The sequence below is a fragment of the Haemaphysalis longicornis genome, unplaced genomic scaffold (assembly GCF_048455015.1).
Source record: "Haemaphysalis longicornis isolate Haplotype H1 unplaced genomic scaffold, Haemaphysalis longicornis Haplotype H1 scaffold_1, whole genome shotgun sequence".
Taxonomy (NCBI): domain Eukaryota; kingdom Metazoa; phylum Arthropoda; class Arachnida; order Ixodida; family Ixodidae; genus Haemaphysalis; species Haemaphysalis longicornis.
Genome location: NW_027526203.1, coordinates 331444107 through 331694406, shown reverse-complemented (window position 1 = coordinate 331694406; position 250300 = coordinate 331444107). Strand labels below are relative to the sequence as shown.

Genomic DNA, 250300 nt, shown 5'->3' with positions numbered 1-250300 from the left:
TGGTACATTGCAGTACAACGCAAACAAAATATAACAAACATAAGAGAACATGCGTGCAGCGAATGCGTGCAGAAGGCAAAAAAAAAAAACAAGATACATCATAGATTTCAGCGCGCTCATACGCGTACTAGCATACCCCCAAGAACTACGATATGACAATGGATGTAGCACATGAAAAAATTAAGTTCTGTAGGGAAGTGTACATAGGTTTTGATTGAACAGTACTCAGAGAGAAAAACAAGGCAATAAATAACTCGTCAGGTAGAGTACAGGTTACTCAAACGTCGTTCAAATTCATCAAAGTCGTTTATAAGTGCCAATGATCTTGGTAGATGGTTCTACTCTAATTCTGTGTTGGGTATAAAGGAATTGGAATACGCAGTAGTGCGACAATGCGGAATGCCAACCTTCAGCGAATGATCAATGCGTCGTGAGATGTAAGTTGGAGGACTCAGTAGAGCATTTTTTATGTGTGCGTTTTGGTGATAAATTTTAAAGAATAGGCACAGACTTGCTACCTTTCGAAGACGATCTAGTGGTAATGCAATTTTAATGGCGGTGACACTAGATACGCGGTTATAATTACCAGACATAAAACGAGCAGCACGGTTTTGGGCCGTTTCTAGCGCTTCAGTAAGTACTTTAGTGTGTGGGTCACAAATTGGTGCGGCATACTCGAGTTTAGACCTTACAAGAGAAGTGTGAAGAAGCTTCTCAGGAGGGGTTGCTGCTTTAAAATTTCGTTTCAAATAACGCAACATGCGGTTAGCATTCGATATTATATATGTTACATGTTTGTTCCAGGTAAGGTTAGAAGTTAAGAATACAACAAGGTATTTGTAAGAGCGAACAAGTGACAGCGTAGTATTGTTATTATTATAAACGGGGACAACCGACGCAGATCGACGAGAAGATCATAACTGCATTTTGTTGGGTTAAGACCCATTTTGCATTTAGCGCACCAATCCATGGTGTGGTCAGTATCAGCCTGTAGTAGAGCAGTGTGACTAGTATTTTTGACTTCTCGGTAAATTAGAAAGTAGAAAAATAAGAGGGCCTCATACCGATCCTTGGGGGACACCAGGCGTCACGGAAATAAAAAAAGAACAGTGATCGTTAGCGAGAACATACTGGGAGCGATTAGTGAGAAAGTATTCTATCTATGTTAGTATGTTAGGGTCAGTGCTCAAAGCCTAAATTTTGTTAGAGGTAAGTTTTGTGGCACTTTATCAAAAGCTTTGATCAAGTCTAAATATATGCGATCTAATACGGAACCTTTGTCTAAAATGGTTAATATATCATCTATGAATGTTAATAGCTATGTTTCGCAGGGAAGGAACTTTCTGGATCCATGTTGGGCAAGTTTTTCTTGTATTAGGTGATGCACGCGCAGGTAAGTTTAACTTAATATTGACTAAGCAATGGTCACTAATTCCGGGCAGGTCAGTTATACTTGATACGCGTGGTTAGAAATCTAATATGTTGGACGCGGATGGTATTACCCGAGTTGGTTCGCTTATCAGCTGTGTTAATGAAAATACAGAACAGACTGACAAAAAATCGGATGACTCATTCAATCTCTCACTAACAACGTGAGAAGGGTTGGACCAGTCAATTTCAGGGAAATTGAAATCACCAAAAAGAAGAACTGGAAGATTGGGAAACATGTTATGAGCAGTATTAAGAGAATTCCTCAAGTCATCGCAGAAGCCACTGTTAACCGAGAGAGAGAAAGAGAGAAAAACCTTTAATGAATACTGAAGAGGTTAGCCCCACAAACGGCGGGGCTTGCTACTTCAGATGGGGGTGAACATAGTGAGGTGAAAAAAGAAAGGAAAGGGGAAGAAGTGCGCAGCAACAATGAATAAGAGGGAGGAGAAAATAAAATCAGTTCGGAACGTAGAAAACATTTACAGCACTAGGAGAAAAAATCTGAGGATCCCAAGGTTAAAGAACCTCGATTAATGCCGCATCAGACAGAAAAGTTAAGAGAGCCTTTGTCCCTCGCGCCGTGTCAGCGTGATTTTGCCATGGACCAAGAAAGTGATGCTGCTCAAAAGAGTTTCCGCGTAGCAGTCGCACTAGAATTCTTTTCGCTGTTTCGCGTTGCGGGCAGTAACACAAGACATACCGTATGTCTTCTCTCTCAGAGCACACAGAGCGCAATGGCGAGTCCGCCCAGCCTATCTTAAAAAGAAAACTACCAGGGAAGGCAACGTTCAGGCGTAGTCGGTGAAGGACAACCTCAGTTTGCTTTTGTAGACCTCGCGAAAACTGGAAATTGCACTGAGGGTCAATCGCGTGCAGAGGTAAGGGTATCCTAAGAGGGTCCTGCCAAGCTGATAACTGTAGTTTCCATCTAAGCGCATTCACGGCTGTACTACCGTCTTGTCTGGAATACGGGATCCCAATAGACACAAGCAGATTGTGCGCCTCTTTCGCTGCTGCGTCATAGACGATGTTCTCCTGGATGCCGGAATGGCCTGGCAACCATTGAAGCGCGATGCGGTGCCCGCCTCGTAGCCCAGGTGTGTGCAATTCGTGTAGCTCACGCACAAGTCGGCTGCAGTGGTGGGATGGCTTTATCAGTGCTTGCAAGGCAGGCTGCGAGTCGGTAAAGATCCCCCATTGTCGAGCGGGACTATTGGTGATGTGAAGGAGTGCCGCCCTAATAGCAGTAAATTCAGTGAATGTGAACGACGTCTTGTGACTGAGTTTCTCTTTCACAGTTAGTCCCACCGAGGGGATCCACACTCTGATGGCTGACGAGTTAGACTTCACGGATCCGTCTGTATATACCTGAACGTGGCCAAGATAACGCGAACTGATATGCTCCAGCGTGTAGTATCGCAAGGCTGGCTCAGGCAGAGATGATTTCTTGCCTATACCTGGCAGTCATGGGCACGTTACCGAAAAAAAGTAACAGTGTTACAGTTACAGTTACCTAACCCAAAAAAGTAACTCTGTTTCAGTTACAGTTACGAATTTTCCAGAAGTAACTAGTTACAGTTACAGTTATTGCAAAAAAGTAACGTCGTTACTTTTCCGTTACTGTATAAAACTAAGTAATAGCCAAAAAGATTTGGCTTATTTAATAGAAACGTACGAAGGCATGCAGGTAGTAAAACTTACACCTAGACATACACCTTGCTTTGCAGAGAGTTCCATTCGTGGACGTGCACCTTGGAAGGCCCAGGCAGATGCGCAGAACTTGAGCCTGTGCACACTCTAGCACCCTAAATTTTGTCTTAGACAAACAAATCAGCGCTGGGAGGCTGTACCGCAGAGGGCGAAGAAATAGTGCATTATAACGTTGCAATAGTGAAGGCACTGAGCAGCCGCATATTTTTCCTGTCAGCATCCGGAAAATGGGTAAATGAGTGCAGGCGTTCTCTAAGGTTACGGATATGGGGGCCCAAGATAGTGAGCGACCTAACGTAACTCCGAGAAATTTATGGTTGTGAACGTACGGTATTTCTATGTCATCTATGATCAGAGGATAGCAGGATACATCCCGCCCCGTAAAGGCAAACGCAGCCCACCTTTTGGGTGAAATTAGCAATCCGCAGGTGCTAATGTACTTTTTATTGCCAGAAGAGCTTTCTTCAGTTTCGATCGTATACTTCTCCGGTTTTTGCCAGCAGCCCTGACACAAATGTCATCAGCATAGAGAGATATGTTGACACCTTGGGGTAGCACTTTCGTGATGCGGGTGAGACCGACACTAAACAGCACAGGACTTAGAACTCGGATTTCAGGGACGCCCTGCGTAATCTCATGCCGCCTTGTGTCGCCTTCATTGGTGGTCATATAGACGTACCGATTATGCAAGTAGTCACAGAGGCAAGTATGCATCCGCCCCCGTAGCCCTACAAACATCATTTCCATTCGAATAGCTTCATGAGAAACGCTATCGAAAGCCGCCTGGGTGTCTAGGAACACAGATACTGTGATCTTTTTTGCAGCCTTTTGCCGATGAATGTCCTTCACCAAAGCAATGACGTTGTCGATGCTACTTCTTCCTTCTCTGAACCCTGACATCTCTGGGGGATACACCTCTCTGTCCTCAAGATCCCACACGAGTCGCTGCAGCACCATTTTCTCCATTACCTTCCCTCTGTAGCTTAGTAAAGCAATAGGCCGGTAAGAGTTGATGTCGGTTGGCGGTTTTCCTGGTTTAAGGACCGCTACTAGGCGACCAACTTTCCAGCTTGCTTCCACGCGGCCTGTCTCCCACGACTTGTTGTAGACGGTAAGCAGTTGCCGGAGGGCGTTACCGCCGAGATGTCGCAATGCTAAGTATGTAACGCCATCGTCGTCTGGCGAAGAAGGCAGGTTAACGGACGCGAACGCTGTGATTAGCTCGTGCACAATGAATAATTCATCCATGAGCGTAGCATTCGTAGTGGAGAGCCAAACAGTCAGGACCTCTGAAATCACTGCAGAGCTCCAGGGAGCTGCAACCTTCGCGCAAAATTCGTCAGCTACGTCCAGTTCACTGACGCCACGCTGGAGAGCTATTGATGAGAACGGATGAGCTTGACTCGGTGTTGCTCTCAGGCTGCGGAAAACTTGCCAAATGCGAGTCAGCGGTTTGCGGGGATCAAGCTGGAACAAAATTCTCTCCAACGCTGTCTTGCAAAGTTATTCTAGTGCGCTTATGGGCATGTTTTGAAGCTCGAATGTCATCTGGTGACAGCGTTTTTCTCGCACGGCGCTCTGCTCTCCTGCGAATCGCGCGAAGGCCTTCATACTGTCCGTCCACTGGTGCCCACGCCTTTGGCACCGAGTTCCGCCGTGTTGACTGTGACTGAGCCCTGACAATAGCTTCCGCCAGCCCTTCGTTCGTAGACAATGCGTCACGTTATCCTCCAGCATGTCTCAGAGGGTCGTCTAGTTTACAGTCGACAGTGGCCGCTTGATGGTACCGCCGCGATTTCCAGCAATCATAGTGTACGTTGGGATGTGGTCGCTGCCGAAGCTTTCAATGTCTGGATACCAGGACACGACAGGCCGCAGATAAGCGGACACCATAGTCACATCCAATACGCTTGAAGCCCTGCCCCGAAAGATCGTGGGACAACCACTGTTGAGCACTGCTATAGTCCTGCTTGGCTGGCCACATCGAGCAGACGGTTCCCCCTTGGTGTCGTCTTAACAGTGCCTTAAGCTGGATGGTGCGCGTTGAAATCCCCCGTAAGCAAGTGCGGCGGCTGTGTAGTGTTCAAGAGGGCTTGCAGACGCTTAACGTCGAACTTTGCCTAAGGTGCAATGTATCCTGTGATTACAGTGAAAGCCACGTGATTGTGCTTCACCGTTGCCGCGACATACTCATTCGAGTCATCTGGCTCCACATTATGCACTAGAAAAGTTAAGTCATTACGAATTGAGAGGAGCACTCTGCTGTTTTCTGAGGTCGTCAAAGACCGAAACAGAGAGTATCCCGAAAGACGGATATCCCGTCGCAGTTTGTATTCTGAAATGGTGACGACTAGGAACCTGTGCTTATTGATGAGTTGCCTAAAGTCAGACAACCGAAATGATAGCAGGCATTCCACTGGAACACTGTTGCCTGATTCCGAAGAGTTTGCATCGGCACCGTCAGAGCACTCCCAATAGAAGTTACAGCCAGTTTCGAAGGAAGGGGTAATGGTGTCAAGTAAATTTAGAATAGCACGAGTCACAGGAGACGTGAAAGGTGCTAGGAGTGACCGTACGGCGTCATTGAGGAAGAGTATTGATGAGACCGAGTTTGTAGATGGTTGCGTGCTCTGCCGGCTCAAGCGGTCCTGGCTGGCACGTGTCCAGGCGTGCTGCCGTGGGGCAGCAGGAGCGGTGGGAGGTGTTGGGCTTGAGGAACTTGATCAGGCATCTGCGGTGGTAGCGGCGGGAACTCAGAAAAGTCAAAATCGGTTTTCTGACTTTGCCTCTCTTCTGTTGTTCTTTTGGTGTCGCGTCGCGTGGAGCGTTTCTTCGATGAGACCGCCGCCTTCACTGCCTTGTAGTCCACTTTGTTTTGGCTGTTGTACTTATAGATGCTTGTTTCTTGTCGAAACGTCGGAAAAAAAGTTGAAGTCACCCTCATGAGTCCTGCCACAGTTTGCACAGCGCTTCTCAGTTGAAGTCCAGGCCTTCAGCTCATGGTCGTCTCCACAGCGGGGGCAGCGAAACTTGCGCTTGCACGTTCCAGTGATATGACCAAAACGCTGACATCGCGTACACTGCACCGACTTTTCTTCGTAGTCGTACGCCTGGTGTCGAGTGTATCCCAGGATGACATATTCAGGTCTCGTGTCAGTAGTAAAGATAATCTGTATAGCCTCTGACGTTCCCAGGCGTCGCGCCGATCGTGCTGGTGTTCTCTGCCGCACGCGCTCAAGTATTTCAATGTCAGTGATGCCCTGAGGCATTCCCCTGATAACTCCAACAGCGCAGCTTGCTGGCCGAGGTTCATAGGCACGCACGGGAATGTCTCCTATCGCTGTTATTTGCAGGAGGCGTTCAGTAGCATCGGAATTCCTTGTGTGAACCGAGGGCGCTCTATAACAGATGCGGAACAAAAACTTCTAGAATTCAGTTATGATTTGTACACAAATAATCGCGAAGGTGGAGCATATATATAACTTAAATCATTGATGGTTATCCGATACAGCTATCAAGACCCCACCACTGCGGCGTCAAGCACGGTCTCTAAACACTGAGTAGTGATTTTGCAAGAAAAAAATTTCGCCGTCTCACGCGGAATAGTTCAGCCACGTTTCTGTCAAAATTACAATATCTGCAAAAGTTATATCAATGGCACTTAGCAATTCATCCCGATTGCGTACAACACTGGGTATGTTCGTGAACAGGATGGATGTATTAGTATTTGGCGTGTGCGCATGTGTGCAAGAACTTACTGCGGCTGCACCGAAAGAAGGTTCGGCTCATTGATTAAAACTTTCGGGATCGTCACGATCACCCACAGCTGTCCTGCACTTCCGAGCGTCGTCCCTCCGGTACAACACGTCATTAATCTTGATTTTATAGTAAATCAGCCTTTTTTTTCACCAGCTTTTGTTAAATAGGCTGCGGTATCCCATAATTACTGCGGAGCAGTATATGTCTCCCCCAGTTTTCATTCCGGTGAAACCGATTTACTCGCGCCGCTCCGGGGTTCCTTCTCCCCACCGCTGAGCCCTCTTTCACAACGGTTATCACAATGGGTATTCCACTCGCCAACACGGATGCCTCCTTCACAAGTTGCGCCGGTTGCGCAGTCTGCAGACAGCGGCCGTAGCGCCGTTATCAGATGATTGCGGAGAATCGACAGCAGCGCGAATGGTTGTAAAAACGCCGGAAAGCCGCCGCCACCACCGCCTCCGACAATGTAGCCGCGGCCATTGCCGCCTCAAATTCTACCTCGCCCACTAGAACCGGGTCCCTGTGGAACACCGGCGTGAGCACATAATTCTTCTTTAGCTTGAAAGTTATTCCGAGCGGCATTGTCACGTCGGCGGTCCTCGTTGACCAGCTGGTCATAGTTTTGGCGGAAGAATAATAATAGATCTTACCTTGGCCGCATATAAAGTGTTTCTCTGTCCCTTCGGCGGTGTATTTACCGCCTAACTTTGCGCTCATCCCCGGTTGCCGGTTTAGGCGTGCACGGGTTGAGGGTGTAGGGAGGGGACATACGCACGCACAGCAGGGCTTAATGCCGCTAGCGATGACATACCTGTTGTGGTGGTGGGAGATTTAAACGTGGGAGCCTCGTGGCTCAATACGCCCTGTCAGCACATGAAGAGAGAGTACTGCACATGCGCCGGCCCCAGCGCGTCTGCCGCGGCTATGACGCAACGTGCCGCGGCTATGACGCAACACAATCCAACACAATCCACTTTAATCCAATCCAATCCAATCCAAGCCAAGCCAAGCCAAGCCAAGCCAAGCCAAGCCAAGCCAATCGAATCCAATCCAATGCTCCTCGCGAGAGAGTGTTCGCTATCGGAGAGGAGAGGGGGTGAGCGGCGAAGAGCGCAGCTGGCGCGGCGAGGAGAATGGGGGAGGGGTGGACAACGCCGACGACAACGACGACGACGCCGGAGGGACAAGGCGAGTGAAGCAGATGCTCTGCATCTAAAAAAACTAGGGGAGATTCGCGGGCGAAACCGTAGGCTTGGCTGCTTCAGTACCTCCAGGCTCCATGCAGCCATGCCCGCCGCCGGAAACCATGCGCGCTAACGACCTCGGGCTTCGTCTTCACCCCCCCCCCCTCCCCTCCCCCCAACCTCTCGTTACATGTTGCGAATTCCCCTGCGAATTCGTTGCTGCAGCACCGTTTGTGCGGCAACACGATATATTGCCACGGCTACAAAAATGTCGTTATGCCGCGCCAGCGGCGCCGATACAGCTTATTCGCAGGTAAATTCGCACCATGTAGAACGGGCTTTCTCTATAAACGTACACTTTGTTGCCAGTGACACTTTTGTTGCCCTGATCAAAACATAATCTCGCTTTTTTCACTACGACTGTAGATTTTGACGCATTTTTGTGTGATTAATTTTCGTACAGTTATCCGAGGTTCACGACGGTTGACAAGCTGTTCGCAATATATTGGCATAGAAGACATAGGTGTTTAGATTTGTCCCTAACCGTCGCATGTGTGCAAAAAGAAAAAAAAATTCTTGTATGACAAAGCGGCAATAAAATAAAACGTCCACCCACAAGTTGTTTGTTTCTTGCTTTTTACGTTTATAATGTCCGCTCGGGGCTTTGTTAGTTTTAGATAAATCAGTTCTTTACTTCCATGTATTTTGCTTTCATGTTTGTTAAGCATATATGTTGTTCTACATTTCCATATTTTAAGGGATCTTTCTTCTTATGTAGACAAAATAGAAAATTGCAAGCAGTGATGCGATTCTGTTACAATTTTCTGAAGACGCGTATAAATTTTTTATAAAATGTTTCATTTTCTTTGTTTCTTACAGTTAATAGTTATGTATTTTCAGTTATTAGTTGTAAATTTCGGTTGAAAGTTTCAGTTAATTGTTACGTATACTATCAGGTAATAGTTATGCATTTATAATACATATTTTTAATTCCTTGAAAATTCATTGCTTGCTTGATTGATTGATTGATTGATTGTAGGGTTTAACGAGCCGAGGCAACGCAGGCGATGAGACGCATCGTAGTAGAGGGCTCTGGATTAATTTTGACCACCTGAGCATCTTTAACGTGCGCCGAAATCTCGAAGAGAAGGGCGTTTTGCTTTTCGCCTCCTTCAGAGAAGCGGCCGCCGCGACCGGGAATCGAACCCGTGTCTTCGTGCTCCGCAGCGACTTATCCACTGAGCCACCGCGACTCAGAACTTGAAAAATCCAATGGAGGAGGTCGAGGCGGAGTGCCAGCCCCCCATCCTTCCCTTCCCCTAGCAAAATTTCTGGCTACGCCCCAATGCATGTTTATGCTTCGAGACACCGCCAAGCTTTCTGCGTGGTGTCGTCGCTAGCTCCCCAAAGAGCAATAAACAGTCGAAGCTTCGGATTTTTCGCAACTCGTTGACGTTTCGCCGCCACTTCGCCGGCGCAATATTCGGGATTGGACCCAAGTCGTCGCATTTGTTCTCCAGTAGCGGCGCGGCGGCTTTGGTGCTGCGCTTCCTCATCTTCTGTCGCCCCATCTCTTTCCGTCTGAGAACAAACTGTTCTGTCGTCAAGTCTGCGGAGCGGAGCTGCTTTTATAGCCCCGTGGTGATGCCACGGCTTAGCTCCGCATCTGCGCACGCGCGGCCTCCGTATATGCGCGATGACCTCGTCACTCGGCGGGGATTTGCTGAGCACGTGCGCCGGCCTAACCCACCAGCCTAAACAGCCTCGCTGTTAAAAAAAAAAAAAAAAAAGGTCTCAGGGCCTCAATATTTTGATGTCTTATGCAGCCCCTGAAATTAATGTATTTCTAACAATGCACTTTTGTTTAGTGGTGAAACCGACTTAAGAAGATCGGTGTAATCTTGGTTTTTGCAAGCTGACTTTCCCACATTGTTTGTTGCGCAGTGAAGCTTGGCTGTCCACGGAGGTTGTATGGTTGCAGCCACACTTTATATACTCATTGTTTTGAAATTGGCACCCGCGTGCGGGGGCCAGCGCATGGAAAAATATCGGGAATCTCGGCGCGACGGCACGCGGAGGAGAAAGACGAAGACGAGAAAGAAGGAGGAAGATTCTCGGTCGCCATTTTATAGCTTCGTATGCCCTGTACTTCTTGTAAATACAGTTAGCTTTTCTTGCTCTCCGTTCGCCTTTGAGATTCAACACTCCTCTCCCCCGCTGCCGCCACGTTGACGAGTAGTCTATACTGCTAGCCACGCGCAGCGGTGTCTATCACCCCCTTGCCATTTTTATGGGAGATTTTTTTTGCGGGGGGGGGGGGGGGGGAGGGGGGGTGCGTGCACGCTCAGGCAGGCTTTACGCGCATAACTTTGACATATTTGTCTGTAGGGGGAAGATTTCAACGTGGATGTCTCACGGCCCGATGCGACCTGACTGCTGTCCTTCGTGGTCGAGTGGTTTGGGTTGGTGCGTTACACAGACAGTAAGATGCCTACGACGCGAGAGGGAAACGGACATCCTCATGTTTGTGGTCCTCTAGAGTAACACTGTGGTTCTACCAAGTTTCATTCAGCTAATTAGCTAGGAAGAATGCTTAATTGCAAATTATGAACAAACGTGTTTGTTTCGTGCACTCCTTACACTGTGCCCTGGCTTTGCTGGTCACCTTGTGTCACAGAGTGGAAGGGCACTAATTCCTTTTTTTTTTCGCCTAGCATATCTGTGGGCCACATTCTCCGGTACGGGCGATGACAGGGTTTTTTTTGTTTACTTTGCTCCTGCACACGTGGCGTCAGTAGATCTGGTTTTTGGGAACGCGCATTATGTAGCATATATAGGCTGACCAGATGTCCAATTTCGGCCGGGACAGTCCCATTATTGAGGTTCGCTTCTGCCTACCCGTCTTTTTGCCCTAATAAACAATCATTGCCCGTTTCCGCTCTGCCGTCCTGTCTTTTTATAAACAATCATCGCCAGTTTCCACCGGACTGCATAGTTTCAACATTGCTGCCAAGCAAGTTGATAAAACCAAAAGTGTGCCGACTCGGTGCAAGTATATTTTACAAATTTGACCTTAAGTATTTGAAATTATTTGCCACGACAGCAAAATTTAGATCTATTATTACAGAAGAACGCTTTGAAGTTTTTTGCCGAAGGCGACTTTGAAGAGGCAATATTGCCCTAGTCACTGGCGGATCCAGAGGGAAGTGGGGGGCGGGGGCATGGATGTCCTGAACCCCCCCCCCCCCTCAATTTTGTAACCCCAAGAAGCTGACCCCTAAGGTCGTAGAAAAACTCTAGTTGATTATTGCTTTGTATTCCTTGTATTTACGGTTATCCAAAATTTCGGTGACTAAAGAAGGCTACTATCCCCCCACTCATTATCTTCAGCATCATCATCATCATCACCAATAGACGCTGACCCCCCCCCCCTTTTCAGAAAAAAAACTGGATCCGCCCCTGGATCCGATCATTGTCAAGCAAAGCATTGAAAAGAAACTAAAAGATTGGAACTTCGGGTATTTCGGTCTCCTATAAATGGTTGCAGGTTTTTAAAGACGCGAGGACAGGGGATGTGCATAACCATCCGTTAGAGTTCGTGCGTCGCGGAACTGGTTAGGTTTTCTTGCAACCACGGCTCTAGTGGAGCCCGTTTCTTTTTTTTTCATTGTCAAGTTGACATGGCCATCAACGCGCTGTTAATATTGGGTGCAATCTAAGTTGGGCTGCTGAACTTTGTGAACAAGTGCGAAAAATTTTACAACCGATTCCTGCGGGATGAAGACCTGCTTGAAAAATTTAATGGTCGGCAAAATACACACAATCTCAACCTTTCTCCCAATCTCAGCCGTTTGTCATGTGTACTATCCCCACACCCCCACCGCTGGTGCCTACCGTTTTTCATCTGCAAAAATGTGGTCACCCTACGCCATGGTGTAGTATTCCTACGCCGTGCCCTAAGCATATATATTACATCTCCACTTTAGTTTTTTGCTTGCTCACCCAATAGAATAAGTTCATTTTTATCACGTGTATATTTTAGCTCATCTCTTTCACTTGGATCGGACGGGTTTTGTAATTATTACCTTTTGCAACACTTGGCGATATCGCTGGTATAGGAAAATAAACCGCTCATGATTAACTGACGAAGAAAAAATTGCAAAATTTATTTTATTTGAGTAAAGTGCAATATTTGGCTACAATGACATATTGAATGTTTTCTAATGAGAAGTCCATGCATGAAGTTCAATTATGCATATTCTATCACTGCTCAGAAACATACTTCACATTTCTAATTGTGAGAGTGAATGCTTGTATTGCCAATGAGGCCCAAATGAATAGAGGCTGTTACGATTCAGCGCAAAGTGCTTCTCCGTTACCCTGTTCGCGTGTGATACAAATTTCGTGCACTGCGGTGAAGTTTCCTTAGTGGCGGTGAAGCACGCCCCTCCCTGAGCAGGTCTTGACCTGTCGAAGATGCATGCGCTCGATATCGGTGACTCATGCCAGCGGCGGCCGTGGCGCACATGACTCATCGATCTCCTTAACTTGTTTTGCCCAAGAATGCGCAGAGTTCTAGGGAACTCGCCGCTGATTCTAGGTACACTCGAACACTACATCTAGGGAAGACGTGTTATGTGCATTTGGACTTTTTCGTGCTCCCCAACATGCTGGAAGCGCGTTGGTAGTCTTGGGTATAAAATCTCGCCCTTCGACGCACCAAGCCAGATCGCTTCGGGAACCCGTAAAGGGCGTTGCCATGCCCGAGTCTTGTTGTAAGCTCGCCTGTGGGCTACTGTTCCTGTATCCTCGCCACTCTCGTATCGCGCCATGTATTAAACAGTTGATCTTTGCTCTCGGCTCTTCGTCCGGAACAGAGGCAGCTCTCCTGCTCACCGCTCATTTACCCCACTATCCCTACATGATGGAGGCGACGGAGATCGGTTCGGCCGGACGCCTTCCCCAATGTAATAAGGCAAGCTTCAATTTACAGCAATTGTTTCCTATGTTGAGGGTTATTGGACACAATATGAACACCTGTAGAATCGAGGAGGCCCAACAGAACCCAGGGAAGCTTCAATTGACTCCAGTTGTTTCAATGCCGTGACCTATTGAACAAAATAAATGAAACAGCTGATTACCAGAGCTACAATGATTTAAGCATGGTTTAAACTGAGTACAATTGTGTCCTATTACTGTTGCTTATTGGGCTCAAAATTATTTTTGACAAGTCCCATTAAGCTGCTAATTACCTCAGAAATATGGCAAATCACAACTTACAAACAGCCGTGTTTTGTGTCTTGCGCTCGTTTGTCTTGTTCAACTAAGTTCTCAGCATGTACGGGGCAGTTTTTACTGCACAAAGGACCTGACTGCAAACGTTTATAGATAAGTGGTTCAGTAATGTCATTAAGCTCGACAGGAGTGGTAATATATATACAGGCAGATTTCCCCACAATCCGCTTCCGTGTTGCCCATACCAAGAGATCAACAGCTACCAAACTTTCAGCCATTCACAGCACTTTCGAATACCTACACTAATCGAGGTACTCCATAAAAATGGTCCGTCTTTTAGGATTAGGATTCTAAATCCATGTGCCCAACAAAGTGTGCAAGCATCCCTGTGCTATGGCCCTCTTCACCAACTGTAGTCAGGGATTCAAGGACAATTTTACCAGGACCAGGGCACCATGATTATGTCCCAACATCGGCAACAATCATCGTTAGGAATTTCACTGATGAAGCAAGCTGCACAGGCCATGACTTGCTTTTGCTATCAGAGACCAATGCCGCACGAAGATTTTGTTCTTTCGCAGAAGTGGCTCCTATACAACGATAAAATACAGCACTTTGGAAATACTTGCCTCTGCATCCAAGATCTTCAACTCCAACACAGTCTCCCATGTGCACTATCTCCATACTGGTCAGCTTTACTTTGTTGACTATGTTTGGGTGTAGCCTTAAAAAGCCTTCGCCATTTTCGGGAGGGCCAGCAGCAACCACTCATCCCCAGGTACCGCCAGGCCATGGCGCTCAAGAGACCATAATTCTCCAGAGAGGAGTGTGCTTGCCAGTGAGTTCAGGCAATTGGACAATCCACTCTTTATGGTAGAGAGAGAAAATCTTTGTACCATAACTTTCACAGAAGGCGACCAAAGCTCTTCTCCATTTCTTAAACGATGCAGGCTTACACGAATCAGCAAAAATTTTATTCCTGATAAATTACAGTGGATGAAAGAGCGTATTTCTTAGTTCTTCAAAGCTCCAACCATGAAACATTTTCAAGGCAATAACTCATGGCCAACTCTGTAAGTGTGATCATGTAGACAGTCATATCTTGTGAAAGTTATAAATGAGACACACAAGCACATTGCACTGATTTTATTTGTTTTAACAGGTCTCCAAAGGTGACAAAATTTGCTTTGGCTGATAGATAAAAAATGCGTGTGAAAATTGATCACAAACGAGCTCTTGTGGCATCAGAGGCATGAGCTCCTAAACTCTCACAGAAACTTTATAACTGCATAATGTTAGCTTGAATGCAGTTGCTGACAGATTGTGATACGGGTCTTTAATACTAATATAGACCTGAAAAGTACAACAGGTACATATTGTCACCAATCTCCACGTTGGTACACACTGGATGCTTCACCTGATTACGCACAATATCTCAGGCGATGAACTCTGCATCAATATAAAAACACTCTTCGACATTGTTAAAAGCTCTTTCATTGTCAGCAAAATCAGAGTTGCTTTCAGCATTTTCCCTAATAATAGCTATACTCAGAGCTTCTACAGAGTTTATTTTGGCACATAGAGCTGTCACGAACATGACAAGCTGTCGTGACACATTGTTTTCATTGATTCGAAATATTCACGGGGAAACTGGCTTATTTACAGTTCCTCATTAAATAATTGGCAAAAAGTTCAAGCATATCGGAGCACTTACAGAACAGGCTGAGTATGCCGATTTCTAGAGCAATAAACACAAATGTTTTACTCTGGTTTATTAGAACACACCAACACGTCCTCATACCGACCAAAATGCGCTCAGCTTTTGAATAGCCGCAGCACATTATCTGCTTTAAGTGAGGTCATGCACATTACTACTGCTGTACATTAAAGTTTCTCAAATAAGGTCTCTTTTAGAGCTACGCAAATGCCTATGCTAAGTACAATGTGTGTACAGATGAGTCATTCTTTCTAGCTTGAATTGCCTTGAATGGACGTGATTACAGCATGAAGCAAATATGGCAGTGACGTTTAGTGAGCATGATCATATTTCTGCTACTGACCAATGGAAATTTTTTTCCACCTCATCAACATCGGCCTACTAAGGTCCACTGCCGAATAAAGCCTTCAGTACTTACAACCACTCTCATCCTATTTGTATGAATCCTCTCTCTGTCCATGCATTTTGTTGTCTCATCCCCTACCGAGTTCCCTGTCTGCCAGCACTTCTGTGTTGTAGGCCTTTAGCATCATATTGTCCCCAGTCCCCCTACACTTTTTTCTCTCATTCTACGCCAGGATGACTATTATAACTGCTTACTCTGTGATACATGAAATGAAAATGGTGCATTTTTCGAATTATCAAATGCTTTTGTTCAAGAATAAAGTCCCAAAGCAACACAGCATTTTGTCAGTATAGTAATTAGGTTTTGCAAATATTATTCAAAGGTATGTTTTTTATTATGTCTGACCTCTATCATTAAAATCCAAAGCACTTTTAAGCAACTAAAAATTAATCCAACAGAAACCTACATCTCAAATTTCTGGGTTCCACATGTCACTAGTTGCATTATGTGAAGTCCCTCTTTCAGTTCTAGTGTTATAGAAATGTTTTCTGTGGTGAAAGTGTTACAAGAAAGCTAAGGTGTTTGGCATACTGGGAAAATCCTTCTCAAAAAACCTCTTACCGTGAGAGTTCACTGGGTTTGTTTTTTTTTTGTGACTGGTAACCACTTCGCTTTGTGTAAACAACAACCACTATAAATGTTAGCGAACAAGAAATCAAACTGAGACTTACTGAGCAGAACCTACACTTGGTTTATGAAGTGTGCAGCAGTGCAGGAATGCTAATTAATTCAAACCTCCTGATTATCTTAAAGGGTCCATCACGAAAACATAGAACTTCATTTCACTCAGGGGATTGCCACGTAGCAGTAATAAACATAAGAGTAATAAACAGTGTAAACTGCCTTTAAATAACCAAGACATTTTTGAAGACACAGAGGGATGGTGACATCGGCAAACCATTGGAAACCTTGCAGTAGTCACCCAATGACGTCCTATATTCTAGCCTTTGTGATTGGCTGAGGCCAATAAAAGCAACTGCAAATTCAAAGGAATTGTTCGCTTAGAAACCGAACTAATTATAACTGAAATTCAAAATAACTTTTTTTCTCAGCGACAAGGAGATTAACAAATGCCTATGGAGTGATAATTTGCATGAACAGGACAGTTATTCGTTTAAAAACAGGCAACAAATGGAGGTGGTTAATGGACGACCGGCACATGTGTAGTGCTATCATTCCATTTCATAAGTGCCATTCATTAGCTGTTCTCCATTTTATCTTGAAAGCACTTATTTGCAAATTCCATAAGGATCATTCAGACTGATCACGGCTACATATACAGTAAAACCTGGATGCAGCACAGCCTACCGGGAGAGGAACAGGTGTTCAGCTTCCAGTGCACTCAGTGCCCAACGGTCATCATTTACCAATTTAAATCGCTTCATCTCTCAATGCCTGACATGTTTCAATATTGTTTTTCAAGGAACCAGTTTTGGGTGTGCCATTGAAATAACGGTTACCTGTTCATTATTAGGTTGATCATTAAGATTATGGGTAGGCCGTCCTTAAAAAGTCCATGATTACTGGACCAGGCATGTCTTCATCAGTGTCTACTGTCGAGCTTTTCAGTTTCGGATATATATTTTGCTGTCACCTTCATAATGTAAATACATGAATAAAGCCATTTCTTTGTCTAGTTCAAACTACACTTTTTAAAAAACAAGAAATGCCATTTAGATTCCACCTATGTTTTTCCGTCAATAATTTGGCGGCAATGCACCTTAACAGCAACATAAAATTAGGCTGTAACCTCACTGACAGGAATGCGCACAAGGTGTGAACAGGTGTTTCACAATGCAATGATTCCTCTCATAAGGGGTTAATGCAATGACTTTTCGCTTGCATTTAAGCTGTCAAATTGCAGCCTAATGATCTTCTACGCAAAAGTTACACCATTTGAAACAACAATGAAACTGCTGGCCAATAATGAAACTCCTTGCTACACATGTTATGCATGCGAATGGGGTTTGCCAGGTCTGGTCTAGAACAGCGTGCTAGTTCGCACTTTCATTGCACAGTGCTTTTTGTTTTGGAATAGTCAGTCTACTGACTAACTTTCGGCTGTGATCCATATTATGGCTAGGGCCATGGGGAAGGCAATAGGTAATTTAAAACTGACCATTAATTGGCAAGTTATAATCAGCAATATTATTTCTTCGGGAAAAAGAAATGTAGTAATCTGTGAAAAGCTTAATCTTTAAAATTAAGCGCAGCTGTAGGCCATCTGTATCTTTATGGTCCCTTTTCTTCTGACATAAATCATGAACGCAGAGGTATATTTTCATTTCCTCTCCTTCATAAATACAACATGCACAGCCAGGAATTGAACTTTATACTTGTGCATTAAAGCTAAGACAGTGAATCTAGGCTAGCCGCCACTTGTGCAGCTCTTGTTTTTTGAAATGTCACTCGGCAATTTGTGACCCAAGTACCTTGCCTGAGCCATTAAAAAATGCAGGTTTTACTGCTTCACGGAAGTTTAAGAGCATTTATTAATTCTATGGAAATGAAGCGCACCCAAAAAGTTCAAATACCAATCAATATTTTCACAACGAAGCTACCCTTGGGTTATGAAGCACCTCATGGTGGAGCGAATTATTTTAGCCCCTGGGGATCTCCAACACGAGTGGAATACCGCCCATACAGACATTCTAGTTCTTCACCTGCGCCAGAAAAACCACTCTGTGGCGGGTAATTGAAATACCTCGCGCCGTGTGTGTTTAAATTGATATATATATATATATATATATATATATATATATACACACACAAAAAGACGTTTTCGACCACGGTGAAAAAAAAAGTGTTTAATAACGTTTCGGCTGAGGGACCGGCCTTCGTCAATCTGACGAGGGCCTGTCCCTCGGCCGAAACGTTATAAACCCGTTCTTTTTTACCCTGGTCGAAAACGTGCTTTTGCGCTTTCAGGAAAACCTTCTCTGTATATATATATATATATATATATATATATATATATATATAAGTGTGTGTGTGTGTGTAATCAGAATAGAATATAAGGGGCTGGTTGAAATAGAACATAAATAAGGGTTGGCAGTTGGCAGTCAAGAAAACCTCGCCATAAAGAAGCGATAAAAACACATAAAGAAGCAGGAAAGAGAGAAAGAAAGTGGAGAAAACGCTCGCCAGGTGGGATCCGAACCCGCGGCCTCCAGAATACGCGTCTTGTGCCATGACCACTACGCTACCGCTGGGGCTATATATATATATATATATATATATATAGTTTAGAAAAAATATTCCCATTGGCTATAAGGTTTACATGACTGAGTAGTTACAATGAAAAACGTAACAATATTCATTCTAAGGTTTCGACCAAGGACAGGTCCTCGGCTAAAACACTGGAATAAACCATGTTTTTCACTGTGACTATTCAATCGTATAGTTAACCTTATAGCCAGGAACGTTTTTCTATATGGATGTATACATATATTATGTGAAGTAAAAAACTAATTCCTGAGTGGCATGACATTTCAGCAGAACATGGAGTTGACATCCGCTGCAACATTTTTACTTAGTGGACATTATTTTCCAGTTTCACTGCTTGTCTGGCTGGAAAATAATGTCCACTAAGTAAAAATGTTGCAGCGGATGTCAACTCCATGTTCTGCTGAAATGACATGCCACTCAGCCCTATGCATTTATTTTGGTAGGTCCACACTGTAACATTTGTTTACTGAAGTATTAAAAATGAGTTGTGTTTAGTAAATAATTTTTTATGTCTATATATATTTCCTGTGCAAGGTTTGGTGAAGAACACTCTTAGTTTTTGCGTTCTAATCTTTGCAATATGGCAAGTTTCCCAATGTCCGAACCCACTCGTACCCACTGGTGTCCTGCATCTGCCAGTTGTAGCCTCGCCTACAATGAAGGAGCATTGCAACTTGTGATATTCCTGAAGTTCTACTGGAGGCTGTGGAAAACTAGACCTCAAGGTCACACCAGCCTTCAGAACCATGTAAAGGCAATGCAAAACATCTGTGGTTGTCGAGGTAAAGTTGTTGTCGATGGAAATTGAAGCTTTATAGACACCACAAATTCTGGCCAAATGCACATTTAGTTTTTTATATGGTACTATTGCTCCAAACTATGGGATGATCATGTGGGGACATTTTAATTCACGCTTTCTGTCATATGGTGCAGAAAAGAACAGAATGCACCAACACGATCGCTTATGATGCAAAGGTGTATTTTCATGTATCAAATATGATATAATAGCATCTCCTGTACTGCAGTTGATTTGTCAAATTCATGAGGCAAAGTTACTTAGAGCGCTCTTAATATGCTAACGATTTCATGATTAGGCTGAAGATAGCTAACAATTAAGTGCTTTGTCATGCAACCACAGGAATTTCGGATTGTAGTCCAATGCTTTCAATCTTGCACCTGTGTGCTCATTAGCTGCAATACTTGTTATCTGCACTCGTTTAAATACACACACAAAGCTTGCATTCTTTAATACATTTTTTACACATACGAACACTACTTGATAGTGCGTAGTTTATAAAACTCCCGTCTGTAATTTTTGTGCTATGCATTGGAGGAAGCCTAAGCCTAAAGTATATGCTACGCACCATCCAAATTTTAGTACGCCATGAAATAATAATTAAAATCTAAGGGAATGTACTGCACAGTGACGGAACACTAGTAAAACCTTCTAGTTTAAATCTGGCACTCATAATCATGATGGCAGCAGCTCATTCTCTCATGATACACGTCAGATGAACTTATTATACACTTCAGAGCAGCAAACTAAAATATGAACACTGTGCTATATATACTTAATAAAAAAAAGGAATTTTCTACATAAAATGCTTAATAAAATACAATATGTACAAATCCCTATTTACATGACTTTAAAATCACTTTGGTAACAAAACAGTTCCTCCTTGACTTGTGCTTAAGCTCTTGAAGCTGCCTCCCTAAATTTTAAATCAAGTGTGTAATTTAAGTATTGTCTTAAAAAACAAGCATACCGAAATTTCTATCATGTCATCACAGTCTATGTTATGCTTTCTATCTTCAGTTTCTTTGGACACACTGAGATTCTGAGCGCACATTCCTGCTTGGGGTGGCAGCATCAGCAGCTTACAAAGTCACACTGGTCAGCTGAGTAGTCCCCGTAAAGACTCTGCTACTTTTGGCTCAAATTTCGTGATCCATTTGATGTTGTTGTCGACACCTTGGACGCATTGTTGGCGAGATTTGCTCGTAGCATCCGTTTCGGGCTGTTCCATGAGAAACTCTTTGATCTGAAGAGGAAAGAGGGAAAATAAAACTTCAGTGAGTGGCATAACCTCAGTAATAAAAGTCACAGCTCTGGTGAATTAGCCATTGTTGGTCACCTCCTCCATCTTCTCTGGAGTGTTGAAATCTCCACAAACATGGAGAAGCAGATTTCCTGGAACTCGGGAATTTTCGCCAAATCTAGTCAGAAACAAGGGTGAGATGTTAAGCTTATCATGAATTCAGTTCATTATAAATTGTCTTCCAACTTTTATACTCACTTGCTGATAAATGTTTGCCAGTTTGCTCTGAGAAAGTTCCAAGCAATATCACGTCCCTGGGGGTTGCTGGCAACGGTTGCAAAGACTGTGCCAATGTCTTGACGCCTTATTTTGGTCTCATCAAACGTAAAATTTAGGTACCTAGAAGACAGGTTGAAGGCTTAACACAGTTTTTGTTGGCAAAATAAGACAACAAAGAATCGCAGCGCAGTTTGAAAAAATCTTTTAGCCATACTGATTGAACACATGCAAGAAATAAAAACATATTTCATCCGGTTATTTGCAGTGTTGCAGACATCTTAACCTAAACTCGCGAAAAGAAAAAAACACGCACTAAAATTTTCAAGACCGAGTGTTTTGTGAACTCCCTAAGTCCACATTTCAAAATGTGCATGCTCCCATACCTTGACAGTAACACCTCATCTTGGACTTCTCCAAGTGCAGCCATTATTTTCAGTTTTTCAGCATGATCAGTTTCTTCTAGGTACCTCTCAAACACTTGTAACCACGTGCTTTCATCCCCTGTTTGTCTCATGCCATATCGGAAAACAGTGCTCTTGAAATTCGGTTCAATCCTAGAGGATAAAAAAGTCACAGCGGCCATATCTTGCAGAACGGAAAACGCAAAACAAATGGGCTTTTGCAAAATCAACACTTACGAATCTCCATTCAGCCAACTTCTGAAAGCATCGCTGGCGAAATGCAGGCCACTTTTTTCACCAGATCTACAAGAAACTTGCAATATTGCTGCATTTCTTAGCCTGGAATGTATTAAAGAAACATTGGATCAAGACAAGTGATAAGCAATTAACATGGGCAAAAAGAAATAAAAATTACCTTTCCAAATCAGTTCCTGTGTCAGTAAACTTAATACTCTTCAGAGTTTCAGAGAGTAAACCTCTGACAAATGCCTGAAAGGGCAAAGAAACCAGATTCTTATTCACAGAACAGATGTGCTTATTTGCAACATAAATGCAGATCATGACAGGAAGCTGTCTGGCAGCAGGTTTTTTTCCTTTGGTAGTGCTAACAACACAGCTTACCTTGAACTGTTTTCCGGTTTCTGTGCCAGCCAGGCGATGATGCAGGAAGGAAGTTCCCATAGAAAACATGGCCCATGGCACATAGTGGTTCTCCTGAACAATGTATCTGCTCAGGTTTAGGGCTGACATGTAGCTCAGGTGGCCAGCCCGTGCGAGGAAAAAAGCTTCAATCAGCAGCTCTCCCCTATCACTCGGCGAAAAGGCCTGCAAAGCATACAACAGGAGTTTGGTACAGCCAGCCACAAATCATGTGAGCAATAGCCTTTTGTAATTCAGAAGTACCCAGCCACATGCATCCTATTACTATTTATAGAAACAATTGTTCGCTTGTAATATTAGTTTTTATAATATTTTCATTCAAATAGTTGCTAGTCTAAGTAAAGATTTTAAAATCAAAGCGAATGTTCCACAATTTCAAACGGGAAAGCAGAAATTTATAAATTCTTGTTTGTGCTTCAGTAACTACGTAATAGAAGTACGAATGCTTGATCAAGAATTAACTTCCACTGTCTCCCATGTGCAGCGAGATCCTGAAACCACTCCTCTCACTAGTGAGAGGATGTCACTGTAATTCGCGCGTGTCACTCGATCCTTTTGCCACTCCCTGCCTAAGTGAGAAGGATAATGCCGCTGTCCTTCATGAAGAGGGGCAACCTTAAATTTAACGGTTGGAGAGAACACGCTGACTCTATTAATAAATTCACCATAAAACTACCCGGAAGGACACCTGGGTGATGGGTGCTATATATTGAGCTGAAGGTGATGGAAGTGACATTGATGGGGCGCAAATACTGAACTGGCAGAATAGGCACACCCATGGCAGCTTGTGCACTAACAAGTCACTCATTCCTAGTGTGTTACGTTACTTAATAATTGCTTCATTATTAGCTTTATCCACCTTTATTTCTTCTCAATGCTCGCCACAGTACCAAATGTTATACTAGTAATGTTCTCGTTTGTACGCGCACAAAACTTGTAACAATCCAACCGAAGTGAAGTCAGCAATACCAAAAATCCTACGATATAATTGCAGGTAAATTATAACGTTAGAACTTACGTTCATGTCCCTCTTCAGAATGTCTTCAAGAAGGTGAAAGTTTTTTTTGTCATATTTTACAAAGTAGAATCCAGTCATATTATTGTTGAATTTCACCCATGCATCTTCTGAAACCTGGATATTGAATGCTGCAAAGAGAAGAATTGTAATTTAGCTAGGGATATATGCGATTTTTGATAATCCCTTTATATAAATGCATTGTTTAAAAATACCTGTCAATTGTAGACTAGGCATGTAGTATGCAATTAAGAGCACAAAGTGTGGGCATGTTGGTTAGATAATACAGTAAAACCCGTTTATAACGAATTTTAATATGCGCCGCGATTAGTTTGATATATCCAATAGTTCGATGTAGCCGAACCCGCCAGTAATGAATTTTTGTTACAAGTTCGCAATGCTAGCGAGCGCCCCACGCATGCAGGAACGAACACAATAAACTTTGTCATTACCAGACACAAAAAATTCACATTTGTTGCAAGCTATAAAGCTACTTTCCGCCTTAACGCCTACTTCGCAAAAAAAGTAAAAAAAATGGTGATTCTTGTTTTCACTTTCGTTTTGGCGGCGTCAACTAGCAGAGAATTCTCTACACGAGTCGTAGTTTGCACCAGTTTGAGTCCGTGTCTTTCAATATCGAAGCAATATTGGCGGAGGACTGCCGCTGCCGAAAGCGCTTCATTAAGCGTCGGACGGCTTGACATCCTCCGCCTCTTCGGTGGTTTCAGCAGCACCAGCTCTCGCGACATTGGCAGCGGTGCCTCCGTCCGAGGAGCTCACAGTTATGGCAACGTCATCGTCGACATTCGAGAACATGTCGAAGGACACTCCTTTCGGCGCAGCACCGAGAATGTTGGCGAGATCTTCCCACAATTCGCCGATGCTACCGTCTTGGTCAGGGCTCGCTCACTGGGCGGGTTCCGTCGTGAGTCCCGCGCGTCGAAAACAGTTACGGAAAGTGTCCGGCATCACGTCGCTCAATGCGAGGCTCAAAATTTAAATCGCGACCAATCAACATCTCAATCCCCTCTCCGAGGCCATTCATTTTGGCGGCAAATGTAGGCGCGCCGAGTTAGATATATCAGATGTGAACTTCGTTATAAGGAATATGTTTCGCGTGTATTTTCGTAACTGATTTGCTGTTGTTCAATATATACCATAATTCGCTTTATCCGGGTTCGTTATAACCGGGTTTGACTGTAAAGGCACAGTGCCTCCAGTGCCGTCCAATGGCGTTCCAGCTCAGAGCAAAAGCATAACTACAGTGGCATCCGAAGGTATTCAAATATTTAGGCTAGGCTGGCACAGAGCAGAACATCTACCACAGTGGCGTAGAGATTCCGTATTAGCTTTGTGAAACGATGGCCGGTGGTTAGTGTCCAGTACTCACGAGTTTTTTTATTTATAGTTCTAGTTTAAACTGCAATTTTGATGGCTTAGGCTAGTTTTCAGTGTTTTAAATGATTGTTTTTATTCGTTAGGCTAGGTTTCGTTACGTTATGTTTGGGAGAGTGCAGTGCCAGACGCGGCGTTTTCTCGTGAGACTTTAAAATGACACTTTAGTGCAGTGCTCATAGTATCGTCAGATGGCACTCTAGATGCAGCGCAATAAAAAATGTCAACAAGCGCTAAAAGGACAGATCGTGACACGCAACACACTATTTTTTCTTTTTTCATTTTTTCTTTCATTTCGTCACGTGTGTATTTATTTCAGTCGTGATGCGAGGTCTGCGACATACACGTGGCTCGGTGCTCTTGCCTTGTTTTACAATAAAGCTGGCTTCAAGCATATACCAGTCCGTGGTCTTAAGAATTTTGTTCCATTTTTTCCCACTTCTTAACCTTTGATGCTAGGTAGCACATTTCCACATCAGGCTGAATATTATTCCCAACAGGCTCTGGTAAACTACACACACAGTCTAGTGGCGCTGGTGTTGGGACTCGTTGAACGAGATCATAGCTATAGCGCAAAAACACAGATAAAAGGGACAAGAATACAGCGCTGCAAATGTATTAGTTTAGTCATGTACAATAGGTCCAAATATATTTCTATACAACATATACAACATACAAGATGTATATATGCAACTGCTGGCAGCGGAAAACGCAGCAGGATTAGGAAGCTCACATATATGTTAATTTGCTTCGACGGTTTAGGAACGAACCCTATGAGGCCCAGTGTAGGTGCTAAAGCTTATCATTTCCATTTTTCACGTAATATGCTTGTCTAAGCTGTGGTACCAACGCAAGTAAAGTTGTGCAGAGGCAATTTTTACGTTCCTAAATTATCTACATGGTAGTTCCAAAAAGAAGAGAACAAATTAATTTTATTTTAGTAACTTGAAAACTAGTCCCTGGCATGCACTTTAATAGTGTTCATTTTTCTCCTGCACGAACGTGCAAAATATTTGGAGTATAAAGTGACGTACATGGAATTAAGTTCTGGGGGGAATGAAAACAAATAAAACCAAATAAATCAAAGCAAATTTCAGTAACAAAGAATCTGTAGATGTAGTTGGAGGTCTCTACATAGGGTTTTTCATTTTTAGTGATGCGCGAGTAGTGATTTTTCCTTTTGAAGCAAACACGAAACGAATAATGATTTTGTGCGAATAGCTACGAATCAAAGCGACTATTTTCAAATCGAAGCGAATGTTTACAGATTTAAAATAAGAAAGCTGAAATTTACAATTTCTCAAGCAAGCTTCAGTGACAAGCCTGGAGAAAAATAGAGCGCTCATTTAAAAGGTTTTGCAGAATTTTCCTGTGGCATAAAACAAGGACAAAGGAGCTATGCTGCTGTTCTTAGCTGTATTGACATTAGATTCCACATGGAGGCAGCTTTCACCTCTTATGATCACTTCAACCAAAAATGCTTCAGTAGATTAGTCTAATTCTTAACTAAGTTTTATCATTAACAGAATTCCCTATAAAAAAGAAATGTAGATGGCGGTTTCATAGACCTTCATGTTAGCTCCAAAAATGTAAAAGAAAACTCAGCGTATGGGACAATGCAAAGAAAAAAATAGCCTGATTCATAAACCTTCCTCTGCACGCCTCATGGCATGGTGGTATCACCTTTGTTCTGCACTTGCTCGCAGGTCCCTTTCCCAATTTCAACAGTGCATGAATTTTACTTTTCAAAAGCACTAGCGCCGTGCATGTCATCGCACGCACGATTCAGAATCTTCAATATGGGTGCTACGAAGGGCATGTCGTGTCTAACATAAACGTATAAAAATAATTGAGACCAAAATCGAGGCAACGAACAAACGGAAGTGAAACCTGCAACTAAGTAAGCCAGCTTCCATGTTAGTGCCACAGTGTCAACATCTGCTTGTCAAGAAAGCTTTATCTCATGTTTAGGAGCATGAAAATGGACACGCTTATTGTTTTACTTAAGTCCCATATAGAAAAAATTGGAACATTACATGTAAAAAAAAAAGATCAAAGTGCGCATTATTTACCGGAAAGGAGGGAGGGGGGCTAGGGACTGTGGCAATACGCAGCTAGGCTTTATCTAAAGAACGTTAACCAGGGCAGCTTGAGCCGACCACGTCATCAGTATGCACAGTTCATAAAGTTTCTCACGAGGAACTACTCTATCCCTTTCGGCCCTCGTGTCGTCAATTAACGTCATCACATTGTAGTTCCTGTAGCGCATACATAACGAAACCAAAACTGCTTGTTTTCTGGGGAATTGTCCTTCAGTGATGCCTATTGCGATAGATATCATTGATGTTTTATTTTAGTGGAGCTACTCGCTACAAAAAATAAAAAGCTCCGGTGAAGTCCAAATTACGACACAGAGGCTGAAAAAAATGGCGGTCTCAGTTTTATTCCCAAGCTTGTAAATCTATAAATACGTGCACTACAAAGCTGAATTTTTGTTTGTAGGTTAATGTAGTCATAATTATTAGGAAAATGTGCAAAAGTGATGTCATTGCTCTACACAAAATTTTTAATTGCCACAAGTCTTAATTATGTGCCTCATTAATAAATTTCTTATTACTTTTACTTCCACCTCTATTTTTCGTTTATGGGCTTATGGGACCCTAAAATTTAGCAAAACACACATAAAACCCTGTTTAGCTTGAAATAAAAAAATCAGGGCCAAAAGGGCTCTGGCCCACTTGACCCATTGCCATGGAGATAAGAGGCGTTGCTCAGAAGCACTATCTTCTTGCCGTTTTGCCACATATCATCCGAGTACTGCGGAAAAGCCCGTCGCCGGCAGCGGAGAGCGCCGGCGTTTTCAAATTGCGAAATACTTCAAAATTTATTTGAAATATTGAAATAGTGCTATTCGATTCGAAGCCGAATCAAATTTTGCGTTATTCGCTTGGATATTCGAAAGTTTCGAATATTCGCACACACATATTCATTTTTGTTTTTCCACACAACATTGAAAAAATGGTTGGTTATAGGAGTCGAGTAGGAGCAGACATCAAATGCGTAAGCTTGAATGGGCTATAAAAATAACAAACAGTTCTGGTTTAATCAAAATATTGGGCAACTCCTATCTCGCTACAATTTATTTTGTTCCAAGCGAAGCATTGTAGACCTCAGTGAGGAACTACCCGCTTCTTCTACCGTAATATGACATGGTAAGGTGTATTTGGCACACTTAGGGGAGCCGCCGAAGCTGGTAAGAACCCTGACTTGAGGCCGTCGTAGAAAAACCGGAAGTTCGTAATAATGCATCAAACTTACTGAAACCTATAGTTAGGCTTATCACCATAAAATACAGCTAAACCGTGCAACAGCATAGCTATAAGATTTGATCTTGCTTTGGCCAATTCAACTGGGTAGAATTGAATCGCTTACGCTCACCTGAACCCACTATGTTCTCTCTGAGAAAACCGTGGGTTTAAAATCTGTTTGCCATTTTGACCACAAATGTTGCAACATTGTTACAACAGCCACTTACAGGTGGCGTGGCGTTCCTAGCTCTGTTGCAATCGCCTACAACTCATCAGTACATTTTATACACGTTTCCTCAAGAGGAAGAGAAGAAGACATCCATCAATGACAATGTGGGGTGGGTTGAATGCCCCCCCCCCCTCCTGGCTACGCCACTGATTTCAACTAAACCAATAGCGATATTCTAGCAGTTTGAACTCAATCGACAGGAATCACGCTTGTCTAAAAACGCTGGTTCGTTTCACTTACTTTGCTGAGGCCTCATGAGCCAAAGAAGGCCCACTTTGCCATCGCTGGTCCGATATGTCAGAGGAACTTTCCAGGTATGCCTGAAAGGAACCAGTAAGCACATGAAAGTGCCGGGATAAAAGTGAGCTTAAACGTTGCCGGTTGAAAAATTTTCAGATAACCTTTGCGTCAGAATAAGGTCTGAATTGTGCGGTATTAACGCTTACCTGAATGGTGTTGGCTTCCGGTTCATGGCAGTGTCAGGATCTATTAAAAATTGTGACTGCCTCACATTGAAGCTCTTTCCACTTCTTTCCACAGTGACCAGGGGAAATCCCATCTGCTGGGTCCAGGTTTCCATAATACTGGTTATGCTTACACCCTGGATAAGGAGTGAGGCAGCCAATGAGCGCTGGGAAGACTGGGAATGCTTTGAAAACGTAAATACAGTCAAGTGCAGTAAAAATAAGAAGGTTACAACCCATGAAAGCAGCATTTTGAGGGAATTTCTCTTCACCAGACTATATTGACAACCATGTGAGGGTGTTGTAACAAATTATTCAAGTTATGACACACTTAGCAGTTGCCAGGATGCAATGAGTAAGACAGCACCCCCTGAAAAAAAGCATTTCTCATCCCTAGAGACCAGACTTTAGGCAAATGCCTATGTTCGTTCCGCCCCTACCGCCCCACTATGATATATGAGGGTGAATTAGAGGTTAAGAAGGACTTTTATGACATTTTATATTGCCTATAAATGCCTATTTTCAAAATCGGTGCCTATATGAACACTAACCATAGGTTTCGACTTCCAGTGTAGTTTAAGATTGTTATTCATGTTACTGGGTGGCATTGGCTATTCAGAAGTTCAACCTAGTCCTCAAATTAAACCAGCTCCCGAAAAACCATGCTAGCAACAGTGCAATGGAACGCTCATCCTCACTGAAAGGAGGGACAATTTCGAATAAAACAATCCGGAGATGCCATAGTTTGCAATTGCTTCCACAAATTTCACAGTGATTCTTAGGCAACGTTCCACATATTCTCCAAGCCGATTTCTTCAAACATGTGGAGCGGCACCCTCGTTTGTACAAGCATAGTCCAATCTAACTCAATTTTTAATGCAATGGTTGGGCATTGAACACGCCTTTGTTTACCGATCACTTCTATATTGAAGAGCCAACGCTGAAACATCACTGCACAGCTGCATTTCCTTATGACCTAAAATTCACACAGCTGATGGGCTGTAAAATGTGCTTTTTCATAAAACATCTGTTCGGCTGCTGAACACCTTTTGAAAATGCTCTTCAAAAGTGTGAAATTGTATTTGGAAGTGTTGGGACGTATATCTATATATGAATAAATTGCCACAGCTGTACCTAACAGTCTTTATGTAAGAATGTTAATTTATTAATAAATCATCGTCTCTCTTGCATTCAGGGGCATAGCTAGGGTGGTGTTTTGGTATCAGAACATGCCTAGGAATTTTTAGAATGCTGCCTCTCCACCTCCTCTCTTTCGGCCTTTTTTTGCCCCTGCTGTCTACACACTTTCACAGTATATCAAAATGTAAAAGCGAAGAATAAAATGACTATGATGAAAACAGACGGAGGCTCTCCTGCTTTTTATGTTTTGCCAGCGGTATAAAACACCCCCCGAAAAATATTTCTGGCTACGCCACAGCTTGCATATATTATTTGTGTCTGTTTTTGTTGTGTTGTATTTTAACTGCGCCAGGCAGACACAAAGTAGTGCTTTTATTAAGCAGTATTCCAAGCTTTCAAGCATTCTTTCCCAAGCCTGTTTCACTATATGCGGCGCTTGAGCAAGTGACAGTGCCCAGTGAACATTAGTGTGAGAAGTTCGCTTGTTGAATTACACCAATGGATCATCATTAGTTGAGCAGTTTTATGGGACAATTGAAAGACTATGTTAAACTGTAGGCACTTTTGTGTCATCATTATGAATATCATTTTTGGTTTTCCTGTCATAGGTACAGGCCGCGCGCCACTTCATTTGAAATTATTTACATTCATGGAAAAATGTATCGTTCCTATATTTACAACGTTGGAAGCCTAAAATAGTTTTTCCTGCCTGTTTTAGGTGCCTACAATGCGCTTTTTAGTGCCCAAAAACCCGGCCTCTACTCATCACTCAAACTTTTGCTCTCTAATGTACTTCTGAGCCCTGTTATGCTAAACAATGTGGCATTGCACAGCACTTTACCATAGTTGATTTCTCATATGCTATTTTCTTAATCGAACTCGAAATAAGCATTCAGTGTATACATTTTTCAGTTGGGCCAGCTGGCTCACTAACACCTGCTGTGTTCGCCACTTGCCTGTCTACGCAGACTTCTGACAAAAGTATTCCGTGTAGTAGAAGTTTTAAATATGATATATTTTGGTTGCCGGGTTCTAGCTGTCATTCCCTTTGCGCTGTCAGCCACTTTTGGAACTATGGCTCAGTCAATAGCCGGACGCCAGATTTTTACGTAAAGGGCCATTTGACACTTGCATAAAAAGTGATAACCTGCAATCTTCACACACGAATTCGCAACCATGTAAGAATCAGGGCCACACTTCCGTTTTGTACATGTACTGCTCTTGCATGTTTGCCAATTACGGTTTAATGCAGTTCCACTGCAGGTGCGAAGCTATTATGCACTTTGGACCTGCCGCGGTGGCTCAGTGCCTAAGACGTTGCACTGCTGAGCACGAGGACGTGGGTTCGATTCCCGGACATGGCGGCTGCTTTTCTGGTGGAGGCAAAAAGCCAACACGCCCGTGTGTACGAGATTTCGGAGCTCGTTAGAGATCCCCAGGTGGTCAAAATTAATCCGGAGCGCTCCACTATGGCGCGACTCATCGCCTGCGTCGCGTCGGCGCGTTAAACCGCCCAATCAGTTAGGCACTGTGACCAGAACTCAAACAAAACACAATCATTTCATACTTTCACTATTGTTAGTGCTGAAAACTATGAGTAAAAACGGCTTCAGCTATATTTGAAATGAAGCAAATATTCAGGCGAGCCTAACTTCACTGCAACTTTTATGCCGTTTTAGTTGTTTTACTATGTAACAATGCAGGAGGCATGGTATGTGCCCTAGACGCAAATGGTTGCCTGCAGCCTGGAGTGGCTGCTCATGTTACCAACAGCAATTCAATGTGTACCCTTAATACACGAATAGGTAATCACTTACACTAGATGATGCGGACTCAAGCTCATCCCAAAGGTCAAATGTGATGGTGTTCCCAAACTTGTACTTGCTGAGGTATCTCTGCATAAAGGAGGCCGAAATGTCATCTCAGCAGCACAATGAAACTTTCTGACAGTTTCACTGGGAATCCGGAGCAATCAACAACTCACGGAGATGCCATTTTGGAATTCTTGTGACATGAAGTCCTCCAACATGCGAAGAACTGCTGATCCCTGAAATGCATTCATCGCTTTACCATTATGTATCATGAAAGTGTAGAATTCTAAACAGGTTGTAAAAATAAGAAAGCACTGTATGCCTAAATGCCTATATTTAGAGATTCGTTTAAATAATGTCTACATAAGCCATTGCTTATTTCACTAATTGGCCACAATACACTGGGAGCTGCTCCTGATATTTTTTTATCCCACTCGCTAATTAACTGCCTCATGTTTAGGGCTCCGTGTTTTGAATAATCCAGAAAAATCCGAAAGCCACTCGTCAGTAAAATTTTGGGGTATCCGGATTTATCCGATAAACCCCGTTTTTGGATGCCGCAGTGAAAAAAATAGTCAAAGTTTAAACTTTAGACTGTCCTACACGTTATCAGGACAGCTGGCCATTCGCACTTTAGGATAAGCGCAAACAGCTTGTGGTCCCAAGGAGGACTTCCTTTCCTTCTTTCAAGTCACGCACAACTGCCAGGTGGAGGATTATCTAATCATTTATGTTCTGGTAGAGAGTTCAAGTTGTGTATACAAATGTAAAGATTGAGCTGTCTTCAACCTGGAGCTTACGTTTATCTGCAAACTGACAACATGAGTAAACTCATGAGCTGTATAAACTTTACCAGCCATGAAATGATAAATATTGGTGGATCTTTGACGTTTTGGAGGTTAACACTGTCCAGTGCCTTTTCGTTATGCGCTCTCCCTGTTTCTTGCAGAAATGTGGAATGGGAATTTTGACTGCTGGCAGTAATTACTCAAATAGGCCAGGCTTTTATCAAAGATACAAATTTTCCAAGTCTATTAAAACGAGCTCTAATGATGTAATATGCACAAATCTAGATGCCTTGTATAGAAATATATTCTGCTTGTATGTACATGTGTTTGTAATGTTTGCACAGCTGTAATATTGACGAGCGGTCTATTCAAGCTGCATACAAAAACTCCCACCTCCCCTCGCGGGAACCCCTGTTTAGATGCGACGCATAGGCGGAGCGGCGAAGGGACCGCGTTTTATAGCGCGCATAACGTTGAGGGGACTGCGTAAGCCGGTCCCAGTCGATGACGACGTTGGCGTACTTGTAAAGCGGCGTGGACTCTAGGTGTCCGAGGCAAGCGTGGTGGATGTTGCTTCGCCGGAGAACGGCACACCGGTTATATGCGCAGCGCGCCCGAAGGAGAGGAAACCGCGGAAGAGAGAGTACTGCACATGCGCCGGCCCCAGCGCGTCTGCCGCGGCTATGACGCAACGTGCCGCGGCTATGACGCAACACAATGCAACACAATCCACTTTAATCCAATCCAATCCAAATCCAAGCCAAGCCAAGCCAAGCCAAGCCAATCCAATGCAATCGAATCCAATCCAATGCCCCTCGCGAGAGAGTGTTCGCTATCGGAGAGGAGAGGGGGTGAGCGGCGGAGAGCGCAGCTGGCGCGGCGAGGAGAATGGGGGAGGGGTGGACAACGCCGACGACGACGACAACGACGACGACGCCGGTGGGACAAGGCGAACGAATCAGATGCTCTGCATGTAAAAAGACATCCCCCTCGCGAGGGGCACGATCAAATGCACAGCATTTCCGAGGGGGTGCGCCGGCAAGTCGTATCTCTTGATCGCGGGACCCGTGTCGCCATCTTTTGGAAGCGCGGGACAACTTGTGGCGCTTTCGAAACAAACGAGAAATGAGTGAAGGATATAAGGCGCGTTCGGTGCATCGAAATCTGTGTCGGTTTCGTGGCTCGGTCGGTTGTGCGCCGGGCACCTTGCGTTCCGCCCGCGGCGTCATGGGTTCGAAACCGGGCGCCGGAAACTGTTATTTCTTCCTGGCTGCGGACTACGACAAGGCGCGCCTGCGGACTACGACAGGGCGCGCATGCGGACTACGACAAGGCGCGCATGCGGACTACGACAGCGCACGCCAACGCCGCGTGACATTGTGAGTTACTAAAATGCTATGCATTTAAAATACATCTTCACTCTGGGATTTCTGAGTTCAGACTATATAAGTGGATAGCGCCATTCGCACTGATCATCCTTCAGTGTTTACCCCGCTGAGAAAGCACCAGCGGGAGCTCGCCAGAGCAGCGTCAGCGAAAGCGTGCACAGTGTTCCATTTCACGTATCCCCTCCAAAATGTGTGGTCTTGGGCAGTGGTAGATGCGGTGTTGTTGCCATGAGCACCCACGATATGTCAGTGTTACAACAATCAAACCTTCCACAAAAATAAATGCATTTGGTGTATCCTGATGTGTTCGCGCTCACATTCATTTCAAATGGGGGTTTGGAGCAATGAGAATACAGTAAAATTAAACACCAACTTTTGGAGAATTGGGTTCACGATTCAGGAGAAAACACGGAGGCCTACTTATGTTCCACACAGCTTCAAGATGACACCCTGCATACTAGCATCAGTAGCTGGGGGTGTTCGCCAGTTCAAGTTTGGGTACAACACTTACCTTTGAATAGGATATGACATCAAAGAGCAATGATATTTCGCTTGGATTGTTGACATGCTGAACAATGGGGTGGGAAGATATCACAGAATCTGCTTCAAGGACTTTAGCTTGGACATTTGTAAACAGGGCTGCCTGGAATGAAGAAACGCACAAATAAAACGATCTCAACACCAAAAATATTAAGTGGCACCGGACAGACTTGTGTATAGAGTCACGACATATCTACGTCTGATGACAACAGAGTACAAAGTGATAACTACAAACGGTTGCAGTTGGTTCTTGTGAGGTGGAGTCTTGATCTGTTCTGTTGGCTGCGGGCAAGAGCCATGCTAGGCATGTAAGTCGTATTGCCAGACAAGACAAACACAACATTTAATTGTACCAATGCACCTGCCGTTTAATGCTCTGCTCTGGTTTAAGATACGGTGCAGAAAATGTACTGCAGTGTGAGCAGATGGCAAGCAGCATGCAATAAATTGTTTACACCAGGGTAGCTAGTTGCTCATTAGAGTGTTAAACATAAAACCAGGCATACACGAAGACTGTATGAACCAGTATTTAAGAAAAATGCTTGAAGAAAATGCAGCGTCGATCTTTGTTGAGTTACAATTCATTCAGTGGCTCCAGGAAAGCAGATGTACTATTGTAATAGTTAAGTAATTTAAATAATTCCTTCTTTGTGAGCCTGATATTTACTACATGCGATCCATGTGAAACAATGCCTATTCGCGGGTACTAATTTTTGCAAGAAGAAAGCATGAAAAGACCAAGAAACAAAAACTTTATTAATTATCGATGACCCCGCCCCTTTACATCTAAAATGCCTTGTTGGCTGATTGCTTTTCAAATGGGACAAGGCCATAAGAAAACCCTACAGAAATTGCAGGTAGCTCGTGGGGCTGAAAAAAACCATCGTAGTAAAAAAAGTGTCATCGTAGTAAAACTACAACCCCCCGCAATAAACCAAAAATACCTGCAGCCTGAATCCCTGTAGCCTCTGAGACTCATAAAGGCCTAATGCGAAGTGCCTGCACCAGAACAAGTCCAATAACCAAGTTATCCAGTTAATAGAAAAGTTATGGTGAAATCATTGCACTGTTTTGCATTGAATATTGTTTAAAGCAACATCATAATCTCATGAGGTTCTTTAAATGCATGTATGTGTTCAGTGTGCTTCATTATTGTGTTGCTCATACCTTGACATTTCTACGAAATTGTTTCTTAGGCCGGTTGGTCAATTGAGGCCTTCAGTAGACTTTGCGAAAATCAGGTTTTCTGAAAATTAAGTTCTTCCCAGTATATTTCACATCTAGGCACTTTTAGATGAGTTGCAAAATTACCTTTGCGGAATATCTGAGAGAAAACTAGACTAAGTCATTCCAATCCCTATAACTACATCCAGTCAATATGATGTGCTCGTTTTGGCTGTTGAAAGTGGGTAGCTGAGGGGGTGTCTTGGAGTCAAAACAACCAGAGTAGTTTTAATAAGCCTCCTCACTACATTCTCGGTAGAAAAGGTTTGAAACACCTGTATTTCTCCTAAAATTTCCTAGAATACCATCAGAAAAAGAATTCTGGCGATGCCAATGTGCTTTTAGCATCATAGAAGCTGATGCACAAGACGAAGCACATGGTACAGAGCGCTTGGTCCTGCATTGAAACTCTATGATAGCTGTGCTATAGCCAATATGAATGCACAACACAGCTTTCTGCCCTTTTTATCTGGTGTTTATTATCAGGGATATTGGTCTATTATTTGTGCAAAGTAGGGTCAACTTACAGGTTCCCATTCGGGGTTGATGTAACCCACGCCTTTGTACTGAATATAGCTTGCAAAGCCCTCATTTAGCCAAAGGTCATCCCACCATTCCATTGTGACCAGGTTTCCAAACCACTGAAAGTCAAAATAAGACCATTATGCATATCTTGCATCTAAGAGTTGATACTCGGATCAAGTGAAAAGCTCACACAGAATTAACCACCAGCACCTGAGATCGTCATAGGTGGGTCCATGGAGGAAGCTGAAGGGGCCATGAATTTCTTCCTTGGCTTAGAAGGTGTGAAAATTTTGTACTGCATCCCTTTTCTGCCATTTCTTTAGTAGTATTTTATAACATTCCAATAGGTTTAGGTAGGGAAACGACCTCCTACACTAGTTTTGCCCTTTTTATCCAAGCCACTGCACGTATCATGCACATACTAGGACCACATGTACTAGAATAAAGATACTGCTTAATTTCTAAATTGACTGAAACTTGAGTGTCGGCTAGCTGGTTGTGCAAATCGTGAAAAACAGCGCCGGGACAAAGAGAAAAGAAAGAAAAAATACGTCCAGTTGTTAGTCAGCGCCTGCACTGTCTTCCTTTCTTTCATCCTTGTCCCTGCGCTGTTTTCCCCGATACCAAATTGAAACAAGTGTATTTACATTACCAAATATAGCATGAGGGGAAGAGTGAAGAAAAAGCAACCACAAAAGAGCTTGACGGTGCCCCGCACCCCTACCTCGAAAACGACAAAGCTTGTCAAACATGTCCAAGCATTCCCAACAAGCAATATTTAACTCCACGGAAATAATCATAACGATCCCATGTCCACATAATATAACTCGCATGTATTATATATATATATATATATATATATATATATATATATATATATATATATATATATATATATTAAAGATCAGATGCACCTCCAAAGTGTCACTTTCCTTGGCCAACCGATCAGTGAGCAGCTTACCATGTGTGCAATTTCATGTGCAACGACACGACATATTGATATTAGGTCTGATGTTGACGATGTCTTTGGATCATAGAGAAGTCGAGCTTCTCGAAATGTAATCAGACCCCAGTTTTCCATGGCTCCAGATGAAAAGTCCGGAATGGCAATCAGATCTGTGCCATAGATAAAAATAAGACATGCAACATTATGCAGTTTTTATACCATCCAGCGGATATTTTTTTATGTTGCTTACAATTTTGCTAAATATGCTTATGTGCAACAGAAACCTTCGAAGGAGCGATCGAATCAGGCATATTTTCTTCAAAATGATGGCACTTCAACTCTTTGCCTGTATCTGTGAAATCGTCAGTGGCCTATTTGTATACATTGTACAGGTAAACAACAGCAATAAAACATGGCTCACTTAAACATGCTCTAAAATTTAAAGACTCGTGTGTATTATTATCATCCTACTACAATAGCTATGACATTGCACAATATGTTCTGGTGTAGAAATAGAGCAACGTTGAAATCAAGCCCGCCCAACAAGATTATATGTATATTTATACTCACCGAGTTTTGGTAAGGGATATTCAATTCCGAAGTATTCTTCAAAATAGGTTAATATTTTGAGCGCAGCTTCCAATGCGTAATTTGCTTTATTGATTTCGTTTTCTCTTGCATATACTTTCACCTGTGCAGAGAGAGTAAGTTTTTCAGTGAATCTCTTCATTCCCACACAATTTGCATGTAAAAAATGCAATTCATATGCATCTATCAATCTCAAAAAACAAAATGAAGAGCTACTTACCTCTACACCATTAGAACTGTTTCCAGAAATGTTGTAAAAATCACAAACAATTAGTGCAACCAGGTAAGTTGTCATTCTGACTGTTTTTTGAAACTGTGTAATTTGAAGTCCGGCAGTTGTTATCTCCTTGCCCTGCAACAACAAAGTAAATTAATAAGAATAAAGAAAAGCCATGAAACATTCACATGCTTAAAAAAACAAAAAGGGCAGTGTTGTTTGCAGATGAATTAAAAAAGAATGCATGCATTATGCTATTATTTATATCACAAAATTTGGCATTTTATATCAGTGCAAAACATGTATTCTATTCACTGCCTTCAATTTTGCGACCACCTTCTTTCCGTACCATGACTGGCATATTGGAGATGGCAATGTAATTGGGATCATGGATTATCTTGATGCTGAATGTCGCCTTAAACCTTGGTTCATCGAAACAGGGAAACGCTTTTCTTGCATCTGTAGGCTCAAACTGCGTGGTTGCCAAGTACCTGAAACATGAAGCAAAATGAGCATTTGGCCGCATCTCCTTGTTCTGCATCAACCACAGTGAGTACAGTAAAAAGGATAGCTAAAAAAAGGCTGCACGGGCTTCTGGGACGCACCTGGTTGCATTGTCTCCAGCAGGGTAGCTGCTGAGATAGAAGCCTCGGAGGTCTCTCGAGAGGACGCCTTTGAACTCATAGTGCAAGCTGTATGTGCCCACGTCGACAACGTTTCCCAGCTCCATGACGTAAAATTCGTTTGGCTGGTGCATGAACGTGCTGGAGAGTGGAACCATCATCCTGGTGGACTCGTCCGTCATAAAGGCCGACGTGATGTTGAGCTTCCTAGCGTGCACATGCACACTCTTGACGGGCTTGAGCACGTCAACCTTGATGTCCACTTGGCCCTGGAATGTTTGCAAGTCTAGGAAAGGCTGGATCTGAAGGTCATAATGCACTGGCACAACGTGGGTTGGCAGCCGAAGGTTTTCCCACGGCAGGTACTGGTACGCCTTAACCCAGTCAAGCACTGCCGCCGTGAAAAAGTCCCGCCAACGGATATTGGCACGCACAGTCTCGAGAACCTGAAGACGAGATCGCTTTCCTGTTCCTCCTTCTGGGTATTCTTCAAAAAACTGCTCCACCTAAATGAAAAGACAAAGGTTATTCATGTTTTAGTTTCCACTAATAATTACAAAATCAATATAAAAAGATCCAGTTTTCCCCAAGGGAAGAAAGATGACTTTTAAGGTCTTCCATTTGAGTATGAACGACTTTTCGTACGGTGGTATAAAATGGACATGATAATGAACGATTACGTTAGTGCACTAGCAGCTAAACATTTTATATATTGAAAGGGATGCTTAAGACGAAGTAGTTAGGTAATGTTCAGCTCAGTTTTAACTGAAAGGTAACGCTCCCTCTTTACAGATTTTTTTAGCATGTGCGCTGCTAGTAAGGTTTATTTCCTTGCTTAAAAATGAATAGATGAAGCAGGAATTTCTCCCTGTCATTTCCACCCTATCTCACTGTACGCAAGGCAGCTACTAATACTTGGTCAGATACACTGTGTACGTGTTTGTGGAAGTACATATGTTAGTGCTAGTTAATCCCATTGGATTGTTACCAAGCTTTGCCAATCAGATTTTAATATCTGTTCTACAGAAATACTACTGACCCTTCTCATCATTTCTATAGTTATCTACTTTGGTCCATTTCTTTCACTGTCGAGTGCAATTAATCTCTAAATTACGTACGTTCACGTATCGATGGAGCCTGCCTTGTTTTCTGCCTGGGTTAGTGTTTCTGCAGTGCTACCTTTAGATTAAGTTCGCAGAAAAATAGGACCCTGAGACATATTTTAAAGAAACATTAGTTTCAATAGTTTGACTTACTCAACACAGATGTCGAGTCACTTTACAGCTTACCTTCTGAAGCTGCTCACGTGTTGTAAAGTGCTTGCAAACAGAAAACACCATTGCTCCGAGCTGTCGCTCATCGGAAGAATACCTGATAAAATAACAGATTGGGTGGAATTAAAATCTATATTTAGAGAGCGGATAGCTTTGTGAGATTTAATAGCAGCTACTGTCATGCTTGTTTTATGTTATGGCTACAAATGTTTATTCTAGTGGATGCCAATTATTACCACTGTTTGTTAACTTATATCTTGAAATTCATAGGAGGCTTTTTATTGATCTTGAATCTTACTGTTACATGCCGCTGTCTGTATAAATAGGAAAGGGTAAAATGAGTTATCATAAATTTCAACATGATCAGTCTTGTGCTTTCTATTAGAGCCACAATCCAGTGACGCCACTGAATCACTATGATTACTACAATACAATGGAGGAAAGTGAGCCAAAGTTACCTGGACTGTATTTTTTGAGGGGAGCGGAATTTTCAACATAGTTGCTTTATTTTTATAAAATATCACTGATTACAGTGTCCCACACGCATTTATTTCCTAGAAAAAAAAATGTCTCCAATTTACCTCTAGCCATGTTATGCATGGCTCTGTGAACATGCTCGTCTGAACCTGATGGACAGCCCAGTGAAGGAGGTATCTTATAATTTCGCAGCATCTGCCAGCAATACGTATTGCTACACAGCCAGTTCAGCCCTTCTCCACATCATGTGCGGAATTCGTCCTTGGGAGTCTCATTTGTCTATTTCACAAGAATAGCACATTCCAAAAAGCAGTGCATACAGGGAGGGAGGACCAATTTAAACCAAACTGCGGGTGCATAAATAGTTGTAAAATTAGAAAAGCAAAGAACAAAACATAACGCGTGTGTGTACTTGCTGAATTTTAAACCTAAAGCAGAGATAACCCAACCCCAACCCAACTATTACCCCAACTATGAGCTGCAACAAAACAAGGTTACTGGATGAAAACAGTCTATAATTGCAGATATCAATTGAAAATGTGTACTTACCTCGACATAAGAAGATCCCAATTATTTCTTAGAAAATCCCACGCTAGCATGAGACCTGAACCCTTCGTGGCGAGTTGCTCCACAAGGACTGGAAAGTCTACTTTCCTGATGAGAGTCTCATTTAGAGACAACATGAGAAGCCTAGAAGAAAAAGTAAATTTTTTCCAAAGCACTTTTTTATTGAAGAGTTATTTTTGAAATGAGTGAAATATCTGGCAGGATGAAATTTTCAGCTAAAATGTTTTGCATCGGAATGCGAAACAGCAGCGATGCGGAATGTAAGCTTCCTACACTACTACAATTGATGATTAGACCTTTCTGTAGTAGAATTTTAGTCAAACACAATCCAAATTCTAAAAGAAAGTATTCTTGAAGAAAATAGCACTAAACATTACACCATCTTCCCGAGGGGAACCCTGAGGTGATGCGAAGCATCGCAGAGTTCCAATCCAATCATATCCAAGCCAAGCCAAGCCAAGCCAATCCAATCGAATCCAATCCAATGCCCCTCGCGAGAGAGTGTTCGCTATCGGAGAGGAGAGGGGGTGAGCGGCGGAGAGCGCAGCTGGCGCGGCGAGGAGAATGGGGGAGGGGTGGACGCCGACAACGCCGACAAAAACGATGCAGGGACAAGGCGAGTGAATGAGATGCGTCGCATCTAAAACAGGACACAACGAGGAAGAACGGTGACACATGCGCTCCGTTCTTCCTCTTTGTGTCCTGTTTTTAGCGCTCTTTTGTTCAAGCTCTGATGCACCAACTAGCCCAACAGAACATAGTATTAGGTTAATAGAGCTACTTTTAGACTAACTTGTAAGCTGTATTTACGGACAGCCGTTGATATATTGTGTGCTGATCTCTTTAACCACTTAAGGCAAAGAATGCGTGCACATTATAGTGAGCGTCAAGGAGCCTTTCTTGAAGAAATACACATGAATTAAGCTAAATGTATGATACCTTAGCAGATAACGAATAAACATTGATAGAACTGAATGCTGCTGAGCAGAGTCAGCTGCAAAATATTCCGAGCCAAAATAGCAGCAATTTCAGGATTATATTCGTCCCCATGAAAGTTTTGCAGTTGTTGATTTCTGTTTAAGATTTCTTTTATTCGGGACATTCTGAAATCTCTGAGTGTTTTCACACACGCTGTACACAATGCATACTATGGCATAGTACATCTTGCAAACATAAAATGTAAGCCAGTTTTTTTAAATAAAAAACATTCAACGGGCTGTAGTAAAGCACTAGTCACTAGCATCAAAATTCACCACAGTATAGTAATTGAACTGATCAGAATAATGATAAAGCACAAGTATTGAACGTGTTCAGTACGCCTTCAGGACTTTCAAGGGATCCTTCTCTATCACACAATTCTGTCTTCCTGACTCACAAGCACTTTTCTTACTGAAAATTTGCATGGATCATTGTACCTTCATGCACAGTTGGCTGCTCATTGTTTTTAGGAACAATAGTGACTTTTTTATTTCTTAGAAAAGGAAAGTGGCACGTTACCTTTCAATGATTGTTCTGTTATTAATGCTTGCCAGTCCTTTTATAAGGCTTTTCTTCTCAGCTGGCAATGTTTCTCTTTGGTACTCCGAGAACATGGCGTCCCATATTGTTTCATTTCCGCTTTCAGTCATTCCCCAGATGTACATAGGGCCTCGGAGATTCGCCGGTATCCTACACGAGAGCACACTGACATGAACTTCCTCGGTTGAGCACATGCTATCATACATTTAATTAAATGGTGAAACTTCTTGTGGTCATGGGAACTGCTTTGGTGAAGATTAGTGCCCTACAGAAATTACCTTGAGCTTTGATGATTGAATTTGGAGGTACTTTGATTCATTTATTTTGCAATGTTTTGAGTATGCAATGCATCTGAATGGCTTTCAAGACAGGCTTGCAAAAACACTGGAAACTTCAAATATCTCTTCATGACTAGGTGCCATTCGATTTTCGATTCAGAGCATAGTTTTTCCATTTGCAGTGTTAAAATTTAAAATGTATAAATAATGAAGTTACAAAAATGGGTCTGCTGTATGAAATGTGTAATGCAAGATTTGCTGACCGAATGCGTTTTTTGGGGGTTGGTTTTTCCGCATGATACCAGTCATTGCAAAAAAGCTTAACACGCATAAACCTTGCACAAAACAAGTGAAACTTTGGTGTTAACAAGTGCTAATTAAATCAAAGTCTGTTTGCACCGAAAATTTACAAATAGGGACGAAAATTTACAAGTCAAGAACCAAGCGTTGCTATCTGTTGGTTATGCTTGCGAAGGCATCCGTGGTAATATTAGCTGCCGAGCAACCCCTTTTTTTCCTTTTCCGGGGGAATTGGAAATGCTAGTAGGACTTACCCAATAAATATTGTTGGAGAAGCCACAATTTTTCACGACTAGCTTTTTATTTCACTTTCTGCTTTTGCGTCAAAATCACATTAGAAAACTTTTTTGCACTTTTTGTTATTGAGCACTAGTACAAGGTCCTGACCACCCAAATTATGTTTTATTAATGCCTATGCTCAAAAATAAAAAGCTGAAAGTACTAAATGTGTATTTGTACACGAAAATACTTGATTTTTCCAGTCAAATATTTGATACTATTAGCACACTTCTACTTATAACCATGATTTGACCCTAATGAGTCTACATGAAATGTCCTCACATGTTTCATTAACGGTAGTGAAGTTGCTGCAACGCAGAGTTCTTATTCAAGCATTCCCTTTCACAATATGTGCTGATTTTAAAAGCATGTGCTCCGTAACATCACACCAGCTTTGTGGCCACTGGTTGCTAAGTACAACATTGGTACTTACACAGCTCCCGAAAACCAAGCTTCGAGCAACTCGCCAGCCTTCTTGAGACAGACCCTGTCGCCACTGAAGCATGACAAGTCCAAAACAACCTCGCGTGCTCGCCTATGCAGCAGGAGAGTGTTAAACAAAAGAAGCAACAGTGAGGAAGAGAATTTTGTCAAAAAACCCACAAAGCCAAGATGAGTTGAGGCCAAGGGCATAAAACAAGGCAATGAAAGATAAGAGAATTTCATTGCGATAGCAAACACTCACCGGTACACATGTACTTCACATAAACATTAGGTTTGCAAGTTCTTATGTTGAACCCCCAGCCCACGTTGCCAACATTGTTATAGCTGGTTGAGCCACACTACCATTTTGTGCATATATCTCTGCCTCCTCACCAGGAGCTTAACGAAGTTATAATGTACATGAAATTCAGGTTATGCAATTAGCTGACATTAAGATAAAAATTGCAGCTCAGTACCACCCATCTTTGGCAACGTTCATCTATAACACAAAGATACATTTTAGAAACTTACTTTGTTAGGTGATCGCCCCTGTCTGCCCACATCAGCTCTTCGAAAGCCTCTTCTGTGATGTACCTAACATATTTCTGTCGAAAATTCAAAAGAGGGTACAGTATTATTCGGGGGGCTTACTCATCATTGTATAGGTTGAGGTATATACTTGAGCCTGATGATGATTATATGCCCATACTGATACTGATTTAACTGTTTTCAGATGACTTTTGATTCTAGCTGACTCTTGAAAAAGTTTGGTTCACTAGGGCACAAGAACCATCACAAAAGAAAAAAAGACATGCTTGAATGTAGACACAGCCAAGAAGATAAAGGAGCCAGCACTAAGCTTCTTGAAATTTTAGATTTGCTTAGATTGAATTTAAATGTGTTTATTCGTGCGCACGTATTCACTGTTTTACAAAAATGTGTCCAATTGGCTCTTTGAAAAATTGCCCGCAATTTGTGTGTAACACATTTTTTAGGTCTACACACCACTAGTTGGCAGGCTCAACCCCAAGTGCACTCATCACCACTCATTCGCGAGCACTGACTTGGTCTCACCGCTCTTTTGTGGTGGCGAGAACGGCTACGAGTGAGTGCCGGCACACGTGGAGAGCGGCGAGAACTATTTCCATTCACAAGTCTGAGCTCCACTCACAAGAACCACTTGTGAGTGGTTTGTTTCAGGAAACTGCTTAGGCAAGCTCCAGCAATCCCATTTCACCATTTGCAATCAACCATGTCACAATTAAGTTTGGCAAAGCATATGGGGCAGTGGTACTTGTTTTTATGCTTTTTGGCATGTTCTGCATTATCAATTAAGAAACTGCTGTTGCTGCCTATGGTAGATTTTTATTCACAGCACTGTATTGTGCCTATAGAGTCCAACTTGTTTGTAGTGTCCCTTGGCGTATGCCGACGTCACAATCACACCCAATTTCAATTTGAACAAACATGTTCAGGATCTGCTCAATGCAAACTCGGTCTAATTACATGGCCCACACTAGAATATGCCAGCACAGTCTGCAATCCGCGTCATGTAAGCTCTTTGTCAGTACGGCACCCAGGTCTGTATAGACTAGACTCCTAGACACGAGGCTATGGCATCGGAGAATCAGGGAGTCCATGCGGCTGCACAGGAGGCTGTTTCTCATTTCAACTTGGCTGACTTCTCGCCCCAGCCCCCTCCTCATCTGAGTTCACCAATTCACCCCATGACCACGATTTGTCCATCAGCCCGAATTCGCAAATACAAGCACAAGAAACTTCGACTCAAACAACCCACGCCAAAAGATCGTCACACACGTCTTTGCTCAACACATTGCAAAAAATGTCAACAAAATAATGAACCACCAATTCAACCTATGCACCACAAACACCATGCAAATGGTATTACTCTCAAATGATTCCTAAGTGCCTCTACTGCAAAACATTCACCTATGCGATCATGCATTATCTTGTCTAGCAGTGCCGAAAATTTACAAAATAGAGAACTTTCTTATCCCCTGGATTCGACACCCCCCTCCCGTTGACTTTAGCACACCCGAAGAACACACTACCATTCAAATTCCACAATGTGGTATTAACAGTGGCTTAGCATGATTGGTATAGTGCTGGTCTAATATAAATGGATACCCTCTTCCTAACAACTGAAGACTCGTTTTGTGGTGCTCAGTACTGAAAAACTCCAACTTACATTTCCTCCCCTCCCTACCTACCCACTACCCCTTGCGGGCCTAGCGCCTTCCTTTGGTCGATAAACGGCTTACAACAACAACCGCCATCCTAGCAAAAGACTCAGTTCTCGCAGATTAACAGTATTGTACTACCTGTGACATCACCATTTCGGTATAAATAGCTCCCAAATGGTATACTTTTCCTACCTGGTGGCGCAACACCTGGTTTGTGGTTTTAAGTGCTGCAAATGTGTAGTAGATGCGTAGTTGCCATGCGGTGAAGAAACTTACGATAATAGCTGAAACCACACGCCGCAGGCTTTTGTAGCTGATTCACTTAGACATGGTGTCTAAGTGAAGTCTGAGAGCAGGAACTATAGTTCAAAGTACACGAGCCCACAGGTTTTCTAGAACAGGGCGCACAGCACTCACCAGGAAGAAGTCGATTTCAGGATGGTCCCTCAGGCACATGGCAATATGCTGGAATGCCCTAGATGCCGCCATAAAAGGGATAAAATGGCGTTCCCGTCGCATATATCGTGTTAAGTCCATTGCCGCAGAATATGGTGTCATTCCTGCTCGTGCTAACAGAAATGCTTCCAATAAAAGCTCTGTACGGTCTGAAGCAGACAGTTGCTAGAATAAGAAAAAGGAGTGACACGTGAATATCCAGACCTTCGAATTATTCCTTAACACTCTTTATTAATCTTTAGTCCACTGCTACTTATCCTGTTTAAAGTAGCCGATGTTTTTAAACACTGAAAGTTAAAAAAATTATGATGTTAAAAAACTTAGAAAAAAAATACCTAAGCACTCCTTATGATGTAGGGAATGCGAAAAAATTCGTGACCAATTGCCAAACCGTCCTTTCATTATTACCCCATCCTTTTCTCTTTGCATCTTTTCCTCCTCCTTTCTATTACTATGACTAAGAGCCTCGGCCAATCACCCATGTCATGTCTATATTTACACTTAATGTTTGGCAGTCGGTCATAACATCAGGCCAAACAACGTGCCAAGGGATGTCAAACTTATTGCACATCAAGTTGCAGGTACTAGTTGACGACTTTTGAGCTGAAAGCTAACATTAAACCTACTTTAAGGCTGACATATTCCTGCGTTGGTACTGCTCGCACCCGATATGTTGGTGCAGCCCCGTCAATCGCTGGTTTCAGTGGATGCCTCATGATGGTGCGACTGGCATATAACCGCATTTGCATCATCAAGAAAAGAGGAAATTTAGGGGTGACACACTTTGCTACAGCCTAATTACTGCTTCTGTAACTTTTATAATCTAATCACTTATGCAGGCCTAGGTACATGACTCTGACACATTTATAAGTTGAATGTCACAACGTATTAACTAGGTCCACCTTTAGCCAGCTAGTCATTGAACTGTGGCGCCGCCTGGGATGCGGGCTCGACTTGTGTTCTACAGGCCTGAGGTTCTAATCGCAGACCCACATTTACCTCATCTTTTTTTCAACTCGATTACTTTACTTTTATGGTCTTTGTGCGATCTGCTATTTTGTGCCACATTTCTTGCTTCTTTAGGGCATTTTCAACCTATTGAGTAAACCCCTGCCTTCACATAACATTTATGCATCAAATTTCACATTGCCACACTTGCCTTAGCTATGAAAACTCAACCACCTAAAATGCATATCTCGTAGGTCACCTCAAGGCAATTCAAAACGGTGCTGTCGAGAACCGTACTTCCATAACGCCAGCATCTCACCATTTATGACAATCGAAGTTATCAACCCATTTTGTTCGCACCGCATGGCCCCCGTTTGCCACTTTCAATTTTTTCTTCATTCCCTGCTCAATCATGCATTTTCGGTCATAGCGCCACAATGCACATTTCCCATCAGCCACTTAAGGTTTCCCATTTATAAATTGGCTGCTTCTTTCACAGCGTCTTGTCCTCATGGAGCCAAAGACAGGATCTCCCACTGTATACTGTATAGCAATGCTACATAAGACGGGAGATAAAGAATTTGCTCATGAACTTTCATAGCAAATTTAACAGATCATCCTATTAAATGGTTACATGTGGCAATGTTATTCATTCTTGTAAACCTCACTTCTTACCTAATATGTACTCTGAGCTATTTAATGTAATAAAACGAAAGTAGTCTCTGGCTTCACCATGCACCGCGTTTCTTAAGTTGGCTTTTCCACACGACACTGCACCTGCGAAGAAAAGCTGAATCACCTGAAAAGTCTATGAAGAGGACAAGTGAGAACTTGGGCTGGTGGGAAAATTGCGAAGGATAATTTTTGGTGCAGATGAAACGATGTAAATGTGAGTCGAGCATTGAAGCATACTTAGTAGGCACAAATTAGTAGGCACAAGTTTGGCCTTTTCCTCCTACCTTTGGAATTGAGTGGCAATAGAAAAGGCACAAGAAAGACTAAGAACTACCATTCAGCCCTCTATAGTAGAGGTGGAGAGGAAAGCATAAAAAATTACGGATTTAGACAGGGCAAGTTGCAAAGGATCACCATTTGTTAGTAATTCTTGCAATAACTTTTCGGCCATACCGCAGCCCATTAGCACGCGCCTCACTTCAGCCCGTTTGAAAACTGTGGCATATTGAAAGGCAGCTTTCCTTCCAAAATGCAGAGAAACTCTCATTTCAGTTAACAAATTGTATCAACATTTTCTGATTTATGAATGTATTACACTATAATGCTCTTGTTACAAACGTTTTTCGCGCTATTTGTTCCACACAGCAAGGCGGTGGTTAAGGGGAAAGAGCACAGACTAGATCTGAATTCCTGAGTTAGCCAAAAGCCGCTAACCAAATTAGGACTATGGGACTTACTGAGCAGGGCAGCAAAAATACCGCCGTCTGTTTACACCAATTGCAGTAAAGCCACAATATACTAGGTGGACTTGTTCACAAAATGTTCCTGCATGCTCAAAAACATTTGGACCCCTAAAAGCATACGAGAGCAGAGTACCAATATACTGTGCTAGCACTTCAACCCCTGTTGCAGTTCAAGGGAATGCTGTAGTTTCCACCATAATTCCACTCTGTTATTAAATATACATAGCACTTCACCTACAGGTTAACCTAAGTTGACTACTTACCGTTTGATTTTCCAGTAACAGCTCAGAGAATGCGTTCAGTTCCGTCTCATCATATTTCACAAGGTAGTAGCCTTTGAAGTCGCTGTTAAACTTCACCCATGGGCTGTCATCACCAATGGGAAGACTGATGATTTCTGCGAGGGGCAAGATTTAAATTTAATAATGTGCAGCCTATTGTCAAATATTTGTGGTCTACAACATTTAGGTATAGTGCCATATAAAGTTAAGCATCTTAGTAAGATATCTTGATTGAGAAATTCCAGTTTTTATAATTCAAAAACAAGGCTTCAAGTGTGATACCAGACGAACTGTACTGAAGTGCTTTAAACTAGTTTAGGAACCCTAAATGCTTAAATACAAACCAAACATCATCTAAACAGCATTTTTTTTAAATTTACTGATTAAAACGTATATCAGTCATGGTCACGAATCAACTCCATGTTTACCACGGTTATTTAGCCGTGCATGACTTTCATAATCTCTAGAATTGTTGTAGTATAAAAATGTCGCGGTTGTGGTCTTCCAAGATTGCATTGGTGTTCTGCCATGTGTCACTTCTTCCATGGGCTACTCAAAAGTGAAGAGCAACAAGTGTTTGAAAACTAGATTTCTGATTCTCGAAGCCCGTGGTGTACGCTAGATTTTATTTCAGGGGAGGTTCAACACCCAGAACAAGAGAGAACACCCAAGAGCGAAAAAGAAAACAACAACAAAAAAACAAGAAAAGAAACAAACACGTCTAAACAAGGAAACAGGTCAAAATAAGAAACTTCAGTTAACCGTGAGGGAACTCTAGATAACTTCATTTATTGTTTTCTTCATTTAAGTGTTCTTCATGGGTATTGAAAACGATTGATAATCATAATGAGGGCAGACATCGATGCCATGTAGGCTTAGTGCATAAGTCGCGACAAAAAATAATTATTAGCACTCTTTACATCATGATAGGCAACGTTCACGGCCCTTGCCCTCCCCGTTTCCTCCCCCTCCCTGGCTTCCACCTCAAGTTCCAAAACAGTGGGAGGGCCTACGGCCCCCTTGTGTCCCAGTGTATGCCAGTGCATCAAGAAGCTTGCCGGCAAAAATTAAGTATACCATGGTGTGAATCCTATCAAGGAAAAAGTCAGTGATATGACATACATTACAATTTTTACAAGTGTTTCCTAGCATTCGAACTACAAAAGAACCCTTGCTGTGCAGCAAAAAATGCCCCTTCAAGAAAATCTTGCCTGTTTTCTTTGTTTTCAACCAGTAGAGCCCCTCATTTCCTTGAGCGGTTCTGTAACTCAAGGGGATCTCCCATGTGTACCTGGAAATTGAGATTAAGATAAGCTAGCAAATCTTTGCGTATAAAAATGAAAAAAAGCAAATTATTACTTACTGGCTCAACACAAAATAGGCGACAAATGCTTATTCCACGGAGAAGTATACTTGATTATTATTAAACGGGTTATGAAAAAACAATAGACCTTATGCAAAAACTGGCGCCCTCTTGCGGGAACCGCGTGCGCTTCCGCCATGTTGGGGGCTTCCGCGCATCTCCGGATACCGCAGTATACATGATAGCCATGGGTTAGCGACGCGCACGTCGGCATTTATCTTTGTCCAAGATGCTTAAATACTGCCGTGAAACTTGCTGCGCACAAAGATGATACGAGGACGACAACAGAAATGGCGTACGCATCTTTTTTTATTTCGCAACGGAAGCATGATTCGGGCCCGTGTGAAGTCGCTTGCGGGTGTCGACTTCCCTTCGCGCAGTAATATTATAGCTAGATCGCATGCATAGTCACGAAACGAATAATATGTGCAGGGCTAAAAAGGTCCCAAAGTGAGCTACTTTCCAGCCCCGTATTTGCCGCCGAGAACTACTGCCTGCTGGTAGTTAAGGCGCACTGCATCGGTCAGCTCGTACTTTATCGTGTGGGATGAGTTTTGCCTGCCGTTCGTGCTTTGCGCGCCCGTGTTTCTTTTTATTCTGGACGTTCGGTGGGGTTTTATGGAAGTACTACGCATTCTTTCGTTTGCCAAACATTACAGGAAATAAGGGATCCGCGAGAGTTGCAACCTTCCCGTAGCGCCATGAATAGCGGAAGTAACGTATGTAGCAACACATGTATCGGTCATTTACCGCTCATCGCCTGCTGTTCGACCACAGCCTATTTTCCCAAGATCAAATTTTTCGAGCGGACGTTTCTAAGCGGTAGTGTTCACCCACTTTTGTTGTCTAGGGCGCGAGCAGGGGACGCTCACCGGTCGCCGTGAGGCACGCGCTCACGAGCGCTCGGCCTTTTCTCGCTCTTTAGGGTTTTCGCAGTTTTTTTTTTTTTTGCTAAAGCCTTTGCACGTGCTGGGGACGCCCGGCGGTCGCCGTCAGAAATGCGCTCACCAGCGCTCGGCAATTTATTGGTAATTTAATTATTCATTGGCCATTTGTTGGTAATTTGGGTTACACGCCACACGCGTTACACGTTACACATTACGGCCAGCTACAAAAGCTTCGCTGTTAAAAAATGCCAGGTATGCAATTTATTTTATTACACGTTTTTTTTGCAGGTTTCCTGTGCGTCCCAGAGGATCCTTAGCGTATAGCTATATCGCGGAATCCCCCCCCCCCTCCCCCATTTCAACATCAGGGCAGCCCGCATCGGCTCGAAGCGTTTCAGAAATGACCTCCTGAGAAACCCGCATGATGCGAACCAACACGGATGTACTTTCAATGTTTGTGTTCTCAAAGCAAAACAAACAAACAAAAAAAAACAAGGAGAGGAAACGCAACAGCCTCCAAAAGTTTCCCTGCCGGTGCCTCCCTGACTACTTTTTTGATGCATAATGCGTATTTTCGAAGTCGCTCGCAAATGGGGGCAACAGAGAAAGGTCCACAGATCACTCGCCGCTCATTTTGCTGCGCTTAAATCTGAATATAAAAGGATCGCCAAGCCCAGAAAGCCCCTCACACGCCCCGTACCAAGCAATTCCGCGACCGCCATCCCCCAACATGGCGTCGCGGGCTCGTTTCGTTTTTCTTCCGGTAGATGGCGGCACTTTTGCATAAGGTCTATTGATCTGCTTCACATATCAACAGTAGTTATCAATATTAAATGCTACACATACTGCGTGGTCTCTTTTTTATGCCAAACTCTACGCTTGCTTTTCCAGTTTGGAGATATATAAGGATAGTTGCTTTAGCAAGGTGTAGAATCCAGTTATGGATGCCTAATGGTAGAATTTCTAGTTCAATACATGATGGAATTTCCGCAGAACATTTAACAAGTGAGGACTGCTGATTTTATTAATAACATCTCACTGCATTCATCAGATACATTTGTAGATCTCCATGCAGCCAAGTGTTCTGAAATACAACCTGAATGGTGAATCATTGGTGCGATTCGCTGCGTCGTCGGGGTTCAGCAAAAACCTCTGCTGGACAACCTCGTACTGACTCGAGTTGAAGTGCAGTCTCCTGACCGAAATGCATGGGTAGCCCATCTGTCTTGTCCACGTGTTCATAATTGTAGTTATGTGCTGGTGCTGCAACAACGGAGATTATTTTTTACTGCAATAAGAATAAATTCAGCTTGTACCAAAAGTTGATGAAACATGTACTTAGTGACATGTTACGAGAAAGTTCTGGTGTAAAAAGAACTATTTTCTGTCTACCAAAGGACTATCATAAGGCTGGAAAATAGCCAACGTGGTTTGTAACCCTTTGACACTGCAGAAAAAATGGCAGCATCTTCACTCCGTGGATGATGGCGAGGGTGCAAAGTACGGAGACTCGAAATGACATCCAAGTTGCATCCCGAGTGATATCCGATTTGCGCCCGACCGTCACTCGATATTCATTCGAGCCATGAGTTGCACTTTGATTATTCCCTAAATGAAACTCCTTGCTAAATGATTATTCCCTAAATGAAACACTCCTTGCTAGTGGGAGAGAAGAGGTGGAGGCTGCCTTCAGTGAATACTACGCAAGGCTGTTTTACCCACACGCAAATCTTGAGGCTCCTCCACCGGAAGTCACAAGCGCGTTGCCAACGGCTGCAGAGGACGTAAAGGCCACAATAAACGAACCCATATAGGTCGAAGAGCTCAAGCGCGCGATCAAGAAACTCTCAAAGAATAAGTCACCGGGGCCTGACGGCATAATCTCGGAATTCTATCAGGTGTTTTGTGAAAAGGTCAGCTGGTATTGGCGGCGGTATTTGAAAACATCAAAAACACAAAACTGCTACCACCCTCCATGCGGAGCAGTAACTTAGTCCTCATCCCCCAAAAAACCTACCATAACACGCAACCCAACGTGGAAGACTTCAGGCCTATCAGTCTTCGTTCCATCGACTATGAAATTCTAGCCCGCATTCTGGCCCGACGCCTCGAGACAGCCCTGAGTAGTGTGGTGGGTCCTCACCAGACATGTGGGTTAAAGGACGCTTCATCAACACCAACCTGCACCGCATGCGGACCATCTGTGAGGTGGCGAAATCAGGCATTCAGTCCTTAGCTGTCCTACAACTCGACCTTAAAAAGGCCTTCGACCAGGTTGACCACGCCTTCCTGTTCAGCTCCTCGGTCAATGTGGGGTAGGGAATCCAATGGTCGAGTGGATAAAAATCTGCTACACCGGCATCAGTACCAGCATCATCCATGAACGGGGAGGTGGAGGCGCCCATCGACATCGGAAGGTCAGGCAGGCAGGGCTGCCCTATGTCCCCGACTCTTTTCGCATTGTATATTGAACCACTGTGCAGGATGGCAATAGCGTCCAAGTAAATCAGTCTCGGCGACGAAGAACTATAAGTCCCGGCCTATGCGGACGATGTTGCGTTTGTGTGCTCCTCGAGAGAGCAGGCAAGAGAGGTCGTCGCCCTAGCTGAAGCATTTTGTCGATTCTCGGGGGCCCAACTCAATCTTTTGAAGTCAGAGGGTGCATGGCTAGGGGAATAGCCCACCAAACCACAAAAAACTCTATGGAGTTCGATGGAGGGAGGCCATCACCCGCTACCTCGGGGTAAACCTAGAAAACGGCACAGCCATCGCCCCCAGGTGGCAGACGAAACTGGCAGCTGCTGGAAGGAACTTGGAACCCAAGAGAGCGCGACATATTGCCCTCTTCTTTAGGGCACATGTCTGCAACGCCGTGGTATACCCGACCATCTTGCACGCGCCCTGAGACTCGACCATTGACGCAGGCTCAGTGGCCAAGATACATCGGTTGTTCGCTGTTTTTGTCTGGCGATCCACGTATGAGCCCATGCGCCGCACCAACGTTTTCTGGAGCGCTGAAGCCGGGGGGCTTGGACTCGTTAACATAGAGCTTGAACTAACTGTGCAATGATTACTGTACTTCCGAGAGCACCGAGATGGCTTCCTCCAGGCGGCAGTACAAAATGTTGGCGCGTTGCACCTCGCCCCTTGGCTCGTAACAACAGCGCAGCTCAGAAGTGGTGTCCGTGCAACAGGTTTTTACAGGGAAGTGGCGGGGGCGGTGGCCCTCTTACAGGAACGCTTCTCGTGGGAATACCTCTGCTCAGTGAAACCAAGGAAGCTGTATTGGGACCCCGTAGAACAGACCCTTCCACCGCCCATGTACCGCCTGCCGCCCTTTGGTCAGCCGAAAAGCGACATCCTGCGGCGAGTACGGAAGCTCCCTATCCCGACCGTCTCGAAGGACTTTTTCTTCCGCTTTCACACGTGTATACTGCCTACAAAGGCAAGACAGGAGGAACGCGGTTTTTTTCTGCCGGGAGGGGCCAACTGTCTACTGTGTGGAAGGAGGGAAACGGCCGCGCACGTATTCATGGAATGTTACTCGGCGTTCTACTTCTGGGATGACCTGCAGTGCTCCTTCAATTCACACTGGAAAATCACTTGGACAAACTTGAAGTTCCTAGATGCGGCCTCGGAAAGCCCGCTCCTTCGGGACTGTGTCCATGTAATAGGGCTCCCCTCGCTATGGAGGGCGAGAGTCGATGCCGTCGAATGTACTGAACGCCCCCGACCGACGTGGCGGCATTTTGTGCAAAAGGCACAATGGGCGACTGCCGCCCTCGACGGGGCTGAGACAGACTCCGAGCTACGCGACGCACTGGATCGGGGAACGCGAGCTGTCATGGATTTCAAGTCACAACAGCAGAGAAAATGGGACGCAATTTTTGGGCTAGCTCCGCGTAACGCTGGAGCCCATTTATACCCAAGAGCTCTATTTTCTCCCTCCCCTCTATCCTGTTCACTTCAAACTTTGTGCAATGACACAGTAGCCCTGTAGGCAATCTCTATTGCTTAAGTTTCACAAACGCTCTGTGGCTTTGCGGGCAATATTCCTCGATTGGCTTACACTTACTTGCAAAGCATTCTGACCCTCTCCTCGCATGATAGCCGAACGCCTCCTTTTTATGTTTAAGTGAAACCATGTTCTGTTGTACACGGAAACCACTGTAATCACTGCATACGGCTCTGTATATATTTGTAAATAAAGTTACTGTTACAGAGAAACGGTAGTAGCCGAATGGATAAGACGACTGACACTAACTCTGACTGGTGTACCAGACGCAGGCTCGAATCCTGCCTGTGTGATTTTTTGCAATTGTAAACGCTATGCGCATGGACGCGGACGGACATTGTGCGCTACAAAGGAACTCCGCACCTAAAATTTTTCTGCTATCGAATTTGAGCCTAATGGCTGCAGACAGGCATCTATCAGCCTTTTTTGGTGAAATTTTGGTAGACTTTCGCTAGTTTTAAAAATTATTCGGTTGCTTAAAACAAAAATCGCGCCAATCCACCCCGTGAATGTGGTTGTTAAGCAAAGCTGTAAACGCAACCCATAACGATTACCCATGCGACGTCACATAAATTCACTCACATCGCTCTACAAATAGCAAAACCAGAGAGAAGTGAAATGCACTTAACCACCCCATTTATTGCTTCAAAGAGATATTCTTGTTAAGGTTAAATCAATGCATGAAGCATGAACGGTGCTTGATTGAGTTGTATTGGTGTAGCACAAGAGTGGAAAATTTTTTTATAAAATTACAGTAAGCTCCAACCCGGTGTCAGACGATCTGTCTTCTCCGTCTCTGCGCCGTGGACGGAGGCGACGAGATTTGAGGCAGAGAAGGAGGAGGAGGAAGAAATACTTCTGTTCAGATTTCTGAACAGCCCAGAGTGCAGCCCTGGGGAATGATTCCTTCTTCTGTGGGGCCCATATGCAGTCCGCGCGGCCTGTGTTCTGTCCACCCGCTGAAGCTGGGTAGGTAGAGAGGGCCTGGTCAGCAGCATCTCCCATTGCTCTTGTTGGGTAGTTGACGGAAAGAGAGGAGGGTGCTCAGGGCTAAAGTAGCACACCCCAATTACGGGGCGGAGTGTTCCTTTCTGAGCAAAATTTACATTCAGCCTCGTAGCGATTCGGATACATTAAATGAAGACGTGCAGGCTGTGGGAAGGAGCCCGGATTGTATGAGCCGTAGGATAGTTTGTTGTTCTCTGGAAAGGTCAGGGTAAGGCGAAGGTACGGTCTGTCTCATAAGGCGATAATGCTGGGTTATCTCCCTGAACGTGACAAGCGGGTGACTGTCCTCGTGCAGCTCCATAGCATGGGTGGTAAAAGCGCAGGCTTGTTGGGTGGTCGTATTTGTTGCCCTCCATTGAAGCGTGAGGGGGTGTCCAGATGAGCTGAATGGAACCGTTTGGGGAGGGGTTTTTTAGCACGCGCAGTGCAGGTGAGGACACCCAACCCTACTGGTAATTCCAGTAGGCTTGCTGGGAATTGATGACTACACTCCGAACCCCTGGTTGAGCGAGAGCCAAGGTGATGGCTGCCTCTTCTGCTGCCATCATTTCTTGGGTCCTAAGCGAGCTACACGCAAGGAGGTTGGTTCTGGAGGTAGCCACGATGATGGTGTATTGCTGCCCTCGATGTTTGGAGGCGTCTGTGTAGATAACTGCATGATACCCACCGAGGGTGGTGTTTAACGATTGAGCCCGTGCTTTTCGGTGACCTTCGTCATGTGAGGGGTTCATATTTCTAAGCAAAGGGAGCATCTCAAGTTTTAGTCGCCAAGAGTCTGGGAGTACGTCAAGCCGAGTGACATTCTAGGATGCCCAGCCAATCTGGTGAAGCATGCGGTTACCCATCGCAGTTCTGAGTCGGACCTTCTGGTTAGAAAGATGGCCTTCTATCAGCTCTTCCACGTGTTGTGGAGCCCTGTGCTAAGCAGCCTCTGTGTGGACGCACTCATGAGAAGACCAATGGCCTGCTCGACCGCCTTTCTAATCATTATATAAAGCATCTCTGTGTCTTCCTTGTCGAGAAGAAGACAGAGGGTTGACGTAAGTAACTCTCGAGAGGACAAAAGCTTCAATTAATCGAAAGGCACCGGATTCCTTTAGGCCTCGCTTCTTGGTGGCAACTCGCCTGATCATGTGTATGATTTGATTAAGGCTGTTTTTGAGGCGCTGCAAGGAGACGTCACTCTTGGTGTTAGCCTCGAGATTTAGGCCCAGGATCTTGATGCTGGGGCTTGGAGTGATGGCCTGGCCATTAAGGAGTATTTGAATGTATTCCTTGGTTTGGCGTGAGGGCGGACGACAAGGAGCTGTAATTGTTTACGTGAACACTGGAGGCCACAGGCTTTATCAGATTGGCGTACTAGAAGTGAGAAGCCATGCATTGGTGTGAGCTTCCTTTAATTTTTGTAACTCTTAGCACATGAGCAAGATGCGCACAGGGCCGCTAGACGGGCGTGAGTGGTCGCGTGACGCTTTCACATGGCATTCAGCGAGAACGCAGGGGGTAAACCCGTAGATGTGCTTGGTGGGTACACCACCTGTCTTCCCAGTCTACGCGTGTGCTCGTAGCTGAATCGGTTAGACAACGGGCTCTCGCTTTGTTAGTTTATTAGTTCCAGGTTCGATTCCCGGGGGTGCCAGTAAATTCTTTTATTTGTTCGCTGGAGGTTTCTTGTGACACCAACGGTCGCGAAAGAACCTTTGGGGGGTAGAGGTAAAAAGCTTTGCTTTAACAATGGCTTTCTGGTACTTACTTTTGTTGAAACACTCTCCAGTGCTTTCCACAGATCCAGTGTTACTGCACTGCTGCGCTTCCGGTTTTTTAAGTAGTTCTGAATATTTCGCAGTGAAAGGAATAAAAAATGTCAAGCATATATTCACACAAAGCAGATTAGCTCATATGTGAAAAAAGACAAGATTTTACCTGAAGTCCTCGAATGAAGTCACCTGAGCCCATGAAGGATTCGAGCATCCTGATAACTACTGAACCCTAAAAAAAGTAAATGTTCATTGATTCCCTTCATTGTTCATTGTATACTTTTTATACTTTTATATTTATACTTTTTAAACATACCTTGCTGTAGGATATAATGTCAAATATTTCAGTAATGTCACTGGGGTTGCTGACAGGCATTACAATTGGATGGGAGCTCAAGACTGCATCTTTTTCAAGCACTCCTGATATTAACTTCAGCAGAAATTGTGTTTCCTGTTGAAAAGAAATGACCATAAGTACAAGCAGGCACCTACTAAAATGGCATGCATTCTTTTGCACTTGGAGGGCATAGGACACTGGTTTGAAATTAGAAAGACGCTTGAGTTCTAGTTAATGATTAAAATGATGACAAGTTTGATAACATTGAAAAAGGAGAACAAGAAACACCACACAAAGCACCTGATGGAAATAAAATGTAATTTTTCCTTTGTTAATTTTGATTGCAAGCATTAGTCACACTGTGAGTTTCAGGTGTAGGGCATCGTGACTACATAAACGGAGGTCTGCCAATCATTTTTCAGTCTTGCACGCAGTAATGAGCCCATATAATTGAAAAATCTCAGGAACTTGGGCGCACTAGTTGATCAACCTAAAACAGCGCAAAGGACGAGGACAAGTAGTGCCTGTGTTGTTTGCTTTTCTTTGTGCTTGTGACCTGTTTTATGTTACTATAACTTCAAAATTCTGCACATGAAAACACTTTTTTGATAACAAATGAAGATGTGAATATGTCAAACCGTTTCCTTTAACATCGTGGTGGAGGAATATGTATATATTGCCGCGAACCATACATTGGGTTTGTTTATTTGTGTTTTGCTTTTACCGCCCGGCTGCGCCGGTCTGTGTTATCTCTGCGCAAAGGGAAGCGCGTGTTCCATTCTTTCTTTCTGTGCCGCATGTGTTATCTGTCGTGATAGGGAGAGCATTCCGATCTAACGTGAACAGCCCAGAATAATCTTCTTGGATCTACTATGTTCTCGATGCGAATCGACGTTTCGAGAACCACGCGCGCCGAAAGATAAAAATTACCCCGCATTTCCCCGAGGGGGAGAATGTGAAAGTGCGAATGCACGGTTGTCGGCCCGCTTGCGGCGCTTGCGCTCGGCCCCCGCAGCCCACCGCCTCGCCGCCTTCTCTTCCATCTCTTCCATCGGGTTTGTAGTATCACGTGTACACCACGCAGTTATCAAGCCGCTATAACGCCGCTGAGTCGCCAACGCACGCCGCTGACGACGTAGTTTGAATGCGTTAAAGATATAAGGCGCGTCTAACACTGATATCACCGTCGCGTCCGTAGCTTGGTCGGTAGAGCGTCGCGCTGCGGCCGCAAAGTCCTCGGATCGAAACCTGGCGCCGGATGCTGTTTCTTTTTCAAATATAGAGGAGCACTGCGGACGCCAACGCCGCCGCCGGCGGTGGATGGTTTGGGGTCGCTTATAAAGTGTATTCACACTTAAAAGCCTGCAGTGCGGACGCCGGAGCATTCGATTCGACGACACTTGCCTGTGCAAGTCACTTTGTTGACCGCTGCTTCGCCGCCTCTGTATTCTTTTGAGTTGTTAGGGGAGCACAAGTTCGCTCCAATAAACGTGTTTCTCATTCAAGACAACTGCATCGTCCTTGTCTTCGCGACAATATCATTGCACAAGTGCAGAATTACGACTTTTTGTCCTACTTTCTCAAAGACGACAACCCTTGTTGAGCTGAAAAAATGCAAAAGTTCTGGTCTATCCGCCTGTTCTTTGTGTCGCTCGAATAACTACAAGGAATGGAAATAAATTTAACAAACATAAAACATTTCCCCGAAGTCGCTGGTCAGAATTGAACCCACGTCTTGGAAGATAGGAGCACTATTGATTGATACACACGGGAATATGCTTGTGTTGAATGTAACCGTACATAATATGCAGAAGAAGTGGTTACCAGGTTGTGCAATAACAAGGTGCACCCAGAAATGCTCTTGCTTAAAAACTTTGCCATTCTCTTCTTGCTACACGGCGTGGATGGCGTTGCACTGCACTGGTGTCCACTAGGGCAACAGGTGGAAACTAAACTGAATTCTTGGACAGTCGGCGAAGGTGCAAATCAAAAACAGAATTGAAGGACAGGGGCATCACCTAGCCACTGTATCAAAGTAATTTTCAGAGACGCAAACAGATACATAAAGAATTTTTGTTTTTTGAAGACATATATAAATTAACAAATAGTACAGCACATGTTGAGTTCACTTACTGCATCCCATGCTGGCTCGACAAGTTCAATGCCCTTGAGTGAGCTATAGGTAGCAAACCCTTCATTTAGCCACAGATCATCCCACCATTTCATGGTAACAAGATTGCCAAACCACTGAAAAAGAAGAAAAAATGCACACTGCTCTGAGATTTTACTAAAAAAGCCCATTTTCAAATACACTGTTTGTGTTCTTATGCTTGCACTAGTTATGTGAGAAAAAGCTTTACTCCAATTGCAGTTGTAACAAAAACAAATAGCAGGTGTACGTAACCAAAATTAAAACACCAGTGCGGTTTGTCAGTATATTTCGTCGCAGTGGTATAAAAACAGGCAGCCACTACTGAAAAGTATGTCTCCCTAGCGTCTGCTCCAGAGCAACACCTACCCGACTCCAGCCAGAATGAACCTGCTCTACCCCCAGCTCTACCCCTCACCCGCATGTCCCAACTGCCAACAGGCCCGCGGCACCATCTACCACATGGTCCTTGCCTGCCCCAACCATCCGGCACCACAAGACGCTGCACGACTGCGAGACCACCCCAACACCTAGGAGACGGCTATCAGGGCCTCGGACGCGGAGGGTCAGCGTCAGCTGATATCCTTAGCGGATGAGGCCTGCAGGACCAATGGGACCCTGGACGTAGGGACCAGCCCAGGTTGATCACCTGAAGTCCTTTATGGGTTCAATAAAGTCTAATCCTCCTCCTTCCCTTCTGACAGGTACCACGACAAGGTATACGATAAACTGACAAAAGTTATGTTAAAGCAGTATTTTACCTTAACGGGTACAATTCCACCTATAATTAAATTGTTTACTTTATGGGCAACCTGTAGAAATTAATTTAATGCTTATTTTTAAAAGTAAACCTCCTAAGCAAAATAAATAAGGTAATAAAAATGGAACACAAAAAAGAAATCACGTTTCATAAATAAACAGAAATCCGAAAACTATTGAATTACCCGCCGCGGTGGCTCAGTGGCTAAGGCGTTGCGCTGCTGAGCACGAGGTCGCGGGTTCGATTCCCGGCCGCGGCGGCCGCTTTTCTGATGGAGGCGAAAAGCAAAAACGCCCGTGTGTTCGAGATTTCGGCGCACGTTAAAGATCCCCAGGTGGTCAAAATTAATCCGGAGCCCTCCACTACGGCGCGCCTCATCGTCTGCGTTGCGTCGGCGCGTTAAACCCTACAATCAATCAATCAAAACTATTGAATTTACCAGTGAGAGAAATCAATTACATTCAAGCCAGTTGCTTTTGTAATGCGGCAACTTATGAAGCAATATCAACCCATGGTGGCAACTTGGCACACAACTGATATATTTATAATTGCACAATTTGAAACATGAACTGCCACTGCTCATGCAACTTTAAAGTAAATTCCTGATAGCCCACACAATTGAAACTGACATATTACACAAAACTATGAAAAATTCCAATAGAGAGGAAACAGTTTTCCCTGTATCACAATCAGATATCCCATAATTCAATTGCACCAAGTAGTAAGATCATTTGAACTCCACTTTTGTTTGTTCGTTTGTTCATTTCACTGTAATTACATTCAATGTTGCCTCCTAATTATATTGTCTACTACTTTTCAGAGTCCAAATGTTGTCAGCCAGTATTTATTAATGTAATTTCACATTCTACAAAAGAAACTAGGTTCCTGTCACAGTCATTCAGGTGCATGCCAAGAAATTTATATAGAAAATCGCTGCTTCCATTTTCGTCAGGATCAACCAGAAAGCAGCCTCTCAAAAGTAAAAATGCTTTCAAATACTGCGGAATATATATGCATATCTGCAAGCAGAAATTTCCTGCTTAATGAAAATGTCTGAATAAAAGAAATGTGGAAAGGTTTTATCCTAAAGGGATACTATGAAATCTACAAACCATATGTGCCAGTTCATGAGAAATGACTTCTACAGTGCTGTAGTGGTCCGAGACAGATGTTGTATTTTTGTTGTAGAGCATCATGCACTCACTGTACATGATGAGGCCCCAGTTTTCCATGGCAGCCGCCTGGGGATCTGGTATGGCAATGCTGTCTAATAAAGAAACAGATGTCAATCATTCGCTGCCTCTGACATGTGCTAACGTGAGCCAACAGTTGTGGTAACCTTATATCAAAGTGAAAAGTTTAGTGTGAAATAAAATCAATGGCTTAATTTTTGTTAATAAAAAGGGCATACTATTCAAAGAGACCCCACAAAACTTCATTATTGGACGCAAATTTAAGCTGTAGGTCTGTCTTGAAATCAGAGATGACAAATCATGCATAAAATTGACGTCTTCTACTGCAATACAGAAATTAATCATCCTAATATGCTGGGCTTTTGTGGGCAGTTGCTAGATGGATTCACTACAAAAATATTAAAATTAGAAAAGTACCATAATACTAACTCATGTATAGCGTTACATTTGGTAATGATATGAATCATTTAAAAACCAAGTCATACACAATGCAGGCCTAAATAGTTTCCGAGATGCGACCATGATACTACTTCAAAATAAAAAAAATTAAAAAATCTTTACCCATTAAGCATTTACTGAGAGTTGTAGTCGGTTGTAATGATTGATTGATCGTGGATCAGACACTACCTATGTGTATAGGAGGAAAACACTCAGCTCATTGCATACCTAGCTTTGGCAGTGGAAACCTGATTGCAAACTGGTTTTCAAAGAGCTCCAAAACCTGAATGGTGGCTGAAAGAGCGTAATGTGCGTGGGGCAGCATCTCTCGGCGAGCAAATATTTGTACCTAGAGGAAACATAACAAAGAATTTATATGCAGCGCTATGTCACAGTCAGCAGTGCAGTACAATAATGGGCTACACGAAGTTTTGGTGCTTCAAGAAAGCCTTACCGGTGTGCCACTAGATGTGGTGTCCGAGATGTGCTCGAAATCACACACAGCAATGGCAACTAAGTACGTTGCCATTTTGTGGGATTCCCGAAATTTTGTCGAGACTCTGGTGTCATCTAGGTGGCGGACCTGAAAAGAAGGTTATAAAAGTAACAACATTGGTCGTTTTTATTCTTTACTTTTATCAGAACCGCTGCAAATTCATCTGCGTAAATGGAGGCAAAGTCAGAATGGAGCACTTGGTCCCTATAGTTTCAGTAGAACACACTGCGTAGCTACATTATTACACCCTGTCAACTTAGCGCCAAGCTTGAATCTTGGAATTAATTATGCTTATGTAACCGCTTAAACATTTAGAAAATACGCCATCATCTTTACTTGAAACTTTTGAAATTTGCATTGAGACATTAATCAGCACACAAAGTTTTCTTTAAATTTAAAGCCAACTGAACTTGAGACGAGACATATAGAGCTGACTTCGATTCATAACCCACAGCTTGTAACTTAAGATATTGTGCATCAACTGGATCAGATCCACGTATCGTTTTTCCTTTAGTTTTTTGACGAGATAAAGCCCCCCGTCCTCAATATATGGAACACAAGCGAAAGTATTGCTCAAGCTGTTTTTTTTTAAAAAGCACTGTTTCTGTCAAGCAACAAACGCACCTTGGTTAAAGGACATCAAAAGTACGGGGCACTGTCTTTCAACCGAATCCGGTTTGTAGCCTAGTAGCAACTAATTAGCTCCTTTTCTTCGGTGAAAATATGAAATCCCAACTAGCCTATTTTGTTGGTTAGCATTTTTAAGTCTGTATAAACATGAGTAATTCGCCTCCCCCCTCTCCCGCCCACAGCCACTGTCCCCTAAAAAACGTCAAGGTAGCGCGAGCACTGCACGTCGGCTGTGGTTCATCCTGCGAGGCGAGTTGGAGCACGCTGCAAGCGTCGGAACGTGACGTCACGCAAATGAGGTGGCACGCTGGCACAGACGTCCGTAGTGCTGGGTTGGGTGTAGGAAGCGGCCGTTATATTGCGAGAGGTGCCCGTGATGTCGTTATGATCGTTCGCAAGGTTAACAGTTAACTTTGACGTATAATATGGGCCGAAACGTAAAGAGGGAACCACACCTTCCCAGTCGCAACTCCCAGTTCGTGGCGTAACCTGCAGGCCTTCCATTCCTGCAGCACCTTAATGCGGTGTTTTATGGAGACTGCATTATCGCTAGCGGTAACGCGCTCTGCCTCGATGCGCCAATGCTCCTGCAGTGCTGAGCCGTAACCGCGCGCCCTATCGCATCGCGGGCGCCTGCCGAGGAAGCCCTTACGAGCCGTCCAGTCACTCAGCGCACACAAAGGTTCCAAACAATTTTGCCTGCTTTTGCTGCAGGTCTGTGTCTTAGTAATCATCCGCGTTCAGCAAAAGCGCTAAAATGTGAAATATGCCATTTCAGGGTGGCGAGTCGCAAACCGATTTTTACTGCCAGAGCGCCGTGACCGCTGCCCATCACTCTTATCGGCGGCGCCTCCTCTGTTCGCGCGCATGCGGCGCAAGGTTTCTAAACAACGTGGGGGGCATTGTATACAGGCACTCCACCTGCCACTGGACGAGAAGCCCAGAAACGGCCTGGCGGCGGAACGTGCGACCAAGCATTATCGCCGCTGCGGCAGGTCGCTCGACCTTGTGCGGGAGGAAACCTTTACAATCAGCACTTCTTTTTTATTGCGCTATTTTGGAATCTGTAATTTTCGGGATACCTACGATGTTGCAGCCGGCACTGTTTTGACAGCAGTTGTTACGGGCACTGCCTCGCAGGCTTTAACCATAATCTCGATTTTTTTTTTGGACGGGGGGGGGGGGGGGGGGGCGAAATCCTTCTCCTGGGTCTGTTTGTATAAATACGTGGGCAGGGTGCTTGTGGTTCTGAAATTTTTTTTTTTTGTGCGGGGGGGAGGAGGTCGAAATCCTTCTGTGGGGATTTTGGGTGGGTGTGTATAAATACCTCCTGGCTCGTCGGTTGAGGAGCGACGATAAAAGCGCACACCGATTGGCGGTGCAGGCGTGGAACACGGTAAGTCACGCGTCATGCATCCGGTGGCTCAGGTAACGCGAACCGCCCGAGCACAGCATGGGAAAGGTACCTTCAGCGAGCCGTGAAGTGCGCGTCAAGTATACAGACACCACCAGGGCCACCACACTGTGAAGTAGTCATATAACTGCGGCAACTTTTTGCTAGCCGGCTCATCTACGCCCAAATGCACCGCATTCCGCAAAATCAGGCAGCGTAGGTGCCACTGTGCGCAGCGTGAACTAGGAGCATTCCCGATACTTCTCCCCCTCGCGACTTCCGAGCTGTACAGTCGAGACGCAAGCGAACGGAGCACGTTTCCTGCTGATGAGGTGGCACCACGTGAAGCGCGCACCACGCACGATGAGGCCTATGCTCTGCCCCTTGTGTCCACACAGCGCGTAAATCCTTCGCAGTTTTCCTGCCTCTGCCCTGCGTCTTCTCATTCTCCTCCTATCCTCCTCTCCCCAAATCTTCAATCCACCGCTCCGACCGTGCGAAAGAGGGAGCTGCCACAAGCATCGATGCGCATACGGCATATGCGCTTCTATTTTGTGCCAACGGGAGCCACGGCCAAGCGCAAAATCAGATAGCCCGACAAAATTGTATCGCTGTCGAGCATCCCGCATGGACGCGAGGTAGCCAAAAGAAAGCTAATAGGGACATGCTCTGGTATATAAAACTTGCCTTATCGACAGGCATGTTGGATATGGCTTTCATTGCAGCGTCATGAGTAACAGTTATTGTGAAATTTGCTTTGAATCCTGGTTCGTCGAAGCAAGGGAATGCCATGCGAGCAAATGTGGGCTGGAATTGTGAGGTGACCATAAATCTGCCAGAAAAAAAAATGTCAACACAAGAATGGTTAGTCGATGTCACGTAGAAGTCAGGCTTTACAAATGTAGGAAAATGTATGCAGAGGCAGAAACGAGGGGTTTGAATATTTTGACCCGAAGATAATCTATGAAATTTGCCTGTACAGGTTTCAAGACACATCTTAATGAGCTATTTAATTGGCTCACATAAAAAATGTTGTCAGTTTGCAAGAATGCTCGGTTTCTGCAATGCTCTAGCTCTGATCGAGCTACTTGGTAACGCTTATTTGCTGAATTAACAGTATTCTCATGCACTAAGTCATGGCTGCTATCTGAAAATTCCCAGAGCTTCACGTACCAACTCCGTGATGTACGCAAAATGTAGCATGCTAATTTTTGATACGAAGGTGTTAATCCTTCACTCGGAGTTACATTCGGCCACCGTAAAGCGAGATATCACCGTTCAAAGACAACACCACCGCGCCGTCGAAGACGATCAGATTACAGCCGTTGTTCCCAGCGCCAGTGGAAGCTGCGTGGGAGCCGCTGACAGATAGCAGCTGTCTTAAGGCGAATATCGCGGCCATACCAGAAAATTTAATACTTCTCCCCCCCCACCCTTGCTTTCATAACTCAACGAGCAGTGAAGCTCAGGCATTCTCATAATAGAAAACGCTTGGATTCCCCAGTAACTATTCCTTTCAATTATGCGATGATAGAAATTGGCTGATTGGTTGAAATTGATTGATTGAAATTATTCATTTGATCAGCCGCTTTTCGAAGCCATCGCCGGTTCTCTTTTTGCGCATTTGCTACTGCAGTGGAATTTTGTTTTGCGCGAAGAGTAACTTCGCCGTACATCAGCTACGCACTAGACTTCAAACGTATAGCAGTGCCCATACCGGGCCTTCCGGCAGCTGACGGTGTTAAAATTGACAGGCGAGCAATATGCTTCGCAATCCTGCTCACATTACACAGGTGCTTGCTAAGAGTCGAATTACAGTGAGTGAGTGGCGTTTAATAGCACTGTTGACGACGAACTAAAAATAGAGCGAAGAACGTAGACCCAGAATAGCTTTAGTGCTTATGCGAGCTGTGTCTCGCTGTCTCTTCCCTTGCCGCGTATTTCTAACGTTGCTTCTACATAAGAGCATCCTTTGCAGACGTGGAGATTGGTGCCTTTCCTGGCTTAGATTTAGTCTTCGTGTACGTTTTACTCAAATTCAAGCTATACGTGGGAAAGTTGTACAACCCGGCGTACAGAAACATGAAACGGATAACCGGCTTAATGCTCCAAACCACTTTGTGGAACCGTCATATTTTGTAATTCAGTCGAATAAGAACTGAATCGGGACCGAAAGTTTTCACCTCAAACTCGAAATCGAATCAGATCAGCATGCCTTCAGCTCAACACCGTGTCTAAAATCGCTGTAAGAAGTCACGCAGACATTGTTATTTCTTTCTCCAGAGCTTGCCTGACTTACTTGTTGCTTCCAGATGCCTCATCCCAGTAGCTTGTCTTGAAAATTCCGCTCAGGTAATTGAGCATGGAAGCACTGAATTCAAACTTGAGCACATATCCTCCCGGTGGAAGTACGTCCCTCGTCTGAATCACCCAGTAGTCATTCTCAGCGTACGAAAAGGGCTCATCACCAAGGGGCACCTCTTCGAAAGTATCGCGCTTGTGTCGCATCACGGTTGTCCTTGTAATGTTGATGTTTTTTGCGTGCACGAGGAGCACGCTGGAGGCTTTAACGACGGTGATCCTGGTTGTGCTCGACCCAATTATGACGTCCTCCGTGAGAATGGGCTCGAGCGTGATGTCGTAGCTTGCTGGGATGACGTGGCGAGGCAGGCGCATGTTTTCCCACGGCTCCGGAATGACGTTTGTGGTCAGCCATCGTGCTACACTGGGCTCGTGGCGTTTTATCCAGTCGATGTTGTTCCGCACATTTTCCAGCGCCTGTTCGCGGGCTCGCCTGCCCGCACCAGCGTTCGGGTTCTTGTGGAAGAAGGACTGCATCTGCGGGTACCGGAACAACATCAAGTTAAGACTTTCACCTAATGAGAATAACGTTTCCTACTTGCGGACTTGAAGACGCTAATATTGTAGCTACAACTCACCTCATTGTAGTCAAACTGCTTGGTGAAGTAGTCACATATAGTCTTCACAACATTTCCGAAGTTGCGGTCATTAAGCGAGAACCTAAGAATAAAATTGTCCCATTAAAAGCCCGTTCACCTTTGGGTGAGTACAGTATTCGCATTAGGGCTTTTCTTTTTGCCTGTTGGTACTTACTTACCTCTGAACCAGCCTGTCCCACTTGTATCGCACAAACTTCCAAACAATGTCCCGGGCAACTGGATTTCCCGCAAGGAATGAAAGCACGCTGAAGAAGTCCTGCCTACGTACATAGCTCTCATTCATTGCGTAAGCCAGATATCTGTAAACACAGCAAAACAGAGGCTGTTATAGAACTCCAATGATCAGACAGCAGATATACAGTAATTATGTGAGTTGCTTTTTATGTATAATCCAGTCTTTCCCATGCATCTCCGGCTTCCCACAGTTATGCTACTCACAAGTATGAGTTTTGTGGTCTTTACTAGTGCTCTTGCAATCGTGTGCTCTTGCCCTTCAACAGTATCATTATTTAGTTTTAATGTTGCCCTGAATATATTCATTGTCAAAGCTACAACACATTCCGACATATCCAGCGAATCCGTAAGAAACTGTTGACGTAATGAAAAAATTGTTATTTTCCCGTGGCCGGTTTGAGTTTGCTGAAAAAATAAGAAGCCGAAAGCCCTCGCGCAGACGTAAAAAATCGAATTTGCCTTAACTAATTTCTGAAGTGCTCTTTATTCTTGAGCTAAAACAAAAGAGAACGAAACGTAGGCAGGGGCAACAGAAGACAGGGAGGAGGGGTGCGTTTCCTATAATTGCTCTTAATTACAAGACTTGTTTCCAACCGATGCTGCCCTCCACACTTCTTACCTCCCATTCGGTGTCGCATTTCGCATGTCGAAAGTGCTTTCGACGCTAGTGCTTAGCAGCTGGCCGACAGTGCATTGAATGTGCCTTATTGTGCAACCGCCACATACCCCACGGAATAGTGCGCGCTTCTCTTTACTTTGTTTCGCTGTGCAAAAAGAACAGCACGCTTTTCTGCCATGAATTCACACACGCGCGCTCACGCACACGCACGCACACACGTACGCGCCTTCACGCACGCACACACACACGCACGCACGCACAAACACACACATGCACACACACACACACACACACACACACACACACACACACACACACACACACACACACACACACACACACACACACACACACACACATGTTGGAACTTTAGAGGAAAAAGAAGTGACTTCGAATGGTGACGGTGGGCCTGCCCTGCATGCTTGGGGTATGGGCCCGACTCGTGCACTTCGTCTTCACGTCTTCATCTTCGGTCATTCACGCTGACTGAGGGTGGTCTCCGAGACACTCAATAAAACCGATTGTTGTCCTTGAAGGGCGCCGTCTTCTTGTCAAGCATCGTGCCGAAATCCGCAGGGACGACGAACCAGCGACGGCATCCACATCTCCGAAAGGCGGACGACCGTTGCAAGGCCACCGCAACCGCGCCAGCTAGACCTTCCGAACACCTCTGCCGGCGCCATCATGGATCAGCTCAAAAGCAAGCGAAAGTCGCAACGCTCTCTACTAACGAAGATGATTTGGGAAACCGAGGCTGCCTTGGACCGAGACGGGGTGAGTCTGACGGACTACGTTACCTTCCATGACCGCGTTATTGCGATGTCTACCGAGCTGAAGCAGACTGCCGCGACATCAAGCCTCACTTGACGGGACCTGACATGGAGCAAGAGTATCTTCGATCAACAGAGTATAACGTCAAAACCGTCACGTGCTTGTCTAAGTTAAGCCAACGCATCAACGAGTTGAGAGCCGCAGCCGCTGTGTCTTCGGCCGCCTAGACAGAACCAGCTCCGCCGCGCGGTGCCAGCCATGGCATCAAACTTTCACGCATCGACTTACCGAAATTTGATGGCCGTCCGCGCAACTGGAACCCATTCTGAGAGCAATTTGAGTCCACTGTTCACAACAATCCGACGCTTACCGACAGCGACAAGTTAGCGTACCTCAGGTCATCGCTCATAGAACCCGCATAGGATGCCATCGCAGGCCTTACCGCAACGTCTCGATGTTACAAAGACGCCAGAGGCATACTTGTCGACATCTTTGCGAAGGCGCACCTCATCGTGCAAGATCACATCGAGAACCTTACTGAGCTGCAGCCTGCCCGCTCATCTGACGACGTCCTTGGTCTGCGTCGTCTCCACGGCACACTTCAGGAACATAGTCGCGGACTAAAGGGTTTACACGTCGCAGAAGACTCTCTCTCTCTCTCTACTGTGCTCCGCCGCACCATTTTTCGGTGGCAACCAAAAGACTTCATTTTGGAGTTTAATCTGCGCTCGGCCCATCAGGATAGCGCAGTTTCTTCTGATGATGCAACCGCTTCAAATCCTGTGAGTGTGGCTCTTCTGCTTGATTTCCTCAAAGTAGAGGTAGAATCGAGAGTAAGCACGGATGGTTGCTAGCGTGCGAAAGAACCGAAACGTCCGCGCCGTAGCGAAGGACCTCAGAATATGTCAAAGAGTTCTAGACCTTCCACTTTTCGAGAAGTCGCTTCAGTGACGTCCGGAAGTCGCGAAACCATGCCTTGTTTCTTCTGCAAATCGAAGGATCACTGTCGGGTAGGTGCGACACGCAAGACGGTCGATGTTTCTGCTGCACAGCCAGGACTCATATGGCCAGAATCTGCAGGAAAAAGGTCAACTGCACCAAGTGCCACTGCCGGCATTCTTCGACGATGTGCGAGCCCGACGTAACTTCCAGTTCACGGCATCAAGGAGCGCAGGCTACTACCGTTCAACTAGAAGCAGCCGTATCCCAAACCGTCGCCACAAGGAAAACCGTTTACTTACAAACGGCCGTGGTGCACGCTTCTTCACAGAGGAAAGACATTATGGCGCGAATCCTATTCGATGGGGGCAGCCAACGAACTTTTGTTACGGCTAGGTTAGCCAAATTAGCCTGCCCCACAGTTGACCATGAAAAGCTTTCCGTAGGTTTCTTCGGCGCGCACGACAAACCGAAGATGTTCCGTAGAGTTGGGATTGCTCTACGTGGAATCAAGGAAGCTCCTCCTCTTAAGATCGACGCCCTTGCTACAGAACAAGTCAGCGACAGGCCTATACCTGTAGCTACCGAAAATGCCGTGAAAGACGCGAATGTGGTTGAACTCTAGCAACAATGGATTTACACACCGGTAATGCGGTTCCAGATGACATTGATATCGTCGTCGGCACTGAGAATTATTGGGACTTTGTCAGAGGCCGAACAAAGACTGAAAAATGGCCTGAAAGCTGTCGAGACAGTTTTTGGGTGGACTCTGCACGGACCTACTTCTGAGGCAACAACCGGAGCACTTTGTTCCCAAACCATAGCACTGAAATCCCATGCGACCACCACCGAAAGTTTCCTAGAACGGTTCTGGGATCTTGACACCATCGGTATTCTCTCGTAGGTGTGTGAGGAACCGCAAGACGAGGCAACACTGACTCAGTTCAACAACTCTATACGGTAAATCGATGTTCGGTACGAAGTACGACTTACTTCCCTGGAAGCCATCAGTCGAGCTGGACAACAACAAAGCGAACGCTGAACGACGGCTGACTCAACTTGTTCGAAGAGTTCGACAAAATCCCGACCTCTTGAGTGCGCATCACACAGCGATCTCGAAATACGCCAACGATGGCATGGCTGAGAGGGTGCCTATGGTTACCACTGAAGGCCCCGTTTATTACATGCCTCACCACGCAGTCATCAGGGAGGAGCAGACTACGAAGACTCCCGTTGTGTTTGAAGCATAGGCTCACGCACGTGGACATGCATCCCAAGACGAAAGCCTCTACAGCCGTCCCAACCTGAATGCAGACTTGTTAGGTCTGCTATTCAAGTTTCGCACGCACCGTATATTGGTGGCAGACATAGAAAAGTCTTTTTTTGCAGATCGCCATTCTCAAATGTGGCAGAGACGCTCGCGTTGCCACTGGTTCGAGAGAGCGCCTGTTCGAAACGAACCCCTACCGAGATTAACGGAGTGGCGAATGAAACGGGTGCCCTTTGGTACAACTTCAAGTTCGCTCTTACTTTCCGCCGGAATTAACTACCACCTGCATAGAATGTCATCGCAGTTTTCAGGCACCGTTGCACAGTTACAAGGCTGCATTTACGTGGATGACATTTTAACAGGATCCGAAACCATTTCCGAGGCACTGAAACTTTCCACCGAAGCTACAACACTTTTTGCAACCACTTCAATGAAATTGCACACATGAGCATCAAATGACAAAACCGTCCTCGAAAACCTTCCGCTAACGCAATCCTGCGAAGAGCTTCCCCTCGGACAAGCCCTCGGCGTAATCAATGTTGTCGGCGTGGTTTGGCATGCAGACACTGACGAACTGGCCTTTTCCCCTGAAAGCGTGACCGATTTCTTTTAGCGTCGCAACGACACCAAGCGTTTCGTGCTACAAGCAACGAACAGGTTGTATGACCCGCTGGGATTTCTAGCACCTTTCACTATTAGAACCAAACTTTGTTCTTAACGAAATTGGAACCTGAAAACATATTCGGAAACAGCGCTACCACGAGAAATATTGTCAGAGTGGCAGAATTGGTGCAACGAGCTTCCAGCATTGAGCACAATCGTGGTTCCACGGTTTTACCGACACAATCTTTAACCAGGAAGCATAAGAGTTGTTCATATATTCACAGATGCCAGCCCTCTAGCTTTTGGAGCCGCAGCGTATTTGTGCATTTTCGACCAGCATGGAGAAGCTTTCTCAACATTCCCGCTCAGCAAGCCTCGGATCGCTCATATCAAGGAGGTAAGCCTGGCGAGATTGGTGCAACTGGCTTGTCTCGTGGCAGCACGACTCTTATATAAAGACTCAACTTCCTGACGTCTTCAGTGACGTACATTTATGGACTGACTCCATAATTGCGCTTCACTGGATAAAGGAAGATATAAACCGATGGAAACAATTCGTGCGAAACCGAATCACAGAAATCCACGCCAAGACCAAACAGACTGGTGCGAACATAGCCCAGGAAAGGAGAACCCGGCCGAAATGGTGACGAGAGGCATCACGTCGCAACAGCTAATTTCATCGGACTTATGGTGGCAGGGACCCCAGTGGTTAAAAGGTACCGAAGAGTGGCCACCACAAGCAATGTGTCATACAGACTTCACTGCCCAAGCGAAAAGGGAAGCTGTTTTCAACGATGCACTCCAAGTACTCGTGCCTCTTACTCGTACTCGTCCAAGACACACCCGCTGGATATCGACATAGCCCGTTTGAGCTCCATCGTTCGTCTAATCCGAACGACGGCGCGGACTGTGCGCTTTGTCGACAAGCTACGTCACAAAAGCTTGCTGAAAGGACCCCTTACTCCAAAAGATATCGATAACGCAGACAGGTTCTGGCTTCGAACCGTTCAAGCAGAAACCTTCCACGACGACATCATAGCAGTACAGAAAGGAGAATTGCCACCTCGAGCTTCTCCCCTTCGAAACACTACCATATTTGTCGACGACGAGGCTCTTCTGAGCGTATCAAGAAGAATAAACCACAGTCAGCGGTTGTAGTCTGAGCGCCATCCCATTATTTTGCCGAAGCAACAATTCTACTCTAAGCTTCTTGTGCAGAACCTCACACGCCGGTGGGTGTGAGAGACACGCTCGTAGACCTTCGACAGCGGTACGGGATCATTCAGGGACGACAGCTCATGAAGTTATTTCTCAATGTACTGTTTGTCGACGGCACCAAGGAAAACCTTTGGAGGATGTGGTTCCCCCTTTGCCAAAGGACAGAGTCACGGAAACCGACCCGTTCACTGTTGTAGGAATCGACTTCGCGGGACCGTTGTTTGTACGCACGTCACGAAAGTTCACGAAGGTGTACCTGGTGCTGTTTACTTGCGCTGTAATCAGGGCTATACATCTCGAACTCATAAACGACCAGACAGCGCCATCTTTCTTGAATGCGTTTCGTCGCTTTGTTTCACGCAGAGGTTTTCCCTCTGTGGTGTACACCGATAGCGGCCTCACCTTTAAACACAGCTAAAAGGAAGTCACACAACTTTGGGAGACAATTCGTGATCCACAAGTGAAGAACACCTTTGCCAACCACAAGATTGAATGGAAATTCATCTTGCAACGGGCGCCGTGGTGGGGAGGATTTTACGAGCGTCTCATCCGTTTCGGTGAAGCTAGCACTAAAAAAGAGTCTGGGACAACAATGTGTGACAAGACATGAACTTGTTACCGTCCTCACGGAAGTGGAGGCAGTTATAACTCCACGCCAATCACTTATGTTTTCAACGATAGCCAGGAACCAGATCCATTAACTCCAGCTCACTTTATAACAGGGAACCGGCTGACCTGCGTTCCTTGGCCGACATCATCAGAACTCTGTCGTTTCCAACATCCGCGTCTTCATAACCTGTGGGCAAAAAGACAAGACCTCTTGGAAACCTTCTGGCGAAAGTGGACAACCGAGTACCTGCTGGAGCTATCGTCTCGCCCCACGAAGTCAACCGCAACTGTCAGGGCAGGAGACATCGTATTACTCGAGGATCATCTCAAGCCTCGCCAAACCTGGAGACTGGCGCGCATCACAGATGTTCACGTTGGACGCGACGGAAAGATTAGAGCCTGCTACGTCAAACTCGCTGATGAATCGAAGTTACAGCGTTCCATTCGGATTCTGTACCCCTTAGAAGTCGGTCTGCGGCAAACTCATAATTCCCGCCCTGCCAATTTCATAGGGGGCAGATTGTTGGGACTTTAGAGGAAAGAGAAGTGGCACCGAATGGTGGCGCTGGGCCTGCCCTGCATGCTTGGAGCATCGGCCCGGCTCGTGCACTTTGTCTTCACCATCTTCATGTTCGGTTATGGACGCTGACTGACGGTGGTCTCCGAGAGGCTCAATAAAGCCGCCGGTTGTCCTTAAAGGGCGCCGTCTTCTTGTCACACACACACACATACCCACACCCACACACACACACGCACACACACACACACACACACACACACACACACACACACACGTGCACACACGCGCACACACACGCACACACACACATACGCACACACAGACACACACACACACGCGCACACACGTGCATACGCACGCATGCGCGCAAAAGCGAAGGCACAGCTCTAGCACACTGGGTCTGCTGTATTAGCAGTCGCGGAGTTCCTAAAACGAAATACGTCATTCGATATTGACGCGCTCCTGTTGTATCTCCCATCCCAAGGAAGGGAGACCCCTGGCTTCCTGCGGCGAGGAAACCTACTTCTGGTGTCGGAAGGTGCCCTTGAAGTATGGCGCGGCTTTAAAAGGGCCACGCGGAAAAAACACGAGTTTCGTTCACTCGAAAGACACAACTTTTAACGTAAACTTAGCTAAAACAAGCTATACAATTGGGAAAAAAAGAATGGCCGTGCGACCCACTAGCTCATTTCCAGCACTAGAGCATATGACGTCATATGCACAGCCGTGTGATTTGCTGAGGTCGGTAAAGCAAACGAATGGTGGGTAAACAATGGAAGTACGAAAGTACACGTAAACGTAGAAGCACCAGTGCGTACTGCTGTTGGTACTGCGCGCACTATGCTTGTTATTATAGCTGCACAGCAGTACGGCGCATTGGGTTTGTCTCACACGACACTGGCTGATTGGCGTAAGCTAAATTGTCATACGCGACCCTGTTTGCCAGGCCTACCGAATTTTTCAAGAAACGATTACTACCATTTGCAAATACAGTCAGAAACAAAGCGAGTGCGACTGCGCCCCCGAGTGGTATGGTGGCGCCGTCTAGGAGGATTGACGGTAACCAAGGCTCCCCAGCGAGGGCAACGAGGGTGCACCCTCGACGGCCTTCTTCGCATGCAGCGTCTCGTCGGCCAAAGCGGCACTCAATCGGCGGCGGCATGAACTAAAGCCTACTTTGCTGTGCCACGAAACAATCCAACATAGCACAAACGAACCTGGAAATAGCATTGCTTTAAATCAAATACTGATTTGTGCACAAATAGTGGTTCTTACAAGTATTCTTTTTGAAGTCTGGACGTCACGCAAAACTGCGGTATAACGAAGTGCCACATTTCTGTTATTGACACGGTAGAAACAAAGCGACGTTTTTGTATTTGCCCGTCATTAACGGAGTTCGAAAAAAAGGGAAACATGGGATTTTCTCAGTAGGCAAACCCATGCATGGTTAATATGTTATTGGCAGGGGTGTGTAGGACACGGTTAGTGCCTGTTACTACGGAGACTGCTGCTTTGATGACACCAGTACCGGGAGGACAAATATGTAATCATTCTAGTTGTATTTTCTAATCATTAATGCGTAAGCTATACCAAAGACTGCAAATGCCCCCTTCCCCCCACTTTTTTTTTCTGGCTTATGCCTAGACAGTGTACTGTATAAATCTGCATTTAGTATAAACGGTGCTCATACATCGACAGTAGCGATTAATTAAATAAACGAAGATTAATTAAATCACAATTTAATTAATTATACAGTGGTGCAGCGGTTATGTTAGTTATTTTGGGCTGCAAAAATGTGGCACTTACCGATTAATCAGAGGAGGGCTTCTGACGTGGGCGAGGCCGTAAAGCAGGTTTATTCTTTCTTGAGCTGAGCCTTCCTTGAGGTATCTCTCCCACATGAATTGCCATTCGTGGTCTCCACTTGTCTGGTAAATCCCATAGCGATAGACAATGCCCCTGATGTTCCTTGGCACTTCCCTTTAACGAATAAAAAGTTATAGGACGACTCAGAATACCTTTTGAAATCCAGGAATACAATTATTATTGGATAAACTTAAAGTAACAGTAAAGAGTTTGACTTAATAAGTGCAGTGGGTTATAAAGTTTAACTGAGGAAAGTGGGGAACACGAGGTTGAGTCGATGACACCCCTTCAATACAAAACTCACGGACTTGGCTCCCAACGGCCGCTCTATCGATCAAGAGATACATACAAGCGGTTCATCATTGGAAATGAGCGCAAAGGACGAAGGACAGTGAAATAACATGTGACATAAGTTATCCGGATAAGGCAGTGCCTGCTATTTACTGTGCACCTTTAGACACTTCAGTGAAGGGGAAAGCGACTGCCTTTATCATCCCCCAGGCGTTCTATCAGGGGCTATCACACGCGTGCCTGGCTCCGAGGAAAAAAGAACTCCACGTGTACGTTCGTACGTACTTCATTATGCGTCGTCACCGTCATCACGATCCACTCCTCGCAAACTTGGGGACGCACAGGCAAAATGCTAAGGACCTGAAGAAATATGACCCTCACTTTAGTGAGATGACACGCCAAGGTCCCTTATGAGCTGAGGTATTCAAACCATAATTCGATCCTCACGTGAACTGGCTCATCCTCCGGTTAATTGAACGGCACTGTGCTCCCCCTGAGAGGCATTGATGCGCCATTTCCCGCTTTCAGGGCCATCTCCTCATGAGGGCACTAAGGCGTGTCATCTCCTCCTTACGTAAATGAGGAGCGGATTAAGGTGTTCGTATCAACTCACATCATATGTGATGTCTCCCCAATGACTCTGATTTTTAATGCGTACGAATTCTTTGGCGATGCCCCCTAGCAATCTGGCCGACCGTCCGTCCGTCCGTAACGCGTGATACGACGCACTCAATGGGTATACCTATACGAAACGCGGCGAAAAGAGCGTGCTTCCGGCGGCCGCCGCGGCCGGAAGTCCAGCTATGACGTCTTCATGGTTGGTTTCGGCCTGCGCTCTCCGCTCTACCGCCACCCCGGCCACAGTGGGGCGGAGCATCGGGCCACTTTTGTTTGTGCATTGTGGCGTTTCCATTGCAGGCACTGCGAAAATATTTCGTTCACGGAAAGTACTCAACCTGTACTTGCTGCGGATCAACTTTTCCTTATTTCTAAAACCTTTGAACCTTCCCTTAGCGCTGTTTTTTAGGCTGCCATGAAAACATATTAATAAGCACTGTTCATAATAAATTTTCAATTTTCGTTGTTGCATCGATCGCTTATTTTGATATTGCCGGCGACAGACGTCGTGTTTCAGCAGTAGGCCAAATTCTTTGCTGAAGTAAAGGACAGCCCAGGGAGGTCGTAGTCGCTGTGAAAATCGCCGAGGCCAGACCGCGCATGCACTGCTTGGAGCTGTGGCTGCCCCAATGTGGCCGCAGCAGCGGTTGAGATGGAACGAATACCACCCGCACCACAGGCAAGTTAAAGTGACCCATTCCAATTTAGAATGGCAGAGGAACTACCGTTGGTTTCTATTCACCTTCCGACAGGTGCACCAACCGCTTTGAGCTTTCGAGCACGGATATAAAGTGGTGGCTACGAACTGAACAGGTATTTAAGATTTCTAGCCATTATGGCACCATTTATCCCCCTAGACAGAAGAGGTAGTCGACCTACGCGAACGGAATTCGTGCTACCACGAAGAATAATTGCGAAATTTGCGGCCGATACCGCGAAGACCGCACTCGGTACGCGAGGCCCCGGTGGCTTTCCGGCAGGGAACAAGGGATTAAATTTATATTTTCTTCACCCCAACGTTGCGACTCTAACCAGCAATAAAGGAACTCTGCTGTCCCAGGCACAATGACGTTAAATTTGCCTAATTTTCTGCTACTACTACAAAGTAGGTTTGCAGGAAAAGTTCAGCTGAACGAAATTGGGAACAACAACAACAACAACAAAGCTTTTGTGCTCCGAAGTGTTAGGCACGAACTTCCCATCTGGCCAATTTATTAACAACTGTTTATTATATAACGCGTAAAGTAGGGGCTAACCCGCCCTCGCGATGCCTACAGTGCGCAGTCAAGATAGGGAAGCGACCGCCCCAAGTGCGCCGTGTCCGGCGCGCAAAAATTAGAGGAAAGGCGGGCAGCGCGCTGCGTTCGCTGGGTACTAGGCTAGGTTTACCCGTCTCCAGATGGAACGGACTATAATATTTTTTTTTTGAAAAACAAGTGTTATGCATAGGCTCTTAAACCTCCCTTCAAGCAGCATACTGGTGAGCCTAAGTTATTCTCTCTCTCTCTCTCTCTCTCTCTCTCTCTCTCTCTCTCTCTCTCTCTCTCTCTCTCTCTCTCTCTCTCTCTCTCTCTCTCTCTCTCTCTCTCTCTCTCTCTCTCTCTCTCTCTCTCTCTCTCTCTCTCTCATAAACCATAAACTTCTGGTGCTTTAGCAGACCCACAGCCACAAAGTATAGAGCCGAGAACCCAAAGGCAACGTTGTCCTTCGGGTCATCCGAACAACACACTAGCTACTAACGATGACATTCTCAAACTAAATTTACTTGCATCACGAACAGTTTACATTCAAACTCTACTAACACATGGGATAATCACCTATGACAATTTTACGTCAAGGAGAATAATGCAACCAGTGATGTTTTACCCACGGGTTTTTTGTTTAAAGGTTGGTACTACAAAGGAAAGTCGCAAACGCGATTCAAACAATTGTTCGTTTCAATGGCAATACGGGTACTTACTGTCCTCCATCGACCCAGGCCAGCAAGCGCCGTTTTGCTTCCTTTAAGCACTCTTGGTGGAGATTTCTGCACGCTAGGTCTAGAATGACGCGTCTCAGCATGCTGAAACATCGAATAACATTTGTCAGTCTATCTTTGGCACCATTTTGCTGTAAAGAAATACATTTTAGTTGAACATCCCCCATAACTCTGTTTATTCGCTTCACATTTCTTTGGTGCTGCTATAATGAAGAAAACAAGTGTTCACACAAAGGCTCAAGTGTTCACCTTGAGGGATGAAAATTGGCGCAGCCTATTTTGTGCGCCCTTATCAGCTCAAAACCAACTGGCTGATGTTGATATCAATTAATCTTCAGTGTGAACATTTAAGGGGCAGTGTTTTGGGAACAGTGTCCTCATTTTCCCTAGAGTTCCAGGGAGATGATGTGGAGTGGGTCCTCTGGGCCCACCTTCGAGCATCTTGTGACCGAAACAAGTGCATAGAAAAAACTGAATTTTTAAAGACGTTATTATGTGAACGTTGTTCCGAAAAGTTGCATGCGGTGAGCAGCACACACAATTGCTCGTATGCACCGGTTCTCGCACTCTCACGTCAAGCGCTATCGTTATATTTACCAGTTATTGTTGGGTGTCGTGTTTTTTCTCGAGCTTGCGTGTTCTGGATGTTATGCAATGCAAGCACGGACTTGGGAGCTAGAAACAATCATCGGGGCACTTAAGTCTGCTTGCGTGCTTTGACCGCGACAGCCTCAGAGCTTACCCTGACGATCTTTGATCTAGACCGACTCCCTGCAGGAAGCAAAGAAGTAGCCATCGCCTTGGCCATAACCCAAACCACCGCGATTACGGTAATCACCGACTGTCAAGCAGCATGCTGAAGCTACGCGGCTGGTACAATTTCTACAACAGCACTGTGCCTCCTCGGCAAAACCACTTCCCCTCGTACGGTCAGAATCGTATGTACCCCTGTTCACTCCGCTTTCCGAGGCAATGACACTGTCCATGCCTTGGCCACCGCTCTCACCAACCGGGCCCCAGAGAAGGAGCACAGCCCAACGTCGATTGAGATCTACCAGAAAATAATCCAATATTACAGACTAGGTAGGGGGACCTTTCGCACCGCACAACCCACCCAGTTTGTCAAAAATGCAGGATTACCACGAATTCAAACTAACACGTTCCCAAACTCAGTACGACTAAATCATCTCTTCCGTACCCAATACTCCCCAGAGTGTACGTTTTTCTGCAATTTAGGCACACTCTACCGCATCGTCTGGGAGCGCCACCGAAACCCCGACCTTCCCCCATTCCCAACCCTTCCCGTGAGCAGTGGGAGAGCGTGCTATCCAGCCTCGACGACAAGACTATCATGGTTGAACGAGCAGCCAATGCCAGTATTACCCATGGACTTGCGGACCAAGAAGCCACTCCATACTTTTTTGTTCAGTAAAGTGGCTCTTTCATTCTTTTATCAAATAATTCTTTTATCAAATACTTATTCGCTGCTACATCGTGTGTGCGTCCCTTCCTTCGCTTTCCTTTCTTCTTATTTTGGCTCTCCTCACTGCACTATTTGTCTCAAGTGTATCGCCATTGCTGGTGTATTTGCGTGGTCCACCGCGCTCAGCCGGTGCAGAAACTGGCAGTTGGACAGGCAGGCAGACAGGCGACACTGTACACCCCTGATTCCCCAGAATCGGCGTTCTCAGTGGCTGGGGTGCAGCTGTTTTCCTTCCGTGCCGTCACGTGCACCTTCTCCCCACTGGCTGCGCCGTCACGTGCCCAATGACTCACGCGCTAGGAACGTTTTATTCAGCCAGAGGCGGGAGCAACCGCGGCGTCGGTGTAACGTGCTCGTCGCGCACCCCGGAGGCCCGGGTTTAATTCCCAGAGACCCAAGAGTACCAAAATTTATTTTCGCTGCACGTAATTTACTGTGTTCACAGGGGCCACCCTAATACATCTGACATCAGTCCGCAAGCACTTCTGACGTGTTTTTACTCTTAGCGCCGTCGGTCAGTTTTGGTACTATCCGCTTCGGGCGGTGAACAAAGGTGCCGGATTTTTCGACTTTCGCAGTAGTTAGCAGCAGCGCCAAGTTCTATGGGGCCCTACAAATGACAAATGCCGAGAACGTATTTTGGAGGTACAGGAAAGTGACCGCCGGTTTAATCTTCTTTGCGTTGCAGTCAGTTAATTCGTTTTTTCCAAGTACACAGACACGGCAGCATCATTTGAATAGCATATAGCTTCGTGCGCCTGCTTGTGTAACGATGCATGCTCGGGACGCAATTATTGCAGGAACTCCGAAACATCACGACTTACGGTGTCCCACACGGAGCGCCGCAGTAAACTGTAACGAGACACACTTTTGCTTCCGTTTTGCTGCTGGGTCACTCGTACTTGTCGAATTCCATGTCCTCGGCTCCTTCGCGGAAAGGTCATCCGGTTTTTCTTGTGTGTTTTTTTCGGTGGTATACGTAGCTTGCGTGTGCCTGCTTCATTGTCGCATTTATTTGGCGCGCGTGTCGCACCAAGTTGAGAATGAGATCTTTGCCGCTACACGCATATACTCTCTGATACGCCTTTCTGGGTTTAATTATTTAGCTTGATATTTATACTCTGACTTATTTAACGCCTTAACATATGTTGAGACTATATGCTTAAGTACGACGGTCTCAGCCCACCAAAAATAATAGTAACACAAGGAACTTGCTTGTTCATGTGCTTGTCTCCGTCCTCCCACCCGAGGGTCTTGTAAATGGGGTCTACCAGCTTGCGTATGTAGGTCTAAAAGAAAGCGGGGAAGAAAAAAAAAAAAGACTCGCAAACTCTAGCCCTGAGCAGTCCCACAGCCGCACTCACCTGCATCGGTCGGCGGACTTCAGTGTTCTCAAGGAGATGGGTAAGTGCGAGCAAGGATCCGTGTGCTGTGGACCATGGTATGAGGTGCATCTCGTGTATTAAGTACTGTGTCATGTTGAAGAGAACGTCGTAGGAGAGCCGGTTTGACCACGCAAGTTGGAAGGCATCGTAAAGCAAGTTGGACCTGTCAGAAGGAGTGAGTTCCTAAGGGCAAAACGAAAAGAGGGCGTAAGAACGAAAATCTCAGAATATTTTGGGGATTTTTGAAGTTACACGTGGGGGAGCGCGGATTAGGCAACTTGCGATTTTAAGCTCCCCAAATCCTTGACTGCCTACTGCAAAGAAAAGCAGGGAAGCTCCAAACCTGCGTCATTTGAATGAAACGAAAAAACAAAACCACCGCGCGATAGCGTGCCATTACCCGCTATCACAGCCAGAAGTTTCAATGTGGAGCGTTTGCCTTAAAAGCCTTTTTAACATCTTATTCTCACGGTAACTCTTGCACTCAGAGTTTCCTGGACGCTGCACAGCTTTCTAATTAAAAAGTTGAGCTCCGATTCACTCGTTACAAGGCTAATTCTTTAATCTGAACAAATTTTTAAATAATTTAAGCATTGGTTGGGAAAAGTCACGCAGACCTGAAGCATTATTTTCGGTTATGCGTTATGTTCACGCGCGTACGTGCGTGAAGTTTCGCTGACTCGAACTGGCAAATCGGCCCCGAAACTGATTTAAAGAACCGCGAATAACTCCAAATCCCGACAGCCGAATCACGACAGCCCACGACGGTTGATTCTACAAGGCTTCCCATCCGCGCATACTGGCCCCCATGCCAGTCGTATCCCAAAGCCCAAGTTCGGTGCGTCCCTAGCCGCTCCGACGCCGTAAACTCGTAACGCTTGCTGTGAAAAAAAGGAAAAATAAGAAAGAAAATGTGTGGGGAGTGAGAAAAAGCCCAGGTAGACAAAAAAATTACCTGTGCTCCAAAAAGAGGGCATATGCCTAAGAGGTGGGCAACTTGTTAAGCGCCATCGCGTGCCCGCCGACCACGCTCGCCCCATTTTCACTGTAGATAGCCCGCGCTCCAGCACTTCCTTTTTCTCAAATACAATCTGATACATTTCCGCTAGCCTGCTCTGCCGCAATGAACCTGAATGAACTCAGTGAGCTGGGCTCAAAACGAAAATCTGATGAATAAGGAGGTACTACATGTATCATCTACGCCGTGCCCCTCACGCATTACTACAGACGTCCTGTCGGCGTTGCGTAATGTCAGAATGCAGGCTGCATTTTCTTCGTCAATTCGTATGTTGGGCCCCGTCATGGGCCTTCGATGGCTGTTCGCTCAAAACTGTTCGGTCCTTCATGTGCGCAGCAGGCAAGCGGTTACACAGGGGTCTGTCGCCATATGTAACCCCACGTTTGAAGCTATTTCCGCGCGCACACTCGTGCACTTTGACGTGTTTGCTGTTTTCCGCTTATTAGTTGTCCTTAACTGAGTTCTCGCACGTAAACAGCACGCTGACACGTTGGAGAGAACGTATACCTCGTGGTGCTTTTGAAGGACTTCCCCGAGGCGTTGCCAGTCGGTGTGGTCGTAGTTGACAAGGTAGTATCCGGTCTGGTTCACGTTGAACTTGACCCAGCCGTGCTTTCCAGCGTCGTAAATGTGAAACTCATCTAGGAGAAAGATTGCACGCCCGCTCAATGCGAGTAGCACGCATATCGTCACATTCAAAAGCTATACAGCCATTACAAGTATTGTAAAAATGCTTTCCTTTCCTTTGAGTTAAATGGCATGAAACGCAGAATACCAGTCGAATCAAAGGAATTTATTATGGTACAACCAACAAGTAATAGCAAAAGTAGAAGGAATACACACGACAGCCCCAAGTCGCGACGCTCGGTGCAATAATGCACCGAACGTCGCAATAAATGCAACAAAATTGATTGCAATAAAATGCAATAAATGCAACAAAGCAACAACTGTCCACATGCCGAACAAGCTAAATTGTAACCCAGTGTAGACATTAGAATATGGTACAACAAGCACAAATTCGGTGAACGTCAATATGTGGGTTATAGGTAGACGAAAAGCTTGGGTATTATATTAAAGTTTGAAGCATTAGAGCACTTGTCAAAGAATGTTATGTGTCTGTCTGAACATTCGTCTCAGCTGTTGTCTGCGAGTGAGGCTCACGCTAGTAAAGGGCGCATGAACGGGCTGTCCCATGTAGCCTACACTGGCTACAATGAGTGTAGGCGGGGTCAAAGCATATAGTGCTTGAATACATTTCATTGGCGAAAAAAAGACGAGGACTAAGGCACACAGGACGCTCATTAGTCCTGTGTGCCTACAGTGCTACACTGGCCGTCTAGCGTATAGTAGGTAAAGAAACACCTCTACTACGACATGAGCGGCGGAATACGCTACTCAAGCCTGAGGTACAATGGCATGTCATTCCACTCTGTAGAGCATTCGCCGCCCGACAGTGTGTCTCGTTCCAGCCGGATGTCCCACATGCGGTTTTAGGCTTGGGGTCTACTATCGTGTTTTTACCTCCTCACGTATCTTGTATCCTCTTTGGAAATAAAATTTGATTCAATTAAAAATTTTCAATTGAGAGTGCGATAATCTTCCTCGCTCCCCTAATTGCCGACCTGAGGAACGAACTGCAGTTGCCTTCTAATCGGGGCGGTACCACTGTCCTCCTGACTTGGCGAGGAAGAGGTTCAAAAGAAATCCCGATGTTACTGATCAGGACGGGTATTCATCAGGCTTCTTCGCCGTAATTAACACTAGCACTAGGGGAGAAGTTACCGCTAGGAACGGAGCTGAGGCATTGTGGAAGGAGCCAGAGGTCGATTGATTGATTGTGAGGTTTAACGCGCCGACGCTAGAGAGGCGATGAGGCGCGCCGTAACGGAGGGCTCCGGATTAATTTTGACCACTGGGGATATTTAACGTGCGCCGAAATCTCGAACGCAGGAGAGTTTTCGCTTTTCGCCTTCATCAGAAAAGCGGCCGCCGCGGCCGGGAAAATGGGCCAGAGAAATACTCCCCCGTAAAAACCTGCGTCCTAGCGGCATCAGCGGGAACTCAGAGTTAATTCCTCTCTGGAAGGAATTGGTCACGACTGGTCATAGTCATCACATTCCGTGTTGTTCCGAATGGTTATTACGGAAGGAATAGCTCACAACACGCAATGTGACGACTGTAATGCAAAATCTCCTTACTAGCGAAATACGGAACACGTGCGATACTTAAGCGGCGCAGTATAATGTGCCAGCAGTCTGCCATGAGCCACTACGCTGCCACGGATTGTTACTAAGCGGGATAACGTTGTTGTAGAGGTACTCCGTTACGAAAGTATGTGCGTACGGATATATATTTCGCATCTGACACCGCACAGTCGAGTCATGACAACGTAATAAATGTTTAGCGGACAAATACTTTAACGCTGGACTTCAGCAAAGTCTCTAACTCGTCTCCGTAAGCGGGCTGGCTATTTACATTTGCCCCGTAGCAGCCAGCAGGTCCCGGAAATGGGACGTCTCAGGAGACGTCGCTAGAAGATGTAGCGACTTCAAATATTGGCCTTCTCCGTACCGCCGTCCACTTTTGCAACAGCGGCACTTCCTTCTGTGCGCAAGAAGCACGCAATATCACTTCGCTTGCCCTTAACGCGTCCTTCACAGCATCTACACGAGTACGATGGAAGGCAGGATAACGCACGTGACTGACCTTGTTCTTTGTGAAGCCAGATTTGTTTGACCTTGTTCTTGGCCGCCGAAGTCTTGTAGCTGAGAGGAATGCTCCATTTGTACCTGCGAAGCCAAACAGGGCCGATTCAAGGATACTCACTGCCTCGGTGTCCCTTCAAAGCGCGTGTTATGTTAATGCGCTACTCATCCGTCTAAATTGGAGCTTATTGCGACAAAACTACGCCTACGGCACGAGGCCCGGAATAGTAGCTTCAATTTACGCCAGATGCGGTATCTAACTCGCGTCGCAACCTTGTAGTTTCGGACATATCTATATTTCGCCTGAATCATGAGAAACACACGGGAATCGAAACCTCGACCTCGTGCGTAGCGGTAATCTGCTTCCGCCACTACGCCATGGAGACACGTTGCCAGGATATATTCGTACGGCGTATACAATATTGACACTGGAGATATATATTCATGCGCGAATATGTACTGGGCTACTTCTGTGCTTTCAGACAGAATATTTTCTGACTTACATAAAAACCCATTCGTAGTCTTGTCCTTCCTTTAGGCGGAAACAAAAGAGAAAAAAGTGAAGGAACGGGCAGCCCTTTTTTGTGTAAAAAAATTCCGAGCCGCAAGACTCCATGGCTGCACCCCGCGACGGTGATAAACGACCAGTCGTGCTTACAATCGACGTGCTGTATATTAGGTACGGGATTCGCGCTTTCGACAGCATGCGATGCCTGGAAACGGATCGAGCTAGTGTACGTGAACCTCCCCAACCGGTAATGGCGGTGAGATGTTTGAGTGGCGCCCCCTGGCTGTGACACCGGCTTAGGGACTCACGCCGCTGTTGTCGGCTACACTCCGCTTGTGAGGGGCAACAGTGCCTGTTCTAGAAATCGCCCGCTTTGATTCTTTATTGCATTAAAAAGCGTATTTTCAGTAAGTGAGTTATTTAGCCAGCTTCTGACACCTGTGAATAATTTAAAGCTGTATCCCCCACAAGTTTGCAACACACGAGGGGAGAGAGAACACCTTCTTCAGAACATCGGTCAGATGATCGTGTTTAACTCGTCCTTTCTAGCTTATATGCGAGGTTCAGTGCTCATCGATAACTATCCAAATGCGTAAAGTTCCCTAAAGTATTTTTGAGATGCCCTTATGAAGATTCAACAGTCTAAAGGTACACGCACAGCAGCGGGCCCTTAAACGCGCATCGCACAGCGGGAAATAAAACGGCGGTCTTCTATTTCTTTGTTGTCGTTGACTTGTATCAGATGAATGTTTTTTTCTGTGCCCAACGCATTAATTTTTCCACCCTGTTATGAACGTCTTCTTAGGAAGTTTAGGGTGTTTCAAAGGCTCACAACGTTTGTGTGGATATTTCCTTCAGGCTGTGAGGCATACAGCACCTTAGTCACAAATTGTCTTTCTTTGTGGATGCGTGCAAGAAGGTGCATATCCGCAGTGTGCGTTGTTTATTCGCAAGCAAATGCAATGAAAAGGTTTCTGCTACGCCACTGCGAAACGGCGCAGATGACGTTGTCCAGAGTACTCGAAGGCGGCTTTTCTGCCCCGAATTTCTATTCTAACCATCGTTATCATAACGAACTGACTCTCAACCCTCGCAGTTATGACATGATTACGGCGTTGAAGGCTTGATATACTCGTTAACGAACGCAATAAATACTATACGTACCGGTTTCCGGTACGACAAGAATCGAAACCGATGCACATGTACATGCAGCTCTTTATTGTTTTCCAAGTTTTTCCGGCGTAAAGAACAAATCCTGGCCTACTCGGGATGGCGGTCTCTAAATTGAAGAAAATTACTCTTGCTCTCTTGCCCTGGACTGAGGAACCCGCCCACTAACCAGCTAGATTTCACTGTTAAAGTTTTCTCCTCCTCCTCCTCCTCCTACTCCGCTTGTGTTCAGTTTTACTGTTACGCATATCTGAATGTTGTTAAGATATGGCTGTGTGAAATGTACCGAAATATGCCTCCAGGTCTGAACAAGCATATAGTGGTAATGTATTGTTACGGCACACGTGACTTGTTTTGCTCAATAAGGGTCTGTACTGGTTAGAAGCCTGGTACAAAACCAGCACGCACCTATATACACAGTAGGCTATTTAGAACTCAACTTACATTTTTGCGGCCCATAGTGCATGTCGGCATACTTTCATGCCATGACAACGTAAACTGATGTGATACAATACTTTCGAGCGTTCGGTAACGTTGCAGAAACTGTTTTAACTTACTTACGATACTGGGAATCGTAATGCCTTCTGACAAAGCCGACAGCCCCGAAGGCCTGGGAATTTGTTTTGGTCTTGCATTTTTGCTTTTGTCGGTCATTAGCAGCTGACTGTTCCCTTTGTTCGAAAGATTGCTGGATACAGGAGCTGACGCATATATCGACTCTTCGCGCTCCGCCTCCGGCTTCGCAAGGAACCAATGAGCGACGCCGGCAGTGTTTCTTCCGGAGCGGTATCAAAAACTATACTTTAAATCACGCCATGAGCTATAGTCTACGCTACTTTAAGTTTTTGTTATGGTAAAAAGTTACGCACAAACAAAATCTGCTGCGGACAAACATCAAAGGTCAACCGAGCGCGAAGATACAGCAGGGAGAGCGAGCCCAGTGAGTAAGCAGACGACAAATGAGAGAAGCCCTAAGCCGACGTCCCAAAGACGCGCTTCGCAGCGCCGCCCGTGGTCGCGCTCACCGCCAATAGGCGCCGCTTGTTCCTGGCCATTTTCAGCGCGTGCCTTATTTGACGCTGTCTCAAGCCGCACCGAGCGGCTGAACGGATTTTCTCCGAAGCTGAACGCGCCATCAAGGTTGTGGTAGTGCACACTGCCCTGCACGTGCTGTGAATACGTTTTCTAACCCGTTGGGATCTTTACCAGGGGATTTGACTTTGCAAACAGATTAACATCAGGACTCATTTTTCCATGCAACAAAACCATGGCGCAGCAACACGCGCTTTCTCTCTGAGTCATTGCAGCAAATATATTCATTTTTTAAGTAGGGGGAGGGGTTAAATGTCGCATAGTTATGGCGTCGAAACGCAGTATTGCGTATGTTTTATACGGCGTAACTGTCTAAATTTTACATGTGCACATGCTACCCCGGCGTACAGGAATTGGATCCTGAATGGGTGAATATACTGCAGTTTACATTAAACACAACAATGGGGCACCGTCAAGGACCGTGACGCTCACGCACCCATAAGGGGAGACGTCGGACTCGTTCTCCTGGTGATGTTTGTTGCGGAGGAAGCGCTCCTGGACCACCCGGATGAGCGTGGGGTCGTCGCCGCTGCGGCTGATGGTCACGACGGGGTAGCCCATCTGCCGCGTCCACGTGTCCATGATGACCGACACGTTGTATCCCAGCGGAAGCGTCTGCAGAACGCAGCAAGTGCTTGCGTATAGTTCCCGCCTCCCAGCCAAAGCTACGTCCGCGAGTTGAAAAAAATACTGCGTTTGTACTGCCGTCGCTAGAAACAATGCAAACAGGAAGGAGTGGCGCCTTCTTGACTGCTTTAAGCGAAACAACTTGACTTGGTTAAATATTTATCCTTCCCAAAAGCACATCCTTTGATGGCGAAATGAACGTGCGGTATATTTGCATCCAAATGAATTTCAGTTAACAGACAAAAAAAATAACGGCAACAAAGACCAAATATAGGGGAAAATCTCAAGGTGGAGTAAGTTTCTGCGACGGAAAGTTTGACATCCACCTCAATGCAGCCGAACGGCTACAAAGGAAAGCTATACAGCTTTCTCAGAAACTTCGCAGTTGAAGAAAAATTTGTCGTGGTCCAGGATTCGAACCCGGGACCACCGCTTAACCAGAGCAGTTACTCTACCAACTGAGCTAACAACGATGCTAATCGTTTGTAGCGCGAGAGCGAATTGATCAACAACTCGAAGGGATGGACAGGTGTTAATCGACCTGATTTAACGCTGGTCCCGGGTTTGAATCCCGGACCAAAACGAATTTTTCTTCAACTGCGAAGTTTCTGAGAAAGCTGTATAGCTTTCCTTTGTAGCCGTTCCACTGCATTGAGGTGGATGTCAAACTTTCCATCGCAAAAACAATGGCTCATCCGGGACACGTATGGCGGCGGCTGTACAGTATTAGCACGAGCAGCCACGAATGAAGCTCGCTCCCTTCACGTTAGTGGCGCTGTGTATGACGAGGGCACACCCACACACACGCACACAAAGAAAAATGACGAGCCGTCCCGCTCACGCCGTTTCTTATATACACAGCGCAAACTAACTAGACGTCGCATCACTAGAGGCCAGCAGGAAGGCCGCTGCCATGCAGGAAAGCTAGGAGTGCACTTTCAAAACGGCAATTCAGAAACTCCACAAGGATAGAGAGGCACGGGGAGGTACATTCCTGTGTGATTGTATATTGTCACCGGACAGTTACATGCTTGGAACACGGGCTAGGCCCCATTTTTTGCGCCGTGCTCGTATGACCGTTCGAATTACGCAATATCGCGGCGTATAGGTCTCGTTTCGTAGTAAAACCTTATGCTAGGAATCGTGACTCGCCGCATTCAATGTGTTCGTCGCGGTCATTGCTCGGTCCCCCCTTATCCGCCGTTTCAGTCAGTTTAGAGGGTCCGTGGACCGGTGCTGGTAAACGCTTTCTTTCTTTCCTTCGTGACTGGAAGCACTGCAAACGATATGTCCGCCATAGCAGACAGCTTTATTCTCTGCTTCGCTTTTGTTGCGATTGTCTTGCAAGCGGCTATGTTGCTGCAACTTTAAAGGAGCCATGAAGAGAAAATGCAAGTTGGTTTTATTCGAAAGATTTCGTGTTTTATAGTGCCCCCAGCGCTTGTCCGGATACAAACGGTGCTTTATTCACTGAGAAATTAAACAATTTAGGTTAACATTTTGATTTTCCCGCTCAATCGTGCGTTTTCGTGGTCCCAAATGACATCACAGGAACCGACCGCTCTGCAGCCTAGAGTACCTTCATTCACGCATCCGCCGTACAGGGTAGAGACACGTATACGCTGGCGCCGCCTTTTTCGGTTGCTCGCTCACCGCCGAAGCAAGTCATCGTGTCAAAACCGCGCTAAAATTATCGCCGCAACGCGGTTTACTGAAGACGTTTGAATCATATTGTCTGTTTCGCGTTGCTAGGTCTCGTGGGAAACGAAAAGAATAACGCGTTGAGCCCGTTGGCCCAATTGCAGCGGCACGGGACCGTTCAAAGGTTGTCTCCACCCTGTACAGCGGTGTTGGTTTGTTCCCGCGTTTCTTTACGTTCCGTAACCTAGATGGCGCCACCATACCGTGGCAAGCGTTTGGTTTGTTTTTGCCAGCATTTAAACCTGGCTTGTTTTTGTTCTGGGAGAAAATATTCGTTCCCTGAAACAGTGATCGCTCGACAAATGGGGTCACGTAAGACACCGTTGCTTGCGTCGATCGGCCAGTGTCGTCTGAGACAACCCCAAGCCCCGTAGTGCTGTGCAGCTAAACCAAGCATGCTGCGCGCAGTACGAACAGCAGAACGCATCAGTACTTCTATGTTTACATGTGCTTTCGTAACTTCCACTGTTTGTCCCATCGTTCTTATTGCTTTGTAAAGAATGTGCCCTAAATTTAAGCGCAAATCGCTCGTTCGTCTAGTTTGTAAGCTCTACCTAATTTGCGTCTGCTTCTGCCAGCCTCCGCCAATCGCAGAGCTTAGCTCATGTGACATCATAGGTTCTGTTCCGGGAAATGAGCTGGTGGGTCGCATGACCATTCCCGTTTTTCCTAATTATGTAGCTTATTTGAGCGAAGTTTACGTTAAAAGTGGTGTCAGTGTGATTCTAACGAGACAATCTTTTGAATGAACCAAACTTGTGTTTTCTCTTCATGGCTCCTTTAATGAAGCCGGCAAATAGCAGCGCTATTGCTTTTTACGACAGTCCTCAAGCGTAGGAATTTTTTTATTTTAAAGAACGCCGGAAAAGAAACATACTTGAATCTTGAGCGAACTTCTGGGTTATCTGATCCGCGTGGAGCCCTATACTTGGCTAGCGTATTTCACATCAACCTAATCTCACTACCAGAGGAAATAATTAATCACATCGTAAACGCATTTCAGGTGCTTAAAATGATTGAAAAAAAGAAGTCGTCACTGGGGCACCCTAAGGGACCCTTCAACACTTTTTCAACTTTTTTTGAAATCTTATATGCATGCAGAACGTAGTCACTCAACACACCAAGTACTTAGCTTAGGGGGTCGCAAAGTACCTTAACCGAAAATTACTGCTCTGTGCTCATCAGATAACTTGTAAACTCGCTCAAAAGATTTTTCTCTCTTTCCCGGTCTTGACGTTCTTCGACGGCCCGAATTACGTCACTGAGGCCATGTAGCTGCTATTGGTCGGTTTTCCTTCAGTTGCAGCAATAAACGCGTTTCGATATCAACTTTAAAAATAAAGCCACAAAAACAAAGCAAAAATGGAAGGCGTACCTGGTGCGACGAGCAAATCACGCACTGCCGCAACGTGCTTCCAGACGCGAAGGAAAGAGTGAAACATTTATCGAAAGTGTTGCAGGGTCCCTTTAAGAAACTCCCCCACTTTCCGCATTCGTTTCGCCAGGAAGTCGACAGCTGAACCCTGTTCGAGCAATGCGGGCGAAATGCCCAAGGTGCCGTCATAATCGTGCCCAGAAGGGTGGGAGGCGTTAACCTACGACCACTTACAAAGTGCGATTAAGCGAAATCTGACATTGGCGCACCGGTGGCCGTGACATCGCGCAACAAGTACAGCGGTTGGCTGCAGGCGCCTGTTGTGCAACGACAATTTCCGACCGCGTCCAACAGCCCGCCATTGCCCAGAGTCGCTGCAACGGTACACACGCTCTATGTGAGCACTCCAATCTCCGGCCTCCAGAAATGCGTAACGGCCGCCGTTTCTGAATTTCACGCTGACTCCCAGAACCACGTCGTATCAGGCCGTGTACGCCAACCCTGCGCCGTACACCGCTGTCACCAGCGTTTTCTCTTCCTCTTTCGAGCATTTTTGCGTGCACGCAGCGGAAACGTTACCCTCCGCTTGCCTTGTTTCTGAGAGCTCAAAAGCAGTACCCGGCAGCGTGCGGAGGTAGCTCAATTGTCTGAAGCGCGTATTCAATATATGTCTACAGGTCACTGGCTGGATGTTGACCACAACGGACACCATTTTCTCGGCAAAAGCGTCCGCCATGCAAGAATCTCTCCCGGCTAAAATACCTCCCAATATCGAAGTATATTTTGCCTGAAAATCTCCCCTGCCAGTTGTTACGCATTTTTAAATGTGATCCATTTGTAAGCACACACGAAAACTAAATGAACAAACAAAGTATTGTGGCCAGTGGTTATTCTCCGAAAATTATCGAAACAGTTCGTTGCATCGTGTTGTGACACGCCGGGAGGCCGGCAGGCAGCCGATGTTTGCGTGGATCGCTCGCCTTGCGGGCGCCCCAGGATGTTGCTTCTTTCGCCGCCTCCTTTGCACTCGACCACTTCTCGCCCTGCAGTTGTTGTCGTAACGCGCATTCCCCGCCAGGCAGTCGTGCGGTGAAATAAAAGCTCTTCCGGTAAGCGGGGCCTGCCCATTCCGCGTTGCAATCGCCGGAAACGCAAGGTGCACGATTACTGCACAACGCGAAAGCAAGAAACTGTTTTCCTCTTCTCGTCAGAAAGGATTGAATAAATGCCCTCAACCTCCCTCCCTCCCTCCCTCCCTCCCTCCCTCCCTCCCTCCCTCCCTCCCCTCTTTCCCTTGCCCCTCTCTCTCTAACTCTCTCTCTTTCTCTCTCTCTCTCACTCTCTCTCTTCCCGGCATTTCTGCAGGGGCAACATGTAAGATCTCGTGTGGGGTATATCAATTTTCCGATTGTGCGACTAAAACGGAAAAGGAAATTAAAAGTGCAGGACACAGACCATCTCACACTTCGACTGCCGAAGGAAGACGTGCTCACCAAAACTAAAAAAACAGAGAAAAGGTAACCAAATAAGTAAGCGACACAAAATATTGAGTGGCCTCTATTTTGATATAGCTATACCTCCTTCACCCTGTATACAAAAATGTCGGCAGACTTTCTGCGGTAGGGAGTGGGAAAAAAAATACAGATAACAAAATGAGTTGCGCCTTTAGGCACGAAGGCGACAAGTGTATAAAGACGTGCGGCTGATATGACGTAGGTTATTCGAAAGGATAGGCAGTTCTGCTTGGTGTTTGCCGTACGCCTGCCTCGAAGCTACAGCATGTGTGCGATCTGCGTGACCATGTAGTAAGCTTCATTTGTGATAAAGCAGTTGTTGCTGGCGATTTTAATGTAACCGATAGTGGTTGGGTTCTTGTATATTTTAGTTGTGTGCAAATTCGCATGCAAACTTAGATGATAATATGATATGGCGCAGTTTTCGACATGTTGCGAAACGACCAACACGCATTTTTGCTGCCACGGCTTCTATGCTTTACCTCGTTTTTGTCAGCCGATACATCGAGTATTATTTTTACTTTCTCTTCTGCGCGGGATTTTAAGACTACCAAAAAGTAACGTCCACTAGAAAGGAGCGCTACAGCTTTGCAAAAAAAGAAAATAAAAAAGACGCCGCTGTGAAATATTTTATGCCAGCCAATGATGAGAGTGCACGAAACTATCTCGACTTGTGTCTGAGCAGCTTGCACAAAAATAACGCGCAACGTAAATGTCAAATAAATTCAATGAGATTTTCTCTTACTGTATGGATAATTTTACTAAATAAACATAATAGGGTTAAAGGATATCAATAAAAATTCATAGGTTGCACGTGAAGCCCGCCGCGATGGGCCAGTGGCTATGGAGTTGTACCATTGTGCCAAGGAAGCGGGATAGATCTCGGCCGAGGGGGCTGTTTTTCTGATGGAGGCTAAAAACAAAAATGGCGCGTTATACCTTCAAAAGTTCGTTACGCAAGACATTCAAAAATTACGCCCCCCTCCCCTCGCGGGAACCCTGGTGTGATGCGACGCTGAAGAGGGTTCCATCGTGCGTTTCCGTTGGGTCGATTACTCGAATTGCGTGAGCAATCGTCGGGTAATGAGAGAGAGAGAGAGAGAGAGAGAGAGAGAGAGAGAGAGAGAGAGAGAGAGAGAGAGAGAGAGAGTGTAGCGCGGACGACCGTCGACTGAGAGACCGGCCGGAGCGCGGCCCTCCGCTTGTATGCGCAGCGCGCCCGAAGGAGAGGAGACCACGGAGAGAGGGGGCGCTGCACATGCGCACAGCGCCGCCCACCGGCGGAGTGAGAGAGCGCGCGGTACTGTGCGCGCCACAGATGTTGGGGGAGAGGGCGCGCTATCACAGCGAGAGGAGAGGGGGCGAGCGGAGGAGAGACGCAGCTGTGCGGACGCGGACGACAACGACGCAGGAAGGACAGGGCCGCCGGCAAGAGATGCTCCCCTCAGTGTCGCATTTAAAAGTTAACACGTTTGCAGTGTGCACGTGTCGCTTGACAGCCTGCCGTAGTAGATTCAAAATGCGCTAGCTATAATCCGTCCGGGATTGTATCTTTGTACACACAGACTGAGCGTTCTTATCTAAATAAAACAGACTTGTTTCCGTTTCATGTAAAACGAATCAGAGGCCTGTATCATACGGAACAGAGTAAATTCAACTAAAAGTATAACGAAGGAAGTGCCCGTATCTTGAGTAACAGGGAGTGTTTCCGAAACTTGCGGGTGTTATGTCTCTTGTGTAAGAAACGGAACTCGGTTCTGTATTTTAATGGTCGTTTGCCTCGCAACTTGTCCGTAAAATTACGGACTGCTTGACAGTGTCAGTAGTTTCGAAATTCAGTTGCCCTATCTAAACGCCGGTATTTCCACCAAACCAGGCTTAGTTTAATTTCAACCATGCCTGAAAACTTCCGGCCATATTTTAGCAAGGAACAAAAGTCGAACGATCAAGTATTACACGAAGGCGTTGCTGTTGTCGGCAAACAAAAAAAATCGCAGATTATTTCCAACGATTCTTACAAAAAGTATGTGCAACTGCTGCTGGCTATGCCTTTCCACGCCTCACATCTCACTTTCCAATCGCTGACAACGCCTCATTACTACCAGTCTATACTATTTAATATAAAAAACTAAATCAGTACCGGATAACATACCTCGGATTTTTTTTTAATCGCGCCCGATTGCGGTGATGCTCAGTTCTTCGTTGCAGTCTTCCATGCCCCTTTTTCGTCGTGCAAGTCGTCGTGACGGGCAGTTAGCACGCGTCGAATTCCCGTTAAGGAATTCCGTTCACTCTTTATCAAAAGCTAAAGCTAACTGACGTCAATACTGTAAGGGGAATGAACACATTGCGGTCAATTTTATTGCTAAATTTTCGAAAGGTCTTTTCTAATGTAACACAGTTAACAACAATAGTGCACTATTTTGCTCGTGCCCTTGGCAGGTCAGGTCAGATTGGCGTCATATTCCTAGATTTTCGAAAAGCGTTTCAGCTTGTCCCTGATTCTGAGCTAAGTAAAAACGTCAACCAATTAAGCTCTAGTCTACATAACTGACCTTGCGTCTGCATTTCTGTCTGTCCGCACGATTTGTGCGAGTATTGATGAACATTTTTTCATTCTTCCAGTTGCCTTTGGTGTTACGCAATGTAGCCTTTTAGGAACTTCACCATTTTAACAGCGGAGCTGTTTAAGCTTGAGTTCCATCCGTGTCTGTCGTCGCTGAAAACTCGGCGCAGCAAAGTGAAGGGGCCAAGAAGTTTGAAGCAAAGTGGCGACGAGGTAGGGAGCCGAAGAGCAGGTGTGGGGAGTGCACGTCTCAAGAGAAAAAAAAAAACGCTCCCCGTGGTCTGAGTCGAACCTGGGTCCCTCGCGATGTGAAACCTGCGTCTATGCGATTGCGCTATCATCGCAATCGGGGCGCTCAGCATTTCCTTTGGATTTATAGTGCGCGCCTTGATTTTGGACTTCGGCTGTGTTGAAGTGAACAGACGTTCGGATGGAGAGGCGCATGTCGGGGTTTGGCTGCGCCTAGTGATTTCCGTCAAGCTCCGACCTGCATGAGTTCTCCTAGTTTAGAGAGGCGGCGTGCGCTCGGCGGAATCAGTGTCAGACCTACCGATGAGATGAGTAGACCTAAGAAAAGCCAAGTTAAAGCTAGTGAAGACCACCAGCTTCGCTGTTTCCTCAGTCTTCGCATCTCAAATTGCGAAGGTGGCCGAATTTTTTTCGTTTACATTCACGATGTTCGAAGGCCAGTCAGTGAACGTAGGTGTGAAAATAAGATAGTTGGACGGTGAATGCGTCTTGTTGAATACAATAAGTTGTGTCATGACGGCCAAATTGTTCTCAGCGGTAATTTCGTTAAAGGGGGACAACATCGACGAAACAATATTTATGAAAATAATAAAAAGAGGAACATTTGGCGATTTCTTAGCAGCGTCGCTTCTGCGGATCACGGAATTTGCAGAACAACAATGCCTTGGTGTCACGATAGCAAGTAACCTTAAATGGAAAACACACACGTCTAGCGCTTGTAGGCCATCTTTCCACAAATGCACCCTCAGGCATAAACTGACCCATACACCATCGCAAAAAAAGAAAAAGACTTGTATCTTATCCATATCTTATTAGGCCGAAATTTAAATATGCATGCATCGTACAAAACAAATTTATTACTTACCTCAGCCATGACGCGTTGGAACTTGTTCAACGTTATTCGATTCACTTTCTCAAAGCACCGCATACGGAGTCCCCAAGTAATTTAATGGAGCAGCATATATCATTACAACCCTTAAAGTCCGGAAGAAAATTCAAAGGTTGAAATCTCTTTAATGCTAAGGGATCAGGTTCCCATTGAGCCAAAAACTTGCATACGTAATGGCGTCGGAATTCGGATTTCAATCCACTACCCTGCACTAGCTCATAGGGACGCTCAAAATAATTGCAAAAACGTGAAGATAGCAAGGAGTACTTCTTTGCAGTGTCTGATTGATATTTACCAGGCGCAATGGTGCTGTGGCCTTCGGCTACTAAGCATGCCCAAGAACGCGGTTCCCGGAGCACTCGCATCAGTGGCTCCGCAGCTAACGCGCTGCAGACCACAAAATCACTGGTTCTATTGCAGCCCTGGATGCCATGAAGGCAAGCACGCACGCACGCACGCACGCACGCACGCACACACACACACACACACACACACACACACACACACACACACACACACACACACACACACGCACGCACGCACGCACGCACGCACGCACGCACGCACGCACGCACGCACGCACGCACGCACATGCAAAAGAAAAAAAAACACAAGTGAGACTGCGTCGCACCCCAGGCAGTCGAAACTGATCTACAGCCATTCACTACAGAGCACCTCATAGTATTGCATGCGTTGCTTTTACAGGTCATCCAAATGTTAACTGCTTTTACAGGCTCGTGAAAGCTCATATATCGAAGGTTTCTTACCGATGCATGACTTGACAGCTCAATTTCATTTTTAGGCACTGAATCTTATTTGGCAGTACCCAGCCCATCTGCATATTTTGGTGCGTGCGGCACATCTTTAGCCTCCATTTCAGGGCCTGTGCCTATAATGCCACTCTCTGGGCTGAAGCGGGAGAGCAGTGGCACATAGCTGCCGGCCGCTCGGGTTTTAGAAGATGCTAATGGTGTTTGAACAGAAGCCTGCGGCCACTGGTGTGTGTATCTGGGTCAGTGGACACGACACAATGCACCAAGATTGATTAAAGGGACGTCCACAGACAGCGCCAACATATCCGAATTCTGGGGGTCTCGCTAGTGTGAAAGGAGGAAGGAGGAGCTTGGAGATGAATCCGACAGCTCAGACTCAGATGGCATCACCTCCTCCACGTCATCAGCAGCATGACCAGCAAATCTGGCTGCGCCACAGTGGGGATCGTGCGCACTCTTTTGCAGGCCGTCCTGGGGCCGAATTCTCCTAAAAAAAAGTGGCGTCTTTTTGAAGCGACGTGATATCGCCATGCAAATGCATGTACTCTTGTGCTGGGGCGTCGCTTTGATGGGCGGGAAAGCAGGTAAAATCGCTCTGAATAGCACCGGCAAGAGGGCGAAAAACGACGCTGCCCCCATTGTTTTGCTTGTCCCTTTGCGCCCTCTTGCCGGTGCTCCTCAGCGCGATTTTACCTCCTTTCCCGCCCATCAAAGCGACGCCCCAGCAGAAGAGTACATGCATTTCCATGGCGCTACCGCGTCGCTTCAAAAAGACTCCCCTTTTTTCGGAGAATTCGACCCCTGGTGTCAGGGGAAGCTACTGTTCCTTGTGGCTGCATCTCCCAGACGGCACAACATGCGCAATTGTACATGTTGTGACTAACTAGGCACTGACTACGCGCAGGATAGCCTTAAGGCTATCCTGCGCGTAGTCAGTGGGACGGCCGCTCCATCTCCGAGCGGCCGAGTCAGTGGTCTCCCTCGCCACACCAGAGCCACGGAGCAATATATGCCTCGTTCTTGCTCCGTGACCACAGCAGAGGAGTTGTATTGGTAAGTCCGAGCTTGCACTATCAATAGCCGTGTGCAGGGAAGGAACTAGAGCCGCAACTTTACCCTCCATGGACAGGACAAAGCGTCCTATGAGAAAGCGGCTTTGAAAGAAACCACGAGTTGCTGATTATACCGCCGTCCCTGGCCCCCTGGAAAGAATAGCTATAAGCGAAGCCCCTTTGGATAACGAAAGCGGGCGTACACGAGTGACACACTCTTGCACAGCCGGCTGATACATTAGTTGACGGTTCGTGGCGCCCTCATACTACAACTGCGCCGATCGCGGTTTGCTGTGAAAAGGCCAACTTCGTGCTATCCGGGAAGGCGTCGATCAAAACAACGCCGCTGGGACGAACTTCTGGTTGCCACCGCCGAAGTCAACGACACGATACCTATCGCTCGGAGCGGAGGTTCTCATAATTAAGGAAAGATCTGCTTACAATTTCACTGACTTCGTGATCGCGCTGCAAAACTGGCGACAGAAAAGGAGCCCCGCTAGAGTCCGTTGCCCAAACGGTACAGGACCACCGCTTTCCGCATGCACTTAGCGCCGTATAGTAACAGCCTGGGTTCGAGTCCACGCAATTTTGAATGAGCATCAGCCATACATTTATTTTTTTCGTGTTCTGCTCTTATGGATACTTACTAGCCCATAAACTATAAAGCCAAAATTAGCGACTGGCCAACGTGTTGCCGATGGTGATTGCAGGGGCGGGGTGCTCTCGAATGATTGTACGTCACTTGTTTTTTTTTTCTGATCAAACAAGACGGCAACGTTCACGTGGGCTTTAAAAGCACCCAAAGGCAACTACCACAGCAAATGGTAAAGACTGCCAAATCGAAACATCCACCATGTCACGTGGTACCAGAGTCAGAACGCCCACCGCGTCAAGAGGTCCACATAAGTCAGAACATCCATCTGAAGGGTGCCCGTCCCAACGGGACAAGGCCGGCACAGAACAGTCGCCGACTGCGACGTATAACGGAGCTCTTTCTGAAAAAACAACGCGTGCCTCAAGGTAAGTAAGTAATAAAGCCCGTTAACTCTTTCCGAGGATCTGATTTTGCGATCGATAAGGTGCCATCAAATGTGTCCCATTCTCTACAGCAGCAGCATTTTTGTGACACAAAGATGCAAAGAAATACATTTTCAGAAGTTTATTCTAGCTGGTTCATGTTTATCTCAAGCCGAAATTACATTTCGTTTTACATTAACTAAATAAATAGTATGTATATGGAACATAAAAACATGGCACTTTCAGTTTTGTTACTACTGTCATTACTTTGTGAAGAAAGATCAACTCACATTGCCAGCGGCCGCAGAAAGCTCGGCCCACAGTTCTTCTGTTCTGGCGTTGCCGAATTGGTGATTCGACAGGAACGACTGCAAGATGTAATGAGAGGATTATTAACTTATATATGAAAGAAAAATATGACAGTTATCGAAGACATACGGTGACCAGGGTCAATAACTTATTAAAACGTAATTTTTAACCCACCGATTAGGAGCCGGAGCACAACTGAAACAGTTCAGTATTGTAAGGAATCTGCTCCACGCATGCTACTCACGAGTGCCTGGACATCTTAATAAGCTATTTGAAATTAAACTTCTCGCACGAACACACATAACGTCTCATTTTGACAGATGCCGGGTTAGTTTCTATTTTATCTAGACGAAAAAAATACATGCTATACACGCTGGTGCTTTAGGAAACTTTCTTCAAGACGCACGTAGTTTTCTAATGCTACGCAAACCCACTACACTTTTATACTTGTATTTATCCAAAGCGTCCTTTCCGATAGGGATACACTTCATATGTTTATATAGCTGTTAAGAAGATAATATTTATACAAGCACGCAAATATAAACGGAAAGACAGTCTATAAATTTGTTTAAAGAGACTTCCCGCCAGCCATGTGCACCATCTAACGCATCCGGGCATTGGTCGTCTTTATGTCGCTCATTAGCATTATCTCTAATATTTTGCGAATCACTTTATTTTACGCGCTTTTTGTCGGCTGCCCCTTTTACGAAGGGCAGAGGACACGAACGTCTTGATTGTACGCTGGAAAAATCCTACGTGGGTTTGCTCCACCACAACGCATCTCAATAACCAATCGGTGCGTTAAATACATATAATGTTGGGAGTAACAACGTCGAGAATATGATTTTACTAAAAAAATGGGGTCGGCGCTATAACATCACGCAATGCAAAACGTCGGGCTTGTACTGCGTAATATTACAGAGAAAGTAACACTTTTCAAGCCATATTGGACTCTACGCATTTGATCTGGAAAAGACCGGGATGTGTGTGTGCGTTTTTTTTTTCGAATGTTCCGCAAATATAGTTAAAACTATTAATTAAAAAAAACCCGTGCGATGCCTCACGCAGCGCGCCTTAATGACAATTAATTATGAGATAATCGGCTCTCAAATTCGAATGGCGAAGCATAACCTACAATTTGGCGGGCAAATATGACCGGCGTTGCGAGATGACGCAACGCCAACATGCCGTTTTGCATTGCGTAATGTAACAGTCACCATCACATTTTTAGGCCAAATTCGTTCTCGAGCCTTGTTATTTGTCGAACTTCTTTAAATGCAGTGACCGGCCATTTATGTGTATGACGCCGAAGAATTGCGTAAATTTTTCTGTGCAAAAGCAAACAAAGTTTTGCGTACTTATTTTTCGCAACCATTTGTTTGAGGTAATATTAACACAAGTCTAAATGGGTGATCAACATACAAGCTGAGAATGAGACAAACTGATCACTTGAGTGAAAAAAAAAAGGTTTAGGAGGGAAATCAAATATGAGTAACTTACCGACACGCCCCTTTGAAACACTGCGTGGCCCAAGAAGTTTTCAAGCATTCGAAGCACAGACGCACCCTGAAACGAAGTCAATAACGCTTTCATATGGTGAGAGAAATAAGCTTTCTCGAGACTGCAATAGTCCGGTTCTGATTAGTTGCAAAAGAATCGGCGGCAAGTGAAGGAAGACGCGACATTAGCTGCAGACAACGTTTACCTGCAGCGCATTGAACACGTCCTGAAGCTTAAAGGGTATTCGCATACAGCATGATTGGCGAGCGACGCGACAACCGCAATTTAATAGTTTACAGTGTACTATGGTTGACAGCGACAAGCTGTCGCTCACACAACATGATACACCCGCGCAGGGCCCCTGAGGTCCCCTGTCGCTGTCGCTCATCGCTTTCGCTCGTCGCTTTCGCTCGCTTCTGACCGGAAACGAGCGATAGAAGCGAGCGAAGCATGGCAAGAAGCGACGACCGGCCAGAAGCTTCTGTCGCTCGTTTCAGGCTCACACTCACACTACATAATGAGTAATAATAATCTTGTATATATTAGTATACTAGTAAGTGATACATGCAATACACAATACTGATGTAGGCATGTTGGACCAAAGATTTAAGGTAGAAATATTTAATATTTACTATTTTTCGGCACCAGGGTTATTGACAATCATTCACAATTGTGTGACGTGTCTCACGCTATTTTAATATTTGGGTTAATTAACGAATACCTTAAAATAGAATAATTAACCTCTTAAATGGCGAGTCCAGCACGAAAATTTCAGTTGCATTGTTGTAAGCATTAAACAAATGAGCTGACCTTCAGGTCATTGTCTACGCACGAGGACGGGGGTTCGCTTCCCGGCCGCGGCGGCTGCTTTTCTGATGAAGGCGAAAATCAAAAAGGCCCGTGTGTACCAGATTTAGTCGCACGTTAAAGATTCGCCGGTGGTCATAATTAATTCAGAGCCCTCCACTACGGCGCACCTCATCGCCTGCGTTGCGTCGGCGCGTTAAACCCTACAATCAATCAATCAGATCATTGTCCACCAGTGCGTAAGCATTCTTACGCAGTTCATGTTCGTTGGAGTACTCTTTGGAGTACTCTTTGATTTTTCTCTCACTTTCTCTTCCCATGTTTCACAATGTACCCGACTCTCTCTTCGATGCCTGGGTGCTGTTTGCAGATATTATATAGAGTTTAAAGGTCCTCTTCCCTTCTTAAAGTTGTATTCGGCTCTCTGCTTAACTCTTCTCGAATACTGGTCTGTCGTTTGGAATGGAACTTGCAAGTTCAACAGTGACCGTATCGAAAGGGTTAAAAATAGGTTCATTTCAATCTTTCAGCACCGTTTCCGCCATGTGCAAGCAGACGCAAACGGCAGCATGTCTTTTCTGAAAAATATTTCTTCTCTTTGGTGTCGACGAATGCGAGCTGACATTACGTTTCTTTATAAACTTCTTCATGGTAGTACTTTGTGTGAAGACTTGGTTGCACTTATCGATGTCAACTTGCCGAACAAGCTACTCCGAACATTTCGAGCTTTCAGAACAGATGCTTTAAGTAGACGATGTTCGCCCATCAGAAGAATACAATGTTAATATAATGAATATCCCAATCATCTTGATATATTCCAGAGCTCTTTTTCTTTGTTCTCTGATGACTTGTAAACTGTTGTAGCTTAAGTGCCTTTATGCCATTCCAAATTTATGGGTCATATTTATTATATGTAGATCATGTTCTTCTTTACTTGTTTGTTTTAACTTTTCCTGGTTACGTGTTGCTTGAATTTCTAAAGGTTTGAGTGTCAGTGGTTGTTACGCAGAACTTTTTTTTTCCTTTTTAAACTTCCTCCCATTTTGTTCCATAACTTGCGTTTTATATGTATACTCTGTCTCTATCATGTGCACTGCTTATTTGCTTGTATATTTTCTTTTTTCCACGTGCCTTGATGATCGCTGTCCGGGTGCTATTGCTTGAAACACTAGGCTTCTCCTTTTTTGCTTTCTGAGATTTCTGTAACTACATTTACTTTACTGTTTCTATATATATACAGGGTGCCTATCTAATATTTTAAACAAGAGCAATGGCGTTATACTTGAACAAACCCTAGTGCATAATGTTTCCATTACAGTGGAGTAGCGGCCAGTAATTGTTTCGTTATGACAATTATTTAACTAGTTTTAATTAATTATCCGACCCGAAAAGTATGATCGTAATCACTAAAATGTCAAAGGGGCACACGTAGGAACCCGCGAGAGGCATCTAACTGCGGCATTTTCAGCCGTGAACTAATTGCGCCCTCATTTATTCTGACTGATAAAGAAACCCCGCGAAATATAAAAAATACCACATGACAGCGCTTCCACGCGCTTCATAAATCAGCGCCCTCAAACAAGCTCATTGAAAGCTACTGCTTTGCCTTCCACATGCCCAAGAGACAGAGCATCACCTTGATAATGGCATGCAAGGAAGGAGCAGCAACAGCAACTTTCCCGGGGCGCGTATGGCAGATAAGGCACAAACTCGGTCACCATTTTTTCTTCCCTTCACTTCGTCATCTCATTCTGGATAACTCGAAGGGATGCTGTTCGAGGGCACTGCTTTATGGTGCGGGCGGGAGCGTCGTCACGGGGTATTTTTCATAGTTTCCGGGGTTACTTTATCAGTCAGAATAAACGAGTACGCAATTAGTTCGTTTCTGAAAATACCGCAATTAGATGCCTCTCCTGGGTGCCTACAAGTGCCTCATTGACACTTTCATGATAAAGACCGTACTTGTCGACTCAGATAATTAATTACAATTAATAAATCTCATTAACGAAAATATTACTGGCCGCTACTCTGTACTGGAAACTTATGCGCTAGGTTTTCTCGGAGTAACGCAAATGCTCTTTTTTTATTCTTGCTGCATATGGTTTTCGTGTGTTGTGTCGTCTTGATTTTCGTTTGTTTTTATGAAGGTTCTGTATATGGTCTACCAACACCAAGACCCTAGGGTTGTTCCTGGGCACCGAAAATAAAGGTTTCTTCTTCTCCTTCTTTTACTTCTTCTTCTTCTTCTTGTTCTTCTTTTTCTTGTTGTTGTTGTTCTTCTTCTTCTTCTTCTTCTTCTTTTCTTCTTGTTGTTCTTCGTCTTCTTCTTCTTCTTCTTCTTCTTGTTTTTGTTGTTCTTCTTCTTGTTCTTGTTGTTGTTGTTTTGTTTTGTTTTAATTTTCTGCGCTTGCATTTTTTTATATTACAGTGATTAACCAATTACGAATTTTTCTGTAAACGCAGGACGTTACACGGTTGAGACTGTTAAGCCCGTACTACATGGAGCGATTTCGCCTGCGAATTCGCTGATGCGGCGCCGCTCGTGCGGCAAAACCACCTTTTTTCGTTGCTGCGGCAAAGTGCCAAACATTTGAAGCGGTCGAGCAAACGCCGCTCGTGCGGCGTGTGCGGCGTAGAGGGGCCGGACCTGCGGCCAATAGGAGCACAGCTCGGCACCACTTGCACGCTTGGAAACCAGATGGCGTTGCTTGTACGAGCGCGACAAAAGCGTGGGCACACCAAAACGTTCGTCTTTTCTGCTGTGTGTGCGGATATTGATAAAGAATTGGCGATTCTTATATAAAACCGCAACTAAACTTATATTAACCGCAATTCAGGCAGAAACAACTTGCCAAGAAAGTAAAATAAAACCACCCTTGTTAAAATCACAACAACCTTTGCTGGTGGCAAACTTAATACAATCTGGAAACAAGGCGCATCTGAAATGCGAAAATCGCGGCGTTCGCAGGCCCCATGTAGACGACAATTCCAGGCATTGCGGACTTCGCAAGTGCGAATGTTCGTTCCAGCGGATTCGCAGGCGAAATTCGCTCCATGTAGAACGGGCTTTACACGGTTGGGGTACTCGGCAAAGACTGCTTGCGCATTCAAACATGGCGAATGCCGAAGTTCCTCCGAGATTTCTTTCGACAGGTAAGAATCTATGTCGCTGAAATGGAATGTTTTCACATGTAAGCGCGCGAGACGAAAGCACAGCGATGTTTAGGGCTGCGAGCTGCGCAGGAGTTCATTTATTTACTCTGCCAGTCAGCAGTTTAAATTTGGCACCTTTCCATTAAGGCGTTCAAAAACTTCCTACATTAATTGAATTTTCACGGAAACTGCGGCAGTAGGTGTTTATTTTGACGCTCTGTACACCACTGTAATGAACGTTTTCTGCGTGGTGTACCGGTTAAAGTGTACCCGCCGCGGCGGCTCAATGGCTGAGGCGTTCTGCTGCTGAGCCCAAGGACGCGGGTTCGATTCTCGGCCGCGGCGGCCGCTTCTCAGATGGAGGCGAAGAGCGAAAACTCCCGTGTGCTGAGATTTCGGCGCACGTTAATGACCCCCAGGTGGTCAAAATTAATCCGGAGCCCCCAATTCTTCGCGTCTCAGTCCAGATTTTTTGGTGAACATGTTAGTTATTTTACGCTAAATAAGTTATTAACAAACCGAAATATTAAAAAAAGCTTGCGTGATCCACGCCATCCACAGTAATTTTAATTCAACATTTTTTTTGTCTTTTAACTTATATATATAAGTAGTTTGCGTGAAACAGCAGGCATATTTCCCATTGACGTGCGCAAACTATACTCACACCCGTAACGTGCCTTCGCATTCCGCGTTTTGTCGATTCCTCCAAAAGCGCGATTGGCGCGGCACTTATTCCCCCTCGTGTTGGCACGTACCGCAGAAGGAAAGCATAGCTCATAATGCCTCGCTGCGGCCGCGAAACGAGCCGTACGCGGTGACCGGCGTTCCTCGAAGGCAAACGGGAACGACCAGCGCATGCGATAAACAAATCTGCCCTTGAGGAAATGCAAGACTGCGCGGGAGATCCCTCGGGCTTGGCTGGCTGGCGTGATTACCGCGTCATTGGCAGAGCGAACGAGGGAAACAAGGGAGGGGCCGAGTAAGGCTTGGCGCTGCCCCGTTAGCGGGCCCCGGCGTCGACCGCGTTGCGGCGTGGGCTGTCGTATAGCTCGGTGTCATTCTCAGTACGACGAAGAAAAGCGGGGGACCACAGAATGACCGCGCCAGGGATTTCCCCCCTCCGGCAGGGCTCCCACAGTGAAGCTCTCATAGAGACAGATTTCTCGCCTTGTTATAGGAGATGGTGTCGAATATCTCTGTAATTTCGTCCGGGTGGCTCACGCTCTGCACCACGGGGTGAGACGTAGTGGTGGAGTCCAGGTCCATCACGGGCTGCAGGTCTTCCGTCAGGAACTGGTTCATCTGTGCAAGCGATAACGAAGGAGGCATTGTGTGCGTGTATGCTCCTTGATCACGTCCACGCCAGGTCGCCTGGGTGGGAGCGTCGCGCTGCAGGGCGCGCAAGTTCGAGTGGCGACGGACGCTGGTGCGTGGCGCTACGCCCAAAGCAGGAGATAAGGATGCGTCCCCTTGGGATATCGGATCATCGTTGTTAACTGATCATCGTTGTTAACTTTTCCCCCCCGCTTTATGGGGAATCCTTTTTCTGTCATACACTCTAAAAAAAAAACAAATTTTGCATCTGATTGTGCCTTTATTAATCGATAAGTAAGGCTGAGGATAAAAAAATATTCTAAGTAAAACGTTTCCCAAAGAACAAAAAGCCCTACAGGGCACATTTTTCAGTCGGAAACGTTTTCAAAGGCAATGTTGTCATTATCAAAGATGCATAGCACTGTGGGATAGAGGCTAAATAAAGATCACATTTTTTCACAAAAAAAAGTGAAGACTACCACAAGGCGTCTTCCCTAAGCAGTAACAAGGGCCAAATTCTGCGAAACTTGCAACAAAAAAAAAGCCTCTAACGACCAAACGACGGCGAACGAGACTGCTGGCATGCAGGAAAGCAAATACCATGCACTGTGTTTAAACAAAAACAGCCACATCATTTTCTAAAGCCGTTCTTTTGAGAAGAGCCGACTTTAATGGAATGTAACCGACCATGTCCTTTCCAGATTGTAACTCAGACCTATTCAAGCCACACGCAAGTGCCGGAACGAAGGCGTCCTCGCAGTGTTCTGGCACCTATGTACCTTACTGACATAAAGTCCACGAAGACACAGAAATATGCGCATTTACAACACCCGATAGCCGCCTAAAAAGTTTAGTCCGCATGGGACGTCGGTTATTGTATATTCAGCTTTGCCGAGCACGTACAAGCACAGTATTTCTCATTTTTTTATTAGGTATCGCCCCTAATGCAGGAAACGACCCGTCCAAGTTCCCGTGCTGGTACTGCTCAGCTCGTATTTAGGACCGGATCGCATATGCGAGGGCTGCCAGCTATGAATCCAGGTAAACGCCAGATTCTCTCGGTTGAACAGGACGAAGTTCTCGAGAGAAGAAAAGAGACGAAAAGTTAAGCGTGCGGAGTCATGCATCAGCAGAAAAAACTTCATCACACTTGCCGTGGGCTCATTCCCTATGGTAGTTCCCTACTGTAGCAAAAACGTCGTTAACTTCACAATTTAATTGTAGACATGCGCAGTGCTTCATCTGTTAAACCGTGACTGCAAAACAAAAACTCTGCGCCGTTTAACAACCTTGGCTTTATTTCCGGCACTATGGTTGCACTATTTGAGTTTGTACGTTACTTCCTTCCTCATTTAAAACTCTTTCGGCGAGCACAAGCTTGCATGTCGCCTTGGCAAACGCCAAATTATTATTTTTGCACCTTGCTGCTCTGAAGTGGGTTAAACTGAACAGCCATTGACGCGTACTAATAGCTCTTTAATTTTGTAATCCTCATCTTTGTTTTAGTAAAAGTCATGCTTTTCTTCTAACAGTAAATTTGGCTCTTGTTTCAGGTTCTGCATAAATAGCTTACAACTTCGAGATACCTTTTTCTTTTTGTTGGGCAGCGCTTTTTTTGTGTGTGTGGCAATATATGAGAAGCCAGATTCACAAAAAAACTTGCCGTAACAAGCCCTCACTCACCGGTGCGTGATTTTTTTGTTCCCTAATGCAACGCCAGCGAACGCACCAAGCAGTGCACGAGCAAACGCACACCAGAGCGAGCATGGGGTTTCGAATTCGGGCATCGGATTTGACCTCGGCCTTTGCGCTTGTTTTCTACCCGAGCTTTGTGCAAAGTTTTGTACAGCAACGCTGCCGAAACTTGTCCATTCAGCTCACCTTGATTCCCCTCTCTCGCAGCGCAAAATTTGCCAGCGGTACAAGGGCAGCGGCGCTGCGTTGGAAGGAAATGTGTAGAGTTTTTACGTGGGAAATTTAATTTGGGAAATCCCGCAGAAAAACAGAAAGCGAATGTGGGCGAGGAAAGTCTGTGCCAACCTCTTCACCTCAATGCTGTTGCCCTTCCTCACCTACGCCCTCGTGGGTATTTTGAACGCCATCACATACACATTGAAGGAAAGAACACATTGAAGGAAAGGGCCCGTAGTACGTGTAATGAACTGCGTTAGAACGGTGGTTTGAGCTAGTTGGTGGTGCATACTGAAATTCTAAACAGCGCAAAAATACGGGACAAGGAAACGATGACACAAGGCGCCGCCTTGTGTTGGCAGCGCCTTGTGTCGTCGTTTCCTTGTCCCGTCTTTTTGCGCTGTTTCGAATTTCAGTACGTTAAACGACCTCCAGGTGATCATAAGTAGTCATTCACTGAGGAGCACCTCGTAGCCCAGGAGAGTATACATGGGGTATAAGCCCGTCGAGCCCCCATTTGAAGTTGAACGTTCGCCTGCAGGCCACAAGCATGCTTCGAGCCGCATTCCTGTGTTTGGTTTTTCTCCCACTTTCCCAGCACTGAAAGCGTCCGACGTCTCCCAGAAGCTGCCTGACGAGTTCACGAAGCCATCGCCTCCCACAAGCGTGTCATTCGTTTCTTGAGGTTGCGGCGCACGTTATTACGGGACACGTAACATATCGTTTGCAGATATATATATACGTGCGATAATGGGAAGGAAATGGCCTCGCGTCAGTCGATCGGGTTAATGGCCCCATGCATATCTCGCCTGAAGAAATGGCCTGCCGAGGTGAAATCGAGTCGAGGGTTGCCCTACATTCCGAATTTCCCCTCTACGAAGCAAATGCCCCAGAATAGTGATAACTTCGGCCAGCTGCGATGTCCGAACGGCTTTCGCTCAGCGCCCTGTACCCATGCAGGAGCTGGGTATCGTTAGCAGTCGCTATTTCTTTGTAGGCGTGCTTTATGAACGTTCTCGCGCCACGGTATGCACTGAGGAGGCCTCCAGTATCAATATAACGATGTGACGAAATACCAAATGCGCTAGTTTTAGCGATAATAGGGTGGCAGATAATTAGGACAAGTAAAGAACGTGCTGTGGACGCAGCCAGCGCATGTTCCTGGTACTTAAGTGCGACCTGTGCGGGCTGCTAGATGCCGGTGAAACCAACTGTCACTTAAAAGGTATTGTGGACTTTCAAAGCCAGCTATCCGTAGTTAAGATTTTTTTTTTCACTACAGGGAAGAGAATTAAAAAAAAAACTTCGCTACGAAAACTCTCGACAAATCAAAGACGTTGGATGAGCGCACATAAAGCAGTGTCAGTAAGCGTTCGTTACTTGGGGGCGCCAACTTTGCATGGTTTTCGATGGTAACAAGGTATTTGTCCGTTTCACCACCACGACGTTAGTTTCGCCACAGGCTAGTCGACTCCCAGACGACCACAGTGTGGAGAAGTTCTGTCCACCCGACCCGTGATAGGTTGCGCTGAAGGTGTCACCTTCTAATCCGATAATTTCCTGATCGAGAGTTTAATCGCGCGGAGCGAGAATGGAAGGCACTGTTCCAGCGCTGCAGAGCCGATGCGTTCTATTATCGGTCCTAAAGTTTCCTTTTGGACGCTGTTGTCAGACGGCCACTTATACCCGGACATCCTAGCTGCATAGCGTAAACGAACAGGGCCCATGATTGCACGAGCGGGCCACAAAGCAGCATGTGCTACGACTGCGATCGCCAGTTCGTTCAAGAGCAGCCGAAACGCAGGCGTTAAAACATACCATGTCCCATTCGGGCTCAACGTGATCAATGCCTTTGTACTCGATGTAACTTGCAAAACCTTCGTTCAGCCACAGGTCATCCCACCACTCCATGGTCACCAGGTTACCAAACCACTGAAACAGAAAGAACAGCGAGGACAGGCAGTTCACTTTTCTGTTCTTTTTCCGACATTGCAAGCGCTAAAAAATGCACACTTGCGCTGGTACAAATATCCGCTGACAGAGTAGACGCACAGAGTCCTGGAACGGCGTCATATCAAGAACGCGAGAAAAAAAGAACGGGTGTACTGCATGCACGTGTGCTTCGACCCAGATGGTCGAACGCGTTTCTGTCATTCTTTCTCGTGGAATCTGTGTGAGCCGCCCTGCTGCCTAACCAGATGGCGCCACATCAGAAAATATACGATATTTAATGAAGGCAGGCGCCGCTCATAATCGGTATTCTTTTTCGGATTTTAGGCGCTATCCCGAGAAAACGTCTACGACAACGAATCGTGGTCTTTACTGAATACTCTGGTAACTTAAGGGGAAACCCCCAAGGTGGAGTAAGTTTCTGCGAAGGAAAGTTTGACATCCACCTAAATGCAGCCATAAGGCTACAAAGGAAAGCTATACAGCTTTCTCAGAAACTTCGCAGTTGAAGAAAAATTCGTCCTGGTCCAGGATTCGAACCCGGGACCACCGCTTAACCGGAGCAGTCGCTCTACCAACTCAGCTAACCAGGAGGCTAGTCGTTTGTAGAGCGAGAGCGAATTGATCAACAACTCGAAGTGAAGGACAGCAACAGTCCTTCACTTCGTGTTGTTGATCAATTGAACGCTCAGTTGGTTAGCTCAGTTGGTAGAGCGACTGCTCCGGTTAAGCGGTGGACCCGGGTTCGAATCCTGGACCAGGACGAATTTCTCTTCAACTGCGAGGTTTCTGAGAAAGCTGTATAGCTTTCCTTTGTAGCCTTATGGCTGCATTTAGGTGGATGTCAAACTTTCCTTCGTAGTTTGGTAACTTGTCCGCCTATGAAAAACAAGGAACACGAATTTTGCTAATTATAGCTGCATGAATGCGTGCAACCTTGTACTCTCGCATATTAGCTGGCTCGGTCCTTGGTGAGACTGCGGATAAACCGAAATCCACGACTGGTTTCTGTGTGCAAAATATATTTTAAAAATGACAACGAATAGATACACTCTAAGAAATCACCTCGGCTGGGCTTCATCGCAAGGCCCCAGAACGATAAATCAGCTGGACCAAATGTGCGAATTTTGGAAAAGCGAGGTCAAGTAAGCGATTAAAGGGTCCCTGCAACACTTTTGCCAACTTTTTTTTTTTAAATCTTAAATGCTTGCAGAACGTAGTCACCCAACACACCCAGTACTTAGATTAGGGGGTCGAAAAGTACCTCAGCCAGAAATTACTGCTCTATGCCCATCAGATAACTTGTAAACTCGCTCAAGAGATTTTTCTCTCTTTCCTAGTCTTGACGTTCTTCGACGGCTCGAATTACGTCACTAACGCACCCGCCGCGGTGGCTCAGTGGCTAAGGCGTTGCGCTGCTGAGCACGAGGTCGCGGGTTCGATTCCCGGCTGCGGCGGCCGCTTTTCTGATGGAGGCGAAAAGCAAAAACGCCCGTGTGTACGAGATTTCGGCGCACGTTAAAGATCCCCAGGTGGTCAAAATTAATCCGGAGCCCTCCACTACGGCGCGCCTCATCGCCTGCGTTGCGTCGGCGCGTTAAACCCTACAATCAATCATCACGTCACTAACGCCATGTAGCGAATGTTGGCCGATTTTGCTTCAGTTGCAGCAATGGACGCTTTTCGATACCAACTTAAAAAAAAGCCTCAAAAACAAAGCAGAAACGGAAGGCTTGTATCTGGTGCGACGAGCAAATCACGCAGTGGCGATAATAGCTTTCTGCTGGCGATAATAGCTTTCGCAGTGGTTTCAGACGCGAAGGAAAGAGTGAAAGCGCTTATCGGAAGTGTTGCAGGGTTTCTTTAAAGAAAAAAAAAAGAATCTGCGCAGGGTCAACAGCGCAAATGCACGCCTTGCGCTGTTGTCCCCAGTGCAGATTCTATTTTGTGCCCTAATCGCATGCTAGGCCCATAGAGTTTCTTAGTAAGTATACTAGAGAGGAAACTGCGCCTCGTAAGCCATGTCGTCGTGGGGGTTCGTGGGAAGACATCCTTTTTGGCTTGGGCTTGGCATGACAACTGGATTCTTAAGCGGTTTTTGGGATTTGCTTTCTTCACTATGCATTCACACGTTTACGAGCTACAAGGAAGCCGAAATCCTCCCGTTTATGTGGTAGCCGTGTTCAGTGAAACAGCAGGCAATGCGTGATCGCACCTGACGTTGCTCATGCGGCAGTCGAAGGACGTATGACTGAGCGGGTAATATGCCGCCGCGAAATTTGTAGTCGACGAAAAGAGGAAACAAAACGTACTTCGACGAAGACAAGATACGGATGATACGGGTGTATGCGTCCTATCTTGTCACCGTCCACGACTGTTTAACGCCACGTTTTCATTTTTCTTGTTAAACTAGCTGGCGGTCGCGGTGCACCGGTTCACCACGAAGGCAACGTTTTCATAGGCACGCTCAAAAAACTTTCGAAACTCTTCAAACAACTTATTTTTTGAAATAATGGTAAAATTAATAAAATCACATTCTCTAATGAGTTACCCCCCAAATAATAACATTGTTCCTAACCAGAAGCTTGGCCTGCGGAATAGCAGGCACAACCGCCCCGGCAAAAATACGCTTTACTTCTTTTTTTCTTAGTTTTAAACCAGCCTGTTTTTATTTTTCACATACATAACTGATCACTATTTTTCGCGTTTTTGTGGCACTTTGTTTGAATTTGCGGTCACTAAAACGTTTCAATCCAAGCCAATGATGAAACTAAGGCGAGAGCGATGTATAATGGCGGTCCATGACGACACAGACGACCTTGATGTGAACCGCATAGACGCTAGCGCCAGATTCCTCTCTAGTGTATACTGTAAGAAACTCTATGGCTACGCCTCGTCATTCGCCCAATTCGCCCATTTGGTTACGCTGATTGGGCGTTCTAGGGCGTTGTGGTGAAACCCACCAGCGGCGATTCCTTTGAGTGTACAGTGTATGGGGCTTTCGTTCTGCCGATGTAGTCATGTCGCTAATACCTATATGCCTCGTGGGAAAATCAGAAGGTGGGTTTTCAAGGTTACAACAGTTCAAAGCAAAGCAAGGCAAACAGAACCATCACGGTTCCAGTCATCATGGAGAAAAAAATCACATTTCGCACAACTAAACACCATCCAAAATTAAGCTTTAACAGTCATGGGCAGCTTATGTGACCTTTTAGAGTCTATTACCTAATGCGTCAATATCAAAGCACTTTACGTCCATAATTTCGTCCCCCAAAATTTCCGTGCTTCGCTCTGTCACATGTAAAAAAAAAAACAAGAAAGGCTTGAATATATAGCAGGCGGATACGAATGTTTTGCTTTGTATGCTTAGTCCTGCACGGAAACGATTTCGAACGAAATAGGCGGCTGGGTACGTTAGCTTTTTTATTTCTGCTCACGCAGCAGCGATAACCGATACCAACATATTCTGCGAACGTTGTACACTAGAGCAGTCCCGTAATTCAGCTTCACAAAAATGCACTCTATTGACCAATCCATGCCGCCAAACAGGCTTATTCAGAGAATGGAGGCAATGTGCATACCATTTGACTCAAAAATCTGATCTTCGCTGTGGCACTGCCCAGTGCAGAACGTCATGCTTGCATTTCGTGACGCCGCAGCGCAGACCGAACTACTGAGTCAAATCGTACGCTCGACATCGTCATTCGCCCAAATTTCATTCTTGGCCGCATGAATTGGCCAACAGAGTGCATTGTTGTGAAGCTGAACCACGGGACTGCTTTACAGTGTAGACACTTGACTGGTCGGGGTAGTGATTCTCTCATGCCCGATGACCCGTGAGTGTACCTGATGGGCAAGTTCGTGCGCTATGACGGCCGCCACTCGCTGCTTGTTCCGAGGACTGGACTGTTTCGGGTCGTAGAGCAGGTTCACTTCCCTGAACGTGACCAGGCCCCAGTGCTCCATAGCTCCAGACACGAAGTCCGGAATGGCAATCATGTCTGCAGAATGCAAATGTTGCGCGGCGTTAATGTCACATGTTGCACACAAAGGACGATGCGTTCGCAAACTTGGCGTTTACATAAGGAAGCATGAGAAAACATCAACACCCCTCTGTCGAAACAAAACCATAACAGAACTCGAAGCTTTCCAAAATCAAGTCTAACACCAAACCAATGAACCCAGAAGCAAGCAGACTCTATTTATTTATGATGATTAATACAGTGGTCGCTGTCGTTAGACGGAGGGGTGCACTTTCTATCTAATTTTGCACGTACATGCACCCCCCTCCAAACCCACACTGCTTCTACCGTGCCGGAATGGCGCACATTAAAAGAAAAAGTGTCCTGAATGGCGCAGTCGGATAGACGTCGGCTTCTTGACGCGAGGGACCCAGGTTCAATTCCGACCACGGGAAGCGTTTTAATTTCACTCCACTTCACCAACGATCATCATTATCGTCAGAGAAAGTTGGCTTTCCTGCAGGGCGTTTTGGGAGGACTACAGACGACATCAGTGAGAGGCTGGACGCTTTGTTGTAATATAGCAACAAACAGCCGACGTAACTGTCCCGATACAGGGCTGCGCCATCGAATAGCCTGCCTAAAGCCTATGAAAACAGGGTATTCCGATAGTCAGACCGATCCTTGGATACTATTTAAAATTTATCGTCCACGACCACCCCCTTCCCTTCCATCTATAACTCGCTTAATTCGTCTATCGAGGGAACAATAATTCTACAACAGGTAGGATTGTCAACTTCTTCTAACTTACCACCGCTATTTCGCAACACTTGGGGAACTTTCAAGCATTAGACATTTATCAGTGCCTAAGAAGACTAACACAATGAGAATTTCGACTACGTATGCAAACATTTCTTTTTGAAACTAAAACTAAGTGCCTCACAAATGTTTGCTTATCGATTAACACCGCCAGGTTCTTGAAATTGATCCGAACATATTAGTTACGTATCGGACACAGCATTTCTTCCTGTGAGGTGTTTGTCTACACTAGTTTAGAAAGCAAATTAATTAATTAATAATTAATTAATTAAAAGAGCGTGTGGCCTCCTGCGCACTCATCGACGTTCGACGCAACAAAGACTTCGAAGCCTTCCTCCGGCCCGGCAAACTAGAAGAGGGAGCTGAGACGAAGCCATGTACTGAAAGACACCACGGCATTACGCAAGAGCTCTTCTTCGTTTCTTCCTTCTCCTCTCCCACGGTATAACACCTCCGTCCTCCGCCCCTTGTCAACGTGCGTGGTGATCGTAGACCAGGAGCTCCATTCTCAGACATCTTTACACAGTAATGCTTAGGCTCGTTTGCACCGAGCAGAGACACGGCGACGACTAGCAACCCAAGTTTCGATTGCTTGACACGCAGTATAATAAATAGCAGCCTCAGTTAATAGCAATAAACTGGTACCAATAAGTTAATTTTTCACAAAAGGCAAAATTCAACAATGTTTTCGTTCAAAGCTGTTTTGATTGCACCAATTTAGAAGAGCGTTTCTAAGAAGTTTGTCATATTTTCGGATACCGACACGGGGCTTGCACAGTGAGACGCAAAACCGTGCAATATCCGCTGCCTCAATAATTCTGCGTGTAAGACGGTCGCGATGTTTCCCGACTATTGAGCGTTGTTCCAGCAATGGAGCGCGGCCCCAATCCCAACAAAACAGCCCCACGTGGCCATTCACAGAACTAGAAGCATTATAGTTATGGTCGCCCTCAGGCAGAAAATAGCTAAGCGGCCTGTTTGCCCGACATACGACACGAGAGAGGAAGTAAGTAAATGACGCCTGCAGCACACGCAACACACTTCTTGGTGCGGTGCGACTGGTTGCAGATATACTTCATCGAACGCCGGTTCTATGCACTTACAATGCCTTTCACGCGTCATAGCTCCTTCTCGGCTGTAAATAGTACACGTTTGCCTCACATCCTTTCCGATCTTCTTGAAACCATGCGCTAATCGGCACTGATTTGATTAATTGATTATAGGGTTTAACACGCCGACGCAACGCAGGCGATGAGGCGCGCAGTAGTGGAGGGCTCCGGATTAATTTCGACCACCTGGGGATCTTTAACGTGCGCCGAAATCTCGTACAAACGGGCGTTTTTGCTTTTCGCTTCCACTCGCGTGCTATACTGGTTCTGTGTTCGGATACCTGACCTTCACATTTACGAGCAAATATTCCGCGGCGGTGTCAGCGCTCGAAAGGAGGGATGATGATGTTGCCGATAGACAGAATAAATCGCAGCCAACTTATACCCGTGCTACACGGCCGTTTTAAAGACCTTCCGAAGGAATTCGAACCAATTTTCTATCGAGTGCTGTAAATACCTAGGGCGAACTTTAAGTGAGCGTTCAACCGTCAAGCGAAAGTTGCCGTGTAGCAAAGGCGTTACACGCGAGATTATCGAGGCACGCGTCATCGCCTCTCCCTCTCCGTGTGAGCGTGCCATACCTGTCGGTACACTAAAACGAGATTAATGCTTTCGATGCGCACTCGTAAATTGGTGTCTACGCGAACAGGTTTGAAGGAAACCGTGTTTAGATTTTATGCTTTGCGAGTAATAATTAATGCGCTTTCCCCAATCTGCTCCTACTATCATTGTGTAGATGTTCATGTGGCTGTGCATGTTGACTGCAGTTCCTATTTATGGTGCGTTGCGTGTCAAGCAGTACAGTTAAACCCGGATATAATGAAGTTGACAAAAATTCCCAATTTTTCTTTACATGCAGGTTTTCGTTACTTGGAGGTTTAAAGTTAAGGCTCGCATGAGTGAAGCAGAAACAAAACCGAAATGTCAGACAACAGCGACGGTGAGCTCACCCTTCAATTATTGATTTAACAGTGCAAACTGCGTGATTGGTGCTAGGCGTTTTCCACGAGCTTAGTCACAACATGGCGCTCCAAAGAATCAAGCTCGCTTACCCCCATCTTCACAAATGTAACCTAAGTAACACTTTTGCCTTTTGACACTTTTCTGCGGCTTAACGCGTTTCAAGGACCAAACGTATGCTGAAAGGGCGCCTTTTCGTAAATTTGGTGAACCTGATGCTGTTTTCTGCACTAAAAATCGGTGAGAAGGTGCTATCTGGGATACTGTATACCGGGTGGCGGCATTATTCTTTCACGCCGGCGGAGGCAGCATTTAAAATCGCGAGCTAGACTTCGAAAGACAAAAGTTTTCATTTTCCGGCAGCAGAACTAACTACCGACGAACGTATACACCAGCAGTGGAGACGCGCGACTACACGCCGACTGGAAGGCCTAGTACCTAACGACACAGCCCTCGCACGTGGAGACGCCTGGCAGTGCGGGCGAAATGAACTAAATTAGTGCATTTCTCCAGCCGATTTCTCAAACAGAAGGTGCAAAATGCAATGACTGATCAGAGTGGCGAATTCGTGACATCAAGGTAAACCGTCGTTACGCCTTCGTTACATAGAGGTCGCAAACAAATGGGCTTCAATGGAGCTGGCAATGGGGAATTGAAAACCATTGTTAAATCCAGGAATTCGTTACGTAGAGGTTCGTTACATACCGTTTTAACTGTTGCAAGTCGAAGCCGTGTTTTTGCCTTCTTTCCCTTTTGTCGCTGGAGCTGCACCCGTCCACCATGCCTTAGCAACTCGCCCAAGCTACCACCTTAATAAATGTTCCAATCATCAGAACATCAGCTCCGTGTCAGAAGTTTCGGATGGCCTGACATAATGACGTTACGTCGGATGGAAATGTGTGACAGTGTACGCGTCTCCAACTCCAGGATTTTTTTTTCCCCCTGTACTCGGCCCGTCATACAAATTTTGTCGTTGTATGTGTAGGCTGCGTTGATACGACTTACAACTAGCAGCTGCTTACTCTCCGAAAATATAGTCGTGCGGTAACCTTCGTCGTTAATCACTCCCACTGACTTTTGACATCTAATTTGCGTAGGCGCGCGGTAAACCACACCTGAAAGTTTTCGGTTTCGTTAAGCTCATGAAAGGGACTATAGTTATAATACAGGTTAAAGTAAACAGCCGTTAATCTAGCCGTCTTCATTTCGTGTGCTTCTAAAGGTAAAAGCAGCGTCTTGACGTCGACTGTTATATTAACTATACTCCTCACCTTGCTTTGGCAGCGGGTATTTGAGACCGAAGTACTTCTCGTAGAAGTTGAGTATCCTCGAGCCAATGTCCAGAGCATAGTGGGTCTTATTCAGCTGGTTTGGAGCGGCGTATACAGAGAACTGAAATGAAGCGGAAAAAAAAAAAACATGCACAATTCTAAAGCGTTTGTGGTTGGTACAATTTCTGCGGCCTCTGTAGGTTTATTTAGCTCTTGTGTAGGCGAGAATACTAGAAACAAAGCAAGATATTACGAGATTTCATTCATCATACGAAGAAAGGCGGTAGGAGATGCTGACCTTGTGGTGCTCATTTTGGCTGAGATAGCATTTTTTTCAGTACCCTATGTCAATTATTTCTGTTCCTATTTGTGAAGTGTACAGGCGATGCAAGGAAGCACCGATAATATGCTGGTATTTTTCATTCTGTACTTGTAATCACTCCCAGAAAACCCGTTATTTAGGCTATTGCTTCACTTTCCAGTTACCGCCATAAAGATATAGCGTCCTGTTTTTACGTTTGCTCCTTCTGGTGATGGAGACGATGCGTGCTACGCCGGCGTCCATATTCTTCAATTATGGTTCGCACACGCAAAGGCTGTGGCGTCAGCAACGCGAAAAGACATCGACACCATTGCGCGGAGAGGGGACCATTCTAGAAGATGCTGAGCGAACACATTCGAACATCTTCGACTTGGCCCCCCGACGTGTAGCACAGCGGCTAAGCGATCTGCTTGCGCAACTTAAAGTGCCCGCTTCTAAACCAGCCCATTTTGCTCCCCCCCTCTTTATGTATATATATATATATATATATATATATATATATATATATATATATATATATATATATATATATATATATATATATATTTTTTTTTTTTTTTTTTTTTTTTTTGAGGGGGGGGGGGGGGGGGGCGGTGATGGTTATGTCAATACGCCGGGGCGGAATTCTCAGTTGTGTCCGTTTCAAAAACGCCCATTTAGCTTCCCTTTCAAGACGTAACATTACCGCACTTTCAGGGCCTATGACCAATGAGATGCAAATATTGATTTGATTGATTCTGGGGTTTTAACGCACCGACGTGCACAGGCGATGAGGCGCGCCGTAGTGGAGGGCTCCGGATTAATTTCGACCTCTGAGGATCTATAACCTGCGCCGAAACCACGAACACACGGATGTTTTCGCTTTTCGCCTCCACCAGAAAAGCGGCCGCCGCGGCCGGGTATCTAACCCACGTCCTTGGGATACATGCCCAGAAACCGAAGCCCCGCCTAGCTTGTACCGCGTCACACCGGGGTCGTTTGCTTTCAGCCAATCAGGGCCCGCTCAAATTGGACCCTTTGAAACGCATATGAAATGGTCAAAACTGAGAATTCCTTACTAGGAAAGAGCAAATTCCATGATGGTCACCCGAGTAGAGCCCATATGTCACTGACACTGTAAGGACAGCATTTACGTCGGCCAAGCAGGAGTGTGCAGTGCGTCTACGGTTGATAGCGCGGACTGTGCCGAATCCATTGTGATGTGTCTCCGGTCGAAATGAGCTCAGAGGGGACTTTTAGCACGCATGATCAAGCCACCTTTTTTAGTGACAGTAATGAAACAGGACACAGATCAGTAATTAAATGTCGAATGTAACACCAACAATAGCAGTTGACTCCCGTATCTCCTTCTTCGTGGGATGAGATACGTTAGGCGCTAACTGTTAATATCGGTACGTTTTTAAAACGAGTAGCATTTGTCACGTACGGACACGTACGTCCAGAGGAAGCAACCCGCCAATATATGTACCGACAGCAATATCGCTTAGCCAGCACTGCTGTAGAGTGCTGCTACTTGGAGCCAGACTGGGCTCACGCAGTGTGATCATTCCGCAGTTAGATGGTTGCGCTCTGGTTTTCCACTCACCGGTATACGATCCACTGAGGCCAACGTCTGCACACTTTCAAAATCACACACGATGAAGCAGACCAAGTAGGTTACCATTGGCACAGATTCTTCAAACTTAGTCACCGTTTTTCCGTCTTCTCGGGAGATAGGGTAACCCTGAAATCCAAAAGAAAAAACAGAAAACAACTTAGTATTCTCACGGCCAAAACCTGCTAAATGCTCATTACAGCCCAACCCCTGGAGCTATCCCTTGGATATAGCTCCAGGAGCGTCGGAGCAGCCCTTGCCTGCCCTGCGGTAAGAATGGCTCATCGGCGCCTGCAGCTGTCAAATTTACGGAGATGCTATCTCCCAGCCTCTTGACTGGCCGTGGCGATATTGGGAAACCGAACAGAAACAGTCAAGCGACGAAGGTGCGAGTGGCACGGTTTTGACGTGGAAGGCGATCGTGATCGGATTGCGGGCGACTTTTCCCGCTTGCGTGCCTGCTAACGCCGTACGTGAGCAAGGGCCGTTGCGCGGCCGCCGCACGACTTCAAGGCCTCGTGCCTGATGTCGCTCCTGGGTTGCTGTCAGGATTCGCGCAGCCAACTTGTTCCGAACGGAACAACACCTGTTGGGAGCTTCGCGATTTAAAGCGTCGGGGTCACTGAGCGTGACTGGTTGGCTACTTGAATCATTGCTTAGTCATCATAGTCCTTAAAAAAAGCAGCGCCGTATACAACGTTGGTCGAAGCACCCCTGCGACAGACACGCTTACCTTTGAATGGTTCCGGGCCAACTTATATTGTGCGGTGTTCTCTCTGAAGGGCAGGAAAAACTCCCCCCCCCCCCCGTTTTTTTTTTTTTTGCTTGTTTAAAAAATGCGGCGTCGCGTATGTAGCAGGCACTGTCATCATGTGAGTGCTCGTCCTTCTCATGAGTATAGGAAGTCTGCCTGACATCCTCGGTAGGTAGATGCTTATCTCATTAAGCATTTAAAATGCTGTAGAAGCGAGGCAAGACTTTACTGCAGCACGCTTGCAAATACTTCCACAGAAAGGTTTTCGTTGGCTACGTTAATACAAACCTTAAAGGCGCGAAACACGAGGTCGTGGGTTCAACTCTCTAGCCCACCTACTAACGCATGCCTCATAGCCCAGGTGTTGGTAAGGTGCGCAAAACTGCAACTTGAACGGCTAGAAAGAGGTTTACTTTAACCGATAGAGTAACCTGCTTAGTTTAAAAATGCGGCATACTAATGACAACAACCCTTCGGTGAGCTAGATAATGACGAAGGCGTATAGAATTCAGATCGCGGCGCCACAGCACATCCGCAGCCGTGCCACTTTGCAGTTTACAGTCCTAATTATACTGCTGCTGGCGTACGGAGATGTATGCACGAGACTCCGTGAACTTACCTTTGTTTGCATTTAGTAACAGTTGGTTTACTAGAAAACGAGGTGTATTGGCTAACGAGCACTTATTTCTAAAAAAAGGATAAATTAGTGTCGCTACCGCTGCTTGCCAGGGAGCCACGTAGTGTCCGACTCAACTATATAGACAAACGTATCGGATTACGAATTCTGCTTCATCTCTCCGCCTTACTCCGCAAGCTGCAGTACGAGGAAGGATGTAAAAATTACCCCCATCTCCCCGCGAGGGAACCCTGGTGTGATGCGACGCGTCTGGGGGTTCAGTTGGCGTTTCCATTGGGTTGATTCTCTAAATCGGGTAAAACGTGTTGTGAACGCGTAGGATGCCTTTACATCACATGCGGGTGTTCTCATACCCGGGACGATGGGGCAATTTTCATAGCGCCTGAAGGAGAGGAGACAGCGGAGGAGAGTCACGCATGCGCGCAAAGCGAGCGAAGCGCGCGCACGCAGCTGTTGTTTATGATAATGAGACGGAGTGAAAGTGTTGCGCACAACTGTCGGAGAGAAGAGCGGAGGAGAGGCGCGCATGCGCAGGTGGCGTGCGGACGCCGCCAACGCCGACGCCGACGCAGGAGGGACATGCCTCAGAGCAAGAGATGCGTCGCATCTAAAAACAATTAAGAAACAAAGAATCCGTGCTGTCTGATAGCTACATTCTTAGCGATAACCAAGAGCCTAGCTAATGCCAATGTACAACACAGTAACCCTTCCGCTATATAATTGCCATTCAAAGCTATGTATGCGTAGTTAATTCGGAGAGTTCATTTCAACCGTTTCACCAGATCAGTGGTGATTCCTGCTTCGGGGGGTGTTAACTCTCACAAGCATCTCCGTAGTCTATAGTCCCATCTAAATGCAGGTTAACTGCAGTCTTCGAAGCGCCCAGAATCTTCAAAAAATAAAGCCATTCCATTCAATGTGAAAGCTATCGGAAGTGCAGAGCAGTGATTCGCCATAATGGGCTGTACCGCCGTTATCCGCTTACTGCTACCACCCCATGCAATTCAAACTTCCCGCCTTCGCAGGGCTCGTGCACCCCCTGCCTGAAACTGCGCCAGCGGGAGTTCTGTTCTCTTTGTGCTTTTCTCCCCGCACGTGCCGGCGTTGCACTGCCACATTTTACGTTTACGTAAAAACCAACCCAATGGGCGTCCTTAACGAAAGGAACGCGGGCGCTGCCAGTTAATTACGTATATTTTCCCTCAAATGTACCTATAGTTTTCTTTGCGCTAAGCAACGGGAAGATGTATGACAAGCGCCAGCGTTTCACGAGTTTCGAACGCCTATGACTATATAAACCGCTTGGCTTTCAAAGCCTCTGGGGTACGCCGCGAACAACAGCGTTACCCCGGGACGCCGCCTTGGTGCTCCATGTACTTGGGTCGAGCGAGCGAGCTAGGACGACAAGGCGAGCGCCTAAAGTGCTCTGCACTTACAAAGTACAACAGCGCATAATGCGTACTGCGGTCCCATGCAGGACAGACCGCAGCCACGCAGCATCGCGCGTGTTGTCGACACTAGTTGCACGCTAGTGAATGCAGTAGGACGTCACATTCGCGCTCTTCATTAGCGGCGAGATCGTTAGCGCCGTACCCGGCGTTGCTGTAAAGGGGAGCAGCACAACCATTAGCGGGACTTTTCGACAAGGTCATAGCGAGGAGCGCACCATGTAACGGGACGGCGATGCGCTGCCGACCGGCGTCCGCCGGGCCCGTTGGCTCCCCAGTGACTGGCACCGCGCTCTTTCACGGAGGCACTCCCGCGTCTCCCGGTGTCTGCGGGGCTGAGACTTCCGTATAAACACGCGTACAAGAGGGCGATCTTAGCTTCCGCCTTCTACCGGTAGTCCCACGCAAGTAGCTTTGCATAACGGCTTCCTGACAGCGCCGGTGACAGGGTTCCTAGGCACGACTCTCAAGGGCCATTTTGTGTGTGTGTGCGTGGCTGCTGTCAGCCGGAACTCTTTCCGACCAGCGGTGGATGATTGGGTCCTCGCTGCCCACATAAAGCACCAGCGACAGTGGCGTGCCCTGTGAAAGCACGCGGGCGCATGAGGTTTGTAGACGTACGTGCGCATCAAAGATGCATGGCCAAAAAAAAAAAAAAAAAAAATGGGAAGCTGCTCCTCACTTGGTTGTACATCAGGCGACTGATCAAGACCCTTACAGGGCGCAGCAATGTACCGCTATCAATGACAACCATCCGAAGTTACCCTTGCACAACGGTATGCGTTCGAACTACTGCCATACAGGTCGCTGCAGGTTTTTTGCGCTTTCTTGTATGCAACGTTATGTCAGTTCCACATAACCAGTGGGTATTTACACATTTTCTGAAAACGACCTCGAAATATACTGCACCAGGTTTACGTTTGGTGCAACATATATGTCAATACCTAATCAGAAGCTCAGTAGTACTGTGTTCTGTGGTTCTTGTCGATCTGGATGCGCCGGATAGTTACAGCATTTGTCCGCTATTTTGGAAAGGCTTTCACATAACGTAACTCTAGACCTTCCTGTGCGCGTCGTTGGGTTCACTCGCGATAACCTACGATGCATTTCGGCCGCATGTTTGATTAACATGACCTAGCTCTCATCATTATGGTGCACAATTTCATTATTCATTGTTTTGCCTTTGAATGATGCACCAGGCCTCCCTCCTGCTGGGTGTGCAAGAAGCACAACTACGACAGCGGCGGGGACATTGACACGCGCCATGCCTTCTCCTCCCCGCGACTGCCCGACTTACCTCCGGCACGTCCCGGAGGAGGCTGAACGCATCTTCTTGTCAATGTGTGAGTAGGCTCATAGTAGGGAATTTTCGAACTGCCATAGAAGAGCTTCCATCTGTGCATATATGTAAGTGCTATTGCTGCAGTGAGTATAGCTTCGAACTTTGAACGATGGAAAAAGGACAGAGCGAAAGAAGCACAAAACGCGAAATATGTCGGGAAAGTGGCATTTGGGGCTCTGGTCGGGAAATTACCGACTGCAGTATTAGAGGCAACTTGACAAATTCCCTCTCATTACGACACTTATGGAAAACGGTAAATCTTATTATGACATTGACAGTTTTTCCAAAGCGATTACTGGTTGTCGTAAACTAGCTTTGATGCATATAAATGCCAGGAGCATGAGAAACAAGCTAGATGTCATTAGTATTTTCTTTGGAACAATTAAGCCTGAACTTGATGGTATGTTTTTCGGAAACTTTGTTGACTAAAAAAGCTGCGATTCCATTCTTTAACGGATACCGATCGAAACACCTTTTCAGACAGGCAAGGAGGGGGGGGGGGGGTGAAGTTGCAATTTACCTTAAAGAATCCATAGCGTATACGGTCATTGACGACTTTTCTACGAGTAATAACGATGTTGAGTGCTTAACAATTCGTTTGGGAAAGACCACAGCGTCTGTGGTCTATACACCTCCAAATGGTGACAGGCAAAACTTGAGTATTTTCTTGAAGGACTCCTTCAGTTTGGTAGCAGTAATAACAACTCTTGTATTATTATGGGGGATATCAATATACACATGAGTTCAGCGGATAAGTGGTCTCTGGAAATCAAAAACGTACTGGCATGCCCTGCGTACACAAATCTTGTAGAACTACCGACTAGAGTATCTTCTGATAGTGCTACCCTGCTAGATATGTCTTTCTAATATCAACATCGATGAGATTCAGGCTGCCGTGCTTTCCGTTGGTCTTATCTTAGTGATCATTTACAAGTGTTTTGTTTTGCCAACACAAAAGTTACTGTAAGCGGCAATAGTTGTGAGGGAGTTTTTTCTGCGTAGAATAACCAGTTCGGGACTGGAGCAGTTTAGAGACCTCGTCAGAGTTTTTGACTGAAAGGAAGTTTTCGCCCAAAACGACTCAAACAAAGCTTGTGGCCTATTTTTGAGGTACAGCCTCCCAAATTTTTAATAATATAGCGAAAGCGACGACCGATCGGTATGTCAGCGCCTTATCCCGGTGTTCACCGGCGAAATACGCGAAAGTACGCGCGCGCGCGCGCATAGGGCTATCTGCTGTGTGGAGCGTCGTCTGCTGCGCTGTTCTCACAACCTCCACCGAACACCCCACTTATATCTTCACAGATTCGCAATCCGCCATCCGAAATTATTTACGCTATACCGTCAACCCCTTTTATTCTAACCTAGTGACTTACACTCTCAAGAGGCATTATCTATACCTCTTTGTCCTGGTATGGGTACCTGGCCACGCTAACATGGACGGCAACGCAAGAGTAAACGCGCTTTACCGAGATCTATCCCCGGGTCCGTCTATGCTCTGGCCAACCTCATACCATCCTCCTTCCACTCGTCTTCACGATCGTGCGACCCGTAAATTCACTTTACTTTCCTATCGCCTCGCCCGACAAGTCTACCCTTTTCCAGACCCGCGCCTCACTCGCGCCCAAACCGTTATTCTCCGCCAGGCTCATACCCGCTCCCTCCCATCTCACCACATTCGCAAGTGCTCCGGTCCCCCAAGCTGCCCTTCTTGCGGCACATACCCCTCTATTCCCCACTCCTACTGGGACTGCCACCCCCCGAAGCTTCCCCCCTCCCTCTCCCGCATCACCTCATGGGACACGTGGCTGGCTCCCCCGCCCGGAACAGACGTTCGGGCCGCCCAGGAGGCTCTCTGCCTTCATATCCAGAAGATCTCCAAGGACATTCTGGACTACTATGAAGACAGTGACACCTCAGGATCCATCATTTAGCTGACCTGGACTTAAGTCGATGACTGGACAATAAATGTTTTCTCTCCCTCTCTCTCTTCTCAAGGCAACACACACCCCGTGTTTCTTATCTTGCAAGGTCGTTTCGCTGCCGCCAAAGGTAGCTAAGCAGCGTGGAGCACGAGTTTTTAAAGCAAAGCTTTTTACCTCTACCCCCCAAGGGTTCTTTCGCGACCGTTGGTGTCACCAGAAAACTCCAGCGAACAAATAAAAGAATTCACTGGCACCGCCGGGAATCGAACCTGGAACTAATAGAATAACAAAGCGAGAGCCCGATGTCTTACCGATTTAGCTACGAGCGCACGCGAAGACGGGGAAGACAGGTGGTGTACTCACCAAGCACATCTACGGGTTTACCCCCTGCATTTTAGCTGAATGCCACATGAAAGCGTCACGCGACCACTCACGCCCATCTAGCAGCCCTGTGCGCCCCTTGCTGATGAGCTAACAGTTACAAAAATATAAGGAAGCTCACACCAATGCATGGCATCTCACTTCTAGTACGCCAATGTGCTAAAGCCTGTGGCCTCCAGTGTTCACGTAAAAAATCACAGCTTCTTGGTGTCCGCCCTCACGCCAAATCAAGGAATACATTCAAATACTCCTTGATGGCCAGGCCATCACTCCAAGCCCCAGCATTAAGATCCTGGGCCTACATCTCGAGGCTAACACCAAGAGTGACGTCTCCTTGCAGCGCCTCAAAAACAGCATTAATCAAATCATACACATGATCAGGCGAGTTGCCACCAAAAAGCAAGGCCTAAAGGAATCCGGTACCTTTCGATTAATTGAAGCTTTTGTCCTCTCGAGAGTCACTTACGTTAACCCCTGTCTTCTTCTCGACAAGGAAGACATAGAGATGCTTTATATAATGATTAGAAAGGCGGTCAAGCAGGCCATTGGTCTTCTCATGAGTGCGTCCACACAAAGGCTGCTTAGCACGGGGCTCCACAACACGGTGGAAGAGCTGATAGACGGCCATCTTTCAAACCAGAAGGTCCGACTCAGAACTGCGATGGGTAACCGCATGCTTCACCAGATTGGCTGGGCAGCCCAGAATGTCACTCCGCTTGACGTGCTCCCTGACTCTTGGCGACTGAAACTAAAGACGCTCCCTTTGCTTAGAAATTTGAAGCCCTCACATGACGAGGGTCAACGAAAATCACGGGCTCAAGTGCTCAACACCACCCTCGGTGGGCATCATGCAGTTATCTACACAGGCGCCTCCAAACATCGAGGGCAGCAATACGCCATCATCGTGGCTACCTCCATAACCCACCTCCTTGCGTGTACCTCGCTTAGGACCCAAGAAATGACGGCAGCAGAAGAGGCAGCCATCATTTGGGCTCTCACCAAACCAGGGGTTCGGAGTGTAGTGACCGATTCACAGCAAGCCTACTGGAATTGCCAGTCAGGTTGGGTGTCGTGACCTGCACTGCGCGTGCTAAAAAAACACTCCCCAAACGGTTCCATTCAGCTCATCTGGACACCCCCTCGCGATTCAATGGAGGGAAACAAATACGCCCACCCAACAAGCCTGCCCTTTTACCTCCCGTGCTATGGAGCTGCACGAGGACAGTCACCCGCTTGTCACCTTCGGGGAGATAACCCAGCATTATCGCCTTCTGAGGCAGACCGTACCTTCGCCTTACCCTGACCTTTCCAGAGAACAACAAACTACGCTACGGCTCATACAATCCGGGCTCCTTCCCACAGCCTACGCGTCTTCACTTAATGCATCCGAATCGCTACGACGCTGAATGTAAATTTTGCTCAGAAGTAGGGACACTCCGCCCCGTAATCGGGGTGTGCGACTTCAGCCCTGAGCACCCTCCTCTCACTCCGTCAACTACCCAACAAGAGCGATGGGAGATGCTGCTGTCCAGGCCCTCTCTACCTACCCAGCTTCAGCGGGTGGACAGAACACAGGCCGCGCGGACTGCATATGGGCCCCACAGAAGAAGAAATCCTTGGGCTGCCCTCTAAACCGTTCAGAAATCTAAACAGAAGTATTTCTTCCTGCTCCTCCTCCTTCTCTGCCGCAAATCTCGTCGCCTCCGTCCGCGACGCAGAGACAGAGAAGTCAGATCGTCTAACACCGGGTTGGAGCTTACTTTAATTTTATAAAAAAAGTTTCCACTCTTGTGCTGCACCAATAGAACTCAACCAAACACCGTTCCTGCATCGTGCATTGATTTAACCTTACCAAGAATATCTCTTTGAAGTAATAAATGGTGTGGTTAAGTGCATTTCACTTCTCTCTGGTTTTGCTATTTGTAGAGCGATGTGAGTGAATTTAAGTTACGTCGCATGGGTAATCGTTATGGGCGCCGTTTACAGTTTTGCTTTGCAACCACATTCACGGGGTGGATTGGCACGAGTTTTTATTTCTATCAGATTTTTTAAAGCAAAGCTTTTTACCTCTACCCCCCAAGGGTTCTTTCGCGACCTTTGGTGTCACCAGAAAACTCCAGCGAACAAATAAAAGAATTCACTGGCACCGCCGGGAATCGAACCTGGAACTAATAGAATAACAAAGCGAGAGCCCGATGTCTTACCGATTTAGCTACGAGCGCACGCGAAGACGGGGAAGACAGGTGGTGTACTCACCAAGCACATCTACGGGTTTACCCCCTGCATTTTAGCTGAATGCCACATGAAAGCGTCACGCGACCACTCACGCCCATCTAGCAGCCCTGTGCGCCCCTTGCTGATGAGCTAACAGTTACAAAAATATAAGGAAGCTCACACCAATGCATGGCATCTCACTTCTAGTACGCCAATGTGCTAAAGCCTGTGGCCTCCAGTGTTCACGTAAAAAATCACAGCTTCTTGGTGTCCGCCCTCACGCCAAATCAAGGAATACATTCAAATACTCCTTGATGGCCAGGCCATCACTCCAAGCCCCAGCATTAAGATCCTGGGCCTACATCTCGAGGCTAACACCAAGAGTGACGTCTCCTTGCAGCGCCTCAAAAACAGCATTAATCAAATCATACACATGATCAGGCGAGTTGCCACCAAAAAGCAAGGCCTAAAGGAATCCGGTACCTTTCGATTAATTGAAGCTTTTGTCCTCTCGAGAGTCACTTACGTTAACCCCTGTCTTCTTCTCGACAAGGAAGACATAGAGATGCTTTATATAATGATTAGAAAGGCGGTCAAGCAGGCCATTGGTCTTCTCATGAGTGCGTCCACACAAAGGCTGCTTAGCACGGGGCTCCACAACACGGTGGAAGAGCTGATAGACGGCCATCTTTCAAACCAGAAGGTCCGACTCAGAACTGCGATGGGTAACCGCATGCTTCACCAGATTGGCTGGGCAGCCCAGAATGTCACTCCGCTTGACGTGCTCCCTGACTCTTGGCGACTGAAACTAAAGACGCTCCCTTTGCTTAGAAATTTGAAGCCCTCACATGACGAGGGTCAACGAAAATCACGGGCTCAAGTGCTCAACACCACCCTCGGTGGGCATCATGCAGTTATCTACACAGGCGCCTCCAAACATCGAGGGCAGCAATACGCCATCATCGTGGCTACCTCCATAACCCACCTCCTTGCGTGTACCTCGCTTAGGACCCAAGAAATGACGGCAGCAGAAGAGGCAGCCATCATTTGGGCTCTCACCAAACCAGGGGTTCGGAGTGTAGTGACCGATTCACAGCAAGCCTACTGGAATTGCCAGTCAGGTTGGGTGTCGTGACCTGCACTGCGCGTGCTAAAAAACCACTCCCCAAACGGTTCCATTCAGCTCATCTGGACACCCCCTCGCGATTCAATGGAGGGAAACAAATACGCCCACCCAACAAGCCTGCCCTTTTACCTCCCGTGCTATGGAGCTGCACGAGGACAGTCACCCGCTTGTCACCTTCGGGGAGATAACCCAGCATTATCGCCTTCTGAGGCAGACCGTACCTTCGCCTTACCCTGACCTTTCCAGAGAACAACAAACTACGCTACGGCTCATACAATCCGGGCTCCTTCCCACAGCCTACGCGTCTTCACTTAATGCATCCGAATCGCTACGACGCTGAATGTAAATTTTGCTCAGAAGTAGGGACACTCCGCCCCGTAATCGGGGTGTGCGACTTCAGCCCTGAGCACCCTCCTCTCACTCCGTCAACTACCCAACAAGAGCGATGGGAGATGCTGCTGTCCAGGCCCTCTCTACCTACCCAGCTTCAGCGGGTGGACAGAACACAGGCCGCGCGGACTGCATATGGGCCCCACAGAAGAAGAAATCCTTGGGCTGCCCTCTAAACCGTTCAGAAATCTAAACAGAAGTATTTCTTCCTGCTCCTCCTCCTTCTCTGCCGCAAATCTCGTCGCCTCCGTCCGCGACGCAGAGACAGAGAAGTCAGATCGTCTAACACCGGGTTGGAGCTTACTTTAATTTTATAAAAAAAGTTTCCACTCTTGTGCTGCACCAATAGAACTCAACCAAACACCGTTCCTGCATCGTGCATTGATTTAACCTTACCAAGAATATCTCTTTGAAGTAATAAATGGTGTGGTTAAGTGCATTTCACTTCTCTCTGGTTTTGCTATTTGTAGAGCGATGTGAGTGAATTTAAGTTACGTCGCATGGGTAATCGTTATGGGCGCCGTTTACAGTTTTGCTTTGCAACCACATTCACGGGGTGGATTGGCACGAGTTTTTTATTTATCGTATTATATCCTGCAGCGGCCTGAGGCCATTCTGGCCGAAAAACCCGTCCTGTTTCCTTCCAGTGGCATTTCTCACGCTGTGGGGGGCAAGTGATCCGAAAGAAAAATCAAACGAGCGTTTGATATGCGCATGCGCTTAAAATAATCGCCGTTTCTCGTGAACAAATTCATTTAGATGCCGTGGCAGGGGGTGTACCACTCTCAAGGCAACAGCGTAGCAGACGACACTCATACAACAGATAGCCCTATGCGCGTACGCGTACTCTCGCGTATTTCGCTGCTGAACACCGTGATAAGGCGCTGACATACCGATCAGTCGTCGCTCCCACTATATTATTAAAAATTTGGGAGGCTGTACATACTAGCGTGCTGCCACTTAACGTTTCAACCAGTGGCACAACAAAGAAATTCCCGAAAGGTGCGAAAGCCCTGGATAGATCAACTTCTTAAACGAATTAAAAGTAAAAACTCAATGTATCACTCTTTTGTGCGGAGCCGTGACCCTAACCTGCTTCTAGAATTCAAAAAATATAGAAGCAAACTGCAGAGCGACCTGAAAAGTGCCAAGCTCAGATACTATGAACGCCTCTTCGAAGACATCGTAACGATTCAAAAAATATATGGGAAACAGTGAATGTGATAACGGGCCGCAAGAAGAGCACGCAGTCGCATGTTGCTCGCTTGAACGGTAGACGGGTAGAACCAGCCGAAATGGCAATCGCGATGGATAGGCATTTCATCAAAGCAGGGGCTTACATTTCGGAGGTCGATGAAGATAAACGTAGCGCTACACTGGAACAGTCACAACTTCGAAACTTCGAATCACAACTTCGAAGTCCGCCAAACGCGAGGGAGGTGCAAACTTTTATTCTTAAACTTAAAAACAACGTCGCATCTGGTATCGATGGTGTTGCACCACTTCCCGATAAACACATCGCCCCTAAAATTAGTGAAGTTTTAGCTTTTATTATTAATTTGACATTATCCAATGGAGTTTCTCCTCAAAAATTGAACGTATCGCGAGTTAGGCCAATTCACGAAGGTGGTGGCGATGACCAGTTGTCCAATTACAGGCCAATATCTGTGTCGACTGTCTTTTCAAAAATATTCTTCAAAAACCGTCTTCAACACACACAAGGTCATTTCACTGCATCAGTACGGCTTTCAGAAAAAGAAGCCAACGCAGGAAGCTCTACCTAATATAAGGGACAGTATAATTGAAAATATACAAATAAAGAAATTTACACTGGGGTTATTCGTGGACCTACAAAAAGCATTTGACTCTATCAACCCTAAAATATTGCTAAGAAAACTAAAAAAAATAGTAATACGCGGAGTAACGGCTGACCTATTAAGGAGCTATTTAAGTAATAGGGAGATATTTGTAAAATTTAATGGTGTTTCATCGGAGTTAATGGCAGTAGAACAAAGTGTTCCGCAAGGATCAAAGCTGGGATTGTTGTTATTGTTAATATATGTGAATGATATTCCAAACATACCTTGTACAGCCCAGATAGCCATGTATGCAGATGACACGAACATATTTTTCTCCGATAGCAGTATAAGAAAACTCCAGTATGAAGAAATAGATATTTAGAAAGGTTCTCAAACTGGTTGCACGAAAATAACTTACAGCTAAACGCATCGAAGACAACCTATATCATTTTAGACCAATTAATAAGAAGATAGATAATAACATTCATATTGAATATCGGGGCAATATGATCAACCAAGTCAAAGAACAGAAGTTCTTAGGAGTATGGTTTCATGAAGAATTATCTTGGCATCCTCATACAGAACACTTAGGCAATGAAATTTCAAAAAATATTGGCGTTCTCTACAAATTGAGAGGTTTAATACCGCTTTGGGTGAAAACACAGCTTTATAACACTGTTGTCTATTTTAGGCTTTGCTACGGAATATTAGCGTGGGGAACAACAAACAAAACAAATTACAAACTGCTGATCGTCTTACAAAAGAGACTTCTATATCTATTTGCCAATTTTCACGGGCACTATGCCGACTTGAGAACGGGTTCACTATTTGTTCAATACAGTATGCTTAAGGCTGACCAAATTTATTATATGAAGCTTTTACAAGCTATACACAAAGAAAATCTCCATGGCAAACATAACGACAATAGCATTTGATTTGATTGCACGGTTTAACGCGCCGACGCAATGCAGGCGATCATGGAGGACTCCGGATTAATTTTGACCACCTGGGGATCTTTAACGTGTGCCGAAATCTCGTACACACGGGCGTTTTCGCTTTTCGCCTCCATCAGAAAAGCGGCCGCCGCGGCCGGGAATCGAGCCTGCGACCTCGTGCTCAGCAGCGCAACGCCTTAGCCACTGAGCCACCGCGGCGGGTGAACGACAATAGCAGTATATACTCTTTTACGTGTGCCAAAATACATACACCGAAATCGCGAACAAACTACGGCAGGCAGTCTTTTCTGTTTCAGCGCACCGAGATACTCAACAATGTTGGAGACTACACTGATTTCAAATGCAGTAGAAACATATTTAAAACAAAGGCGAAACAATACCTCTTAAATCAGTATATCTGCTTCAGTGGCTAGAACTGTGGATGTTGTTTAGACTTGTTTAATGCGCAGGTGTTGTAGTTGCGTCTATCTTTAAAACGCAATCATAGTTATACTCTGATTGTCCACTTGTACTTTGTTTTACTTTACTCTTTTGTACTCTAATGTACTTTACTGTACCTTTCCCATATTGTTCTGTAATGTCTTGTGCTCTACATGTTGCTTGTATTTTTATAACTCACATTAGAACTTCCAGTTTGTTTGATTTTGCTTCTTCATTGCACTGTACCAAAGGGGGCTGGGGCCTCTGTCAGGCTGTGTAGCCGTTAGTCCCAGCCTGCCTCCTCGTACTTATGGGGAAATAAAATCTTTGGATCTATGAATCTTTGAATCTCTGAAATGTGAAATAGGCCCATACATGCTCCAAATATTTACGCCTAGGGGGGCTGTTATTTCGCAACGATTTTTTGTCTCGCTAAAGTCAATCAGTGCCTTATAATAAGCAGCCAGGCGTACTGAAATACGTATACGAAGTCGCCACATATACACCCTGGCCCGGGAGGCCACAGCGAGTGCAGTCCTTCTTTTAAAACTACCTGTAGTGCACTCCAGGGCTTAGATGGACGGTAACAATCTCTCTACCAGTTATCACGTCGTGCCTGGCGTATCGTGCCCACGATCTACATGTAGGGCTGCACCCAGGATCACTTCATAAGACATGAAGTACAGAAAAACAGCCGTGCGAGGTGCATCGTTGCTCCTTGCCGTTCGTTTTCCCTTTTTATTTGTTGCCTGAATGGCCGGCTACAATACACGCCACTAATGTCTTGTGACCCTCGCAGCTTTTTGTCCGCGAATTCTGCATTCATATGCGTCGCAGTTGTGCTATCTTTATTACTGTGCCATGTTTATTACTCAGCAACACATTGCGGCCATGACCTTGTGCATACAATATACCGATAACAACTTTTGTAACCAGCGGTTTTTACGTGAGGCCACACTCATACTTAGGTGCGCACCGCCGTGCAGTTTCAACCAATAATGACGATCATATCTACAATTGATTCTTCATTAATGTTAGAGGTCGGAGCGCACTCCGTCACAGTAATCTGGAAGAATCAGCCCGCAAACAAACGACCTTGTATAGGCACGTCCTGCATACGATTAGCAGTGAATTCTCCTGTGATTGATTGAAGTGAGTCGAGATGCTGGGGCCTCCGTAAGAATGCCGCCTTCCCGGAGCTCTATCGTCCGTAACATCTGCGTGCTCTTAGAAACGGCGCTGAGATGTTATTTACGGCACGACGCCGACCGAAACTTGCAAGCAACGATCGGCACTGCCTGCGAGCCTCTCATTGTTTTCCTGCACTGGGCTGGGTACGTGAGGTGCGTTCAAAGATCATTTGTGATGACGATGATGGTGTATGCTGCATGTGATTGAGCGGTGTGATCACCGCACCCCTCCGAGAGGCTCGCACGCAAGGCAGCCGTGCCACAGGATATACCTTTTGTACGCAGTATCCTTGTAACAAGTACCTCCTCGGCTACTCGTACGGCCTCTTCAAAAGTTTCCCAATGCGGCTTCACATATTTGCTTCTTTCCCATTTATTCATAAATTCACCCATCCCTATCGTGTAGTTTTCTCTTACCCTTTTCCTTGCCGATGGGACCTCCCCGTGGAAACTGTAAACAGCGTGGTCGTCATAGGTGTTCGTACATGGGCTCGCACTATCTTTAACCTATATACCTCTCGCTTAGCTTGGTCACAACGGTTGCGACTCTTTCACTAATGCTGCAGAAATTTTCAACGTCTCCTGCTATATTTTATTGGATCAAGAAACCTGCCCGTGCTCCCTGCTTCCTTCGTGCCCTGCGTAGCACAGCATAGCCCGCTATTCAACAGCTTCAATCCGTCACCCGTTCTTCTAGCCTTACTTTCTCCTATGATATAACGTTTAACGTCTGAGAGCTATTCTGATAGCACAGCTAAGCTGGAAACTGCGGGCCGTGCGTTTGGTTGTAGGTTCACTTGGGAAGAAGAGGAGGGGGAAGGGGGGGGGGGGGGCAAATACTACACCAAGGTGGCCAGACGCTGTTATGGTACAGGAATGCTGCTTGTGTCACAGAGAGGCTTCCTAATATGCACCTATCATCCGCAGCCACTTCTTCCGAGCGAAGTCATGTCTACGGCTCCAAGCTTGAGTGAACAATGTATGTATACATAATAAGTGACCAGACGATGCTTCTTGTCCAGTGAGCCCCTTCAGCGTGGTCGAGGAAGGGCGTTGCGGCGCGATATTATTACAGATGAATTGAGAAACCCCACTGGCTCTCCATCACATTCGTTTGACAAATACTTTAGTTGTAACCACTGGCAGCGAGATGCAGTTGCCGACATTCCTCGCACGAATACTTTCAACGACACTTTGAGGGCGACCCATTTGGAGTTGTAGGCTGTGCGACCTATTGTGGTTCGACGGTATACCCTGTGGCGATGCCATCGACAACACTGTGCATCCCTGTCCCGTAGAGTTCATAATGCGGCACTACTGGCTGGAACACTCAGTGCTTACCTACCAGTACCTTTTCCGCAGAAGACCGCCTGTCCTGCAAGGTTACAGCTACAACAAAGCACGATGGTATTTGCCAAATAAATGCATTTTGCCGAACAGAATTTTTCAAAATAAATTCGGCACACTTTTGTCGTTTTTTTTTGTTTGTTTAATCCGACAACGCGGAACCCCAGCAATAGTCAAACAATGGTGCGTGGGCTGTGAGGCCGCAGCATAAGCACTTCTGGAAGTAATTATCTGCGGAGAAAATATGGGTGCGAGTCATCTGCTTCCTGCCAACCCAGCTCGAACTCCAACACGATCGTGCAATTGTATACCAGCAACAGCTACACGTATATATCTGTGCCGGCACGTTTGCAACGAGCTCAATCAATCATGCACGACGGAAAGAACTGTCCCCATTCACATCTGCGAGGCTGCACACTGAGAGGCGGCTTGCTGGTTGGGAGCAAAAGTGAATGCATGCCATCGATCTTGGCTGTAATTTCATTTTATCGCGAAGTTACTTGACGACATATGACCGATGTCATTCGCCAGTGTACATTATAAGAACCGAAAGTCTTAGCGCACAAGGTAATGCTTTCAGATTTTTATGCGCTTTTTCACGAAGCTCACAAAGACACGGAATTTTTCATACGCGACGCATGTATCAGCGAATACGTACAGGTTTTCCTGGCGATGCTTTTATGAAGCCGAATATGAAGCCCATAGGTATGAATGCGGAGCGTGTGGTTGCGGAAATCATCCGCAGCTCACGTGCGTAAGCAAATACACCGAAGAAACTTGCATCGCGTTTGGCCGTTACTATGAAAAGTTTAGAGGAACAATAAATGCTGAATTAACTTTTTTTTTAGCTGAGGTACCAAGCGTTTCTTACTTCTCTCGGCTTTGTTTTGAAGGCCAACGAAGCCGGTTTTGATGGAAAATTAATAATTAACGCTGGCTATTTCCTTTCGCTTTTTAAAATTTTTGTGACGTTAACGAGGACACCAGAAAGTGCCCATAGAAAGCCGGGGCTCTATTTTCTATTTTACTGCATCGTCGCGATCTTCCTGAGTGCCTATTCTTATCTATTTTCACTTTAGTCGCATATATTGGAAACCACTCAGAAAGGGGTTTTTCTGCTGCAATCTTGATATGGCGGCGTCCAGGCAAAGTGGGTGATCAAGTTCGATCCTCAATACGGCCCCTGGCGAACACTTCCCGGGAGGTACTGTAGCCTGGGAGCGGGTGTAGAAAATACACGCGCAATTGACCAGTGAAGGTGACGGTCGTCTGGCTTCGATTCATCCGAAAGCGCTAATAATCTACGATTTTGCCAATGGCTGTTGCATGTTCGCACGCTGTAGTGGGTACGGTGGCTGTCGTGTTTACCCGCAGGCATATTTTAAGTGTGCTTGCAAGCAAGGCGAAACGTTGCGCAGAAATCGAATTAAAAAAAGCCTATGGGATGTGCTTGGGCGTCCTTTCTTAGTATGTTTGCTACCTGAGGCTTGAGTCAAAAGTTACCGTAAACAATTATTCTGCATTTACATGTCCCTGCTTCAGCGTCGTTTAATCATGAAAAAAACACACATTTAGGCAAGCTCCATTATTCTCGCGTTTCACCATTCAAGGTTCGTGATGTCACTAAGTGGAGTGCGGGAAAGTGTACGGGGCGTCGACACCCGTTTCAGGGTTTTTGGTATTTACCGCGTTAATAAGCAGCTAGCGCTGCTACGGGTGGTATTGTATTCACGAAAACCTAGGCCAACTCACTTCTACAAATTACTGACCTTTTCACACAGCTGCTGGCTAAAGTGCCTTCAAATGTCGTTTGCAAACTTTGTTTCTCCTTTCTCACGACTTGACTGAATGCGATCGCGTATGGTTTCGTAAATGGTTCATGTCTGTAGTTCTACTGCCCCGTACTCTGAAACAAGCTGCTTCAGATTTGGTCGCCTCCATAAGCATGAAAAATTAAATTACGCCACCGCGTTAGAAACTCCTCTTATCGCATTCCGAAAACGCCGCTTGTTTCACGTCGGACCTGGGTGGTGGTGCGATCGCCATCATTGATGGCAAGAACGACGTAATAACGCGCTGGTCATGCGCTTTATTTGAAACGGGAACAAACTCACGGCTCTTTTCACGACTGGGCCCAATTTAGTCTACGCCTCCCTTCAGCAGCCCCCGATAGGTTTTTTCTTCTTTTTTTTCCTGCCCATCTCAGACGGCGCGAAAATACGAACGATACACTTAGTATTCGGCTAGATTGATGCGGTCAACAAACCCACGGCATCGGTGTGTATACCTGACAGCGGCAGCGCGAGCGCGCTGCTTTTCCGACGCGCCGCTCGAAGCCACGACTCCGCGTAAAGCACGTAGTGAGGCGCTAGATAAACAAAGCTTGCGTCGGTGGCCCGATGGCAGGCCACGGTGCAAGTGGCGGTAAGCAGGAAAACGTTGTTTGGACCTTTTGACCGGGCACAAACGCGGCTGCCGCGCGCAGCTGACTCCACCCCGCGGTGCGCAGTGCGTCCGCCGGTCGAGAGATGGGAATCGGCAGAATTCGCTCCGCTCGAGCGCCGTTCGAATCGGCTGAAGACGACGAGCGCGCGCAGGGGGAACGGCGCTTAGCGCAGCGCGCGGTCAATTCATAGAACGGCGTACCAGCGGACGGATAACCTCGTGCGGCCCGCGACTACCAATCTCTTCCTTCTCCGGGCGCTATTTGTGGCCGCCGTATTTCAGACGACGCTGCGCGTACGAGCTCTCTCGCGTCCGGGTGCAAGCGGCCAGCAGGACGGGGGAGTGGCGCAGGTGGGACCCGAGAATGTGCGGCGGCCTTGCGGATACGTGCGGCTGGCATAGCATGGGCCTTTGGCCCGGCAACGTATCCCTGCCCCCTCCCCACCAACAGCCTCCAAGAAAGAAAAAGCGTAACGAAACGGGTAACAAAGAAGCGGTGATCATTAACACACATGTTACCATGGCAGTAACGTCTCCTTTGGTGAATTCTGTGTCAGGTTAAAGAAAAGTTTTTCCTTTTCTCCAAAATTTTTCTTTCCTTAATTCTGTCTCCTCATGTCCATCATAGCCCCCTTGTTTTGACCCGGGCTTGTTGAGGTGTCGAACCAATGTCAGACACTCAGGATCCCGTTTCTCCTCCTCTCTCCCCTTCCCCAAAAGAGCAACCAATTAGTTATTATTCGCACGCCCTAGGACCAACTCACTATATTCGTCGCGTTGTGAGGTCCTTAACTGTTGTAATGTGTTATCCAGCTTTTGCGCGTCAGGAATGCAACTTTAACCGCGGATGGCTAGACCACACGTTTCCGGAAGCTGCGTAGCTCGATCATCGGCACGCCTTATACTTATAACGCCAGCCCCGTCTGATGCCCATCCTAGCAATTTAAGGGCATTCCCACATTACGGAGATCACAAATTTTAAGCCTCTGTTTTTTTCCCCTTTTGTCTTTCTTTTGCGACACTATTTCAAACATTTCCTAAGCTGAAAACAAGGAGAGAACGTACGAAATTAAACGGTTGGAAAACATGCCTGACCGGTCCTTAGCGTCGTTAGATAATTGCCCAGTGTCGTGTATGTTTTGCAGACAGGAGACAAGCCCTCAACCGTACCAAAAGACGTCTTGATCCCAGATTACCTTAGCCTGATTCACTGACTTGGTCTACAGGCGCAGAAATGAAATACTGTAGTACCACACGGGATAAACGTTGCTGCCAGAAAAGAAAGACCTTTAAACGCCGGCTGTGAACATTCCCCTTCACCACTTTAGCTCTCATATTGTGGGTATGCATACCAGTGCCAAGTGCGACGCTGCCACGTGAGCGGGTGTGATAAGGTGAGCGAGTAAGGTGAGCGAGCTTAGGATAGGAGCACGGAAAGAAGCTGCCGTGCTCCTAGCTCTAAAATGCGCCGTGAGACGCATTTTGCGTTCTGCGAGACGCTGTTCACCGATCTTTAATGACAGAACACCATGCAGCTTGGCGTAAATAAATTGCAGCTTCAGACTTCCTTTTTTAGTGCAGAGCACTTTAGGGGCTCGCCTTGTCGTAGCTCGCTCGCTGGACCAAGTAGAGCCACACGGCGTTCCGTCGTAGCTCGGCTGTCGTCGCAGCGTAACACAGAGGCTTCGAAAGCCAATCGGTTTATATAGTCATAGGCGTTGGAAACTTGATCTCAGAGGATCTCACAGGAAACTGCGCTATATAAACCGGGGGTGTTCTCGTAATTGGACACATTGGCACCCCACACGTGTGCCCGTACAGCGCGACGCTTCTTTCTCCTGGATCACTTCACACGAACTTCAGGCAGGCCTAGCAAAGTCGCGTACGTTACTTGGTAGCCGGTGTGCACGCTGCATTAATGTAGAGTAACAAGGGTTGATTTATCGGGCAATTTTGTTTCTGTACTGGTGGTTCTTGTCCACCACCTCTTTTCGAGATACGCAGAAGCGAGAAAAGAGTGGAGTGACACATACCGGTAGGACGGGCATATTGGAGAGCGCCATGTGGTTGCTATCGTGTATGATGGTCACGTTGAATCTCGCCTTGAAGTTTGGCTCATCCAAGCACGGGAAGGCCCGCCTTGCGTACGTGGGCTGGAACTTCGAGGTCGCCAGATACCTGCGGACAAAATTAGCAGAGCGTTTCGTTAATCGTATGAACTGTCTCACGCTTAGTACCAGAGCGGGATCGCTTAATCGACCCCGGGTTAAAAGCCGAACCGCGCTACCTTACGGCCATTTTCGTTTCATGCAATGACGGCGCGCGTCCCAGCTTCTGTCCATTGTCTGACGAGAGGACGAGCGCACGCCTCAGCACTCCCGACAAAGCCCCGGAAGCCCGTTACCGAATTCTAGACAACAAAAATACTGAAACAAGAGCGCACATTTTCTGGGTTACCACCTCTAACCCCCGTATTCTGAGTCCCTCCTCCACTCGAGCCTCCGCTCGAGAGGACCCTTGAAAGCGAGTTTCGGTTTCATAAACTAACCTCCACTCGAGTGTCTCCTCCAACGGAGGAGCCGCTCGGCGATTTGGAGGAGCCGCTCACGATTTGGAGGAGAAACTCCAAGGTGTTGTCTGTGCTACCTTGAAGCAGCCCTCCAGTACTATTTTCAAGATGGCCGCCTACGCTCCTCTCGGTTCGAGCCGGCTGTGCTCGCTCGCCTCTTTTCCGGAGCATGTATCCCGCATTGACGAGGCATATAATGAAGGTTCAGGGGATTTCCGCACCGTGAATTTGCCATGTCAGCGCATAAGGTACTGGCTGAATACTACGCTTGAGCACTTCAGCAAGGGCGAATTCGTGTCGCGGCGCCTCTTTACCAAATCGGTCACTGCTGGAGCTGCCGAGGTGGCTGCCGAGCCAAACGCCGAGCTGCCGAGCCAAACGCCAGCAACCGCGGCCACCCACTGCTCCCTGCGTTCCGGCTGCTGGTTACGTTGCGATGTTATGGCGCCGGGACATTTCAAGTTGTTGCCGCCGACAAGTTGTTCAAGTTTCGCCGCCGACAAGCCGCGTCGTCAGGCGTTGGTTGAAACTCGTAATTCGAAGCGTCGCGATGTTTTCTGCGACGGCGGGCGAGCTCCGAGATATCTGTGCGGACTTGTCTTTATCCTCGCAATGACAAGGTTGTCGCTGTCATGTACCGAAAGTCATCGCTCTGTTATGAAGGTGTCACACTAACCTATGACACGGCTACCGTAAGCTGCTTACAGTGCGTATGAAGCAGACGATCGCCGTAGGGAAGCGAGCGAGCGTGTCGTCTGCTCCAAAGCCCAGTTTTCTTTTTTTATTTTTTTTTTCGAGCCGCCTGCGCTGCGAGGCTCCGCCCTCTCCAAGTGCCCGTCGCTTTGTGCTCGCCTGCTACCTCGCGCTTGCGTGCTGTCGAAGGGGGACATTTCTACCGGGTTCACCATGGTGCCTGTAAAATTACATATTATGTCGGCTTGAAGCTGCCGATAGTGGCGTGAACCGAAAAGAACAAATAATTAGGCGCTCACTGTGTCGGAAATTCCGGTCTATGATATGCGCTCGTCACGCATGGAAGCAAACCGCCCTGTACCTCCAGCCCTTCCGCTGACATATCGTTATCTTGGCTGTCATCCGGAGGGGCGGCCCTGAAACTTATAGTAATCGATAGGATCAGAAAGAACAGGAGACACAACGGGATACGTGAAGACATGGAGCAGCGTGCACAAAAACAAAACAGATTTATCGTCTGCTACCGAAGTGTGTGTGCAGTGTGGCCAGACCAGAAAACAGTTATTTCTAGTTGTGTCCACCTGGTTCATGTTATTTTCGTGCTCCTCTCAACCATAGAAACTATTATTTCTTAAAATACCGGTATAATTACTTAACAAAAAATAAAAACATTAAAAAGTTATATTTCTTAGGCGTACTTTCATGTCTTGAATAAAAAAATTGCCATAACCTCGCCCCCAGATGCCTTTCGCTGCTCCTCCGAAACTGCGATCTCGAGGGTCCCTCCAAACGAAGGATTTCCTCGGAGGGTCGGCGTCACCACGTTTATGAAATGCCTGGAGACCTCGAGTGGAGGTGTTTCCCTATCCTCCACTCAACGGAGTGGAGGAAGCACTTCGAGTGGAGGAGGGATTCAGAATACGGGGGTAAATGTTGTATGCAGCCCAGCACGATGTAACTGAAGCTGTTCGTGGAATGCTTCAACCGGTAATCAGAATAAAAAAAAGTGTAATGTTAGTAAACAGACAGCGATGTAAGGCCATTTCGACAGAACATTTCACCAGAGTGCAGAATTGAGCGAATTTCACCACCAGAAAAGCTCTGCACCAGACGATAAATTCAACTGCCCCAGACGATGAAGATGATGATGACCAAATAGACCTGCGTGAGACACTCCCTTCAGATAATAGTATACCATAGCGAAAGCTACGCTACGTGGTCCGCGAGAAACACCCACATTTGGTGAGGCAACGAATTCCGTTGCCCTTATGCATGCAGACGCAAAAGCTGCGGGGATTTGCCAGCCAGCCGCTGGAAGGCTTTGGACTGGTGCAATGCTGTACAAGTGCGAGAAAGACTCGACCGAACACGGGAGCGCCGATTGAAGGGCATATTCAACACGCAAAAGTTAAAATACAAATCAAGGTATAAGGCGGCAAAGTTGTGAACCGCACCGGTGTAGGGGGAAGTGACGTAGCCAGTAATACTTTTCGGTGGGTGTTTTATCTCCCCGGTAAAAAAAAAAATAAAAGGAGAGCTTAGATATTTTATTCTTTAATAAAGCCGAAGTGTTAGTTGCTTCGCTGACTGTGATATCCGCATAAAAGTACGATTGTACACTAGGACTCCGAGCAACCATTTTTGCCAACAAACCGACACTCTTCTTATTTCAGTTTCTGCATTTTAATATATCGATGCGGTGCGTAAATAGCATCAGCGAAAAAAAAAAGGTCGAAAGGAGGGGAGGAGGGGGGATGCAGCACTCGTAAAGCTGTGTGTGTGTGTGTGGGGGGAGGGGGGGGGGAGGCTGCTCTGACACCAAAACACCCCCCTGGGTGCGCCCCTGGGAGGGGCTACGGCTACGCCCTTGGTAGGGAGCTACGGACTGGTTTAGCCCTCAAAAGAAAAAAATAAAGGCGCAGATTGAAGTAGTGGTGCAAGGCTGGAGAAGCAGCAGAGCTGGGAGTCGACTGTTGGATGGCAATGTAAAGCACAACCATTAAAGTATGTACAGTGTTTTATTCAGTAGCAATCGTCGCCATCCCTATCATCGTCGTCGTCGTCGTCCGAAGGCACAGCCGCGTAGGGCAAATCCTCTTGCAGCGCATCCTCGCCTCAGTAGACCTCCATTTCATCAGCTGGTCCGGTGGCCGTCTCCACGTGTGGATCCTGAAGGGATGGCTTGACAGATTCGTCGTCGTCGTCTTCGACGGGACGGACCCGTGGTGCACCGGTCGCTACACGGCGACGAAGGCGAGAGCTCCTCACATGGCGCAAGCCCAGGCACAAGCCCGGACGACGCCGGGCGCTCCTCACGAGGCGCGCGCTCACATGCACTCGTTTTTTTTTTTTTTTTTTTTGCTAAAGCCACTGCGCGAAGGTGGTGCCGGGCGCTGGGAGTTTTTTTCGGGTAGGGAGGGAGGGCAAAACGGAGGGTTGGGGGTGGAGGAGATGCTTTTAATAAAGAGTGCACTTTCTGCCAAAGGAGACACGCCTCTCACATCATCATCACGTCATTGGAGGACCCACTGTGACTGCGCTGGCTGTTGAAAGAATCGTAGACATCATGCACCCGGTCTACAAATGCACTTGGTTTATGCCAAGATTCAACACGCAGTTTAAAACGTGCAAGCCACTCTACTCGCTAATTCTTACCCCTTCGTGCTTCCCTTTTCTTAAGGCCAGCGAGGACTGCAAAGCAGTGACGGCCAAAAGCACCGGCTGATGTGTAGCGCTGAAAAATATCTGGGGCGTGAAACGAGCATAGCGCGTTTATATTTCTTAGAAGAGCAGAATGTTCAGCATCGTTCTTTCTTAAAATCGGGCAGCCCTTGAACGCACGTCACTCACGTACTTTATAATGCAAATGTGCGCACAAAGAAGTGGCACGAACTCAAGTTTCTCGTGAACATATCTTGCAGTGTGCTCTTCAATTAAGTAAGAAGGTTTTATTCAGAATATAATATACAGCTGACTCCAAGAAAAGATATTGTCCACCCCAACAACCCCCTTTGGCCTTTGTCATGACCCCCTCATCAGTAACCGAGGGACAGTGCACTCTTCACTGCAATGAGGAACGATATATCGATCCTCTTTACTCAAGATTACCCAGCGCCAGTCTCCTGCCCCTGCACTAAAGTTAGAAGGAATGGAAGGGCCATCACGCGTGGACAGGCAATATCCAACACCAGGGATGTAAGCCAGAGGGGGGAAGGGTGTCTGGGGGTTCGAACCCCCTCCAAATTTTTTTCAAGGCAGCGCGTAAGTGAGACTTAGTGTTCCTTTCGGCAAAACTCATCCCTTCCGATAACCCACAATTCCCTCCGAAAAAAAAATTCTGGCTACTGCCCTGGCCAACACAGCCATTGTCTTATCCATTATCGTTGTCTTCGTCAACGCAGGATATTGACCAAAAAGCTCACGGCAAACCAACATAATAGTTGCTATCGTCTTCGTGTGCGGCCTTTGGCGCGGCATCGCAACCGAGGAGATGCGTTTCCCTGCTCAACGACTTTTGCAAGTCAACTTCAATGCAAGTCAAAATCACCGACAGATACGTCGAAATTATGACACACCTTTAATCATAGTCTGCCAACTTTTCAATCGTGAGAGTATGCTCGCGCTGTTTTTTGGTTGGGCCTCAAGCCAAAGAAAGTATGGCATCTAGGACCGGCCCCATTACGGCGGCATCTGCACTAATTCATTCGTGTGCTGTCGCAACCATCGGTATTGCGGTGGCGTGTAAATTTGTTTGCCCTCATAGTACTGTTTAGAACCACCCTTATTACGGCAGCGGTAGTGGTAATTTATCTGCATGCCGTCTCCGTACACAAGTGCTCGAAAACACGAGAACTCGGGCCCCTGAGACCGCTTGGGCAGATGCCGACCAAAGTAACGGCAAATGCCCAATATGGATAATGACGAACGTTTCGCGCCATCCCTAGCTTGTGCTTTGTGTTTATTTTAGTACTGAAGGTTGTAGGCTCGATTTGCATATTGATGGGGGCTCCTGAATGAATTACACCATACAATTAGTAGAACGAAATCAAGTGGAATGGGTAGTCTTTCACTCTGTATAGCGTAGCCGTCAGTTCCCGGTAGCGTTGACTGCATTCAGGCTACGCGAGAAAAAAAAAAAAAAGTTCCTGCGTTTTTGCAGCCGCCCCATTCCATAGGGGCGATTTCCCGTGCAAGCAGAAGGAGGAGTAACGCAATCTCGAAGAGTTAAATTTTACGAAGACATTAAAAAGAATCGAAGCTAAATGACTGAACTCATTGTAGTGACAATTAAAACCATTTATTGGGAGCACATCCGGCTATATGCTCGCGTGTGGCTTGATGAGAGAGTAACCTTGATCTCGCTCATACTTGCTACATGTCTGACAACCTAAAAACCACAAAACGAAACGGAGATGGAAGAGGAGTTCGCGTAGTGTAAGAACATAATGAACGTACACTGTAAGGCAGTCCCGTGGTTCAGCTTCACTACAACTCACTCGATTGACCAATACATACAGCCAACAATAAAATGAAGATCTGACTCAATAGTTCGGTTCGCACTGTTGCATCACGCAATGCAAGCACGTCGTTCTTCACTGCACAGTGCCAAAGCGCAGATCAGATTTTTGGGTCAAATGGTATGCCCGTTGCTGCCACTCGCCGAGTTTGCTTTGTTCGCGGTATGGATTGCTCGTTGGAGTGCATTTCGATGAAGCTGAACTACGGGATTGCCTGAGGGTGTAGTGTTAAGTGTGGCAAGATATCGGCTTTACGACATTTTTCTATACTTGAAGCACGTATTCAGCTACTGCTTCCCCCAAAAACGGTGACACCAATACCAGGTTGAGATTTAAACCCTGATACTTTTGGAAGTCAGCATGTCCCCTCATGTTGCAAGAGAAATGCCTGCGGTGGCTGCTTTGCAGAAGGAGGTGAAAAGCAAAAACGACCGTGTGCCGAGATTTCGGCGCTCCCGCTAAAGATCCCCAGGAGGTCGAAATTTATCCGGAGCGCCTCATAGCCCAATTAACTACTACGGCGCGCCTCATAGCTAAGGTGGAGCTTCAGCGCGTTAGGCCTCATAATAGAGAGTAATGCCACTGGACTTGAAACCTCGAAATAAAGATTTTCGTGGGGAGAGATAATGTGAAGCCGACAATAGGCCAGGGCTTTCTACCCGGGAACGATGCAACTCCCTCAGTTCTGTGGCGAACAGCTCCGACTCCATAGCCCCGTTTACATTGACCCGACGAGGGCGCGTGGAGTCGAAATAAACAAGTTTTTTGGACTCAACTCTCCACTATAAGCGGACGGGTGGGGGCGGAGAGGCGTCGCGGTGAGTCCAGTCGACTGGGGAGGCAGGGGGTGGGTTGGCTCCTTCGTCGGGATGAGTCGGCGGGCCGCGTGGAGCAGAATACCGTATTTGTGCGGCTCTAACGCGCCCCCAATCGTATCGCGCGGGTAAGTTCGCGCAGGAAAATTCGAAAAAAAAATGACACTGCACAGATGGAAAAGACATGACACCACGTACCTGGAAGAGGGAATTTTTATTTGGCGTATGCAGCTGTGGAAGCCAAAAATGATTGTACTTCATAAGATTGCTTATCCAGCTCCTGCTGGAAATGAAGTCATAGCGAGAAACACTGAAGCTGCTTGCGATTTCAAGTGCCTTGATCTTCATAATTCTAGGCGTTACGGGGTGATTGCAGCAGCACAAAAAAAAAATGTGTAACAGCTGACCAAGGATGTGACATGCCATTGAGGAATTAGTGCGCCGAAATTCCCTCAGTGTTGAAGCATTTTTTGTATGATTTAGTTGGATTTTGCGGGGACTCCGTGTCCGTTCCGCATGGCAATGCTGCTAGCTGCTTTAAAGCCTATTCCGGTTTTTGGGCCCTATTGTAACGCGCACACACTTTTAGCAAAAGAGGGTGCGCGTTAGAATCGTGAAAATACGTTAGCTCCTTTTTTCCGGGGACCCCGCCGCTCCCCTTACCTCGATTCTTTGGACGGGGTTCATACAAACGCGGGAGGGGTCGAGGTAGCTGAACCCGCCAGTCGACTCGACCCTTTCTCGTCGAGTCCATGTATCCGGGGCTCATGTCACCTTATCGCGGAAAGGTTCGCAACCTGTTGTAACAGTACAAAGTTTTAGCATAGCGGCTAGCGTACGCTAACGCTACGGCGGCGGGTAGCGGACCCCGCTACCCGCTTGTTCCGCTGGGATGGTCGCCCGCCTTGCGGGGCCCGCGTATTCGTTCCGGTAAGGGGCGGCCTCCTCACCCTCCCCGCACGCGCATGCGCAGTCCAGTCCCGGTAACCCGCCGCCGTAGCGTTAGCGGAAGCTAGCCGCATGCTAGAACTCTCTAGTAACAGAACGACAGGCTTCTACGTAATAGCTGCACAGGCTACATCAGCCACCCTGGAGAGCTTCGCTCTTTCTTGCTTAGGCCGCTATGCGGTGTTAATAGGCAACTGCTACGCAGTTTTCATACTGTCACACGCCGCTCATAAACACGAGTGACATAACTACTGTTTAAATGCTCTGAATGGTGCGCTGATAATATGCCTTGCAAAAGCTCGTTTAGTAAGTAGTGCACCCTCCACGTGAACGCACACATGCATGTGCCCCCAGCGTTTGATCATTGTTTTAGTGCTCTCAGCTAGCGTAGAAAGACCTGTTTCAAGAACACCAAATATGGCACGAACTTATTCGCGGAAACGAAGGAAAAAAGCGGCCGCACGATGGCTTGGACATTCCGGTTCTGGGTTGCCCGAAAAATGCACAGAAGTTGGCTTATTGCTTGCGTACGACACAGGCTTTTTCCCATTTTGTGAACAGTCCGTGCCGTACACAGTTTGGTGGCTGGGAACGGAACACCACATGGTCTGAAGTGCCTTGGTGGCTCATAAAGCTAGTAACGTTGATGAACGCGGCGGGAACGGCGCTCCTGGAGGTAGGAGGCGGAGCCCACAAACGGGCAGTTGAAGGAAGCTAAATCGGCTTTTTTGTATGTTCCTGCATGAAAAGTTTGCCATTTGCAGTGTTCCCACGCAGACGCTAACGAGCATCCGTAGATGGAGCAAAAGATGCCCGCAGCGTTAGCACAGCGGCGGGTCGACGTTGCTTCCTAAAAGGAAGAGGACAACGGAGCCGCCTGAAACCGCCTCTCTCTCTCTCTCTCTCTCTCTCTCTCTCTCTCTCTCTCTCTCTCTCTCTCTCTCTCTCTCTCTCTCTCTCTCTCTCTCTCTAAAAAACACGCGAGGGAGAAACGGACAATCCGGGAATCCGGTAAGCAACTAGCAACTCACTATGGGAAATTTTTAGTGTGCACAATTGGGAGCGCAGTAACCGAAAAATTGTAGGAACGTATCAACGCGGGTCTACTATGTATGTATTATATATATATATATATATATATATATATATATATATATATATATATATATATATATATATATATATATATATATATATATATATATATATATATATATATATATATTGTTACGATAGAAGCGGAAGAAACGAAACTTGGAGAGAAGACGACGAAAACGAACTGACCGGCCGCGAGTGGAAAAGAGGAGGAAGACGTTGGTGCTGCGCGCTACTCGCTCTGTGCTCACCGCTCCCCGCCTACGAGTTCCCTGCGCACTGGTCGCCCCATCTTTAATAAAGCCCATCTCATTCCCTACGACCGTGTCAATATATATATATATATATATATATATATATATATATATATATATATATATATATATATATATATATATATATATATATATATTGAGAGACGGAGTTCCGAGATCGGAAAGGACCACCTTTATTAGGCTGCCAAGCACAGGCCACCGACGGAACGGAACGAACCCCCCAGGGATGATGATGATTATTCACAGATGATAGTGGCGATGAGTTTAGGTGGGTAGAAGTAACAGGGAGATGGACCTGCTGTCTTCCACACTGCATATAACCATGATGATGTCGGTCCCACTCATAAATACTCATCTCACTCTTTTTCTGTCTCTCTCAACGCGCACGCACGCACACGCACCCAAACTTACACACGCACGCACGCACGCACGCACGCACACACACGCAGACACAGATACTTTTTTGATTATTTTGTTTTTGTCGTTTATCGTTAATCCGGGCGGATAATCACGTGGACAGATCAAGCACGTGCGCAAAAGGCATGGAACCGGCACAAGGCCCCCGGCGACATCGGCTCAAGCTGTGGGTCTGGTTGTCTGTGGTTGCTATGACATATATATGAATCATAGGTCATCCGTAGCCGACACGAAATTGAATTGAATTGAATTGAATGGCATTTATTAAGATTGGGGTGGCGTTAAGTGGTGAGTCTCGGAACCATTCGGAAGCTGTGGAGATGCTCTAACTACAACATCCTCAAGCTTCTACAAATAGAAAATGGTAGCAACGCTGCTTTAAGCTGCGTTTCGTAGCAGCTTTTGGACATGGCTCTACCAACGAGAAAATCTCTTCACAAGAACAAGCAATAAATACACGCTAACAAAAACCGATACGATGAGATGGTTGAGAGTTTCTCTCTGTGCAAGATAGAAGCCAACGCATTGTCCTTTACAGTCCCCTCGCCCTAGATATACGCATCGACCGACATAACTGAAAAGTGGGCTGCTGTTTCTTTTCAAATGAACGGAAAACGAGGTGCTAATGAAGGACAGAGACCTCAGGGCGGAATGAGTCATTTATGAAGTCTGTTTTAGCGTGCAATTTCTAACTTTTCACCCAGGAATTTCCGACTTCGGAAAACACAAACCACTATGGAGTCACTATATGCAATGCATAAATCGGTGATCTCGCAATCAGAACGAAATAGCCGCAACCGCCCAATCAACCAGCTTGAAACTCTGCCTTGTTTGTGCAAATACCTGCGCCAGTATGTGAGTGAGGGGCGTTCTGCAGTGGCACGTCTTCCATCACGCGGCTCCCATGTGACATTTGCACAGGACTAAGCCGTCATTGAATACTGAGACAATTTTAGCTCTCCGGCGCCTCGGCCAAAATCTCATTGCGTTTGCGCGCGTGCCGTGGGATACTAACCAATTTTAGCTTCACTGCTCATAGCAACACTTCTGGGAGGAACTTAAGATTGAAGGTTAGATTAAGTACTTTCTCCCTAAATGAAGGAATAGCGATATCCCATATGCTGGTCTCCAAAAGGAGGAATGCTTCTCCTTTTGGAGACTCGCGCGCCACAGGAAGCAATCGCTTCTCTGTCTGGTTAGGTATATCTCACTGCCGTAATGCGTGTGGGAAGTGCCATCTAGACGTCTTAAAGCATGCTACTACGAGCAAGTTTGAAGAATGCGAGTAGCATGCTTGTACGTACTGTCACTAAATCGTTCAACGCCGACGCTTTACTGAATGTATTATTGTTACTGTAAAGGTAGTCCTTGACAAGGAACTGTAATGTCTTTGATGGTAAACTGTATAAACGCAGTTGTTTATTCGCAAGCCAAACTTGGAAGTAGTTTAAAATGGGTTGGTACTGGTTAATAATTGGCTCCACTGTCCCACTGTAAGAATGTGCCATAAGCTAGTTATTAAAAATATTTTTCGTATTTTCGGTAAGTATTCATCTCAACGTTACGCATTCTATCACAAAAATACCCGCCCGAACCTTGAATTTACCTGAAAAAAGAATTTCTGTTACTATTACAGCTTTCATTTGCAACTTCGTAGCCGTTTAAAATAAATTGCCTTGTATAAACAACGGCTTGATGTTGGGTTTGTACTGGTACGCACACACAATGTCATGCATTACATATTGTACTCAGTGATAGTCTTGCAACTGGAGCACACCGGGTGCTAACTCCCTTAGTTATTGTATAGCTTTCCCTGAGGCTTGTTTTAGACTGCTTTGTCTGAAACATATTCACGCCTAAACTCCTTCAGGGTGGTTTTGCAGAGGCAGCATCAGCTGCTAGAATATTCTGTGAGGTCTGGCTTTCTCAGATGTCAGGGGCCTCGTACTTTCGACAAAGGCAGGCAATTATTGCCCGTAAAGTACGGATACAGATTTTTCACGCGCATAAGCAATGCTGCCGGAGGGAGAAACATTCAGAGCTTGTGCCACCGGTCACCCGTTCGCAGGTATATCAACTTTCTTGGTAATCAAACACAGAGTACGTCACTGCACTTTGCCCAAGTAGAACGACTAAAATGAGTAGGAGTGCGGATCTTCATTTTTCCCCGTTCATTTTTAGTGGCTCTAGGGGCTGACGACGGTCTTCACGAACGCAGCGGACTACGCGCGGGCAAACACCAAACCAGCGGTGGTCGCCACTCCCCTCCCCCGCCCCCCCCCCCCCTGCACTCATTCCAAGTGTCACCCTTCGTAAGTCCACCGTCCCCAAAGCTGAAGAAGCGGCGCTCGCACTAGCTATAACGCAGACCCAAGTCATGCCCATCATTACGGACTCAAGCGGCGTGTCGAACGTACACAGCTGAAAGAATTTCCAAGATAGCCGCATGAATTATAACCCCCCTACCCCCAAGAGAACAATCAAGGTCATCTGGACGCCTGCCCACTCATCCCTTCGCGGTAATCAAGAGGCGCATGTTCACGCCCGAGAACGTACTCGCAGGGCACCGCAAGAGGATGTTGAGAGGACCAGTCACTCCCTCATCACATACAACGACATCACCGAACACTAAATGCTCACACGACGCACCATCCCACCGCCGGCAGACCAGCTAACAAAAGAACAAGAAGTCACTCTTCGAAAGCTTCAAATGAACACATTTCCACATCCCACGCGGCTACACACCATCCACCCCACAATATACCCCACCCTTGTGCAGGCACTGCGGAAGCCTAGCTACGCTCTACCACATGATTTGGGCATGCCAGTCAAACCCTGACCTTGATCCAATCCCTAATCGAACTCACGAGCAGTGGGAGAGTGAGCTTGCCAGCTCAACCTGAGTAAGCCGCTTTGGCTCGCTGAAAGGGCGAAGACGGGAGGCCGCCCCAACGGAGTCCTGGACTGAGGACCCCGTCCGCTAACCCGCTCGACTTCACTTTTAATAGTTTTGCTCCTCCTCCCCCTTCTTAGTACATACCGGCGTGTTCAGTAGGTTAGGAGTGAGCGGGAAATCTCTAGCACTAAAGCCCGACCTCGGGAGGCAATTTAATGATATTGGGGCGGGTGTGTCTGCCAGCCTTCACTGTTTGTGCGCTAACGAAGAGGATTTTGCGCGCAGCCTCCGCGCTGACGTGTCTCCAGCGCTATATGATTGAACGTCTAGGTGACGTCGTAAAGAGCTCATTTGGGACAGTTGGGGTAACAAAACCAAGAACGAAAGAGCAAAAAAAGAAAGGCAGGTAAGACCCAAGAACAAAATGTACGGGTCTCGCGCGAGCTCACGTGGCCATCTAAAGGCGAATCGAGAGTGTTTGCAATGCGAAGGCGATCACGAAAAGCAGATACGGTTGCGCGAAGGACCCTCCCGCTGTCGTTCCTGATTCCGTGCAGGTTTTGTTCCGCGATCAAAGGCACGCACCACGCGTGCCTAAAATAAGAAAAAACTCTGACGTGATCCATCGAAAGGCGGGCTGCGTTTCTTGGTGCTGCCGTTCTCCAACGGCCGGCTCATTGCCGGCTCATTAAAAGACAGCTCTCGGCGGGTGCTCAAGAAACAAAAACACCACTCGGGGACATGCGAGGCCGCGCGGTACTACACGTATTCCATTGACAGAGAGAAATGCCTTTGCGCTAAGGCACCAGTGTCCTTGCCTCCGCCGACGGAAGGCGCTGCGGCAGGGTAAAAACAGTTCAGCTATAGCGCGGGTTTAGCAAGCATCCCGACGCAATTTGTACCGTTACCGGCTAGAGCTGGGTTCCTTGTACCTTTTTTCTTCGCGGCAAATTACACCCAGAAACGACAGCGCGCGACTGGCCGACGCACAGGCGGGTGAAAAACGCGGTCGTCATACCCAGCAAACGCTTCCGATGGCTAAGTGCCCCACAGCGCAAAACTACGCGTCGACCCCAACCTTGGACGTGCCGTGAGTTTATCAACATGCACACAGGCGCCGGAGCAAACCACGGATAGGCAGGGTTCGTTCCTCCTTTTTCTACGAAATCCGTAAGAGCACAGGAGGTGATGGGAAGTGTTTTCATAAACATGTTCTTTTTCACCCTCCAACCCGTCCTCATGCTCCTGAATCGACTCAATACGTGGTGAACCCCAACCCGATGGGTACCCCCTTGAGGAGATGGATCCTCAAGACTGTCCATCATGAGGTGCCGTGCTACTTCACTGTCTTTCCGTCTCCCACCGCCACTGGCTCACGATAGGGGGTGGGGGGGGGTGGGGGGCGGGCAGTGTGAGCCCCCTCGCCCCCTCCTTTACGTGGGGGAGGAGGGATTACCCCTGAGGAGGTCAGGATGATGGCGGCGATACCGTGACGTACGTGTACGTACTGAGAAATTTTAATCAGAGCCCGGCATCCATATTATGTTCTGAGATAGAGTACTACTGCTCAAGGACATATATACTAGTGGCATAAACGAAAAAAATCGCGAAACGAAAATATCAATCTTCACTGCATTTCGGCTTTAACCGGTACGCCCCCGGGGAGAGTACAACGTGGGGGACGACGTTTTCGAGGATCATAGCGACCTTCAATGCATTTTGGCTTCCACCGGTACGCCCCTGGGGATGTTACGAAGTGCGGGACGAAGTTGTGATGGATAATGGAGGAAAGGAAAAGCCGTGCGACTTCTGCCGCACTTGTGCCGGATGGCGGAGCTTCCCCTAAGCTTTCTTTACGCCATGCGGTGAGGCACCTGCTGACGCGACTTACGTACGCCCCGACAAATTTTCCCATGAAGCGTGGTGTCATTACACTGTAATAAAAATACTGGGGACCATTAGGACTCAAGACGGACACCCCAGGTCATTACCCACGAGCGTTCCCCGGCAGCGAGTCACTCACGGGTGTTTCCCACTAGCGAATCCCAGCGGGCATTTCCCTTCTGTCATTCGTACGCATCTGTCGCTGTATTTCGCACAGTTAATGGCAGCGGCATTTGTTAAGAACATTTCTTCCCTCTTTTGTCCAATGTAAGTGCAGGATACAATTCGGGCTCGTTAAAATTACCGCTTGTACAACCTTGTAATGACAAACCTCCATGAACTGCTGGGTGTAACGAAAGCTTCTTTGGTGCGACGCCGTCATTGCCTTCAAGCTCAGTGCGACGTATTAATTAACATTTCATTAGTAGAAGTTATGGTTCTCCGCCGCAGCACTCACATCGCAACAGCGCCCTGGGATGCATCAAACCGAAGTTGCTAAAAAGGAGTAAGAAGCTGGTTTGACAGGCGCTACATAGCTAGTAAGAAATAGATTTAGGCGTTTGTTTTAAACGAACCTCAAAAGGCCTAAGCATTGGGGACCGACTAAATTCTGGCTCGGAGCTTTGTTCGTTTCGCGAAAGAATAGGCGAAAGAACTCGCCCAGGCAAAAGCACTACGACACATGCCCCGGCTGCGTGTTTCCAAACGCTTCGCTGCCCAGCTTCCCCACGTGGCGTGTGCGATGCCACTTTGCTACTAAAGCGAAGCTTTAGTTTCCTCACTGATGGCGTTGAACGCCAATACGGCCTGCAGGAAAGGCAACTTTCTCTATAATGATGATGATTAATGATCGGGAGTGAAGCGAAAGAAAAAAAAAACGCTCCCCGTGGCCGAACTCGAACCTGGGTCCCTCCCGTTAGGAAGCCGGCGTCTACCCGATTGCGCCATTTCGACACGGTCGGAGCGAACGCCAAGCAGCAGGTACCGATTCACGCCGTCAAACCCAAACGCTAGGCCTACAGAGTGCACACGCGAGAGAGTTGCTGTGGGTATTCTAGAAAAGTGGTGCGTACCGCCAGAGCACAACATACTCGCAGTATGCGATGGGCCAACCAAAGAATCCACCACGAGAAAGCTTCGCGTTCAACCATCGTCGTCGTTGGACGGAGGAGTGCACGACTTTTTTATAATTTTTTTTTGTAAAGGCGTCGTTTACGACACATTTTACGCGTTGTTTTCGTTAATAATCGTGCTTTGGTGTCCTTTAGGTCGGTTCGGGTTCGGGGCGCAGCCTACGAACATGTTGAAACGTTCTACATCCCGAAAGTGACGTCACGCATGTCACGCAACGGGGAAGCTGACAGCGAAGCGTTTGGAAATACGCGCCCCGGCTGGTATCGGGTCTTCCAGGCTTCAACTAAGGTGATCAGGAATTGAAAATGACGAGCGCAGCGCTCACGCTGCGCCCCTCGACCCCTCGGCGATCTGTTGACGCAGAATTTCTATTGACTTTGTCGCCAAATGTGTCGTCTCCATTTTGTGTGGTCGGCTCACCCATATCCATCGGCGGGAAGACGTAACGAAGGCCTAGTAAGAATTGGAAGGAAGCATGCATGAAGGATGTGGGCGAGAGGGTTTCATGGTGTCGGACTTTCAGTCATGCAAAATTAAATAAGTGTAGAAAATCTTCGATTCGCTATAAAATACTTGCAGTGATTCTTGTTTCCAGCGAACACGGAAGAATACCAAACGTTCCACGAAGTCAACCCGTATTTCGCCTGAGCGTACTTTTTCTCGTTTCTGTTTTCATTGCTTCTCAAGGTCGTTGCTTAGCTTTCATAGACGCGCGATGTGACGCGGATCTTCAGGGTTAGCCGTAGAAGTAGTAGCACTTTTAATGCGGAACAGGACGACCCGCGGTCCAAGTAGGGGGAATGGGTGATTAAAGACGGAGGTAAGGATCAATACAGGCAAAAGAGGTTTAAGCTGGTACCGACAGAGTTCTCCATGGGCATCGCGAATCGGGCTTTTTTTACACATGGATCGGTCTTATAATTCGCAGCGAAAGATTCAATGCAGACCTAACAGTCCCAGTACCCGTGTCAGGCCGATTTTAAGGGGAAAAAATGGCTCGTTTATTAAGTGCAACCGGATGATTGTCAACAGAGGGTGCGGTAAAATTTCGATTGGGCTACGCGTTTGGTAATATTCCCAGTGCAGGGTGATTGACCTCACCGAACTTCATAGGCCCGTGACTCGAATCTTCAAGATAAGGGCATAAACGCGCATGCGCAAAAAGACTGTGTCCACATGTACGTAATACAGCACCGCATCTGGCTATTATTTCTCCATTTATCCCTTCACTGAGCTTCCTGCAGCGCCCTGTTATTAGTCATAGTGGTTGCGACAGCCCTGCACACTTCGGCTTGCGCTTTCTTGCAAGCGAGCAAGCTCAGCATTTCACGTCGTTTTAACAGCTTATGAATGGTATCGCCTAGGTGTATCTCCTCGATGTCGCCTTCGCCTAGTCAGTCTGATCTGCTCCTCGACAGGACACTGCGCATAGATATATACGGCGTGCAGCATCTGATCGCCTCGTGCAATTAAAGTAACCCGTGCCGAGACACAGACGCACATTTGTCAGCACGGCCGTATATGGTAACGGCAAGGAGATTGGAAAGCGCAGCCAACGGCTGCCTTGACGACCTTCTGCGCAAGTGAGCAATTGGCGGCGCTATGCCGCACCTAGGCAGTGCGAGAGAGTCACCGGGCCGTATCGTTAAGGCTGTTACGTAGCTCCGATACCTGTGGCCGCAGAGCTCGCCGACTTTCCCAGTCATCCCGGCGCTGCAACACGGCGCTTTTTCGCAGTGCACGATTGCCGTTCCGCCAGAGGCGCTCTCTCCAAGACAGGCGCTGCTGCGCCTTATCGGAAGGTAGTGCGAGATCAGCGGCGCTCGGAGGCGGCGTCCACTGCCACGGCAGTATACGCGCACGCGCGGAGATGTAGGGCGGCCCAAGAGGGCTTCGTCGAGAGCGTTGCCGACCTCAGTTCGTTGTCCCACTTTGATCCGTCTGTGGACGAGCCGATTTGCAAATTGCCGTATCGCATTGGGAATCACCGTGTCGTGGTGTAATGGCGAAGCGTGTCGGTGCGGGGTGTCGTGAGGCGCCTTTTCCGCCCGAGGTCACGCCGTCTTGGAGACGCACGGCCGACGAGTTCTTGTCGTGAATGCGCAATGTTCACCGGGAACCGAAGTGGAGGGAGATTTTCTTTCGATTCTTGCCGAGACCATCTGTAAGCAAATAGCTCAAAGGGACGCGATGATAATGAGTGAAATACTGCTTAGATTGGTTTTGAAAACACTTCTGCCCTGTAGTTTCCACATTCAACATATGAAATGCCCAGCCTTCTACGCCAATTGCCGCGTTACTGATTGATTGATTGATTGATTGATTGATTGAGGGGTTTAACGCGCCGACGCAACGCAGGCGATGAGGCGCGCCGTAGTGGAGGGCTCCGGATTAATTTTGACCACCTGGGGATCTTTATCGTGCGCCGAAATCTCGTACACACGGGCGTTTTTGCTTTTCGCCTCCATCAGAAAAGCGGCCGCCGCGGCCGGGAATCGAACCCGCGACCTCGTGCTCAGCAGCGCAACGCCTTAGCCACTGAGCCACCGCGGCGGGTAATTGCCGCGTTACTTGGCTGAAGGACCAGCGCGTTTGTTCCAGTATGGGTGGATAATTTTGTGTGTTCCCCAAAATTGAAAATGGACCTATATGAAGCCATGGTCTGAAGGTGGGGCTCTTGAAGTGTGGACGAAGTTTTCGTAACCGAATGAACTAACTCCAAGCACCAGCGCCAAGTCCTGTTCTATTTCTCAATGTCGCCCACATTCATCCGTCGCCAACGTATGTTTCAGTATAAGCATTCTTTATATACTTTTGCAGCTTTCAATATGTGAAATTTTATTCTTAACCGGTATTGTCCGGAAACGATTTTCCTGGCAACAACCCGTGCAGGTATCGAGTGCTGCCTGCTCCGGAAGTAACCACCATCCCAGATACCTAAGAGGCTACACTAGATAGGTTCAACCATGCTAATAAGGCTATTAGGTACACAAACAGCACTCCCTCACCAAAAAAGATTCTGGCCACTCTGGTGTAGTAGTTGTCCGCCACCTCCCATGACTGACCAACACAACTTTCGGCCCTCAGTCCCCAATAGCTGTACTATTAGAGGAGCTTTCGGACCTTAAGTGGGATGTTATAGGGTTAAGCAAAGCTGGAAGAAGAGAAGAAGGCTTCATGGAGCTGACTAGCGGACATTTTCCTGCGCCACCAGGACCTCAAGAGCAGAAGAACGCGGGGCGGGATTCTTACTCCCAGAGAAATAGCAGGAAACATGGATGATTTTTTCAGCATTAAAATAACGGAAGGGTTTACCACCAGGCTATACGCTAACGACGTTATACCAGGGGGACTACTGAGCCTACAAGCCTAGCTTGCGATGTTCCGCCAATAACTAAAGAGGAAGTAAAAAAAATTGGCTCCAATCCACGCTGTGAGGTGGTTGGAAAGCAGAGCTGTAAACGACACCTACAGCGATTGCCCATGCGACGTCACTTGAATTCCCACACGCGGCTCTACATAGGGTGAAACCAGAGATTCTGCCAGCTGTTTCACGGGGGCGGCGTCCCGAAAGCAGCAGCGTCGGCCACGGCTGGGCTAGAGCGGCGGACGCCGCCGCTGTAGCCCGGCCGTGCGTCGGCGGAAAGAAAACGGAGAGGAGCGTCTTTCGAAGGCTGAGACCGTGGAACCTAGCCATCCTGATGTGTTATGTTAGCTCGAGGCTACACCACTGCGCGACACAAGCGCAGACACCGAAATACGTCGGCATGTGAGCTTAGTTATTCCCATTTGTACCGATTTAAACTAGTTAGTTTAGTAAGTTTGAGAATTGCGAGAAAGCTGTGGGAAGTTTTATAATCGCTATTTATCAGAACCAGTTGCTCCTTTCACCTTTTTAATTACCTCCTAAAACATAACCGAATTTGTATTCACCAATTTACAAAACGGAGTACCATTCGTGGCAAGCAGTGCGCAAAAGGTAGCGTTTCTCTAGCGGCCAGAAGTCTGTATGTGGTCTCTACATTTTGTTTTCCCGCCCTGCAAACCAATCCTTAACGTATCTTTGCCCTACGACTACTTATTTCCGTCGGGTCCGGGTTGCCCAGGAGGTGCTGTCGAACAAGTTAATCAAGCCGTACGAAGGAAGCGCGCAATGGACGCGAAGCTGCGCCAAAACAGGCCCAAAACAACCATCGCTGAAGCAGACGACAAAGCCATCCCGCCGACGCAGCCGCCAGTGTGAGCAGGCACGTGCGAGCGGGGAACGCTGGGTAACCATTCGCCGCGCCATCTACACTGTGCTCCGTGAGTTCAAACTTCCAACCCCCCCCCTCCCCAACCGCGTTGGGAGTTTCTTGTTCCGCACGCCACAAAGGAACCGTTGGCTGGTAGAGGTCGAAAAGCTTTGCTTTAAAAGGGAGCTTAATGGCATTAAAAGCGGAAAAGCTACAAGCGAAGACTGCATAACCATGGACCTTTTAAACGAGGGTGGAGATGTAATACTTAGAAAAGCTTGCTGAACTATTTTCAGAATGCTTAAGGATTTCAAGGTACCCGCAGCCTGGAAAAACGCCAACATAGTTCTAATTCATAAAAAGGGAGATACCAAAGATCTTAAAAACAACATTCCCATCAGACTACTATCAGTTGTATACAATCTGTTTACCAAGGTAATAGTTAAACGTATAAACGACAGCCTAGGTTTCCAACAACCCAGTTTACCAAGGTAGTAGTTAAACGTATAAACGACAGCCTAGATTTACAACAACCCAGGGAACAAGCTGGGTTTAAAACAGCATACTCCACAATGGATCACGTCCATGTTATCAACCAAGTAATAGAAAAATGCACAGAGTATAACAAACCGCTTTACATGACATTTATGGACTACGAAAAAGCGTTTGATTAAAAAAACACCGCCGCAGTGATGGACGCCTTAAAGGACCAAGCAATAGAGGACACCGACCAAAGACTCCTAGATGACATATATAGGGATGCACGGGCATTATAATCGTTCACAAGCAAAGCGAAGAGTTCCCGATCCGAAAGGGAGTGCGGCAAGGAGATACCCTCTCGCCAAAATTGTTCACAGCGTGTCTGGAGAGTCTATTCAGGAAGCTTGACTGGGAAAACTTAGGTTTACGAACAAACGGGGAATACTTGAGCCATTTGAGGTTTCCAGACGGCATAGTCTTGCTCAGTGAGACAGCAGAACAACTCCAAAAACATGATTGAAGAACTACAATCAGGGAGCTTTGCCATGGGGCAGAAGATAAATATGAGTAAATATAAAGTAATGATAAATAAATATGCTCAGCGCGTCCTTTTCAGCATAGGTAACAAAACACTGGAACAGTCTGAAGAATATAACTACCTTGGGCAGGTGGTCAGTGCTGATACCAACAACTGGAAAGAAATCCGGCGCAGAAAAGGAATGGGTTGGGGTTCACTCGGCAAACACTCGCAACTAATGAAAAATAAGCTACCTCTATTCTTAAAAAGAAAGATATTTAGTCAATGCATCCTGCCTGCCGGTGATAACACACGGAGCAGAGACGTGGCTCCTTACTGAGCAACTAGAAAGCAAACTTAGATCCGCCCAACGTGCCATGGAGCGAGTAATGATATGAGTAACGCTTAGGGACAGGAAACGCGCAGTCTAGATATCGGGAGCAAACTCGAGTGGAAGATATCAGAGTATAAAATAAGAAAAAGAAATGGACTTGGGCTGGCCGTGTAGTACGACGAACTTACAACAGGTGGACTACGACGGCAACAAAGAATACCGAGAGACGGTACTAGGAAGAGGGGAAGGCCATTAACTCGATGGAGAGACGAAATATGAAAATTTGGAAGCAAAGAACGGACTCGGGAAGCGCAGGACAGACGCAGGTGGAGGTCACTGGGAGAGGCCTTCGTCCTACAGTAGACTAAATAGGCTGTTGATGATGATGGTGATTTTCAGCATTAACGAAACAGTCGCGGCCGTTGTGATCACGCTAAACAAGCAGTACAGGTTAAAGATAGTACAAGCCTATTCGCCAAGAGCTAGCTACGATGATGAAGCCGGGAGCGGTTTCTACGATCACGTCGAATCAGCAGTGGCGAAGGGACACTAGTTCACGCTTGGGATGGGAGACTTTAAAGCAAAATTAGGTAAGAAGCAGATGGGAGAAAAGTCAGTGGGGAAATTTGGAATATGCATTAGCAACAGTCGCGGATATACAGCGGTGAGATTTGCGGAGATAAAGAACCTGAGGTTAATGAACACAGTCTTCTGCACAGAAAAGGATAGGAAATGCGCATGGAAAAGTCACAATGACACAACAAAAAAAGAAATTGACTTAATATTAAGTGACAACTGTTACGATTCAGCGCACCGTTACCCTGTGCGCGCGTGCTACAAGTGCGGTGTAGTGCGGGAAAGCTTCGTGTGCTTGGCGGCAAAGCCCCCCTTCCTCAAACAAGCTACGACATGCAGGAGCGTGTCCGCCGTGCCGGCCCTTCCTTTGGGTGAAACATGCACGCGGTAATTGCAAAACCAACTGTTCTACGTGTTGGGACTTAAATCTGCGAGCCGGCGCCGTCGGCGAAGATGTGTCCTTTCCCTTCTCTCTCAGACTCAACGTGCGCCGGGTTCCACGAGACCGGGAAAGAGTGTTCTTGTGTCTCTGTACTTTGTTCATGCCATGTGCACAGAAAGGCCTGGGGGGCGGCGAAACCGCTTCCGCTTCTGTGTATATATACGCCCTCTCAGTAGCCCGAATCAGTAAAGTTTTGTTCTCGGTTCTTTCTCGTCAACACCAAGGCAGCACTAGCTCGTCGCTCGTCCACCACGCTACCAGTACTTGAGGGAGGCGACGGAGCTCGGTACGGGGCCGCATTCGCCAATGTAACACAACCCAGGTATTATGCAGGACGTAGAGGTGCTATAGGCAAGATTCGGAGCAGTGATCATAGGATGGTTAGATGAAAAGTAATGCTAAATCTCTAAAGAGAAGGAAGGAAACTCCTAAAAAGTAAGAAACTAAGCGTGAAGCCAGTCATGCTGAAGTTCCCATAGTCTGGAAAAACGCCAACATAATTTTGATTCATACGGAGGGAAATACCAAATACCTTAATAATTAAGGACCCACCAGTCTAGTCTCAGTTGTATATAAACTGCTTACCAACGTAATACATAAGGGCATAAGTGATAGCCTAAATCTGAAAAATCCAGAGAGCAGGCTGAGTTTAGGAAATGATGCTCAACAATGGATCCCACCCTGTCGTCAAAAAATCCACAGAGTACACTAAACTCCTTTACATGGCCTTTATAGACTATGAAAAAGCGTTTGGTTCGGTACACACCACAGTAGTGCTAGAAGCATTAAAAGGCCAGGGAATAGAAGAGACCTACATAAGGCTTCTAGACGCCATTTGTAAGGGAGGATAACGGGTAGGATAACCCTCCTCAAGCAAAGCGCCAAATTCCGAATCCGAAAGGGAGTAAAGCAGGGAGATACCATCCCGCCAAAACTGTTCACAGCATGTCTGGAAGGGGTATTCAGAAAGCTTGACTGGGAAAACATAGGATTACGGATAAACGGAGAACACTTTAGCTTTTTGAGGTTTGCAGAGGACATAGTCTTGCTAAGTGAGACTGCAGAACACCTGCAAAAAACTCTTGAGAAACTGCAATCAGAAAGCACGGCCGCGGAGCTAAAAATACACACGAATAAATCCAAAGTTATGATGAATGAAGCACCCTCGAAGCACCCTCTTCAGCATATATAACGAAGTGCTAGAAAATTACAAGAATATAACTACCTCGGACATATGGTTAATGCTGACCCCAATCACGACAGAGAAATCCGGCGCAGAATCCGGCGCAGAATAGGGGAGCACTCGGCAAGCACTCCCAAATAAGGAAAAGCGTCTGATTCAGTACATCTATCACTCAAAACAAGAATATACGACCAATGCATCCTGCCGGTGATGACGTATGGAGCGGAAACCTGGCGCCTTACTAAACAACTGGAAAGCAAACTGTGGTCGGCTCAACGGACCATGGAACGTAGAATGATAGGAGTAAAGCTTAGGGACGAGAAACGAGCTTTCTGGATCAGGGAACAAGCTCGAGTAAAAGATATCATAGTTGAAATAAAATAAAAAGAAACAGACTTGGGCTGACTATGTAGTGAGACCAAATGACAACCGGTGGACCATAAGGGTAACGGTGAGCACCAAGAGGCGGGTATAGGAGGAGGCGAAGGCCAATAACACGACAAGGGATGAAATAAGAAAATTCGGGGAGAAAGAATGGATTGATTGATTGATTTTAGGGTTTAACGCGCCGACGCAACGCAGGCGATGAGGCGCGCCGTAGTGGAGGGCTCCGGATTAGTTTTGCCACCTGGGGATCTTTAACGTGCGCCGAAACCTCGTGCACACGGGCGTCGATCGCCTCCATCAGAAAAGCGGCCGGACAAAGAATGCACTCGAACAGCGCACGACAGGAGCGGTTGGAGGACAATGGGAGAGGCCTTCATCCTGCAGTTGACTTGAGTTATCTCTTGTTGTTGTTGATTATTGTTATTATTATTATTATTATTATTATTATTATTATTATTATTATTATTATTATTATTATTATTATTATTATTATGCGACTGAGTACCGCAGTATGAATAATCATGAAAGCGGAGCGCCAATTATGGTTGTGAAGACCCCGACCGGCTTTATGGATTGCGACCTGCCCGTCGCCACCGCAGATAATGGGAGCCGGCGTGCCAAAAGACTGCCGTGTAGGGAGGGCGCGCTCCGTCAGATGGGGCTAATTTTAATCCCCAAACTCGCAGCTTCGCTTCGGTCGCAGTGCGGCCGTACGGCCGGATACTCTTCGCAGAAAAAGTAGCGGTCGCACCAATTAATGCTGATTCTACAGATGACTACCTAAAATACCAGCCAGCAAAGAGAATTAACGGTTAAGTCAATAGAACCGTTTGTTTGCTATGCAAACGTCAATGCATACGAGCAAACTACACTGCTACCATTTCCGCCTGCTCGGTTGGCATTCTTTATTTTCGTGCATTTTCGTTCATTTAGGCATGCAAAAACTTTGTCTACTTTCGGTTTACGTCGGGGAACTTTCTTTTGACGTGAAGCTCGTTTATGCACGTGCAAAAGTGCAAAGGGAAGGCTCAGATTTGTAGAAACATCCCAACAGGGCCGCCCATCCGTGCGTGGAAGCGCTTCATTCTTGCCGGAAAACAATGTTTTTCCCCAACCACGAGCTCTGATCGACGGTAACCCTTTCAGAGGCTGCGGCGCCTTCGCCGTAACAGAGCGCCGCGTTTGTAGGAGCTCCATCGGGGTAGCCCAACAAGTGGCAAACTTTGGTACGGCAGCCGTCCCGCTAAATGCTTGTGGTGAGAACCATAGTAATCTTCGGGATATCGCTTTGAGCCACTGCCTTCGTACCGAAGCGATCGGAACCTTTACCTGGCACCTGCCAGGCTTGTTCAGCTGTACGCAACAAATACCATCGCGTATTATCTGTTCACTGAAAGTACGTTGCAAAAACATTGCAGGATATGTCATCATATCCTTTCTCGGAAGCATTTCTTTTGGCTTGGTTTGTCGCTGAGCCTCCTCACACGGCCGCTCGATGAAGGGCACACTCACGCTCCCATCCAGCGGCCGTGCTCCTGCTTAATTAAGTCGACTATAGCCTACAACCTCGGTGTCAGACTCACTGCGGCTACTTTTTCAAAAAATCACTATTCATGCTACTGCTACACTGCCTGCACAGAAGTTGAGGGTCAACCAAGACTGCGCAGAAAATTTCTGACGCACACAGTTTTTTTTTTTGTTATATACTCGTGCGATGCGTGGTAAACTAATGGTAATTGACCGCGCGCTGAGTGTTTATTCCTTTTTTTTTTCTTTTGTGGCAGTATATGAAAAAGTACGCGCAAAGTGGTTCTTCGTGTTAATTTTTTCTGTTGATTTTTTTGTTGTTGAAACGCGCTGAATATTTGGGGGGAGGCTATTCTTTAAGATATGCGCGCTATAGCGCGTGGAGCGCCATGAAACGCGTTACAAATGGTTAGCAGCTGTGGACACTTCTTTTCGGACGATATCCGAGTGGGTACGCGTTCGGTGGACGCCGGCTGTGTGCATGCTTTCGCCAGCTCAGCCAAGTAATAATTTCGCGCCAAAAACACTTATTTGAGCCCATCGTCAAGCCCACAGAAGATGTGCACGCGCCCAAGTGGGAATCGGCGAAGAATGAGCACAACGGACCGAGAAAACGACAAAATAACAATGGCTTAGGCCGAGCAAACGCGTATACACCGGAGAAATGAGGATTAAAAGCAGCGCCAGCCGGTGCAGTGGCATCGGAAAGAACTAAAAATAAAAACCAAACAAGCAATAACAAATTCGGCACGCAGATCGGCGCGCATGGGCAGGTCGCTATCTATAAAGCCGGTGGTGGTGAAGACACATGCAGAATATATGGCCCCTTCACTGAACGCCACATCTCGGCGGGCGTTTTCCTGCAGCAGTAGGCAAACGTGTATAATATTTCTTCCCGGATACGCGGCTTCCTATTACGACCTCGGGACGGGTTCTATCGCAGAAAGGTACTCGGCCTTCGAGGTCTAGCGTTCATCACCAAAATGCTGAAACAGGAACCCGCAGGCCGCACCCGACTGCCGTCTGCCTGAAGCGCATCGTCCGTTGCAAAGACAACCGCGATGATGCGCTTTCAGACGACGAATGCCGACGCAATAGCGCCGCATGCGTCCGCGGCGCTTGCTTGCGGTCTCGAAACTTGCGCACCGCTCTGCGCCGATTATCACCGGCCGAGCGACCGCGCGTCGCAGCGCACTGAAGCGCGGCGCGATAATGTGAGCAAAATGGGGCTAATGCGAATATGCACTGAGACGTGTCTGCGCCTGCTTCCACAGCCTCGCTTGTTTGCTCGTTACCGCGGGCTCACACAGAGATACGACACGGCCGATCTGATGGCGTGCGTGTAAGCGCTATGCAGGCGTGCACTCGGCATGTTTAGGGACCAACGCTTTTGTATCCAGATCATGAATGAATGCACGCAGAATGCCAACATCACACAGTTTGACGCTTTCAGGTAAAACACATGTCAGGCGCCATTCATTTGCGCACACCGCCACGGTCGCGTGAGCGGTACGTTCGCGAAGATATTCGAGTGTCTCACACTTTCCATTATCATCTGACACCATTATTCTTTTAGAATGATTTTCCTTTCGAGACAAATAAAGCTCATCGGTAATCTGGTCTCGATGGGGGAAGTATGGCTGCGAACAATGCAAGTAAACTAACAAATTAACGTCACATATTTATGCGAAACGAGGAATATACAACCATACAACGTTCATTAAGCTGTTTTTTTCGTCGTGACTTCTTTAACCGCTGTCTGAAAACAACGCTCTATCACTGCTAATTGGAAAGCAAAAACCGCCATAACTCTCGTTCAAGGCAACTACCTAAAGACAGCAACTGCACAACATCTGGTCGTTGAAGTATTCTGTCGGCTTGCGATATCTTATTGCACGTACACGCTCAGTACACGTTCAGAATCATCGTGGTCGCAATTGGACGGCTACGCCTTCCTTGCGTTGCACAGCAGCTTGGCGGTGAAACTGTGTACAAGCTCATACAGCGCCGTTGAGTTGGAGGAGCTCGTAGCAATAATCTAGTAGGAATTTTACTCGATTCAGTCAATGTATGTTCCTGGGGTAGCCCTCGGATGAATATATTGTTTTTTTTTTTTCATTACTAACCAGAGATTGCAGGCCGCATAAGGCGGCCTACCCATATCCAAGGTTGCAAACTGTTAAACCCGACACAGTTCCTCGGACCCTTCTTTCCTCCTGACACACTCAATACAAGCAACTGACTGACTGCATACAGAACCTGCTTTCTTTTGATGGCTGTAAGTCCACGAAAGGTCATACTCTCAGAAAAAAACGGGCCATCATCATGACGCGTAGCAGGGCGTGGTGAAACGTTTAACAGCTCGGCCAGCTGACAATTTTTTTTTTAAATATGCTATACGAGCTCCCCATGCAAGCCAAGACTGATAACCAAACCCCGTAAATGCGCTCCTTAGTTCAGTGCGGCGGGTTGAAGAGTCGTGCTTACATAAACTGAATGTTGATGCTTCATTGACGCCCGGCGGCTCACTCGCTAAGACGTGGTGCTGAGCCCGAGGACACGGGGCCACGGCCGCCGTTTTAGGGGCGAAGCTCCTAAAGCCATGGGTCTGTCCATCCCTTGTGTCTCGTGGTATGTGACCGCCGCATGCTTTCGGAGATGTCGCAAAGTGGGCCGCGTTGCACGCGCAAGAACCGGCTGCAACCGGCAGCGCAAACTCGGCACCGGGAGCGCGAGCTTGTCTGTGTTCGCCAACGGAGGCGCGAGCGCACGTGCACTGCGAGGGGGAGATCACGCAAGAGATCACGCCACGAACGCAGGCAGTCGTTCTCGGAGATCGAACGAGACGCAAGGACCTTTGCTCGTTTCCTCTCGTCTTGTTCGGGCACAAGTTCGCCCTAAATAAAAGTTCTCTCTTTACCGTTGTGTCCCATCCTACGTGACAAATTGTGGTGGAGGTGCGGGGTAGTCCTCGATGGCGCGGGGTCTTTCACCAGGTCTGGGCCTGGGAGCATTGACTCCGAAAATAAAAGTTGATTTGTACAATGTACGGTCTTACGTCTTTCTTAATGATGTAATGGGCGAACTTTCACGGGAGAGTTACGGTTACCGATGATCTCCCCCTCTCGAGCTTCGCCCCACTTATCATCATTCATTCCGTGGATATGGCGTGATTTTTTTCTGATGTAGGCGGAAAACGAAGGCTGTAGAATTTCGGCACACGTTGAAATCCACGGGTCGTCTAAATTGTTCCGTAGCCCTCCCCTGCGGCGCGCCTCTTAGCCCGGGTATAGCTTCGCTCCGCCAACTTGTTCGTTCAGTGGATTTGGTCATTGGGTTGCGGCATAAGGTGCCAGGTGGTGCTTTTTATATCGCACCTTATAAACCAGAAACAAATAACAGAGAAAATTACAACCGGCAACGTGTATAGAACGCAATCAATTTTAGTAACAAGAACAACGTCAATACTCCACCTATACGATCCCCTTGGTAGCTGGAGCTCATTGCACCACCACATGCGAAACCGAAACTGTGCGCCTTCGATGTTTCTGTGGAAACGGTAACATTCACCTAAAGAAACCATAAAATGGGTGGGAGTACTGATTACCCGGTAGCCTAGTTGGTATGGTATAGAACGCTTACTTCGAAGGACCTGGGTTTGGGTCCCACCCGGGGAGTGTGTTTCTCTGGCCGTAAATCCCCTGACGCTATATACTGTGGCACCGAGGCAGCCGGATTCCGGAGGCTCGCTGAATGACTAAGCGAAACAAATCGATTTGCAAAAAATGTCAAGGAATGTCCCGCTAATGCGTTTGTTGTTCTGCCTTATGACAAAATCAGGTTTCGAGTTGATGCCTAAGAAAATGCACCAAAAGTTACCTGACTGAACCAACAATCTTCGAATAACGCGACCGATGTTGTACCCATTGAACTACCGGTGCAGCTATGCTTCAGTTCGGTTATCTCACGGTTGTGGGTTCCGTTCCGACCAGATGCGAGCATATTTTGTGGCGGTGTTCTTCCTTATCTCTCATCATTCATTCTTATTCATATGTATTAAAAACAATATGTACTTCCCCAGGGCTTTCCTTGGCGTTTCGGAATGCTATATGATACTAACCAAATCCTTTGAGAGAGTAAATAGCATAAACCTTTTACTGGGGGAGCAGTAAAAGCATTTCGTTCTTCAGCTGGTCACATAAACGTTTATAACTATAAAAACAATCAAGTAGCTTGACTTCCAGGCTACGGCTTGTCCGTACCTCTTCATTAAGGCGCATCTCATAGCGCGAAGGTTGACCCAAATTTCGGCACGTTAAACTCCTAATTCGAAAAAAAAAAACTGACTTTACAATAAATTCCAAAACACTACGACTTTATTCGGGGGGGGGGGGAGGGGGGAGCGCATCATTTAATCCATTATTTACGCCACCGAAGTAGGTGTGTACGTTGTGAAACAGCTGCCGTAAGCGGTATCGTATTTTATTCATGCAGATAGGCGTACGGAAACCTTCCCGTATGTATCTACATTGCTTGCTTACAGCCTCGTGCAGCGAATAAGCCTGCAAAAGTATGCCCGCACAGTGTGTGCGTGTGTGTGACCCCGCTTCCCAGGCTCCCTCTTTAAACAGCCACTCGCCTCGCAATCGGGCCTCGCTCGCCTCAGGAGGTCAGTGAGCGCCGGAAACGCGCCCGCTCCGTGCATTCGTGAAGACAAAACGCAAAGTGAGCAGCAAATAAGCTGTTGCGCTGCTGTCAGCGCGAAGAAAGGGGGACGCCTTGCGAGGCAGTTTTTCTGTTCATTTCTTACGGCTTTGTTCTTCAGCGGCGCGCCCAAAACGGCCGCAGGCACCGCCTGTACAAAAACGCCGGCGGCGGCACAGGCGGGGGCGACCGACCAGGGGGCCACGCTTGTCGCCCGCGCTGCGCAGATCGGCCGGATTTGGCCGCCACAGAGGACGTGTTCGTTGTGAATGAGTTGGTCGCCGTCAAGAGCTGTCTGCAGTCCTTTCAGTAGGCGTCACCACGGCGTCACCTTTGCGTTCGTATACACCGAGTGTTTTTGATTGGCTGCAAGGGCCGACACGTTGCGCGTTTGATTGCGCTCTTGAGAACGTTTTCTTGCGCACGGAGAGTGCACGAGGCGCCCGAGTTTGCTGGAGGTCGCATTTGCGTTGTGTCTCTGGAAGGGTGAACAAGAAATACGGGATTGGGTAACGGAGAGTTTGGGTCGGTTCGCCTCTGGACACACGCGAGTGTAACTGCTTCAAAATGAGCTGTTGTTTAGTATGATTCTAATGAGGCAATCTTTCTAATGAACTTAACTTGTGTTTTGTCTGCATGGCCCTTCAAAATCGACGGAGCTTCACGTGCGTAGAAAGAAATTACATAATTTTTTCACATATTTATCTGACGGAAGATTACATAAAATTTTGAATATCTAACGCTAGTAATATTTACATGACAGGACATTAATAGTTCGTATCCCGCTTAGCAGTTGGCCGCCAGCAATTCAGATCACGCGTCAAACAAAACGGACATTTGTAATATCTTCATTCCCTCATTACAGTTCCTTTTTACTATGTTTGAAAGGCACTAAGAGTATTCAAATAAATAAATAAATAAATAAATAAATAAATAAATAAATAAATAAATAAATAAATAAATAAATAAATAAATATTTAGTTCACATGTCTTTCGAGTGCAATTCGAACCCACGTGTGAAGTTCTTCACTTTTGCTCGCTTTTCATTATGTATTATCACAGGAAGCACCGCTCACTGCCTTAAAACGTTGGGGCCGCTTTTTGTATAACAACACAATTGTAGCTTGTCATTGTATTTTTTTAAATAAACACTAACTTTAAGCTCTGAACAGTCCTTACGCACATGCCTATGCGAAATGAACATAACAAAACTGCACAACCGAGTTAACACGCTAGGTTAAGAGTGGCCAACTACAGTAATCACTCGTTAACTCGAACTCGGATATCCCGAAATATCGGTTAAGTAGAAACTTTTTCGCTGTACATTTACCTCCCATAGGAGCTATGTATTCACTCCCCTTCATCTCGAAACGTTTTATAGGGGGACCACGGATATCTCGAAATGTTGACAGACAGACCACAAGGCAAAGTCCGCTACAGGCAGCTGATAAGGTGTCCGTTCGGACACATAGCTCCCACTACGCGCCGAACGCGGTCGTGAACGACAAATTTACGCGGAGTACGCGCTGTACGAGGCCGATGTTCCCGTTACGAGAATGCTGTCCGACGCCTACTATGCTGAGATGGATGCGGACGACGCAGCTGATCATGCGGATGTGGAGCCTCCAGAGGTGCCTACAACGGCAAACACAAGAAACATGCTGCGCCTTCTTTGCAACGAGGTAGAATGTAGCGGTGGCGGCCAAGAATTGATGCGATTCATTGAGAAGCTCGAGAACGCTTTTCTAGTACCAGATGCGAACGCAAAAGAGGGGCGAGAGTAACGCAGTTCTTTCTTCCGAATCACTGAAAATTTGTTTTTCATGCGAATTATTTTGCCTCTACTACAAAAGCTTTCCTCTTCAGTGGAGATTTTGTTTACAGCCCTGTATCTTTTGTTTATGTGACATGGCCACAAATTTTCGGCATTTTGCTTAACTCGAAACTCCGCTTATCTCGAAATTTTCAGCGGATTTTACGCCTTGGAGTTGACGAGGGATTACTGTACTTTCATATCGCCGTTCGAAGATAATAGAAGAGCGAACAGTCATTGTCCAGTTTCACTGAGCGGACAAATTCTGCTTCGCCAGGGCCTTTTTTTCTCTCTCTCTTTTAAACTGTTATCCATTCCTTGCCCACGAACGCTTTGATATTCCTACATACACGTTTGGATGGTGATTTTTTTCAAAGTAAAAGCTACTCGGGAAACTCCGTTGTACTTCAATGTGAGCGTAGCAAAAGCCCGAAATGACCTTAAGGAAGACCGGCTTTCTTGCGGAACTAAATCAAAGGCAAAACCAGCCCTGATGCAACTGATGGTGTAACCTGCATGCCCTTGTGCGTGCGTCCATAAAACACGGAAACCTGTCCATCAAATCACCTTGCAAAGATGCGAATCGGTCCACTTAATGGACAGGGCACTTTTCGCCTGCTTGGAAGCGCCGACAAAGCGAGCACCCCGCAGCTTTTTTTAATCCTTAAGCATTTCTGTGCGAACTAAAAGAGGAAACCCGTCTGTCCGCCTCCAACACTTGGCGTGTCACCCTTTCCCCGCACATGAACATGCTATTAATAAAATGCGCTAGGGCATCGCTATTTTGATATCAGAACCCTCATACTGCTGATCAGAGCGTGTCCCCCCCAGCAATGCATTTGTGTATAGTACAGAAACCGACACTAAAGGGGTCGGTGTATAGCGCTCTATAGGAATGCAAGGGGTGTGTTCTTTATGGCCTTCATATTTTTGAACAAGACCTCTTACATTGCACCGGAAAAACCGTTTTACTTGCAAAGCAATTGTGTGTAGTGATCAAGGGAACTTGAAGAGGGCTCGGAATTTATCGCTTTGTGGGGATACATGGGTCCCTTATAAAGGTATTTAATAAGGGATCTGTGACCTCCGTACTTTCGTGTCAGACTGATTATATGGCGCCCGTAAAAAAGGTCTCACCAGTATGCATGCATAAAATCATGGGTGGGCTAAAGGGAAGCCGACCTTACGGGGCTCGGTGTATAGCGGAGTGGTTTAACAATTCATTCGGCATTCCTTGAATTTCTACAGTTTATTTTCTTGCCTTCCTCCGTAGCGCCACCTTTGCATTGCGTGCCGTCAGGCACTGTTACCTTGTCTGCCTCCATCGGAGCTCTAATGCTCAAGCCATTCTATGCGCACCCAATGAGGAAGCCTGTCTGTTCGTTCGTTTGTAACGCTCGATGTGGCACAGTTTCGGCGCATACGAAGATGCCATTAATAAAATGTACTAGGACCCTCATGTTTTGATATGACTTTAAATTACCCCTAAAATGTGTTCCTAGCAATGCACTTGTGTATAGTAGTGAAGCCTACTTTATGATTACCATGATTTGAAGTGCTCTGCAAGGATACATAAGGGACTCATGGAGACAAAATGAAAGGCCGTCGGAGCACGCGAGTGCTCACTGCAGGCACAAATAAAGGTTTTCCAATACAATCCAATCCCTTGAGTCATCAATCATACTCAAACATCAGACTCAGCACCCTGCCCCTTGTAGAGCGTATTATAGGGATACATGGGATCTCATGGAGGTGTTTAAAGGGGACATGCAGACAAAATACAAGTTTGTTTTATTCGAAAGATGTTTTTTTGTAGTGCCCCCAACGATTGTCTGGAAGCAAACGATGCTTTGTTCCCTGAGAAATTAATCAATTTAAGTTAAAATTTTGCTTCTCCCGCCAGAACGTGTTTTCGTGATGTCTGCAAGGACACCACAAGAACAGGTCACATATGGTCACAGGACAAATATGGTCACATAAGGCACCGTCGTACGCAAATCGGCCAGTGTCGTCTGAGACAATTCCAAAGCGCAGCACTGCTGTGCAGCTATAACAAGCACAGTGCGCGCAGTTCCAACAGCAGTACGCATCGATACTTCTATGTTTACGTGTACTTTCATAACTTCCACTGTTTACCTCACAATTATTACTGCTATAAAAAAGAATTTGCCCTAAATTGAAGCGCAAATAGCTCGTTCGGCAAGCTGATAAAGCCCTGCCTAATTTGCGTTTGCTTTTGCCGGCCTCAGCCAATCGCAGAGCCAGGCATATGACATCAGAGGTTCTGTTGCAGGAAATGAGCTAGTAGGTCGCGTGGCCATTCCCTTTTTTCGTAGTTATATAGCTTATTTCAGCGACGTTTTCGTTAAAAGTTGGGTCAGTATGATTCTAACAAGGCAATCTTTCGATTAATCGAACTTGCGTCTTGCCTGCATGGCTCCTTTAAGCACTTGGGTCATCGTACTTCGACATCAGAACTATTATGTTTGCCCTGAAAAATGTCTGTCCAGCAAAGCCCTTATACATGGTAGGAAAGCCGGTATTAGAGGCGCTCGGCATATACGTATTGTTTTGTAAGGATACACAGGTGTCTATGCATACGATGGAGGTATTTAATAAAGAGGCCGAAGGGCCTTCCGACTTTGGTAAGACTGCACCCGAAAAAATGTATTTCATGCAATGCGCATGTGTGGAGTAGTGAAGTCCACTTTAAATGGGATCGATGCATACCAGAGCGGCTTAAGCATTTATTCGACAAGTCTTACTTCGGAGTTTCCGCAATGTCTTTTTGTGATGTCATCAAATCACTCGCTCGCAGCCACTGCGACTGCACTTTCAGCTTCGAAAAAAATATTCTTGCTCCGTAGCTTTTTGTGCCTGCAGTGTCGAGTGCCGTGCAGGAAATAAACCCCCTCGCCAGCGTCTTCTGGGTCATCGGTGCGCAACGCGAACTAAGGGGCAAACGCCGTCGGTTGCGACACAGGCATTTTCACCAGGGGCCACAGCAAGCCGAGGGCTAAATTTCGTTCGGGTAGGCATTGTAGCGATACAAATCTGTCCGTGTTCCCGGGCGTCCCTTACTGCCCCAGTAAAAATTCAATGGATAAGACCACGCATGTAATTCTGGCTGATAATTGGTGCGATTATCTCGTTCCCAGCCAGCACGCTGGAGTCTGGTATCGTTAGCAGTAGCAAGAGCAAGAAGGCCGCAGTTTAACATCTGAAGCACGCTGTCCATGAAGTTCACTGACGAAAACATGCTCCTTGATGTTCTCGTGTTCGTAGTTTCTATTTTGTGCATCGGCATCATGTTTCGTTATTTACGCGCAGAGCCTAGAAGCACCAGAGGGCAACGTTTCTTTCGGCATTCAGGAGACCTTCGCGTTATGACCCTGCTGTCCTCACCACTGGCCTCCATCGTTACATTCACAAGTTGATCTTCGCTCTTCCCCCCCCCCCTCGCCCTGTTATCTTCCTTAAAAGTCTTTTGACTCCGTCCTAATCTTAACGGCCACACGCAGAAATCAGGTCGGAGCACCACAGGAACGTTCGAGGTGCTCCGATTCCGCCCTTCTACGTGGTATCTATAGATGCAACAAGCAGTGAGCGGCAGATACGGTGGGAAGCCGGTGCATGCCGGATTCTAACATATATACTGCGGTAAGCGAAGCGTGCTATGTGGCTTGTGGCTTGCCTGGCACGGGACGTGTCCAGGAGGGAACTGACGTCAAGCATGAACGTACAAAAGGACAGCTGTCCGCTTCCGTCTCTTAGAAATGTCGCATGACTTCCTCCGCATTTGCATGAAGAACAATGCCAGCGAGGGAGTCGCCGCAGGTGCGGGCGGCCATCCGCTCCCTGAATAGCCAACAGGAGCGTGCGCGACCTGCTTTTCCACGCCAATGGTCAGTCAAGTCATGCTGTCATCCGCATTTGTGTCGTGGCATACTTTCATACAGAGGAGACGAACGGCTCTCGAAAACAGCATATAAGCACTGTGTTGTCACCAGCTGCCGTGGAAGATTCGTTGAAAACCCTACCGCTACCGCAAGTGTCGTTTGTGACGGCGCGCGGGATAGGTCCAGCATCCATAATTTTCACGTGGTATGTTCCATTTTGAGGTACAGGCAATAAAAGCTCGTCTTTTTTTTTTCTTATGTAGAGAAAGATCATGCTCCGATTTCGACACGCTTGCCTGACAACATGTTAACTAAATTTTTTTACCGTGACAGTGTTGCGCTCAACGTATTACCCGACCCGCCTGCGGCTTTTTAAGCGAAGCTTATACGGCTACGGCTACATGTATGCTTTTCTACAAGGCGTTCTTAGCTATAGGCGCAGGAGAACAAACGTTGGTACACGGCCACCCCCGAAGTCGCAAGCCGTTTAAAATAATAATTGGTAACTAAAGATTATATGTCTGATCACTTGAATATGCACCTTGGGTACATTACCTATCAACAGGCACCATTTTCACGATCAGTAGAGTTAAAATAAAATTGTGCGCGCGTACCATTCTTGGGGATGACCACAGTCAATGCTCAAGAGAGATTAAATTTCGCCAGACCTTTCACCTAGATTCTGTGTCACCTCTGCGTCGTGCGCTCAAAAAACTGCGCTCGTCATTCGCCTCCACAGAACGGAATAGCTCGTCATGATTTTTCCCCACCGTTACTAGAAATACGCAGGTGTCGGTTTCGGTTACCCAGGGTAAATAAAGTAAGCTTGACTGTGCTGAGGCAACCTGGAAGCACAGCATGCGTTGAGTTTAACCAGGCACATGATGTGCATGATTGTGCCTGCTGTGAAACGCGGTTATTTGCTGTGCATCTGTACACTCCAACTGATGCATCTGTTTCGGATTCCCCTGTCCGTTTGTATAGGTGTACGTCGAATATAAGTGATCGCTGATTCGAACCCCGTGCACGTGAAGTTCAGCATATGCACTATCACTTACCCTAGTGTGGTATTTAAATGAGTTATGTATTCTTTTGGATGCATATTTCTCCCCTTACGATCTTGAACTATGTGTATCGGTCAATGTGGCGCTGAGCGTGGCGACATTCGTTCCACTTTTCTCAAATTCAGCTAAAACCAATTCAAGCTCATAAACGGGCGTACTTTTGCACGTAATTGGCCCTTTGTTTGCTTGTTTGTTTTTCGCACCTTGCTGAGATTTCAGATCTACATGTTCGTGTGCGTACAAGATCGCAATAAATTTTGATGCGAGCTGCACTGTTTCGTTTCACGGAACACCCGTAGTTCCCTTTCACCACAGCGCACCCGAACGAAGATTCCTCTGAGGAATCAAAGGACAAAGTGGGCCATTAACGAGGCCCATCACACGATTTGGCTAGAAAAATGTCCCTTGCATTGTGACGTTACGCAAGGCAAGCGTGACGTTCGCGATTCACTTGAGTCGAACCGTATCATCTTTCAAATTTTGCCGTTTGGACACAACGATGTGTCATTAATGTTTACTGTAACAAAGCAGGCTCAGGGTCACAAAGGTTTTAGTGCACCCTGTGCCCGGAGCTGCTGATTGCAAAAGCCCACTTGTTGAGCACCCCGTCCCCCCAATCTCTCTTATCTTCCAAGTTGTACGAACACCGCATATTCTGCCCTGTATGCAGAGGATAACGCGGTGAGTGGTCGAACTCCTCATCAATAATTTCGGAATCATAGGCGCAGCTTTCCGGCTCATCGCAGTTCTTTCACTAGTGACTACTCTGGAGTTATTCAGCCTTATGAGACGACTTTAGCAAACATAATACTGAAGGCGAACGCTTGATCTGTGCTTAGTTGCAAGTTTAGAACGTCGCTCTTCCAGGTTCCACAGCCGTGAAACGATCTCGTTGAAATGTATGGGCACTAACTACGGACAACGAATTACACAAATACTATTCATATTTGTGCAACGATTTCTTATAGTTTTCATATCCAAGTCGACTTCTTACTCTGTGCGAAGTATCACTTTTCTGTTATGGTTCTACTAAGTTACCGTTCGGTCGGCTTTTTGAGCACTACAGCTGGGGATACGATAGAACATTGAGAACATCCTTCGAAAAGCTAGCTACACAACAACCAGTTAACCGCTCAGTGATCAAAGAATTCAGCGAATAAAACGCATCCATCCGGCTCTCGAATTCGCCTCACGCAATTACCTCCAGTGGCAGTACTTCCGGAGTTATTGCCGTCACGACCGTGATAAGATTTGTGTCCTTTCCTTGTTTTTTGTTGTTGTGAGAGTTGTTGTAAGGCGCAGTAGAAGGGTAACATGCGTGCAGAGCAGCGCGGCTTGTCGAAGAGTCAATGAAGCAAGGCCTTCAAACATGCATTCGTTTTTCATTAGCAACAAGTGTCCCATTTGCGTTAATGTGCCAATATATTTATGCATAAACTGTAACTTTTTCCGCTTCTTTTAGCATCGCTCTTGAGTGTCCCTTGGCTTACATCAGAGGCAAGTTCCCGAAACGACGTCCGGTCAAGCCAAGCCTCTTTGTTGGCCCGAGGCCCTACAAAGACGACAGGCCGCTGCTCGCTCATCCTGGCACTTGCGCATACAGCAGCGGCTCGCAATGGCTGAATTATGAAAGGCTGCTCTGTCCCCGAAGTCACGCTGACATGAGCAGGTTGCAGTACAAAGGGGACGACGCGCACAACGTGAGCCCTCGGACAGACGACGGGGCCGGCGGGCTGCTTCAAGAAGGATGGTCGCGCAGCTCAGCCGATAAGGGCGCCGCGGCGGAGCACGGCCACTTACTTCTTAGACAGCGCACAACGGCGTGTCTCGGCTGCCCCGTGCCGTCGGCCAGACAATACGTGGGGAGAGCTTTTGTTGGCCAACAAGAACACCGGCCCTGCGGACACGGCGTTATTGATTCTTCGGAGCCGGCTTCGCAACCGGAGCACGTTTCGCTCCGCGTCCAGAATTTGCAAACAGGGTCTCTGTGACCCCCTCGGGAGCCCCTCGTAACGACCACGTTGATGACCGCGCGCCATGGCGCGCTCCGCGGACGCTGCCAGACGCTCATCCGTTTGCTTCACGTTTGTGCCACGAGGGCATCGGGGCAGAGGGGCATGCCGGCCGCGGCTCGTCCGATCGCCAAGATCGTGCGACGCAAGCGCCATGCTCCTGCCGATAGGGCGCCCTGATGCGCTGCAGTGTTGTTGGGGTTATCACGCTTATGTCGTACCTGGGCAACACGCAAACAATTGTTGCGAAGGCATTTTGTGCGCGGCCATCAGCGCTGACCCGTTTGCGACAGGCTTACTTCTCTTACAGGGCCGTGCATCGACGGCGCCGGATCAAGCGCACACGATGCTTGTGAGGGCGCCAACGGTACGCCACGCTGCCCACTATGGTGACTTTGCGCCCTGATACCCACGCGGACAAAGTGGAAAAAGGGTGGGTAACTGGGTGTAACAAGCGGCTCGTACCTCTTACTAGTTTCGGGAACCCGACATCAATGGTTAATTCCAAGAGGATGTTCTTTCATTCTTTCATGTCAAACTTGCCATTTTGTCTACTCACTTATGCAGACGAACAATATCAGACGATGGCGCTACTAATAAAACATACTTATTATTACGTCTATTTCTCTCCGATTAAGGCAAGCAGCTTGTATAGCATGAGCGACGTCTTTGCTGCAACTGCGTCATTTGAAATTAAATTCAAAAAGTATGCTAGCTTGATCATGCCGACAGAAAACGGAAAGCATAACATGTGTTGACCAATGTGGACCCGATTCCGGCAGGTGTACTCACGTCTTTAGCTGACGCGCAGCGCCGCTCCTCACTTCAACTCCCCTAGCTTGTGAAGTTTTATGCAGTTCCCAGCTATCGTGGGCATGATTAAACACACGTACCTTATTTTATTCTGGAAACTGAAATTTACTATGGACGCAGGGACAGCGTTGTGCGTGTATTTACTAACATATTTACATTGCAAGTTATATTCACTTCTCTGCAAGGTTATGTTCTCCAGAAGGTCTGACGGCTCGTGGAAGCAACAGTACGTTGGCGCACGCACAGGCCCAACCCTCCTATCACGAATGGGAGACGCCACAGTTGCTCCAGTGTCTCCTCTCAATGACCACAGAGACGCAGCCTAGCCGAAGTTTGAAATGATTTTTGCTTCGCATAAATCACTTATTGCGCCGGAAACGCCTTTTTCGCACGTGATTTAGTTCATATATTTATGTGAATACGGTGTGACACGAGATGTGTGGAGTTATTTTCCGTTTATAGACGTTATCTGACACCATATAAACTTACGTACTAATGACCCTCAACTGTTCATTATCGCGCACACCAATTCTCCTCATAGCTCAGTCGGTAAGTATAAAGCGCAGAATCGCCCGGTCCCGGGTTAAAATTCCGGCAAGGAGGTGCTCTCGAACTTGTGTTTTTTAACTGTGTCTCGAGTCTGTAAGTAGACACTTGACATATGGCGACCTCATCTGTCGTATTTGTCGTAGAAACGAGCGTGTAGACATATTGTGTGTTAAAAAAATGATTCAGGTTATGACATGTCCATCATATTTTATTGACAAGGCAGCCGTTTACGCTCAAAGTGAATATTTTTCGACGAAGTTTAAATATTGTGCGCAAAATATTGATGACAGTTTTATCCTTTAGGCCCTGAATTCCCTGTACTGTATTGATATTAAGCCTTGAGCTGCATTAATCAGTGAGTGAGTGAGTGAGTGAGTGAGTGAGTGAGTGAGTGAGTGAGTGAGTGAGTGAGTGAGTGAGTGAGTGAGTGAGTGAGTGAGTGAGTGAGTGAGTGAGTGAGTGAGTGAGTGAGTGAGTGAGTGAGTGAGTGAGTGAGTGAGTGAGTGCCGCAATATTCCAGGTACAAAAAATAATTTAGAAAGCTAATGAATTAATTCGCGATTTCAACCTTATGGCTCGTAGGTTGTAAACGAAAACCAATTGCTGGACCTGGGAGCGCTTAGTCGACACTCCATGACGCCAACTCGTTGGTTCAGCTGCAGCAGTCATCTTCTCACCTGCGGCGGCCTGATTTTACACCCTTAATCAGCTGAATTTTCCGTGCTCAATGCGCACGCATGCAATTGACCTAACATGAAACTACTAAACTTCTTTCATCAGAAGTAAAGTACCCCTCGCCTGGAAAGTCGTCCACATGAAGATACAGAGAGATAATGAGCGTTTATTGAAACAGTTCGGCCGGACGCCTGGCCTATTACGTGGCGGTTCAATTTTCATCGGACTGCACGAGGTGCAGGTGTGAGAGGAGTGCTGCCCACAAGATGGAGTCAGCGCCTTGCGCAAAAGCGGTCCATGCCTCCCAAGTATGAATTTCAAAGAGGTGTCGGGCATTTCCCATTCCCTCTTTAACCACCTCTGCTATGGCAGGGTAGTTTCACAGGCAGCGCCTATTACCTGCGTATTGTACAGCCTTTGGGCCTGCCACAGTTACCTTTCAATGCAGTGTTTGTGACGGCCTGTAAATTTGATGTTTGTATGCGTTTTTCAGATTTCAGAAGCCTGTTCTCCACTGAAGATGAATGCTGGATTCGGTAATGCGCTTTCTGTTATTCGAAGCGTCGCGAGGAGTGCTATCCGCTGCTGGCCCAGCTGCTTGCAATGTGTGTACGGATTGTAGTTGGTCGAACGTGTATAGTCGTGTACGTGCAACTTTTTGTTTAAATTGCAGGGTTTACGCGCCAAGGTTTCCCCTGGACCATGAAGTGTGCCGTAGTGAAGGGCTTCTAAATTATTGAGATCATTTGGAGATCTTTGGATACACTGTGCAATCTTCACTTTAAAAAAAAAGGTCGGCGCACTTACTAACAGAACACTAACCAGTTACTTGTCCCAGTATTGACTATGTACTTAGTTGCTTTTACTAACTGGTCATGCATGACCTAGTAAAAATCTACGCGTAACAATGTGGATCTGGTGAGTGCGCAGCGCGACACATTCATCACGCACTTATCACACGTGGACAATCAACGACTGAATTGAGAAAGAAAACCAACCGGATGCGCGAGGAGAGCGAGTTACTTATTTAGAAGAGTTGCAAGCTGGGCGAGTTGGAAATGCATCTTGAATGAAACCAGGCGCAAACGTAACAGGACGCAGAAAAGAGTACACAGGACAAGCGCTGGTCCAGCGCTTGTCCTGTGTACTCCTTTCTGCGTCCTGTTACGTTTGCGCCTGGTTACTTATTTACCTTAGAAATACATCTGCTCTTCTTGCTTTTGTAGCTAGTAGCGAAAGGTCCCCTGAGAGAATCGGTGGGCTTGTCGTAAATATCAACTATTGTAGCGATTATTGTAGAATTATGCATTTTAATGTGAGAATATACAAGACAGCATGTGGATTTGCAAGAACTTTTTAATCGTGATTTGGTGTGGAAAAAGAGCTGTAGTTTTTGTGTTCAATAATTCATAGAATTTATTACTTCAGTGAATGTTAGTATCAAACCAGCAGGAGTTACTAAGGGCACGGTCTAGACTAGTAACGGTTCCACACTTAGTGGTAGGACCTACCTACCGTTTGGGGGGTAGTAAACTCCGTAAGGACTTAGTAAATACAGCCGTTACTAACCTTTTACGAGCTTTTTTGTTAAGAGTGTTGTACACACTGATGTTTCCTATTTTTGTTTGTATCAGAGAAACAGCCACCACGGCAGATAAGTTCACCCGGGCTCTCGTCCTCAGTAGCGCAATCGTTCAGCCAAAATGATTTAAATAGGGGTTTTACGCACCTAACGTAAACCTGGGATATGAGGCACGCCGTAGTAGAAAAATAGGGATAAATGTGTATTGAGACAATCTGGGGATTATCAACGTGTGCCGAAATCACGACAAACCGGCTGATCATCGGTGCTCGAGAGCACTGAAGTGTTGCCACCGGCGTCCAAGTGTTCATGAGAGCAGCCACGTTTGTGCCGCGAATAAGACCGTGCAAAGAGAGACTGCCGGGAGATGAGTTTGTAACATTACTCTTGTGATTTTTTAGACGTGATTTCAATTAGAGAAACGTCTAATCTTCCTAGAGGAAATTCATATGCGAACATTTGACGGAGCCGCCAGCACGTGGTGTTTCCATTTGATTACAGTGATCCAGCCAGGGTGAGATGCTCCCTGGGCTATTACCCCACTCAACCCACCACCATTACGCCCTCTATTTTTTCGCTCACTGTGGGACCTGAACGCGAAGGTACTCTATGCAGGATGGGCTTTTGTACATGTGCATTGCTATACTCTCGAGCGCGCGACGCACAGCATCAGAGCCTGATGGCATGTTTGGCGTTTACACAAACGCGGAAGCGAGCTATACTTTTCGCAAGAGAAATCTCCCGCCCTTGAAGATGATTTATCATCGTCGTGGTTTATGCATGACCCACAGTGCTGCACTGGCTTCGTCTTGGACTAGTAGCACCTTCAAGCAAACGCTATTATTCAGCAAGGCGCTTAAGACGCTCGAAAAGTTCCGAACAGAACCAAAAGAGCTCAGCGTCTGCGGATGAATCAGGTAAGCCAAAGTTCTTTTGCAAGAAAAACATGGGAGCGAACCATATTAAGGTATCACCGCCGTCTTTTGCAGGGTTAACGCTTTGAGGGGTAACGGCAGCACGCTTAATGTCGCCTGCTCGCACTGGAAAGGCATTGTGCCACAGTGTGTTTGTGGTCCCACGGGGCGGAAGAAAAGATGCGCGCTATCGCGAAAGGAGGGCGAGTGAAGACGGAACGGCAGAGCCGGGAACGTGTCAGGATCATCCATCAGCGCCCCGTTCGGCTGCCGTGCAGAAGAGGCGTCGTCGAGCGTCTCCTGTTTGCTCAGACACTTGCAGCTCATTGTCCTCTCGCCGGGCCAAACGAGCGTCGTTCCACCGGCCATGAAGCGCTCTCTGGATGGCCTGCGACGCAGGCGCTAGAACACGGAGCCAAGCAGAAAACGGCGCTGTTCGGCGCCATTGTCCATTGGAAAGGCCTCAGAGAATACGCCCAAGAGGCTGCGACCGTGTCGCTGTTGGAGGTATCGAGTGAGCAGGTGCACAAAAGAGGCAGTGTGTGCGAATGCTATGGCGTTCGCCCTATGATGATGTGTAGCGAAGTTGGCGTGGGAGGGGGATTATGAAAAATTCAAAGGCTCACTACGCAACTGCGTAGGAGCCGCACAGCATAGCTATAACGCCCCTTCATAGCCGCTTCAGACCGATGCCGTTGTTGATTCATGTTTCTTCGTACCTGCATCCTGTCATTTCGGGCTTCTATGACAAACAAGGTCTACCGGCCTGTGAAATAACCGTGGGATGTCACTGCCATACTCTTGGGATGGTGAATGAACGCAGCGCTGAGGCAAACCTATGGCCCCGGTACCACCAACCACAAGTTCGGCCCCACGAAGGCGTGTGCCTGAGGCATTTAAAGGTTCATTTGCAGTGAAACGCCTTCGGAACACAGGCTATATAAGGCTGCGCAGCAACTGTCATATTTTCGCAGGGGATTCCCGCCGCCTGCCGCGTGCCATGCGGGCAAGTACGACACCACCGCTAAGGGGAGTCTCACCGACGGCGCGCGGTGAAGGAGCTCCAACTACCTCAACATGCAAGGCTGTGGGAATCACTCGAAACTCTCAATATAGGGCTCATTTACTGCCCTCGCAAATGCCGCAAAACGTCGCCAGAACGGCTATCGCCGTAGTGAGTGAATTGTCTGTAACCATATAGGCCTTCTGGAGGCGGAGCCACTCTCGATTATCGGGTAACGGGCTTTCGCCACTATTCGAAATAAGATTGGAGGAAGGAAGGGATGCGGTGAGGAGGAAGGAAGCAACAATTTTTTCCTGTACCGTTGTCCTACCGACTCCTGGTGTCACACTTTGAAACCGCAGCGTCTTTTGTTTGCAATATTTCTGCTTGCACCACCGGTCATCACTCCATCATTGGTTCTCAATCTTTATTTATTTATTTATTTATTTATTTATTTATTTATTTATTTATTTATTTATTTATTTATTTATTTATTTATTTATTTATTTATTTATTTATTTATTTATTTATTTATTTATTTATTTATTTATTTATTTATTTATTTATTTATTTATTTATTTATTTATTTATTTATTTATTTATTTATTTATTTATTGTGGAGGCTATTCCGAACGTTTTCTTTCTTTATTGTGAAGGCGCACGCTTGTAAAGCGCAGTGGCTCGTGAATTCATGCACTACGGCTACTCATGAGGTTGTCCCCCGTCGTGTTCGTGCATTCAGTTGTGATAATGCTTGTCCAGCTATTTGAGTGGGCGCAGAGCGCAGTGCTTGACAGCCGGCGCCGGGCACGCCGTCAAGCGGAGGCCGAGCTGGTGCGAGCGTCTTGACGGGATTACAGGTGGCTTCCAGATAGGCAACCTCATAAAAAAAATATAGAAAGGAGCAATCTCCCATTGGTAACCTCGCCGGGTGGTACCGGTGGTTGGGATCTGCCGACAGGTAGCCCTCAAGTATCATGATTTGAGCAATTAAAGAGCGCCGGCAACATTCAACAGGCATGAGAGAGAACGTGCGTGGCGTTCTTCGACGCGACGGGCCGAAGGTATGAGATCTGCCCGCGGTGTGCTAGAGCCAAGGCTGTGCGAGCCGCCGCGGCGCCGGTACGTGCTGGCCGCCACCGGTGCGGCCTTGCGGCCGACCTTGCGGCCATCAGCCGGCCCTCGGTCCTGCTGCCGACCACGCATCGGCGAAGTTGGCGACGCGATGCTCTCCTCGCGCTCGTGGCAGCAAGCCGCTGCAAGGAACGCGCGGACGCAGTCGCAAGCGAGGGCGAGGAGCGAGCGGACGGTGACGCCCTTGTTGCGTGAGCACGTCTCTCGGCTTACGTTCGGCACGCCAGGAGGGATTAACAGGCGCACGGCGGATCACTGCACGCGCTTATGAGACGGTCTGGCGTCGGCGGACGAGCGCCGTCATTGTGCCGAACGTGTGTGGGCGCGAGGAATCGCCCAACCTCCCCGCGTCGCGGCGGGGCCGAATATGGCCGTGTATAGCACGCACCACGGGGAATGATGGCCGGCATAATTCCGCACCCGAAACGAGTTGGACCGAGGAGCGCACAAAAGGGACGGAAGAGCGCTCAGTTGCCACTCGTGTTCTGTGCCTGCAGCTGAGGCATGTGCCAGAATTTACGAACACTGTTCGTACGCCGAACAGATTATGTTGTTCTATCCCCAGAACTGCGGTATCCTTATGCACAAAGGATGCCGAAGTTAAGTACTATGCAAAAAAAGAAAGTTCGCGCTCTATCCGTGAAAAAATTACTGCGCATTATTTTCGCGAAATGCAGCGAAATGACCACGCTGCCGCTTACTCATTGGTGTGACCAAACAGTCCGAGACATTGCATTACACTCCTCAACGCGCATGTAACTTCGTTTCTGCCTCGAAAATTCGCAAGGTTAGAGTTGTATACACGCACGGAAGCAATATTAGTGACCAAATTATTACATTGAATATTATGTTTGCACCATTCTGTCTAGCTGTGCAGCGCAGTGCAAAAAGGAAAGAAAGCGCGTTTAGCTCAGTGATAAAGCGTTCGATTCGCGTGTGGTGAGCCCTGGGTGTGGACCGCCACATGGGGGTGCATGTTTAAATCTTCAAGCCCGTAATGTGCTGACACTGCGTTGGGGATTTTCAACGACGGTAGTCGGAGCATCGGCGGCGACTCACACCAACAGCTGGCACTGTACGTCAGCTTACCAATCGTATACTTACATAAACTCATGTCTAGGTGGCATCACCGATGCGCAAAATTATTAAATACGGCAACACCACACCACACAACAATAACTTTGGCCTTTCTTGAATTGGCGTCCCTTAAAGGGGCATTGAAGTGACCGGTAATATCTATATAGCTTACGAGATTAAAGTATGAAATGCGTAGACGATTTTATGAATTTTTAGGCCGCTTTACAAGCGTATTTAACATGCAATTTTAGCCGTTCATGGTGACCACTTTCCTCATTCCCAAGCAATTACACAAGTAATGGATATATGCACACGTGCGTACGTACTACATACATACATACATACATACATACATACATACATACATACATACGCGCATACGTATTTACATACGTACATACGCACATACATACATACATACATACATACATACATACATACGCGCTTACATACATACATACATACATACATACATACATACATACATACATACATACATACATACATACATACATACATACATACATACATATCCGCCGCGGTGGCTGAGTGGCTAAGGCGTTGTGCTGCTGAGCACGAGGTGGCGGGTTCGATTCCCGGCCGCGGCGGCCGCTTTTCTGATAGAGGCGAAAAGCAGAAACGCCCGTGTGTACGAGATTTTGGTGCACGTTAAAGATCCCCAGGTGGTCAAAATTAATCCGGAACCCTCCACTGCGGCCCGCCTCATCGCCTGCGTTGCGTCGGCGCGTTAAACCGTGTAATCAACATACATACATACATACATACATACATACATACATACATACATACATACATACATACATACATACATACATACATACATACATACATACATACATACATACATACATACATACATACATACATACATAGTTGCATTCATATGCACATACGTAAATGCATACCCACATACACACATACATACATACATACACGCATACATACATACATACACGCATACATACATACATACATACATACATACATACATACATACATACATACATACATACATACATACATACATACATACATACATACATACAAAAATACCTATATGCATGCATACATACATACGTACAGGGCTCAGTAGAACAACGCTTAAGGACACGGGTTTTATTCTGGCTGCGGCCGTCCTTTTTGTTAAAGAGGCCAAAAATGAAAACCCTCGTCTTTCATGTTTTCAGCGCACATCAAAGATTGCCCAGGTGGTCGAAATTAATCCGGAGTCCTCCACTACGACGCACCTCGAGTCATAGCCCAGTTGTATTTTCGGTGTGTAGAACACCCAGTATTTTGGAATTAGCCATACACCTTACATGCAGGGTCTTCCACCTTTAGATCAAAATTTTTGGCAGCCATGAAAATGTGACCAAGAAACTTCGTTCGACACAAGTAAGTGGTTTCGAATTTAAATGTGCGTGAACGTCATTACGGTAGCGAAAGTATCTGTCTTGAACACAACGAACTGGTTTTGCGGAAGCACGTAGCAGTTTATAAAGCCGAAAAGAACAACAAACAACAGCGATGTAACTTAAGACGTGAACAAAAAGAAGGTCCAATCACAACATTGCTTGTTGCCTGTCCTAGACGTCGTTATAGTGCTAAATGCGGCACTTAGCCGGCTAAGGGCATTGTTAAGGGTTGCGGCAAGCGAAAAACGTGCTACTCGGCGCCGTCGCCATGGCACCAGTGGCGAATCAGAGGAACGCTTCCGGGTGCGGTCGGAATGCATGCAGCGGAAAATAATCGCCGTCATTTTATGCACGCTTACGCGCATTGTCTTTCCGCATTAATAGGTTGCGCGTAGGTTACAGACTCCGACTTCCGTGTGCACGGCTGATCTTGGCTCCCCAAAGAGATCTGACGACTGCGCACGTGCGCTGTAGCAATGCAACGCAGCTCCAGTACACTCTGAATGATTGCACACACCGCAAGAACTGCAAAGTGGATGCAACTTATTTTTTTACAGCGAAGCTGCTTATGTATAGGGACCCGTGCATTTTTGTTCTGCGTCCTTGCCTGCTTGCTTGCCTACTTATAAGCGGCTGCTGATGAAGGAGGCGTCCGCCGGAGCAGAAACTTTACTCTGCCGGCCGAGCACGTGACAGAAAACCAGAAAGACGCCGTCATTCATTTAGAATTTTATTTGTTCTGCCTCGTCGTAATGGGGAGGCCGCGTATAGTACGGGCTTTCGCATGCCGCTGACGTTGAAAACTTCCAGGTGTGCGGGACTTGTGGACTCCCTTCGCGGTGCCCCGATGCTCCATCACGGACGCATACGTCCTTACCACTTATTCCCGACCATCTACCGAGATGGTCTGGAGGTATTTTCCGCCTTTAACCGAGCTGGTCTGGAGGTACTTTTCCGCCTTTAACGTTATCCGCCTGGACCACACCTATGACTTCAGACATTTACATACAATGTATTTTTCACCTCCTACTGTCACCACATTCATAAAGCAACTTGCTTCACTAAATTGTCGCGAAGTTTCTATACACACTAGAAGCAGGGACATATGGTTTGTGCCATATTTCCATAACAATTATAAATTACAGTCCCTTGCTCATAATGTACCCAGCATATCAAACAGATACAATCACACAATCGGATACAGCAAACGTGAGCTTACTGCGCTGTTCTGTAAAATATAAATATCGCATTTTTTTGTATGTGTACATCCATCTATTTCATTGCAAAAAAAAACTTTTGCACATCTGCGTTTTATGGCATTATATAATGCTGTGATGATATGATCACAACTCTTGTGTATTTTCTCTAGCATTGTGTTAAGATGTGTTGCTATTGCGAATAACGCTGTGTAATATTATTATGCCATTACAGGCGCGCTTATATATGTGTCCATGTGTGTGGATATATATGCATGTATATATATGGGTATATATATGTATGTATGTATGTGTATATATGTATGTGTACATATTTTAACTCATGTTTAAACTACGTTTACTCAGTGATTTTTCTTTTATTTTTGTTTTTATTACAAATTCTTACTTTTTTTTTCTTTCCTGTGTGCCTCTGCTGGCCTGCTATCAAGTACTGTACACTGGTGTGTTTACGGTATTTACGCTGGCTGCTATGCAATGGAACGGTTCCTTGTCCTTCGTCAAGCTGATTCACAGCTTTTAGTCAGGAAACCGTCCAGAATTCATTCTGGAAATAAAAAGATTTGATTTGATTTGATTGAGTGACGTTCAAGAACAGTTAGTCGCGGCTCAACGTCCGTTAAGAGTTCGTACCTTTGCGTAGAATTCTGTGTCACCTCAGCTTTGGTGGTCATTCACCTTCGCAAAGTGCATTCCGAATGGCTGATATTTTCTATAAAAAGCTGCTGCCCACAACCATAGGAGTACGCTGAACGCTCTTCGTTGGAATATTTGTCCGATTTCTGCGATCTTCTCGCTCATCAACAACACTTCTCTAGGTTGTCTTCGCCCCACCTCTTCGATATCGGCGATTAAAAACTACATAAGTATGCAGTAGGAGCACAGCGTCGTGACCAGATCAACCTTCCGCGGTGTATTCAAGGTGTCGGGTTACGATACGCAGGAGGTGGCGGGCTCGCTTCCCGGGCAGGGAACCCGGCGAGGGCGGAGAGTGCGATTTTCAAGATGGCAGCACAATTTTAACAAGGAATGCTCGCGTATGCGAGATTCCTGCGCGCGTACAAAAGGCTCCAAAGTATTATAAATGCAAACCACCATTGTTGAGACCAGTTTATAACACTGGCACGAAGGATGATTATAAATCACTCGCCAACGTGGCGCGACACTGTTGCGACAAGCGTCCACCATAGGATCGAGCCCGTCATAGAAGCTTTTCGCATTGTCATTGTGGGCACATCCCTGCAATGGTGAGATGATCGTCGAGATTACCGTCGGTAAGCTTTGCCGATTGAACGGTTGCGATACTGCGGTCAAATGAAGGTCACTGCCTGGACGATAATATGATCAACGACCAATGCGTAACATTTGTTGATAAATCTGATACACGGGCTAGAGGATGCTGGGTACGGTGGCATGGTTGTAGTCATGACAGTCAAAAATTTGCCATCCTTCCTTAAAGAAAGTTTAGAGAAGCGCGAAAGCTAAAAGTGCGTGAAACCTTCGCTGAAAGTGCGTCGAATCGAACGTCAAAGATTCAAATACCCAAATCACGAACGAAGAATAAACCCATTCTCCTCCTTCATGGTCGATGCCTGTATTGTCTTATCTAAAAGCGTTGCTTTCTCGCGATTTTCAAGTAACCGTTTTGACACAATGGACGCCCGGTTGCAGGCACGCGCCGTCTGTAAAGAGATCTTATCAGAGCTTTTCGGTCGACCAACCGGTCTATAGGGAAATGCGTTAGTTTTTTTGCAGAAAGGAATCGGTCTCTCACTAAGAAAGCTTTCGCTTTAACAAACTCACGAAAGCGGTGAAACGAGCTCCCTCGGTACTCAAGAAACGTCTTAGCTGAGCGACGAAAAAAAAAAATGCAGTTCGTTATCTTACCAAGCTTGCACGGTTTGAGGAATGGTGTGATAAGATGTGGAGTGAATATATATTTTGAGCTCCTAACACAGGCAAATGTTGTAGCACGGTTTAAAAGACGACTGATGGAATGGCTACAAAACAGTACGTCGCCACGCACCCAATGTAGAACATTAGGTGCCGGTCTGGTGTTATTTATTACTTGCCGCTGACATGGCAGTCAGTCATTCATCGTAAGGCCGGTCGATGTATTAGCATGAAATTAAATGATCATAGAATGTTCTTAAATAGCATACTCCCATTTGACACATCATAGCAAGTCACGCGAGTGCGACTTGCTATACACTGACACAAGACCCTTGTCATGTCATGCCGATCAGGCAAGAAGAGTTGAAGGGAACTTCCAAATAAAAAAAAAACCCTGGATAAATTATGTCCATCGTCGCTCGCAGTGAATGATAAAGACGATGCTTGCTTCTACCCTACAACAACGTGTCCCTAAAATTGTGTGTTGTTTCTAATGCACATGTCTATAAGATTGTACCTTGCTTGTATGTTGACGTGTACCTTATGATTGTACTTTGCTTGTGTGTTGATGCAATTTTGTATTTTGCTTGAGTTTGTTGTTCGCGAGCGCAGTGCGCGGGCAATGGGGGAGTCGTCATTCATCGAACGTGCAGGGAAATGGGTATTCGGACTTCACGCCAGAACCAGCGTAGCGCCATGGCACCGCTCTCAAGCAGTGCCCAGTGTCACCGAGTGCTCAAAAGCGCGTTTAAGAATGATGCCCGCGTCTCTGCTGGCTTCAAGGCAAGCTATACTTGTATGGTTCGTCCCTCGTCTTGTTTGTGGCGCCGAATACTCGCGATAATTTGCTAGAAGCTGTCACACTGTTGCAGAGGCTTTCAAGCACGATGTAGGCGCCTCGCTTCTGTACTCCTCCCCTGCCCTTCTTTTGAAGGCGTCAGTAACACCGACCGCGCCTGGCCAAACCGGTCGCGCTCTTGTCTTCCTTGCCTACGCCAGGCTGGAATACTCCACCGTTTGTGAGTTATTTCCCTTCGTTTTCGAGCATTCGAGGAGAGACAGACCAGACGTTTTTGCCGACCTTTGGTAGAAAAGTCATCGCCTTGTAACGAGGTCATTCGTTTTACGAACTACAGCTCGTCATTTGCTGGATTCATGCTGTACGGCGGATTTGTGTTCGCAGAAAGATGATGTACGGTCAGTTGATGTTCGGGGGAAAACACCCACAGAGAAGGACATGGCCCAAGAGCGGCGATTGACAAAGGCTTTAAAGCGGCCAATAAAATGAATAATTCTAACCATCCAACATTTGATCAACGAATATCAGTCAGTATTAATTTCAGATAACACTGAAATTCTCAGCCCAAATCTGTGGTAGTCCTTGCAATATTTTAGTTGCCATCAAGAAAAATTAAAGCAAAATAGAAAAAAAGGCGCATAAGACAGCACTCAAGCGGCAAGTGTGCGACAGCGAACAGTGTATGAGTACATGAATCAGTTCTGTGATAACCGCTAATGTTAAGATAACGAGTCTAGAGACACGCGCTCATCGGTCATCTACCACAATATCCCCAGTCATGAGCTATGGTCAAATAATCAGCTCTTTACTGCTAGCTATTACTGATAGCTGTTTACTGTTTACTGATAGCAGTTTACTGACAAGAAGACTTATAGTTTCAGGACGTTACAGGACATCCTCAGATCCGTTCCAGGCTTTTCTATGACTGTTTCGCCAGTGTGAATCGTTTTCCCGCAATTTGCAGAGTATACGGTCAAAAGTAAGCTACCTGAAGGCTGAAGTAAGTGAATACGTGCATGTCATAATGCGCTTGTATAGGCTACTGCACTGACGGTCGCCGTATTGCTTCAGTTGTTGGCAGCACTCGCTTTTATTACTATTTGAGGTGAATATACGATAATCCCGGCATTCTGTTTTTCCAAGAATCGCAAAAACTTGCCGGCTTTCCGTATTTTCACGAAACAGCCATTTGGCCTTTCTTTCGGCGATCGAAACTTCTGTTCGCGCAGTGAGACCTGGGTAATCTGATGTTTAAACTAATTTTACAAAGTACAAGAAATGAACTAAATGCGTCAAAGAGTTCCGAGGGAATATCAGTTTCTTCATTTGCCAGCCGGCTGAACTTTTCTATTTTCATAGCGCGGATAATGTTACATACAGGACACCCTGTTTATGTAATCTAATATGCTCCATGCGTGCGCGCGCGCGCTCGTTCCGAAATCCTGACTCGCGTGGCGCGGCCGCCAATATGCGTGGCAAGAACGTGAAGGCGCCACATCCGAACGCCGCCTGGAATAAAAGGCCCTGGTACAGAACTATAAGCGTGACGCTGGACTCCGCACTGCTTGTTCGTCGCCGTCTCTGGTGGCTTCTTTTACCCGAGACAGCGGCAAAGAAAAAGGCTCCATCCGACCACAGGCGTGACGATTATGCTTCCGTGCGGGAAGGCCTGGTTAGCTGAGACGGTGTTGCGCTGCCCCTGTCCCCGTTCGGCAGTCTGCTCGCAGCGAACAGGAATCACGCGAGATTGGAAATCGTGCCGACTGGTTTTACAAGTACGGCCAGCTCTGAGGGGCGCTGCCTTCTCCTCCCACGAGAAGGGGCGCTGCGTACACGGGCCGCGGATGCCGATCCCGTGTCAAATTTCGGCACACCGGTGGCAGAAGGCGAAGCGGCGGTGCTTGCCCAGCCTTCAAGATGCGCAAGGTTTACTCGTGACCAGAAAGGAGGGCAGGCACGCACGGCGGTCACTTGGCGCGTTTATATTTCGTGCGAGAAGCAAAATACCGCCGTAAATATTGGGAGCGTCAAGCAGGCTCATGGAAATGCGGATCACGAAAAGCGCGCCGGACCCCCGCGGCGGTGGCGCATTCACGACAATAACACCGGCGACACGCAACGCAGCCGCAATGGCTGGGGATCGCATTAACGGCGCTGTTTTCGCACTCGGAATATCCTCGTCGTGAGGGACCTTTGTTCCTTCGGCCTGTCCGGCGGGGGGGAAAAAGATAGACGCGCCGTCGGCTGGCCCGTCAGCGCTCGCTAGACGCCGACACACACATACACACACCGCTTCTCTGGTACCCTCGCCTGCTCGCCCTTTCTGATCGCTGTTGCTTCCGACCTCCAGACTTCCGCACCAGACGGAAACTTCCGGCCGGTTTCGCAGCCGGGGCGTGTTGCACGTGTACAAATTTTCTTCCGGCCAACTCCGAGAACACGGAAGTAGCGGTCTCGCCGGCAGTCGACGCTTTTCTCGCCCTTTCGGCAGAAAACAGCGCCGTCGAAATGGCTGCATAGTCGTGCGTAGAACGGGTCGGAGGAGATGGCATTTTAACTTTGTGGGCAATTATTTCAATGTCTCTTAAATCGGTGTCACGCAGGTAATTCAATAACCATTCAGGTAATCGTCACTGAACTTTTCAGTGTTAGTCGCCTTACGGAAAAGTTCAATGACGGTCGACTGAATGGTGATAGCTCCTGCGGCGATGCATCTGGTGGGCATGTATGCATCTGGGCATGTATGCATCCCCGCCCCCAAACAGTGAAACAATACACACAAACCATCCAAGGATTACACACTTGCCATGCGCGAACATTGTATAGCCTCAGGAATTTCAACTCTTTATCGCAAAGCCCGAGAAAGGGGGTGCTGAGGGGGTGCTGACACATTTCTGTCCCACTCTACAAATCTTTTCCGCTTCGATGATTTCGAAGCGGAGTTGGGGGGAGGGGGGGGGGGGTATATATTCGTTTGCTTCTCGATATAAACTTTGTTGGAAGTTAGCGCTCGTCCTCGTCCCATCTCTTGTCTCGTCCTGTGTCTGCCTCGCGCTTAGCCTCCAGGAATGCATCACCAACAAGCACAACTTCACACTCTCGTCTACTGTGGAAGCAGTGCGGCAGCAGCATGGGTAGTGGTTAAGAGTAAGAGAGTCCGATGTCAAAGTTGTAGGCATCAGCAGAAGACTCGTCAACAAGCCTTGCCAGCTTTCGCGCTCTCATTTCATATTAAAATATAATAATGGACCTCCTGCAACTGTTTTTTTTTTCTCCACGAGACAGGCTACTGTGCGACGTTTTAAAGCCAGTGCACCGTCGGTATTGACCACACTCGGTGTACGCGCCTCTGGCGTGGCGCGCTACGCACCGCTGCAGGGTTCTCGGTTTCTCTTTTCGTGTGAACGACCCCATTCTTTTCCGCGCCGCGGCGTCCTCGTCTTTCTTTCGGGTCGCTTCCTCTTTGTTGACTTCGCTTTCGTTTGGCTCTGCCTCTTGCGTCAATGGATCGTTTTCGCCGCGTTTCGCCAGCATTGTCCGGCATATCCCCATTTCCACGTTTGAGCTGCGATTGCGGCGCCAGCGAGTGGTATCGGTATGCGTTTATGGCGGCTGTGGTGTGCGCTGTTTTAAAGACGGTAGTCTTACTTGGGCTTTTGGTCTGTCTGCTTTGAAATTTTGGTCTGTCTGTCTGTCTGTCTGTCTGTCTGTCTGGCTGTAACTCGATTCAGCCAACCGGCCAAAGTAAAACGCTTACTGCGCAATAGTCTTATATACTCACAGCCAAATGTAAACATCTAAACCCGGTTTATATGTTCATACTTGTCAACTTTGTTGATCAAGAACAAGAAATTACGCAAATATAAGACAGGAAATTAGTACACAAGGGATATTTACAGTGTTCCTTTATTAAAATTCTTGGGTGCTTGGTTTTTCGATAGCAGATGATATTCCACATCTACTGCAGAAAACCGCCGCCTCCTGGCGGCATATGAAAAATCACGCGGCAACAGCAACGAAAGGTTCCACTAGCTAGGTTCCACGTTCTGCTTGGAACGCACGTGGAGCACGGCCACGCGGTTCTATAAACGTTGTAGTCGGCCGCCTACATTCACGCGCGTCTCCGCCGTACTGCAGCGCTGGCATCGAGGAACCCCGCCTGTAGCGGTGGAACGCGGTAAATTCAAATCGCCTTGAGCAAACCTTTAGTGTGTTTACTTTGGGATGAGTGCGACGGAACACGGAACAGGAACAGCATGAGAGGTGAGCGGAAAAGCGAAGGGGGGGCATTTCCTTGGCAAATGCCTACAAAGACTATCATCTTTTGACGACATTTGCAACGAAAGGAGCAGATACGCAGCCATTTTTTTTTCTCTAAAGTGCACACTGACGCGCGGGGATCAAAAGTACAGTGCGACTACAGCTGCCCGCGGTTTTATGCAAGTGGTGAGCATCGGGACCACGTTAAGAAAGGTAAGAGGGGGTGAAAAATTCTGGACGGCCTCCCTTCATTTTAGCTGCCTACTGAACAGTCGGGCTACTACAACAATTTATATGCGTGTGTGTCCCCAAGACAAATAAAACACGTGCGGTGCTACTGTAACGCTTTCTCTCTCAATGACAGTGTTACTTATATGTCAGGAAACTGGGCACCCGGAGCGAGGCTCGTGCAGAAGCGCGAGCCCTCCCGCGTACGCACGCGCCTATAGAATGGCAGGTTTATTTCAGGCTGATATGATTCCTCTTTTGTGATTGCAGCGTTTGCCCTGTTTTTAGGTCGGCGGCAGTAGCCACAGTGAGGCACGCTGTGCAGTGGTTGGTACACCAATCACTCGTTTCTCGGTGAACTTCGCCCTCACTCTGCATTGTGCTTCCACGGTTTCATGTTGAAGAGGGTTTATTTCAAGGCCCGTTAATGTCGTCGAAGACTCTGCACACATCTTCCTTCAAGCACGATTCCACTAGGCGATGGCCTGTAAAACATACAAGAGGCTAACCATTGATGCGGGCACAGAGCGTAAGAATCATAAAAAAAGCAGCGAAGACAGACCAACCACGAAGTCTAGCCGAAAGAGCCCAGAAATGTGGCCTGCGCTCTGACATCACGCAATGCGAGCTTGACGTTGTGCATCCTTTGATTTCACAGCGCCGCCCAAATTTGTCCGGCTTCGCTATTCGTCAATCGCGCTTCCTTTGCCGTTGCCAGTAGCCGTTCAGGAGCAATGTTGCGTACCAGAAGTAGTAAAGCTTTTTTAGAGTGCAGGGTTCGCAGTACAACCACCAAAGCACCACTTGTGTATGTCAATAAAATTTTATTATTTATATCTGCGAGCTGTTTCGTACTGTGTAGAATGTGAATTCGCACGGTCATGAATAAAGAACGGGCGAGACGGAAGGTCCAATGCCGGCGGCCTGGGAAAGCGCCCTATTGTTTTCGCGCTCCTCGGTCGGTCTACACCCTTCAGGAGCTCTTCGGTAGGCAGATGTGCTCCATGTGATTATGGCGTTTTGAAAGGAGGGGTAAATGAATTGGTCGGTCTCACACTCTTGGCTGCGTTGCGAGGTTCATCTCATGCAATTCGGAGTGTTTTTCGTAAGTATAATGCAAGCGTACGACTACACCAAAATTTTTAAAGACCAGGAGGATAGTAAGCTCTAAGTGATGGATGGACTACGAACTACCTCAACGGCACCACGCGGCTTTTGCTGAGTGCATTTATGCCGACTAACCTAAGCAAATTGCATGCCTGTTGTGATTTGATTTTGTTCGGGCACAATTGTTATACAGTACGTACGTTCTAACAATCTGTCAAATACAGCCTAGATACTGGCCTGCCATACTGCGTGCGTAAAGGTGGGACCGAGGGCTCCGCAACCCCCTTCGAAATTTCGGAGTTTCTAAAGGGGTGTGTGAGTGCGGTAGAGGGGGGGGGGGGGTTATAGACAAGGCCACTGACAATCTGGGAACAAGGTGTAACGATACTTGTTTTTCTGTGACAAGCGATGCGGAAAGCTCAGGCGGCTTCGACGTATGCTATCACCACGAATCAGCCGCTTTCATGTGCCCTTGAAGGAAGACGAGGAGGAGTAAACTTTATTCATGCGAGCCTTAGGTGCCACGTCTGGGCACCCGCCTGGTGGGGGTTTCCTCTAGTCCGGGATACCCTGGCCTGAGCTGTTCACCCGGGCCCTCTCCACCAGGAAAACAAAAGCGAAAAAAATGGAGGTTTTATAGGGTATGTTTTTGCTTTTGTATTTTTTCACTTGATTTCGTTACTTTTTTTCTTTTATTTTGTACTCCCTCTCGTTTTTTTTTTTTTTTCTGCGGTTGCTGCTCCTTCTGAAATGAAATCCTGAAGCGCCACTGATAAACGACTTCACAAGATCTCCCTAAGACGACGATATAAGGGAAGCGGCAGTATTGATTAAAGTTTACTCGTCAGGAGATGAGCGTAAAGTGGCCAAAAATTATAGAACGAGGACTACACACTCCGAAATTTACCCGCGTAATGTGGTTAGACAATCTTAGCAGCTCTTTTTGGTGCCCCTTAGAATTCTGAACTTTATTTTTAGCTTTAAAGAACGCCTGCAGTATCCAAACTGGATTGATCGCTGACGGAATTAGGAAGAAAGTGCAGCTATTACTGCTGATCATCTGTGACCCTGAGCACCCGCCCGCGCAAGCGGTCTCAAAGCAAGCCCCAGTTGCAGCGACAGTTCTCCGTCGCTTGTACACGGCCCATGGTGGGCAGCGCGCCCACCGATGGCGACAAAGAGGGCCCCCGCGTTGTGCCTCGATTGGTGCACTAGAGACGCGCACCCCCGCGGCCGCCGGGGACCTGTTATGCCGCCGAGCGAGAGCGGGGCTGGCCGAGTCAACGGCCCTGACGCGCGGCCGGCTGTCGGCAACGCGGCGGCGCACGCGGAAAGATGCGGCCACCGACAAGCCTCGCGCACGCGCGCGCGCCGGCCGCAAACCTCCCGGAAAGACCAGCCGACCGTATGTCCCGCCAAGATCGGGGGACAAATCTGCATGCGTGATGTCAGTCCGCAACCGCCGCGCCCGTATTTTCGTTTCCAGGTTCCAGGCGCGGCCGAAAGGGCCGCAGTGGGTCAGGAGCGCTTCAGGCGCCTATCGTGACCGGGAGCCTAAATGTCGAGGAACGTATGATCCAGCTGTGAAAGGTAGCCCACGCTTTCTGCTCGGAGGAGTGGCCAGCGCTGCGGGTAAGGCGCACTAAGGTGCCTACCGATATGTCTACATTTAATTGCTGCACCAGTGCCTGCTTGTTGCACTAGTGCCTGCTTGTAAATGGCAACCACAGTTAATCTCAAGTCACCAAGCAATCGCCAGTAAGAGTGCAGATACGCACTCGTTCGAATATATCACCGACCTGAGATGGCGAAGGAAAGTGGATCTCGACCCTCGCAGCTCGGTTCCTAAATACACCGAACACGAGTTACACCAGTTGAAAGCACGTCGATTCTGCGATACTCATCGGGCATTTGGACGCTGGGCACGTCGCAAACATGTTCCGGGAATAGTAAAAGAGGGGCTCATCGTTCTGCACTCTTCGCAAGCAGAAAATATATCTGTTTCGCCGAAGAGCACTACTGCTACGGCCTTGTATAGCCGGGCTGTTTTCAAAGCTTCTCGGAACGAAAAAAAAAGGCCCTTGTGCTCAACAAAGTGCACAGGGTTCTTTCAGCACACAGCAAAGTCCAAAAATGGGTATCATTGAATGGTCTCCAAACTATAAAGCTGTTAATAATGGCGCTGTCATCAGATTCACCTACGCGGTTGAGGCGCAAAACAATGTCAAGATTTGAGGGAGGATCATAAAAAAGATTTGAGAAACCTTAAAAACCTGACGCATATAAAAAGCCAGCATGCACTGGGACGGCTTTTCCTGCGTCTGTTTGTGAACTGCTGCCCCACATTTCAGAGATTATTTGGTCATATGGCAAGCGCAAGTAATTTTGTATTGCCCTGCCATGCTGGCAGATGAGACCCTCAGTAACTACGGTGCCTCACAACCCCGGTCTAACAAAACAGCTGTGCGGTGGCGCAAATGCGCCCACGATAACACAAGGGACAGTGCCATGCTTGTGCATGGGGACCCGAGCTGGTTGCCCGAGAGCAAGGACCTACAAGAGCCAGTATACTTGCATGAGGGTGATACTTTTGTTTTCTGCGGAAAATATCCCGAGACAACGAACCATATCGTAACAGAATACAGAGTATTCATGTAGACTGACATATAGGGAACGCCCACCTTCCTGAAGAACTGGGTTTTACCATGGACGGTCAGCCAGGCCTGTAGTGCCGATAAGCACGAGGCAATTCGAGTATCCGTGGGAGAAAAAACATGCAAGATATGACCGTCACCACCACAGGTAACTTGATTGCGTAATGGAACCGAAATGCGTTTGTTCAAAAACGATTAAAAACAGTAATCGGCGCATGCGGGCTTGACGGAATTTGCTCACCCCTTTTCACAGGGGAAGGAAGTATTCGAATATCATTTATCACCTGCAGCACTGGCCGCCTCGGGCTATTAATACAAAGCGTCAATTGCCTGAAGCAGATTTCTTAGGTATCGCTCATCCTTTAGCTCTCTAGCATTCATGAAGTTGTAGCTTTCAAACTCAATCAAAGTATACGTTGCAATGAAGAAACCTGACGCTCTCTCACTCTCCTACTATGACGACGATGATACTCACAGCAAGATGATGGCATTGATATTGATGACGATGGTTATGAGGGGAAGAACATAAAGCGCAGGATAGTGCCCATCCTGTACGAGCCGGTCACTGTAAATAGTATGCGATGCTCCGAACGTGTTCACACACACACACACACACACACACACACACACACACACACACACACACACACACACACACACACACACACACACACACACACACACACACACACACACACACACACACACACACGCACACACGCACACACGCACACGCACACGCACACGCACACGCACACGCACGCACGCACGCACATGTGTGTGTGTGTGTGTGGGGGGGGGGGGTTGTACGTGACCACGTTCAGAGCATCGCATACTACTTACAGTGACCGGATCGTACATGATGGGCTGATGGGCACTATCCTGCGCTTTATCTTCTTCCCCTCATAACAGTCCTCATCAATATCATTCCCATCGTCTTGCTGTGAATACAATATATATATATATATATATATATATATATATATATATATATATATATATATATATATATATATATATATATATATATATATATATATATATATATATATATATATATATATATATATATATATATATATATACAGACAGCAAATCTCGTCGTTACTATGAACCGTATAATAACGAATTTCTCGAATTTACGAATATTTTAAGAATCCCCACCAGATGGCCCGTATTTTCAATGTAAAAATATTTTAGGGTTACAAATTCCACGATAACGCATATTTCAGTATAACGCACGCAATTTATTTTCCCCGTTATAATCGATGAACATCAGTATTACGAATTCGGCTAAAAGTAACAGCGCGGCAACTCTTCGTGAAAGAGAAACCGCCGTTTCTCCGTGTATTCCCTGAGTGCAGTAGCTATCATCATCACCATGTCGAGTGCCAACAGCTAGCGCCACACCAAAGCTGTGGTTTAATGAGCAGTAGCCTAGCAGGCCTAGCCGTGTTTGCCTGTTTTCTGTCTTGTTGTGTTGGCTGTCGGTAGCCGGTCGGTTGTTCTTCACGCTGATAACATGTGCGGGCAGGTATTTCTTCGTTAGGGGTGATTTTGATGCGAAGTTCGTGCGAGATCCAAAGATGAATGCAGCTAGCGACACAGCCAAGAAGACGCGAGAGCAGGCATCACCTTTGGTGACGATGACGACGCGAAGGAAGACGACTGTGGTTCACCGAACATAGAAGAAGATGAGATCGTGTCGAACATTGTTGTTTTAGTGCACACGAGCAAAGTCCGTATTTTCATTGCTCGGTGCAATGACGTACCCGATGAGGTATTGTGCAGGGCGGAATATTTAGAGGCATTCCAAATCGGTCGTGCGTGCTGCACGGGCCAGAAGAAAATAACTGATTTCTTTAAATAAAGCAGCTTTGAAGTGCGCGCAATGTTTTTATTTGAGAGTTTGCCTGTCTGCACACGCGTCTACTGCTAACGTACGTCATTTTCATTCCAAGGTTTGAGCACTGGCTTATAACCGCATTACAACGATATTCCAAAATAACGATTTTTGGCGGTCCCGCACGATTCGTTATATCGAGATTTGGCTGTATATATATTTCAAGACACGGACACAGGAGACTTGAAGGAGGATGCGTTTAATGACGACGCAGCCTCGCCGAGAAGCCGTCCCAGAAAACGGTATGATGAAGGCGCGAGAGTGGGAGATGAAGGAGATGGTGTGGTGCTCGCATGTGACACGCTGATGATGAGCTGCTAGGTGGGATTGACCAACTGTCAGGAAGCAACGATGATGCCTGTGCTCACTACATGACGATGAAATTTTGAAGGTGGTGGGCAGATAAGAAACAGAACAATGGACAAGGTAGCGGCCTCAGACCACTCGGACAAGGTAGCGGCCCGGACAAGGTACCTCAGAAAAAAAAAAATACCGGTTTCGTTACGTTTCAGGTTCGGATAAATTCGTCTCGTTCCGGTTTAGTTCCGCTTCGGATAAATCATGCACCGATCCCGTTCGCGAACCGGTTCAGAGTTGGATTATTAGCAAAGTGCGAAAAAAAAAAAAAGATTTGTCGTTTAAAGTCCCCATAAAACTCGGAAAGAATTTACGTTCTTTAAAAATACTGCTTTTTTTTTAATAAACACGGTGAAATACTAAAGTCAACATTAAAGTCATTAGGAAAGTCAAGTTCGGCCCTGTACTAGGGAAACGTACTAGCAACTTTTTCACCCAGTTGCTATATTAAGCCCAGGTGCTATATTAAGCCACCGCCACAATGCATGGCTGCTTGTGGTTCGTTTTATGGTACCGCTTGAATGGTAACAAGTACTTGACACACTGTTGACTCTGTTTCAGTTATTTCCTTATCACTGCTGACGTTGTGTAGGAGAAAATGTAAACGCTTTTTCTAGGTGCTTTTTATCTTGCCCAGTGAAAAAAACGTCCTTGAGGCTGTAATAAAGTTGAGCAAGCAGCTATGAAAGGCTAGTTCTCTCAAATAAGGCAAGGTTGGACTTTGTTTTCATGGTGCATTTAGCGTCCCAAGCCAAGCGTATAAGGAAACGCAGAAGAGAAATACTGCCAGCCACGGTTTGCGGCACCTTCGGTATCGGGCTTGCTATCACGTCAACCAAGAGGGAATGCTGCCTGCATTCCTAAACCAAAACAGTGCAATAAAAAAATCAACGACCCCTCCGTCAAAACGACACGACGGGGGAATGTGAATCTTTCCATAATCAACTCCAACATCAATGGAATCAACTCAAAAGCGAACGTACCCCATTTATGGTGACTGGTATGGTGGTAACGCGATTCCTACCTCATGTGCCTGGTAAAGTGGTGTGACGCGGGTCCGCTGGTGTGGCGCAATCGTATAGACGTTCGCTTCATTAAGCGAAGGACAGCAGGTTGGATTCCGAACACGGGAAGTGTTTTAATTTTTTTTTCACTTCACCCACGATCATCATCATCGTCCGCGAAATTTGACTTTCCCGCGGTGTGCTTGGTGGACCACAGATGGCATCGTAAGAGGCACAAAGCTTTGCTTTAAAAACTACCACGCAAACCGCTCACACACGCACGAACGCACGCACGCACAAAAGGGCGTTCCATCCCCCTGTCAAGAGAATGTTTTCCTGTACAAGAGATTATAGTACGAAATAATACAGTGGCAATCAGTGAACTGGAACGTCTAGTATCCAGCGCTGAGCGAAGAAAAAGAAAATACTATCTTCTCAAATTTCCAATAGGCACTCAAAATGTTGCATTGGCACATTCTCTTGTTCTATAAACTTACTTATGCTGCCCCCTTCGCCCCCTTTTTCCCTCGTTTTGCTTCATGGAGTTCGCCTTGCTTGTACAAAGCCGATGCCCCGAACAAAGAAAAACAACGTTTCTACAGTACGCTAGCGCAAGTGAGCACCTGTTTCTTCCCGTGTCCCGTCCGTCGCCCTCCTCTTTTCATTCTTATGGTCATGTACCAACGAGCCAAAATTTCAACACATTCGAGGTAGGCATATTTATTGTTTGAACCTTGGCCGGTGCGCAGTGCAGCATCCCGCGTCCTGATTGCCCCTGCATAGTCCAAGCGAGGGAAGGGCAATGTCGTGCTTCCTATCTGCTACAGGCTGCCGAGCGTGTGACATCTCGTTTGCCAAGCCTTGCACCCAGACCGCTGCAATATTGTGGCGCAGTCCTTGAACCATGTTGCAACCACGAAGAGAGCAGTTATATAGCGTTTCGGTTCATCTGAAAGCAAAAAGTGCGCGAGAGATTGCGAAGTTCATAAGCTCCCCGAATGACACTGACCACCCGTTAGGGACACTAACGATTACCGGTTCACAACACGGTTCGACCACCCGTTAGGGACAACGGATGGTCGAACCGTGTTGTGAACCGGTAATCGTTAGTTCCTTTTTGGGTTCAGTTCCGGTTCGGGTTCAGCGCGCTCAAAAATAACGGTGGGGTTCGGGTTCAGTTTCAGTTCGGTTCCGGTTCGACAGCCTGATGTGCGTGCGTGCGTGTGTGTGTGTGTGTGTGTGTGTGTGTGTGTGTGTGTGTGTGTGTGTGTGTGTGTGTGTGTGTGTGTGTGTGTGTGTGTGTGTGTGTGTGCGTGCGCGCGTGTCTGCGTGTGCGTGCGTGCGTGCGTGCGCGCGCGTGTGTGTGTGTGTGTGTGTGTGTGTGTGTGTGTGTGTGTGTGCGTGCGTGCGCGCGCGCGCGCGCGCGCGTGTGCGTGGATGAGAAATGCGGATGCGGATGCGGATGCGGGCATGCAGACGTGCGCTGGGGTAGATTTTGCGCACAAGAGAGGTGTTTAACGAGCTAGTATTTTATGAGGCCTCGTGGAAACCGCTGAAATGAAAGCGCGAAACACAAGCAAGAAATGAAGGCCCATTCCCTTGCTTGTGCGCAACGCCACCCTGCCTCCCAGTGTGCTTGCGCTGTCTCGCATGTATTAACTTGGTCACTGAGACACCAGTGATTTGCCTATAAATTTGATTGAGTGATTGAAAGTGTCTGGACAGGAACAGATATGAGAAACTGTTGTTTTTAAACCGTCAGCTACTCCTGTAGTAATTCCAACAAGGATACAGCTTCGACCTATCAATACATTCTTTGTTCGTTCAGCAGATAATGTTCAGAGCGGGCAAGGTGCTTGCCGCTGTTAAATGTCACATCAATGACAGGTGGGGCCGAAGGGATCGTTTAAGTTTAAGAGGCATCACTGAAATTGCACCGCTAGCTGTGTAATCACCTTGTTGATTTGGTAGGTTTGTGTCAGAGCTCTTAGCTGAATGCTTAACTTCTGCGCTGTTTGAAGTGCTCTAAAGAAGTATACAAATCTTCAATGCGAACAGAGATGCCGAATATATATATATAGTGTTCGCAGCCGCCTGCGCTTGCTTTCTTGTAAAATACGTACTGAAAAAATGGGTGCAGTAGTGGGGGTGCTATAGTTCACGATGACAGTACAGAGCCACCCCCCGCTGTGGCTCTGTAGCGCGGGCTAAGGCGTTGTGTTACTGAGCACGAGGACGCGGGTTCGATTCCCGGCCACAGCGGCCGCTTTTCTGATGGAGGCGAAAAGCGAAAACGCCCGTGTATACGAGATTCCGACGCACGTTAAAGATCCCCAGGTGATGTAACTTAATTCGGAGCCCTCCACTACGGCGTGCCTCATCGCCCGCATAGCGTCGGCGCGTAAAACCCCACAATCAATCAATCAATCAATCAATCAATCAATCAATCAATCAATCAATCAATCAATCAATCAATCAATCAATCAATCAATCAATCAATCAATCAATCAATCAATCAATCAATAAATAAATAAATAAATAAATAAATAAATAAATAAATAAATAAATAAATAAATAAATAAATAAATAAATAAATCAATCAATCAATCAATCAATTAATCAATCAATCAATCAATCAATCAATCAATCAACCAACCAAGCACAGAGCCGTTTGTAACGGGGTTCCAGCAGAATAAATAAAGAACGCCGCATACCTTTTTTTACTTCTGCCGGTTGATTGTTTTATGGTGCAGAGTACGCGTCAGGCTTGCGCGTCCTACAACGCAAGTGTCGGATTCAGTACACAGGTAAACTGGCAACATTTTAATCATTAAAACCACCGTCTAAAAATCACAAACCCACCCTCTTTACAGCGAGCACACACGAAAACACAAAACAAGGGGGTGGGGGGGTGGGGGGGGTGGGGGGTGGGGGGTTCGATTATGTGATGACGCTTAAGTAAACGTCCAATTTCCTGCAAGGAACAATTAGTGATGGCACAAAGTTTTCAGAAGACTTCAACCACTCATTCTTTTCGATTTTGAGAAATAATGCGCACCGATAGGTAATAAATAGCAGGCTCAATTCATACTTTTAGTATATGAACTTCCTGAGCTGCTGTGCTCAGTCCACCGTATGGCATGCGGTCCGGATATTCTTCGTGAGCAACGTTTGTGCGCGTGATGCTATGCCTAACACGTTTCTGTGTTTTGGACGGCGCGGCAGGTTTACTCATGTCAAAAAGCGAGAAATCGTATGGTGACCTAATCAAAATGGAGAGAAGCAGTCGCGCACCACCTACGTTTGTGGCATCGATATCGCAGCCGCCGTGTTCAGTGAAGCAATCGCAGGAATCCTATATACTGAGAGCGAACCAATAAAGCAAGACTCTTACTCTACTTTCCACAACTCGCTTCCAGCGATAACCACGGACACAGTGTAGGCGCACGCTAATCAGAAAATCGCGCTATGGCTATTCTGCAACGCCTTGCTTATTATGTACATTTGGCCTCAAGGTGTCTCGGGGTAGAGGCAATCTAACATATATGTATGAAAAGGTAAAAACGAAATAAGGGTAAGTAAGCACTATTGATACCCCTGGCATGGTGTTGTAACAGGAGAACGTGTTTTTGAGAGGAGGATTTCTGCATAGTATATCTGCTCATACTATCCTTTAGGTATTCGCGCCGGCTTATTGGCCATGTATGCCTCGCCCTGCAGCAGTCAGTACCGTAGACAGAGGCAGTCAGTATGTGTGCGTATGTGTGGCTGTCTGCGTTTACTTCTTCATTTCAGTTCTACATGCCGTACACCGTGACTGCACCTTGACACTGTGGCCACAATTTTGTCGGAAAAGTACGGGGAAAAAACAAGGCCCTCTCTAAATCAGCCCGAAGCCCATGAGCTGTTTGCAAGTACAATTTACTTTTTAAAACTATTAACCCTTTAAACATTGTTGAGTTTACATACCTAGATTTTGTAGCCTGCAGCTACCTCCCGGACAATTTGGGGATAGCTTATGCACTTGTCACAACGCAGAATGCCGGAACTTTACCCAGGAAGACAATTTAAACGATTCTGCAAACCTTCCCTGAAAACTTCTAGCATTGCGTAGCGCTGCTCAGAAGAAGAAAAAAATCCCGGGCCATCTCCACTAACGTGAAACTTGTGGAGGGGCAAAGAATGCAATGTACAAGTGTATACTTGGCGCCCTGGCGTTTTTCCCAACGGAGACGAAACCGTTGGGGGGTAGAGGTATATAGCTTTGCTGTAAAAGTCTCTTGTATTTGAAGCACAATGCTCTCTAGCGCGAGGTATAAACGAGTGTCCCGGTGGTTTTTTAGTACGCGTTACGAAGCCCTCCAGCGGAAGGCGTAAACGAATGTCCCGGTGCTTTAGTACCATGACTACATGAGACGAACGACGATTACGACGACGACGACGACGACAGGAGACAACAGCCCCAGCCCCTAAGAGGCTTCGCCCCTAAAAAAACAAATGTTTGGATTAGCACAGAGACATTAAGCAAATGTCTTCAGAGCAGCCTAACATGGCGGCGGCGTAGAACCAGTCATGATGCGATTACCGATTACAGCGACAAAATATCGTTACTTCGTCATGTGCGTAATTGTAGATGCCATAATTTCGACATATTTGAGCCCGACGAGCCAGGCTGCTTACATAGAAGAAAAATTCCTCGGGTCACTTAGGCCTGCTCACGTGGTTTAAAGGTGGAAGCACAGCGGCTTCCCCTGGGTTAGCTACTTCACTGCTGCGTCATGCTTGCGTCTCTTTCTTCGCTTCCGTTTCTCCTTTTTAAGGCACCAATTTAGATAGGCAGGCTGTCGATACTTCACGCCACAGCTTCCCTAGAACAATCGGAGTTTTCCGTGGCTGGCGCGCACCTGTTTTAGTCCCGTGCCATCACGTTCCCCTGCCACGCGATATGACGTCAGTGAAGCTCGCACTGAGCTAACTGGTGTACTGCCGCTGGCAACATGCTCAGGTAGCCTGGTGGTGGTAACTCACTCGGCTCCTACTCTGGATGATCTAGTTAAGGTTCCATACGAACTCAGATATATATTTTTATTTTTTTCCTTACAGCGGCGGACATTTTCTGCACCAGGAAGCAACTACAGCGCCAGTTATTCGCAAAATAAGTCTTCCGCCTTTAGAAGCCACGCTATCCCATGTTCCCGATAACCGAGATTACGATAGTTCTTTGTGAGAACTGCCTAAAAAATGCATTTATCTTTCGTGTCACGCTCAAAATGTTCAGATAGGGCATTTTTGTATCTCTATCTGCCCTGTGCTAAAATACACACATGGGCACGACTTGGCCAGTCGCGCGTGCCGTCCCGTGCGCCTAGTACTGGCAAACGAAACCCCGGCGCAGCTTCCTCCCTGGTTACGAGATGCCGTCGGTACGATATAGGCCCCAAGACTTCGAGACGTTATCGATAGCATGAAAAGGTCGAGTTTTCACTGCTAAATGCTCTTGCTTCACGGCTCTGGCCAATCCAGCAATAAACTGGCAGGCATTAAAGACTGCTAACAAATTTACTCAACAGCATAAATAGTTCGGCATTGAAAGTTGTCCCCCAAAGCGTGGAAATTACCCAAAATTAGGAAAGCTGTAGCTCGATAAACGCGGTCATGTAAGTGACCGTGCCGCTTATGTCAGTTGGTCTGTGTTGTGTCAACGCGTCCGACGGGCGCGACGGCTGTGTTAGGTAGTGTCAGCCGGCAAAGTGGCGCACTAAATGCTTCGGCGTTTACGTGTACGTTCGTTAGTTTAATTGTTCACCCCACAATTGTTACCGCTATAAAAAGTCTGTCCCTTTAATTTAAGCACGAATAGCTCGTTCACCAAGTTTATAAGCCCTGCCTAATTTGCGCCTGTTTTGCCAGCCTCAGCCCATCGCACAGCTGGGCATATGACATGATAGGTTCTGTTGCGAGAAATGAGCTCGTGGGCCGCATGGACATTTCCTTTTAGATGCGACTGCATCTCATTCACTCGCCTTGTCCCTCCATACGGCGTTGTCCGCACCTCCCCCTACACTGTAACAAAAATAATAGTTAGCCGCGCCCGGTTTCGATCCCACGACCCTGTGGGCGGAACGCGAGGTACATGGTGCTCTTCCCACTTCGCCCCAAAACCGCGACCAAATCAAATGCTACGAACGCGCCTTATATCCTTGACTCATTCAAACTACGTCAAGATGCTACTGATACAACGCATGATGGTGCAATGATTAACACTTGCAATAAAAGAAAAGAAGCTCCCACTTACAGCAACAATGATGGAGTAAAGGTCGTTGCGACAGCGAAGCCCCAAGCATACCACTTAGAGAGATTGACCAAGATTGGCCAATAAAACATAATAATAATCATAAAACATAATAATCATACGCGTTCCCGACATGTTTCATGCGATTTCAGAATCAATCCAACGGAAACACCAAGTGAACCCCACGATGCGTCGCATCTACACAGGATTCCCTGTAGCGGGGAGGTGGGCGCAATTTTTTTTCCTAATTATATAGCTTACTTGAGCGAAGTTTATATTAAAAGTGGTGTCAGTATGATTCTAATGAGGCAATCTTTTGAATGAACCGAACTTGAGTTTTGTCTGCATAGCCCCTTTAAGCTACAAGGGAAGCTGTGCTCCCGTTCACTTCCTTGGGCATTTATGTTTAGGTAATTTTTTCCTACACTTGGGGGTCGTGACCAGCGCCGCTACACACATACACACACACACAATATATATATATATATATATATATATATATATATATATGTATATATATATATATATATATATATATATATATATATATATATATATATATATATATATATATATATATATATATATATATATATATATATATATATTCTTTCCCCAATTAGAGCTGATGAGCGCCTACCAATCATGGCTCCACATTCTAAAAAGCTGTTAATCCCATTCATTGTGGACGAAAGCGGCATTGTTGAGGTGTTGAGCTCTTTACGAACCGCATGAATGTTGCATTTCAAGTTCGGGTTTGACGATCTTCTATTTACCCAAGCGTCACGCATAACAAATATAAGATAGGAACGAGGAAACTCGTCTTGATTAAAAGCTAAATTTGGACGCTATTGCTAAGGCTTGTGCACCGTCTTTGTTTTTTGTTGTAGTTCATTTGTTTCCGTTTTCTATTTTCTTTTTCTGCTTTTCTCCCTATTGTTTTTCATATTTCCCAGGGCCTTGCATCACTTTACTTGAAACCAGATTACTCTTCAACGGAGTAAAGGCTGCTCGTCCAGTCGAAACTTCAGTAAAACAGTTTTTGTTTTTAATCGTGAGTCAACCATTCTTTCTCTCTCTCTCTCTCTATCTCTCTCTCTCTCTCTATATATATATATATATATATATAGAAATAAGGGTTGGCAGTCAAGAAAACCTCGGAAAGCAAAGGGGAGGTTGTGGGAGGTCATTGAAACAGATAAAGAATTTGGAATGAAAGAAAGAAAGCGGAGAAAAAATGCCCGCCAGGTGGGACCCGAACCCACGACCTCCAGAATACCGGTATATATATATATATATATATATATATATATATATACAGAAACATAGGTCGGCAGTCTACAACGCCAAAGGAGGCATAGGGGTGTTGTTAGGCTCTATTTTTTACTACGGTTAATGAAGTTAAGATTTTTTTTAAATATAAGGAAGAAAGAAAGAAAGAAAAACACGCGCCCAGAGTGGGGACCGAACCCACGCCTTTCGAAAGGCGTGGGTTCGGTCCCCACTCTGGGCGCGTGTTTTTCTTTCTTTCTTTCTTCCTTATATTTAAAAAAAATCTTAACTTCATTAACCGTAGTAAAAAATAGAGCCTAACAACACCCCTATGCCTCCTTTGGCGTTGTAGACTGCCGACCTATGTTTCTGTATTTCCTCAACGAGCCCCTCATTTCCTTACTATATATATATATATATATAGCGAATCAGAATAGGAAATGATGGGCTCGTAGAAATAACACAGAAATAAGGGTTGGCAGCCAAGAAAACCTCGGAAAGCAAAGGGGGGGGGGGGGGGGGTTGTAGTAGGTCATTGAAACAGATAAAGAATTTTGAAAGAAAGAAAGAAAGCGGAGAAAAAATACCCGCCAGGTGGGATCCGAACCCACGACCTCCAGAATACCGGTCTGGTGCGATAACCACTACGCTAGCGGCGGGGCGATTTTCTCCCCCGCTTTCTGGGGTATTTATGTCAATGTAATGTTTTCCTGTGCTTGGGGGTGGCAGCCAGCGCCACTATATATATATATATATATATATATATATATATATATATATATATATATATATATATATATATATATATATATATATATATATATATATATATATATATATATATATATCTATATATATATATAACATCATAACAACACTTGAAAGGACTTTGCAACGCTTCCGATAAACGCTTTCGCGCCTTCCTTCACGTCTGGAAACACTGCGAAAGCTATGGTTGTCGCCAGCACTGAGCGGCACTGAATGATTTGCTCGTCGTAGCTGATCAGCCTTCCATTTCTGCTTTGCTTTTTGTGTTTTTTTAAGTGGCTATCGAATGCGTTTATTGCTGCAACTGAAAGAAAGCCGATCATTAGCCGCTATACCTCTGTAATGACGTAATTCGCGTGCTTGAAGAACGCCAAGACCGGGAAAAAAAATCTTCTGAACAAGTTTTAAAGCTATCTGATGGGCATAGAGCAAACATTTCTGGGTGAGGTACTTTGTGACCCCTGATTCTAAATACTGTTTGTGTTTGTTGGCTACGTTCTGAAAGCATTAGGGATTTAGGAAAAAGTTGAAAAGAGTGTTGCAAGGTCCCTTTAAGAAACGCCAATGAGGGAATATACGGGGAGTAGTTCGTCATTTTTACGGAAGACACAACTTTGGTGTTCTGCGTCCGATGCTCTGTATACCAATTCAACAACAGAAGCGGCTAAGTTCTCCGTCACTTTCTGAAGTATTTATTTGAATGTAACTGTGTCCTACTCGGTGGTGGGGTGGCACCGATCAGCTCTCTCAGAACAAGGGGAGAAGGCGACCTTCTCTCTAATCAATTGGCCGTAACTCGAGCGTTGAATTTTCAGGGGAATTAGTCTATTAGTGCCGGTAATCCTAATATGCTACCTGTGCCACCAAGGCTGCTATAAACGAGGCCCCAACGCTGCATGTAGCTTACCACAACTGGGGATGAGGGGCTTGCTGGTTGAACCCATGTATATTAATAAGATAAAATTAGGAACGACTGTAGAGTCCTGTTAACGGACGGGCTTTCTTGAGGCGAACTGAGAAATACCCTGTATGGCCGTACTAAATGACAATCGCACAGTGAAACTTAGAGATGTGATCACTAAACGAAAATAAAGTTTACGGGGTAAAACTAAAACACATCTTTAAGGGTTCCTCCCCAATAGGTCTATTCGTTCCAAATGTAATCGCACTTTTATTTTTGTGCTTCGGGTAGCCTGGCAAAGCACACTTCATAGTAACCTTCGCGCACATGCATGGTGACGTGTTTTCTCTGTGACGTAATTATTCTAAAAAAACTGGCTTAACGAATTACTACCTGGAATATGATTTATAGTCCCAGAAGCTCGGCGCTGCATTCTGGTATTTATAAACTGTTTAGTTTACCAACATACTTCATGCCATAATTGAGATCACGGAGTTACCATAGCGCAGAAAAGTGGCCCGACGTCGCTGCAGATCACACGTCTATATATATCCACCGTCGCCACATCACAAGCGTTTACTTTCAAAGCAGCCAGATCCCTTAACTCCGGGCGCTAAGCAGAGCGGCAAGCTGTGCCGCGCGCGACCTAGATCAACTGCGTGAAGCAGTAAGCTGGCCGTTGAACTGCCAGCTTCCTGCGGTTCGCCTATGTGTAAACGTAGAAGGACTCGCCTCGTTTCATTGCCGATCTTGTAGCTGCTCTTGTAGAAGCCCACTATGCCACCAACCAGTGAGCCCCTGAATTTGAACCTGAGCCGGTAGATGCCAGCCGGCGTGGGTCCTGCGCCGGCTTTGTCACCCACAGGCACCACGAAGAACTCGTTGAGGTCGTCTTCGAACGGGTCGCCCGTGGTAACCGGGCTTCCGTCCTCGAAGAACACCTCTGTCTGGTCGACCGTCAGCCGGAAGACATGCACGACGAAACGGTCCACGGGCCTCGTGGCGTTCACAGTGATGAAAACCTCGCCGTCGAAGGCGTCCGTGTCGAGGTGCGGCTCGAGGCTCAGGTCGTACGCCAGCGGCACGACGTGAGCGGGAAGCCTGAAGTCGAGCTTCGGTCTGATCGGCTCTAGCGTGGTAGTCTGAACGGGCTTGGGCGTCGTCGTGGTAGACGGCGGCTGGGTCGTTCTGCGCCTCGGAAAAATGGGAAGGAGGCTGTTTACCCCTACCGACGGCGGCGACCCCTCCGTCGTGAGGTTGTCGCGTGTCTGCTGTTGGTGGCCCTTGAGGAAGGCGATAAGCAGGCCCACGCTGCACAGAAGCAACATGAGCACGACCAGGCCGCAGGCGGCCGTCGACCGCAGGTGAAACGTCTTGCTCATGGTGGAGTCCTTCGTCGAGTCCACTGCCACGGACCCTCCTGCACGTGCGACGGCATCCGTCGCTTTGAAAACGGTACCGCGGCCGCGCCGAGGCGCCATGCAAACTGGTTTCGCGTTTGGGCGCCTAGACTCAGCGCCATCTATCGGCACCGCGTCGCACATTGCCTTCAGCTAGCGCCCTCGGCGCTCAGCTGAGAAGCCGGGAAAAAGAAAGCATGACCGCACCATTCGCGGAGCGCCGGCTGTTCTCTTTGACTGCGCTGGCGCCGACTCGCCGCCGGCGAGCGGCCACCAGCGCTGCGACGCCGTGGCCAGGGGAATCGAGGGCGCGGCGTTTTCTCCCCAAGAAGACTCGTCTGTTGTCGCGTGCGCGGAGCCATGTCGAGCGCTCCTTCCTCAAGAAAGGGGAGAAAACGTAATCCTACAAGGCATCCGCAGAACAACGTGACGCACTGGGCGAGAACAATGCAAGGTTGCGTTGCCTTGCCGCTATTATGCAAGTAGGTCAGGCCACTAATTAGATGTGCGCGTCATTGCAGTGCACAGCATACAACCAAAGAGCATAATGGTTGTTCGAAACATCTCTCGGTTGCCTGACCTTGACAGGCGCCAGTATTTTTTCACTGAACGACCTGGGCGCACATTTTTCCTCTTCGCGACGCCTCAGAGTCGAGATTCAATGCAGCGGTAGTTTAGATTCATACTGCCGCATCTAAGGATGTAGCTTTGAGAATTTTTGAATAGGTGCAAGGTGGTGCCACCACACCGAAGTAGGTATAACCAAACCTCGGCAAAGTTCGACCGGCTCATCAAACTTACACATTTATTTTTGGAATCACCTCTCACTCAAACTCAGAAGTCGTTGCTGAGCAACTCATCTACGCTAAACCGACAAACTCCCACCGAGCACAAAACTCAAAACTCACTCTGGCTCAGAATACTTGTCAGTACTTGAATGTGGTCTTGTTGGTTGGAGCAATGAAACTCGGCAAAAACAGCGCAGCTAAAGACAGGACACAAAGGAAGAACGTGGGAAGCAGTCGGGACGCAGTGCATCCCACACTGCGTCTCACTCTTCGGAAACATAAACAATTTCCTGATTATTTCGCTCATTTTCGCGCATGCGCAGTCTGCGTATTCCTTTTTTGTGTGTGCTAAAGTTTATTCAGTTGATGTCCAGCGCTGGTCCTGTGTCTTTCTTCCATTGTGTCCCGTCTTTGATTGATTGTGGGGTTTAACGCGCCGACGCAACGCAGGCGATGAGGCGCGCCGTAGTGGAGGGCTCCGGGTTAATTTTGACCACCTGGGGATCTTTAACGTGCCCCGAAATCTCGTACACACAGGCGTTCTTGCTTTTCGCCTCCACCAGAGCAGCGGTCGCCGCGGCCGGGAATCGAACCCGCGACCTTGCGCCAGTCGTAATCACGGGTGGGGGGGGGGGCGAAGGGGGCAATCTCCCCCTCCCCCTCCCCCCCCCCTCCCAAGGAGGTCCTTACCTTCTTATTTTTGGTTTTTTTAAGCATTTCACTTGCGCGCGGTTAAATCCCACTTGTGCGAGGCCGCAACCGTGTTGCCACCGTCAGAATTGCGGGCTCGAACCAGCTGTTGCCCCACCTAAGGGGCGCCAAAAACCACTGTGTCGCTAAGTGATTTGTGCGCAAGCGGGTTACACCGCATACGGGCACGTACACGCCTGCCTGATTATCGCCTCCTCCGCAGAATTGGCGCAAGGAGGGTAGCGGTTCTTTATTCGTCCTCGCCCCCCCGCCCCACAAATAAAAAACCAATCTCTGGGACCGCTACTGCCTCGTGCTCAGCAGCGCAACGCCTTAGCCACTGAGCCACCGCAGCGGGTGTGTCCTGTCTTCAGCTGCGGTGTTTTTATAATGTTTCACTCGCTCGGAACTCACTCTGGCTCAGAACTCACTCGGGCTTAGAAGTCATTGGGGTTCAGAACTAACTTGGGCTCGGAACTCACTTTAAAACTCACTTTAGAACTCACTTTAGAACTCACTCTAGAACTCACTTTAAAACTCGCTCGGGCTCAGAACTCAAATGAACTCAGAACTCAGTCGGGCACAGACGGACTCAGAACTCAAATGGACTCTACGTACTCATATGGCCTATCCATATGGATTCAGTTTCGAAAATTCACGCAGGTTCACGAATCATACGGGCTCAAATTCTTGCGTTTAGTGCGAAATGATCTCGTAACTCCAGTGAGGTCGGAAACAATTTTCGCTGCAGAACTAATACAGCTACACTTGCTAGGTCCCGATAGCACCGCTTAAAAGCAATTGTAAGTATGTATCCAATACCAAACCCTTGATGTGGGTTGCATGTTCGTGACAGAAAGGATTGAGGCTCGAGGGTGCGCTGGCGCCCGGGGGAGAAACAAAGGACATTGAGCAAAGTTACGTGTGCTCAGTTAATTAACATCAAAGCTGTTTATCGTTAGAGTCCCGTGCATTCTTGTTCTGCATCCTTAAAGAACGCCTTGAGGCAAAGCCAACGCTTCCCACGAGTGGGTGACTGGACTGGAAAGGACTTTATTCCCATCGACCGTGCAGTGGGTGGGGGGTTGTACTTAGGGCCCCCGTCCCGACGCGGCCCGTCGTCCCTTCTTCGCTACCCTACTAGGCCCAGGGCCCTTTACGGAGGTCGTGATTTTCGAGTGCATTTGAAGACCTGCTAGATGGCCCACTCTTGCTTTGTCTTGTCTCTCGATTCGATGGCTTCGTGCAGTTGTGCCGGGTGCTCTTCGAAGCTGGCACCTTCTGGGTCGGTGGCGCAGTCCCACATGATGCGACACTGGTTGGCCGGCCCATTTTGCATATCTCGCATAGGCTGCTTGTGAACTCCTCTGGGTACATGCGGTGTAGTGCCGCCGGTGACGTGACCGACGCCGTCTGTAGCTTTCTGAAAATCGTCGCCTCTTCGCGGCTCAGCGCCCGATGGGGCGGGGGGTATTCTCTTCTGGACATTCGCGCGTTCTTCATTGGTTCGCCGTAGCCTCAGGCCCTGTCTTTGGTCACTGTCCACCATTCCCACTGGGGGCGGCTTTCCACTCTGGGGGCGCGGTGTGTTACTGCGCGCGCCTCCTTGTGGGCTGTCTCGTTGTGGTTCGGTGCGTGCAGCCAGCATTCGCCCGCATGCGCCGGAGTCCACCTGACTTCCACCCTGCGGTCTTCTCGGATACCAGACTTCTTGATGATCTTGATTGCTTTGCTGCTTGCGCGTCCGTTCGCCAGGTTTCGGACGGCTTCTTGGGTGTCGCAGTGGCTTCGCTCATTGCCAGGGCTATGGCGATTTCCTCGGGCTCCGTGGCGTTCTCGCACCTAGCTTGCACTCGCTGCCGTGGCTATACTTCCCGTTCTTGCGTTGATCGTGACCGCGACGTATCTGCCTTGGCCGTAGTACGCCGCGTCGACGTATCTCGTGCTCGGGTCGTCGCCGTGTTGCTCGAAGATATACTTGGCTCTCGCCGTCCTCCTTTCTCGGTTGTATTCTGGGTGTACGCTCTTCGGTATGGGGCTCACGCGTATGTTTGCGCGCGTTTCTGCGTCGTGTTCTTGCAGTTGTCTTCCCGTGATTCGGTGTCCTTGGCCCAGTGTCTCGAGGATGGTTCTGCCTGTCTTAGTTGACGATAGCCGCCCTCGCTGCGCCTCCAGTTGCGCCTCGATGAGCCCGCCTACCGTGTTGTGGGTGCCTAGTTGCAGCATTCTTCTTGTACTGGTTGACTCGCTCAAGCCGAGTGCTCGCTTGTGCATTCTTCGTATCATGATGCCGATTTTGGCCTTTTCGGTCTGTGTTCACTTGTGGCAAGCGGCCATGTAGGCGACATGGCTGATTGCGAAGGACTGTACCAGTCTCGACAACTCCTCCTCCCGCATGCCCCTCTTCTTGGTTGACACTCCCTGTAGCAGTTGCGTCATGCTTGCCGTCCTGGTTGTCAGTTTTCTCACGAGGTTCTCCTTGCTGCCTTTGCCGTTGATGAGCATGCCCAGCACCATGATCTCCTGCACTTCGAGGATTCGTTCGCCAGTATTTGTGATTAGTTCTAGGCGGTCGCGTTCTCCCGGGGGCGGTGGTTGTTTGCCTGGCTTGCGGGGGAGTACGTCAGGAGCTCTGACTTGGCCGGTGAGCACTGTAAGCCCGTCCCTTCCAGGCTGTTCTCGATGGCCGTGATCTCACCTTCTGCACTCTTCTTTCGATGACCGCGTCCGTACCGCCGGCCGTCCATAGGGTAATGTCGTCCGCATAGACGGTGTGCCGGACGCCCCTGACTTTCGCTATACCGCTTCGGCCACGCGGATCATTACGATGTTGAAGAGTAGCGGCGAGCCTACCGGCCCCTGGGGTGACCAAGCCACCCACGTCTTGTTCTGGTATTTCAATTCCTTCCGCGCGTAGCTCGATCTTGCGGCCTGTCAGGAAGTCTACTGTGTACTTGTAGCTTCGCTCTCCCATATTGAGTCTCGACACTTGCGCCAGTATGGCCGAGTGTTTTACTCGGTCAAGTGCGCTCTGTATGTGCAGTCCCGCTATCACTTTACTGTCTCTGGTTTCGTTTTAGATGATTTCTTATTTTAGTTGCAGCATGGCATCTTGGGTGGTTAAGCCTTTCCGGAATCCGATCATTGAGTCCGGGTACAGCCTCTCTTCTTCGAGATAGTCCTGCCACCTGTTCGCCAGGACGTTCCCCACGCACGATGTCAGCGAGATGTGTCGCAGGTTTTCGATGCTCGGAGGTTTGCCCGGTTTCGGGATGAGCACCGTTCTTGCAGTTTTCCAATGTAACGGTAGTTTGCCGCTCTGCCAGCACTTGTAGTATTTCGTCAGTGCTTCTATGGATGAGTCGTCAAGATTCGTCAGGGCCTTATTCGAGATCCCGTCTGGACCCGCGGCCGATCTGGTGTTCAGCTCTCGTATGACTTGCGTTACCTCGGGCGTCGTGATCTCTCGGTCCAGTTTTTTGTTAGGGGCTCAAGCGTACCCCGTTTGTTTCTCGGTCTCCGTTTGCGGCATGTACTTGGTTTTGAGTTTCTTGATCCGCTCTTCCTTGCCTAGGGACTTTTCAGCTTCAAGCACAACTTGGGCCATGCGGTTCTGCTGATACGACTTCATTTTGGTTTCGTCTAGCAGGTGTCTCATTAGGGACCAGGCCTTGCTCTGGTGCAAGCTGCCGTCGATGCAGTTGCATACCTCGCCCCATTGCTGCCTGCATGGCAGCGCGCTGCACCTCTCGATGGACCGGTTCAGCGCGGTTACCTTCTTGCGTATTTTGCGGTTCCACCGCTGCTTTGTCCAGCGCTCCTTGGTGTACTTCCTCGCCTCGATTAGGTGCGCCAAGCGACTGTCCACGCACGCGACGCTCTTGTTCGTCTCTATCTTTTTGGTCGCCTCTTGTATCCCCTTCCTTAGCTCGGTCGTCCATGCTTCGATGTCTTCGATGTCCGTCTGTCCCGGGCCGTTTGTTCTCTGTAGACGGAAGGCGTCCCAGTCGGTCCATTTGTGTTCAGTTGTGCCTCCCCCTTTGTTCTTCACCTCGATCTCCAGTATGTAGTGGTCGCGCCACAGGTCTTCCCCGGTGTTGCGCTACGTGACTTCCCCTCCGTTTTTGACGAAGGTCAGGTCGGTGTGGAGTCCCGTTGGGTCGACGTGGGGGCCGTTCTCGTGGGCTGTTTGTCGTCCGTAATTAGTGTGTACCCTTGCTCCGTTGTCTCGTACATTAGGTCTCTGCCCTTGACCGTCTTTCTTCTGGAGCCCCCGTCTGGTGCGGTGCGTCGAAGTCGCCTGCCACCACCATCGGTGCGGCTCCTCTGGCCAGATTGTTCGTCGCTCTCAGAATGGTCTTGAACTTTTCACCGTAGTCCTTTGGGTTGCTGCAGTCGTTATGTACAGTTTCCGCTTACAACCTTTTCCTGGTGCGATTTCGATTCAGACGAGTTCGCACTTGGTTTGTTTACTCGTCTTTCTACTGCGGTCAGTACCTCCCGTACGAAGGTGCAGACCCTTTGTCGACCGGTCGTGTTAGCGTGGGCTCTGTACCCCATTAATTTCGGGTCCTGTACCACCGTCTCCTGCAGCACGATGATGTTCGGCTTTTTTGGCGAGTTCCGAATGCGTTGCTGCAGCGCCGCCTTCTTGTTTCCGAAGCTTTGACGGTCCATTGCGAGATCGTAAACGGCTAGGTTTCCGGGTTTACTGTGCGCGGTGTTGGCATTGTTGTTATTGCATCTTGGGTTGCTGACCTAGTTTTGGACGTAGGGATGGCAGGCGAATACCGCCGAGAATATCGGGTTGCGTATCATTATCTTCTGCGTCTGTTCGACGATCTCGAAGCACTCGCACAGGTTCCTCTGGGACGCCGTCAGCGTGGAGAGCATCTCTTCCAGCCTTAAGAAGCGCTGTTCCGTTGCCGTAGCCAAGTTTTCGACAGTGGTCGTTAGGTTGCCCACCGTGGTCGTCAACTTTTCGATTTGGGCTTCGTAATTTTTCTTGGTCGATGGTCGCGCTCATCTCTTTGGCGTCTCTTCATCTTCGTCTTCATCTTTTGCGATTTCCATCGCCATGTCTTTTCTTTGGCTGCACCTCTTGCTGTTGTTGCTTTTTCTACTGTTATCGCGGTTGTTCCTGCTCCTGCTGGGCCGGTTGCTTTTGCTACTGTAGCTGTTGCGTTTGTGGAGCGCTCGTCTGGCCCGCTTTGTTTTCTTGCAGCTCTTCTCCTTGGTGCACTGTTGTTGTTGCTGTTGTTGTATTAGCGCTTGCATGCTCCGGAACTTATTCTCCATTTCTTCGAGCTTCTTGGCCATCATCTCGTTGGCCGCTCTCAGCTGTTCGCCGCATTGGTTGCCTCTCTTGCGTCCGTTACCGCTGGCGGCGTCGTCCCAGCTCACGCCTTCCCTCAGCGGTTGCTGCTGCTCGCTGCCGCACAGGTGTCTCGTTTGTGAAGTCGCTATTAATGACGCACTCCGGGACGCGGGGCGCCGGCGCGATGCACTTCGCGAGGCGCTGCGCGAAGCGTAATACGATCCGTTCATGCCCCGTGACGTCACGCCGACCAGCTGAGGAAACTAGTCTGCCGATGGTGCGCGCTGCCCCTCGGCGTTTCTGCGCTCCCGTCTGGGTCTCGTCACCACAAAAGAAATTTTAAATTTTACATTTCACATGCATGTCTTATCTCCGGTGAGGTGACCCTCGCCGCACAGTTTGCATTCGGGAACGCACTTGTGTGCGTGTTTCGGGTTGCTCACTCCTCACGACAAGCACAATTTCGCGTTGGGTGTCGGGACCGCGCCGCCCCAATGGCCAACCCTGCCACAACACCTACGCACCTCAATCTGTTTTCTGTATCAGCTGCACTGGTAAACATTGATCCGTATCTCACGTATCTTGGCACCTTTTCGCTCTCGAAGGCTACGGTGACTGTCATAAACGATCCAATGCGCATAACTCCCACTGCCGTCGGATTGTGCTTGTTAGAATCTGCTCGAATATTTCGGTCTCGCTGTGTTCCGTTGGTATCCCTTTGATTACTCTCTTCACCGTGCCGTGGGCGGCCGTTCTGTATGCGTAGATTTCTTGCTTGTTTCCCTAAACTTCGATCTCGCGGATTCGGACGTATTTTTCTGCGCGTTCTCTGCTCGGAGGGCTGAGCACCATGATGTTTTGCTGGTAGTTGGGGAACGCCATGTCTTCGGCTCGCTCCTGCCTCTTTACGCCCGCGTCCGTCATGATGGATGTCGCGACGCATGCTGCTCCTCTTCTCGCGATGTCTAGCCCACCGCGGGGCCCAGTACAATCTTAATCTCTACCGCTGGCATATTCGGCATGTGGGCGGCCCGAATGGCCTCCCTTCTTGGGCTCGTGCCTCTCGAAGCTTTGTCGTTACGCTCGGTGATGTTGATCGGCTCACCTTGGGCGTCTTGCTTCTCCGGGTCCTGCTTCTGCCACTTTTTCCTGTCGTGGCCGCCGATATATAGCCAGACGGCCGAGCTCTTGAAGTCTTGTGGTGAAATTTTCCTCCCCTTCGACTTGCTACGCACATCCGGTTCGATGGCCCGTTTTCTGATGACGTCGTCGCCATGTCTTCCTCCAGCATGCACGGCGAGAACGCGGACTGTAGGCTTAGTGGTGCGTTAGGCTTAGCTTTACCATGCCCGAGTCAAAAATTTCACTTTCGTTAACTGGCGAAAAACGCACCTTTTCGTTGAAATCCGGTGTCTGTCGATAGCTCTCGACTTCTCAAAAACACTGGTAGCAATATCTTCGTGGCTGAGACTATTAGCGCTACTTAATTGGGCATTAATTACGGAGCCGATGTAAGCACGTTCGCTCTCCTCGGTGACTGCAGCGCCACCTCCCACGAGTCGGTGAAGCGCGAGGCGTTCATGGGTGTGCCTTTGTGTTTGTTAGCATGCTCGCTTGCTTTTAGACGGCTGATGCCGAAGGAGGCGTCCGCCGTGGCAGAGACTTTTAACTCTGCCGGACGAGCGCGTTAGAGGAAATTAGAAAGACGCCGTTCTGCCTTTTGCATTGCACATCTTTTGTCTCGTCGTATTGGGTAAGGGGTGTATATATAGTTCGGACTCCAAGACACCGAGGACGTCGAAAATATCCGAGTATGCGGAACATCTAGACTCTCTGCTAAAAGTGCGTCCTCCGATTCTCTACTGCGAACGGATGTGTCTGTCTTTCCATTACAATTTACGAATTTGTATGACGGCGAGGACCGGCTAGTCGCAACACCACTTCCTTAGTTCAATATTTTTTTGTCACCTTAGCTTTGTTGGTCATTCACCTTCAGAGAGTGGAATTGGTCATTATTTTTTAAAAATCTGTTGTGTTTGCGGCGTTCGCGTGGTTTTGGTGGCTACCTAAGCACAGCGCGTAGTGTGCCATAGGCGCCACGGCATCGCTGTGTGCTGTAAAGTGTGCACCGTATCACTGTGGCGGGTTGAATGCGTCAAAGCACCACTCACTCTTGCCTGGGTTTTTGGACGTGTTTTAGGAATTCCTCGGTTGTGTGCTTTATTTTCAGCAACTCCCTCTATCCAGGCTGCACGAAGAGTGCTGGTACGCCTCTTCAATGCGTCGTTGCGTGAGTTTATGGCGTGGCTTTTGCTCCCCCTGTACTTCGCTTAACTTTTGGTGAAATACGAAGAAAATTAACAGCGAAGCTGCACTGCAATATGTCTAACCCCCAGGTTTCCGCAGTGGTGTGGACGCTTTACTGGACGTCTCGGTATCTACGATAAACGCATTCACAGTAACGTTCGCTCACCCCTTCGTTCTTTCGTTTTTTGTCCCTTCATTCATTCTTTCGTTCATCCCTTCGTTCATTCATTTGTTCGTCCATTTGTCCCTTCGTTCGTTCGTTCATCTCTTCATTTGTTCGTTCGTTCGTTCGTGCTTGCCTGCGTGCTTGCTTGCTTTATTCATTTATTGGACGAAACGTGGGGATCAACAGAATGTCAGAGCCAACAGTGGTTGGCGTCTTATAGTTGCGGGAAAGACAGCTGCGAAGAGGAGGCGGCGCGCACCGCTCTTAGCACACGGAAACAAGCACGCCGAACCCTGCCCCTTCAGCCCCCTCTTCCTTCTTCGCCCAGAACATATCATTAGCCGTTAAAAGAATACGGCAAACAACCAGCGAGCGCGCGCACGAGCCCGCTCTGTCCTACCTTTCCAGAGGCTCCGGAGGAAATAGCAAGATAGCCTCCCTTTATAACCTCACGAGTCCATTATCACGCACCCAGCCGCTAAAAAGTGGTAGAGAGCAAGTGCTCATCGCCACAAAAATTCGACAAGAAAGTGTTGAAGATCAGGCACCGCCCTGTAAGATCATGCGCAGCGCGAATGCTGCCGCACCCGCACGTAACCCGAATGCCGACATTGCCGAGTCTAAGCCGATCCATAGAACTGAACGGGCAGCTTCCATAGCTGCCTCTTAGCTGGCGCAAACACTTGCCCAACAATCATGCAAGTGACTCAGCGCAGGTAACTAACAACAAATGAACGCACATGCCTAATATTTGCGGATGCAGCGTTGGCACAATCGTACCGCACTGGAAACCTGAAAGAGACGACTTAGAAAAATTCCCATCTCTTCCAAAAGAAAGTTGGGAGAAGCGCGAAAGCTTTTTAACATGAAAACTGCGCCAAAATTGCGTCGAAACCTCGGCTAAGAGTGCGTCCAGCCTTCGCTCAATCGATCGTCAAACGTTAAAAGGCCGACATTGCAAACGAAGAACGAACTGTGAGACAATTTTTATTGCCCTAAACAAACGCATCTACGAAGGATCTAAATGTACACTGGTACGTGGTTTGCGAGATAAAGGAGTGCTATCGTACTCCTTCTTTGTGATCGATGCGTGCCTTGTCTTATCTAGTACTCTTCTCCGAAAACGCGTACTAAACGAACACACGGGACACTCGCTTTCCAACGCCTCGCGCTAAAGCACTTCGTGCTTCAAAGACACGAGACTTTTACAGCTAAGCTGTATGACTCTACCCCCAATGGTCTCATCTCCGTGGGCAAAAACGCAAGGGGCCAAGGCCTAAGACACTGAGCGCATGCGTCCGTCTAATAAAGAATACAGCCAGAGCTAAGAATTGGTTTAAGGAAACCATGAAACAAGCATCGAAACCGCATTATGGATGATAAGGTACCTTCAAATAATGCCCCCTCCCCCATGCGTTCCTGGTAAATATATTATGTTTTAGATTATCTTTGAAATCTAGGCAGGATCTAGTCACACTAGCCGATAGAACACGACAAGCCCGCCCAGACGACGAGAAACGTTTCATACCCTCCTGCATCACCAATTGCAGAGGTTTACAACAGCTTTGCTGGAAATCCACTTTCGCGGGGCGGGATGGCGACCAATTTTTTATCTGCGACATTAATAGACTACAGAATGGCTTGACTTCGGCAGAAAATTCAGTTAAACTTCTATGAAATTTTTTGCCTGAAATGTGGCTATAATAACTTCCTACGATGGTCTATGGTTGCCAGATTTGGCTATCTGTAGCCAAATTGTCACATTGGACTATCAATATTCCAATTTGTCTATCGTCTGTTAATAGCATATTTGTTACTTCTTTCTTACAACCCGCCGCGGTGGCTCAGTGGCTAAGGCGTTGCGCTGCTGAGCACGAGGTCGCGGGTTCTATTCCCGGCCGCAGCGGCCACTTTTCTGATGGAGGCGAAAAGCAAAAACGTTCGTGTGTACGAGATTTAGGCGCACGTTGAAGATCCCCAGGTGGTCAAAATTAATCCGGAGCCCTCCACTACGGCGCGCCTCATCGCCTGCGTTGCGTCGGCGCGTTAAAACCCACAATCAATCATTCAATCAACTTCTTTCTTATAATGGTCTTCATTTACACTATTGTATCGATTAAATGTCCTACCTATTACCTCATTATTTTTGAGGTTCTATATAACGTTACGGTGTTCTCATTCGGGTATAAGGTACAAAATGCTTGCGCACGAAAAACTTCTAACGCACAGTCATGCCGCCGAAGTAGCAGTGGAGGCATAGGTAATTCCGTCTTCAGAAACAACAAAACGTGGGTTTAACCCTCAGTACTGGGCTTAAAGTTCCTCGCACGCACGCACGAAATTTGAAGGTGTGTCGGGTTCCCCTGAGTGCATGTTATGCCCAAAACAGCGCAAAAATAAGTGGGCAAGCTTAAGAAGTGCACAACAAAGGGCGCAATCTGCGACTGCCTGCAGTCGCGTAACATGCGCAGAAATAATGCAAAAAATGCGATGTTCCTTTTTTATTGCAGCGAAGAACAATGCGCGTTCGTACTTAAAAAGACGAAGAAAATAAAGGACCCAAGAGGAAAGCAGTTAACTACCTGTCACAAACGCCATGTTCCTTTTTTTAACGCGATAGCGTTATTAGGCTCATTTTTCGATTTCTGCGTGCCTGCTAGCCATCCGCTATCAGCCGTGCTCATCTGGCGTCCACGGAAATACGTCACCGCTGCCACCCGGTAGCTACGACTGAGGCAGCCAAATTCGAGGGCTCCGCCGACTTGTATTGTGGCGCAACGGCAACTTAAGTTTGGAAAGAAGGAAAAAAGGCGGATATGAAAGAAAATACACGCGTTTTCAGCAGGTGCCGCGCCTGCGCGGTGAAGGTAGTTCTATGCCCATTCGGTGGTACGATGCTCGGCAGACACGATCGCCAGCTGTGCCGGCAACTTACGTCATCACACAAAAGCGTGTTTCCACGAGAGATTCAAAAAAAAAAAATTCTGGTAATTCATCCGCCAAAGCTACACGTAGGATACGAGGCGGCCCGTAGTGAAAGTATCCCCAATAATTTAGACCACCTAACGAACTCTAACGTCCGCTGAAATCGCGACACAATGGCGCTTTCGTGATAACGACGACGCTGCCCGGAATCGAACCCGCGTCCTCGGTCTCAGCAGCGCAACGCCTTACCCACTGAGCCACCGCGCCGTGTTTTCCACCACATTTTATGCCGGCACCAACATCGGGTGACCTAACTAAAACAGGGGAAAATGGTTAACGCCAGTCTCTCAGAAATCAAGACAGGCATATATTATATCCAGAAAAGAAGTAAAATAATCCCACTGTATAGAATCTAATCACTTAACTCTACAGAATACTTTGCAATATTCCCACGGTTCTCTCTCCGCTGCAAGCTTGGTTTGGCAAACAACAAATGGCACCACACGGCCGAGTTAGAAATCACCCTGAAAATAATTACGGTTTCCCTCCAAGAGAACAGTCGCGTAACAATGCTCACCGTGGCTCTGAAGACGAGCGGCGGTGCCAAACCCACAACCACAAAAAAAAAAATCTTTAACCAATTAACCAATCTTCAACCAATCTTTAGCCCACAAACAAAACGCCCAACCAAAAGAAAAGCAAGAAAAAGAGAAGAAGAAGCGACAAGACTCGTGCAGCCACTGATCATGAGCCGAATATTCCAGACCCTACGATACCACAGATTTACCCATACCAAGGTAAGTGACAGAAACACCATCATCAGGACAGCACTTGAGCAGTCCTCAACCTCGCAGTTTTGCCCATAAGACAAGCTAACAAAGGCTGGACCACCGGGGTAGCAGAATGTACATGCATAGACGGGTCTCGAAGGGGAAGGCCATAAAGATAAACTAACAATATTCAAGGGAAAGAATGGACTCGGGAAGCGCAGGACAGGAGCGGGTGAAGGTCAATGGTAGTGTACTTCACCCTGCAGTCGTCCTAAATGGGATGTTAGTGATACTGACTATGAATATGTCCTCAACTTCTGTCTTCCTAACGCATTTCAAGAAATCGGAGTGATTACTCTCCGAACACCAAGAGAGCGGATGGAAAAAGACGGCATCGTATAGAAGACAGGCACCCACCCCTATTTGAAAAGAAATTACTGCACGCCATGATAGACCTGTCACCAATCCAGCGACTACACGTTAAAGGGGCCCTAAACAGGGTTCCAAAGGTTGAGATTTTACGGGCGCAATCATTGGAGTACTATCCAAAGAACATCCTGTCGCAAAAATGATTTTAAAGCGTCCAGTATTAGCCGAGCTATCGTTCATTAAAAAGGGCCCGCAACAAGGCCTGGCGCATTCCCTCTTTAACCGCTCCTCCACAGCACTGTGGAAGCGGAGACGCCACCAACCAGGCGCAAGGCCTGATCGGTGACACCTAGAGAAACAGGGTTACGTCGAGAAGCGCGCAGCCATTGGCTCCGCTCGGTCGTACGTCACGCTTGTGTCACGCTTGTGGTACGTCACGCTTGTAGCCAAGCTCCGCCTACTACCGCTCAGCAGGGTCGGTCGTTGGCCGGCCCGCATCGAACGGCTCCTCGCCCGGCCGTGCTCGCGTCGGCGGAAACGAGCGCAAACGAGCGTTTGAAGGCAAGATAGGGGGCTTCCTAACTCACCATGCTCGCTAACAACAATAATTGAAGATTGCCACCGACGACTATAGCGGCTCGCTAGCGGCTCGCTAGCGTTAGCGTTTCGCGGTGAACTCGTCCCACCGAGGTCGGTGAAAAGGCTTAGCATCGCCGCAGTTATCCAGACACTGCTTTGCGAGGCCGCGACGACGACGACCCCCCGCGCAATCTTTCACTGCGCTATCATCCCCTTTCGCGTATTTGCAAACTGATTTTCAGCAATAGTCCCGCACTGGCGGGCGGTGACAAGTTTTAGCTGCTGCGGTGTATGCGTTATCGTGCGTACACCGCACAGTGGGCTGCTTGCCGACCGAGCAGGCAGATGCTTGCCGCGGTCGCGCGTGTAGCGGCCGTTTGTGCCCGCAGAGATTTTCCGTGTTTTTCAGCGTTATTAATACCTTGTAAACGACTACAAACTCAGCTACGCTCGTGTAACGGATGGCGACGATAAACATTCGTCCGTGCCACCCGTACAGGACGAATACGCCGTGCCGCCGGTGCAGGAGCGCTGCGCGCAACCGCGTTACTCCCAGAGCCGGGAACGCTGACTGGCTACAGAACTTAACGGGGCCCACCAATAGCGCAGCCGTGCTGTTGAGAGCTTCGTGCGTCACACGGGTGCGTCACAACCGCTCTGTCGCACGTCACAGTGCGCAAGTATGGCGGCAAGGAAGCGGTAGGTGAGCAAGGAAGAAAGAAAGCATCTTTGTTGCGTGTTTGTGCGGCCCCTGCTTTATGCAGAGGTGTAATATTGTCACGAAGACAAGGACGATGCAGTTGTGTTGAATGAGAAACACGTTTATTGGAGCGAACTTGTGCTCCCCTAACAACTCAAAAGAATACAGAGGCGGCGAAGCAGCGGTCAACAAAGTGACTTGCACAGGCGAGTGTCGTCGAATCGAATGCCCCGGCGTCCGCACTGCAGGCTTTTTATCTTTTGGCGCGCGTGGTTCTCGAAACGTCGATTCGCATCGAGAACATAGTAGATCCAAGAAGATTATTCTGGGCTGTTCACGTTAGATCGGAATGCTCTCCCTATCACAACAGATAACACATGCGGCACAGAAAGAAAGAATGGAACACGCGCTTCCCTTGGCGCAGAGATAACACAGACCGGCGCAGCCGGGCGGTAAAAGCAAAACACAAATAAACAAACCCAATGTATGGTTCGCGGCATTACCCCCCCTCTAAGAGTGCATCGACCCGATGCTAACATAAGCGACAGTCCGAACAAATGAAAATAAAAGTTCGTCATCGTCCGTAGAAAGGTTTTAAGCGAACCACGTGGACGACTTCAGGCCGCGTGCGTCGTCGTGATGTGCCGGAGTCACCATCGGGGATCACTTCGTAGGTAAGTTGGCCAACACGTCGTAGAATCTGGTAGGGTCCGAAATACCGTCGCAGGAGCTTCTCACTGAGTCCGCGTCGTCGGATGGGAGTCCAAACCCACACACGATCCCCTGGTTGGTACTCGGCGTCTCGGCGTCGGAGGTTGTAGCGGCCCGCATCCACCAGCTGCTGGTCCGTTATACGAACTCGAGCGAGCTGGCGGGCCTCCTCCGCACGTTGAAGATATCCGTGGACGTCGGCGTTGAGGTCGTCGTCTTCTACGTGCGGAAGCATGGCGTCGAGCATCGTAGTCGGCCTTCTACCGTAGACAAGCTCGAACGGCGTCAGCTGTGTCGTCTCCTGGATAGCCGTGTTGTACGCAAACGTGACATACGGGAGCACTTCGTCCCAAGTCTTACGTTCAACGTCAACGTACATTGACAGCATATCTGCGATTGTCTTGTTCAGACGTTCTGTTAGTCCGTTCTTTTGGGGGTGGTACGCCGTCGTTCTTCAGTGATCCGTGCTGCTGTAGCGTAATACTCCTTGCATCATCTCCGCAGTAAATGCCGTTCCGCGGTCGGTGATTAGGACTTCCGGGGCTCCATGTCGCAGCACAACTTGGCTTATAAAGAACTTCGCCACTTCTTGTGCAGTCCCCCTCGGAAGAGCGGCGGTCTCTGCGTAGCGCGTCATGTAGTCTGTCGCTACGACAATCCACTTGTTCTGTGATCGTGACGTAGGGAACGGGCCTAAAAGGTCCATTCCAATCTGTTGAAATGGTCTCGATGGGACGGCGATCGGTTGCAGAAGTCCGGCGGGTCTTGTCGGCGGCGTTTTTCGTCGCTGGCAGTCACGGCAGCTCCGGACGTAGTGGGTGACGTCAGAGGTAAGGCCGGGCCAGTAGTACCTCGCCTTGATTTTTCCAATAGTGCGGGCTGTGCCCAGATGTCCGGAAGACGCAACACGCAACACCCCAACGAAGGTGTCGTGATCTTCGTTGAGGAGATGAAGCAGCTATTTCGCCGCGCGGACCCCGAAATGACGGAAGAAAAGAAGTTGCGCTTCTTAATGCGCGGAGTGAAGGAGGAACTGTTTGCTGGACTTGTCCGAAATCCGCCCAAAACCGTCGCCGAATTCGTGACCGAAGCCAGCACCATTGAGACAGCCCTCGAAATGCGTGCTAAGCAGTATGACCGCAACTTTGTTGGCGCGGCCAATGCGAACGACTTTGGCAGCACGCGGATCCCGGCCGACAGCCTACGCGAGACTATCCGCGCAATAGTGAGAGAGGAGCTGCGGAAACTTCTCCCAACGCCGCCGCAGCCCCAAGTCGCTTCCCTCACCGACGTGATTAGAGAAAAAGTGCAACAAGCGTTGGGAACTTCTACGCCATCCGAGGTACCCCGAGAGCCACAAGCTATGACATACTCCGCGGCTGTTCGTCGACCCCGCCCTGCTCCAACACGCCGTCAAGAGGCCCCGCCGTACCGCCGCCCACTGTCACCCGCCCGAACCCCGGTAGCCCGAAACCAGACGCCGAGGAAGACGGACGTATGGCGAACTCCCGATAACCGTCCTCTGTGCTACCACTGCGGAGAGGCCGACCACATTTACCGTCGCTGCCCATACAAAAGACTCGGACTGCGTGGTTTCTCCGTCGACGCACCTCGCCCTCTCCCTGGCCAACGACCACGTGAGATCGACGAGTATCTATCTGAAACCAGCCGTGGCCCAGCGCGTTTCAACCGTTCGCCGTCGCCCTACCCCTACCAATCGCCGAACCGCCGTAGCAACGCTGACTTCGCCCGTGGAAGGTCCCCCAGCCCACGCGGGGGAAACTAAAGGCGGCAACTTCTGGAGGTGAAGTTGCTCTACGGCGAAAAACTAGAAACCCTCCAACGACGCAAGGACGCGCTGAAGACAGTGATTCACGACATGCCCTCATCCCGACGACCCGACCTAACCCTGACGAGACTCCCGAACACGACGACAGCTACACGGCGCGACGCGTACCCGACCTGACCGAGACGTCCGTTGAGAAGACGACGACAACGACGATGCACAGTGCCCGACCATCAACACGTACAAGCAGAGATACGACGCCCCGACGAACCCGGAACTCGAGGACGACTGCATCTGACGTCAAGGTGTCCATCGACGGCTTTGACGTAGTCGCCCTCGTAGACACGGGAGCTTACTATTCGGTAATGAGCGGACCATTTGCGTCTAAACTGAAGAAAGTTATGACCAGATGGGACGGTCCGCACATACGCACAGCAGGAGGCCACCTCGTGACGCCAAGTGGAACGTGCACATCGCGCGTCACCATAGACGGCACAACGTACCCTGCGGCGTTCGTCGTTCTGCCTAACTGCTCCCGCGACGTGATTCTCGGAATGGACTTTTTGACGGACAACGGCGCAATAATTGATCTGCAGACCAAGTCGATAACATTTTCCTCCAATCACTCCACGACGCCGCAGCCGAACCCCGATCACCGTGCTGCTGTCAGGATCGCCGACGATCACATCACCCTGCTACCCCGCACCTCCACCAGATGTCACGAAGACAAGGACGATGCAGTTGTGTTGAATGAGAAACACGTTTATTGGAGCGAACTTGTGCTCCCCTAACAACTCAAAAGAATACAGAGGCGGCGAAGCAGCGGTCAACAAAGTGACTTGCACAGGCGAGTGTCGTCGAATCGAATGCCCCGGCGTCCGCACTGCAGGCTTTTTATCTTTTGGCGCGCGTGGTTCTCGAAACGTCGATTCGCATCGAGAACATAGTAGTTCCAAGAAGATTATTCTGGGCTGTTCACGTTAGATCGGAATGCTCTCCCTATCACAACAGATAACACATGCGGCACAGAAAGAAAGAATGGAACACGCGCTTCCCTTGGGGCAGAGATAACACAGACCGGCGCAGCCGGGCGGTAAAATCAAAACACAAATAAACAAACCCAATGTTAACGGGGCCCACCATCCTTCAAGCAAGGAGGATGGGCCGAACCAACTCGGCCATCATTATTTTTGAAGGCAACACGGTACCATACTACATTTACTACCGCGGAGCCGAATACAGGTGCTTCTTACACAAGAAGAGACACGAAGTATGTGATGCTTGCGGCAGGCTTGGACACCGCGCCGATGTCTGCCCGGCCCCAGAAAACAAGATTTGCAAGAGCTGCGGCACCAAGGCCCCAACCGAAGATCACGACTGTGAACTAAAGTGCGCGCTCTGCGGCCGCGATCACCCGACCGGCGACAAAAAGTGCCCAATTCGTTTCTGCACCCCCTACCTTCTCAAGAAGCGTAAATGGGAGAAGAGACAACGACAAGAAAACTACAGAAGACAGGAAGACGGCTTACGTAACACTATACTGAAGTCACCCAGCTTCAAGCAAGACTGCAACACCAACACGCGTAATCGCTCGAGCTCCTTCCCACACCTCTCTTGTCAAGACCGACAAAGCAGAAGCGACACCTTAGCAGCCGACCACTCTACCGGAAGCCGACGTCGGTCGAGATCAAAGTCGCGGCGCCGCAGCCCCAGCACTCAGGGTGCAAGACGCAAGTCCAGATCCAAGTCCCGAAATGGAAGGCATTCACAAGGCAGCGATCAACAAAACAAGGTGAGCTGGGCTAGTGCGGTCTCCCACAGCAAAGCTCTGCCGAATAACATAGAAGCGGAGGACAGAATTAGCCCAGGGAGGGCAGAACAGGAATCCGAAATTGTAAAAATCAAACAGATGCTGGAACTCGTTCCTGCAGAAAACAAATTGCTGAAATCAGAGTTATCTAAGCTCAAGGGCGCTAGCGATGGCACGACACCATCCTCGTCCAAATCAGTCGCTCCCTCTTGCAACTCTGGAAAGGTAGCAGGCAAAACTGGGCCCCCCAAGAAACCATTGGGGGCAACAGAACCACCGCAAATTCCGATCCTTGATAATTCGTCTAGCGATGAGATGGAAGAATCGAAGTCAGATTCTCCTCCATCGAAACGCAGAGCGAAGGAATTAGCTTCAGATCAAAGCCATGCCCCGTCGGGTGGAAATAAATACGTTAATGAAGGAACGCTCCTCCAATTCGGTGAAAAGCTTACCGAGACAATTAGCGCCACGCTTGGCGCCAAGTTCGACGCCCTTGCCGCGAGTATTGGAACTCAAATCGCAGCGCTGAACGCCAGAGTAACAGCTCTAGAAGCCGCCATCCCGCGCCTCGGAGCTGGGCGGGAAGGGTGCGCGGGTCCCATTAAAGCCACCAAACCATATTCCCGACCCACATTGGTGGAAGGCACAAGAACTTCTCTTGAGTATGCATCGCCCATAGATTACGCAGCAGGGAAAGAGTAACGCGCTGGTCTTGTGGCAGTGGAACTGTCGGGGGTTCCAAAAAAAAAAAGAGGTAACTTATAACAATTTATTAAAACTACAGGTTCGGATGAAGCGCCGGACGTCATCTGTCTCCAGGAAACTGGCGTCCAAACAAAACTTTCAAACTATAAATCATTTTGCGATTTGGAAGAGGGCGCGTCGGGTGAATGTCCAAAAAAGAAACGAATAGTAGCCACTCTTGTGAGGCGGAACCTTCCGGCCGTGCATCGCGACATCGGAAAGGACACGACGTCTGCGAACCACGTCCTTGTAGAATTAATCCCAGATAGAAAACACAGGGGAAGCAGCATTTTTGTACTAAAAATTTACAGCTCCCCCGAAGCAACCACAGATTCGCTAAGCTTTTTCGTAAAGTGTTAGACTTAGCTCGAGGGAGCACGATAATTATAGTAGGAGATTTTAACGCCCACCACACGGAGTGGGGATACAAGCGGGCCACGACTAAGGGTAGGAACCTGTGGCTCGACGCGCACCAGGAGGGTTTTTCCCTGGTGACAGACTCGGCGCACCCCACACGAATGGGAAATAGTGTTAGCGATGATACGACTCCGGACCTTACGTTCACCAGAAACACACGCAAAGAAGCCACGTGGTTATACACACACGGAAATTTAGGTAGTGACCATTATATCATCACTATCACAGTGGAGACTAGGATCGCCAAGCACAATGGGAAACAACTTAGGATTGTTGACTGGGATACCTTTCGCAAGATCAGGGACGCCGAGCGTGTCTATGATATAAACGATGTCCCTCTTACAAGCGACATAGACGATATTGAAGAATGGGCAGAACAACTGCACAGAGATACTAAGCAAGCCACCAAGGATATCCCTGTAGAGGCGGATCTCAACCAGGCTGATGCTAAACTCCTACACATGTGGGAGGCCAAACAAGGCTTACAAAAGAGACTCCGAAAACAAAAATTAAATCGTAACTAACGACGACGTCTTGCCGCCCTAAATAGGGACATTGAAAACTACGCCAATCAACTGATGCGGCAAAACTGGTACAGTACATGCGACAGCATGGAATCCCAGATTGGTCTTGCGAAAACTTGGAATCTTCTCCGCTGCCTCATTGACCCGGAAAGTAGCAAGACCACGCAAAGGCACAACTTGGGTATTCTGCTTCACAGATTTGAAGGTTCCGACAAAGAGCTAATTGAAAGAATTCGACAGAAGTACATAGGGGACTGCTCCGCAGAAGTGCTCCCGCCATATTCAGGGACCGGGAACGAAACCATGGACCGCCCCCTCACGGTGCACGAAGTACAAGGTGCCATTCACAACCTGCGAACCCGCTCCGCCCCGGGTCCAGACGGCATTACAAATAAAATGCTACGGAATCTGGACAACAATTCTGTCGAGGCCTTAACCCGATACATGAACGTGTGCTGGGAACGGGGTCAAATCCCGGGCCAGTGGAAAACCGCGAAGGTAGTCATAATTCCCAAATCAGGCAAAAAGCTCCAGATAGAAAACTTAAGACCTATATCTCTTACTTCATGTGCCGGGAAACTTATGGAACACGTGATCCTCAACAGAATTAACAAATACATAAAGGAAAATGGCCTATTTCCACACACAATGATCGGTTTTCGGCCTAAACTCTCAACACAAGACGTGATGATTCGACTTAAACATGACATCATAGACGGAGCGCATTGCTCACCACTAGACACCAGGGCTATACTGGGAATTGATCTCACGAAAGCATTTGACTGCGTAAGACACACGGCCATCCTCGAAAACCTAACCAAACTGGGTCTAGGCCGAAGGACGTACGATTACGTTAGCAACTTTCTTTCGGACCGCACGGCTACGCTCAGCGTAGGGGGTATTCAATCGGATACGCTGGAACTGGGGAGCAGGGGGACGCCGCAAGGCTCTGTCCTCTCTCCGTTCCTGTTCAACGTAGCCATGATTGGCCTCCCCGAACTCCTGGATAACATTCACGGCTTGCAATACAGCCTGTATGCAGATCACGTCACGCTGTGGGTTCCGGGTGGCAGTGACGGACAGATACAAGACACACTACAAAGGGCAATAGAGGTAATAGAAACTTACGTGATCCCTCGTGGCCTGAACTGCTCTCCAGAGAAATCAGTGCTTCTACTCTATCGCCCGACTAGCAGGGGACGCCGGACAGACTCAGTACCTCCGGACATTCAGCTCTTTACATGCGGAGGCCAACGCAACCCGACAGTTTCAAGTATCCGAGTCCTGGGCCTCCGCATCCAGGCCAACGGACACAATTCGGAGACCATACTCGCTCTCGAAAAGAGCGTACACCAAACAACTCGCCTGATCTCACGAATAGCCAATCGACACCACGGGATGAAAGAACACAACCTCGTGAGATTGGTACAAGCCTTCGTCATTAGTAGAGTAACATATGTCGCCCCATTCCTGCACCTCAAATGCGATGAAGAAGCCAAGTTAAATGCCATGATAAGGCGGTCTTATAAACAGGCCATAGGGATCCCGTTAACAGCCCCAACCGCATGGTTCGAGGCACTCGGGCTTCACAATACCCTCAGCGAGATTATCGAAGCTCAAAGGCTGTCACAGCGGGAGCGACTTATCCAGAGTCTAACCGGCAGACATATCCTCAAATCACTTGGCATTTTTCCCACAGGGATACCCCGAGCCAAAATAGACCTACCAGCGGAAATAGGGGATCGCATGCACATACCACCGCTACCGAAAAACATGCACCCCGTACATAACCAAGAGCGGTGACAGGCCAGGGCCAAAGCCCTACACAAAAGATATGAAAAATCAGAGGACGTGGTATACGTAGACGCCGCTGATTACATTGCTCGCGACGCCATGGCCCTCGCAGTGGTCAATTTCCGTGGGGATTCAATTGCCTCATGCTTGGTCCGGACGACGGACACAGAGGTGGGTGAAGAGGCGGCCATCGCCCTGGCGATGACAGCTTCACCAAAATTTAAATTCATTGTTAGCGACTCTAAGTCGGCTATTTTAAATTATTCCAGAGGGCGAATTTCACCCGAGGCGTCCCAAATCCTAAAATCTCGATCCCATGACGAGCGGAACGGGAAGATATACTTGATATGGGCACCGGCCCACTCGGGCCTGGCCGGAAACGAGTGTGCGCACGATGCGGCTCGAGGCTTTACCGACCGAGCTGGCGTCGACACTTCTGACCCAGACGCTCACTCGCTCCGCTGGACGGGCAGAGACAGGCTTGTGTCTTAGAGGGAGCAGACTACTCATTACCGGCTTGAACGAGCCCGCTACCCCCCCGCTCATCCATCCCTCAGTAAAAGGCAATCTGTGGTTTGGCGGCTTCTTCAGACGAACTCGTACCCGAACCCCGTCGCGTATAGTCATTGTTATCCTGGACAGTTTTCAGATAAATGTCGGAGATGCAAGGAACGGGCCGACCTTGCACATATATTATAGGCATGTCCTCAGGCGACTCCTCAGAGCCGCAAAATTAGCAGTAATGAGCAGTGGGAGACCGTACTGCTCAGCTCAGAGCCGGCGAATCAAGTCTGGGCCGTCCTCCTGGCCGACGCCTAGGGTGGAGGTCTAGCTCTCCTCCACAAACTGGATAAATAAAAGTTATTTCTCTCTCTCTCTCGGCTACAATCGGGGAAACATGCACTCTCTTGCACGAATCTTAGCCATGTCCAAGGGATGGCCAGGGGACAACAACTCAAACATAACATATTCTACTCCTTCTAAACATGGGAGGCAGCTTTGACCAGCTGCATCCCATGTGAGAGGGCAAGGGAAGGAGCTGGTGCACCTGGTGCCCTACTCTTAAGGTTCCACCCATGAGCTCCCTGTCATCTCTTTACCCCGCTTTCCTAGACCACAACTATTTCTTCGGGAACAAAGATCTTCACTCCATTTCTCTCTCTCTCTCTCTCTCTCTCTCTCTCTCTCTCTCTCTCTCTCTCTCTCTCTCTCTCTCTCTCTGTAAAAAGCAAAATTGTTCTTCCCGGCCTAGAAATCACAGAATAAACATTTTGAAACACTGACACTGATGCCTCCTCGAACAAACTGACCAACACCTCGCATCGGCAACCTTTCCCGCTCACATTTTAATCCGCAGAAGGGCAGAGAGCCTTTGTCTCTCCTGACACACAGCGATTAAAAACCCTGGTTGCAAGTCTTTCTCTCTTCGATCACCTTTAGCGCTCATGAACCATACATCATAAAAGCAGCAACTCCGTACGAAAACACTCCGTGTGAGTTGAAGTATCGCTATCGGGCCTTACGTCTTAGGACAAATGTAGATGTCTCCGTGACTTTTTTCTTTTTTTCGAAGACAGATCCTTCTGGTCACCTGTGCCAGGGCTGCAGCCAAGGCCCAAGGGTACCTGGACTGAGGTGAACCCACCCCACCGAGTGACAGCTGAACCACCACCGTTTGCTCTATTAAATGTTTCTTCTCTCTCTCGAAGACAGTGGTTGGTGGTTTCCACATATAACCGGAATGATAGCAATATAGTAGTCTATTAACGCTACGGATGTTTGATTTTTGCTGCATTTAATAAGAAATCCAAGAGTTCATTTTGGCAGTTTAGTTATTTTTACTAATAAGCTTGTAAATATATATACTGAAACGATCTCGACTCCGAATGAACGATTTTTAATTCCTCGTTGCCGGAAACTGAATTTTTACGTAGTATGTAAGAATTGGATCGAGACGCACGCACGCTGTCACACACACACGCACACACACACGCACACATACACACGCACGCGCACGCATATAAACACAAATACACACGCACGCACCCACATAGCCCCCATCCTGCATAGCCCCTCCTTCCCCTCCTTCCCCTCCTTCCCCTAGCAGAGTAGATTGCTGAACAAATCATCAGGAGTAGCATGAATCTTCCAAAACTTCACACGTGGATCCATCCACCTACTACCCGCCGCGATGGCTCAGTGGCTAAGACGTTGTGCTACTGAGCACGAGGACGCGGGTTCGATTCCCGGCCGTGGGGGGCGCTTTTCTGACGGAGGCGAAAAGCAAAAACGCCCGTGTGTTAGAGATTTCAGCACACATTAAAGATCCCCGGGTGGTCAAAGTTAATCCGGAGCCCTCCACTACGGTGCGCCTCATCGCCTGCGTTGCGTCGGCGCGTCAAATCCTACAATCAATCAATCAATCAATCAATCAATCAATCAATCAATCAATCAATCAATCAATCAATCAATCAATCAATCAATCAATCAATCAATCAATCAATCAATCAATCAATCAATCAATCAATCAATCAAATCAAATCAAACCATCCACATACTCCTACACGACTTCAGTTTCATCTTAAAGAAGCGTGAACGAAACTGAATGATGATCTAGGGACGGGACGTGCTGTTTGGCGGCAGAAGTACCTTCGTCAGATCTCTCAGTTCAGGCAGCGTCCACCCAAGTGATGTCTATTTGGACGCCACTTGGGTGAACGCTGTCCATACCGGGACGAAGGCTGCAGCATGATGAAGCGCGGGAATTAAAGCACCGGGCTTGGTAGCGGCCGCACAGTGCCGTAGCTGGACTCTAAAATTCCAAATTGTCAAGAAATCTTTATTAGGTTGTACATGGGGTTTACGACGGGTAGTGTAAGAAGTCAGAGGCGACTTATACGCAGCGAGTGTCGCGCTTTGACTGACCTGATCATTTAGCTGCTTGCCTCTGCGCAATAGACGTCATCGTTTTATCTCGCCAATTTGTTTGTTTCTATAGCACAGACGTTGGAAGGCAGATAAAATAAACTTGACGACAAATCCAATGTGATTCTCATGTTCAGAAGTGTCTGGATAAGTGGGAAATTCATTTATTGATTATAATGTTTAACGTGCCGACGCTAGGCGCTCCGTACTGAAGAGCCACGGATTAAGTTAGATCACCTGGGGATCACCTGGGAACGTGCGCCGAAATTTCGAACACACAGGCGTTTTCGCTTTTTGCCTCCATCAGAAAATTGGCCGCCGCAGCCGGGAATCAAACCCGCGTCCTTGGGGTTAGCAGCACAATGCCTTAGCCACTGAGCCACCGCGGCGGTTAGTGGGAAATTCAGGCGCTTCGTGTTAAATTACCGAAATAAGCGGGACATGCCACCATTGGGAAATGAACTGAACCTGGGAAAATGTTCCCAAATGCTTTCGGACACTTACTAGGTGCGAACTTGTAGTAGTTGTTATCCCAGTAGGCGTAGCACGTCGTTTTTGTTGGTACCTCCTGGGACTGGGCAGACCAGCCGCCATGCCTCGCTGTCGCTGCTGGTGCCTGCTCTGACTGGATCGCCGGGTCGCCATTCCACGCTGTTGTTGGTACCTTCTTGGACTGGACAGCCCTGCCGCCATGCCTCGCTGTCGCTGCTGGTGCATGCTCTGACTGGATCGCCCGGTGCCCATTCCACGGTGTTGTTGGTACCTTCTTGGACTGGACAGCCCTGCCGCCATGCCTCGCTGTCACTGCTGGTGCCTGCTCTGACTGGATCGCCGGGTCGCCATTCCACGTTGTTGTTGGTACCTTCTTGGACTGGACAGCCCTGCCGCCATGCCTCGCTGTCGCTGCTGGTGCCTTCTCTGACTGGATCGCCGGGTCGCCATTCCACGCTGTTGTTGGTGGTACATGATCTGACTGGACAACCGGGACGGTTATCCCCACTGTGGGAGTTCGCGCTTCCGTCAAGATTGGTGCACGCTTAGAGAGCATAGTTGCCTGGTTGAGTTCTGGTACTGACCAAGTGCGGAAAGAGGGAGTAAGTTTACTGAGTACGAAGGGACCGATTAAGGAAATAAAAAATAAGGACAACGGAAGCCGTAGGTTGTTAGACGGTTTGGGCCGCTCTACTTCACTTCAGCCTCGCTAGACTGGCACACACCTGCCCGGGAGGAAAAAGAAGAAGAAGATGATGATGATGTTTGTTAATGGCCCATATCCAGTCAGGGGGGCTGCCAATATGCAGGCTTTTGGAAATATATCGATTCTCAGCAGTCTTCACGGGCCACTTAACGACCATTCAAAAACCCAACACAAATTACCTTGAAGCCACTTAGAGTCCAAGAAAAAAAATCGAGAAAAAAGGAAGAAAAAGAGCGGAATTGAATTCAGTGCTAGCCTAATGAGAAACATTCCACTGTGTCAAGGTGGATGACCAGCGGAGCATTTTTTGGCACACGACATAGAGAAATAGAGAGGGAGCGAGAGAAACCGAATGAAATTATGGCCTGGAGGGGGGTGGGGGGGGGGGGGCAGAGAAACATGGAGGGAGGTAATGACGGCTGAGATGACACGGTTAAAAATAAGGGGACACAAAATTTAGTTTAAAGCTGTGACGAAATTTTACGTCTTCTTAAGGAAGAGACTCTCAATTACAGTCATTTTCGGCTGAGCATTGGCGATAAAGTCCTTTTTGCCGAAAAGTTTTTTTTTGCGCAAGCAGAACAAGAATGCACGGAAGCTAGCCTATGACTGCCCCGCACTCGGAACTCTTCATTCTGCAAGTTTAAGTAACAGCAATTAAAGAAATGCTTTCTCGACGCGTTCGGGCACGTGTCACGCTCGAGCCCAAGTCCCGAGCTCTTTTCGAGAGGAAAATGAACATCGCAGTATTTTCTATAACTGCGCGCTTACCCTCGAAATTATCGACCACTTTAAACATGAGGGACCGCAGACCGGGATGTCGTTTTCCAACGCCTCGCGCAACAGAGCGACTCGCACGTCAAAGACACTTCCAGCCTCGGCAGTTTTGTTCAGCCTCCCAGCCTTCCAGCCTCGGCAGCAGAACGCATTCGATTGACAGCATCGGATCCCGCTGTCGCTCTGTTCGAGAAATGCTGTAAGCTCGGCCGGAAGGGTGATGTCCCAGTATCGTCGCTAATCATCTCTCGCTATGCAGCAAACCAGTTAAGTTTTCCCTCTGGCTTTGTGTAGTAAGCACCAAGGCAGCAACTTTTCCTGGCCGATCGACCACCACGCTGCCACAGATGACGGAGGCGACGGAGCTCGGTTCGGGGACGCCTTCCCGAATGTAACAACTGGTGCCAGCGGTGTGAGATCCAACACCACGGATGTCAAGGCGGCTTGGACTTTGCAGAATTCACGGCGGTCAATGGCGAGTGCGGGACCTTTCTTCACTGAGTTTTCCCAGGATTTCGAGGATAGCTGGTACTGCCTGGTAGGGCGTGTGTCTTTGTCGCGTGGGTTATTCGCGCAAGACTATTTTGGTACAGTGGGAAAGTAGTACTCGAGACAGCCATGAATTGGAAAGCGTTGAAAAAACCACAGTTGTTTGAGCTTGCAAAAGAGTTGCGCTTGGATGCTTCGGGCACGCTGAGAAATCCAGAGCTGATACAGGCTATATTCACTGTTGGGGATGACGATGATGAGCTGTCGGAGTGCATTGAGCTGGACAATGAACGGGAGGCCGCCACACGTCAGGCTGCAGAGGCTGAGCCTCGGCGAGAGAAACTCCAATGGGAGGAAAATAAGCGAGAAGAGGAAATCCAGATCCAGCGAGAAAAGCAAGAACAGGATATCTTGCTTGAACGAGAAAAGCTGGAGAGAAGAACTTCTACTTCAGCAGGAGAAAGAAAAGCAACAGCATAAGCTGGAGATGAAGCGTTTCAAGGTCGAGACGTCTCGACCTAGGCGTCAGAGTGACCGCAGCATGCAGTCTGCGGCGACTGAGCGATCTATGTTGTGAATGAGTGACCTAGTGTGACGCGTTTCGCCAGGAGCTCCGTGGAGCCGAGAGAGCTAAGGGCGAGTCATACTCGGAGTTCGCCTATAAGCTGAGGGCTAACATGGAAGAGTGGCTCAAAGAGGCAAAGGCTTTCGGTCAGCACGACGAGGTAGTTGAGTGCTTCGGTCTGGAACAGTTCTACCACCGACTACCGGAAACGGTGAGGCACTGGAAGCAGGACTGGCCTGGGGTAAACACTCTTGACAGAGTGGCTCAACCCGCCGACGAGTTCGTCGCACGTCGAGGTGCGCAGGGGCCGAAAGACGGCAAAATGACTTCAGGCAGAGGCCTGACAAGTGAGAGCCGAAAGACAAAGCTTCCTATGACAAACGCAAGCTTAAGTGTCTGTATTCTGGGATAGTGAGACCGGCCGGGAAAACGAAAACGGCGTAGACGCAGAGGAGCAGCGTCGTCAAAAGAAAGCTTTCGAAACGCATAAACAGTCAGCGTGTTATAAATGTGGCGAAAAAGGGCAGTTGCAAGAAAGGCAAGTTCGCCTATCACGTGGTAAGCCAGAGGGAGGACTGCAGGCAGTTTCTGGAGCCCTACGTACGTGAGCTCGTGGTCAACGGTAAACCGTGCCGAGCCCTTTCGACTCCATGGTGACGGTTGACATGATCCACCCTTCGTACGCCAAGCTATATCAGCTGACGGGAGAGAGTGTTTGGGTGAAACAGGCCGTAACAGCGCGGAACGTGCACCTGCTGATTGCAAGAGTCAGTATCGGAGGTCCATTCGGTGAACTGGTCACCCAAACAGCGGTATCCCCACAACTTTTTCCTGAATACAGATACCTATTCTCGGACAGGCCCGATGACCTTATGCGCATGGAAGGTTTCATTTTCGAAGCACTACCGAGAAAACGCAGCACTGAGCTCGTTGCGAAAGGCGCTACTAGGGATAGCATCGTCGCCTCTGAGAGGAACGGGGTGACTGAGAGAGATAGCGAAGATAGCGCATTAACAGAGGCTCCCGACAAAGGGTTACGCAAGTCGACTGAGCGCAGAAATATGTCGGCATGGGTTCAGAGTAATGTCCAGAGTGTTCAGGTACACGGGAGGCATTGGGAAAGGCTACCGACTCGAACGTGAACATTTCGCGGGATAACTACGTTTCGCAGAAGCGCGTAAGCGATCAGAGTATCAACAGTACCGGGACGGGGCAGCACGAGTCCGCTAAAACAGAAGGTGTTTCTTCGGGTGCGTTCAGACGCAAGCGACGTTGCGGCAAAGCCTGCAGTCGGAACTCCAAACGGTTTTCGCAGTGCAGCTGGGAGTAACGACGATGTCACGACTGAACGAGTCGATTTCGTCCTACCACCAGCTCAGGTACTCGATGTCGAGCAACGGCCAGCGGAGCTTTAGAGATTCCGGTGTCGTGTGAGGCTGAGTCGCCTTTTGACACCGAGCAGCACGGATATAGTGTAGCCGTGGCAGTCGGAAAGGAGAATATCGTCCTTACTAAGGGCGTTGCTGAAAAAGCGAGGAACGACGAGAGAAAAAGAACTTCCGAGCGTACTTGCGGCGCGTGTTTCAGAGCGGACATGTCGAGGGGTAACGCCGTAAGCTAGCATCACGCCAAAAGAACGCCGCCTCCAAGAAGGAGTGCGCGCCTCTCATTTGAGCGCTGGAAAATCTCGCCCGCTCCTCTATGCGCTCGACCTTGTCGGAAAGAATGACCGGTGTCCTCTCACATGGTCGCAGCTGCACTCGGAGAACGGGCGCACCTAAGGTGCGATTCGGAAATGGGAAGAAAGCTCAAGGAAATGCCGAGGACTGGAGTCGCATCTCTATAGGCGCGAGAGGTAGCCTGTACAGACGCCTGACTTTCTCGACTGCTTCGTTTTTCCTGATATAAGTTTCGCCCTTTAGGACTGCATTTATTTTTGCGTGGGGGAGAGAGAGAGAGAGAAAGAGAGAGAGAGAGAGAGAGAGAGAGAGAGAGAGAGAGAGAGAGAGAGAGAGAGAGAGAGAGAGAGAGAGAGAGAGAGAGAGAGAGAGAGAGAGAGAGAGAGAGAGAGAGAGACAAAGCAGTTTATTGAGCTTTGAACGGTTAGAAGACCGTTATGGCTGCCAGTTTTTGCCGGGCAGCGACGTCGGGGCTGTGGTGACCAGGGAGTTATGGATCACCTGGTCTGAGCTCGCCAGTGCCTCCTCCCACTCCTCATTGGAGGAAGTAGGGGGAAAGGGTCTTTGGTGCATCCCCATATGATGTGGGGAAGGGTCGCGAGGGCTCCGCATGCGCACCGCAGGCGCACCTGTATTCGGTTTGGTGAGGGGTAAAGGGAAGGGTGGATGAGGTTGAGCTTGACTGGGTTCGGAAAGGTATTCGTTTGGAGGAGTCTCCCCGTGTGCTCTTGCGCGGGTGTGAGCAGCACGTTGGCTGAGGGGAGTTTTCTGCGGGAGAGGCGGTAGTGCATGGTTATTTCTTGATATGAGACCATTCTGTCTCTGGCGGATGTGGCACCATGGTAGGGGAACGTGCTCGCCCCGGCTCGGATAGTAAGCCCTCGAGCCATACTGTGGGCGGCCTCGTTACCCTCCAGGCCAGCGTGCGCCGGAGCCCATACGAGTTCTACTGGGGATTGTGGTGGGTGCTCTTGGATAATTTTAGTTGCCTGCAGCGATAATAGGCCTGCGGCAACATTTTGAATGGCCCTCTTAGAATCGGAGATTATGGTTGTAGAGGTTGTCCTTTGTACGAGCGCTAGAGCTATAGCCGCCTCTTCCGCAGTTGCAGGGTTGGAGGTGAGAAGAGTTAGGGAGTTAAGGAGGGAGGGAGTGTGGGGTCGTTGGTTACTGCTATTGCGAATGCAGCACGATGCCTATATTGTGCGGCGTCCACATAGAATGTTTCCACCTTTGTGGGATATCGATAGAGCCTTCGCCCTCTGCTCTCTACGTCTGGCGTGGTATACAGGATGCATATTTCTGGGGAGTGGTTTGAGTCAGCTTTTTGTGAATTTCGGGGGGTAGGGGAACCTGTCTTCCGTATTATTGATCTGGTTGATTTTAAGTTGTTTGAGAATGTGGTTTCCAGTTGGGGTTTTGGATAAACGAGCGATTTGATTCGATATGTGAGCTTCTATAAGCTCTTCGGCCGACCCCTAGGCTCTCGAATCTGGCATTGGAAGTGCTTAGAGGGAGCTGAAGCGCCGATTTGTATGCCTTTCTAATTAGTATACTGACTTTTTGCCATTCGGTTTTACAGGGTGGCAAGCATGTTAGAGAGTACTTGATTCTGCTAATGACGAATGATTGGATTAGCCGGATTCTTTCGCTTTCGCGTAGGCCTTTCCGACGGTTGGAAATTTTACTGATAAGGCTTATCGTTTGGGCGACGTGCCGTTCGAGTTTTTTCAGATATTCGGTATTTGCTCTGTTGTTTTGGATGAGAATTCCTATAATTTTGAGCGTGGAGACTTCTGGTATGGGATCATCCCCTATGTGGATTTTGATGTTGGGGGATACTTTGCAGCGTGTCTTGGGGGTCAGTAGAAGCAATTCGGATTTGTTAGGAGAGCAAGTTAATCCTGCCTTCTCGGCTCCTGTTACCACCTCTTGTATTCCATCCTGCAAGGTTTGTTCTATTTGTGCGTCACTTCCGCCTTTGACCCACAGGGTGATGTCATCGGCGTATAAACTGTATCTAAGGTTCGAAATTTGGTCAAGTCGTTGGGGGATTTCTGGTACGGCCAGATTGAATAAAGCCGCAGCGACAGAGACAGAGCAGCAGCGGTCGCGGCGCGGGAAGCTTCGTCGCTGATCACCCACCTCTCACCCACAGATTTCCTTGATGCTGCGTGCTGGCTGCCGTATCTCTGGTACTGCACGTGCGAGAGCCCTGCGCGTGCGCTGAGGGTCTACTGACCTGCTGCGCGAAAGCCACGGACAGGACCTACTGCGCAGCATCCCAGCCCGCCCTTGAGTATAAGATGATCACCACATCGCCTATTCCGCACAGAGCAGCAGCGGTCGCGGCGCGGGAAGCTTCGTCGCTGATCACCCACCTCTCACCCACAGGTGTGCACCTTTGCCTTCTGTACTACGTACATACTTCTGTTACTTTGCTGTGACTGCTGCTGCTGCTGCTGCTGCTTTACTTCATCCTGTTTTATGCTCCATCGTCAATATGGCGCCAAAGTTTGCTGAATTGTCCAAGCGACTTGAAAACTTGGAAAACAGATTTGAAAGCAAGCTTACAGAAATGGTTGAGAAGATTGCAGTGTGCATTCTAAGTTAGCTGATAATCCCGGCCACATCATTGAGAACATGCGGAAAGAAATGGATGAGTTTCGCGAGAGTTTTATGTTCCTGAATGCTTCAGTTGAGCAGCTAACCGCCGAAAAAAAGGAACTCAAAGACACCAATAGGTCCCTGTTAGCATATAACGCCATGCTAGAACAGAAAGTAGCCGATCTCGAACAATACTCTCGTAAAAACAACGTAGAGATTCGAGGCGTTCCATGTACTCAGGGAGAGGATTGCATTGCGATTGTCCAATCAATTGGAAACAAAATCAACTGCTCCGTTTCTAAAGATGACGTAGACGTTGTTCATCGAGTTCCGTCGTCGTCCAGCTCAAAGAACTTGATGGTCCGGTTCCGCTATCGCACAACAAAAGCAGAGGTCATTTCCAAGGCACGTAGAGCACGACTGCAGACGAGAGACATTGGCTTTCATGGAACTGCGACTACCCCTGTTTATGTCAATGACCATTTAACACAAGAGAACAAGAAGCTTTTTGCCAAAGCTCTTGCACTAAAAAGGGAAAAAAAGTGGCAGTACCTTTGGACTGAGGACTGCGTCATAAAGGCCCGCTATTCGTCTGACAGTCGGGTCTTTCGTATCCGGGCTGAGGGTCACCTTGCAATCTTCCACTCTTCTTAAACTTGTACACCGACTTCAAGCTCTGCTACGTAGACGTTAGTGAACTTTCGTCCTTATTTTCCGCTCCTCATTCTTCTGTCGTCCACTTCAATGCTCGCAGTATTCGTAAGCATTACAACGAATTTCTTTTGCTCTTTTCTTCGATCCGGCATCCTTTTTCTGTTTTCTGCATCTCGGAAACGTGATTAACTGAATCGGACAAAGATATGTACAGCTTTCCTTCGTATTCATGTGAATATTTTCATCGGGCTTCTGGCCATGGGGGCTCCGCAATATTTATTTTATCAGGAATCAGCTACAAACGTCGCTCTGACCTTCAAGTTAATGTCGCTGATTGCGAATGGGTATGGGTTGATATTGACGGCTCCGCCTTTGGATCTAACGACAAAAACATTGTATTTGGAAGTATTTACTGTTCACCAAGTTCTTCTGTCTCCGACGTCTGCTCCGCTCTTACTTCTCTGCTTCAAACTGTCGCACAAGAACAAAAAAATGTAATAATTATGGGGGAAGTTAGCATAAATCTGCTGGGTGACAGCCACTCATTTCTTCTGGATTACATGAACAGTTATCAGGGGTTTGGATTTGAGTCCCTCATTAACTTGCCAACTCGATGTAGTAACCTTGGTCATGGCACGTTCATCGATCATGCACTATCCAACCTACTTTCTCCTCCCGAAGCTTCCATCATACGCGCCAACATAACCGATCAATATCTAGTAGCATTGCGTTTTCCACCTCCAAGGAAGTCGCATCGTAAACAGTTTACGAAGTCTGTTTTTAATAAGGTACAATTCATAGAATTAACGAATCAGTGTGATTGGACTAGAATTACTTCTTCCTCGGTTGCGCAGACGTCTTACAGTAATTCTTGTGAAATCGTTGTGAACTGCATTTCTTCCTCAACTCGTGATGTAATCTGCAGACGTAAGTACTCCTCCCCACAAACTCCGTGGCTTACGCCGGGCCTACTAGTTAGCCTAAGGAAGAAAGATAACCTATAAAGGAAAAATAAAAAGAAACCTTTTAACGGCCAACTCAAGCCACGCTACAAGAAATCCTGCAACTTACTCAATACGCTACTAAAACGCGCCAGGCGTACATACTATGAAAAAGAAATAAATGAAGCAGGTAATAATACTGGCAAACAATGGCGCATAATTAACTCGTTTTTGAACAGAAACACTGCTGACAATTCGATTTCAGAAATATTTCAAAATGGAACTTTGTTAAGTAGCCCCAGTGACATTGCTAATGCCTTTAGTGACGCGTTTTTTGCTC

The 250300-nt window shown here is 47.3% G+C and overlaps 2 protein-coding genes across 2 annotated transcripts; both read right to left on the bottom strand.

The window, feature by feature from the left end:
- Positions 1-18434: 18434 nt before the first annotated feature.
- On the bottom strand, positions 18435-142277 carry LOC144152262 (uncharacterized). Its single transcript, XM_077683497.1, has 54 exons — positions 142111-142277; positions 121695-121832; positions 119788-119908; positions 115513-115667; positions 111535-111648; positions 107659-107793; positions 102532-102597; positions 101013-101090; positions 89396-89574; positions 86191-86273; positions 83992-84125; positions 82446-82649; positions 82297-82370; positions 79581-79682; positions 76652-76825; positions 68221-68361; positions 68042-68123; positions 67402-67940; positions 65790-65934; positions 63038-63166; positions 62812-62932; positions 62065-62219; positions 60177-60290; positions 58023-58157; positions 57873-57938; positions 57703-57780; positions 52023-52189; positions 49888-49967; positions 48659-48792; positions 45991-46194; positions 43901-43974; positions 43380-43481; positions 42069-42239; positions 40554-40694; positions 39543-39624; positions 38236-38759; positions 37980-38121; positions 37634-37765; positions 37396-37516; positions 36841-36995; positions 35882-35995; positions 34102-34233; positions 31588-31650; positions 31421-31498; positions 28446-28600; positions 28240-28319; positions 23071-23198; positions 22014-22217; positions 21808-21881; positions 21630-21731; positions 21375-21545; positions 20971-21111; positions 20809-20890; positions 18435-20715 (listed from the first exon to the last, which is right to left on the bottom strand). Exons 1-54 carry the CDS (start codon positions 142138-142140, stop codon positions 20569-20571), a joined length of 7392 nt encoding a protein of 2463 aa, XP_077539623.1. The 5' UTR covers positions 142141-142277; the 3' UTR covers positions 18435-20568.
- A 42993-nt stretch (positions 142278-185270) lies between these two features.
- LOC144159670 (aminopeptidase N-like) lies at positions 185271-215794 on the bottom strand. The gene is made up of 3 exons (XM_077691305.1): positions 215047-215794; positions 187089-187285; positions 185271-185414 (listed from the first exon to the last, which is right to left on the bottom strand). Exons 1-3 carry the CDS (start codon positions 215708-215710, stop codon positions 185271-185273), a joined length of 1005 nt encoding a protein of 334 aa, XP_077547431.1. The 5' UTR covers positions 215711-215794.
- Positions 215795-250300: the final 34506 nt, after the last annotated feature.

Excerpts from the sequence above, each read along its gene's own strand:
- LOC144159670 (XM_077691305.1), bottom strand. The coding sequence starts at position 215,710 with ATGAGCAAGACGTTTCACCTGCGGTCGACGGCCGCCTGCGGCCTGGTC. Across the intron at positions 187,286-215,046 it reads AACGAGGCGAGTCCTTCTAC|CGGCTTGCTGCCACGAGCGC; the intron begins GTTTACACATAG and ends CGTTCCTTGCAG. Across the intron at positions 185,415-187,088 it reads GGGCAGATCTCATACCTTCG|GCCATCCAGAGAGCGCTTCA; the intron begins GCCCGTCGCGTC and ends CCTGCGTCGCAG.
- LOC144152262 (XM_077683497.1), bottom strand. The coding sequence starts at position 142,140 with ATGGCGCTCTCCAATATGCCCGTCCTACCG. Across the intron at positions 115,668-119,787 it reads ATACCCGCTGCCAAAGCAAG|ACATGATTGCCATTCCGGAC; the intron begins GTGAGGAGTATA and ends TGCATTCTGCAG. Across the intron at positions 42,240-43,379 it reads GCTTGGTTTTCGGGAGCTGT|GATACCGGCGAATCTCCGAG; the intron begins GTAAGTACCAAT and ends GCTCTCGTGTAG.